The following is a 224,283-nucleotide window of genomic DNA, read 5'->3' on the forward strand; positions in this document are numbered from 1 at the left end:
GCCAAATTATCAGCTCTATTGTTATGGTGCTCTGGAACAATCTAAACTTATTTTAGCTAATTTTGTCTGAATACTTGTCCCATTAATTTAACCAAAACATTCTCCAACCTCAAGCTTTATTTAAAAAAGATTTCCAAGTTGGGGTGGGGTGGGGAAGGCAAGATGCTGAATGCCTATCATTTACGTGAAAAACACTGATAAAAATAAATAAAACATCTCTTTAGATACACAAAACATCTCTTCAGATACACCGAAAAACTTTACAGTGGTTGCCAAGGACAGCGTCTGGAAGAGGTGCATTCTTTTGCACATTTGACATTTTGTATCATGTGAATAATCATTGGTTCAAGACCCTAAGTGTAAATAAAAATGAAAAGTAACGGGTACAGCATCCATTCATTCTGTAGTCATACTTTTACACCTTACCTTTTTAACAGTAACTATCATTTTGGGGCATTTGTTCTGCGCAAAGAATTGTGCTAGGTGCTTCTACGAAAAATCATCACCATTTTGAAGATAACGATACGGAGGTCCAGGGACCTGTACTATTCTTGGTCACATCCGGAGACTCAAACTTCCGGCGACGCTGGATCTTGCATTCTGAACTAGCTGCTCCCTCCTTACGTTTTTGTAAAGAAGATCCAAAATTAGGGCATTAAGTCTTAAACGACTTCTCGGCCTTCTCCAGGAAACTGACGCCGACACTGAAGGGGAGCGGGCTTTAGTTTAGTACACTGTACAACAGGGATCTCACAAAGCGCTCGGGAGGAGACAACGACACCAGGCTTGTAAAGAAAAGGCACTGGGTCCCGGATAACTTTACTTATGAGCCCCAAGATGTGGTTGGTCGAGCAACTGTCGCAGCCCTGCGAAAGACAGAGAAGCCTCCAGCCCGGTCTTTTTCTGGATCAGGCGTCAGTTTGTCCATCTGCGAAGTGGGGACTGGAAGATCCCGACCGACTCGGCTTTGCTCTTCGGAGGCTCGGCAATCCGGCTGGGCGCTACATCGGATAAAGTTTTAACACCAAAGACCCGAGGTGTTCGCTCTGACACGAACCTCGCACACGCACCTCGAATCTCCTCGGCCTCTCGTGAAGATGCGGACAGTGTGGACAAAATTTCGCCAGAGTGCCTCGGTTGGAAACGATGAAAGAGCTACGGAGACCCAGCCGCTACGAGGACGCTAACGCGCCTGCCTCTAAAGGTCGCTTCCGCCAACAGACTTAGAGCGTAAGATGGCGTCCGCGCAGGCGCGTAAACTAGCAGCGGCAGGAGGCTCCGCCCCTCAACCTGCAACACCTGGTAGTGGCTTATCAAAAACCGCCATTGAAAAAAGAGCGCCGATATTGTCACATGACTCAGGTCTACCAATAAGACAAAGGAAAGGCACACAAGTCCTTGTCACGTGGCCAAGGAGAACTTGGAATTTGCCACTGTCACATGATCAAGCAGAGGCGTGGAAAGGGGCAGGGAAACCGTTCCGACGCCACGTAACAGCTACGTTTCTGACACGTGACTAGGGCCCTCGCTCTCTTTGTCCCTCCTTCCCTTTCCGGCTGGGCCTGCGTCGAGCGGCAACGCAGCGGCGAAGGGGCGGGGCTCCGGCCGGTCACGTGCTCTCGCACCTCCCCGGCGCGCGCCCGCCCGCTCGCCCCCGGCCCCGGCTCCTCCTCCTCCTCTTCTCGCCATTGCAGTTGGACTCAGCAGCCCGGTGCGCACCGCGTGGCTTTTGGGGGGAGACCCCGGTGGGCTCTGGCAGGAGGGCGGCGGCTGCGGTCAGAGAAGGGGACGCGGACGAGGTAAGCGTCAATGTGGCGGCGGCCAGGCCCGCTCCCGCCTCTCCTCCTCCCCCCTGTCAGTCCTCCCACTCAGCGCGGGCTTCGCTAAGGAGTAGCCGTGACAAGGCCTGAGGCGCCCCGCGCTCCCCGCCTCCGCCCGGTCCTTTCGCCCCGGCCCCTGGCCCATTCCTCCCTTGTCAGCCTCGCTCCCGCGTTCGGCCGTTAACTCTCCCCCATTGTGCCGAGGAAACAAAATGGCGGCGGCGGCGGCGGCGAGGGCCCGGTGCGCGCGCATCCGCCCCCCCTCGCGGCCCCTCGGCCGTCGGCGGCGCCTCTCTCGGGGGGTGCGCGCGCACCGGGCCCCCGGCCGCCGCCTCCCCCGGGCCGGGCTTTGTCTGTTGCGGCGCACGCGCGCATGTGCTTGGAGCACACACCCCCTCCGGCCCGGAGCATCCTGACCCGCGATGCAAGGACGACCCCCCTTCCACCTCTCCTCTTTGTCCCAGTCCCGCCCCGAGTTTCAGGAGGGTCCCAGGTTCCCGAGGCGGGAAACATTTCCTTCTTTGTCCTTACGTGGGGCAGAGAGGCAAACCCCTTCCCTGGAACCCCATACTTAGGTGGATTGCAGGGAAAGCTGCTTGGGGTCCCCAAATCTCTGGCTAGCCAGCCCTCCCCTAGATTAGGAACCAAATCTAGCGGAGGATTTAAGCTTTCTCTCTTCAGGCGATTCGTTGATGTTGGGTTTTTTTCCCCCCAGTCTGTTTAGGACTTGCATTCTCCCCCAAAACTGATCTGGTGCGATATTTGAGTGTCCTGTGATCTGCAAAATTGGGAACGAAGCAAGAGAGCTTGAAACCCGTTTATGTCTCATTTTCTCAAATAGTTGAGGGACAGACTCCTAGGGTTGCTTTTGAGGTTCTGTCCCGTAATACTGCGCCTGGGGGGTTTTATTCGGGGTGTACAGTCATCTGCATGCTCTCCCCCAGTCATTGTCTAAAAGAGTAAGGCATCTTTTCTTAACATTTCCAGAACTGGTTGAAAGTTGCTTGGGATTCTACCTAGGGGATTTGATTGATCAACAGGGAAGCATCAATTAACTTTTAATGGGCTCAGGTATTACAGGGATTCTGAATCTTTTGTTATTGTTTAGGATTGTGATCTCTTTAAAATGAGTGGCCTGGTGGCATATTTGGAATCCATGGGAGAACACAAGGTGCTCCCGAAGTTGGTTCTCAAAATTTGGGACTTACTCTTTCCCTCAAGTATCTGTGGTTGGGAATCTCCTGGGGTTGCTCCCAGCGGCTGGCACTATGCTTTCTGTGTGGTCTCGTGGGATGTGGCTACAGCAGCCGCTCAGTCTGAATGAACTGTGGGAACCTGAAGCTCATTCACAGCTGGAATAGCAGTGGAAAGGCCCCAGGGCACAGGCAAGTGCTACTGTTCGAGACAGTAGTCCTGAGTTGTTTCTTGGCCATGTGGACAGCTCTTGGTCCCTGGCTTTTGTGAACAGAATCTCTGCAGACCCTAGCGCTGTCTGAGTTGATTGGAGGCTGGCAATTACTGCCAGAGGTGGCCTTGCCAACACTGGGCACTGATTTATCAGAGGCTCCCTACCCTGCTGGAGCTTGGGCCAGCCTGGGAATCGCCCTCTCTCTGGAGTGGAGTGGTACCTAACTCTTTGCAGTGTTTGTTTCCTTTTCCTGATTGGACTTGTCTAGTGCTTATAGGGAAAAATTCCTTTATCTTCTTCCAGGATACTTGAGGAGATACCCATATTATTGGGAGTGAGAAATCTAAGACTGTCTTTTGTTTTTCTTAAACTTTTCTTATTTAAAAAAAATAACATTGGCAAGAGTGGCTGGTAATATTAATATTTTGATGTCACAAATATGATGTCATGCTCCCCTGGTTAAGTTAGCCAGGTAGGGACAAGTGTGGTGAGTCACTGATGAAGAAAGAGCTGTCTACAAGTCATATAAATCTCTTCTTTTTGGGTAAATATAGGCAGCATCTTGTCTGACTTTGGGCTTTAGCAGGATGTGAGAGTTGGAAATGTTCTTGCTTTTGAGAAAGGCTTTAGAAGTTTTCTTTGGGCAGAGGCAGCTCCCTCTTAACTTTTCTCATCTTTCTCCCCAGTTCCTCCAGGTTTCACCTTTTACATCTTAAAAGAATGATTCTTTTCCCCCAGAAACTTGGGTTTTTATGTCCTTGGACTTGCCCATGTGCTACATTTTGTCATCAAGTTGCTTTTAACTGTGTGCAGTTCTGAAAGATGTGTAAAATGTCACCACCTAGTATTAGCAGATGTGGCCCACAAAATGGTGATAATTTTATTTGAATATTGCTTTCATTGAATTTTCTGAAGAATTAGATTTTCTAAGCTTTGTATATTGGCATCTTTTTATTTTAGCAAAGACCTGGACAAGAAAAATTTGATTTCTGCTTCCAGTGGAAGGATTTAGAATTAGAGGCAGTCGGTAATTTGATGGGGTTTCCCTGATGTCTCAGCAGTAAAGAATCTTCCTGCAGTGCAGGAGATGTGGGTCGGATCCCTGGGTCGGAAAGATCCTCTGGAGGAGGAAATGGCAACCCACTCTGGTATTCTTGCCTGGAGAATCCCATGAACAGAGCAGCATGGCAGGTTATAGTCCATGGGGTCACAAAGAGTCAGGACTTAGCAACTAAACAAGTGACTTGACAGGAGTCTACACACTGTTGGTTAGTGAAATGGGCTCAGGGTCCTGAAGGGACAAGGCTGGCTGTAGTGTCTTGCCTAGCATTTGAGAGTTTTGGCTGGAACAGCCAGCTCCCCTCTTTGTCACTTAGGGCAGTCTGGTTCTGCCTCAGTAGTGCTAGCACCACAGAAATGACAGTGAATGCAGGGTGCGCACGTGTTTGCTGTGGAGCCTTTTGAGTGTGCTGACTTTTTTAAATGAATTGGTTTTTGCCACCTTATGTTCTGCTAAATCCCTGTGAGATTTTTCGTAGACATCACTTGATAGGTGATCCTGTTTTTTTTCTTACTGAATGTCTGTGTAGTGAAGAAATTGAAAATATAGCTACTAGTTTTAATGGGGAAATGAGTTTATTGACCAATGGCTATTTTCTTGTCCGTATATGATCACAAAGGATCATTTAGTTACAAAGTTGAATGTGTGTCCCTTTAGTACAGTCTGTAAATTTGCTCCAGATTTTTTTTTTTTTTTTTTTTTTTCAGTAATCTTAGATGATTCGTGAGAAATGGTGCTATTGGCAGTTTGAGGGTCAGGGTAATTTTCCTTGAAACAGCCATTCATATTATTTCCATTAGCGTTGTAGTTGATGCTCAAGGATAAGGTCTTATTGGAATAATATTCCAGGCCAGTTGGCTTTTTTGCTGCTTTCTTTTGAACTGATTTCTTCCTCTTATCAGAGTGTACATGAGGTATGTGTATGTCTAAAGGATGAATGTTGCAAGTTGGGCTTGCTTTTCCATGGTACATGTAGAGTTTCTGCCATGCAGCGTGGCAGTGCCTGGTGGCTCAGATGGTAAAGCATCTGCCTGCAGTGCAGGAGACCTGGGTTCGATCCCTGGGTTGGGAAGATCCCCTGGAGAAGGAAATGGCAACCCACTCCAGTATTCTTGCCTGGAGAATCCCATGGATGGAGGAGCCTAATAGGCTATAGTCCACGGGTTCACAAAGAGTTGGACATGGCTCAGCAACTTCACTCAACTCACTCACTCAATCCTTGCTGCTGCTGCTGCTAAGTCGCTTTAGTCGTGTCCGACTCTGTGCGACCCCATAGATGGCAGCCCACCAGGCTCCCCCGTCCCTGGGATTCTCCAGGCAAGAACACTGGAGTGGGCTGCCATTTCCTTCTCCAATGCATGAAAGTGAAAAGTGAAAGTAAAGTCACTCAGTTGTGCCCGATTCTTAGCAACCCCATGGACTGCAGTCTACCAGGCTCCTTTGTCCATGGGATTTTCCCGGCAAGAGTACTGGAGTGGGTTGCCATTGCCTTCTCCGCAATCCTTACCATGTATTCATAATTCCAAAAAAACTTTAAATTTCCCTAATACGGAAATGGCCAGCCTGGCTCCATGGCTTATAGTGTCACTTAATGTTCATAATAGCCAAGAATTGGAACCGACCCAGTTGTCCTTTTGTGGGTAAATGGTTCCTTATCATGGAATACTATGAGGCAATAAAAAAGAACAAGCTGTCAGTACACACACAACTTGGATGAATCTTGAGGCAGTCATTGCATGAAACAAGCTCATCCTAAAAGGTCATAAGCTCTACAATTCCATTTATATAACATTTTTGGAATGCCAAGATTACCAAAACGTTCAGTGGATTAGTGGTTGCTAGGGGTTAAGCATGGGTGTGGGGCGGTTGACCATACCCAGTGTGTTCACTATTACACAGTGAGTGTGACTGTACACGGTCAACAGGAGTGGTCCTGTGACAGCAGCAGCAGTCGGTGACTGTCAGTATCAGTATTGTGATTGTGATAGTGCTCCAGCTCTGGCAAGATGGTGCCTTTGGGGGAAACTGAGTGGAGAACATGGGAGACAGTTCTTTTCTTAGAGCTGCATAAGAAGCTACAAGATGAAAAGTTTCATTTAAAAAAGAAACCCTTGGGACGTCCTTGGTGGTCCACTGGTTGGGACTCTGCACTTCACTGCAAGGGGCACAGATTCAATCCCTGTTCAGGGAACTAGATCTCACATGCCACAGCTAAGACCCCGGGGCAACCAAATAAATATTTTTAAAAAGAAACCCTTACCCATTAAAGTAATTGACAGTCTGCATGTTATGTTAATATTTAACATCCTTTGAGATGCAGTCATGTTTTGATTTTTCCTTAATTAGAAACTGATTTTTAAAATCTGAGGCTTTCCCCATGGGGACATGTGGGAAAGTTGTCTCTATTTTCCCCCTCAGGTTTCTAACATAACTGACTTTGCTGCCTGAAGGGCATGTTGCAAAGAGAGTTTGATAATCCCCACTTAGAATCCTGTTAAACCTTTTTTCTGTGACATTATGTCTTCTCACAGGCAGATTTTCCGAAATATTTCTATTGGTTCATCCAAGAGTAGCTGAAATGACTCCTTCAGCATCTTGCATTTGTAGTTTTACAGCTGATAGGGCTTCCCAGGTGGCGCTAGTGGTAAGAATCCACCTGCCAATGCAGGAGAGAAGAGTTAGATCACTGGGTTGGAAAGATCCCCTGGAGGAGGAAATGGATGCCCGCTACAGCCCATGGGGTGGCAGAGTCAAAATCGACTAAGCACACAGCTGGAGGGCATTCTCTCACCTTGTCTCCTGAGACTGAGAGGTGTAGGTGGTGTTTCAATCTCATTTTTGACCCAGTTCTGAAAAGATAAGTGATTTGTTGAAGATTCCACAGTGGCCAGATTGGAAAACCCAAGTGGGCACAAACCTGGGCTTGTGTTTCTAAGACCTGTGGGTATTCCACAATGTCACTGAGCCTGGAGGCCTAGGTCTTATAGACCAGTTAAGAGTTCTAGAAATATTTTGGGAAACAACTAGCATCTGCCAGTTGATGCAGGTTTTCTAATCAGTTACCCGTTGGCTATCACCACCATTTCATAAGCAAAAGGGATGTTTTAACACTGAACATATAGAAAGAAAATAAGATTAAAGGACACTCCTTTAAATGGAAAATGTTTGTGAGATTTCTTTGCCAGTCCAGTGGTTAAGACTCCCAGTTTCCACTGCAAGGGGCATGGGTTCAGTCCCTGGTTGGGGAACTAAGATCCTGAATGCCATGTTACACTGCCAAAGAAAGAAAATATTTGAGAAAAATCTTTACTCCTAACTTCATACCCCCCTGCTTGCTGTGCTCAGTCATGGCCAATTCTTTGCGATGCCATGGACTGTAGCCTGCCTGGTAGACTTCTGTGTCCATGGAATCTTCCAGGCAAGAATCCTGGAGTGGGTTGTCATTTCCTGCTGCATTATACCTCCCTATGGACCAGCAAAAACACAGTTGCAGACAGAGCTGGGAACCATTGCACTGGATTTAAGGTTTGTCTTGAATTTAAAAATTCTCAGAGTGGCATCTATAATCAGATTTTAGATTGGCCTCTTCTGGCCGGGCTGCTTTGTTTATTTTCCTTATGTCCTTGGTGATGTGAATCTGTAATAGTTTTTAAGGAGTCGCTGAAGAGTTGCATGTGCGTATTATTTCACTTCCAGTGTAGGATTGTACCTCCAGAGGTCCGGGAACCAGCATCTGAGTTGGGTCCTGTGTTTTTCAAAACGTAATTAGGTCTCTTTAAGAGGAGTATCTAGAGAAGGAAATGGCAACCTACTCCAGTACTCTTTGCCTGGAGAATTCCATGGACAGAGGAGCGGGACAGGCTATAGTCCATGGAATCACAAAGAGTAGGACACGACTGTGCAACTAACTTAACTTTCAAAAGGAGTATCTAGTTCCAGACCACTCCCCACAGTGACCGGAACACTAGTTTTGTGAAATACTCTGGATGGCGGTGAGGGTGCAGTTTATTCTGCAAGATAGGTGGGGGCCATACCTGTTAGGGTATTGTCACCACGCCTGTTCATTCAGTTCCACGAACGTTTGTTGGTCCACACATGCTCACTTGGGCACATTTCTTTCCCAACTGCCAGCGTCGTGATTGGGATATTCCAACTAGTGAGAGGTCAGAAAGATGGTCATCTCACTGCATGTTGTGGTTTAAACCTCTGTAACTCTGCATGTTGTGGGTGGGCTGCTTTTGAGAACAAAAGAAAGAAACCTGATCGCTGTGTGTTAGAACATCCCAAACCACACAGGTAGTTTAAGATCCTGATTCTTCGCATGGAATTCCTTGGGTTTCTTTTCAGAGAAGCTGGGAGCTGGTAAAAATCAGGCTTCATCTTGGACCTGGTTTGAATTCTGTCTGAGGTGGCAAGAGCAGTTCAAAGCCTGTCTTAAAATTTAGATTGTCAGGGGGCAGTGGAGTGTTGCTTATGGGTGGGTATTGTGGGCTTCTTGACAGCACAATTTTGAAAAGGAGAGATGGATTCTCTGGTATTCAGGACCAGAGCAGCTGGCTTCTGATAGGCTGATTTGGATGACAGATCTGGGTTCACACAGAGACAAGTGAGGCCCGTTTTGTTGTTGAGCAAAAAAGCATTGACCCCAGTTTTTCATTTTTATTTATTTAAATATTTTTGCCCACGCCTTGCGGTTTATGGGATCTTAGTTCCCCAGCCAGGCCTTGAACCCAGGCCCTCGGTGGTAAAAACAGGGTCCTGATGTTCTACACAGTGACTGTCTTGTTCTCCACTGGTCCAAGGGTGGTTTTCTCTCCGGACTGTCTCGATTCATTAGATAGCATTTTTCGAAGAGATCCCCAGAATCAACTCTGGGTGAACCTTGGTCCCTTCGGATGAGGGAGTTGGGGTGTGGATGTCTCCAGTGGTGTCAAATAAGTATCATTGTGGACTCATGATAGTCCGCATATATTTTAGTCATATATTTGTAACATTTTCTTAGACGATTCAAACATACAGAAAAGGTGACACTGTTTTACAGTCAACGCTTGCCTGTTTATACACCTGAGTTCTGCCATTGACTTCAGTTGTATTTCACGCTTTTCTCCTTCTCTATTCTCATCTTTCAGCCACTTTATTTTCATTGAAATAGAGCTAATGTGTGTGCACACACGTGCTCAGTCCTGCCCAACTCTTTGTGACCCTGTGGACTATAGCCCGCCAGACTCCTCTGTCTGTTGGATTTCCAGGCAAAAATACTGGAGTGGGTTGCCATTTCCTCCTCCAGGGGATCTTCCCAACCGAGGGATCAGCCCTGTGTCTTCTGCATTGGCAGGTGGATGCTTTACTACTGCACCACTTGGGAAGCCCTAGAGTTAACAGTATCTATTTTTATGATACTTCTTATGGTAGCAGGAAGTTGTGGTCTTCCCTCTAATACCTTTTAATGATACTTCTTAAGGTAGCAGAAAGTTGTGGTCTTTCCAGTTAATATCTAAACTGGAGTCCAGTATTTATTTACAGTTTTTTGGGTTTTTTTTCTTTGGAGGTAAATGCACAGATCTTGCATATACCATTCAGTGGACTTTGGTCAGTGCATATCCCCCACAGTATTATCAGGATGCAGACTGACCACCGCCCCAGAAAGCTCCTGGCACCTTTCCCAGGTGTCCCTGCCTCCATTCCACTGAGGCAATTGCCGATTAGTGTGGTTTTCTTGCTGCGTTGGAGTACTTCATACAGGCTTTTTTTTTGTTTTTGATACTCAGTTGCCTCAAATATAGCTAGTGGGAGCCCTCACAAGTCAGCTTCTTTGTCCTTTGGACATGCCAGCAGTAATCACTGAGCACTTCCTTCCCTTTCTTTTCCTTTTTTCCCCAACTCTTTATTTTTTGACTATGCGACACAGCATGTGAGATGGTAGTTCTCCTACCAGGGATCAAACCTGCACCCCCTGCTTTGAAAGTGCAGTCTTAACCACTGGACTGCCAGGAAAGTCTCTTCCTGGCTTTCTGATACTGCATTTTGACCCAGGCTCACCTACCATAGTTCCGCATCAGGTGCTGAATCAACTACTTCTTCTGGGAGCTCCTTTTAGAAGATTTTAGACAGTATCAGTCCTACAAAGCCCTTAATAGAAAGGTCTTTGGTCCCTGGGATCTTGGTTTAAACCCTCTGTTACTTTTAAGCCTCTGTATCTGATATCTGTGGTGGAGGAAGACTAAGATGAAGAAGTGGTAAGTATAGAGGGGTGATGTGTTGGCTCCTGGCACCATGTTGGATTTGGAGGGAAGGCATTTGTCCTATAGGGTGGCCAGGTCCACAGGAACGGGGGCCTTGCCTGCTGTGTTCATCACCGTCCCAGCCTCTGACTCAGGGCCTGGTCCAGGGGAGGTGCACACAGAATACTTCTGACTAAGTCAGTGCGGTTTCAAACATCATCCTTCTTTATCAGAATGATGAAGTTTCAGTGTAGATTTGGCCAGGACTGGTGACTGTTTACATGGGCTCCTCACCAGTCAGCTGTGATTTTCCAAAGGCCTGTTTCTTGTCTGTTTAGAATTTATTTTCTAAGATTTGGCTTACATTTTAGATTACCTGCCATGGCTGCGCTTTTGTAAGAATTCTTCAGTTTGCTATGCACTTAAAAAACTATTATGGAAATTTTCAGACATGCACAGTGATCCCCATTCTACCCATCTCTATCTTCAAAAGGTATTAACGTTTTCCAGTGTTGGTTTGTCCTGTTCCCTTCTCCACTCCCCACCTCACCCCTAGAGTGTTTTTCTTTCGACTGCGCCGGGTCTTAGTTGCAGCATGCGAACTCTTGAGTTGTGGCATGTGGGATCTGGTCCCTGACCAGCGATTGAACCCAAGCACCCTACATTGGGAGTGCAGAGTTTTACCTTCTGGATCACCAGGGAAATCCCTCACTGAAGTATTTTAAAACAAGCAAAAACCAGGCGTGTAGTGTAAGCCATAAATTTATCTTTAATGTGTTTCTGAGGTGAAGATGTTCTTTTCAAACACAGCCATAGTCTCATTCATTCCTTATCCAGGATGTGCTTTTGCATGTGCTTATTATTAGCCCCCACAACAACCTGATGATGTATTTCTTGTAGTAGAAGTCAGTGCTGCTTTTTTTTTTTTTTTTTTTTAGGGTCTGTGGGATTTGTCCTCCATGCTTTCCACAGGCCAACTCATCTAATTTTCACACTCTCCTTGAAGAGGTAGATTCCATGTTGCAGGTTGAAGGAAGCTCCAAGGAACTTGAAGGCCACACAGGTAGTGGCAAAAGCTCCCACTTGGTGACTGCTGAGTGGCTTACCAAGGGCTCAGGCACAGCCAGGGCTGAGCCCGGGGACTTGTGGTCCTCTTCCTTCCCTCCCTCCCTGTCATGAAGCATTAGACCCCATCTGTCATCTTACCTGACTCTGCAGGAGTATCACTTCTCATTCCACCCTTAGATTTTTGGGTTTTAGTTGGCAACCCCTAAGTTTTCAATGAGACAGTTAGCTAGTCCTAAAGCATTATGGGAAATTCTCATTTGGGCTAGTCTTGTCAGAGTTTATCCTTGAAGCTAATGCCTTTCTGAGATGAACCTGCTGCGCTGGCCTGTAACAACCGGTGTGAATGGAAGGGGCTAGCTGTTACGTGGTTGGATGAAATGGGTGGAGTCGGTCTGTTGCCTACTCTGCTGAGGAGGCTTTTTGGGTTGTTTACTCATTTGGAAGATTTCGGTGTGGACCAGACTGTTTGCACAGTGGGAACTGAGTAGGTTGTAGTCAGCATGTTATTTAGAGTCCAGAATTGTAATTATAGCTGCGTTTGTCTTGGAGACTTGTGTTGTCCTCTTCAGTTGTCTCGGCCACTCCAAAGCGGAACCCCAGGGGTGGCCATGTGCTGTGGGGCCGCGTCCCCCTGCCGCTTCAGAAGGTCCTGCCTTGCCAGTCTACAGCAGCCATCGGGGGCCTCCCTTTCCTGCTCTCCTTCCATGTCTTCATGACCCTCAAGGGTCAGAGCTCTCTCCTTCCTTCCTTCTCTTTCCCTTCTCCAGACACCGAGATTTTGCTGAACATTTTAACCCATACCATTTGGGGGAGGCTTGGTAATAGGTTTATTTGTAAAACTTAGTGTACTTCATATTGAGAAATGTTGAAAGGAGATTTTTTTAAAAAGTAAAAATCATCTTGAATGTGGGCCTGAAGTCAAACGTGGCTTCTAGAAACGAGCTGTTTTCATTTTGGGGGAGTTTTATAATTAGTTGTTTGTACCTTGGGTTAGTGATTACTTGGAAATAGAGATGTGTCCTGCTGTGTTAACAGACTCCTTCCTGAGGCAGCATCGCTTTCCTCCTGCGGGATTATCTGACTGCTCAGACTCCTCCGCCGATGAAATACATGAAACTAAAAAAGATTTTCTGATCTTATAGATAGTTGAAGTATTGATAACAGCAAGGAAATCTGTCACAATTTGAAAAGATAAGCAAAAATTTGATTTCCAGACACTACAGATAAAGAGAAGTAAAAATGGTAAGAAATTTATTTTCTTAATCATAGATACTGTTTTTTCATTCACGTACAAAGATGTATGTGGTGTTGCCCCAAAGCATTTGATTCTTTTTTCTTTTTTCTTTTTTTTGAAGTATAGTTGATTTACGGTATGTTAGTTTCAGGTATACAACAGTCATTTCATATTTATATTCCATATAAAGTTATTATAAAATATTGGCTACATTCCCTATCCTGTACATTTTGTCCTTTTAATTTATTTTATACTTGGTAATTTGTACCTCTCAGTAGCCTTCATATGTCTTGCCTCCCCAAAGCCTTTGGTTTTATAATCACTTTTCATTAGACTCTTGGAAGTGCGTAGTGTAACAGTTGTAGTAATAGAGAAATGTACAATGTGCCCCTTCTTCCCACAGCCTAGAGAAGGCTCGACTGTTGTGTCTGGTTGTCCTGCTCAGACCAGATGTGCTCATGTAGTCTCACTTTCATGTGTGTAACTGTGAGCTGTACAGCTGAGCAGATGAAGCATCAAGCTGCTTGGTCTCCTTACGGCATTTTAACTAAGCTCTCACATCTCTAGCGTCCAGTGAGAATTTTTGTGAATGATGATCGCCATGTGATGGCAAAGCACTCCTCCGTTTACCCCACGCAAGAGGAACTGGAGGCGGTCCAGAACATGGTGTCCCACACGGAGCGGGCTCTCAAAGCTGTGTCGGACTGGATCGATGAGCAAGAGAAAGGCAGCAGCGACCACGCTGAGTCTGAGAATGTGGATGTGCCCGCGGAAGACGAGGGCAAAGAAGGGGCTGGGTAGGTTGGCTTTGTAAGGTGTTTTTCTTATATCTAGGGAGACTGGCCAGTGCAGGGTTGAGCCTCTCCTTTTTCTAAGAAACTCCAGCCTTTCCGGGGCCTCTGGGTTCTGGCCAGCCTGAATCTCACTGGGCCTATGTTGGGCTGTTCTCAGGGAGCAGAAGACAGAGCACATGACCAGAACCCTGAGGGGAGTGATGCGTGTTGGCCTCGTGGCCAAGGGCCTGCTGCTCAAGGGGGATTTGGACTTGGAGCTGGTGCTGCTGTGTAAGGAGAAGCCCACAACTGCCCTCCTGGACAAGGTGGCCGACAACCTGGCCATCCAGCTCACTGTGAGTGTGCCCACTTCCACTGCGGACGCAGGGTGGTCAGGGGAACACATAACCAACTGCACTGTGCCCCGAGAGGCATGCTCCCCACCCAGCCCGGCCCCTGCCGTTCTCACATTTCTGTAGCTGCCCGGCAGGATGCTGCAGAGCTGCCTGGCAGCCGGGCTGGGCCAGGCACCTACCGTGCACCAGGCGCCACTGGGCATGACCTTCACATCCAGACTCCAGCGATGGATGAATGGGCGGGTGGCTGCAAAGGATATTCAGTTTTCAAGTCTTCATCCTTAATGCAAACCTGGACTTTAAAAAAAGTTGTTTTTAACCAATTTATTTGCCTCATTACAGAAGTACTATATAAATAGTAACTTCTGGCATTTCTTGAGCATTGACTGAACCAGGCCCTAGACCAGACGAGCTCTGCACACACCATTTCATCATAATGACTGAGGTGGGGTTTGATCATCTTAAGTACTCTAGTAGATGTGACTGAGGTGCGGGGAGCTCAGTAACTGACCCCACGTCGCCGGCTGGTGAGGTGTCTGGGCTTCAGAATGTCTGTGTGTCGCTGCCCCTCGGTGCCTCATGGGGACACTACCCTGGATTCAGCCACAGGATAAGAAAAGAAGAAAGTAGAAATTCTCACCCCGTAGATACACTGTTCATTTTCCCCTGTAAATCTCCTGTCACGTGTGACTGACCCCTTGGGATTCAGGACAGAGGTCAGAGTTGAAATGAGCAACTAATGCTGTGTGGAAAGGCTTCGGGGAGCTGCTGAAAGGGAAGGCAGCCCTGATAATTGTTTAGTTAGTTTCTGTCTTTATCTATTAAAAAGTATATTAAGTGTAGAAAATTAAGTTGACATAAATATTTCTAAAGGAAAGATCATTTTCATAGAGTGTTTATAGAGAGAGACAAAGAAAGGTGTTTGGTTTTTTTTTAACCCCCGTTTTTCTCTTTTGGCCACACCACGCGGCGTGCGGGATCTTAGTTCCCCTACCAGGGATCGAACCTACGCCCCCTGCATTGAAAGTGTGGAATCTGTATTAACAGGGAAGTCCCAAGAAAGTATATTTTTATCATGTAGCTGAGTGTTTTTTGACTGGGGCACATTTTGCACCCTGGGGGACACGGAGTGAGTTTAGAGGTAGTTTAAGTTATCTCAGCAGAGTGGGTGCATCGCTACCGGCATCTGTAGGTGGAGGCTGGAGAGGCTTTCCGAGGTCCTCCAGGGCACAGGACGGCCCTGCACAGCCTTGCGCACACCCTTGTTGAGGTTCCTCAGTGCCCTTCAGTTCCAATACCGGTTCGCCACCAGAGCCCTCTAGTTTATCAATTTAGGGACACTGGACCTTTGACCAACAGGACTGACTGTCAAGGGCCACAGAGTGATCTGTGGCACGTCTAATAATGCTGAGGTGGAAAAAGTCAGCTTGGATTCTCTAAAGTTCTCCCCGAAACTTTTTTTTTCTCTTTGACAAAAATCATATATACTCAAGTTTTCTTGATCAGGGCATATGAACTGGTATAAAGAAGAAAGCAAAAGTTACAGGCATGAACGTCATTTTACAGACCCTCGTAGCATGTATTTGCAGCAAGTACGTGCTTTCATAGTTGCATATGAAACTCTTTTACCACTCAGTTTTCATTCCATGCCCTGTGATAGCTGCTTGTCCATGTGTGGAAACAGCAGTGGCTGGCTGCCCACACCGTGCTGGGTGCTGTGCTTTCAGTGCCATGTCCAGTTCAGTTCCTTTGCCGCCTTGGGTGTCGGTTGTGTCCCTAAGTCTGTTGTACAAATCAGAAACCACAGTCTTGATGCGATAGAGAGATCTGTCCCAAGTTACGTGACTCCCAAGTGACACAATGAGGAGTTCGCACCACCATCTCCTCCCAGACACTAAACTCTTAACGTTGTATTACAAGGCTTCCTCTGCTAAGTAGTCGTCTCCTCCCTGGAGTACCTGGAAAATGGCCAAAGACCTGTCCAGTAAGAGGCCGTTCTGACCCCTAGTGCAAGGTGCTGCTGCCAGTCACAGCCCACGAAGCTGGCCTGTAGTTGTAATTAGGAGCTCAAAAGAACTGTTGATGGTCTTGGGAAGCAAGTGTTTGACAGTTGCATTTTCTTTTATAGGCTGTCACAGATGACAAGTATGAAATACTCCAGTCTGTTGATGACGCTGCGATTGTGATAAAAAACACAAAAGAGCCTCCATTGTCCCTGACCATCCACCTGACCTCCCCTGTTGTCAGAGAAGAAATGGAGAAAGTATTAGCTGGAGGTAGGGAGGCTGAGAAAGGCCAGCAGGGCGTTGGCACTGTGGTATCCCCTCACTGTTAAAATGTGCTGTGAAGTTTTAGATTGCTCTGATAAAAGGCTAGCGGTGTAGCTTTGACCACCTTTACTCGAGCTCACATCTCCCATTGGGTTTCTGTTCTGGGAGGTTGAAAAAACAGTTGCACTAAAAGTGAATAGTACTTTTCTGAGAGGATTGCACCGTCTTTGTTTGTCTTAATCCTTGGATGTTCTTATCGGTGTTAAAGGTGTTTTTTTGGTTGAGCCAGTCTCTGGCCTTGGAAAAGTGTGTCCCCGGTGACTATAGGCTTTTTAAAGTACGGAAGACAACCAGATGGTTTATGCATGAGTATCACGTTGAACTTGTGCAAACAGCTTGTGTTGCAATAGAACCAGGGCCTCTTCGTTTGTCTTCTTCCGCTGGCTGCTGTTACCTGTGGCCGTGATCGAGATGCAGAGAGCTGGGGCAGAGTTTTGGATAAAGTTTTTTTTAAACAATGGAGCGATTTTCAGGCCAAATCCTGGAACCTCGGACAGTGCTAATGCTTTCACGATTCCGAGTCCACCCAGGGCCTCCTGTGCATCTCTGGGTGGATGGTTTTCAGTCATGACTGAAAGTCAGGGTGACTGGCCTTATCCGAACCCCTGACACACAGGTGGTGGGAGTGACAGACGCCCCCGTTCTGCTGCAGCACAGGCTCGCGCACACCCTTGTTGAGGTTCCTCAGTGCCCTTTGGTTCCGATACCGGTTCGCCACCAGAGCCCTCTAGTTTATCAATTCAGGGACGCTGGACCTTTGACCAACAGGACTGACTCTGTCAAGGGCTGGGGCTGGGGCAGTCCCGCCTGGTGGGCGGAGGTGGTCCCCTTTGCCGTAGTTGCCTCAGGGGATGACCTGTGGGAGGCAGACAGGGAGTGCATTTCTACTCCCCCCACCTTTTTTTTTCCAGTTTTTGTTTTTTCTTTTTGCTAATGAATTTTTCAGCATAGCTCATTTATTGGGAGATCCTGGGGAGAGGAAGCAAGGTAACCATCTATTAGAAGATAGGGTCCACCTATCTGTCCCCCTCCCCCATGGGATTGTTCCTTTTAGAGTACCTTCCCACTTTGCTTTTGTTTTTGTTGTTTTTTTCTTTTTTTTTTTTTTTCTTCTTTTTTTTTGGAGGGGGCCTCTGATTTTTACAATCTCCTCTCGGGGCTGAGTTCAATGTGCTCGAGCATCTCCTTCCCTGGTCAAGGGTGGAGAGGACTTGAGATTCTGGGAGCCTCAGCTGCCCTTTAGGAAGCTGCCACATCCCCTTTCCACCTGACAGAAACCCCTTGGTCAAACTGTACCTTGTCTTCTTATTCCATCCATGAATAGAAACGCTATCAGTCAACGACCCCCCGGACGTTCTGGACAGGCAGAAATGCCTTGCTGCCTTGGCGTCCCTCCGACACGCCAAGTGGTTCCAGGTTTGCATTTTGTTCTTCTATTTGTCTTTCGGTAGAAAATTCCTAAGTTTTAACTTGGCTAACTTTCACCATAAAGTTTTGGTAACGTTGAAGAGCGCTGTGCTGAACTTAGCACCTGCTGGCGTGCGGTTGCTAAAGGAGCACGCATAGACAAATTTGACACACACCCCCCCCCCAAGGAGGCTTGTGACCGAGTAGGTGGGGAGCTGCTGCTTTGTGCCAAGAGTAATAACGTTATTACTGTCCACTCGGTGGAATTGCTGCCGACCACACACTTGATGGTCGTGAACGTTCACCTTCATTTACCCTTGACAAAGTAGCACCCTGAGACTTGTGTTTTTCATGTTTGCTTCGTGTTCAGGGAGGTGCCCTGGTGTAAAGAGCCTGTGCTTTGTTCCTCTAGGCCAGAGCCAACGGGCTGAAGTCGTGTGTCATTGTCATCCGGGTCCTGAGGGACCTGTGCACCCGAGTGCCCACCTGGGGTCCCCTCAGAGGATGGGTAAGGCACCTTGGAGCTGTAGCCACCTTGGGTCATGTGTGCAGAGACTTCCCAGATCCCAGGACTGTGTTGCTGATCAGCGGGCTCGAGTGGCCCGTTGGGGTGTGGCTGATGCATCCCATCAGAGCTGCTTGTTGAGCTCCTGCTGAGTGCCACACCCCCGGTGGGGCTGAGAGCGAGGCCAGGAACCCAGAGGAGGGTGCACAGCTCAGCCAGCGGTGCACTTACTGGAACAGGCTCCACTCCGTGTAGACGCTTTTGTAGCTGCTCGGAGACAAGGGTCAGCAGACTGAGGCCCACAGGCCTGTTTTGGCCAGTTGCCTCTTTCTATAGTCTATGGTGAAGAATGGCTTTTTTTTTTTTTAATTATTTTTTAATTGGAGGATAATTGCTTTACAGTGTTGTATGAGTTTCTGCTGTACAGCAACATGAACCAGCTATAGGTATACATACATCGCCTCCTGGTTTTTATCTTCCTAAATGCTGCATTTTAAGTACCTAAGTACACAGCTTCAGTTCTTGGCCCCTACAGCCTAAGAGACTTAACATCAGCCCCTTTACGGAAAAGTTGGTGGAGCTCCATTCGAGGTGTGCTGTCTCTGGCTTGTGAGTCTGGTTTGTGGACTTGGAGGGCCCTGACTCTGATACACGCACACAGGGTGACACTGCCTCAGAGTCAGCCTGCTCCCTCCTGGGCTTGGTGACTAACTGTCCCTCTTCCCTTTCAGCCCCTCGAGCTTCTCTGTGAGAAGTCCATCGGCACAGCCAACAGACCCATGGGTGCTGGCGAGGCCCTGCGGAGGGTGCTGGAGTGCCTGGCTTCGGGCATCGTCATGCCAGGTTGGGGCCTTGTGCTTTGCAGGTGGCAGGGAAAGGAAAGGACAGGGACCGAGGCCCCGAGGCCACTTCCCGGCGGGTCCCCTGAGTGGGTTAGGGCAGCAGCAGCCCCGTGTCCCCCCAGGGGTGAAGCATGTGACTACCCTCTTGCACCATCATATCCAGCCCTGTGCCGGCTCCGCAGCTGTGACTCCGGGCGGATCCGGGGCAGTAGTGACCCACTCCCATGCGAGCTCCTTGCTCTGAGACACAAGTGGCTTATTTCTCTCACGGGCTGGTCGCCGAGTGGGTCACTGAGCCCGGCGTGTTTTCCAGAGCTGGGTGTGGATGGGGCGTGGGGGGTAATGCACTTGGTTCCCTCAGCCCAGCACCATGCTTCCGAGATGCTAAAAGATAATCCTCTGCATATCTTCCTTGTTTCCTGCCTTCAGATGGTTCTGGCATTTATGACCCTTGTGAAAAAGAAGCCACTGATGCTATTGGGCATCTAGACAGACAGCAACGGGAAGATATCACACAGAGTGCGCAGGTATAGTCGTCGCCATTGCCACGTGAGCCCTTACCCAGTCTGTAATCGCTGGCTTCCAGTTCCATTACTGGGTATTCTCAGGGTAGGCTCAGCTTGGGGCCCGAAGGTCAGGGGCTCGGGCCTGATACAGGGCGCCCCAACCTGGGCTGCTTCTTTCCCCTGGCGCCACGCGAGGTTGTCACCTGCCCCCCTTGGCCTGCTCGAGTGCCGTTTTCAGACACCCGAGTTAGCGGGGAGACGTATTTGCTGTGCGGACTGCTCCAGGGGTCCTTCCCTTGCAGGCCCACCCCGTGGCTCCGTGTGGCAACCAGTCCCCAGGTTGGGGTCTCCTGTATTCTTTTGAGGGGGGTGGTCACAGGCTGGCCTTCCCCCACAGCAAGGCTAGGCCCTGGCAATCAGGCCCTCTCCTGGCTGGCGGAGGACCCCTTGCTGTTATAGGGGAGACCGTTTAGCAACCCCCTCAGCCCCCACCCCTTCCAGGAGGCATTAGTGAGAGCACACATGAGGGCTGGGAGTGAAGGGCGGCTGAGTCAGATTCCTCTTCCCTTCTCCAGCACGCGCTGCGACTAGCTGCGTTTGGCCAGCTCCATAAAGTACTGGGTATGGACCCTCTGCCATCTAAGATGCCCAAGAAACCAAAGAATGAAAACCCAGTGGACTATACGGGTAAGGAGGCCGCAGGGCCTGGGCCCAGGCGGCGATGTCATCATGGACTCCTGGCAGAGGGCAGGCTAGAGTCTCAACTGCTGTCGTCCTCGTCTCGTTTCAGTTCAAATACCCCCCAGCACCACCTACGCTATTACACCCATGAAACGCCCGATGGAGGAAGATGGGGAGGAAAAGTCTCCTAGCAAAAAGAAGAAGAAGATTCAGAAGAAAGGTACAAGCATTCATGCATAGTCCTTGTTTTACCGGCTATCTGGCTTCATTGAAGATTTAGCCCAAAGTGGTGACATACCTGCTTTTGTTCTGTTTTTCTTGGATGTGATGTGGAAGTCCTTTTAAGAATGATTGGTTATGGGATTCTCACAGCAGAAATGCTGGAGTGGTTTGCCAGTCTCTCCTCCAGTGGACCACATTTTGACAGAACTCCACTATGACCCATCAATCTTGGGTGGCCCTGCATGGCATGGCTCATAGCTTCCTTGAGCTATGCAAGCCTCTTCGCCATGAGAAGGCTGTGATCCATAAAAGGGATTGATTAAACTTAGCATGGGCGTGGAACACAATTAAGATGGATACACCTCAGCTGGTGACCTCAGCTGGTGACCACAATCAGGGTATGTGTCTGGATAGCAGGGCAGGCAGCGCTTCAGCACATTTGGCCACCCGGTCTCCTGCCCAGTCCACCATGTGGTGTGTCGGGGGGCAGTCAGGAGAGGGTCCCTGTCAGGGTCAGAATTGACTGGCATTCTAGAGCGGCATTACTGTGTTCTCTAGAGGAGAAGGCAGAGCCTCCACAAGCGATGAACGCCCTGATGAGACTGAACCAGCTCAAACCAGGGCTGCAGTACAAACTGATCTCCCAGACTGGTCCAGTGCACGCCCCCATTTTCACCATGTCAGTCGAGGTGGACGGGAGCTCCTTCGAGGCCTCTGGGCCCTCCAAAAAGACAGCCAAGCTGCACGTGGCTGTGAAGGTGAGTGGCTGGCAGTGCGGTGGAACGGCGAAGTGCCTCCCTCAGCTTTGCGCCCATTGAGAGCCCCTGCCCCCTGTTGAAGCACGAGGCTGAGGGAGGGAATGGGACCACTGAAACAGAGGCCTGACCAGTGGCCAAGTCCCACACGGCTGGAGAGCCGTCACTGATGGGCGCAGGGCCCCCAAATGTGGGTGGGCATTTGGTGCTCTTGGGAGCTTCAGGAAAGTGCCTCCAGTTGGCTGGATGCCTCCCTAAGAACTGCTGATTCAGGACGCTGGCTGTGGGGGAGTTCCTGTCTGGGTGAGGCCTTCCTCACTGGGGACACGGGGTCTCCCCCTGCTGCAGGTGTTACAAGACATGGGCTTGCCCACGGGCGCTGAAGGCAGAGACTCCAGCAAGGGGGAGGACTCCGCTGAGGAGACAGAGGCGAAGCCCGCTGTGGTGGCCCCTCCACCCGTGGTGGAGGCCGTCTCGACCCCCAGTGCTGCCTTTCCCTCTGATCCCACCACCGAGGTGAGCACAGGGTGGGTGCTGTGAGGCCCCACAGGAGTGGCCCGGGGTCCCCTGAACAAGGACAGTCATTGGTCCTTGTTCTCTTCCTCCAGAAGCATAACAGCCTTCCAGTCCAGGGTGCTGGGGGTGGGGTTGCAGTGTGAGCTGTGGAGGCCTGTGCTGGCGTTGACCCAACATCGGGGGCTGTTTCCTCGAGAGAGAGAGAGAGAGAGAGAGAGAGAGACACGGTGTGGGTGGAGGTGGTCCCATTGCTGGCAAGCCCACGGATGGTTTCCAGAGGGGTGGGCAGCAGAGTGAGTGGAGCAGAGGGCCTCAGACCCTTAACACGGGGGGCTGCCACGTGTTGGAAAGACCTTAGCTGAGTTTGTTGGTGTTCTTTTCTGTTTTCCCTGAGAACGTAAAACAGCAGGGGCCGATCCTGACCAAGCATGGCAAGAACCCTGTTATGGAACTGAATGAGAAGAGGCGTGGCCTCAAGTACGAACTCATCTCAGAGACGGGGGGCAGCCACGACAAACGCTTCGTCATGGAGGTGAGTGGTCCCAGGGGTGGTTCCCATGGGGACCTGGGGTCTTTGGAGAGGTCCCTGCCCCAAGGGCGGTGTTGGGTCACCCCTGACACACACTGTTCTCCACAGGTCGAGGTGGATGGCCAGAAGTTTCAGGGTGCTGGCTCAAACAAAAAGGTGGCCAAAGCATATGCCGCCCTGGCTGCACTAGAAAAGCTGTTCCCTGACGCCCCTCTCTCCCTGGAGGCCAACAAGAAGAAGAGAGCCCCTGTGCCTGTGAGAGGCGGCCCCAAATTTGCTGCTAAGGTGGGTGTTCAGCCCTGAGCTCTCTGGGTGTGGTCTCCTTGGCGGGCGTTCTCTGGTTATTTGAGTGGGAGGTGAATGTAAGCTGTCTGTCTTCCCTCCCATCCAGCCACATAACCCTGGGTTCGGCATGGGGGGTCCCATGCACAATGAAGTGCCCCCACCCCCCAACCTCCGAGGACGGGGAAGAGGAGGGAACATCCGTGGTCGAGGGAGAGGGAGAGGATTCGGTGGTGCCAACCATGGAGGCTACATGAATGCTGGTGAGGACCCTGTCCTGCGCTGTCCCCAGGGGCCTGGCCTACTCCCTGCAGTGGGTGGGCCCCCCCGAACAAGGCAGGGGTGGGGCAGACCCATCTCCCACCCTGGTGACCCTGTCCATTCCCTTTCAGGCGCTGGGTATGGCAGCTACGGGTATGGAGGCAACTCAGCGACTGCCGGCTACAGTAAGTGTGTGTTTCTCTTTGTCTGAGCTTGGGAGGAAGCTGCAGTTTAGCTCCCATGGCCTGAGTTAGAGCAGGGTGGCCCAGCAGTATTAGCAGCAGCAGCCTCCCTGAGATTCCTGGGCGGCTGGCACCTGTGCTTGGTGTTAGAGCAAGTGGTCCTCCAGTGCCCCCATGCTGCAGAAGCGTAATTTACTAAGTGTTAAGGCTCACATTTGTATAACTAACTGGCAAATTCATTAAAAATCAAAATTTTAAATTTCTCTGCTTTAAGCCATGTGAAGCACCAAACCTGTGAATACGCTTTTCCTGACAGTGCACAGCTCTTGTCTTGAGAAGGAGCCTTCATTGGGGGGTTACAGGAGCAGAGAAATCTAAAACATGAATTTCAAATGTGGCGCTCTGTGCCCTTTTTCAAAAGAATTCTAATTTTTTTTCTCTGCTCTGTCTCCCCCTTTTGTAGGTGACTTTTTCACAGACTGCTACGGCTATCATGATTTTGGGTCTTCCTAGAGCATCTAAAAGTATTGCACACAAAATCAACTTTTTACTCCAATTTTCTCGAACTCCAAAACCCAAAGTGTCCGTGCTGTGCCCTGTGCTTCACTGGGTTTCTCAACCGTGGCTTGTCACCGCAGCTTGTCTGAAACTCTTAGCCTGCAGAATTTAAGACAATGGCAGTTTTTATCGTGATTTGCCTTTGAACTTGGTCCTATTGAAGTTCACAATAAGTGGAAAACAATTTTTCAGAGAATGCGTTTTTGTGCAGAACTGCACAGAATTCTAGAGCCAGCGTTGGTCAGCATCAAGGCAAAAGCCCACCTTTGCTTTTTATGGAAAGCATTACTTTATTTAAGAGACAGATAATAATGCATTTTAATCTACCTTTGTCTTAATTTACAGCAGGTTTTGTATGAATTTTTAACCTTTTAACAAATCCCCGAATCTCTTTGATGCCTTTGACAGTAACAGTTTCACCACATCTGAATCCAGAGCAATCTGCCTTTTTTTTCATAAGCATGTGAAACATTGGGAACGTTGGGGAGTTGTACATTGTGCTAAGTTAACCCCTTCCATCTTTTGTAACTGCTCTGGTGGGTTCTTGTTCCGGAGTGCGATATTCTGTGGCTGCTTTAGCTAGAGGTGAACTCTCAAAGGTATCAAACTGTGCTTCCACTCTTAGTGCAAGAAACAGACAGGCTTTAAGAAAATGAGAACGTAGAATTTTGCAAGTCCTAATCATCGCTGCAAATGCATGGGATTCTTAAGGATTTTTCTTTTTCTTTTTTTCTTTTAAATGGGGCTTTAAAAATATCCAAGTAGAAAGAGCCTAAATACATAGCGCCTAATTCTCCAGTGAGGAGCCAAGCCCCCCAGCAGGCCCTGTGCTGCCAGCCTGCTCCCATGACAGGTTCCAAAAGGCCTGGAAAGCGACTGCCCTCTCACCAGAAGTTGCAGGCTTGAGCTGGGGGCTTCTCCCTGCATGTAGAGGTGCACCGAGGCCTTCTGGCTCTTGAATGAGACCCTCGTTTCCTGGTGGGAGTCCTTCTTGGGAACGAGTGTAGTTTTGGCTCTGATCAACAGTTCTTGTTGCAGCAAAGCCTGCCTCCGCATTGACTTGCAAGATTTTGCGTTTATTCAGGAAAAAAACTGGTCAAAACGGTTACTCCATAGTTTGTTCCCAGGGGTTTGAAACATTCAGTGAAACTTTTGAAAACTTTGATTGCATGATGTATTTTTTTTTTAAGAACGTTATTGTTTGAGAATAATGTCTTTTTATACCAGGAAATAGTTATCCTGAAATGACGTTGAAAACTTTCCCTCCCCTTTATTATTTTTTTTTAATCAATACATGTTAAAGTAACAAGCCCTCAGTCCTTGGCGTCTTCATTCATCCCCACACTGGCGGAGGGGCAAGGAGGTGCTCAGTGCAGGCCGTGGGCAGCTGAGGTGGTGGGCTTCCGAGAGGAGAGGGGAGTCTCAAGGGGGTACCGCCCCTACTCCAGGAACCTTCGCATGTTTTCTCTCTCGCATTGGGTACACAGCCTTCTCCCTGGTGTTTCTGCCTTCAGGTGGGCTGAGTGGAGGGGTCTCAAGGAAATTAACTTATGTGGCAAATTAGCTCTATCCAAATTATTGTCCCAACCACTCAAGACACAGTGGTACGAGGCATATATTTGCAGTGGGTGGAAGGTCCTTGAGAACTCCAAGATTCACCTCATTCAAAAGACTGGAGACCATTGCTGCTAAATATGGGAAGGAAGGACTGGGTATATGGGAGCATTCTCTCCTCCTCCTCCCCCATCCCGGGCACACACAATGGCTGGCTGTGTCAGGAGGTGGTGTGCCCAGGTCTTCCTACCCCAGGGGCTCCACTACCCATGCGTGAATGTCAGGGATTGCCTGGCTGGGTCAGGGAGCCACCCACATGACCTGACCTCCGCCTTCCATCACCCTGCCTTATCAGGCCCATCCCCCGAGTCCCTCTGAGTGTTGGGGTCTGTTAACAAACCAAGGTCTATACCTAGTGACCAGCGTTGGGGAGGCGGGTATCTGTCGTGACATTCTCTGCTTCAGGGCCTGAGAATGTGGCGGCCTCGCTGCACTGTTAGTCCTGCCACTGGGTCCCGCCTGTGCCCGGCAGCTGTGCTGGGAATGAGGGGGGTGCCCTGTGGGAGGCCTCAACTGGGCGTTGGGAACCGAACTCTAGTGTTTGATTTCCCCACGAAGCTGTGTAAGTCACACCTGGGAGACATCCCGGGTCATTGGTCAGACCAGCTAGTCTTCCATGAATGGCTCTGGCTTTAGGGGCGTCATTACAGAATATCTCCTGAGGTCACAGGGCTTGGACTGCAGAGCCTCTTCCCAGCACAGCAGGGAGTTGGGGGGCGAGGGGAGGAGGACTAGGTGGGAGCTGGCTGCTTCTGTGGGGCTTTGCTTTTCCTGCCACTGTTGGGGACATCTGGGTAGCAGCAAGCTAGTCGTGAATGTCATCCCGCGCTTGGAGCCCATCTCACTATAATGTTGACATCTGCTGCAAAAGCTGCTGTCGGCCTGCTGTCGTGCCGCTGCTTGGCAGAGATCCATTGTTGTCGCCAGCTGATGGGTGAGTGGAGCTGAAGGCCGGGGCCAGCCCCAGCCAGGCTGCCTGATGGACCGGAGCCGCCACTCCTCGCTCTCCTGCCTCCGTCCCTCTGTCCCGGCCTGGGCCATGGGCTTGTGGGTCAGCCTTCAGGGCCCGCAGCTGCGACCGCCCCCCTCCTGCCCTTCCCCGTCTCTCCCTCCTTCGCCTGACCTGCTGCCTTCCTGTTTAGGTCAGTTCTACAGCAACGGAGGGCATTCGGGGAATGCTGGTGGTGGCGGCGGCGGGGGCGGTGGTGGCTCTTCTGGCTACGGTTCCTACTACCAAGGTGACAACTACAACTCCCCAGTGCCCCCAAAACACGCCGGGAAGAAGCAGCCGCACGGGGGCCAACAGAAGCCCTCATATGGCTCAGGCTACCAGCCCCACCAAGGCCAGCAGCAGTCCTACAGCCAGAGCCAGTATAGCAACTACGGACCCCCACAGGGCAAGCAGAAAGGCTACAATCATGGACAAGGCAACTACTCCTCGTACTCCAACTCTTACGGCTCCCCTGGAGGTGGAGGCGGATCCGACTACAGCTACGAGAGCAAATTCAGTGAGTTGGCTGGCAGAGGACATCCCCAGGCATGGTGGAGAGCCTAGCGACGCTGGCTACAGGGCAGCGTTAGGAAAACCCTGGCAACGAGTCTCCCAGTCCGAGTCTTTGCTGTGCGCTCCCTGTTGCGTTCTCCGTGGTTCCGGAGGCTGGGGCACCAGAATAGATAGAGCCTGTGAGGCCGGGCCAGCTGCTATGAGCTCATCTCCAGGGCTAGGCTCTGGAGACAGCCCCCAGCAGATGCTCAGTTACTGCCCCCTTCTTCCACCTCCTGTGGTGACAGCACGACAAGACTCGGCGCTTCCTTGGGCTGTCCTTAAGGAAGCTGTGCGGTCTGAGTGGGCCCGGCAGGGGTCGCTGGGTGCCAAGCGGGAGAAGGGAGGAGGCCTGCAGCAGGCAGGATGAAATTGGGCTTCAGAACGTGGTGACATTACAGGACTCCATTGACCCCTGGCACTTCATGGTTGGACTGGTTGCCGGGTTTAAACAGTTAAGACAGGGATTTCTGCGAAGGCCTATGGTCTCAGCCAAGGGTAAACCTAGCGTGCCCAGCCACGTCGTGGCCACAGCCCCTTAACCACACTGTCTTCTCTCGTCCAGACTACAGTGGTAGTGGAGGCCGAAGCGGCGGGAACAGCTACGGCTCAGGTGGATCGTCCTACAACCCAGGGTCGCACGGGGGCTATGGAGGTTCTGGGGGCGGCTCCTCATACCAAGGCAAACAAGGTGGGCCTGGGGGAGCAGGTGGCACAGTGGGGTGAGGGGAGGCTTAAACTCAGAGCCGACAGAGCCCACAGGGGTTCTTAAGACCCAGTTTTATTTTACTTCTTGAAACTTTCTGGCCACGTAGCATGTGGGATCTTAGCTCCCGTACCAGAGACCAAAGCTGAGCCCCCTGCCCCCTGCTAGGGAAGTCCAGAAATTGCCCTGCTTATAAATGTTGGCACCAGCAGGGGAAAATGCTGAGAACAGTGAGGGCCAAACAGCCTGCTCTGTGAACTCTGGTTGGGGGTGGTGAGTTCAGCCTTGCATTCAGGCAGTACCCGATTACAGCTCCCATGGCTGACGCGTCTGTGACTGGGCAGATCCCTACTTGTAAGCCCTGCTTGATGGCCCCACCTCTCAGGGCTCACGTGAGAACTAGACCCACTGACCCTGGAAAGGCACTTAACAGAGTGGCGCTTCCAGGGCTGCTCTGCTGCTCTGTCTCATGGACAGACACAGCTCTTGTCTAGTGTTGGCTGACACCCGAGCACTGACCACGGGGTGGGCCTTGTGTCCCTCACTTCTGACCCATTCCTCTCTCCATTAGGAGGCTACTCGTCACAGTCCAACTACAACTCTCCAGGGTCCGGCCAGAATTACAGCGGTCCTCCCAGCTCCTACCAGTCATCACAAGGGGGCTATGGCAGAAACGCAGACCACAGCATGAACTACCAATACAGATAAAGCCCCCAAGGGGGTGAAGATTTGTACCTTCTGCACTTACCCTCCCGTTGTAAGATTCAGTTTTATGCATCACAGTTAACATGTCAGCCGGCCTCTCCAGGCCCCTCCGCCCTCCCCTGTCCACGTTGCCGTGTCGTGAGGTGCAGCCGGTCACCCCCGTGACCCGTCCTGTGACCCATATTTAGCCGTGTTTGGGACTCCGTGTCTTCAATGGTTTGTTAGTTGCCATTACAACTTTGTCTGAGTAGAGTTTTTTGAGTTCTTGCAGTTAAGTATCCCTCTGTCTATTTACGATTGGTGTTAGTGTTAACTCAGTTTGTCTTTAAATAGTCACAGAAGGGATACGTTATCTGTTAATGCTTTTGTGAAGTGAGTTAAACGAGCTTTCTGTATTATAATGCTTTAGTGTTTCAGTTTTATAAGTGAAGATTTTATTTTAAAAACCAGTGGGAAAGAGTGGGGTTTCTTTTTTTTTTTTTTTTTTGGTATGTCTGCATCATTCAAGCAGTACATCTGAATTGAGCTGAATGTAGACAAATAAAGAAAAACAAAACTCTGCGCCCGTCGTAGCCCTGGGTGTCTGGCCCACCCACAGCAGGATAGGCAGGGTGCCTCCACCCTGTTACGAGTGCAGGAAGGCAGGGTGTGAGGGGCAGGGCAGCTCCTGGTCACCAGAGAAGTCCAGGGCCAGAAACCCAGCGTCCTGGGAGCTTGGAGACCCAGTGTTGCAGCGGCTCTGAAACCTCCATTCTCCTGATGGCCTGCAGGGCAGCTTCCAGAGGCCCACATTGCTGTTTGGGTTTTGCTCATACATAATTGGGCATGGTTTATTTTCTGCTCCGTGAATTCTAATAGAGTTCTTAAGTGCAATTTCAAATCACCGTGGAGTAAGGTGATCTTGTACTTTGGTACACGAGCTGACTTTGAAAAAGCCCAGCTGAATCTGGCTGAAGGTTCCCAAGGTCTGGGGAATGCAGCCCCAGAACCATCCCTGCAAGGAGGGCACTTCGTGTCTCCAGCAGCCCGCTCCTGGGGCCTGTTCCACTGAGTACACTTTTGGAATGCCTCTCCATCTTGGGCATTTGCAGTGTGGGGGACATTTGTCACCTAGGGGTTATCAGTGTGCAGGTGGAGGAGCGGTGGCCCCCTCCCCAAGCAGCCCTTCTCAACTCCGGCCCTGCCCCAGGGGGAGAGTGGTGTTACCTGCCTGTCTGGAAGGAGCCCCTCCGTGAGGCCTGGGACTGCCTCTCTGCAGAAATCCATCTAGTTTTGCCGCCTCTCCACTCTCAGACCATGTACTGTTCAAGTTGTGAGCTCCAGGTGGCACCTTGGCCTCCTGTGCTTGGTTAACCTTGGCCATTGGGAGAAGTGTGAACCATTCTTGATGCAGTCACTCGGCTGAGGCAGAAACCATCCATCATGCCTTCGGAGGACAAAGATTTGCCTCCTCGGGGAGGTGAAGGAAAGGTGATTGCACTAAATAGGAAAACATCATAAGAATTTTGTCAACTGCCAGAGCAGAGGAGGCCCTGGATATCAAATGGTCCAGCTTGGGGAATGGGGCCTGAAGTGCCCTGTATCCCTTCAGTATGTGTGCTAGTGGAGACCCACTCGAGATCCCTGGGATCCTGTGTTTGAGATGATAAAGGTGTGGGCAGAAGTCCATGGCGAGGAACACTCCTGCACCACCTGCCACATGACTTTAGCTCTGGACCTGCATTCTCCACACGTTTCACCGTGGGTTTCCCAACAGCATCTGCTGCCACCATTCACGTTTCTGGATGCTGACACCACAAGGGAAAGCATCTCAAGATCAAAGAAGGCAGCGGAGGAAGATGTCTCTGTGGTGACGCGTCCTCAGGGACTTGGGACTTGTTGCCATGGTCCTCTCTTGGGGGAAGGGCTGGGGCCTGGGTGGCTTATCTTTGATGGAAGCCTGACCGAGTCCCTCAGTCAGGACAAGTTAACTGGGAAGAAGCAGGATGGCCCTCTTGCCTCCTCCAGCTCCTGTGGCTCCAGGCATCCCTTGGCTTGTGACAGCATCATGCCAGTCTCCATCTGTTTTCACATGAACTTTTCCTGTGAGTCTGTGTAAGGACACCAGTCACTGGATTTTGGCGCACCCTGGTCTAGGATGCATTCTTCCCATGATCCTTTTTTAAAAACTAAAAAGATGTGTTTCCAGGTAAAGTTAGGTTCACAGGTATCGGTAGTTAGGAATTGGACAGTCTTTTTTGGGGGAACACTTTTTGACCCAGTAAAAGGCTGGGCAAAGGTTCTACCCTCCATTGCTGCTATCACTGCCCTGGAAGCTCGTCAACCACAATCAGGATTACTGTAGTCAGGTGTGGACAGCACAGAGCCAACAGCATCTTTTCAGCAAGGTGAGTCCCTGTCTGAGGAGCCCACTTGAAATTGCAGATCCCTCATCACCCTGACTCCACTCGAGGACCTTGGTGGCGGCAATGCAGCAGGCCATGGACGGTACCCCAGCCCTTGGGACCTGCCACCCCAGGAACCTGGATTCAGCAAGATGTGGCCATACCTCAGCATGGAGAAGGCCTTGCTCACACCTCATCTCTTCAGATGTGATCCAGGCTTTCCCAGGCCTATTGTCCTCTCAGCCTTGGAGGCCAGTGTGGAGGAGGTGGTCTCCAGCTCCTCCTCAGCTATGGCCATGGTAGGCAACAGCTGGCTTATGGAGAGACACGTTGGCCCATGTGTTGCTGGAGGATGGTGCCATGTGTCCTTGAGTCACCAGCAGACAACTCCAGGAGCCTCAGCACAAGGATCGATTGGTGGCCCACACCCTCAGCGAGGTGATCAGGACAGGGTACTTGATGGATAGGCCATGGGGGTCAATGACCTGGGACCAGACACCACCCTGAAGGGTGCTTTTGGAGGGAAGGTAGGAAGGGAGAAAGTATGACTTAACACCTCATGGTGGTAAGAGATGATGTCACAGGGCCTTGCCAGGAATTTGAACTGATCACAGGGTGTAAGTACTGGGGACTAGTGACCTCAGATGAAAGAGGGCCTTTAGTAGCAATGGTGGAGACAAAAATCGGAGACATACACCTCTAGATTTGCAGTCACCAGGGCTCTGGTTGTGTCTAGGTGCAGCCTGAGCTGCCCAACTACCCTCTACCTGACAGGGAAACATTCATTTGTTCTCTGACCATTAACCTGTTCTGGTGTAGTCAGCTGGGCTGTTGAGCCTCAGGATTCAGTGTCCAGGTGTGAGCCTCACGAGGCTCTTCTTTCCCTTCACAGGCCTATTCTAAAACTTCTGGACACAATTTTGGGCAGCAATGCAGCATGCATCTTTGGCTGAAATGCTCATTCTAACCCACTCTGGAATAAATGAAAACTTACTGTGCTCATTGGTTTCATTCACATAACATGTTTATTGGATATCGCTTATGTTTCAGCCATGTGCTGAGCGCTGGGACTATGGCAGTGAACCTGGGCCTAGCCCTCAAGGAGCTGCCAGGCACCAAGAGGGCCCTCCCCCAGCTCGGGTCAAGTGTTAGGGGAAGGCATTATGTGTCTCAAGTGAAACAATATGTTTGAGTGGGACCCAAAGGTGTGTTGAGGAGGATTAGCCAAGGGACTGGCATGCTCAGAAAATTATGGGAGGTGTCAATGGAATTCAAGGAGCTAATACTCAGGTGAGTGAGCATTGTGGTCATGAGAAGGGAAAAGTGTGGCTTGATGTAAGTCGGGAGCCATCCAGTGCAGAGGCTTGACTGGGAAGCAGAGGCGTCCTCAGCCTCATCCTGAGGACAACGGAGAACAGTGGGAAGATTCTGAGCTGGAAAGAACTTGGGCTGAGTGGAGCTCCAGAGCAGTTCTTTGGAATATTGGGTAAAGAACCTGTGTGTAGTAGAGGTGAAAATAAAGGCTGAGAAATCGACAAAATGGTTTGAGTTCTGAAACAACTGAGCTGAGGTTCAGAGTGATAAAGTGGCAAAAGTCCACTGGACTTTGCGAGGGACCACCTTCCAGACCCAAGAGGGGTTAAAACTGCATATCCTAAACGGCTGACTGGGACAAAGAGTGATGCATTATAATCTTGGCCCAAGATAAGGAGAGGGGTCCAGGCTCACCACTCTGTTCTTCTGTGGCGGAGACAAGCTGGAATGTTTAGACAGTGGCCATAGAGGTCATTCCACACAGGTCAGAAGTCCTGGTCCATGGCCTTTCTGGTGTTTCCCAAAAAGCTAGCAGGGCACCCCAGCTGCGGGGGCTGAGACTAGCACACAAGGACTACTCTAAAGCCCATCTGAATGAATCAGAGAAAACATCGTCCAGGCTCTTGGGACAATTACCCGACCCCAGGACTGCAATGACTTCTATTTCAACATCAGTTCAGTTCAGTTCAGTCGCTCAGTCGTGTCCGACTCTTTGCAACCCCATGAATCGCAGCATGCCAGGCCTCCCTGTCCATCAACAACTCCCGGAGTTCACTCAGACTCACGTCCATTGAGTCAGTGATGCCATCCAGCCATCTCATCCTCTGTCGTCCCCTTCTCCTCCTGCCCCCAATCCCTCCCAGCATCAGAGTCTTTTCCAATGAGTCAACTCTTCACATGAGGTGGCCAAAGTACTGGAGTTTCAGCTTTAGCATCATTCCTTCCAAAGAAATCCCAGGGCTGATCTCCTTCAGAATGGACTGGTTGGATCTCCTTGCAGTCCAAGGGACTCTCAAGAGTCTTCAACAACACAGTTCAACGTCAGAGTTACCCTTAACTCTACTCCAGAGGAAACCCAACTCCTGCCGTTCTGTATCTGAGAATTCCATATGCTACTCCATAAGGAGAACCCCTTCCAGTTTTGAGGGCTCCTCTGCATAGTTGCGTCGACCCCAAGGAGGGAAGGGTTGGGGGCTTCACAGAGACTTTCAACCTGGGAAAGTACACTGGCTTCCACTTGGGTGCAGAAACCACCCAAGGATCGGTTTTTCCAAATTACCCTTTCGAAAATGACCTCTAGCAAGCTGTTAGGACCGCCTCTTGGGCACCGTCGCTTCAACAGGGCCAATCAACAATCCCCGCTCGGCATAGAGGCTTTCCACAAGCTCTGCCTCTCAACGTCGTTCGGTGCGTCATCGCTCCAACGCTCCCAATTGGACAGTTCCTCAAGCTTCTATCTATTGGGTGAGCCCTTTGTGCGCGGCGCGCGGCTTTTAATAGGCCGCTTCTTCAGGCTCCGCCCCCAGGCCTGCAGCTTCCCTGGCCTCCGGGAAACGTGCGTGGCGCTGTCCAGAGTGCTGAAGTCGGGCACCCTGCACCGATTTCAGGGCGGCCTTGTGGCGCCCACCAGGCCTCCCTGCTGAACAGCGCTGAAATAAAGCAGATGCCACTGAGCCTCGGATGCAACTTACCTCCAACCCCCGATTTACCCCTGGGGATAGGAAAAACTCTAAACGCTTCGTTAAGAAACCTCCACTCTCCTATCTAGCTCAGAGGAACTCTGAAGTCCCCATTGCTAACCAGAGGCCTTGCACGATCTCATGCTGTGACCTCTCCACCTTCTGCTTCTTTCCTCACTCCCTGCAGCCACGTTGCTCTCCCTGCCGCACCGCAAGTGATCCAGGTACATTCCCACCTCAGCAGAGAATTTGCTCTCATGGTTCCCACTGCCTAAAATGATCTCTCAGATCTCATTTGAGTCCCTCTTTATTTCCTTCAGGCCTTGACTCAAATCTCACCTTATTGAGGCTGATCTAGACCACACTACTTAAAATAGTCACCTCCCAACTCCTCTCCTGCCCTCATTATTCCCCCAACACTCTTCACTACCTGAGACTGATATGTTCTACAAATTTTTCTTGTTCATACCTCCAGGGCATGGTTTTTTGTCTGCTTGTTCACTGCTATGTTACCAGCAGTGAGAACAGTGCCTGACAGAGTGGGTGCTCCCTAATATTCATTGCATGTATATTCATGTGTGTATTTTGACGTTTACTGTTTACCTTCATCATGATGCTCTGCCCCAATTTAAAGATGAAGAAACTGAGGTAGCGTGCCCATCATTTGACCAAAGTCACCTGGTTTCTGAGTGGCAGAGCCTGAATCCCCTCTTCTGGTTCTTCTGGCTGTAACCCTTTCATCTCTGCCCTGTGCTACAATCCCTAATACTGCCTTCTCCAGGAAAAGAAGATGGATAAGAGGTGGCTTCATGGGGCTCAGACAGAACTAGATTTCCTTCTTTTTTAAAAACTTTATTTACTGTGCTGGGTCTTCATCACTGCTTGCGCTTTTCTCTGGGGCTACGCTCCAGTTGTGGTGTTTGGGCTTCTCATTACAGGGGCTTCTATTGTTGTAGAACTTGGCCTCTAGGACACACAGCTTCAGTAGTTGCAGCTCCTGGGCTCTAGAGCACAGGCTAAATAGTTGTGGCACATGGGCTTAGTTGCTCTGCAGCATGTGGGATCTTCCCAGATCAAGGATCAAACCCATGTCTCCTGTATCGGCAGGCGGATTCCTTACCACCAGGGTAGTCTCCAAACTAGATTTCAATTCCTGTTCCTTGATTACTACTCATGTGACCAGGAGTGAGTTAGAAAACATCTATGCCTCAGTGACTTTATTCATAAAACGGAGATAACACAAAAAAAAAAAAAAAACGGAGATAACAGTACCCACCTTGTTATACTGTGAGAGTCAAATGAGGAAATGACAGCATATGGCTTAGCAGACACCTGATACACATTGGCACGTGCTCTGTTAGTGCTGGCAATGTTAGTTCTTAAATATCACCATCATATTATTACCTGGCAGACTTAAAAAGAAATACTAAAATACTAGGAGATTGAGGCTAGAAAGTCTATAGGAAGAATGTTTCAAGAAGGTGGGAGTGAAGAATAGATGCCAAACCTCACTGGGAATAAGACAAATGCACGTTAAAAATAGCACGGAGTTACCAGAGCTCTCCTTTTAATGCAGCAGGTGAGGAGAGAGGTTGAAGAGGGTGTGCTTCTGTCAGTGTAGTTGCCACAAACCCTATAGAGGGCATTTGCTAGGATCTCATTATAGTATTTGACCTAGTCATCCGGCTGCTAGAAAATTTTCCTAAACACATACTTGCTGCCATGTGGAATGGCTTAAGTACAAGATTATTCATTGCAGCCTTGTTTGTAGAAGCAAAAGATTTTACTCACAACCTAAGTGAAAAACAACCCAATAAGCAAGAGGTGGACTATTCATACTCTGGGATACTGGGCAACTTTTTAAAAAATGTAAAAATGGAAATTCCCAGTCAGTCCAATGGTTAGGACACCACCCTTTCACTCTGAGGGCCCGGGTTCAATCTCTGGCCAGGGAACTATGATCCCCTCCAAATTTTTTTTCAGTTCAGTTCAGTTGCTCAGTCGTGTCCAACTCTTTGTGACCCCATGGACTGCAGCATGCCAGGCCTCCCTGTCCATCACCAACTCCCAGAGTTTACTCAAACTCATGCCCATTGAGTCAGTGATGCCATCCAACCATCTCATCCTTTGTCGTCCCCTTCTCCTCCCGCCTTCAATCTTTCCCCAGCATCAAGGTCTTTTCCAATGAGTCAGCTCTTCGCATCAGGTGGCCAAAGTATTGGAGTTTTTTCCAATGAATAAATTTTAAAAAGAACAAGGAGACTATGTACTGACATGAAATAGCCTCCAAGGTATACACAAAAAGTGAAGTGTATTCCCTACAGTAACCAGCAAGCCTGCTTTTGTGAACAAAGGGATATATGTAAATAAGTATGTAACAATATTTGCTTCTCTCTGCATGGAAAAAAAAAAACACTAGAAGGACATAAGAATCTGATAAAACATGTTACTAGGAAAGGCTGAGCTGGAAAGTGGGTGGATGTGTTGGAAAGTCTGTGGAGGATGAGGCGGGACTGAGTTTGTTCACCTTTTGTGTTTTGAGTTTTTTTATATACTTGGACATGTGGGATATTAAAAATGCAGAAAAGTGTATAAAATACAAGTGCAGTTCAATGAATACTCTTGTATTTACAATCTCCAGATATCACTATTTTGTATTTTTGTTCCAAATGGAGAATTTATATATACAAGTGCTCAGCTCAGCTGTATTGAATCTGCTACCAAATCATTAACAAGTAATGAAAGATGTCAGGAAATGTCTCAAACATCTGAAAGGCATTCAACCTCAGTAGCAATCATGGAATGTAAATAAAAGCCAATGGAGAGACCATTTCACACCCACCTTATCAGCAAAATTGAACAGTCCTATAAACATAGTTGGCGATTTGATCTCTGGTTCCTCTGCCTTTTCTAAAATCGCTTAAACATCTGGAAGTTCATGGTTCACATACTGCTGAAGGCTGGCTTGGAGAATTTTGAGCATTACTTTACTAGCGTGTGAGATGAGTGCAATTGTGCAGTAGTTTGGGCATTCTTTGGCATTGCCTTTCTTTGGGATTGGAATGAAAACTGACCTTTCCCAGTCCTGTGGCCACTGCTGAGTTTTCCAAATTTGGTGGCATATTGTGTGCAGCACTTTCACAGCATCATCTTTTAGGATTTGAAATAGCTCAGTTGGAATTCCATCACCTCCACTAGCTTTGTTTGTAGTGATGTTTCCTAAGGCCCACCTGACTTCACATTCCAAGATGTCTGGCTCTAGGTGAGTGATCAAACCATCGTGATTCTCTGGGTCATGAAGCTCTTTTTGTACAGTTCTTCTGTGTATTCTTGCCACCTCTTCTCAATATCTTCTGCTTCTGTTAGGTCCATACAATTTCTGTCCTTTATTGAGCCCATCTTTGCATGAAGTGTTTCCTTTGTATCTCTAGTTTTCTTGAAGAGATCTCTAGTCTTTCCTCTATTGTTTTGCTCTATTTCTTTGCACTGATGACTGAGAAAGGCTTTCTTACCTCTCTTTGCTATTCTTTGGAACTCTGCATTCAAATGGGTATATCTTTCCCTTTCTCCTTTGCTTTTCGCTTCTCGTCTTTTCACAGCTATTTGTAAGGCCTCCTCAGACAGCCATTTTGCTTTTTTGCATTTCTTTTCCATGGGGATGGTCTTGATCCCTGTCTCCTGTACAATGTCATGAACCTCTGTCCATAGTTCATCAGGCAGTCTGTCTATCAGATTTAGTCCCTTAAATCTATTTCTCACTTCCACTGTATAATTGTAAGGGATTTGAACTTCCAGATGTTCAAGCTGGTTTGAGAAAAGGCAGAGGAACCAGAGATCAAATTGCCAACATCCGCTGGATCATGGAAAAAGCAAGAGAGTGCCAGAAAAACATCTATTTCTGCTTTACTGACTTTGCCAAAGCCTTTGACTGTGTGGATCACAATAAACTATGGAAAATTTTGAAAGAGATGGGAGTACCAGACCACCTGACCTGCCTCTTGAGAAATCTGTATGCAGGTCAGAAAGCAACAGTTAGAACAACATGGAACAACAGACTGGTTCTATATAGGGAAAGGAGTATGTGAAGGCTGTATATTGTCATCCTGCTTATTTAGCTTCTATGCAGAGTACATCATGAGAAACGCTGGGCTGGATGAAGCACAGGCTGGAATCAAGATTGCTGGGAGAAATATCAATAACCTCAGATACGCTGATGACATCACCCTTATGCAGAAAATGAAGAAGAACTAAAGAGCCTCTTGATGAAAGTGAAAGAGGAGAGAGAAAAAGTTGGCTTAAACCTCATCATTCAGAAAACTAAGATCATGGCATCTGGTGCCATCACTTCATGGCAAATAGATGGGGAAACAGTGGAAACAGTGGCAGACTATTTTTTTGGACTCCAAAATCACTGCCGATGGTGACTTAAGCCATGAAATTAAAAGACGCTTACTCCTTGGAAGGAAAGTTATGACCAACCTAGACAGCATATTAAAAAGCAGAGACATTACTTTGCCAACCAAAGTCTGACTAATCAAGGCTATGGATTTTCCAGAAGTCATGTCTGGATATGAGAGTCGGACTATAAAGAAAGCTGAGTGCTGAAGAATTGATACTTTTGAACTGTGGTGTTGGAGAAAACACTTGAGAGTCCCTTGGACTGCAAGGAGATCAAACCAGTCAATCTTAAAGGAGATCAGTCCTGAATATTCATTGGAAAGACTGATGTTGAAGCTGAAACTCCAATACTTTGGCCACCTGATGTGAAGAGCTGACTCATTTGAAAAGATCCTGATGCTGGGAAAGAATGGAGGCAGGAGGAGAAGGGGACAATGGGGTCGCAAAGAGTCGGACATGACTGAGCGACTGAACTGGACTGAATATGATTTTATTAATGGAACAGACAGCAATTTCTCCCAAACCTCCTTGGTGCTATTGAGTTCTTCAAAAACTATTATGAAACTTATATTTGAGTCAGTTGTTAGAGTGTTGAAATTTTAGACAATTCCATGGGTCAGTGAGCCATGACTAGTGGAAAAGGATAATTCAAAAACATCATCAGTCTAGTATGAAAGAGTCCAGAAGATTAAAAACAAATCATTAGTATACTGAGATGAAATCAACTCCAAACAAAATAACTGCAAAAATAAACTATATATTTTCTTTTATCATGCTGTAAAATATGTCTGTAAGTATACATAAGAATGAATACTAAACATCACTTAATATTAAGAGGTTAAAAAACATTAAGAGGTTAGCACTATTACATGGGACAGGCATGGGAAAGCTAATTCACAGTATACATTTTATCCATATTTTTTGAATGATGTATTATCTGTTATAAAAACTTAAATAAATCTACTTTAAATAAAATGGAATCATAAGTCAAGTTTATTAAATTCTCGACTCATTGGAAAAGACCCTGATGCTGGGAAAGATTGAGGACAGGAGGAGAAGGGGACGACAAAGGATGAGATGGTTGGATGGGGAAGTAAGTAGATTCCATGTAACACAGCTAAGAATTTGCATGCCATAACTAAGGCTTCGGCATGCTGCAACGAAGACTGAAGACCCTGCATGCCGCAACTAAGTCCTAGTGTAGCCAAATAAATAGATCAATGTTTGGGAACAAAAAAAAGAAAGTGGGCATTGTCAATGTACAAAAGTCTTTAAAAGCATAATATGACTTACAGGCTATGTGATATACACTCATCAGTGATGGAAGGTTCTTTTTAAAATTTTCTTGCTTATCTAATAGCTGTGGGGTCTTAGGAGCAGCATGTGGGATCTTTTTCATTGAGGGTTGTTGGTTCTAGTTCCCTGACCAGGGATGGAACCTGCGCCTCCTGCATTGGGAGCCTGGAAGTCTTAACCACTGGACCACCACAGAAGTCCCTGGAAGTTTCTTAAGATTGGGAAAGTCATCCCTGGGGGCTCAGTGGTAAAGAATCTGCCTGTTAATGCAGGAGATACAGGTTTGATCCCTGATCCAGGAGGATCCCACATGCCACAGAGCAAAAAACCCATGGGCCACAACTAGAGCCCTAAAGCTGCAACTACTAAAGTTTGTGCACCCTAGAGCCCGTGCTCCGCAACAAGAGGAGCCACCCCAATGAGAAGCCAGCACACCACAACTAGAGAGTAGACTGAGCAGCAGTCAAGACCAGTGCAGCCAAAAAAAGTACAGAAAAGAAATGGTTTTATAAAAAGATTGGGGGATTTCCCTGGTGGTACATTGGATAAGAACCTGCCAATGCAGGGGAAATGGGCTCAATTCGAAGTCCAGGAAGATTCCACAGGCCGTGGAACAACTATGCCCATGTGCCACAATTACTGAAGCCCAAGCACCTAGAGCCCCGTGCTCTGCAACAAGAAAAGCCACCAAGTGAGAAGCCCAAGCACCACAGTGAAGGGCCGCCCCTGCTTGTGGCAACTAGAGAAAGCCTGAGCACAGCAACGAAAAGCCGGTGCAACCAAAAATAAAAATTAGAAAATAAATTATTAAAAAAGATTGGGAAAGTCAAGAGGAATGGGGCAGTGAGAATATAACCCGGTCATGGGTATATCAGATGAATGTTGCTGACAATGGCGATAGCAAATGCAAAGGCCCTAAGGTGGGCTTTATTGGTGGATGTTTTCCAGACGTGGCCTCAGTGAAGACTCCACCACACTGAGAAACCGGCAGCTTTAGCCCAAGGCTTCTAGATCAGCGTTTTGCTGAGGTGAGTGCCCTTTAGGCCAGTGGTCCTGAAAGGAAGGCTTCTAGGGCAAATGCGCCCTCTTCTGGCAAGAGTAGATATCAGCTCCATTTCCAATCCTAACATTTATAAGGCAATGGCAACTCACTCCCGTACTCTTGCCTGTAAAATCTCATGGACGGAGAAGCCTGGTGGGCTGCAGTACATGGGGTCGCTAGGAGTTGGACACAACCGAGCGACTTCACTTTCAGTTTTTACTTTCATGCATTGGAGAAAGAAATGGCAACCCACTCCAGTATTCTTGCCTGGAGAGTCCCAGGGACGGGGGAGCCTGGTGGGCTGCCATCTATGGGGTCGCACGGAGTCGGACACGACTGAAGGGACTTAGCAGCAGCGGCAGCAGCAACATTAATAAAACATATGTAGAGTTGGATACGACTGAGCCACAAACACTTATTGGACTTCCCTGGCTCAGCCGGTAAACAATCTGCTTGCAATGCAGGAGACCCAGGTTTGATTCCTGGGTTGGGCGGATTCACTGGAGAAGGGAATGGCTACCCACTCCAGTATTCTTGCCTGGAGAATTCCATGGACACAGGAACCTGGTGGACCACAGTCCACGGGGGATCGCAGAGTTGGACAGCACTGAACGACTAACACTTTCACTTTCACATTGCTGTTATTATTAGTGAAACACAACCAGTGCTTAATAAATTCGTGACCCATCCTCTCTCACCCCTGTGCGGCATGGAGGCTGGCACTAGTGGGGATGTATCTATAGATATAAGTTGAATGAATGGTCGAACAGTCTCCCCTTCTGTAAATCTGTCGTTCTTTCATTGCATAAACTGATGCTTATTGAGTATGTACTATTTGCTATGTCCTGTTCTAAGCCCTTGGAGCAAGGCAATAATCAAGATAGACAAACAGAGAATCCCCTGGTTGTCCAGTGGTTACGACTCTGCCCAGGCTGGAGTCCTGGTTGGGGAACTAGGATCCCGCAAACTGTGAGGCGCGGCCAGAAAAGACAAAAGACTACATAAAGCACGGTGTAAAAATCTATATAGTTAGATCCTGTCATTCAACATTCAAGACATCCTTATATTTAGGTAATATAATTCGTGCCATTTGATGGAGGATACAATAAGACCTTAGAGAGGCTCTGACTGCGAGGAAGTGGCAGGAATGTGCCTCCAAACCAAGAAAATTTTAACACTTTGCGGCTGTGCGCTGCCTGTAGGAACAAACTGGGTATCCAGCCGAGAGAAGCGGGAAGGCGTCCGTTTCCATGGTTCATCTGACGCTGCACCCAAGCTCCCGCCCTCATCGGGCTCCACGTGACCTCAGCCAACATGGCGCCGCCCAGGATGTCCCACAGCTCACGTGGTTAAGGCAGGCAAGATGGCGGCAGCCGCCAGCCAGACTTCGCTGGAGTCGGCCCCGCGGATCATGCGATTGGTGGCCGAGTGTAGCCGCTCCAGGGCCCGAGCCGGGGAGCTGCGGCTGCCACACGGGCCGGTGGCTACTCCAGTGTTCATGCCAGTGGGCACGCAGGCCACTATGAAGGGCATCACGGCCGAGCAACTGGACGCGCTGGGCTGCCGCATCTGCCTGGGCAACACCTACCATCTGGGTCTGAGGCCGGTGGGTGGGCTGCGCCCCAGCGGGGCGGCGGCGGCAGAGCGTGGAGGAGCCCAGGAGATTCCCTAGACCTGAGCACGCCTCCCAAAGTCTATCGACAAACGCGTATCGAGGGTCCCGGGTGGCCCAGGCCTTGTGCTGGGCGTGAGGGACCAGCGAGGATGGAAGCTGGCCAACCCTGTCGCCCCCAACATTTGAACCCAGGGTTGCACTCACCCCTAACCTGACCCTTTCTTCCGCCAAACCAGGGCCCAGAGCTGATCCAGAAGGCCCAAGGTCTCCACGGCTTTATGAATTGGCCCCACAATCTGCTGACGGTAAGGTGGGGTCGAGGCCGGGGTTCGAGGGCATTCCGTGGGGGTAGATATTCTCCATCCAGTACCTGACAGCCCTGCGGTGGGATCTCCCTCAGGACAGCGGCGGCTTCCAGATGGTGTCCCTGGTGTCCCTGTCCGAAGTGACGGAGGAGGGTGTCCGCTTCCGCTCCCCTTATGACGGTGATGAGACCCTTCTGAGTCCAGAGAGGTCCGTGGAGATCCAGAACGCTCTAGGTGAGCGGATCCTGGGGAGTCGCTCTTTCCCTTGGTGGAGGTGAAATGGGCCTGCTCCTTTGGTGATGCTTGGCTCTGGGCGAGTCCCTCACCGTTTAATTATCCTAAATTGGGATAGTTTACAAAGCTAATAATGTAATTTCGGTAAATCTCTTATCACAGGGCCTGACCTATAGTAGCTTTTAGTGTTATCTTTACTGCGGTTGTTTCGCGACCTTATGGACTGCAGCATGCCAGGCTTCCCTCTCCTTCACTGTCTCCCAGAGTTTGCTAAAACTCAAGTCCATTGAGTTGATGCCATACAACAATCTCATCCTCTGTCACCCCTTCTCCTCCTGCCCTCAATCTTTCCCAGCATAAGGGTTTTTTCCAGTGAGTCAGCTCTTCCCATCAGGTGGCCAAAGTATTGGAGCTTCAGCTTCAGCATTGGTCCTTCCAGTGAATAATATTCAGGGTTGATTTCCTTTAAGATTGAATGGTTATATCTCCTTGCAGTCTGAGGGACTCAAGAGTCTTCTCCAGCACCACAGTTTGAAGGGATCAATTCTTTGGCGCTCAGCCTTCTTTTTGATTCGACTCTCACATCCATACATGACTATTGGAAAAACCATAGCTTTGACTATGCAGACCTTTGTAGGTTGTTTCTCTCAGATAGTAAATTAGCTGGGCAAAGATAAGTTGAAATAATGGGGGTGACAAGGAGGCTTTAGACCCCTTCCATCTCCATCAATAACCTACATTTTTTGATGTAGACAATTAGCATTTCTCAATGTAAAGTGCTATGAAAACAGGTTCAAAACATTCTATCTTCCAAGCAGATTGATGCTTTTAGATCCCTCTATCCAGATATTCTGTGGCTTCTGCTTATAGCTATGGGCCTGGGTTCTGGTACCATACTACCTATGGAGCCTGCAGTCCAAAAAGGAGACAAGCAATGATGGAAAGGTCTTAATTAGAAAGACAGAGGGCCTTTCGATCTTTGTTTGGGCGTATGCGATCTTTTTTTTTTTTTTTTTTTTCAGTTGTGACATCTGTACTATTTAATTATGACAGGTGAACTCTTAGTTGCAGCATGTGGAATCTAGTTCCCTGATCAGGGATGGAACTCTGGCCCCCTGTATTAGGAGCATGGTGTCTTAGCCACTGGGCCACCAAGGGAAGTCCCTCTTTCTTCATTTATTAGCCAGATTACTTCGGTAAAGAGAAAAGTTTCTCACCTACTCCTGGAAGACCAAGTATGAATAATTTCAGTCATGTAGGACGAGTAGGATTCATTCTTTTCCCTCTTACTAGTTTTCATGGGTTGATTACTTAGCACCCTCTATTGATGACAAACTAATGTTTAGTTTTTAAGGATTGCCCTGAGCTCATGGGTTTACATGTATTTGATAACATCTCACTGCATTGCAGTTTAAAACCCTTGTTGCTTCTCTCATCACCCCATCTTTGGCTAGCATGGTACACTGTGCTTTTTTCCTGTAATGACACATTGTGGCAATATTTCGTTGAGCTTCTCTGATCTATAACTCCACAGGCTCTAATCTGAAATTCTTAGGGCCAGATATGTATCAGAATCCCTACATTTTAGAAGGATAATAGAGGGTACATACCATTCATTACACAGTACCTCAGTGAGGCCTGGGGCAGTACCCTGTGGTTTTAGACTTCATTTTTTTTTCTAATTAAAAAATTGTAATAAAATGCACATACCATAAATTTACCATCTTAACCCTTAAGTGTCCAGTTCATTGGTGTTAAGTACATTCACCTTGTTGTGTAACCATCCCCACCATCCATCTTCAGAACTTTTTCATGTTCCCACAGTGAAACTCTTGTCCCCATGGAATACTCACTCCCCATTCCCCTTCCTCCAGCCCCTGGTACCTACCATTCCACTATATGAATTTGACTTCTCTAGGAACCTCGTGTAAGTGGAAATATACAGTATTTGTCTTTTTGTGATTGGCTTATTTCACTTTTCATGATGTCCTCAAGGTTCATCCATGTTACATCATGTGGCAGAATTTCCTTTTTAGGGCTCCATAATATTCCATGGGGTGTCTGTATCCCATTTTGTTCCTCTATTCAACTGTTGATGGACACTTGGGTTGCTTTCAGCTTTTAACTCTGGTGAATATTGCTATTGTGAATCTGACTGTGCAAATATTTCTGAGACCCTGCTTTCAGTCCTTTTGGGTATATATCCAGGAGTGGAATTGCTGGTATATATCCAGGAGTGGAAAAGCATGTGGTATATATGCTTTACATTTATTACATTAACACTTACGAATCTCCCTGGTAAAATGGGTTGTTTAAAAGATGACAGCTGTGTCAAGTTTTGCTACCACATGAGTATCCCATTAGCACAAGAAAAATCCTTTGATTTTTGAGAAGTTTCTGGATTTTGGAATTGTGGGAAAGAACCTTAACTCGACCCCTATTGAAGGATGCTTAGACTCCCAACACACCACGAGGAATCACTTCGAGGGATCACACACATCACCACGAGGGATCACACACATCATTGTATTTATTCTTTTTTTGATAGTTTTATTTATTTATTTTCTTTATTTTTGGCTGTGTTGGGTCTTCGTTGCTGCGAAGGCTTTTCTCTGGTTATTGGGAGCAGAGGGCACTATCTCATTGCACTTCACTAGCTTCTCATTTCCGGAGAAGGCAATAGCACCCTACTCCAGTGCCCTTGCCTGGAAAATCCCATGGGCGCGGGAGCCTGGTAGGCTGCAGTCCATGGGGTCGCGAAGAGTCAGACACGACTGAGCGACTTGACTTTCACTTTTCACTTTCATGCATTGGAGAAGGACATGGCAACCCACTCCAGTGTTCTTGCCTGGAGAATCCCAGGGACGGGGGAGCCTAGTGGGCTGCCGTCTCTGGGGTCGCACAGAGTCGGACACGACTGAAGCGACTTAGCAGCAGTAGCAGCAGCTTCTCATTTCAGTGGCTTCTTTTGTTGCAGACAGTGGCCTCCAGAGTGCAGGCTTCAGTAGCTGTGGCACATGGGCTCAGCAGTTGCGGCTTTCTGGCTCTGAAAGCCAGAAGCACAGGCTCAGTAGTTGTGGTGCATGGGCTTAGGTGCTCTCCAGCATGTAGAATCTTCCCGGACCAGGAATCGAACTTCTGTCTCCTGCATTGGCAGGCGGAGTCTTTACCGCTGAGCCACCCTGGAAGCTTCTTGTTTTGTTCTTAAAGGATACATTTGCAGAGGTGGGAATGTTTTTTTTTTTCTGCCACACTGTGGGGCTTGTGAGATCTAAATTCCCCGACCAGGAATCAAACCTGAGGCCACATGGCAGTGAAAGCACTGAGATCTAACCCCCAGACCACCAGGGAATTCCCCAGGTGGGATTTTATTCTATATCCAAGGCAGGGTTTTAGCTGGCAGGTGGCAAAATCACATGTGGATTTTGTTTTTAAAATTTTATTTATTTGGCTGCATCGAGTCTTAGTTTCAGCAGGCACAATCTTTGTTGCATCACGTGGGACCTTTCGATGTGGTTGACTAAGTCTCTAGGTGTGGAGCACGGGCTCAGTTGCCCCAAGGCATATGGGATCTTAGTTCCCTGACCAGGGATCAAATTCTCATTCCCTGCTTTGCAAGGCCGATTCTTAACCACTGGACCACCAGGGAAGTTCCCAGGTGTGCATTTGTGTTTTTAACATTTTTATTTATTTTATATTTGGCTGTACTGGGTCTTCATCGCTGTGCAGGTTTTTCATGGGTGAGCAGGCTTTTCACTGTGATGGCCCCTCTTGTTGTGGAGCACGGGCTCTAGGGCCCTTAGGCTCCAGTGCAAGGGCTCAGTAGTTGTGACGCACGGGCTTAGTTGCTCCGCGGCATGTGTGGTCTTCCCAGACCAGGGATTGAACCCATGTCTCCTGCATTGGCTTGGCAGGCAGATTCTTCACCACTGAGCCTTCAGGGAAGCACCCCCCCCACCCCCCGCCCCAGATGTGCATTTTGAAATACTTCCTTTGGTTGCTGTATAAACAGGTTGGGGTGGTTAAGTGGGAGTCAGCAAGACCTGGAGAGGGACTTGGGGGGTTCTGCTCATACTCAGCATGGGGGCTTTCCCAGTGACTGTGGTCCTGTCTCTCCAGGCTCGGACATCATTATGCAGCTGGATGATGTGGTCAGCAGTACTGTGACGGGGCCCCGTGTGGAAGAGGCCATGTACAGGTGTGTGTGTGTGTGTAGGGGGAGGGCCTTCTGGTCTTGCAGCCTAGTCTCCCTGCCCCTCACCAGGTCCCTAGGGCTCATGACCAGGGTGCTCTTGCAGATCAATCCGCTGGTTGGATCGGTGCATAGCAGCCCATCGACGGCCGGACAAGCAGAACCTCTTTGCCATCATCCAGGGGGGGCTGGACGCGGATCTCCGAGCCACTTGCCTTGAAGGTAAAGCTGTGTGCCAACAGGACCAGGGCTTTTCTATCACAGAGAGCCCCACATGGGCCTGGCATGCTTAGAGAGTGTTGTTTTTGTTTTTGTTTTAATTTTGATCGCACCCCATGGCTTGTGGGATCTTAGTTCCCTGACCAGGGATCGAACCCTGGCCCTTGGCAGTGAGAGCTTGGAGTCCTAACCACTGGACTGCCAGGGAATTCCCGAGAGTGGTTGTTACTAGGCGAAAGAGCATTCTAGGTGTAAGGAATGGCTGAAGCAAAGGCCCTGAGCATCATGGAATAGAGAGCGTTAGGAGATAATAATAGCTATCAATCTCCCAGGTGGTGCTAGTGGTAAAGAACTCGCCTGCCAATGCAGGAGACATAAGAGACACAGATTCAATTCCTGGGTTGGGAGGATCCCCTGGAGGAGTCCATGGCAACCCACTCCAGTATTCTTTCCTGGAGAATCCCATGGACAGAGAAGCCTGGTGGGCTACAGTCCATAGGGTCACGCGGGTTCAGACACGACTGAAGCGACTTAGCACACAAAACACATCAGTTTCCAGGTGTTCACTAGGCATCCTGCCAGATGCTCTTCATGGATTGTCCAATGGAGTTTTCATAAAGATCCTGTAATGTGGGAACTTGCAGATTCCCAAGATTACAGAAGGGGAAACTGAGGCACCGAGCTGTTAAGTTCCTGTACTCTCAGTCACACAGCTTGGACGTTTCAGAGCTGAGGTTTGTACCCAGGCTTGGGACTCTGCAACCTACAGCGTTAACTCCTACATTGTGCTGCTCTATCCCTGGGGAGTAGGTCAGGAGCAAAGGCTTGGGCCAGAGGCATTGTGCTGACAGTGGAGGGCCTGGGACACCACACTGAGGTGTTAGGGAGCCGTGGAGGGCTGTCGAGTGGGAGAAAAACCCCAGTGGGATGGGAAGTGTAAGGTCCAGAGAGGAAGCTGGAGTAGTTGCCAAGGAGGCAGGGTGGGTGACAGAGGGCCTGAACCATGGCTGTGGCCATGGAGACAAGGCGGGGCAGAGATGGGGGCTCAGAGGCAGTGAGGTGTCATAGGCAGGACCCTGCATTCTGGAGTCCATGGACCTGGATCCAACCCCTTGATCTGTTGCCTCATGGCTATGCACCCTTGGGCTAGTGGCTTGACCTTTCAGCTTGGGAACCTCAATGGCAAGGGGTCAAAGTGAGGAATAAAGGGGAAAATTTGTTCAGGGTGTCCCGCCTGCACCTGGCATCATTATGTACTCTTTTTAATTTAATGTTGTGGCCTCGCCATGTGGTATGTGGGATCTTAGTTCCACAACCAGGGATCAGACCTGTGCTCCCTGCATAGGAAGCACAGAGTCTTAACCACTGGACCTCCAGGGAAGTCCCAGTTTGCCCATCTGTCATATCTAAAACCTGCAGGGATTTGCAATTCATTTGGCAGCAAAACCAGACCTCTTGACCCCAGTTGTTAGGAGTCTGTACACATTTTGCTGTCAAAATGTTACAGCATTCGATGACAGGCAATTATTCCTCATGGAGGATGTGCACAGTTGTAAAATCTGGAAAATTCTGAAACATATCTGGCTTCATCTTGGGTTTTGGCTGAGGCAGCGTGGGCCCTGGGCCTCTCCTAAGGACTGAAGGAGAGATGTCACAGGCATTCTATAGACAGTAGCTGACATCACCAGCAGCCCCAGGATACACAAACACATACACACACACCCACTCTCTCCTGGGGGTGAAGAGGAGGAGGCTGAGGCCTATTTCTTTCTGCCTGATCACCTCTGCCCTTGCCCCTCCATGCCCAGAGATGACCAAGCGAGATGTGCCAGGCTTCGCCATCGGGGGCCTGAGCGGGGGCGAGAGCAAGGGCGAGTTCTGGAGAATGGTGGCGCTGAGCACGTCGCGGCTGCCTAAGGACAAGCCCCGCTACCTGATGGGGGTCGGGTACGTGGAGGAGAGGGGAGATGCCGCCCACCCCCCATCCCTGCCTGTGGGGAGTGGATTCCTCGGAACCCCTGCCCCCGGGGTGTCGGGGACTGCGGAAAGACACAGCCCTGCCTAGGAGGGGACTTAGCCCTCTGTTGGGGGTGAGGGTGCCCATGTTGGGAGGAGGGGGTCCCTGGGTGTGTGATCAGGGCTTGAGGTTCTCTGCTACCCTCCCCTACCATGTGTGTGCCCCCCGCCCCCCCAGCTATGCCACTGATCTGGTGGTCTGCGTGGCTCTCGGATGCGATATGTTTGACTGTGTCTTCCCTACACGGACAGCGGTGAGCTGGGGCAGAGGAGGAACTGGGGAGGGATTCCAGGGATGGGGCTGAGGTAGAGGGGAGGCTAGGCAGCGGAAAACCGGCTTGATGCCCCCTCCCTTTCTCCCTCCCCGGCTACCCCCAGCGCTTCGGCTCTGCCCTAGTGCCCACGGGGAACCTGCAACTGAAGAAGAAGCAGTACGAGAAGGACTTCCGCCCTATAGACCCAGAGTGTGACTGTCCCACCTGCCAGAAGTAGGAGGGGAGGGAGCCTGGGGCAGGAGTGGGGGCAGGGTGGGGGTGGGTAGGACCTGGCCGCACCAGGTCCCCCGCTCCCCACCTCCCGTCCCCAGGCACAGCCGGGCCTTCCTGCACACCCTGCTCCATAGTGACAACACCGCGGCCCTGCACCACCTCACCATTCACAACATCGCCTATCAGGTGGGCCTATGGCTGGGGGGAGCAAGGCCAGCGGGGTGGGGCCGTCTCCTGGTGGCTGGTGGCTGACGGCTGACCTGCCTCCCGCCTTGCTCCCACCCTGCAGCTGCGGCTGATGAGCGCCGTGCGAGCCAGCATTGTGGAGAAACGCTTTCCTGCCTTCGTGAGGGACTTCATGAGCACCATGTATGGGGACCCCACCCTCTGTCCCACCTGGGCCACTGAAGCCCTGGCGTCTGTGGGGATCACACTGGCTTGACCCTGCTTGGGGGGAGGGAGGGAAGAGGAGGGGGTGGAATATATTGAAGGACTTTTTTTTTTAATTGTAACATAGAGTGTGTCTGTGTCTTCTTGGGGAAGTGGCCTGTCTAGGTCCCCTTTCTGGTCCGAGTGTCACTGGGGCCTGTCAACTAAAAAAACTTGCACAAGGTGAGAGTTTCGCGTTAACTTTTCTTTGGGTCAAAATGAGGACTGCAGCCCAGGAGACAGAACCTCAGATAGCGCTGAGAGACTGCTCCGAAGAGGCAGTGTAGGGGGAGGTCAGTATATATGATTTTGGTGAAGGAGGAGTTCAAGGCATTCAGGCACTGATTTTACGAAAGGTTTTCTGCAAGCAATGAGGAGCTGGTGTCACCTTGAAGGGATTTGGTGCTTTTCCAGATCTGAAGAGATGCAAGGATTGGGATCATGAAATCGGTTCTTGAAAATATCTGACTAGCCAAAGACCTGTTCCATGTTTCCCTGGAACATAGAGAGCCTCGTTCTCCACCCTGAACTCCCTTCAGGGCAGGTGAAAGGTCAACAGCTGCACCGGCACAGGATCCAGTCTCCACAGAGGCAGATGGCAAATGTCCTTGGCAAGCGACAGTTACAGGGCCCCATCATGGAAATAGATTCAACCATACTTGGGGAGGCATTTCATGACCATTTTGTCCCATGCTACTAGGAATGCTCTCTGGAGAAGATTTTATTGATAAGCCACTCAGCGTGCTATTACTGGACTAGGTCCTAATAGTCAAAGGTCTCTATACACCTGTCTTCTAGTTATGGTCCAGGAAAACATTCCTTCTTGCTGCATCTTCCCATAAGTAGAGTTACGCTATTCTAATAGTTGAAGGTATTCAGAACTGTATGTCTCATCAACTGCTGCGAGTCATCTAGTCATTATTTTCGTGGGAGGCTCAGTTACATATTTGATAATTGTAAGAAAAAACAATTCTGTAAAACTGGCAGATACAAATAACAGAGCTAGCAGCACTGGGCTTCCCACATGGCTCAGTCAGTAAAGAATCCGCCTGCAATGTGGGGAGACCTGGGTTTGATCCCTGGGTTGGGAAGATTCCCTTGTGGAGGGCATGGCAACCCACTCCAGTATTCTTGCCTGGAGAATTCCATGGACAGAGGAGCCTGGCAGGCTGTAGTCCATGGGGTCCCAAAGAGTCATGACTGAGCTACTAAGCACAGCTAGCAGTATTATCAAAATCATAAAAGAATTAAGGGCCTGACTTCCTGCACACCCTGAACTTCCGTTAGGTGCAACCCAGTATATTCTTGGGCTTTCCCAGTGGCTCAGCAGGTAAAGAATACACCTGCAGTGCAAGAGGCACGGGAGACCCAGGTTCGATCCTTGGGTCGGAAAGATCCCCTGGAGAAGGAAATGTCAAGCCATTCCAGTATTTTTGCCTGAAAAATCCCACAGATGGAAGAGCCTGGTGGTTTATAGTCCATGGGATCGCAGAGTCAGACACAACTTAGCACCTAAGCACACAGTATATTCTTAGGTCATTTTATTTAATCTGTTCTGTACCCATCTTTATTATTTCTAGACAAATGATGTATTTGCACCATCCTTAAGATTCTCAGCCCAATCTCCTAGTGTTGCTAGGCTGATTAGCGTAAATTTAAGTATATAATTTAATTGTTCCTAGCCTTGGAAGAAAAGTTATGACCAACCTAGACAGCATATTCAAAAGCAGAGAGATTACTTTGCTGACTAAGGTCCGTCTAGTCAAGGCTATGGTTTTTCCAGTAGTCATGTATGGATGTGAGAGTTGGACTATAAAGAAGGCTGAGCGCTGAAGAATTGATGCTTTTGAACTGTGGTGTTGGAGAAGACTCTTGAGAGTTCCTTGGACTGCAAGGAGATCCAACCAGTCCATTCTGAAGGAGATCAGCCCTGGGATTTCTTTGGAAGGAATGATGCTAAAGCTGAAACTCCAGTACTCTGGCCACCTCATGCGGAGAGTTGACTCATTGGAAAAGACTCTGATGCTGGGAGGGATTGGGGGCAGGAGGAGAAGGGGACAATAGAGGATGAGATGACTGGATGGCATCACTGACTCGATGGACATGAATCTGAGTGAACTCCGAGCGTTGGTGATGGACAGGGAGGCCTGGCATGCTGCAATTCATGGGGTCGCAAAGAGTCGGACACGACTGAGCGACTGAACTGGACTGAACTGAACTGAAGATAAAGAGGGTGGGTCCTTAATACTTAAAGGACCCTAGCCTGCTGTTAATGATATAGATCCATCCCATTATGGGAGTTTTCCTATAGTAGATGAGATGTTACAGTTTTTGATTGAGACTCAGGTTTTCATTCTGATAGAGTTTGAGTGTGCCTAAAAGAAAATTTAGATATGTGGCCAGGGTCAGAGCAAGTATTAGTTGGCCAGGTGAGAGGATCCCATCTAGTAGTAATATCATGAGTAGAAAGAACAGGACTGAGCTCTCCTAAAATAAATTTCCTAAGGTCTGTCTACTCAGAGGCTTGGAGGGGAGAAATCCACCAAGGTAATCAAGAAATACTAGACACAGGTAATTGGCCACAAACCCAACAATTCGATTGATTTTTAAAACTAGCACAGGATCCTTTCCATGAAAGAAAACATTTGATTTATATACAAAAGTCCAATAAGTCAAGAAAACACCATAAATGATCATACAAATCAGGTCTAGCATCTTGGGCAAGCTGTCTGCTTCTGATGTTGTCTTCTCATCCTGGTGGAGTGGACCAAAGGACCTTTTTATCCTCTGGTAAAAGGTCCTCCCACCCAGGTTGGAGACAGTCCTGTAAATGATGTCTTTTTCCAGTCTTGGTTGCAGGTCATGAGGCATCTGATCTTCATCCAAAGATTACTGAAATCAGCTTCAGAAACAAACTTACAGTGTCCTTTAACAATTCAGTTATTTTACATTAATATAGCATAACTGTGAAGAACTATCCAGGAGATGAGTCTTAGTAGATACAGACCTCCAGTAACAAAACTAGGATTTAACATTCATTGAACCATCTTTTTCTCCCTAAAAATACCCTCATTTTTGCCAAATATAACCAAATTAAGACTAGTTTGTTTGTGAAACAACTCTGATTTCAATAAACTTTGCCTGATGATTTATATAAACATAATTAATGATAGACTTTTTTTTTTTCCTTGCTGAAACTTATCAGATGAGTCTTGGACTGAACTTTAAAAAAAACCTCTCAGGGCTAGGAAAGTCATGCCAAAGGCTTATCACAGATTTCACCTAACAGGTTTAAGTGATTTCCTCCCTTCTCAAAGTCTCCAAAATTCCTTGAGATTTCTATACCTGTTAGTGATGTAGCCAATCTAACTTACCTGATAAAGCTAACTGGAAACCTAAGAGTTTCGAATCTCTGGAGGGGTCAGATAGAAAGGTAAATGTTTCTTTTTTGCTTACAAAAGTGTAATTTTACCAAATTACTATAAGTCATAATTAGTTTGAGGGGGAGATTTTCCTTACACCTGGAAAACACAGATTCAGACCAGTAATTTTTCAGATAGAAACCATAAAAGTTACAAGCATATTCATGAGTTTATTCAGTCCTTTTGTTAATCTTTGTGAAGCCATCAGGTTTCCATTAGAATCCTTTCATTTCTTACCCAGTTCAGCATTATGGTTTGAAAGTCAGAAACTTGTATTTATCCAAAAGTCCTTTCTGTACATCTCAAAAGAGGATGCATTTTTGCAAAAAAAGTCAGAATAAAACCGTAACTGTCTATAATGGTGAAAGACTTAATCAGGCATGCTTAAAATCTAATTACAATGCAGTTGACAAAGAAGCTTGGTTACGGCTGTAACAACACTGCAAGATAGTAACTAGAATTATGACTGATAACATTTTACCAGGACATATCAGAATTTTACGTACTCCACATAATTCATAGGTTATCTTAGTATAGATATGTAGCATTTACCATACTATATAACCTGAGGAGATTGATTACTCAATTGATCACTTCCCATGCACTTCAATATACCAAGTGAGCCTAGTTAGTTTAATATCTTCCTTCGGAATGTTTCAGGGGCCCCTCTGAAACATGCCAAAGTTAGGTAGAAATCAAAATAATTGTAATTAAAATTTGATATTTGGGAAGCTAGTCAAAAAGCTTTAAAACACTTGGTTAAATGTCACCATGAGACAATACTTATTCCTTAACCAAAGTAACCAGAGATCTTGAAAGCAAATAAAAATCACTTGAAGGCAAAGAAATTCATAAAATCTGTGATCAAAAATGTCACTCCAAGAAAACTTTTCTCTGAACAGAAAGAAAAAGTTAAGTCCAAGTCTTTAGCATACTCCCAACAAGAGTCATTTACCCAACTAAATTCAATCCAGTCTTAGGAAATCCTGATCATGCATAACTCTTTTCACCATTTTTTTATTCCTCACACCTTCTTTTACTGAAAACAAATATCTTAGTTTCCTTAAAGTTTTTTTTCCACATTGAGTTACTTTTCTCGTGGACAAATTTGTAACAGGTAGAATAAGGTATTATTTGACCTCCAGTAAACCTAGGCAAGATGATAGGATACTGAAAGGGGAACTCCCCTGGTCCGTAGGTGCCCAATATGCTACTGGAGGTCAATGGAGAAATAACTCCAGAAAGAAGGGATGGAGCCAAAGCAAAAACAATACCCAGCTGTGGATGTGACTGGCGACGGAAGCAAGGTCCGATGCTGTAAGAGCAATATTGCATAGGAACCTGGAATGTCAGGTCCATGAATCAAGGCAGATTGGAAGTGGTCAAACAGGAGATGGCCAGAGTGAACGTCGACAATCTAAGAATCAGCAAACTAAAATGGACTGGAATGGGTGAGTTTAACTCAGATGACCATTATATCTACTATTGCGGGCAGGAATCCCTTAGAAGAAATGGAGTAGCCATCATGGTCAACAAAAGAGTCCAAAATGCAGTACTTGAATGCCATCTCAAAAACGACAGAATGATCTCTGTTTGTTTCCAAGGCAAACCATTCAATATCACGGTAATCCGAGTCTATGCCCCAACCAGTAACGCTGAAGAAGCTGAAGTTGAACAGTTCTATGAAGGCCTAGAAGGCCTTTTAGAACTAACACCCCAAAAAGATGTCCTTTTCATTATAGGGGACTGGAATGCAAAAGTAGGAAGTCAAGAAACACCTGGAGTAACAGGCAAGTTTGGCCTTGGAGTATGGAATGAAGCAGGGCAAAGGCTAATAGAGTTTTGCCAAAAGAACACACTGGTCATAAACACTCTCTTCCAACAACACAAGAGAAGACTCTACACATGGACATCACCAGATGGTCAACACTGAAATCAGATTGATTATATTCTTTGCAGCCAAAGATGGAGAAGCTCTATACAGTCAGGAAAAACAAGACCGGGAGCTGACTGTGGCTCAGATCATGAACTCCTTATTGCCAAATTCAGACTTAAATTGAAGAAAGTGGGAAAACCACTAGACCATTCAGGTATGACCTAAATCAAATCCCTTATGATTATACAGTGGAAGTGAGAAATAGATTTAAGGGTCTAGATCTGATGGACAGAGTGCCTGATGAACTATGGACAGAGGTTCGTGACATTGTACAGGAGACAGGGATCAAGACCATCCCCATGGAAAAGAAATGCAAAAAAGCAAAATGGCTGTCTGAGGAGGTCTTACAAATAGCTGTGAGAAGAAAAGAAGTGAAAAGTAAAGGAGGAAAGGAAAGATATAAGCATCTGAATGCAGAGTTCCAAAGAATAGCAAGAAGAGATAAGAAAGCCTTCCTCAGCGATCAATGCAAAGAAATAGAGGAAGACAACAGAATGGGAAAGACTAGAGATCTCTTCAAGAAAATTAGAGATACCAAGGGGACATTTCATGCAAAGATGGGCTCAATAAAGGACAGAAATGGTATGGCCCTAACAGAAGCAGAAGATATTAAGAAGAGGTGGCAAGAATACACAGAAGAACTGTACAAAAAAGATCTTCACGACCCAGATAATCACGATGGTTTGATCACTCACCTAGAGCCAGACGTCCTGGAATGTGAAGTCAAGTGGGCCTTAGAAAGCGTCACTACAAACAAAGCTAGTGGAGGTGATGGAATTCCAATTGAGCCATTTCAAATCCTGAAAGATGATGCTGTGAAAGTGTTGCACTTAATATGCCAGCAAATTTGGAAAACTCAGCAGTTGCCACAGGACTGGAAAAGGTCAGTTTTCATTCCAATCCCAAAGAAAGGCAATGCCAAAGAATGCTTAAACTACCGCACAATTGCACTCATCTCACATGCTAGTAAAGTAATGCTCAAAATTCTTCAAGCCAGGCTTCAGCAATATGTGAACCATGAACTTCCAGATGTTCAAGCTGGTTTTAGAAAAGGCAGAGGAACCAGAGATCAAATTGCCAACATCCGCTGGATCATGGAAAAAGCAAGAGAGTTCCAGAAAAATATCCATTTCTGCTTTATTGAATATGCAAAAGCCTTTGTGTGTGTGGATCACAATAAACCATGGAAAATTCTGAAAGAGATGGGAATACCAGACCACCTAACCTGCCTCTTGAGAAACCTATATGCAGGTCAGGAAGCAACAGTTAGAACTGGACAGGGAACAACAGACTTGTTCCAAATAGGAAAAGGAGTACATCAAGGCTGTGTATTGTCACCCTGCTTATTTAACTTATATGCAGAGTACATCGTGAGAAACGCTGGGCTGGAAGAAGCACAAGCTGGAATCCAGATTGCCGGAAGAAATATCAATAACCTCAGATATGCAGATGACACCACCCTTATGGTAGAAAGTGAAGAAGAACTAAAAAGCCTCTTTATGAAAGTGAAAGAAGAGAGTGAAAAAGTTGGCTTAAAGCTCAACATTCAGAAAACTAAGATCATGGCACCTGGTCCCCTCATTTCATGGGAAATGGACGGGGAAAAAGTGGAAACAGTGTCAGACTTTATTTTTGGGGGCTCCAAGATCACTGCAGATGGTGATTGCAGCCATGAAATTAAAAGACGCTTACTCCTTGGAAGAAACGTTATGACCAACCTAGATAGCATATTGAAAAGCAGAGATATTACTTTGCCAACAAAGGTCTGTCTAGTCAAGGCTATGGTTTTTCCTGTGGTCATGTATGGATGTGAGAGTTGGACTGTGAAGAAAGCTGAGCGCTGAAGAATTGATGCTTTTGAACTGTGGTGTTGGAGAAGACTCTTGAGAGTCCCTTGGACTGCAAGGAGATCCAACCAGTCCATCCTGAAGGAGATCAGTCCTGGGTGTTCATTGGAAGGAATGATGCTGAAACGGAAACTCCAATACTTTGGCCACCTCATGCAAAGAGTTGACTCATTGGAAAAGACTCTGATGCTGGGAGGGATTGGGGGCAGGAGGAGAAGGGGACGACCCAGGATGAGATGGCTGGATGGCATCACTGACTCGATGGATGTGAGTCTGAGTGAACTCCGAGTGTTGGTGATGGACAGGAAGGCCTGGCGTGCTGTGATTCATGGGGTCGCAAAGAGTTGGACATGACTGAGCGATTGAACTGAACGGAACTGAACTGAAACCTAGGTAGAACAGGTATATTATACTTAACACTGATAACTCTAGACATGTCTACATTAATCAAAGCAACAAACTTAAGCCATCTTCAGTAGGAAATATCAACTCAGTACTGGATTATTTCCCAGATCATGGATCCTAAAATTTATCTTGTTCAGTTTTCTATAGATTTAATTTGTAAGTACTTACTTTCAAGTCAGTTAAAATAGTTCATTTACAAGCGAGCTTTTACATAAAGACTGAACCAAAATTCTTAAGTCTTTTCTGCTTGAGTTCAAAAGACTTTTGCTCTGCTTCCCAGTTTTTTTTTTTTTTTCTTCCCTGAGAGCCTGGGCAAAGGGAAGAGAAATACCGTTGCTTTTATTTATTTACTTTTGGCTCTGCTGGGTCTCACTGCTGTATGAGGGCTTTCTCTAGTTGCAGCAAGTAGGGGCTACGCTTCGTTACAGTGCACTGGCTTCTTGTGTTGGCTTCTCTTATTGTGGAGCAGAGGGGTTTTCATTCTAATCCCAAAGAAAGGCAATGCCAAAGAATGTTCAAACTACGTACAATTGCACTCATTTCACGTGCTAGCAAGGTAATGTTCAAAATCCTTCAAGCTAGTCTTCAGAAGTATATGATCTGAGAACTTTCAGTTGTATAAGCTGGATTTTGAAAAGGCAGAGGAACCAGAGATCAAATTGCAAACACCCATTCAATCATAGAAAAAGCAAGGGAATTCCAGAAAATCTACTTTTGCTTCATTGACAATGCTAAAGCCTTTGACTGTGTGGATCACAAACTGGAAAACTCTTAGAGATGGGAATACCAGACCACCTTACCTGTCTCCTGAGAAACCTGTTTGCAGGTCAAGAAGCCAGTTAGAACCAGACATGAAACAATGGACTGGTTCAAAACTGGGAAAGGAGTACATCAAGGCTGTATATTGTCACCATGCTTATTTAACTTATATGCAGATTACATCATAAGAAATGCTGGCCTGGATGAAGCACAAGCTGGAATCCAGATTGCCAGGAGAAATAACAACAATTTCAGATATACAAATGATACCATTCTAATGGCAGAAAGTGAAGAGGAAGTAAAGAACTTGATGAGAGTAAAAGAGGAGAGTGAGAAAGCTGGCTTAAAACTCAGCTTGCAAAAATCTAAGATCATGGCATCCAGTCCCATCACTTCATGGTAAATCAGTCAGCTCAGTCTGTTAGTCATGTCCAACTCTTTGGGACCCCATGGACTGCAGCACACCAGGCTTCCCTGTCCATCACCAATTCCCAGAGCTTGTTTAAACTCATGTCCATTAAGTCGGTGATGCCATCCAACCATCTCATCATCTGTCATTCCCTTCTTTTCCTGCCTTCAATCTTTCCCAGCATCAGGGTCTTTTCCAATGAGTCAGATCTTTGTATCAGGTGGCCTGATAAGACTACTGGAAAAATAGATGGGGAAAAAGTGGAAATAGTGACAGATTTTATTTTCTTGGGCTCCAAGATCACTACACACAGTGACTGCAGCCATGAAATTGAAAGACAGTTACTCCCTGGAAGAAAAGCTATGGCAAACCTAGACAGTGTATTAAAAAGCAGAGACATCAGTTAGCCGCAAAGGTCTGTCTAGACAAAGTTATGTTTTTTCTAGTAATCATGTATGGATGTGAGAGTTGGACCATACAGAAAGCTGAGTGCTGAAGAATTGATGCTTTTGAATTGTGGTGCAGGAGAAGACTCTTGAGAGTCCCTTGGACTGCAAGGAGATCAAACCAGTCAATCCTAAAGGAAATCAGTCCTGAATATTCATTGGAAGGACTAATGCAGAACTGAAGCTTCAATAATTTGGCCATCTGATATGAAGAGCCAACTCAGTGGAAACGACCCTGATGCTTAGAAAGACTGAGGGCAGGAGGAGAATGGGGTGACAGAGGGTGAGATGTTAGGATGGCATCACCGACTCAATGGACGTGCGTTTGAGGAAACTCCGGGAGATGGTGAAGGACAGGGAAGCCTGGTGTGCTGCAGTCCATGAGGTCACAAAGGGTCATACATAACTTAGCCACTGAACAATAACAACCTAAAGACCTGTTCCACCAGTTTCCCTGGTGCATGAAGGGCCTCATTCTGCACGCTGGGCTCCTTTCAGGGAAGGTTGAAGGTCAACAGCTGCAGCAGCAAAGATTTAAGCTCTGCAGAGGCAGATGATCAATGCCCTTGGCAAAGACCAGTTTGTAGTTGACAGGTACATGGTCCCCACTCCCACCCCCAGTGACAATAATAAGTAACCAAAGCAGCACTGGTGTCTGGGAACCCAGTTGTAGGTAATGCCTAGAGTGAGAGTTGCATCCTTTTCCTGTGACTCAGACCCCAAGCCATCCTGGGGGGTAGGTGGAGTGAGGACTCTTGTCTTCCCCCTTTTGTAGATGAGGAAACAAGTCCAGAGAGGGGGAAATCGCTTGCCCAAGGTCACCATTAAGGAAGTAGCAGCTTGGCTCCAGAGGTCTGGCTCTTAGCCTTGACTCTTCAAACTTGTGGCTTAATTTCATTGTCAGTAAACACAGTGATGAAAATACATGTGATCCAGAAGGTGCTTACAGGGCTTCCCAGGTGGCTCAGTGGTAAATAATCAGCCTGCCAACGCAGGAGACGTGGATTTGGTCCCTGGGTCAGGAAGATCCTGAGATCTCCAGGAGAGGGAAATGAAAACCCACTCCAGTATTCTTGCCTGGAGAATGCCATGGACAGAGGAGCCTAGCAGGCTGCAGTCCATGGGATCGCAAGAGTCAGACACAACTTAGCGACTACACCACCACCACAGTATTCTTGCCTGGGAAATCCCATGGACAGAGGAGGCTGGCAGGTTACAATCCATGGGATCTCGAAAGAGTTGGACAGGACTTAGCTGGCTAAACAGCAAAGAAGGTGCTTACACCATGCCTGACACGGTTCTAAACAGTTGTCAAATGTATTTAACTTTTGCAACCTTATGGTTTCTCATTTTACAGATAAGGAAACTGAGAAATGAAGTCACTTGGTCATTATCACTCAACAAAGAAACAGGCCCAGGATCTAATCCAGATATGGCCAGTTACAGAGCTGGTGCTCTGAGCTGCGGTGTTTTCAAATTGAAACATAACGCATGTAGAAGGATGCACAAATATAAATTTCTCAATTTGTGTGTCCATAAATTTTCCATGTGTACATTCTTTTTTATGAATGTCAGCATCTTTTGCATGCTGTTCTGTACCTTGCTCTTCTTTTTTGCCAGTAAACAACTTAACCTTTTATTTTCCCAAGGCCAGCGCCATCAAGTATCTCCTCAATTTTGTGTGTCAGTTGCTCAGTCATGTCCGACTCTGCGACCCCATGGACTGTAGCCCACCAGGCTCCTCTGTCCAAGGGATTCTCCAGGCAAGAGTACTGGAGTGGGTTGCCATTTCCTTCTCCATGTACCTTGCTTCCCCCCAACCTTTCTCTTAGTATACTGTATCTCAAATTGTTTACACTTTAGTACATGAAAATTTACTCAATTTTGTTTATGGATTATAAACAGTATTTACTTAATGAGCTCCATGGATGAGCAGTTAGGGTATTTCAAGTTTCTGCCACCGTAGTCAAGGCTGCAGTGCCAAACACTGTCAGTCTTGTTGCTTGTCTCTGAGACCTGCAGTTCTGGGTCATGAAGAAGGCAATTCCACTCTGCCATTCTTTCACCCCTTGTTTCTCCATTCCCCTGTTACTGCCTGGCCCAGTCAGACTACTTCCCCACCTCCTTTGCTCCTAACTCCTTACTGAGCTACTTCTCTCTGGCTTAGTTTTCTGAATGTTGAGCTTTAAGCCAACTTTTTCACTCTCCACTTTCACTTTCATCAAGAGGCTTTTTCTTTCCTCTTCACTTTCTGCCATAAGGGTGGTGTCATCTGCATATCAAAGTATATTTGGACCTTCAAAATATGTTGGGACCCCGCGCAGGGAGCTGATTTGCAAGCTCGCGGCTAAGATGCATTTTGAGACTTGTAGTTTTCTTTAGAGCCCAGAAACACAAGTGACTATCAGCACTGAGTCCTACCACTAGGCGGCGCGCGTTGCCGCGTACTGTGAACCTATCCTCTGCTCCAGAAGACCCTACTTGACATACAACATTCACAAACTAGAACGGGGCGGGGGAGGTTTTTTGATGGACAGATACAGCTTTCAATCAGAGTCAAGATTTAGAAGTTAAATCCCACCCTCTTTGACTTGTTGGGTGATAGAAGGGAGTGATATTTATATAAACCAATGGGAAAATTTTAGGGAACTAAATAGAGTCAAGCGAAGAACCGATCCCTAGTATCATTGGCCAGCCTTGTTGATTGGTGGGTCTGCTTGCCAATAAGACTGGCGGATGTTCCTTCTATCCGGGAACACCCCCTAGTAGGCGGGGCCAACATGCCTTTTCCCGAAACACCGCCTCCCGGCCGAGACAACTCGCTTGCCGCTGCTATTGGCTCTTGCACAATAGCGACAGTTCTTGCGCCCAATGAATCAGAGAATAGGCCCCAGGGGGCGGGCTCATTCGGCAATCGGCCCGTGCCTCACTTTCATTGGTTTGTGTGCAGAAGTGACAGCCCAGCCGGCCAATCGGAGTTAGTGCGAGGATTTTTGGCGCAGCCCCAGGGCTCCGGCGGGAGGTCGGTCGGGTCGGGTGTCGCTTGAGAACCGGATGAGGCGGCGACCGTGAGGCCGAGCCGGGAGCGGGCGTCGCGCCGAGGCCCGGGCGGGCGGGGAGCAACGGCCGCGGACGCCGCGGGGCCGCGTCGTTGAGGGACAGGGGCGGGCGAGGAGCGCGGGTCGCTCGGGCCGGGGCCACCGGCGCCATGGGCAACCGCGGGATGGAAGAGCTGATCCCGCTGGTCAACAAGCTGCAGGATGCCTTCAGTTCCATCGGCCAGAGCTGCCACCTGGACCTGCCGCAGATCGCCGTGGTGGGCGGCCAGAGCGCCGGCAAGAGCTCTGTGCTCGAGAACTTCGTGGGCCGGTGAGCGAGCTCGGTGGCGACGGCGGGCGGGCGGCGGCCTACGGCGCGGAGGGCGGACTGGGAATGGCGCGCCCTGCGCCGCCGGCGTAACTGCGGCGCTTGCGTGCCCGCGACCGGGACGGGGACAGGGGGGCGGGCCCTGTGGGACGCCCTGAGTGGAGGGCTCCCTGTAGGGGCTGGGGAGCCGGCCCAGACCTAAGGGGTGTCCCACGCGCTGGGGGGCGTGGGCCAGGAAGTGCAGTGCAAGACCTCTGACTCTCTGGCCCCCAGCTCTAGTGGGTGAATTCTACCATCTGGTTGTCTGTCTGTCCTGAACCTGTCTCCTGGATATTTACTGGGCCGATCCCCGTGGTCTGGCCGGCTGCTCATTGATTTGGAGCAGTTCCTGTCGTCTGGCTTGCTGTCTCTCTGTCCTGGATAGGCTTCCCCGCCACCACCATTTGGCTGTCCATCTGTCCAGGACCGCAGGGCAGCTCCCTGCTGCCTGGCTAGCTAGCCAGAAGGCCCTGTCCTGTCTGGTTGCCCATCCGTGCCCCTCACAGACTTAGCTCTTCCTCTGTTGGGTTACCCAGCTGGCCTGTGCTGTCTGACTGGCTGGCTGGACCCTGGGAGACCCTGTTGTCTGGCTCTCCTGGGCTGCCTCTTCAACTTGGTGCCTGGCGAACGCTGGCTCCTCGCTTCCAAGTGGATCCTTTTGTCTCTGTGTCATGGTGTCAGTCCTTCTCGTCTCCCTGACCCCACTTCTGGGCAGGGGATGAGAGGAGCTTGCAGAAGAGAAGGGGGCTGAAGGGTGAGACTTGAACTCCTCTCCTTTGAATTGGAAGTAGGACCCTGGGGGGCAGACATTTTCCAGGAGTCTTTCCTGGCCCATGTCAGGTTGCCTGCAGGGCCCTGGAACATGGGGACCAGCCCCCAAGCCAAAGCCTGCATGGTGGGGATCCTCCTTGGATCCTGAGAGGAACTTCTGGCCCGATCAGGCTGCAGTGGCAAAAGCTTGGATATAGCCTTCCCTGGGAAGCCCCGAGAAGTTTCAGTTTGCCCATCTGTCCAGTGGACAAATTCCACTCTGGGCTGTTTCCAGGATTCACAAAGCCAATGGAGGAGAATGGGCCCTGTGGCCACTGAGGGTGGTTACCTCTCCCCTCTCCTCCCCCCACCTCTTTTCCTTCTGCCTCCCAGATGGGGGGCCACTTCTGCATTCTGGGAAGGACTCCATTTGCGACTGCGGCTGCCAGATGATAACGTCATGGCGGTTGGTAGTTTACTCGTGAAGTCCTGTGTCTGACTCTTTGTGACCCCATGGACTGTAGCCCACCAGGCCTTCTGGTCCATGGTATTTCCCAAGCAAGAATACTGGAATGGGTTAGCATTTCCTCCTCCAGGGGATCATCCCGACCCAGGGATTGAACATGTGTCTCCTGCATTGCTGGCAGATTCTTTACCGCTCAGCCAGCAGGGAAGCCCTGATAACGTCATAGTCATCATCATGTTCATATTGTTGTTGTTATCAGTGTTAAAGAGGTTCATCCAGCAGCCCCCAAGCTGACTTCTCTCTTGGTTCAGCTCAGAAAAGACTTGCTGTTTGCCCAAGGCCACCAGGCTGGCGCTCAGTGGAGCCCAGCTGGGTGCTCAGCCCCGCCCCGCCTTCACAGTGGCCTAGGGTTTTGCTCCCAGCGGCATGAATTTCCTCCTTTGCTGCTGTGTCCCTGGCGAAATGCCCTCTTTCTACTGTGGCGGAAAGGTGTGGACTTGGGATCAGCCCAGGCTGGGTCCCCTGCTTGGCCATCCTCCTGCCTACCCAGGCTTCCGGTGGGTGTCTGCAAAGCTCTGTCCATTTCATCTGCCTCGTGACCTTGCACAGGTTGTTTGACCTCTCTGAGCCTCAGTTTTCCCACCAGAAAAAGGGCTAATGGACCCTTAACAGGACTTGCAAGGATGTAGTGACACGGTGTGTTAAAAGTGCTTACTTAGCATAGTGCCTGGCACCTAGTGGGTCTCCTTGGAGGGTGCTGTTGCTCACTAGGCTGGTTCCGTTGTGGGTGTGTGTATGCTTAGTTGCTCAGTCGTGTCAGCTCTTTGTGAGTCTGGACTGTAGCCCTCAGGCTTCTCTGTCAGTGGGATTTCCCAGGCCAGGATACTGGAGTGGGTTGCTATTTCTTTCTCCAGGGGATCTTCCCTACCCAGGGATCAACCCTAGGTCTCCTGCTTTGCAGGTGGGTTCTTTACTGGCTGAGCCACCAGGGAAGCCCCGGTTCCTTTCATATCAATAACCAAAGCTAGTCAGAATTAAAGTGCTCTGAAGTTACACATTGGACTTTACTGAAGCCTCATGAGGCTGGCACCGCTATGATCCCATTTTCTAGAGCACAAAACTGAGGCCCAAAGAGCTGAGCATTCTTACAAGAGGTTGTTCAGTGAAGGATCAAGGTCTCTGGGTTGGGGAAACCCAGGGTCTCTCTCCCATCCCCACCTCTCATCGATCCCTCTGTCCCTCACTGTTCCCTCCCAGCCACCCTGGAACCTGGTGACTGCCAGCTGCTACCAAGCTGGCTCCTGTGGCAACCTCCTCCTGAGCCTGCAGCGTGGCATCCGTCATTATGGGCATTGACTCAGGGCTTGAGAACCAAAGCTGTGAAAAGGCCTCTCTTTGGATAGGGGGTTCTCAAACGAAGCCAGCTTCTTTTTACTGATGGAGCGTGGGTAAGGCTCCTCAGCTAAAAGCCCTGACATAGGCCGATGGCAAGCAGGCCTCGCTTCAATCCCCCTGGCTGCTGCTTTCTGTGACTGTGGCTGAACTGTGCTACAGACCGGGGCCCCTTTCCTCCTGTGGGCATTAGACCCGCGCAGAGCGTCTCCTGGCTGGCTTCAGGGGACAGACGGGAGAGCACGTCTTCAGGCTCTGTGTGCCTAGAGCATGGCTGCTCCTTTTCCTTGCCTCCTCCCAGTGGATTTTTTAAGATCGTGGTCTGAGTGAGAATAGACCTGTTAGCTCAGCTTGGGAGACAAGCAAGAGAGGGAGGCAGAGGTCAAGTCCTCCAGCTCAGAGTCTTGATCCTGTGAGTCTTTGCTTCTGAGCCTCAGTCTCCCCAGCTGGGGAATGGGGCTATTAACAGTGTCTACTCATGGGCCCCATGCAGGCCACCAGGCTGGGTATGCTTCACCTCTTAAGGCATTGAGGGCGGAGTGAGGATTTAAACTCTCTTAACAAAATTTTTTTTAATTAATTAAAAATTTTATTTATTTATTTTTGGTTGCCCTGGGTCTTCATTGCTGTGCGTGGACTTTCTCTAGTTGTGGCGAGCCGGGGCTGCTCTTCATTGTGGTGCACGGACTTCTTTCTGCGGTGGCTTCTCTTATTGTTGAGCACAGGCTCAGTAGTTGTGGTGTGGGCTCTGTTGTCCCCTGTAGGCAACTGTGTAGAATCCTTCCAGACCAGGGATCGAACCTGTGTCCCCTGCATTGGCAGACAGATTCTTAACCACTGGACCGCCAGGAAAGTCTGAATTTACAGTTTTAAATGGAGGGTCAGGGAAGGCGCACGTGGGAAGGTGACATTTGAGCAGAGACGTAAGGAGGTAAGGGAGGACTCACCAGTGTAATCTGCAGGAAGAGCATCCAGGCTGTGGGAATGACTGCTGCAAAGGCCCTGCGGCGGGAGAGTGCTGAGCACAGTGGGAGAGGAGAGGAGATGAGCTTAGTGGGATACTGGGGTGGGGTGGGGTGCACGCCACGTGGACCCCTGGGGGCCAGGGATTGCTCTGGGGAGAGGGAGTGCTGCCAGCCATACTGTTCGGATACCTGGTCCTGGGCAAGCTGTGGGCCCTCACCTTTGATTTCCAGTGTTGCCTTGATAATGTAGTGCCCATAAGCACCTGTGGGCCTGGTGCCATTTTTCTTTTAACAAGGAGTAGCTGCCTACAGGTGCAACCGTTTCCAGTTGCATTTCCATTCGATCTTGGGTGATGGATCCCTGCGGGGAGACATAACTGTACCAAGAGGCCACCCTTGGTACACACAGTGGGTGGCAGGTGAATGCATGTCAGATGAATGTTGGTTCACTCTTCAGCCAGACTGAGGGCTGTGTGCATGGTTTGCCCTTTGGACTGGTTTGTCCCTTAACAGATCTTGGGGGTTCAGAGATGCTTGAAAATGACAGCTGCTGTTTCCAAGGCCCTTCCTTTTGGGCAAAACCAAAGTGCTTTTGCCTGTGTGGTCTGTAGTAACCAGGCCGACTGGATCAGGGAGAGTCCCAAGGCACCCGTGGGAAGGTGGCCGTCCATCAGCTGAAAAACCTCACTTCTTGGCCTCAGTTTCCTTGTCTGGAAAATGGGGATCGTGTGGTCCCTCTCTCCTGGGAACAGGCTGAGATTTCAAACGAGCTAATCCTTGGGAAAATAATAGACTGGTGCCATTTTGTACAGTCCTGGGTCGGGACTCTCAAAGATCAGTTGTTAATTTCTCTTTTCTGAAAGAAAAGGAATTCATGGTTATGTTTTTAATACAAGTAATGCCTCTTTTTAGCACAGCCACTTAGTAAACCTCTATCAATGTAGTTTGAGCTGTGGGGATGAGTTAGAACCAGCTGGCAAACCAGGTCCTGAAATGCTAGTGGGAGCCTGTTCCTGCCATTTCTAAGTGGGAATGGTGACTGTGAGCGAGTACTTGGCCGTGAGAGTTTCTTAACGTTCGTTCCGTGTATGATGGTGGGAAGTCAGGAGCGGAAAGGCCCAGCAGTAGCCAGTTGACTCCTAGCCAATGTGTTCAGACACAACCCACTGCAAAACAGCTACTCAGAGCAATCTAGAAGAGGATTTAATGGCCCAGAAGGAAAGAGTGAGGGGAGAAGGGGGTGGCAGAGGATGAGATGGTTGGATGGCATCACCGACTCAATGGACGTGAATTTGAGGAAACTCCAGGAGATAGTGGAGGACAGGGAAGCCTGGCAGGCTACAGTCCGTGGGGTTGCAAAGAGTTGGTCATGACTTACACAACAACAGCAACAACAACAAGTGCTTGAGACCTATTAAGGCCCAGACCAAGTGGACGTGCGACCCCATCTTATTCCAGACAGTGGTATTTTCATAGTAAAAAGCTTGGGAAATTGTACAGCTCCGAACCCTACCTGTGGGTTGTCTCCCCCACGTGATTGTTGGTTCTTTTTTGCTCTTGGGGGGTTATATTTATCACCCGGAAGACAGATTTCTCCAGAACTCAGCTGTGGGCTGCTCAAATGCTTTTCAGAGTTATTTGTCTGGGATAATGGCCCTTGCTAGGTACATGGGTTGAAATCCCCTGGTGATAAGTCCGGTTGATTGTGAGTGAGGACAGAGGGTGGCCTCTCGGACGGTTCTAGATTCGGAGTTTTGAAAGGTAGGGCGAGTGGAAGGGGCTGGGCGCAGCACAGAACCCGGGGTCTCTCTGGTGTGTGCATTTGGCTCAGAGACCCATCTGCCAAGCTTTTGCCCGATTTGAATGAAAATGCCTGAAATTACAGGCCCCTCCACCGCAGGAAAAAAATGGGGACATCAGCTAACCCTTAATTTACTGGTGTTGCTAACCGCATGCTGTAATTAAGCCCTTATTGTGTGAAAGCTTCGGAAAAACGCAAGCCAATAATGAGATATTTATAGGCCATTAGCAACTATCTGAATAAAGAAAAAAAATCGCCCTGCCTCCAAAGCAAAATGACACTGGGGAGAAAAGACTCCTCCTTCCCCGTGTGTCTGTGGTTTCTGTTAGTATTGGCAGCGAGGTGCCTGTGAGATGCTGGCGATTTCTCCCTTTGCAGTCATCCTCACCTTGAACAGGGAGCGAGGGGGCCCTTCTGGTTTCACCTGCTGCTGGATGTTCATGACCCGGCAAGGGCTAGTGTTGGTGAAGAATCACCGTGTGCCGGGCCCAGGAACTTAGGTCTGCAGTCTGACTGCGTGGTCTCAGAGTCCTGGGGGGCAGATACTCTTCGCGTCTCTGCTTTACAGGTGGGGAAACTGAGGCCTGAGAAGGGAATCAGCTTGAAGTCACACAGGGAGGAGGCAGGAGTGGGGCCTCAGGCAGGCTTGCCTCCTTCAGAGCCCACTGCCCAGTGGGGTTGGCAAGGTGTGGTCATGGCTTTTGACAATCCAGTCATTAGTGGACACTACGATGCTTGGTCAGGGTCGGTCTAGGTTGTCGAATGGAATGACTTCTGGTTTTGGGGATCTTTGGAGGCTATCAGCCATGTGTCTGACAGCTTGTGGGGTGCTGGGGACCCAATGGGGACCGAGATGGACAGAGCCCAGCAGAATGGTTAAATTAGCAGCCACATTCTAAAGATAAAGAAGTACAAGGAAAATGATGGAGAGTGAGAGAGTGGCTGAGCAGGGGCTGCTTCAGATGAGGAGGCTGGGATGGGCCCTGCCGTGGAGCCAGCCCCTGAAGACCCCTGGGAAGGTGTCCCAGGCAGAGGGCTCCGCACGTGCCTCCCTCAGATGTGGAAAGGGGACTGAGTCGAAGGCAAGACCACTGGGCACATGCTGCTGCTGCTGCTAAGTCGCTTCAGTCATGTCCGACTCTGCGACCCCAGAGACGGCAGCCCACCAGGCTCCCCCGTCCTGGGATTCTCCAGGCAAGAACACTGGAGTGGGTTGCCGTTTCCTTCTCCAACTGGGCACATGAGGGTCAGGAAACTGCCTGTCAGATGTCTGCTTTTCCTGAATTTTAATTGTAAAAATAGAACACTGAAGACCACATTCTCAGAAAAGGGAAACCCTGACACAGGAGGAAGAATACACTGCCCACTCGTCCCTCCCTTCCAGCCCCACAGGGGAACGCCATTGTCAGCTTGGGGTGCATCCTGCTAGACCCCTCTCTTGTTTACATACCAGTGGATGTGCTGGTGCTTAGACAAAATCCGCAGCACTGTTCGGGGTCGCTTCTTTTTCAGGCCCGTCTCCTTTCCAGAACTGGGACTACCCTGTTTATATCTTTCGGTAGCTTGTTTCCCATCGCTCAGTGCATCGTAGCGGTCCTTCCCTGCTGGAATGTTGGTAACTCTGCTTAGAGCTTCCTGACCTCCCTAGAAGGGAGAGGATGAAGGCGGGGGGCCAGCAGGAGTCACTGCAGCCGTGCCAATGAGAGAGGACAGCGCTGTCACGAGTGCTGTTTGTCACAATCCAGGCGGGGACCTGGGCACAGTCACCTCACCCGCTTCGAGGCCAAGGCTTGATCTCTGTTTCCTGGTGGGGAAACTGAGTCACCGAGGTTTGCCCCAGTGGCCAGAGCCCAGAGGCTCGAGCTTCATGTGAGTCCCCTTCCCCCAAGGCCTGCTTGCCCATATCTAGAGTAGCGTCCTTACCCCTGGCTTTGTTGGACCCTCCAACCCTTCTTTTCCCCTCGGTTCGGTCTGTACAAGATCCAGTTTCCATTCCTTCTGCACAGCATTTGTACTTCACAGTGGCCTCAGAAGTGTCTAGTACAAGGCCAAGTTTCGAGGACTAATCCGAGCCCTCGTGGGGCCCCTGCAGTGCCTGCTGGGGTGTCCGGTGCCTGGGCTCAGCTGCCCGAGTTGCCTCCCTTAGGGGAGATGGGAGCACGGCTCTGTTCTTCCTCTTGCACTGAATGGACTTTCTCTGCCCTTGGCACACTCGGCGTGGGCCAGGCACTGTGTACTGTTGGTACGGCACCTCAGCTTGGCCCCATTTTACAGATGAGGCAGTTGAAGGCGTGGAAATGGGGCAGGCCGAGGAACGACAGAAGAACCCTGTCCTTCCCCACTTGTTCACTCTACCCATATCTGTTCTCAGTGGAGAGTGGTGCCCCCATGGTGAGTGGCAGAGTCTGGGTTTGAATGGGGATGTCACAGTGAGTGAGGCCCCAGGGGTCCTTCTTTAGGGAGGCACTTCTTGGTGAGGAGTGGAGGCAGAGGCCCCTTAGGGAGCCTTGGCATTGGAATGGTGGTCAGGGAGTACTTCTTAGAGGAGGCAGTAGGTCTCTCTGCCTAGACAGGTAAATAGAGACCTTTGTGCCCATCCTGCCTGGCTTGGGCCCTGGCTCAAAGCTCAGGGCCTGTTTTCTACAGGGCACTCTCCTATCATTTTCATGGCTACGTAATACTCCACAGTTGGTGATTGATGCTCAGGCTGCTTCTGTTCACCCACTCCCAGAATTTGCACATGGACAGGGGCACCTCTGTAGGACATGGGAGAGGAGCGTGTGGGGTGACTGATGGCCAGGCCTGGTTGTGGAGGCCAGGATGCCTCCCCCCAGCTGCTCCCCTGGGTTGGATGAGTGGACTCGGGATTGACCAGAGAGTCCTGCCTGAGCCCCCGCAGCAGTGTGCCCTCAGCCCTCTTCACCCCTCCCACCCCTTCCACAGCCCAGATCGCTGCCCTGGTCCCCTGGCACCTGACCCTCTGCCACAGCATCCAGACGGCACCTGTGAACGCCCGAGTCTGGGAATGTCCCTCTTCTGCCCTCTGTGGCTCCCATCTCACTTGGGGTAAAAGTCCAGGTCCTCCACTTGCCCCTGACACCTCTTCACCCCCGCTTCTCCCACTCTCCCCCGAGCTCATCCTAGCAGCCACATGGCCTCTTGTTTGCCCCTCAACTGCCCCCCCCACCCCCAGGGTTACGCCTACCCAGGGCCTTTCCCTTCTTTCCTCCACGTCTCCTCTTGGTCCAGAGTTCTCCACGTCCTGCTCCTCTTTTCTTGGGTGGATCCTTGCTCAAACCTCACCTCCCTGAGAGGCTGGCCCTGACCTACCCCAGTCGCTCGACTGCCTGCCTCAACACAGTTCCTTCAGAGCTCTTACTGGGGCCTGCAGTGGTTTCGTGGTTTTGTCTCCTCACATTGCAGACAGCAGGTCCCCTGGGGCAGGGATCTCTGACTGGCATAGAGTTGGAGCACAAATATTTGTTGCATGAATGTCCCTCCAAACCAGAATTGGATTAGCTTCTCTGCACAGATGTTCACTGAGAAAGAGCCCGAGGACAGCCCTGGGACTTACCTGTGGGGGCTCACAGCCTGCCCGTGACATGTGGGACCTAGAACAGAAGAGGGGTTTGGGGTGCTCAGGGGGACAGAAGCACGTGTATCCCCTTACAAGGAGGGCTCTGGTTTGCAGAGTAATAACAGGGCTAAGGTGGCAGGGCCAGCCAGGCATGGCTGTCTCTCTGGACTGACTTCCTAGCCATGAAATGGGGCCAAGCTGCCCCCCCATCTCTGACCCAGGGAGGTGGGAGCTAAGACTCAGCAGTTTCCAGTGAGCCACCCCCTCCGACTCTTGCTTCCTGCTTGGGTGCCTGGCGGCCCTGGCGGGAGCGGGTCCCGCTTAGTCCAGGTGCTGGCATCTTTTCACAGCAGGACCCCAAGGTTTGAAGGAGGTTTCCCTTGGCTCAGATGGTAGAGAATCTGCTAGCAGTGCAGGAGACCCAAGTTCAATTCCTGGGTCTGGAAAATCCCCTGGAGAAGGGAATGGCTACTCACTCCAGTATATTGGCCTGGAGAATCCCAAGGACAGAGTAGCCTGTGGGCTACAGTTCATGGGGTCCCAAAAGAGTTGTACACAACTGAGTGCCTAACACTTTCCCCACCCCCACCCGCCTTCCCATTCTTGATCCAAGTGCCTGCTTGGATCAAGAACCAAGGAAAAGAAGCCGCTGGAGTCTGGCAGCCCCATGAGTGTCTGTGCCAGATGCCCAGTGCCAGACCCCTCCCGACACCCCCTGAAAACTCCCAGGGGGATTCCAGTCACGTGCCGGAGCACAGGGGAGAACCGTTGCTGTTTGTCACTGGAGACCTTCTCTGGCTAAACTTGAACCTGCCTGGACCACAGACCCAGAGGTTGTGGCCAAGTGGGCATCAGACCTATCCAGGGGCCAGTGACACCCTCCCACCCATGGAAGAGGTGGAGGTGCCCTGAAGACTCTGCCCCATGACACATTTTCCCAGCGATAAGAGTCTGTAGGGACTCGCAGGCCGGCAGGCAAGTCTGCAGAGCAGGCAAGAACAGTCCCAGCTGGGGTCACACCCGCCTGCTGGATGATACGGCCTGGCACGGCTGGCCAGCCCTGGAGGAAGCCCCACGCTGGGTGTGGGACAAGCCTCTTCTGTCCTAGCCATGGGGCCTCTGTCTTCCGTGCTGATGGCCAGGACCCTTCTGGAGGGTCACAGTCCCCCCTTGGCTAGGAAGCCCCCAGCAGGCCCTGCAGCCAGTGGCTTGGAGGATGATACCCTCAGATGGTTTTTTTTTGGATGGTGGGGCAGTGGAGACCCAGCAGGGATCTATGAATCAAGATCGGGGGCTGTGAACCGCAGAGTGAGCTCAGGGGAGGCTGCCAGTGGTCTGGGCTGACACGTCTCCTGTCTTGCAACACTTACTTCCCCTCGTCTCAGCGGAAGCCCTTTATACGGAAATGGGCCCGGCAGCTTCTGCTCTGGTGGCACCGTCTGTCACAGGTCACCAGGGAGCTCAGCGGGCCACTTTCTGAGGTGGGGAGGCCCCACCTGGAATTCCCTTGGGGAAAAGGATGTCCTGGCCTGATTTTTAATTACCAGGGTTCTTGGACTGTTTTACTTGTGAAATATGGTTCTCTCCTATAGGAAGAATTAGGCAGGGGCTCCTATTGATTGCCCTTTGCTTGGAACCACCTTCATCAGTTTGTGGCTCTTGCCAGATACTTTTTCATTATTTTTATGTGTGAGTGTCCCTGATTGCACCCCACCCCACCCCAGCCCCTTAAATGCCACAATTAAGTCTATCTTGGTTTTCTTTCTTTCTTTTTTTTTTTTTTGGTGCCTGGTCCTGGGGCTTGCAGGATCTTAGCTTCTGACCAGGGATTGAACCCAGGCCCCCGCACAGAGAGCGCTAAGTTCTAACCACTGGACCACCAGGGGATTCCCAAGTCTGTCTTTGATAGTCCAAAATCTCACCAGAATGTATCCCCTCATCCCAAGCTCTTTGCTACTCAGTGTCCCAAGAGGTTTTTGCCTTGGTTTTGTTTTTAAAGGAATTTTTCATTTTGGAATAATTTTAGCTTTACAGAAAACAAGTAAGCTTTAAATGTACAGAAGTTGTGAGGCTAGCACAGAGAGCTTCCATATGCTCTTCACCCATCTTTCCCTAATGTTAAACCCCTTACCTTGATGTGATAACATTTCTCACAACTAAGAAGTTAACCTTGGAACTTCCCTTGTGGTCCAGTGGTTAAGAATCTGCCTTCTGATGCAGGGGACACAAGTTCAGTCCCTGGTCAGGGAGCTTAGTCCCACATGCCTCATGGTCAGAAAACCAGAACATGAAACAAACACTCTTGTAACATTCAATAAAAGACTTTAAGAATTGTTTAAAAAAAAAAAAAATAGTGCACCTTCCAGCTGATTCAAAGTTGTGCAGTGATCAGTATTATCTAACTTCAGAACATTTTCTTACCTCCCCTCGCCAAAAAAAAACCAGCAGAAAAACTGTGTGCTCATTGAACGGTCATTCTCCACTCCCAGTTCTTGGCAACTGCTCCTCTACTTTCTGTGAATTTGCCTGCTTTGGACATTTCTGTCAGTGAGTCATGCACTCTGTAGCCGTTTGTGGCTGGCTTCTTTCACTTTGCATTAATATGTTTAGGGTTCTTCCTTATTGTAGCGTCTGTCAGAACTCCATTCCTTTTTAATGGCTGCCTAATATTCCACTCTATGCTTACACCACTTTGTGTTTTCCAGTCCTGAGTTGATGGACATTTGGGTCGTTTCCACCTTTTGGCTAATAGGAATTGTGTTCTACTAAACATTTTCGTACAGATTTTGGGGGGCACATATGCATTCCTTTCCTCTTGGTTTGTACCTAGGAGTGGAAGTGCTGAGTCATACGGTAATCTTGAGAAACCCCTAAACAGTTTTCCACAGTGCCTGCATCATTCTGCATTCTTACCAGCACTGTAGGAGGGTTCAGATTTCTCCACAACCTCGTCAGCACTTGGTATTATCGGCTTCCTAGTGGGTGTGAAGTGGTTTTTTGCTCATAGGTGTTTTTTTTCTCATTTCCCTGGTGAGTTTCTCATGTCCTTATTGGCCATTTGTAAATCTTTGCAGATACATCTATTCACATTCTTTGTCATACTTTTAAGTTATTTGTCTCTTTATTATTGATGTGTAAAAATTCTTCACACCTGGTGTCAAAATGAGACCTTCTGCCATAAATGATTTGCAGATATTTTCTCCCATTATGCGGGTTGCTTTTTCACTGTCTTGTGCCCTTTGAAGCAGAAAAGTTTTAAATTTTGATGAAATCCTGTCCTTTTTCCTTTTATGGATTTATTTGACTGGGTTGGATCTTAATCGCATCCCGTGGGCTCAGTAGTTGCGGCTGTTGGGCTCTAGAGTAGGATCTTAATTCCCCGACCAGGGATGGAACCTCCGTCCCCTGCATTGGATGGTGGCCTGTTAACCACTGAACCACCAAGGAAGTCCCCTGTCTTTTTTTTTTCTTTTGTCACTTATGCTTTTGGTATCATACCCAAGAAGCCATTGACTAATCCATGAAGATTTAGTCCATATTTTCTTTTAAATATTTCGTAGTTGTAGTGCTTCCATCTAGATTTCTGATCCATTTTGAGTTAACTTTTATATATGGTGTAGGGTAGAAGTCGGATATTCTTTTGCTTGTAGCTATTAATAGTTGTCCCAGCACCAGTTGTTGAAAAGAACATTCTTTACTCATTGAATATTTCTGGCGCCTTGGGTTCAAAATCTTTTGGCCATTAGGAGTTCCCTGGTGGTCTAGTGGGTAGGCCCTGGGGCTTTCTCCGCTGTGGCCCTGGGTTCAATCCCTGGTCGGGGAACTTAGATCCCCTATGCTGCACAGCGCACAGCCAAAAAAAAGAGAAAGCTCAGTTGACCGTAAATGCAGAGTCCAGAGTATATTTCTGGACTCTCAAATCTATTCTGTTGCTATCTCTATCTCCCCTACTGCCAGGACTACACAGTCTTCATTTCTGGACTTTTGTAATAAGTTGTGAAATTGGCAAGTGTGAGTCTTACAGCTTTGTTCTTTTTTCAAGCTTGTTTTGGCTAGTCTGTGTCCCTTGCATTTCCATGTGAATTTTAAGATCAACTTACTCATTATTGCAAAAAATGCTGTTGACGTTTTGAGGATTTTATTGAATCTCCAGGTCAGTCCGGGGAGTATTGCCATCTTAACAATATTAAGTCTTCCACTGGGGAGGGATAAATTAGGAAACTAGGATTAGCATATACACACTACTATATTTAAAGTGAAAGGAGAAAGGGTTAGTCGCTCAATAGTGTCCCACTCTTTGCGACCCCATGGACTGCAGTCCACCAGGCTTCTCTGTCCATGGAATTCTGGCAAGAATACTGGAGTGGGTAGCCATTTCCTTCTCCAGGGGATCTTCCCGACCCAGGGATTGAACCAGGGTCTCCTGTATTGCAGGCAGATAAGACAGATAGCTGATAAGGACCTACTGTTTAGCACAGGGACGCCTACTCAGTATTCTGTAGTAACCTATATGCGAAAAGGATCTAAAAAAGAATGAATATATGTATAACTGATGCATTTTGCTACACATTTGAAACTAACACAACATTGTAAATCAACTATACTCCAATCTAAAACCAAAAAAAAAGTCTTCCAGTCTGTGAACACAGGCTGTGTTTCCATTTATTTAGGACTTTAATTTCTGTCAACAATATATTTTAGTTTTCAGTGTAGAAGTTTCATGCTTCTTTTGTTAAATTTATCCCTAAGTACTTAATTAAATTTTTTCAGGCTGTTAAATGGAATTTCCCCCTTCATTTCATTTTCAGATTGTTCACTACTGGTGTGTAATAATATGACTGATTTTTGTATATTGATGTTGTATCCTGCAACCTTGCTGAACTCATTTATCTTTTTTTTTTTTAAGTTTTAAGATTCCTCTACATATTCTGTAGACATGATCGTGTCATCTGTGAATGGTTTTCCTTCTTCCTTTGAATGCCCTCTTTTTCAGCCTGACTGCTCTGGCTGGACAGCCCCCATACGATGTTGAGCAGAAGTGAGAGTGGGCATCTTTGTCTTGTTCCTGATCTTTGTGGGAAAGCTTTCAGTCTTCACTGTTAAGTATGACATTAGCTGTGGGTTTTGTGTAGATATATCTGTCCTTTATTAAGATGAGAAGAAGAGGAAAGTCGCTCAGTCACGTCCGACTCTTTGCGACCCCATGGACTATACAGTCCATGGAATTCTCCAGGCCGGAATGCTGGAGTGGGTAGCCTTTCCCTTCTCCAGGGAATCTTCCCAACCCAGGGATCGAACCCAGGTCTCCCGCATTACAGGCAGATTCTTTACCAGCTGAGCCACCAGGGAAACCCATTAAGATGAGGACATTCCCTTCTATTCCTAGTTCATTGAGTGTCTTTTTCATGAAAGGGTGTTGAATTTTGCCAAATGCTTTTTCTGCATCTATTGAGATAATCGTACAGTTTTGTCGTTTATTCTGTTAATATGGTGAAATTTTAAAAAATGATAATGTTCCTCTGCTTACTTTTGGCTGAACTGGGTTTTCGCTACTGTGCAGGCTTTTCTGTGGTTGCAGCGAGTGGGCCATGGGGAGAGCTACCCTCTGGATGTGGTGCTTGGGCTTCTCACTGCGGTGCCTTCTCTTTTGAAACCCGGGCTCCTGGGCTCAGGTTTCAGTAGTTCTAGCTCCCTGGCTCTAGAGCACAGGCCCAGTAGTTGTGGCACGTGCGTTTAGTTGCTCCGAGGCATGTGGAATCTTCCTGGACTAGGCATTGAACCCATGTTTCCTACATTGGCAGGTGGATTCTTTACCACTGAGCCATCAGGGAAGCCCAATATGGTGTATTACATTGATTCATTTTTCCGTTTGGACTAACACTGCATTCCTGGAATAAATCTCACTTGACTATGGCATATTTTTTTTTAATGTTTAATTTATTTGTTTGGCTGCATCAGGTCTTAGTTATGGCATATGGGATCTAGTTCCCTGACCAGGGATCAAACCCAGGCCCCCTGCTTTGGAAGGTCGGTATCTTAGCCACTGGACCACTAGGGAAGTCCCTATGGCGTATTTTTTTATGTTACCGGATTTAGTTTGCTAATATTTTGTTGTGGATTTTCTTGAGTGTCTTTATTCATAAGAGATACTGATTTGTGCTTTTCTTGTGATATTTTTGTCTAGCTTTGGTATCAGGGTAATGCTGCCCTCATAGAATGAGCTAGGAGGTGTTTCTATTTGGGGGAAGAGTTTGTGAAAGATTGGTATAAATTTTTTACATGTTTGTGAGAGTTGACCAGTGAAGCTGTTTGAGTCAGGCCTTTCTTTGTGGGTAGGTTTTTGCTTGTTATGGGTCTATTCAGATTTCTTTCTTCATTTTTTTGGGGGGGTTGCAATGTGGGGCATGTGGATCTTAGTTCCGCAAACCAGGATTGAAACCATGCTCCTTGCTGTGGAAGCATGGAGTCAACCACTGGCCCTCCAGGGATCTTTCTTCTTTCTAAAAACAAATTTTAAAATGGTTTTAATTAGGAAAAAGTTGCTAAAGCTTTATTGAGGTATAATTGACATGTACAAAATTGCAGTCTTTTCCTTTAACGTCAGTTCAGTTGCTCAGTCGTGTCCGCCTCTGCGACCCCATGAATTGCAGCACGCCAGGCCTCCCTGTCCATCACCAACTCCCGGAGTTCAGTCAGACTCATGTCCATCGAGTCGGTGGTGCCATCCAGCCCTCTCATCGTCTGTCGTCCCCTTCTACCTCTATCTATACATTCCGCTCTGTGTGCTGCTTCAGCTGTGCTCTGCAAGATTTCTGATGTTGTGCTTTCATTCTCATTCATCTCAAAGTATTTTCTAATTCCCTTTGTGATTTCTTCTTTGACTCACTGGCTATTTAGGAATATAGGGTTTAGTTTCCATGTATTTGTGAATTTCCCAAACTTTCCTGCAGTTACTTTTTCCAAACTTGCTGCCAGTGTGGTCACAAAACATACTTTGTATGATTTCATTCAGGCCTTTCGCAGTTACTCAGTATCGTTTTATGACCTCAAATGTGGCCTATCCTGGAAAACCTATTCCAGGTGCCCTTGATAAGAAGGTGGATTGCGCTCTTTTGGGTGGAGTGCTCTATACATGCCTTGAGGTCTTGTTGGTTTATGGTGGTGGTTGTTGGTTTATGGTGGTGGAGTTTACATTTTCTTACTTCCTCAGCCATCCTTTGTCCAGTGATTTTTTTCTGTTTTTGTTTTTTTGTTTTGGCCTCGCCTCATAGCATCTTAGTTTCCCAACTGGGGATCGAACCCGTGCCCTGCGCAGTGAAAGCCCAGAGTCCTAACCACTGGACCACCAGCAAAAGTGAAAGTGGTGGTCATTTAGTCATGTCCTCATTGCGACCCCATGGGCTGTAACCTCTGTTCATGGAATTCTCCACATAAGAATACTGGAGTGGGTAGCCATTCCCTTCTCCAGGGGGATCTTCCCGACCCAGGGATTGAACCCGGGTCTGCCACTTTGCAGGCAGATTCTTTACCATCTGAGCCACCAGGGAATCCCTGGACTACCAGGGAAGTCCATTACTGAAGGTGGGGAGTTGACGTCTCCAGCTGTTGTCATTGACTTGGCTGTTTTTCCCTTACTCTGTGCTGTCTTTACAGCTGTGTGGTATTCCTCGGTCTCACTAAATCCAGTCACTCTCTTGCATGAGGTTTTTTTCCTGCCTGAATTGCAATATAGTTGATTTACAATGTGTTAATTTCAGGTGTACAGCATAGTGATTCAGTTATATACACAGAATATACAAAAAGAATGTATTGTTCTTTTTTAGATTCTTTTCCTTGAAAGGTTATTATAAGATGTTGAAAATAGTTCTGTGTTCTATACAGTAGGTCTGTTATTTATTTTATATATAGTAGTATGGATATGTTAATCCCAACCTCCTATTTTATCTTCCCCCTCCCACCCCTCTATCCTCTTTGGTAATCATGAGTGTGTTTTCTGCACACACTTTTAGGTCGTTTCTTGTTTTCTCCGCCTTGGAGGTCGACAGATTTGTGCGTCTGCTAGGCTAAGGGCTGATCCCTGGAAGGGGGCTGCTGTCCTGAAAAGAGGGCAGGCTTAGAATCTTCTTGCCAGAGACCTTTTGGGAGTGCCAGGGGGTGACATCCCCCTCCTTCCCCATCCCTTTGTGAGCGATCCTGTGGAACAGGGCCCCACGTGTGCCAGGCACTGGGCTTCACGTGACTCGTCTTTCTAGTCCTGCCTGCCAACGACCTGATGGGCCAGGCACTGTTTTTTATGCTTATTTTATTGTTCAGTTGCTAAATCGTGTCCAACTCTTTTGCGACCCCATAGACTGTAGTCTGCCAGGCTCCTCTGTCCATGGGATTCTCCAGGCAAGAATACTGGTGCAGGCAGGGCCTTGTGGGCTGTGAGGAGGACACTGATTCTTTTCCAGGTGTGCAGGAACCTACAGGTGATTTTTCTGTTTGGTTTAATCTGGCTGTGCTGATTAATCTAAGTTGCAGTAGGAGGGATCTTTAATTGTGGCATGTAGGATCTGGTTCCCTGACCGTGGTTCGGACCCGGGCTCCCCTGTGTTGGGTGGGTGGAGTCTTAGCTGCTGAACCACTGGGGAAGTCCCTCCAGGTGAGTTTTAAGCGTGTGCAGCATGATCTGGCCTGTGGTTTGAAAAACCCTCTTTGCCTGCTGCCTGAGAACATCAGGGATGGCCCGGGAGACAGGGGCGCGGGGATGTGACTGTGACCTTGGGGACTTAGTCTAAGGATGTTGGGACTGAGCAGAGAGAAGGGGCGCATCTGTATATGTTGAAGTCAGGATTCGCTGAGAGGCGGGCTCTAGGGAGTGGGAAAGAGACCACCTGGGGAAGGGCGGGAAGGCCTCCCTGTTTTGTGTGATACTGTGCTCCTGCTCTGCCTTGGCCGGTTCCTCAGTGTGACACCCCATCACGCTGGGAGGTGAGGGAGTAGCATGCTCATCCCCAGAGGCCAGTCGTCTACCCTCTTGCTCTTTTATTTTGTTGTTGAATAATTTTATTTATTTGGCTGTGCTGGGTCTTCGTCACTGCACGGGCTCTTCTCTAGTCGTAGTCAACGGGGGGTTGCTTTCTAGTTGTGTGCAGGCTTCTCATTGCGATGAGAAGCTTCTCACGGCTCCTGCTGTTGCAGAGCCCAGGCCCTAGGGCTCAGCAGTTGTGGCACATGGGCTTAGTTCCTCCGCAGCATGTGCGATCTTCTCGGACCCGGGATCGAACCCCCGTCCCCTGCACTGGGAGGCGGATTCTCCACCACTGAGCCACCAGGGAAGCCCCACCTTCTTGCTTGAAGGAAGCCTTCAAGGAGGATGGTTCTGGAATGCCGGGAATGGGGTGGGGCGCTGCCCTGCCTTCCTTTCCATGTATTTACCAGCACCCTGCCCCTGGGGTCGGTTGGGCCCCTGGGTGGTAGACCTCTGCAGAGCTAGAAATCCCACGTGGCTGACCCCCGCCTAGGGCCTACAGTTTCGCAGGAGCACCCAGTACCTCCATCGTACCTGCGCTGTCTCCTGCCACATCCCATTTTGCAGATGACACAAGGCCTAGGAAGTGAGTGACCTTGCTGGCAAGGTCATACAGGTCAGGCCCCCCTGCTGCAGTATAGAGCGGCCAGGAGGTGTCAGAGGGCCCCCTAGGAGGTGGAGTTGAGAGCTTGGTTTTCCAGTTACCCGTGGTTTCCTCATCACCTTTAAAAATGGGGCTTGGCTGACCATTGGCTTTGGAGCCTCACTACAACTGAAAAATTACAAATTAGAATGGCCATCCAGGTTAGGACTTGGCGCGTTTACTGCTGTGACCCAGGTTCAGTGCACGGTTGGGGAACTAAGATTCCGCAAGCCTCGTGGTGTGGCCAAAAAAAACTTACAAATTCATATTTGCTTGTTATAATGTTGTTCGTTGTTCAGTCACTAAGTTGTAACTCTTTGCAACCCCATGGACTGCAGCACGCCAGGCTCCCCTGTCATTTACCATCTTCCAACTCCCCCTCCCGTTGGAGATGCCATCCAACCGTTTCATCTTCTGTTGGCCCCTTCTCCTCCTGCCTTCAATATTTTCCAGCATCAGGATCTTTTCCAGTGAGTCGGCTCTTCGCATCAGATGGCCAAAGTATTGGAGCTTCAGCATCAGTGCTTCCAGTGAATATTCAGGACTAATTTCCTTTAGGGTGGACTGGTTGGATCTCCTTGCAGTTCAAGGGACTCTCAAGAGTCTTCTCCAGCATTAGCACAGTTCAAAAAATTATAAAATGGGGTTTCCTGGTGATTCAGTGGTTAAGACTCCATGCTCCCAATGCAGGTGGCACAGGTTCGAGCCTCGGTTAGGGAACTATAAGATCCTGTATGCCTCATAGCACAGCCAAAAAGGAAAAGTTACAAAACACCAAAATCCAAATGGCATCGGAGATTATAAAATCGATGGTCTTCCATTCTCACCCTATCGGCGACCTCCATTAAGACCTCAGGGTGTCACCTTCATGCTTACTGTCCGTACACAGGCAGAAAGAAAAAATTGGAGCGCACAAACTGTCTGCCCGTCGCACTTTGCTTTTAGTGATGTGGCCTGGATTGCTCCCTGGGACGGTTCCAAGGCTGATTTAGCCAATTCCCTGCTGATGGGCCTCGAGGTGGTTGATGGGCTCACTCCAGAAAGCACTGCCGCAGGGAGTAGCCGTTCTTGCACACCCGCTCAGGAAAACCCGAGGGCCAGGTCAGGGGCTGTCAGAAGAGGACAGTCAGGCCTCTCAGGGAGGTGACATCTGAGTTGAGTCCTGAGTGACCAGAGGAAGCCAGGATTGTGGACAAACTGGGGAGGGGGAGTTGGAAGTCATTCCAGGTGGAGAATGAGCATGTGCAGAGGTCCTGAGGCAGGAACTGCTTTGGCTTGCTTGCTCTGCTTTACCACCAGAGCAAGAAGGAGTGAGCCAGAAGGAGTGAGCGAGGTGAAGGTGGGGGTGAGGGCAGAGAAGGATGGGATGATTGCTCAGGGCTTGAAGGCTACTGCGGGGCCAGGGGGTGTGCTTTGAGCAAAGGTGGGATGTGATCTGACTCATACTGTGTTGAGTCTTTCTTTGTTGTTGATGTTGTTCAGTCGCTAAGTTGTGCCCGACTCTTTGAGATCCTGTGGACTGCAGCATGCCAGGCCTCCCTGTCCTTCCCTATCTCCCGGAGTTTGCTCAAACTCATGTCCATTGAGTTGGTGATGCCATCCAGCTATCTTGTCTTCTGGCGCCCCCTTCTCCTGCCTTCAGTCTTTCCCAGCATCAGGGTCTTTTCCAATGAGTAGGCTCTTCAAATCAGGTGGCCAAGGTATTGGATCTTCGGCTTCAGCATCAGTCCTTCCAATGAATATTCAGGATTGATTTCCTAGTGAGAACTCTTGCAGACCTTTCAATCTACCTTACCTCACTTGACAGATGAAGAAACTGAGGTACACAGGTATGACCTGACCTGCACAGGTTGTCTGGAGTGGAAGTGGCCCCATCTGGATGCTAACCAGGGGCTGAGAGGCCCAGCGCCTGGGCCGCTCGGCCCCGTGGGCTGCTTCCTGCCTTTGCCTCTGGCCTGGCCATGTGGACACAGAGCAGGTGACCAGATGGCTGAGTGCCAGGGGCGGGGCCGCCCCTAGAACCTGCAGGATTCCTGAACAGGGAGGAGCCTGCTGGGAATATTGTGAAGGGTGGCACCTGGGAGTGAGATTGTGAAAGCCAGTGAGGGTGTCCACAACCTGTCCCATTGTCCCATTGCCATCTGAACTCAGCCTCCTTACCTGTACGATGGCAGGTTTGGACCTTCATGCTGTAAACACTGGTCCTCTGCCTCATGCTGGGCTCTGTGCCTGGGAGCTGGGAGGAGACTAGGGAATGTGCCAGATGGAGGACCTTTGCCCCACGAAGCTGCAGGGCAGCTTCTGAAGGGCAGTGGGTGGGAAGGGACAGACCACAACCATGTGGGCAAATCAGCAAGCTGGAAGGAGGCAGTTATGAGTAGAAATAAGAATTGAGCAGGATGGTGGGTGATGCAGGGGGAGCTGCTTCATATCGGTGGTGGAGCAGGGAGGAGAGAGGCCAGGAGTTGCCAGCTGACCGTGTGAAGGCTGCAGGGAGAGAATTCCAGGTCCATGGAGCGGCCAGAGCAAAGGCCCTGAGGTGCACTGTGCCTGGTGGGCTTGGTGAACATGGAGGAGGCCAAGTGGCAGGAACCAAGTGAGCGCGGGGATGATAGGAGGAGGTGAGGGCAGCAAGGTGACTGGGAAGATGACGCCAGGAGAGTCCCGTGGGCTGTAAGAAGGACTTGGACTTTTTTCCCCCTTGGCCATGGTCTGTGGCATGCAGGGTCTTCATTCCCCAACCAGGGATCAAACCCATGTTCCTTGCAGTGGAAGCACGGAGTCTTAACCACTGGACCATTAGGGAAGTCCCCAGGACCTGGACTTATAACCTGAGTGAGGTAGGAGTCCTGGGAGGGCTCCGAACAGAGGGGAGGTCATGCCTAACTTGGTGTCCACAGGTGGCCCATGGCTGCTCTGGGAAGAACAGAGTGTAGGGTTGAGGGTGGGCAGGGGAGGGGCAGCCACTGGTGGGCCAGGCAGAAGGCCTCGGATATGGAGGGAAAGGGGCCCATTCAGGCTCCATTTGGAGGTGGAGCCAACAGGTCTTGCCTCTGGGCAGGGTGGGAGACGAGAGGCAGGAGGGGTCCTGTGGTCTGAGTCAGGGGTGTAACCACACTGCCTGCCCCTTGGGTTGACCAGAACACACAGTGGCACCTTCCTTGGGACACTGAGGGCAGGCGGGTGACCGATGGTTACTGTTGGCTGGCATCGGGAGGGGACATGGGCAAGTCAGGGAGCAGGGCTGGGACCGGTGGGGTGTGCACAGACTGGGTGCTATAGCCTTGGAGACTGTATAGCCTTGGAGTCGTGATGACCTGTTTCTGTTCTAGTAATACCGCAAAGAGGCCCCGTGGGTAGGTGAGGGGGGCGACTAGGGGCTCTGCCTCGTTGGTGTCCCACCCAGGTTCCCCTCCTAATTCTGCTGCTTCCTTTCTGAGTGACCTGGGCAGGTCCTGAAACAGAGCCTTAGTCTACCTACCTGTGAAATGGGAGTATCGGCCCTGACATCGTTCAGGTTTGTTGTTGTTTAGTCGCTCGGTTGTGTCTGACTCTGCAACCTATGGAATGTATCCCTCCAGGCTCTTCTGTCCATGGAATTTCCCAGGTAAGAACAAGGAAGTGGGTTGCCATTTCCTCCTCCAGGGAATCTTCCTGACCCAGGAATCAAACCCATTGCAGGCAAATTCTTTTCTGTGTGAGGCACCAGGGAATCCCAGAGGGTTTACTGAGATGTTGCTCGGAATGGATTAGAGCTGGGCTGGGTGGCAGCCCAGGGTTCCCTGTATGAGAGCCTGAGAGAGGGAGTTGGCATTGCTCTGGCACGTGGGGCTCCAAGCCAGGAGCTCTTCCTGTGTCTGGCATTGGGCTGAGGTCTCCCAGCCACACTGAGGCTTAGGGTGACCCCATGAGGATTTTTTAAAAAATTTTTTTGGCTATACCTTGCAGCATGCAGAACTTCTCAGACCAGGGATCAGACCCATGTCCCCTGCAGTGGAAGCGTGGAGTCTTAACACCTGAACCAGCAGGGAAATCCAGCCTGGGGAGGATTTGATTATGAGGGAGGGATGGATCCCAGTCTGGGCCCTTGCCTGGGCCCTCACAGGCTCTGGATTCGGGCTGGTTCATCCACTGCTAGCTTCTGTGTTTGCCCTCTCTAGGGGTCCTCTTGGTTTCCATTGTTCGTGTCTCCACTCTTCTGGGGGTGGGGAGAGGGGTGGAAGTCAAAGGGCTGCAGGAGAGGCCTTGCTTTCCCTTCAGAAGTGAACACACAGCTGGCCTTCTGAGTGGCCCACAGCTCCTCCTGCTGCTGTGCCTTTCCCTCTCAGCCCCTACTGCCTTTCCAAGAGCCCACGGCACCTTCTAGGGAGAGGCGGCCCGTCTCAGAGCCCAGAGACCGAGGCTCCAAGAGGGTGTTGAGACTTGCCCCAGGTCATGTATCCTGGCGATGGGTGGTGTCCTTCCGTCCCATGGACAGCAGGACCAGTGCCCAGGGAGGACAGAGTCTTGCCCAGGGTGGGAGCAGATCTGGGCGTTGAACCCAGGTTGTCTGGCTCCAGAGTCCATTCAGCGTCGCATGAGCACCTGCTTTATGACAGGGCTTCCCAAGTGGCTCCGTGGTAGAGAATCCACCTGTCAAACAGGAGATGCTGGTTTGATTGCTGGATCGGGAAGATCCCCAGGAGAAGGAAATGGCAACCCACTCCAGTATTCTTGCCTGGAGAATCCCAGGGACTCAGGAGCCCGGCGGGGCTACAGTCCGTGGCATCTGGAAGAGTCAGACTCCCCTGAGTGACTAAACGACAACAGCTATGTGACAGGCACTGTTCTAGGTGCTGTGGACCCAGTGGTGACCAGTCTAGGTGAAGTCTTGTCCCAACACAGTCCTGGCCCTTCGCTGGAGGCCCTGTTGGTGGGAGTGGGAAGCGGAGGGTGTGCATTTGGGAGAGAGGTGCAATCTGCTGCACCTGCAGAGCCTGAGCGGAAGGGTTTCCTGGCAGAGGGAACAGCCTTTGCAAAGGCTTGGAGGCCAGAAGCACAGGGGAGAATCCAATGGCTGAGGGGAGAGGGGCTCAGCTGAAAGCAGGCGGTCCTGGGGGGATGGGCAGGTGAGGGACCCTGTCAAACCTGTGATCAGTCATGTGACCTCTGCAGGAGGAAGGCTTGGAGGCCCAGGCCTCTGTTTGAGGAGGATAACCACGGTCAGACGCCTGGGGCCAGGGCTGGGCCCAGTGGATTAGAGGACAGGGCTGCTGAAACTATCAGAGTTAACATTTGTTGGAGGGCTTCCCTGGTGGCTCAGTGGTAAAGAATCTTCCTGCACTGTAGGAGATGCAGGTTTGATCCCTAAAGCAGGAGGATTCCCCTGGAGAAGGAAATGGCAACCCACTCCAGTATTCTTACCTGGAGGATCCCATGGACAGAGGAGCCTGGAGGGCTCCTCTGTCCATGGTGTCGCCAAAGAGTAGGACATGGCTGAGTGACTAAACAACACTTATTGAGCACCTTCTGTGTACCAGAATAAACTCCAGATCCTGTTCTGGGGAGCTGACATGGGGAGGCAGACAGGAAGCAGATAAGTGGCATGTGGAGTGTTTGTGCTTTGGAAGACGGTTGAGGGGTTGGGGGGGGGGGGTTGGACCTATGAACGAGAATGGGAGAAATCTCCCCAGGGAGGTATCGTTTGCGCCAGAGCTACAGGGAGCGAGTCATGGGCGGAGGAGGAGCCTGCTTGTCTGGTACCCAGCTGCCCTCTAGGATGAGTGGGATTTTCCCATTGCGCATGCGTGCCGAGCCGCCGAGTCGTGTCCAGCTCTTTTGCGACCCCATGGACTGTAGCCCACGAGGCTCCTCTGTCCATGGGGTTTTCCAGGGAAGAATACTGGAGCAGGTTGTCATTTCCTTCTCCAGGGAATCTTCCTGACCCAGTGAAGGAAGCTGCATCTCTTATGTCTCCTGGATTGGCAGGAGGTTCTTTCCCCATTACTAACTAGGAAACCCAAATCAGAGAGGCTGGGAAGCCCGCCCAAGGTCACACAGTACGAAGGGCAGCCTGGGGCACTGTGGCCCTTGCAGCAACAGGGAAGAGAAAGGAGGCGCATGAACTCATACTCTGAATCAGGGGAGGGACTTGGTGTGCCCAGTGGAATGTGGGTGGGGTCTGGGAGGAGGAAGCCGAAGATTGAGACTTGAAAGTCCCTCTTGAGAAGTGGACAGTCAGTGTTGAGGCAGAGGGGCCCAGAGGGTGGGGGTGGGTGTGGCTTCCTTCCACTCCCCCGACCAGGAGGGCCCCAGGAATGCCGCTGCTGCTGGGTGCCAGGAAACCCTGTGGGCGGGCCTTAGGGCACAGCGGGACCTTAGGCCTCTCATTGAGCCCCTCGGAGATTTTGGGGGGGTGCTTTTCTTTGTGTGGCTGTGCCAGGTCTTAGTTGCAGCTCTTCAGTTGCATGGCATGTGGGATCTAGTTCCCTGACAAGGGATCAGACCCAGGCCCCCTGCAGTGTGAGCGCAGAATCTTAGCCATTGGACCACGAGGAAGTCCCTTTTTTGAAGTTTTTATTTTGAATTGGGGTAGACCTGACCAATGAACATGTTGTGATGGTTTCAAGTGAACAGCGAGGGGACTCAGCCATACATACACATGCATCCATCCTCTCTGGGGACTGCTTTTCAGGGACTGTTGAGACTGAGGGTGCCTGGTGCAGTCCGAGGCTTCTAGATAACACAATCAGATGGATCCCAGGGCTCCTGGAACTCCCAGCCTGGTGTGTGAGGCCCCCGTGCCCACCCAGCCTCGTCCCTCAGCCTTCTCCCTCTCAGGCTCTGCCTCCTCTGGCCTCTACTTGTCCCTCCCACTTGCCACCAAGTCCCAGCCCCAGAAAGCCACCTTTCCCCGGCGAGGGCCTGGAGCACCCATCACACTGGCCCTCATGTTCCTCTGAGGCTCTCATTGTCCATCGTCTGTGGTGTCATCATTGTGCTCACGGTGCCCGGGCCCCCGGACGCACCCAGAACGGTCACAGGGCAGCATGTGCCAACAGCAGGATCGAAAGCCTAGTCATGGCCGGGGAGATGGCTGCAGCTTCCACAGCAGACGTGCAGGCCCAGAGGGTGGGGGTCTGGCGGTCAGAGGCTCAGACCCCACGGGCTTCCGTCCACACTCCTGGGTGCCGAGTGACCTTAGTGCCCAGCCTCTGGGCCTAGTGACTTCCATAAAATGAGCTCACAGACCACCTCGTCGGGTATTGTCGTGGTTAAATAGCCTGAAAAGCCCTCTCAGCTTCTTGCCTGGCATACAGGGAGCCCTCGACAAATGTGAGCTACTCTTAAAGTATTTTTTGGAGTCAGTAGTCCATGTGGATGAGGTAGAATTCAAAGATGTTTCAGAACCTGCCGTGACTCTCCCTCCCAATAGGCGCTTGGCCAACCTGGGCTCTGGTTTGAGGCTTTTTATTTACTTAGAAAACACAGACTCTCTTCCGCACCTTTTGTTTTCCTTACTTGATACACCCAGAAGGAAGTTCCGTGTCAGGAGATAAAAAGCTCTTTTTTGCTGTTGTTCTTGGAGTATGTATTTGTGGATGTGTGTGACTGCAGAGTGGCATGAATGGGCCATCATTTAATTAGCCTCCTCCATGGGCTTTAAAGTGCTTTCTGGCTATTGTTTACTCACTAAGTTGAGTCTGACTATGAGGCCCCATGGACCATGGGATTTCCTCTGTCCATGTGATTTCCCAGGCAAGAATACTGGAGTGGGTTGCCATTTCCTCCTCCAGGGGATCTTCCCGACTCAGGGATTGAACCCATGTGTCCTGCATTGCAGGCAGATTCTTTACCACTGAGCCACCAGGAAGCCCTTTAAAATTCTTTAGGTCTGAGCTAGTCCCCTCTGGGAAACGAAAAAGATAATAATGTGTCCGTGGGCAGATTTTAATGGAGTGTTTTCTGTGTGCTTGAGTGTCTGAATCTTCGTGAGCGCATCTCCTGGACCTGCTTGTACTCATGGCCTTCCTGGGACTGAACTCAGATGTGGCGTTGTCCTAATTGTAGATGTACACCTTCATTGTTTTCATTTTTGAAATGAACGCATGCATTGGTCAGATCAAGATAGAGGGTGTTATCATCATCTCCGAAAGTCTCCTCCTGCCCCTTCTAGTCAGTTCCCCACCCCACCCCCCCTACCAGGGGAGAGGGGGAACCAACTGCTCCGATTTCTATCAGCGGAGACTTGTTTTGCCTGTTCAAGGTCACGTCTGCCCTGTGACTCAGCAAGAGAAATGGGGCATTCATCAACAAAAGGCACAGGTGAGAACATTCAGAGTGGCTTTATTTGTAATGGCCCCGAGCTGGAAGAAGACCCCCAAAAGCCACATCAGCTCGTGAGTGGATGATCAGACTGTGGTCTGCTCCTGCAGGGGCTTCCTGGGTGGCTCAGTGGTAAAGAATCCGCCTGCCAAGCAGGAGACCTGGGTCCAATCCCTGGATGGGGAAGATGCCCCAGAAAAGGAAATGGCATTCCAGTCCAGTATTCTTGTATGGAGAATCGCATGGACAGAGGAGCCTGACACGCTGCAGTCCACAGGGTCGCAAAGAGTTGGACACAACTGAGTGACTATAACAACAACAACAACAAATCTGCGTCAGTCAGTTGGTGGGTGAGCAGACCAGTCCATCCGTGCAGTGGCACACCAGTCAGCTAGGAGCAGGAGCCGGCTCAGCCGCACACAGCAGCGTGAGGGAGCCCGCCCGCGGGACCCTGGGGACTCCATTCCCACGCGGCTCCTGTCTCGTTCGCTCGCTGCCTCTTACCCCCATGGCGTGTCTTCTTTGTCCCCAGCACCTCCACTGCTCCACTGGTGTGAGTAATACTTGAGTGAACAAGCCGGTGACCTTGGCCAGGTTGCAAAATCCTCACTGATGCTCATTCTCCTTATCTGCCAAATGGGAGGCTGGCAGTCGCATTCAGACGGTTACACTGCGTGAAGCGGGCATGACGTGCCTCGAGCAGGGCCGGGGTGGCCCACAGATTCTTTGTGCTCTGGAGCGTGGCTCCATGGCTAGTGTGCAAGGTGTGGAGGGCTTTGAATGTGCTCCCAGGAGCTGCGGGCTTCATCCTCTAGGGACTCGTGTGTGTCCTTGGGATGTTCTCCTCTTCTTCCACGGTTCTTCTCCATCCATCCTGTGCCCCTGGTCATGGCTAGCTGGTGCCTCAGCTCCTCTGGATTCTGTCCAGTGTCTGTTGATGCCTTCTGGGTCCCTGCTGTCTCCCAAACCAGTCCTTATCATTACTCACCTTGACCAAGGCAGTCACCTCCTGCCTGCCTCTCCACTCCCACCCTCCCCCTTGAAGCAGTCAGTTGTTCAGTCACCAAGTCACATCTGATTCTTTGTGACCTCATGGACTGCAGCACACCAGGCTCCTCTGTCTTCCGCTATCTCCTGGGGTTTGCTCAGATTCACGTCCATTGAGTCGGTGATGCCATCCAACCATTTCACCTTCTGCTGCCCCCTTCTACTTTTGCCTTTAATCTTTCCCAGCATCAGGAGAAGGCAATGGCACCCCACTCCGGCACTCTTGCCTAGAAAATCCCATTGACAGAGGAGCCTGGTGTGCTGCAGTCCATGGGGTCGCTAAGAGTCGGGCTCAACTGAGCAATCTCACTTTCACTTTTCACTTTCATGCATTGGAGAAGAAAATGGCAACCCACTCCAATGTTCTTGCCTGGAGAATCCCAGGGACGGGGGAGCCTGGTGGGCAGCTGTCTATGGGGTCGCACAGAGTCGAACATGACTGAAGTGACTTAGCAGCAGCAGCAGCATCAGGGCCTTTTCCAGTGAGTCAGCTTTTCGCATCAGGTGGCCAAAGTACTGGAGCTTCAGTTTCAGCATCAGTCCTTCTAATGAATATTCAGGGTTGACTGGTTTGCCCCCCTTGCAGTCCAAGGGACCCTCAAGAGTCTTCTCAAGCACCATGGTTCAAAAGCATCAATTCTTTATAGAAGTGGCCAGAGGGGTCTTTTAAAGTCACATACCTTTAAAAGCAAATGAGGTAGGGAGTTCCCTGGCAGTCCAGTGGTTAAGAATCTGAGCTCCCACTGCAGGTGCTGCAGGGTTCAGTTCCTGGTTGGGGAACTAAGATCCTGCACTCTGTGTGCTGTGGCCAAACGAAACCAAACCAAACAAAACCCTGGCTGTCCCCAAACTCTATCAGGTAGCTTTGCTCTAAGAATGATGACCTCTATTGTGACCTCCATCGTCACCTCAGGCACCCCTCTCTGGGCCTGTCCTACTCCAGCACCCTACTCTGCTGCTTGCCAGTAGTACCCCCATAGGACCTCCAGAGCCAACCTGCCTATACAGGGTCCCTCATCTCAAAGGCCTCCACACCATGTGGTCGGTCACTGCCAGATCCCTGTGTCCAGCCAGAGGAGGCCCTGCCTGAGTGTGGTGACCCTACCCACCGTCCGATGGGGCTCAAACCTCACAGTGCATGGTGTGTGACAAGGGTACGCTTCCTCCCTTCCTCCACCCACTGGGTGAACAGGTTCTGAGCCTGTGCTGAGAACCAACGCCCTCCTCTGGGGCTCTGTCCGGACAGAGGTGCTGGGGTGCTTCTGAGACACCGTCTGTCGTAGTACTGGGAAGCCGGGTGGCACCAAGGATGTTTACCTAGAGTTCTGCACAAATTTCAGATAATCCAAATGTATCAGTTCAGTTCAGTCACTCAGTCGTGTCCGACTCTTCGCGACCCCATGAGTTGCAGCACGCCAGGCCTCCCTGTGCATCACCAACTCCCGGAGTTCACACAAACTCATGTCCATCGAGTCGGTGATGCCATCCAGCCATCTCATCCTCTGTCATCCCCTTCTCCTCCTGTCCCCAATCCCTCCCAGCATCAGGGTCTTTTCCAATGAGTCAACTCTTCGCATCAGGTGGCCAAAGTATTGGAGTCAGCTTCAACATCAGGCCTTCCAAAGAACACCCAGGACTGATCTCCTTTAGAATCCAAATGTTTACCTGGGTGCAAACTTGTTTAAAATTCCCTGAGCCTAGAGCCTTTCTCCATTTTACACGAAACAGAATCCTTTGCATGCCCTTAGTGACCTCTGAGAATGGTGCTTCTACTCCTTTGCCCACTTGGATCTCCTGCTCTTTCCATTGCCTTTATTTAAAAAATACATATATATATTTACTTGGCCATGCCGGGTCTTAGTTGTAACACACAGGCTCTTTAGTTGTGGTGTGCACTCTCTCGCTTGCAACATGTGGGATCTAGTTCCCTGACCAGGGATCAAACCCAGGCCCCTTGCACTGGGAGCACTGAGTCTTAGCCACTGGGCCACCAGGGAAGTCTCAGTTGGCTTTCTCAATGGTTCAGGATGGTCTCCAATCTTCCCACCCTGTGTGAAACCAGGTGTAAGTCAGTGCAGGTATTGCCTGAATTTTCCCATAGTAAAGTCCATAGCGTATTTTTTTAAAAATAAATTACTTTATTGAGGGATCATTTACATGATAGGAGATTCACCCATGTTAAATGCAGTGATTTTTTAAAGACACTTATAGTAAGTATTAGTAAATAGTACCACAGTCCAGTTTTAGAACATTTCCATCCCCCAGAAAGCTTACCACTCTGTTTCTCATCCCCATGACAACCAGTGATCCACTTCCCATCTCTTTCAATTTGTCTTTTGGGGACATGAAACACATCGTAATTTTTTTTAAGTCTTTTTTTTAAATTTGTTGAAAACATTCTGGTGTTTAAACCTTTTTTGTTGGAGTATAGTTGATTTACGATGTTGTGTTTCAGGTGTACAGCAAAGGCAATATTCTGTTTTATGTTTCGGTTTTTTGGCTGTGAGGCAGGTGGGGATCTTAGCTGGCCGAACAGGATCACACTCGCACCTCCTGTGTTGGAAGGCAAGATCTTAACCCCTGGAGCACCTTGGAAGTCCCGAAACACGTTGTATTTTGTCATTAAATAACTTTCCTTTTATTTTAGTCTTTATATCATATGTATGACATTATATTACTTTAAAGCATGTAGGTCAGAAATGTTGATATATGGCAGAAACCAACACAATATTGTAATTATCCTTCAATTATAAATAAAGGGAAAAAAACTGCAAAAAAAAAAATGTACCAATGTCTTTTGAGTCTGGGGGAAATGGTCCAAACATTTGTCAGGACAAGGGGCCTCTGAACGTGCTGGGGCTGGCACATAGCCAGGCGAAGGGAAAGGGTTCCCTTTGTCACCAGCCTTCAGTCCTTTCCCTCCCTGTCCCTCCATGGCCTCAGGACCCTCCAAGGCCGGAGCAGTCCCTGGTGCCCTGCTAGGGTTGATGTCTTTGCTGAAGTCACGCAGATTGCAAGAGGGCATTGCTCCACCATCTGTGGTCACACTTCCTGCCCCCTGCCAGCCGGCCTCGTGAGTAATTTCTGTCCATTTCCCCTCCCACAGGGACTTCCTTCCCCGAGGATCAGGAATCGTCACTCGGCGGCCTCTCATCCTGCAGCTCATCTTCTCAAAAACAGGTACGGTGGGGCAGCTGGCAGCCCAAACAGGAAACAAGCGTGGTGGCTGTGCCTTGTGGGAGCCAGGTGGCTTCCGAGGTGTCCTGGGAGGCCGTTTGGGTCTGCATTCCCTTTTTCCCAGTGTGCAGAGAAGCTGAAGCACGGTTCATGGAACACCTCCACCCACCCCAAGCATCAACTGTGACTAGGCTGCCAGGGACCACATTTTTTGCTCTAGATGATACGTTCTTGCTGGACACTTTCAAAATCAGAAGCAGACAGTGTGACACGTCAGCCTGAAAGGCTTTGGTGTGCTCCCTTTGCAATAAGGACACCCTCTTGCACTCACAGAACCACACCCAAGAAAAGCCGTCACTTCTACATGCTCCCTTACCCCAGTCCATACTCAGGCTGTCAGCTGTGCTCCGGAGACCTTCCCTGGCTGCTTCTGCAGCGCCTGGGGTCAGTGCCACGCTGCCTTTCATTGTCCTGTCTACTCTTCATGAGAGCCGCATGCTCACCACTTCTTTTTAATCTTGTTTTCCCATTACTTCTTCTTGAATTACAGCACTGACTTTAGGGAGAGACCTGGCCTAACTGTTGCATATAGAATGGCCCACATGTAGACTTTTTTTCTATCCCCCACCTCTGTTCTTCCTACACAAGTCTGATATGACATGGGCATGTCTCCTAGCATGAAACTCACCTAACTTCCTTGTAAAAGCATCTCAGGTCAGAGGCTGGAAGGGGTGAAAAGGGCCATTGGAGGTGGGACCTCTCTTCTCTCTAGAGCCCCCCGGAGTCTTCCCTACTGACCTGGAATGTCAGCCACAGCTGGTTCAGTACTTGGGGTGCCAACGTCACCACAGGCTGTGTTAAACACCCCCACTCTGGGGAGGCAGCTAATATATCCCCATTTTCCAGATGGGGAAACTGAGGTTTAACCACCTGCCTTTCTGGTGGGCGCCAGACCTGGGATGGGCACCCAGGCAGGTTCAGACCTCAGGCTCCACAACTCAGCTGACCCTAGTCCCGCCCTCTCATCTTCATTCATCCAATCCACCTGCAGGAGGGTGTGACACTAGTGAGAGACGGCAACAGATTGGTCCAGTGGCAAGCCAATCGGCTGCCTCCTCTGGGTTCAAGCGTCCAGTCAGCTGTGCCAGGAAAGCCAGTGGCTGGATTGTGAGATGTCAGTGGGCTTGGCACATTGGGTTTCTGTTGCACATTCACTGGGTTGGTGGATGAGGGTGGTGAGAATCTGCGTTTTCAATGAGTTTCCAGGTCATGCTGATGCTTTTGGCCTCTGCCTACTCTGGGAAAACCTCTGCCCTGGTTTTTGGGGGCTGAGAGCTAATACTGCCCAGGTTCAAACCCTGGTGCTGTAGCTTACTGGCTGGCTGGCCCCTGGGGAGGGAGTGTCGCTCACAGCTGTGCTTCCTGTCTGGACAGTGAAGATAATAATAGTACTGCCTTTGTCAGTTGCTGTGAAGACCGTGCTATTCAATACACGTATAGTCCGTAGAACAGTGCCAGGCACACTGCAGGCCCTTGCCATGTGGTGCCAGCCCAATGGCTTCAGCATAGCTTGCTGGGAGAACAAGTTGGCTGCCTTCTGCACTGGAAGGTCACAGGCTTTGTCATGGCAGGAGGGCTCTCCCACCACCTCCCCAGTGACTGTCACCCAGCAGCGGTCCAGGGAGCACTGGGTTGCCTGCCGCAAGCTGGTCCCAGGCTGGGGCACAGTGGTGAGTAGGACCAGGGCTGCTGCCACCACCTGTCGCCTTTCCTCTGTTTTTTAATGTAATTAAATTATTAAGTTTTGGCTGTGCTGAGTCTTCACTGCTGTGAGGGCGTTTCTCTAGTTGCAGCAAGCAGGGGTTGCTCTCTAGTTGTGGTGCCCCGGCTTCTCGTTGTGGCCTCTGTTGTGTAGCACGAGCTCTAGGGTGTGCGGGCTTCAGTAGTTGCCTCACTCAGGCTTCAGCAGTTGTGACTTGCAGTTTCTGGAGCACAGGCTCGATAGTTGTGGTACACGGGCTTAGCTGCCCCGCAGCACGTGAGATCTTCCTGCACCAGGGATCGAACCCGTGTCCCCTGCATTGGCAGGCGAGTTCTTTACCACTGAGCCACCAGGAAAGTCCTGTCACCTTCCCTCTTGATGCTCCTGTTAGTGCTGGTGGTCAGTGTGGGGGGACCCTTGGGTGGGGACCGAGAGGGAGACACATAGGCACGGCCCTCCCTGGATGGAAGTGTGTGTGGTGGTGGCGAAGGGAGTCTAGCTGGACTTCTCTGACAGGAGGTGGTGTGTGAGCTCAGGCTGACAGGGGCTTGGGGGTGTGTTGGGGAATGGGAACTCGGCTTCACAGCAGAGAGGGGTTGCTGGTGCAGACCTTGAGGCAGCGATGCCCACTGTGGCCGGCTGGAGGAACTGAAAATCCCTTCTAGAGGCGGGGAGGAAAGAGGTGCATGTGACAAACGACAGTCCCGGGAGAGCACACATCTGCCCAGAGCCTGACCCGGGGTCATGCTGAAATCACCATTCCTGTTGCCTCACTTCACAGAGGAGGGGACTGAGGCCCCTTGCCTGAGGACACACAGGGAGGCTGTCTTGAAAGCCCAGTCGCGAGCTCATTCTTAGGGCTGGTTTGACCAGATCCCGAGGCCACAGGTAGAGAAGAGACCACGGGGACCACCAGCTCTGGAGCAGGGGTCCCAGGAAGGGATGGGTGGGAGCCATGGAGATGAAGACGCTGAGCCACCTGTGGATCCTGTTGGGCTCGGGGAGAGAGATCCGGGGTGTCCCACCTGGGCATGCTCCTTTCTGTGTCCCAGCTTGCATACTCCACCCCCAGCCCCATCTGACCGTGGCATTGAAAGTCTCTCCATGCAGATGTGAGCTAGGCCTCGGCCAGATGCCAGGAAGGCAGTGTGAGCGCTCAGAGGGGCCCGGCTGACCCTGAGCTCAGCCTGTTGGGTACGACAGACATGGGGTTGCTGTGGCCAGGCGGAGAGGGGAGAGCGCAGGGGACTGTGGGAGGGTATATCAGGCATCGGGCTTCCTTGGTGGCTCAGTGGTAAAGAATCCATTTGTCAACACAGGAGACAACGAGTTCCATCCCTGAGTTGGGAAGATCCCCTAGAGAAGGAGATGGCAACCCATTCCAGTATTCTTGCCTGAGAAATCCTGTGGACAGAGGAGCCTGGTGGGCTGTAGTCCATGGGGCCACAAAGAGTCGGACACAACTGAGTGTCTGAGCAACAGCAACAATATCAGGCGCTGGATCTGCTTTGAGCCAGGGCTTGGGGAGAACCTTCCAGGCAGGGCAGCAGCTGTGTTGTGAAGCTGTGAGGGGCCGGGAGGCAGGTGTGATGAGAGATCCAGACACTGGGAACCTGAGTGGTGTTCAGGGTGTGGAGAGACTGGCTCAGCCCACTGCCTGACTTGTGGAGGAGGGCCAGGCAGAGGCAGGAGGGCAGGTGGAGAGGCCAAGGGGGGCGGCAAGCCTGCTGCCAGGGAGAGGTGTTGGGGCCCGGGCCAGGGTGTTGCTGTGGGGGCAAGGGCAGAGTCTAGAGTGACCTCGAGGTGGGGAGCCTAGGTCGCTGGACTGGGGGAGACACCCTACCACTAGGGAGGAGGCTGAGTGCAGTGAGGGACATGGTTGTGGCTTTTAGAGATTCCTGGGGGCCACACAGGGCTGCGTGGCTCCCCGAGATGAAAGTTTTGTTCAGCTGGTTCTCAGAGACAGGACTCTAGAGCCAGGCTGCCACCCCTTCTTGTCTGGGCCCTTCAGGCAAGTGGCTTCCCTCTCTGTGCCTCAGCCTTCCTGTTTGTAAAACGGGGGTGATAGTGGTGACTGCCTCGGGGCCCTGGCACCCCATGAGACTGGTGTGGCCATTGCCTCTTCTGGGGTCTGAAGTTCCTGGTACTATAAGGTTCTAATCCGTTGACTCCTGGGACCCCCCTGGTGGTCCAGTGGTTAAGACTCCACGTTTCCATTGCTTCTAGGCCTTTTGGCTAAGATCAAGTGAAGACTCCTTGCTTCCACTGCAGGGGGCACGAGTTTGGTCCCTAGTCCGGAAACTGAGATTCCACATGCCACATGGCCTGGCCAAGGATAAGAAAACAAAAAACTAATTCTCTTGCAGCGCACAGAGGTGCCCTACTTCTCCTGGTCCACACCGGTCTCAGTGAGCCATTATTTTAATGGGCTTAGTTTAAAAATTACCTTAGACCATAGCCACCAGGAAGTTCAGTGGGTCGTGGGTGAACCCTGCTCCTCCTTGTGAACTGCCCCTGGACCTCATAAACCCTGAGCACTGGGGACTGTTCTTGTGTGGAATGTGCCCAATCAGGGCCTCCAGAGCCTTCCGTCCCAGCTCTGACCTTGGCCGCCGCTCACCGGAGCCAGAGAGATGTCAGGGCTTGGCTCTTGGCCTCCTTCTTGAGGCTTCGTGGCCCCCTTGGGACCAGGCTGGCCTCTGAAACCTCACTTCCTCCTGGTGCCACAATCTTGCTCCTCTTCCTCCAGACCAGCTCAATTGTTTCCGCCTCTGGACCTTCCCCCTCATTGCAAGCCCTGCCTGGAACACCCTGCCTCCTCCCCCTCCTCCTCGGGGTGAGCCTCACCCCAGCCACTGCTGCCTTAGTTATTGTGCAGCGTATGTTGTGAGGCAGCATCCTGTTCGCCCGGTTTCTTCTGTTGTTGTTTTTAAAAGACTTGTATATTTATTTGTTTTATTGTTAATTTTTGACTGTGCTGTGTGCAGGCTTTCTCTTGTTGCTGTGCACGGGCTCTAGAGTCCGCGGGCTTCAGTAGCTGCGCCACCCAGGCTTAGTTGTCCCGTGGCATGTGAAATCCTCCTGGACCAGGGATCGAACCTGTGTTCCCTGCATTGGCAAGCAGACTCTTAACCCCTGGACCACCAGGGAAGTCCTCGTATTTTCTTGACAGTCTGTCTTTCCTCCTCAGCATCAGTTCTGCCAGGGCAGGGATGCCAACCTGCCTTGTCCATCACCCTTCCCCCGACCCAGCGTGGGGTCTGGCACCCAGCAGGTGCTCCATCAGCCCGGGGCTGGTGCCTAACCGTGCCCTAAGGGCTGTTGCTGTGCTCTTTCTCTGGTGGGAGAGCATCCATAACTGTGTGTGCGCCCCTTTCCTCACCTACTCTGGCCGCAGCAGGGACCTTTCTATAAAGCCTGTAGACCCTGCAGCAGTCAGGGCGTGACCTTGTGTCTTCAGGTGGAAAACAAGCTGGGAGCTGACAAGGGTCAGGATGGTAGCCTGGGGCTGTCACCTTCTGCTGCTGCTAAGTTGCTTCAGTGTCCGACTCTTTGTGACCCCATAGACTGAAGCATGCCAGGCTCCTCTGTCCATGGAATTCTCCAGGCACAAATACTGGAGTGGGTTGCCATGTCCTTCTCCAGAGGATCTTCCTGACCCTGGGATCGAACTCGCGTCTCCTATGTCTCCTGCATTGGCAGGTGGGTTCTTTACCACTAGCTCCACCTAGGAAGCTCCAAGGGCTTCTCCAGGTGTATTTGTTTTTTCCCCCCACCCCACATCAACAAGCAGTTCTCCAGTTCTTAGTAGACTCTTACCAGGTGTCCTCCAGTTTAGCTCAGTTCTTTTTTTCTTTTCTAAGTCTTCATTGAGTTTGTTACAACATTGCTTCGTTTTATGTTTTATTTTGTTTTTTTGATGGGGAGGCATGTAGGATCTTAGCTCCCTGACGAGGGATTGAACCCGCCCCTCACTGCACCCCACCCCCGGCCCCCCTGCATTGAAAGGTGAAATCTTACCCACTGGACCTTCAGGGAAATCCACGATTTAACTCAGCTCTGACACTCCCTCCCTGGAAGCAGCATCACATCCCACAGGTTAGGGGCTCAGTTCCCCCCAGACTGTCTCCTCGCCCCCGCTTCCAGTGCCAGCCCCAAGTCCAGGCTGTCACCTGTATTTCTAACCCACTGACTATAGACCAGAGGTTCCAGCGTGCCCCTCCTTGGGTTTGATCAGTTTCCTGTAGAACTCAAAACATTTTACTCCCAGAAGGGACAGAGGGAATTGCTGCATGAGGCAAGGTGTGGGGAAGGGGCAGAGATTCCTCACCCTGTCTGAGCTCATACTCTCTCTCCCTGCACCTGCTCCCCAACTTGGAAGCTCTCTGAATGCCATCCTTTTGGGGTTTTATGGAAGACATCGGAATGGTTGATGAAATCGACCCCATTAGTGCTTCAACCTCCAGCCCCCATCCTCTTCCTAGAGGTCAAAGGATGGAACTAGATTACAACCTCATTTTTCAAATTTTTATTTATTGACTGTACCACGTGGCTTGTAGGATCTTAGTTCCCTGACCAGGGATTGAACCCTTGCCCCCTGCATTGGAAACCCAGATTCCTAACTCCTGGACTACCAGGGAAGTCCTTGTCCTGTGACACTGTGGGGAAAGTGAGATGCTCTCCACCTGGCTCTCATCTTCCTGTCACCTCCCCAAGTAATGTGATGATGCCTGGTTTGCCCTGTCCAGGCCTGAGGGGCTTTGGCTGTTTTGTTTATTTTTTAAATATTTTATGAAGTTTTAGCATACCGCATTCTTAAAGATATACAGTAAATTCTTTTTTCTTATCATACATCTCTCCTAAATTTTTCTCCTTTTGTTTTCCTTTTGTATCTTTGATCTTTTTTTTTTTTTGGCCATAGCGCTCGGTTTGTGAGCTCTTAGTTCCCAGACCAGGGATCAAACCCATGTCCCCTGCAGGGGAAGCTCAGAGTCTTAACCACTGGACCACCAGGGAAGTCCCTGTCCTGTTTCACTGTGGGGAAATTGTGGTGTTAAATTTATTTTTGAAATATTTTATCAATTTTTAGCATCCCATAGTCTTAAAGACATATACTGAGTGCTTTTTTCTTTATCACACATCTCCTGTCTTTTTCATCTTCACTCTATACCCTTGACCTTCCCATACCACTTGGCTTGTGGGATCTTAGTTCCCAGACCAGGGATCAAACCCAAGCCCCCGGCAGTGGAAGCTCAGGGTCTTAACTACTGGACCACCAGGGAAGTCCCCACTTCATGATTCTTAAGCAATGCCAGTCCCTCGAGGACACCATCTCAAGGGGTATGCCTGGGGGATGCCCGAGGCGGGGGATTGGCTGTTGAACACAGTGGGGACCCACGTGGGAGTCACGGAGAAGGGAATGCTGTCTTAGGCTCTGGCACTTAATGCTTTGCAGCAGGCCGCTCAGTAGTTAAGTTTTAAGCTGTTACTATGCACTGGGTGCCAGGGAGAGCAGAGACCGGAACTGAGTCTCTCGCAGTCCCCTCTTGCAGCTCAGTCCCCTCTTGCAGCTCAGTCCCCTCCCGCAGCTCTGGCTTTAGGAGGGGACACAGAGCAGGTGGTGATGAGGATCACCTTGAAGGGCTGGGTGCTGGCGCTGCTGGAGCCCAGGTGGTCCAGGTGGGCCTCCCCGAGCAGCTTGTCCTGAAGGAGACAGCGAACAAGTCCTGGGCAGAGGGCTGGACCTCCTCCTCGGAGAACAATTGCAAGTGCATTCCCAGACCCCACAGGATGCAGGAGGCTGGCCCCTCAGAGTTCGCAGCTCGACGGCTGGACGAGGGCTTTTCCCGCTGTATTCCAGGCCCGGCACTTGATCCCACAGGCCTGGCCCTCCTGCCAGGGCAGCGCTGCAGGGCTGCAGTGGATGGGTGGCCGTTGGGGCTGTCAGAATGTTATGGCAGAGGCCAGGGACCCAAGGGACTGGCGGTCTTAACTGAGCATGAGGAAGGGAAGGTTTGAAAAGGCTGCAGCCGCTGTGGGGATAGAAGGATCACCTCTATAGGAAGGACCGGGGATCAAGGCAGGCACAAATTTTCTCCAGCATTCAAGCATTTACAGAGCTGTGGAGCCGCAGGCTGAGCACTCTGCCAGTTTGTTCTTTTTTAAAAAATTGTTTGGCTGCGTCACTCTGCATGTAGGACTTTAGTTCCCTGGACAGGGACTGAACCCATGTCCCCTGCATTGGAAGTGCAGTGTCTTAACTACTGGGCTGCCAGGGACGTCCCTACCTGCATCATATCTTAACTATCCTCATGGGAAAACTGAGGCGCAGGGGTAGCCTGGCCAGTGTGGACACCCCCATGCTTTCTCGCCATTCCCCCTAGACCCCACTGGGTCTGGAGCCTCCTCAGGGCATGGGGGAAGGTCTTCATTTCAGAGATGAGGTGGACACCATCTCTGCCCACCCCCTCTAGGAGGCCCCTCCTGGTATGTTCGGACTCTTGGCTGAGCTCCCCAAGCACCTCCTGTGACTTGCTTGTGCCAAGCCTGTCTCCCCCATCAGACCAGGCTCCTGGCTCTGGGTTGGGCCTGTGTTGATAAGAAGTGCATTGGGAAGACGGCAGGTGACCCCACCAGAACCTGTTCCTGTCCAGCCTCCTGGGTGTCCCACTTGGTGGCCGTGGGGGCGCTGGGCCACCTCCCGGAAGCTGAGGCCGGGGCTGTGTTGCCCTTCCAGCGGCCATTTTGGTTGTGCATGTAGTTGCAGAGCGCCTCCTGCATGCTCAGAGCCCTGTGCCCCGGGACACAGAGCAACACAGATTCCGATCCCTGCCCTGTAGGTTGACCTTCTCCTGGGGATCAGAGGAAATGCACAGGCTGGCGAGGTCCACCATATTAGAAGGTGGTGGGTACTTGGAGGATCCTAAGGAAGGGAAAGGGGAAAGAAACTGAGGAGGTTTGTCATCTTACCTGGGAGTGAGAGAAGATCAACACTTGAGAGGAAGGGACCCATACGGGTGTCCGCAGGCAGAGCGAAGAGCCAGTGCAAAGGCCTGGAGGCATGAATTCAAGGGCTTGGAGTGAGACACCAAACAAGCCCATGTGGCTGGAGAGGCATGAGTTGAGATTAGAAGTTGGGGGAGGAACCTTAGTAGGGCTCTGTGGTGTTGGTGAAGACTGGGTCTTATTGGGGTGAGATGGGAGCTCAGGAAGATTGCAAGGAGAGGTGGCCAGCATCTGGCTTTAAGAGGGTCAGTGCTCAGGCTGGGTGGGGAAGCCTGATTGTAGGAACTTTCTTACCTTGGTCTGATGCTGGAGTCTGGCACATGGTCCTCAAGTGACGAGAAACCCAGGGAGAGAAGGCAGGTGGTGAGGGATGGGCCTGGCTGACTCCTGGACCTTCCGCTTGGGCACAGAGGGTATGATTTCTGCTGTCCACTGACTTTGTGGGGAAGATGTCATGGTTTCCCAGTACATCTCCTGCTCATCTTTGACTTGCACAAAGGGGCTGGCAGAAGGGAAGGCTGCCAGCACCTACTGGGTCCCCTAAACAGAACCCAGGGCGACCTGGCTCTGATATGAGAGGAGGTCCAAAATTCAGGATGGCGTGCCCGGTGGCTTGGAGTCAGGAAAGGCTCCCTGGAAGAGGCAGCAGGCAGGCAGGCCCTAGAGGAGGAGGAAGTGAGCTGCAGCAGGCTTGGCAGGGCAGAGGTTTTTCAAGGGACAGCGCCTATGTCCTAGTCTCCAACCCTGTTCCCATCCTCCATCCCCCTGCACTCCTGAAAGAGGGAGGAGTATCTTGTGAATGCTGAGCCCTCGGCCTTGAGCCGGAAGAGAACTGAGGTTTGCTGTGGGGGTTGGAGGACTGTTCCATTTTTGGAGGTGGCTGCAGGAAGAGCAGCCGAGAGTAGCCGAGTGTTTCCTCCTGTTCCCGTGGAGGGCTGTCCTTGGGAACTGGGTCAGCTGATGGGGGTGGGATGGTTGCTGCTGCACCCTCCAACTACTGTCCTCAGTGCCTGCTCCCCGGTGACCAGTGTCCATATTGATCTGAGCCCACAGAGTCTCCTGACCCCTGCAACAGAGATTAGACAGGTGAAGAGTCTGCCTGTGGCCTCATGATGCCCACGTGATTTGAGAGCCACTGCCTGAAGACAGATTATCCATGCTCCAAATCCCAGCTCCACTGGTGAACTTAGCCAGCTTGCTTCACCTCCCTCTGGCCTCAGTTTTCCCATCTGTGATATGGGCATCATGGAGATACCTACCTGCTAAGCTGCTGATTTGTGAAGAGCAAATGGGACCACAGACGGGGCCTGGCCAGAGCAAGCAAGCGTTCATTAGGTGACAGATGGAATGACAGGCCTCCTTGTGCTCCTGACTTTCTGCCGTGTTAGGCCTCTGGGCAGAGATTCTCGGCCTGCCTGGCCTGTCTCTGTTGCGGGGCTGTTTCTCCATCCTTTGTTCTGATGCAGCTGTAGCTATGTCTGTGCTGAGATTTGTGTAGCCAGGTCTCCTCCTGGTGGACATGGAGGCTATTTCCAGTTTTTTACGCTGAGAAGCAGTGCACATCCTTGCATCTCTGTCATGAACTAGCTCTTTAGGCTGTTTACCCGCCAAACTTACTTCCTTCTTTGTAGCATCACTCGCAGGAGCCATGATCTCTGGGCCTAGAAAGTTCCCCCGCTCCAACATTTACTATGAAATTCAGACACATGGAAAAGTCAGGAATTGTACAGTGAACACCCATCAACGCAGCACATGTGTCCTGTGATAAAAGGTTTTCTTTCTTCCTGCTTTACTTAACTCTCTGCTTTGGATTTCTCTTCCTTGATGGCAGTACCAGCACTGTCATTAGTCAGTTTAAAAAAAAATCTATATATATATATAGATTTTATTTATTTATTTGGCTGCATCAGGTCTTAGCTATGGCACGTGGCATCGTCATTTGGGGCATGTGGGCTCAGTTGTCCCGAGGCGTGTGGGATCTTGGTTCCCCAACCAGGGATTGTACCCAAGTTCTCTGCTCTGGAAGGTGGGTTCTTAACCACTGGACCACCAAGGAAACTCCTCTAGTTACTTCTTCATTTCTCTTCATCTCAGTGTCAATAATGGCTTTCAGTCACCTCGGGCTTAGAAGGCCTGAAGAGTCCAGAAAGCGTTTCTTCTGAGAGGGTCGTGTGTAAGGACCCCATGAACAGCCAGGAAAGAAGGCAGGACAGAGAGAAGGGCTTTGGTGAGGCCAGCTGTGGTGGGGGTGCCTTGGGGAAGGAGAATGGTGAGTCCCAGGGATACACGCCGGGGATCTCGCTACCCTGGAGGGCGCTGACGGCTTAGCATCCCAGCAGGGCAGCGGCTTTAAACTGTGACCTACATGAGGGAGGTTCTGTGTCATCACCCAGGACTATCTCATGTATAACACCGGAGCAAAAGCTTCATCAGTCATCCATCCCTGCGTTCCAAGGGATGCAGGTTGATAAACAATAATGGCTGGTCACAACCAGCTGTTGGATGCTGGTTTTTGTGGGGCTTTTTATTTTTGTTTTACTTGTAATATGTCATGACTTAAACCATGTAGTTCTGCAAAATGCTTCATGAGAATGTGCATTCCACAGTCAGCGTTTTTGCCACTTTTGTACCTTGTGGAGTACCCGAGGTCTGGAAGGGAGCGCGATCTGTAGGAGGGCCCCCCTCTAATACCTGTCAAGAGAATGAATCCGTTGCTCCCCAGTTTCCTGGAGGGCCTGTGACTGAGTCTTCACTTTCTCTACTTGACAAAGCTCTTTTCCCAGGAGGCCGTCTGATTCCCTCCAACCACCCACAGCACAACTGCTTCTCTTTCTCACTTGGAGTATCTTTCTTCCCTTTCCAGAATATGCCGAGTTTTTGCACTGCAAGTCCAGAAAGTTTACAGACTTTGAGGAAGTCCGACAGGAGATCGAAGTGGAGACTGACAGGGTCACGGGGACCAACAAAGGCATCTCCCCAGTGCCCATTAACCTGCGGATCTACTCGCCACACGGTAGGAAGCAAAGACCCCTCACTTGGGCCAGGAGAAAGCTGACAGTGGGCCAGTCACGGGTCGGGGCGGCCTCACTCTCGTGAAGAATATGCTCCTTCCTGGTTTTCCTCACAGATACACCCTCTTGATCCACATCTGATAGGAATGTGGTACGGAGAAGTCTACCTCGGCTCCAAGAAAAACAGCACGCCAGGGAGACTGTCGGGAGTGGTGGGGCCTGGGGCGAATTAATTGCAGCACGTATATTCCTTTTAAGGGAGTAACCACAGCTTGGCTCCCTGGTAAATCTAGTCCACCCAGTGATGCCAGCCCAAGGCAGCCAGGTTTTCTGGTTCCTCAAGAGGAGGCAGAAAGCCAGATTTTTCTGCATAAGGTCCAGATTTTAAAACTGCATCACGTAAATAGAACAGGCAACCTGTAGCCACACACAGCCTTTGACTCAGCAGCATGGACTGCTGACTTAAATGGCATTTGATGAATATTCCAGCCGACTCTTAACACCTCAGTAAGGGTTCTTTGTGATTTATTTATTTATTTTTGTACATGAACTTTTATTTATCTTATTTTAAAATTTTTGGCCACACCCCGCAGCATGTGGGACCTTAGTTCCCCAGCCAGGGATCGAACCCGTGCCCCCTGCATTGGAGGGGTGGAGTCTTACCCACTGGACTCCCAGGGAAGTCCCTGTGATGTTTTTTAATATATTTATTTTTAAATAAATGATCCCTGTACAGGATGCATATTCAAAAGTTAAAAAAAAGGTATACCCAGCAAAAATCTACCCTACTTTCAAAATTACAGATGGATTTCATGTTCTTCAAATGATATACAGTGTATATGTAGGTAGTTATGAATATGTGGGTATATCACATATGTGTGCTTTGCTACTTTTACTCAAATCATAGCTGATAGGAAAGTCACTGATGTCTCTCTTCTTGTATGAGTGCATCTCAGCATGCGTTTTTATTTTTTTGGCCTTACCACATAGTATGTGGGCATGCGGCATCTTGATCACCTACCAGGGATCGAACCCATACCCCCTGCATCGGGAGCACAGAGTCTCAGCCACCAGGATAGTCCCTCCGAGTGTGTTTCTTACCAGAGAATCTTCTTTTTTGCTTTTAATAATTCCTTGATATTGACTGAATCGATGTGCTCATGATGCATGTGCAAAGTTATTTAACCTTTGAGAGCAGTTCCAACCTACACATGCAAGTATCCAGATTTAAAATTGTTATCACTGAGAATAATTATAAATGGAGCATAACCGTATTGTGAATCACTGTATTATACGCCTGAAACTCATACAGTATTGTACTTTAGCAATACGTCAATAAGAAAAAAATATAGTGACTTCACTTTCACTTTTCACTTTCATGCATCGGAGAAGGAAATGGCAACCCACTCCAGTGTTCTTGCCTGGAGAATCCCAGGGACGGGGGAGCCTGGTGGGCTACCGTCTATGGGGTCACACAGAGTCGGACACGACTAAAGTGACGCAGCAGCAGCAGCAGCAGCATAGTGACTTCATTAAAATAAAAACAAACTGGGACTTCCCTAATGGTTCAGTGGCTAAGACTCCGAGCTCCCAGTGTAGCGGTCCCAGGTTCGATCCCTGGTCAGGGAACCAGATCCCACATGCTGCAACTGAGACCCAACGCAGTCAAATAAATATTTAAAAACAAAACAAAACTGTCTCACTGAAATAGAGTACAGAGAGCGTGTCCATAGGATGGGACCCTAGGCGGGAGTTATCAGGTCAAAAGTTTGGATCCAGTTGAAACACAGGAAGAATCCTGAGGCCTGACGCCCAGCCCCGGGGGAAGCAGGCCAGGTCTCTCCAGGGCTGTGTGTGCCTCCCCCGCTCCTGGCTCTTGACCGCCTCTCTCTGATTTCCCCTGTAGTGTTGAACCTGACCCTCATCGACCTCCCAGGCATCACCAAGGTGCCCGTGGGGGACCAGCCCCAGGATATCGAGTACCAGATCAAGGACATGATCTTGCAGTTCATCAGCCGGGAAAGCAGCCTCATCCTTGCCGTCACCCCTGCCAACATGGACCTGGCCAACTCAGATGCCCTCAAGCTGGCCAAGGAGGTCGATCCTCAAGGTACCTGCCAAGCCCCATGGCAGCAGCTCCCCCTTTCCCACACTTCTCAGCCTCTCGACTTGCCCCACATTCTCAACTCTGCATCACTGGTGATCTCGTTGACTCACAATTTCCCCTAGAAAAGGCCTGGCACACCGCATTTCCCATGAGGGCCAGCTATTCTAGAAGGGTGTCCACTGGGAGGCCAGTGTGTGGCGGGGAGCATTCCCCCTTGGCAAGTTGGTCCTTGCTTTGCCTGCGCAGAGAGCTAGTGTGGGGAGTTGGGTGTGGGAAGAATGCAGGCCTCTTTGGGCACAGATGGGACTCCCGATCCCACTTCAAGAAGTTATTCTTCCCCCTTGAGGCTTGGTCCCTCCTGTTGAAAGAAGCACTGCAGTCCTGAGTTAGAGAGCTGCCGAGAGGACCGAGGGTCTCCGCATCAGTGCTCAGGGGCTGGCGGGACAGGTGAAAGGAGGACGAGTTAGTGAAGCCAGTGGGGCAGTAGGGAGTGGTGGAGACTTGGGCATCTCTGGGTCATCTCTGGCTCCGGGCATTCGTTCAGTAAACGTCAGTTAAGCCCTGGCTGTGTGCTGGGATCTGTTCCGGCCTTGGGGACCCTGCAGGGGACAGTTGACAGGGAGCCCTGCCACCAGTGGGAGCGACAGACTCCAACAAGGAAATACGCGTGTGGGATGACTTCAGGCAGTGGCAAGCACGGGGAGCAAACGGAGCCCATTCAGAGAGGCCGGGGTGGCCGGAGTGGCCGGAGCAGAGTGAGCCAAGGACAAGGTGGGGAGGCTGCTGGGAGCGGCTGGGCCAGTCTTTGGGCTTTGGTTCTTTGGGCTGCGGTGGGGAGTTGGGTCTATTCTGACAGTGGTGGGGGGTTAGCAGAGTCTGACACACACACAAGTACATTTTCCAAATTGTCTGCCGACTGCTTGAATCCCGCAGCATTCTGGATGCGGTTAGGGACCTCCACCAGTGAGGAGCTGGGCGAGATAGGCTCTGTGGCCTCACGGTCCCCAGTGCAGTCAGTTGAAGGTGGCCCCGAGCTCCTCGAAGCTCAGGGCTCTGCCAGCTCTGCCCCCAAGGTCATCAAGGCTCACTTTCCTGGGAGGCCACCCCCTGCCCATAGCCCCCCAGGCCTTCCTGTGCCCCGAGTCCAATACCAGGTCATGAATGTGACTATGTCCTGATCAGGACAGAGGCTGATCAGGCAGCAAGGAAGTAGGGGTGAAAATGGTTAAGCATCATTTGTGAACTTGTTGCTGACCTTCTTCCGGAAAAAAAAGTAGCTGTCTCACTTTGAAAGTATTCGTGATGGTTACCCCTAAATGTCACCATTGTGAAACATCAGACCCTGAACTGTGACAGCTCCTCTCCACCTGCAGATGCTGGTGGCTCCACTTGGCAAACATCCTTTCAGAGTTTGTTCTTCCACGTCAAAGTGTTAGTCACTCAGTCGTGTCCAACTCTTTGCCATCCCATGGACTGTAGCCCACCAGGGTCCTCTGTCCATGGGATTCTCCAGGCAAGAATACTGGAGTGGGTTGCCATTCCCTTCTCCAGGGGATCTTCCCTACCCAGGAATCGAAGCTGGGTCTCCTGCATTGCAGGCGGGTTTGTCTGAGTCACTGGGGAAGCCCTATAAACTCACGTGTTAAAAAATGGGATGAAAAAAAAAGGGATGACCTTCCTTTGTTTTCCCGTTGTGTGACTGTGTTTGCCTATTACCACAGGGACACAGGTCGGTAGCCATCTATCGGGCAGCCTGCTGCTTCCTTTCTTTTGTTCTTGAACATTTGGGTTTCTGATCTTTGACCTCCCCTCCCCCAATCACATCCCTCTACCTCGGGCTGCGTCTCCCCTTCCAACCCCGCACCAGCTTTGTGGGTGTTTGCAGTGGTGGTTCCTTTGACCTCCGAAAAGGTGATGCCAGCTCATGATCTCATAGCAGAATGTGGGCAGGTGAGCACCCCAGGGCACCTGCTTAATGCCTACTTTAGCACCCCCCGCCAGAGGTCTCCCTGGGTTTCCCTCTGTCCCCTGCACGTCTCTCTCTCTCACACACACACACACATGGCCAACACAGAGGGAGCCCTCAGGCACCAGTGGGGGACAGTTGATTGGCAGGGTTCCCTCGATTCAGGGCAGTTTGGGACAGTTTGGGATGAGGAGGAATTCCTTAGGATGGTGTCCACAGTGTCATTCTGGCCATTCAGATAAGAGGTAACCCTGGAAACAGTTGTCTCAGGTTGGCGTGTTACGTTGGAACTCTGCATGCCACTCAGAAAGTATAGCATGGAGATACTGACCCGGGGTTCATGTTTGGTAAGGTTGCCTCAGATTCTGCAGCAGCAAGACTGGTTGTACCCATGACTGACGATGGCCAGCGTTGATTGATTGAACACGCACCCTGTGCCAGGTTTATTGTCTCGACACGCCCCTGAGATTGCTGTGTTACTGCCTGCCTTTGACATGAGGGGAACTAGGGTCTAGGCAGGTCACACGGTATGGAGGTGGGGACCCGGCTGGACTCCGGGTGGCCCAGGTCGCCTGAGCTCCTTCCTCATGGTGCCCTCTGACCTCTGTGCTCTTTCAGGCCTGCGGACCATCGGCGTCATCACCAAACTCGACCTGATGGACGAAGGCACGGATGCCAGGGACGTCCTGGAGAATAAGCTACTCCCCTTGAGGAGAGGTGCGGGGGCAGGGGGTTGACCAGGATACGTCGGCTTGAGCCACAGGAGAGCTGGGGCGCCTCTGCTTTGGGAAAATGACTCGTTTTGGTTGTTATCTTTCCTGAAGCCTCAGCAGATGCTCACAAATGCATTCACCATCCCACTTTCCCACTGCCCAGAAGAAACTGCTTCTCAGTCCCATTGTATACCCTTCTTTTTCTCTGCCCAAGTGAACATGCATATATTTTTCTTTTTTTTTTTTTTAAGATATTATTTTGGGGCCATGCTGGGTCTTCACTGCTGCATGTGGGCTTTCTCTAATTGTAGCGACAAGTGGGGGTACTCTTCATTGCAGTGCACAGGCGCTGGGGTGCACAGGCTTCAGTAGTTGTATGACGTGGGCTTAGCTGCTCCATGGCCTTTGGGGTCTTCCTGGACCAGGGGGTCGAGCCCGAGTCACCTGCATTGGCAGGCGGATTCTTGACCGCTGCACCGCCACGGAAGCCCTAGCTTTTTCTTCTGATGTGTGTGCATTCTTTTTTCATTTGTATGGTGAACAACTGCTCATTTGGGGAACAAAAAGAAGTGTCCAGGAGAAGAAAACTGAAATCACCCATCACTCAGCTTCTCCCCATAGTTACTACTCTGGCTCTCCTTCCTAAGAGTTCCCAAGGATTTGTAATTTTTCTTTTTTTAGACTTTTTTTTCTGGACAGGGACCATTTTTTAAGGCTTTACTGAATTTGTTACAATATTTCTTCTTCCTCTTCTTTTTTTTTCTGTTCTGGAATTTTGGTCGGGAGGCATGTGGAATTTTAGCTCCCTGACCAGGGATCAAACCTACACCCCCTGTGTTGGAAGGCAGAATCTTAACCACTGGACGGTGGGGAAGTCCCTGTACCTTTTAATGTTCAGTACTTGTTGTCAAGCATTTTCTCACGTGGAGAGAAAAATGTGAGGCGTTCCCCTAGACCAGCCTTGTTGCTCATCACACACAGCTAATCGTCACTATCCCAAATATCCTCTCCTGTTGTTCTTCCCTTCCTGGGGGATTATGAAGCAAATCCAGGCACCCTGTCATTTGACACATAAACACCTACATTTCTGTTCCAACGACTCCCCCTCCAGCCACTTGATCTGTGCACCTCATCGGGATCTGGCCAATTATAGTTCTTGCAAACCAGTAATTAGATCTAGACAGAGGCTGATCAGTCTCGTGTTTAGTGGAGTTTCAGATTTTTTTTTAAAATTTTATTTATTTATTCTGTTTTACTTATTTTGGGCTATTCTGGGTCTTCCTTGCTGCACAGGCTTTTCTCTAGTTGAGGCAAGCGGGCCTACTCTCCAGCTGGGGTGCTCGGCCTTGTCATTGCTTCTCAGTAGCTTCTCTTGTTACAGAGCACAGGCTGTAGGCGCGCAGGCTTCGGTAGTCATGGCCTAGTGGCCCCGAGGCATGTAGAATCCTCCCCGACCGGGGATCGAACCTGTGTCCCCTGCTTTGCAAGGTGGATTTTTAACCACTAGACCACCAGGGAAGTCCCTGGATCCTTCTTTTTTAGGTTAACAAAAGGAACCACAGAACAAGCCAGACACCATCTCTGCCCCTTGCTCTTTGCCCTTCACAGTAATCTGGGTTTGCACCTTGCCGCTACTGGTCCTCCATGTGACCATGTGGGCAAGGGACCCCTCCTTGGCCTGCCTCGCTTCCCTCATCTGTAAGGTGGACTTGATGATAGCTCCAAAGAGGACGAGAAACCGTCAGGTCTGCACAAGACTTGGCAGGATAGTTGGCTGAGGATAGCTTGGAGGATAGCTGTGCCCCTCCTCTCCAAAGAAACATCAGTCCTCACTAAGAGAAGGGGGTACAGATATGTGTGTATCACTTCTGACCTTTCACCACCTAGGCCCAGTTCACCTTTCCAATTTTCATTATATGGACAACAATACACACATCTGCTGACTGAGCGCCTCCCAGGTGTTGGCCACCAGGCTCAGTTTCCTGCTTCCCACAACACCCATTCGTGCACCTGTGCAGTGGGGTAGCTTGGGTCCACACTTGGGGTTCCTGGCTGCTTGAATCCCCCTTCCGTCGTCCTCTTCCAACTCCTTTATGTCCAGATATTGTAGATCCTTTTTTCAAAGTAGTTTTCTTATGCTAATGGTTTTTTGTGTTAAAAAAAATTGCCGAATGGTACCTTAAACTGTCGTTTCGGAAGCTGGCTCCCAACCCCTCCTGTATAAGCCCCGCTTCTCTTACAATTAACTGTTGCTTATGTTCTCTTCAGACAGTTTTAAGACAAATACAGTAATTTTGAAAAAACACCCATTCAAGTACTTGCAGTGTTATGTGGAAATCTGTGAATCCCCAGCGAGTTCATTTTGGTGGCCACCAGACGTCGTTTCTTTGCCAACCATTGTTGTTCAGTCACTAAGTTGTGTCCGGCTCTCTGTGACCCCATGGACTGTAGCATACCAGGCTCCCCTGTTCTCCACTGTTTCCCAGAGCTTGCTCAGATCACGTCCATCGAGTCGGTGATGCCATCCAGCCATCTCATCCTCTGTCACCCCGTTCTCCTGCCCTCAGTCTTTCCCAGCATCAGGGTCTTTTCCAGTGAGTCGGCTCCTCACATCAGGTGGCCAGAGTATTGGAGCTTGAGCTTCAGCTTCAGCATTAGTCCTTCAAATGGATATTCAGAGTTGATTTCCTTTAGGATGGACTGTTTGATCTCCTTGTGGATCTTAGTTCCCTGACCAGGAGTCGAACCTGTGCCCTCTACATCGGAAGCTCAGGGTCTTAACTGCTGGACTGTCAGGAAGGTCCCCAGATGTAATAGCTTTAGAACAGGTATTAATATCTGGCACGATTAGTTTTTCCCATTGGCCTTCTTTTTCACATACTGTTTTCTGTCTTTAAAGCTCAGATTGTGGATTTCATCTCCTCCCGAGCTGTTCTTTCTCCAGTCCCTCTCACCAGGCTGAATGTAATCTCTCCTTCCTCCGAACACTTACGTTGCCCTGTGTTTGGATTCTCAGTGTTGCCTCTGAGTAACTCATGAGGCTTGTCACCTCCTCTGGGAGTGCCTTGGAGGGCAGGATCCATGTCTACACCTGCATGTTGCCCAGCCCCATGGCTGGCCTGTAGTGGGCGTCTGGGTTCCTAGGCTTGCCTGGCACTGCCGTGACCTGACCCTCTCTCTCCACAGGCTACATTGGAGTGGTCAACCGCAGCCAGAAGGATATTGAGGGCAAGAAGGACATCCGCACAGCACTGGCGGCTGAGAGGAAGTTTTTCCTTTCCCACCCAGCCTACCGGCACATAGCTGACCGCATGGGCACCCCGCACCTGCAGAAGACTCTGAATCAGGTACGGTGAGGACTTGGTGCAGTTGCTCAGGCTGTGCACTGCAAAACAGCTGCATTCCACAGCGGTGCTGCCGCTAGGCTAGAGCAGCACTCATTCTAGCAAAGTTGAGCTCAGTGAACGTTTGCATCAGTGCCTGGAGAAGAGTCAGTGCTGGTATTATTACTTCCATCACTACTATTGTTACCATTATTTTTTAAGTTTTTTATTGAAGTATAGTTGATTTACAATGTGTTGATTTCTTCTGTACAGCAAAGCAACTCAGTTACACATACATATATTCGTTTTTTTTCTTAGTAGCTTATTGACTGATTTGCGGCCGCACTGGGTCCCTGTCGCTGTGTGGACTTTGTCTTGCGGTGCTGAGCAGAGGTCTGCTGTCTGGTTGCAGTGCACGGGCTTCTCATTGCAGTGGGCGCTCTTGTTGCGGACCACGGGCTCTAGGGCACTGAGCCCGTAGTTGTGGCTCACAGGCTCGGTGGTTCTGCGACATGTGGTATCTTCCCAGACTGGGCATTGAACCTCTGTCTCCTGCATTGGCAGGTGGATTCAAAAGGATACAGTGAAGCGCCATGTGCCTCCTGCCTCTCACCCACCGCTGTAAACACTGCCTGAGTTTCTCTGTCCATGAATGCAGAAAGGACTTCTGAGAAGCACATTTCCCCCTTTATCCATAGTCATGGATGCCCCCCATTTTTCTTTTTTTAAACTCAACAGTATCTCCTGGAGCTCTGTCCCTATAGAAGCCTTCTTCACTCTTTTTCATGGCCCTGTAGAAGCCCCTGGACACACGGGCCCTCATCGGTTTCAGTTCAGTTCAGTCGCTCAGTCGTGTCCGACTCTTTGTGACCCCATGAATCACAGTATGCCAGGCCTCCCTGTCCATCACCAACTCCCGGAGTTCACTCAGACTCACGTCCATCGAGTCCGTGATGCCATCCAGCCATCTCATCCTCTGTCGTCCCCTTCTCCTCCTGCCCCCAATCCCTCCCAGCATCAGAGTCTTTTCCAGTGAGTCAACTCTCCGCATGAGGTGGCCAAAATACTGGAGTTTCAGCTTTAGCATCATTCCTTCCAAAGAACACCTAGGACTGATCTCCTTTAGAATGGACTGGTTGGATCTCCTTGAGTCCAAGGGACTCTCAAGAGTCTTCTCCAACACCACAGTTCAAAAGCATCAATTCTTTGGCGCTCAGCTTTTTTCACAGTCCAACTCTCCAGGCTCTTTTTGGAGAGCCATGTGGCTGGTTTCTGAGGCTTCCAGTCAATAAAGGGCTAATGTTCACACTTGATCTTAGCCAAAAGGTGAGAAGGTGTTGGGCTGCTGTTTAATAGCATTGTTTTGCATGTGTGCCAGGTTCTCCAAGAGTGAAATCTGTGAGGTGGGGTTTTGTAGCTCCGGTGTAACAGGCACTGTGGTCCTCTGGGGCCTTGGGCTTATGAGTTATCCCTCCTCGGTGCTATATGGTGGCACCTTGGGCCGCAGGGTAACAGTTTAAAAGTTCTTCCTGCCTGCAGTGGGACACAGTGCCAGTTGGGGAGATGGGCCCTATCCTGGGGAAAAGGCATATTTCTTTTTTTAATTTTTTGGCCATGCCACATGGCATGTGGGATCTTAGTTACCTGACCAAGGATTGAACCTGTGCCCTTGCAGTGGAAGCACAGAATCTTAACCTCTGGACCACCAGGAAAGTGCCAGGGGAAGGCATATTTTTGACTGGGGGCACTGACTCAGGACAAATCGCCAGGTAAAGGCTAGGAACACTTCAAGTGTTAGGAAGCGATGTGGGCTGGCAGAGGGTGGAAAGGCAGAGCATACCTCTCAGGAGGACAAACAGGGAAGTGAGTGTCTGGTGGGAGGGGCCCTGCAGGAAAGGAAGCGGGGGTCTGCCTGGGCAGAGGGGCGGGGGGAGGGGAAGGGAAGTAAAACTGCCTGCAGGTGCCTGGGGCTTCCTCTGAGAGCCCAGCTGGCCTCCTGGGAGCCTGGGCCCACATCCTGGTGCTTCCCAGAACGGGGTCCCCCCACCCCTCTATCACCCCATGAGCTAAACAGGGTCATGCCCCAGAAAGGCGACAGGGACCAGAGTGGACTGCCGCCCTCGGGGACCTGCAGCTCCCCAGGAAGGGGCCCCCGGTCACAGAGGGTTTCGGGGTGACCGTCAGATTCATGCCACGGTGCGCGAGTCTCCTTCACACCTTTTTCCTACCTCGGTATTTTGTCATTTCTTTGTCTTGTAGGACAGAATGCACCACACAGCGGTGCGTTTCCATTTGGGTGGTTTGAGTTGATTTTATGGCTTTTATTTATTTTTTTCATTCCTTCTCTCTTTCTCTTTTGAAAGAGTATTTTTAAAACGACAGTCCGGATACAGTGAATGTTCCATTTCCTCCCATGCCGCGACAGGCCGCCGGACTACCACCCCCAGGCGGCCCGTGTCGCCACTTCCTGGGCTTCTTTCTCAAGGCTATAAACCCTGGAGGGGCCGATGCGCCTGGACTGCCGGCCTCCCTCCTGCCTGCTCATCCCGCGTGCCCCGCCTCCTCTCTTTTCCTGTTCTATGCTTTCCATCTTCCTTGTTGCCACCCGAACAGTTAACATATTTACCCGCTGCTCTGTACCTGACTTGTTTCAGTTTTGGCCATGCCTTGTGGCATGCCGGATTTTGGTTCCCTGATCAGGGATGGACCCCATGCCCATTGCAGTGGAAGCGAGGAGTTCTAGCCACTGGACCGTCAGAGAAGTCTCTATCTAGGTTTTTCGTGAACAGCTCATCTCAAGGCTCACTACCTAATCTTTTCTGCGCCGCTGCCTCCTTTTAAAGTTTGTGAATAACGAACGAGTCCCCATGGTTAAAAACCAAACAGTGGGGGGTGGTCTGCGGGCAGGGTCCTCCTGAGCCTCCTGAACCATCCTGCACCCTGTGCTGATGAAGGTGAGTTCTCAGTTCTCCCCATCTTCTCAGAAGGGACCACATCCTACATGTGTCCTGTGCCTTTTCCGGTGAACTGTTTCTGTCATGGTTTGTAGGGCCTGTTCCTGTGGTCTGTCCATACACCATGGCCTGTCTGTCAGTCCTCCCGTGCCTGGGTCCTGCAGTGGCTTTGTAGCCTTTACAGCTTTATTCACTTATTTATTTGGCTGCATCAGGTCTTAATTGTGGCACCCAGGCTTTGTTGCCCCACGACCTGTGGAATCTTAGTTCCCTGACCAGGGATCAAACCCCTGACCCCTGCAGTGGAAGGTAGATTTTTAACCACTGGACCACCACCAGGGAAGTCCCTCCTAGACTTTGTTCTGTTCTCCAGTGAGCAACACTGGCTGTTCACGGCCAGCACTTGGGTCCTGCTCTCTTGATCCATGGTGTGCGTGGCCCAGTTGATCCACCCTCTCCCAGGTCCCCGTGGGCTGTCTGCAGCCTTGCGCTGCTGTGGACCAGGCTGTGTCACCTTTCCCTGCTGCTCGGGGTTTCCATTGGTCCCTTGAGGCTGGGGATGGAGCAGGTCTGCCCCTTCTCAGCATCCTGCCTGTGCTGACCTCTGACTTCTCTCCCACAGCAACTGACCAACCACATCCGGGAATCACTGCCGGCCCTGCGCAGCAAGCTGCAGAGCCAGCTGCTATCCCTGGAGAAGGAGGTGGAGGAGTACAAGAACTTCCGGCCCGATGACCCCACACGCAAGACCAAAGCTCTGCTGCAGTACGTGCCCCTCCCTCAGCCTGGCACTCCCCCAGGAGGCTCGAGGGCCTCCTCCCAGCCATAGGCTCCCCGCCCATCCATCTGTTCAGCAAACCCTTCACCGGAGCCTCCTGTGTGCTGGGCCCTGTCCTGTGCACTAGGGTTGCTCCAGTGTGTGGGGCAGACACCCCATGTGCTCAGAAAGGGGAGAGGAGAGGGATGAGACAAGATAAGTAAATAAGAACATGTGAATAATCTGTGAAATGGCAAAATGTCAAAGTGGGGAAGGGCTGGAGAGCGCCAGGGTAGGCTTGGGGTGCTGTTTAAAGTCAAGTGATCAGTGAAGAGTCAGGCAGAGACTGAAGAGGTGAGGAAGCGGCTGTGCAGTCCTGGGGGTGGGGGCCTGGCCAGTGCAAAGGCCCTGCCTGAGGCAGGATTGCATCTAGTGTGTTGGAGAAGGCCCACGTGGGTGGAGCGGAGTGAGTGAGGGGAGAGTAGGAAGAAATGAGGCCCAGGAGGGGACAGGGTAGGGCCTGCAGGGCCTCGTAGACCACGGGTCTTCGTTTTTGCTCTGAGTAAGGTGGGAGCCATGGAGTGTTCTGAGCCCTGGTAGGACCTGGCCTGACTCAGGTGTTCACGGGCGCCCCCTGGAGGCTTTAGGGAGAACAGACATGGGGGAGGGCGCCTGTGCCTTGTGCCAGCTACTCCTGCTTTAGTTCAGTTCAGTTCAGTTGTTCAGTTGTGTCCGACTGTTTGCGACCCCATGGACTGCAGCACGCCAGGCCTCTCTGTCCATCACCAACTCCCGTAGTTTACTCAAACTCATGTCCATTGAGTTGGTGATGCCATCCAACCATCTCATCCTCTGTCATCCCCTTCTTCTCCCGCCTTCAATCTTTCCCAGCGTCAGGGTCTTTTCAGATGAGTCAGCTCTTCGCATCAGGTGGCCAAAGTATTGGAGTTTCAGCTTCAACATCAGGCCTTCCAATGAACACTCAGGACTGATCTCCTTTAGGATGGACTGGTTGGCTCTCCTTGCAGTCCAAGGGACTCTCAAGAGACTTCTCCATCATCACAGTTCCAAGAGCATCAATTCTTCGGCACTCAGCTTTCTTTATAGTCCAACTCTCACATCCATACATGACCACTGGAAAAACCATAGCCTTGACTAGATGGACTTTTGTTGGCAAAGTAATGTCTCTGCTTTTTAATATGCTATCTAGGCTGGTCATAACTTTTCTTCCAAAGAGTACATGTCTTTTAATTTCATGGCTGCAGTCACCATCTGCAGTGATTTTGGAGCCTCCCAAAATAAAGTCACCCACTGTTTTCACTGTTTCCCCATCTATTTGCCATGAAGTGATGGGATGGGATGACATGATCTTCGTTTTCTGAATGTTGAGCTTTAAGCCAACTTTTTCACTGTCCACCTTCACTTTCATCAAGATGCTCTTTAGTTCTTCACATTCTGCCATATGGGTGGTGTCATCTGCATATCTGAGGTTATTGATATTTCTCCTGGCAATCTTGATTCCAGCTTGTATTTCATCCAGCCCAGCATTTCCCATGATGTATTCTGCACATAAGTTAAATAAGCAAAGTGACAATATACAGCCTTAACGTATTCCTAGGACAGTGCAGAGGACTGGGTGAAAACAGTTAGAAATGCTAAAGACAACCATAACACTAATAAATATCTTAGTTCTTTACCACTCACTTCGTCACAGCCCTAATCAACAATACTCTAGAGACACTTTTTAAGGGCTGGGCTGCCTTCTAAGGGGCCAGGCGTGGTTTTACCACATTTCATGAATTACGTGTGCACTAAAAAGTCTTCACTTCTCTGAAAGCAAATTTCAGGTGGATTACTATTCATTGGCAGCATGTTTCTTTTTTTGTGGGGTGTCCAGGCTAATAGTGCATTTTGAGATTGATGCCTTTTCTGAGTTGATAAAATCTTGAAACTCCTTAAATATCCTTACAGTGACCCTACATGGAGATACTGTTAGAATCAGCCCACTTTGGAGACGGAGGTACTGAGGCTTAGAGGGCGAACCCACCTGTCCAAGGCCTCATAGTCCATCAGTGGTGGAGTCTGCAACTCCAGACTGGGAGGTGGTAGGAACTAGAGGAAGCCACCCAAACGGTGTGGAGGTGCTCCGTTTATATATCACAGTTCTACTGGATTAGGCCAAACCTCAGGGCAGAGGTTGCTGAGCTCCCCCACACCTCACTCTTTTGCAAAAGGGAGTGATAACTGCCCCTCGTGTCCCCAGTTCAATGAATGAATGATCATAATAGGCCTATGGAGGGGGCCTGGCATGTAGCCAGTGCTTGCCCTCGACAGAGCCTGGATTTTGTCTGTTTTTTTTGACCCACACATACATTTTGTTCCCAAAAAAATAAAAGGAGGAAAGTAAGCCATGGCTTGACTTGGGACATAGTCCCAGAGCCGTGTCAGTGCCTCTGCTTTGACGTTCAGCTTTTCTCTTTCCGCACAGGATGGTCCAGCAGTTTGGGGTGGACTTTGAGAAGAGGATTGAGGGCTCTGGAGACCAGGTGGACACACTGGAGCTCTCTGGGGGCGCCCGGATCAATCGCATCTTCCACGAGCGATTTCCCTTCGAGCTGGTGAAGGTAGCGCTGCGCAGGCCGGGCCCTCTTCTCAATCTTGACCCACTTGCTCAGTTGACCTTGAACCTGGCTTCTTCCCAGGCCACAAGGTCTTGAGCTCCCACCTGTAGACCCCACGGGCCTCCTTCTGTGAGCTTAGTGATTTCCAGCTGAGTCGTATGAAAAGCTCCAACATTTTCCTCTGAATACATGCTCTTTGCAAAATACATAGAACATACAGGTAAATTCACCTGGTAAATGTCCCCATTGAAAGGGAAAAAGACTATGGAGCCAACCTGGGCACCAGAACTTAACAGTTGTTATAAATAACGTCCTTCATATGAAATCATACACACCCACTGAGATGGGTGTCTTTGCAGAGACAGATCTGCAAGGATATTCACAAAATGTCAGCTCTGGGTGCTGGAATTAAGAGATTTTTCTTTTTGTTTTAATTGCTGGAAGTTGTACAGGTTTTACAGTGAAAACATCTTCTTTCAGAAGAACAAAAGCTGAAAGGAGAAAAGAACAAATTATGCTTCTTTATATGCTTTTTTCACATAATTGCCATCATTCCAAATTAGTGTATGCATTTCATGCACCGTCAATGGCAAAACACTATCTTCTTTTTTAACTAGTCTCCCACTGGGGGGCATTGCACGTTTTCTTAGCACTTACAGATTGTTTTGGGAACGTAGCTAATTCTTGATTCATTGTTCAAGATAAATTCCCAGAGCACTTAAAACTACTTGGTGGTAGTAGAAGTATGTTTTTAAACGTTTTTAATTTGTCCAGCCACATAGCCCAGAAGAGTGTGTGTATACGTCAAGTTTTCTTCCAACAGAGCGTTAGTTTCAGAGCATCGTTGCTGAAACTGCGTTTTAACGTTTTTAAACATTTTTGACCAATCAAATATCTACCATGTGACTACAGATGGTACACAGGAGGTGACATTCCCCAGATACAGACCTGAACTGGGGGGTCCCCCAGGAACCTCCTTGCATGTGTTTGGTTTGTCTTTTCTCAGATGGAGTTCGATGAGAAAGACTTACGACGGGAGATCAGCTACGCCATTAAAAATATCCACGGAGTCAGGCAAGTTCCATGGGGAGAGGTGCCATGTTCCCTCCATCTCCATGGTGCCACCCTAGAGCCAGTCAGTCCCCCTGAACCTCTGGGTACCCCAAATGTGAGGACTGAAGCGGGGCGGGTACAGTAGCTGTAAGTCTCTCCCTCTGGGTCTCCAAGGGTACTCGAGGTGGATGTGCTTAGTTCTGTTTATCTTTTGAAGGCCCCGGGGCTGTCTGCTGCCCAGTGTTCAGCATTGGTTCAAGGGCCCAGTCACCAGCCAAGGCAGAAAGCTCAGTGCACATTTGCCCGGGGGCGGGGGCCGGTGTGGACGGAGTCAGAGCTGTGGCACTGGGTCACAGGAGCCCGGCCTTTCTTTGTCCCTGTCACGGGGCCCTGTGACCCTCCTGGGTCCCCACCATTTTGCAGCAAAAGTCACAGCTCCCTCGGTCCAGTCCTGCATGGCCATGGGGTCCTCAGATCGCCCTGGGTGGGAAGTTCCAGGTAGCGGACGCAGGCATCCGACCCCCTGACCTGCCGTGACCTTGGCTGTCCCGGGAGCCTGGCCCGTGCCTGTGACATTGCTGACCGTGCTTTATTTCTCTCCGACTTATCTCCCCTGCCCCCGGGTTCGGATGCTTTTAGGACCGGGCTCTTCACCCCGGACTTGGCATTCGAGGCCATTGTGAAAAAGCAGGTCGTCAAGCTGAAAGAGCCCTGTCTGAAATGTGTCGACCTGGTTATCCAGGAGCTAATCAGTACAGTTAGGCAGTGTACCAGTAAGGTATTGGACCCTTGGCAGGGTGACTCCTGGCCTTGTGGAAACGGGGCTATGGGTGCTTGGTATCAGGCTCCCAGTGCTGCTCAGCCTTTGCCCCGCTGGTCTTCCCCACCCCCCACCCCCTTACCAGATTGCCTCAGTTTCCAAGAATGTGGCCTCTTCCCAGAGGCTGGGGCGGGAGTGTTTTGGCCTGGGTGCAGCCCGGGGGGGCCAGGCCTCCAGTCTCCACAGACTGGTGGGCAGGGCTCCCTGGGACCCTGATACCAAGCTTAGCATGTGTCTGATGGGGGTTCTGTTGGGCTGTCGCTTTGCTGTCTTCTGGGGAGCAGAGAGGGACCTTGAATCACCTGCTGGAGGCCAGGCTCCAGAACCTCCCTGCCCCTCACTCCTTGACAAGTGCCTGGCGCCCTCAGGCTTTCCTGGAGCCAGCCGAGAAAGGCCCGAACACCACCCACATAACGAGTGCCCAGGCTTGGTCCCTGATGGCTTCTACCAGCTTGCCCACCTCTCCCCAGGAGCGGGGCTGTTCCCCTCGGCCTCCAGTCCTCAGATCCCCTAAGTCTCCTGCACTTGTGTGCTGGTCTTCGCGGGCCGCTGCCCCCACTTGAACAGGACACGTTGGCGCCCCCACCGGCCTGGTTCCCCGGGCCGCATGCTTTGGCCAAACAGGTGAAGCGCTTCCTGGTGGGTGGTTTGTGCTTGCACGTCCACCACGGCCGAGGAGCTCTGGGTCGGCCTTCCATGGCAGGAGTTTCTGCTTGATCCTTCCGTTCTCAGTCTGGAAAAGCCCACATTTGCTTCCTAAGCTTCTTCGATTGAAACAGGGAGGGGAAAGAAACCCCAGTGGTTTGGAGATGTTCACACATACAAAAATTCAAGGCCTTCGCACCCTCTTAGCTGTTCGGATGTTGGCTCTGACCCGTAGCACTTTTATATAATCAAACCCTGCCCACCCCAAGGAGCCAGGACGCCTCCTGATCCGAAGCAGCTTCTGGGGCAAATGCGGGCACAGGCTCCTCCGTGCATGTCACTAACCAGCTGACTCTTGTTTCTTCTCTCTCTGTCTCCCGTCCTGCGTGTATGGCCTGCACTGCCCCGGGTGTCTTTCTACCTCGTCCCGCCCTCCGCATGACCCAGGACGGGGCTCTTCACCCCCGACATGGCCTTTGAAGCCATTGTGAAAAAACAGATTGTAAAACTCAAAGAGCCGAGTTTGAAGTGTGTTGACCTCGTGGTCTCAGAACTGGCCACGGTCATTAAAAAGTGTGCCGAGAAGGTAACAGAAGGTTTCGTTTTTCTCACCTACGCATCTGTTCCCATCTTCTCCTTCCCATCATTGAGCATTCACCCAAGCAGCTAGGAAACTCTGCCTTGGCAGGAACCCTCTTCCAAGGCCCAGCGGCCGCTTGGCGACATCTCGGCTTTGCCTCGGCTGACCCACGGAGGTGGTCCACGCACACGCAGGGTCCACCTTTGCAATTTGGGCCTCTGCGAGGCTGGAAGGCCTTCGATGTTGCCAGATGCGCTTACTCACCCGCAGCAGAGATCAGTATCCGTGCCCAACACTGGACTGCTTTGAGAAAGGGGGTTCTCAAACCAACACTGAGGCAATAAAATACTTTGCCGGTGTGCTGATCTGCATATTCTTATATCACCAGCGTTTAAGAAATTTTCAGAATTCCTTGGTGGCTCAGTGGTTAGGACTGTGATTCTGCTGCAGGGGACTCGTGTTTGATTCCTCATTGGGAAACTAAAATCCCACAAGCTATGTGGTGTGACCAAAAAAATAATTTTTTTTCCCCCAACTCATGGACTTTGCACAAACTGTGAAAGGTGGGCTTCTGTGCATTGGTTTGGTTGCCACTGCAAAGGCCAGGGCAGTGGGGGTATCGGAGGACTGGCTTCCTAAGGCAAGATGCTTGGGCATGGTTTTCTGCCAAGGGAGTGCCTCTGAGGTAGATGGCTCAGATGCTGCCCCTTGCCCTGGTGACCCAGGGGCTTTGATTCCACTGTGTCCTCGCTCTCACCCAGCACTCTGAAGCAGGTGGATGGCTGTCACTCGCTTTCTCTGCCACTTGCCACCTCAGAATCGCATTCTCTGAAAAGCGTCTCTGCATGTGCGTGGGCACCCACTCAGGCTCTCTGGCCCACCGTTGCCCGACCGCCCCTTCTTGTCTCATAGCTGTGGCAGCTCTGAGATAGGAGCAGGGTGGGGTCTCGGTGGGTCTGCCCCATGTCAGCCCCCCAGCCATGCTCTCCATTTGGCTCACATTATGTGCCCCCTCCCCGCTGTCCTGCGAGGACCCCGCCAACATCACCACTCTGCTTTTCCCCAGCTCAGCTCCTACCCGCGATTGCGAGAGGAAACAGAGCGCATCGTCACCACTTACATCCGGGAACGGGAGGGGAGGACCAAGGACCAGGTACTGGCTCTTGTTTGATATATTTGTAACTTGTGTGCAGCAGATCTTGGTTGTGCAGTTACCTGAGTTTTGACAAATGCGTACAGCACGGTGGTCTGCCCTGGTGACTCAGTGGTCTCTCAGTGGGTCTGCCCAGGAGACATGGATTTGATCCCTGGGTCGGGAAGATCCCCTGGAGAAGGAAATGGCAACCCCCTACAGTATTCTTGTCTGAGAAATCCCATGGGCAGAGGAGCCTGCTGGACTACAGTCCATGGGATCGCACAGAGTCAGACAGACACAGCTGATCAGCTAAACAGCAGCATACAGCAAGGTCACCCCCACTTCCCTCCACGTGCAGAATGGTTCTGCCACCGCCCCTGAATTCCCGTCATTGAGCCCTGGGGTCGGTGCCTCCCCACGCCACAGGCCCTGGCGACCACCCGGCTGCTGCTCCTCTGCGTGCCTTTTCCAGGATGCCATGTGAACAGGCTCCTGCTGTTGTAGCCTCTTGATTCTGTCTCCCCTCACTTGGCACCATGCTCTCGAGATTCAGCCCTGATGTTTGCAGTGTTGCCAGAGTGTCTCCTTGGACAGCTGAGTGGTGTTTCATGGCAGGGGTGGACCACAGCCTGCTTGTCAGTGTTCACCCAGCGCAACACCTTTGGGTGCTTTATCTGTTTTCACATTGTCTTGAGAAGGCCATGCGGGCACGTGTGCAGGTAGAGTAGGCCACCCCACACAGCCACAGTCCACGCCTCACCTGCCACCTGCTCGGCCTGGGGCTGCCAGTCTGCCTCCATGTGGCCCAACGTCTGATCTGGGTCGTTTCCCCCACCCGCCACCTCTTCCCAGTCTGCTGTTATCTCTTTCTCTCTCTCCCTCTCTCTCTCTCTTTCTCTCTCTCTCTCTCTCTCTTTTTTAGGATTTGCCACATTTTTAAAAATTGTCATTGACTTACAACATTGTGTCAATCTGCTGTACAGCAAAGTGACTCAGTTATACATATATATACATCATTTGGCTCAGATGGTTAAGAACTGTCTGCAGTGCAGGAAACTTGGGTTCCATCCCTGGGTTGCGAAGATCCCCTGAAGTAGGAAGTGGCAACCCACTCCAGTATTTTTGTCTGGAGAATCGCATGAACAGAGAAGCCTGGCAGGAGCTTCAGTCCATGGGGTCGCAAAGAGTCAGACACAACTGAGCGTCTAACACTTTCACTTTCATGCGTTCTTTTATGTATGTATGTTTATTCACACACACATATATGTTCTTTTCCATGATGGTTTATCCCAGGAGTTTGGCAGCTGTTTGTTTTTCAAACTGGAACCGAAATAAACCCACCTGTTGTATCTGGCTGTGGGAGTACCTTATTGAGAATGGTCCCTCTCCCCTTGACATTGGTGGAGAAGAGACTGGCTCATTTGTCCCCCAAATCCGCGCGACTGGCCCACTCTATCCCTGAGGGTTCAGAAGCGCAGTGGAGTGACAGAAAGGGCCGGGACTGTTTGAGGGCTGGTGCCTTGTCTGAGGTGACATCCTAGCTGGCTGGTGTGTGTGTGTTTCATGTTAATGTCCTTACCTGACCAAATTACCACTGCTGTTTGTTTTTAATTTTAAAGAAGTGTAGTTGATTTACAATGTTATGGTGATTTCTACCAAGCAGCAAAATGATTCAGTTATACACATAGGTCATTTTCCATATTCTTTCCCATGACAGTTTTATCACAGGATTTTGACTATAGTTCCCTCCTTTGCTGTTTTAATGAGGCACTTAAGCCAAAAAAGTGAAAGAATTAGTTGCTCAGCCGTGTCTGACCCTTTGCGACCCCATGGGCTGCAGCCCACCAAGCTCCTCTGTCCGTGGGATTCTCCAGGCAAGAATCCTGGAGTGGGTCACCATTCTCTTCTCTGGGAGATCTTCCCAATGGGCGCACAGTATGTGACGGCATATTGTGACTTGTTTAAGCCTTTACCGTGGGGCCTTATTGCCTCGCTCCACGCCTCAGAGGCCGCCCTTATGACCACCACATTGCTCTGTTGGCCCATTCTTTCTCGAGTGTGAGGCTTTGGGGTCTGGAAGCATCCCCGCCCCCTTTTCCATGCCAATGGTCCCCAGGCTATGGGAAGGGGGTGGGTGCCCTGCCTGGAAATGGTGTGGTTCCAGCTCCCCCTGCTGGTGGGTGTGGGAATTGCTCTGGCAGCAGCTCCTCTGGCTTGGCTCTGTATTCACAGCAACCACCCGCAACTTTCCCCCCAGATTCTTCTTCTGATTGACATTGAGCAGTCCTACATCAACACCAACCACGAGGACTTCATTGGATTTGCCAAGTATGTATTTTTCAAGACAGCAGCTGGTGGGGTAGCACCAGTGTCCCCCATCAGAGTCAGGCCCTGAGAGAGGCAGTTGAACGGGATTCCCCCAGTGGACCGAAGCCCGAGGGTCTCTCTGTCCGGGGTCCCTGGGTGAAGCGAGGGGCCATTGGAGAACATCTGGAAGCTTTCCTAGGCTAACAGCAACCTCCAGTCTTGTCCCCAGTGCACCTCTGGTGGAACACCCCCATGGTTAGTTTCAGGAGGAAAGGACAGCCCTATGACCAGACCCTTCAGAAGAGGGCAAGACTAACCAGTGTTCAGTGCTTCCCTTCCTGCAGGACTTCTCAGAGCCTTTTATCAACTCGCATGCAGCTTTCCCAGGCTCCCCCATACTCACTGGGTCCTTTTCCTTAGCATCTTAGGGGCTCAGGGCGCCAGAGGCTGCCCTTTAGGAAATGCCGCCAGGATTTGCATGGCTTCTGTTCACACGCTGCAGATTGAAAACCAGAACCTTCCAGGGCACCCAGACAAGGGCCCAGAGCAGGGAGCTCTGATGTCTGCAGAATGGAAGACTAAATGCCGGAGGCCTCTGGGCCCTTGCCTCAGCAAGCTTGCGTGTCACACAGGTTGTTCCGATGGCTCACAAAAGTCTTCTTTCCAGAGCCTAGTAAAATAACAGGTGGCTGATAGCCAGCCTCCCTGCATTTGTTTAGCAAATATTGCTGGTGTACTTTCTCTATGCTAGGCCCTGTGCTACAGCGGGGAGCAAGCATAGACCCAGGTCGCTACCCTTAATGGAAGGTCCTGTGGCAGAGATAGACGTGCACCCAGGCAGTGAAGATATGGTGTGGTCAGGCCAGGGTGGGGGCTGGGCATGGCCCATGGGAGTCCAGAGGGTAGCTTTGTGGCCTGGCCTTAGAGATACAGGGAGGCTTCTTAGGGAGTCAGGCCCTGCAGAGCCCAGACTTAGGCTAGCAGGCTGGCTAAGAGGGTCTTCCTGTCCAGGTGTCTGCTGGGTAGGCATTGATCAGTGCACTCAGCTCTTCTCTTGTGGGCATATGGTCGGTGAGCGGAAGGAATGAACGAGTGAGTGGATGAGTGAACTGGGGGCATTATCAGAAGGTGGTCCCCCAGCCCAGAGGAGCTGAGGGTCTCCCGCTGCGCTGTCCCTGCCGGGGGAGAACTGGGGGCCCTGGCCGGGGGCTGCCCCTCAGGCTGGGCTGAAAATGCCGGACCCCCTCCTTGGGTTGCTGCTGTTCCCCTCACCTTGATGTCTCTGCCTCTCACACTTCATCCACAGTTCCTTCTCACAATCTCTCGTGTTTTTCCTTTGACCACTTCGCTCTTTCCTCTGGATTCCTGGGCCTTCCCACTTCCCCCAGCTGTTACTATACTGAGCAGCTGGTGACCGGGTGGGTATTGCCTGCTGTGTGCCTTTTCCCTGGTGTGTGAACGGGGGCCGACCTGGCTGGGGGCGGGGCCCAGGGTGCCGGGCTTCTCCCGGCCCAGGCCCCAGCCCTGGGTGGGATGTCTCAGGGGCTCCCGGAATAGCCGTGGAGCATTGTGCGGGGCCTTTGGACTAGGATTTGGGCCTTGCCCTTTCAGAGTCCACAGGCTGGGAGCACGCTGTTGAGCCAGTTCTCATAGGAAGATGAGATGTGGAAAGGAGGGCAAGTGGAGGGGCTGTGGGAGAGGAGACCTTCCCAAAGAAGTCATGACAGCCGGGTGACGGGGATGGAGGGGCCCAGAGAGCAGTAAGGGCAGGGAAGCCTGCCCGAGAAGTGTAAGCACCGGGAGGCCAAGGCCTCATTGCCAGAGGGGCCTGCAGGCCAAGGGGGAGACTTTGGACCTTCCCTGTGACACTCCTGTGCACACACGCGTGCATGCACACCCGCTGAGGCAGTGGCAACTCTCTGATCGGGTGAAGGCAATTGAAAAAGGCAGCCAAGGGGGCTGCCAGGCATGGGTGAGACCCAGGAAGCCCTCAGGAAGTAGCATATCTGGGACCTCAGCATCACGCAGACACTGAATGGCTTAGTTTTGTGTCTTCAGACACCATTGATTAACCTTCCTGTGCTTAGAAGTTTGGGGTGCTTTCTCAATGTCCTCTAAACACTTAAAATAGGGCCCAGAGAAAAAGTCATTATATTCGTAGTAAATATATTGAACCACAGTCTGATCTCCTAGGCTGGGCGGCCCTGTGCTGGAACTGTTCAGGACCTGGTGCTGGGTCAGGGATAGGAGGAGAAAGCAGGAAGCAGCCTCAAGTTTGACCCCCAAACACTGAGTATTTTGAAGCCAGCATGGCTGCCTCCCAGCCACCTGGGAATCCAGCCTCCCATAGCCCCTCTTGGAGGCTCCAGGACCCAGTGACTTTTAGCAATAGCTGGCACTCTGAAGAGTGGCCAAGATCAGGGCTGAGAAGTCATGGTTTAACTTGCTACATGTTCTTGTTCATTCCACAAGCCTGTACTCTTTCCTTGGGCAGCCCTTTGTACACAGGGGGTTTCTTTCTGCCTCTGCCCAGAGCTTGTCCCTTGGCTTAGTTTAGGGAGAGAACGAAGCCCCTTAACGGGGCCACAGGGCCTTTTGCCCCTTGTCCCTCTCGCTCCTCATCGCTCTGGGCCTCCCGCCGCATAAACCCTCTCTGTTTTTTCGGTTTCAGTGCCCAGCAGAGGAGCACACAGCTGAATAAGAAGAGAGCTGTCCCCAACCAGGTATTTACCCCACTGTGGCCTGCAGCTCCTCCCTTGAGGGCGGGAGGGCACTCAAGGACCACCAAGCCCAGCGATGGCACCTGGCTCAGAGCCTGTCCCGCCAGAACCCCCCACCCCACCCCACTCCCAGCCTCTCACGTCCACTTAGGTTTTGATAATTTGGGAAATGGATCTTTGAGTGCAGCTCTGGCAGTGTCTGGGGGCAAACTGCTCACATGCAAAAGGCCCTATCTGCCATCCAAGGCCATGGCTAGAACTGGACACTAAGGAGAGAGGCCACCCAGTCCGCCTGGTGTCTGCAGGAAAATTGGGTTCCTGCCCCAGCCCCAGAAACTTGGAGGTTGTGGGAGAGGGCCAGGAGTGGGCAGGGAGGCTGGTTGTGATCAGCAGTTCTGGAGCACCTGGAGGTGCTTTCAGCCTTGTATCTGGGGGAACCCAGAACCATTTGAGGGATTCTCTGCCTCGATGTCATACTCTAACCAGAGGCCTTGTGAAATAAGGATAGGTTTATATATGCCAGTATTAAGTGGCCTCCCCTTTTTTTTCCCTGCTTAAGAAAACACATCATCTTTGCAAAAATTTCTGCCAGTGTCCCCTGCCTTTTCCACACCGGGTGGGGGTGGGGATGGGGGTGCGGCTGTTCATCATGCACGATGACAGAGCCCCCTGGAAAGAAGGGGTGTAACCACTGCATGATTTTTTTTGCGCTTGCCGTAAGTAATTCATATGTTGTTGCTTTTTCGTTTTGGGAGATGATAATGAATTAAATATTAACACCATGAATATAATTAATAGCATGTAATTTTTTTTCTTTTGCTGTTTTCTCTCCCCTTGCTCTTCTCTCTCCTCGTTTTTGTGCTTTTCCTGCTTTTTCTCCATCCCCTCACGTCCCTTATGTCTCTTTTCTTCCGCCTGCTCTTCTTTGATTTACCCACAACCCTAACTTTGCATTTTCAAAGGGGGAGATCTTGGTAAGTACTCACTTAGTGTGGTAGCAAATGTTAGAGAACTTGGTGGTGGTGGCGATGCTGCCACCCCATAATATTCCACACCCCTCCCCAATAAAACCACCACTAAAAATCCAGCTAACCTAAAAAAATAAATAAATAAATTCCCTGCCATGGCCACTGCATGCCAGACTTTGTGTGGCCCTGGGCGTGAGCTGACTCACACAGACACTAACCTGCCCACTGCCTGCCTCCAGCACCCACCCCTCCAGCCCATTCTGGACACATTTTCCTCATTTCCTGTAGGTCAGGGATGGCAAATACTCAGCTAACACCCCAGGCCTTCCTCCCATCACACCTCTGGCCAGGGAAGATGTTGTTCAAGCCCTGCTAGAGAGCTTGTTCTTGCCGCTGCCACTGCTCTGTTTGCAGACAGCACCCTGCAGAAATGTCCCCCGCCTGCACTCAAGGCAGACATTACTAATCGGTCCGGCACTCTTTCCCTCCTGCCTCTCCCCTCTAATGTGCCCCTGGCAGACATCACTAATCAATCCTGGCTTTTTTGTTTGTTTGTTTGTTTTTTGGTAAAGCATGTGACAGATACAATGAACTAGTTAAGGAATTCTTTCTTTCCCTGTGTGATAGCTTTGCACATGACACCCCTCCCATCCCCATGACAGATATGGCTAATCGGTTGGGGGACTGTCTCCTGGATGCTGCCAATCTCTTCCTGCCTCCATAGCAGATATGATGACTGATTAGGCTGTTCCTCTTGCCCCCTTCTGTTTGCTGATGGTAGACATCACTAATTGATCCTAGTATTCTTTTCCCCTGTGCCCAGAGTGCCACCCATGGATTGGTGAATAGTATTTGCCATCCCTGTTTTAGGTATCACCTCCTGTCTGTGTGTGGCCCAGCCCAGACCAGCAGTGAGCAGGCACTGCTCACATCTGAGAGCTGAGCTCTTTCCAAGGTGCCTGCCCCTTGGGCAGCTCTCCACCCTGGAGATCATGGCCTGGGTCAGTGGCCCTCACTGAGCCTTCCTTTTCCCGGCTACTCTCCCACCACACTGACCAGGCCCTATGGCTGCTCCGCTGGTGATCCCAGGGCTTTCAGGTAGCTGAGCTGACCCTTTACCAGGGTCTGGAAGGTCCAGAAAGACCCCAAAGCTTGGCATGGTTGGCATGGCCACAGGAGGAATGGATCGTCCTTGGACCCTTGGTTCCTGCTTTCCCTGTGTGTCACAATCCCCCTGCCCCCAGTCCCCTTTGAACTTGAATGATTTCCTTCCTCCAGACAGACCAGGGCCATGTTTCTCTCCACACCCACACCCTGAGAGGTTTAGTCATTCTTTTCCTGCCAGATTCCACACCCCCAGCCATGAAGCCCAGCTCTGCCCTGTGCATGGCTGTGGCACCTGGATCTCCCAGCTACGATTCTCATCCCTGCCCAGACCTCTCACCCGGGAGGAGGTGGCCTCCGCTGCCCTGCTTGCCTGCTGCCCATGCCACCCCTGGCAGCCTTTCTTTCTGCCCCCAGCATGCCTGTGCCCTGGAGCATGGGAAGCCTGCCTGCCTCTCTGTCTCCCCAGCTGACCCTAGTCCTGCTCCCCTCCTTTTTCTGAGCCCAGTCCCTTCAGCACAAATCGCTTGGATGGAAGTCCCAATCGCCCCTTCTTGCTCTAGACTCAGCACCTATGTCTGCCACCAGCAGCCTGCTCCTCCCCAGGGGGTGGGATTTTTTCTCTGAGTCCTCTTGGGCTCCTGCACAAGCAGTTCTCAGGGTGGCTCGAGGGCAGAGGGATTTGGGGGTGCGGTGCTTCTCCAGACCCTGAGGCTCAGATATGCCATTCCCAACACGGCCACAGCCCTTGCCACGTGCCCCGGCACTGGCTCTGACCTCAGCTGACCAAGGGTGGAGGCAGGCAAGCCAGGCCACAGGGCGGGAGGGGGAGAGGCCCATCTGCCCCCTTGGGGACAAGGCTGGGCCTGGGAGTGCAAGAGCTCGCCAGGTGAGAGTATCTCCTCTGGGGAACACCCAGCAAGCATGGCCTCTGCCCCCTTCTTCCCCCCACCTATCAGTCAATGGGTGAAGTTTAGAAGCACCCACTCTGTGTCTGGGCTAAGACAAGACAGACCTTACACTCCCCCTGGGGAGAGAGGGTTGTCGTGGACAGACCCCCACGCAGCTCCGGGGCTGAGCGTTGTTGTTAGATGCAGGGGTTCCTTCCTGGGTCCTATGTGGGATGGCCTTGGGCCTGGGTCTGGAGACTTGCTCTCCCACTTTGCCTGAGACTGAGGGTGTCCCCGGGACTGTTAGTGCTCAGCCTAGGGGTCTCCTGGGCAAACCAGGGTGAGTCGGTCACTGTGTTGCCAGGAAGGAAACCGAGACCTTGTTGGGGCTGACAGTCTCTGCCTGCTCCCTGGCGGCCACAAGACTCCCAGGTGCTGTCTCATCATCCTAGGGAGAGAATAGTCTATACGCTAGGCCTTAGCAAGTGCTGCCAGGTGGCTTCTCACGGGTCACAGCCTAGAGGGACATCTCTGCGGTGCAGGGATCCCTGGGTGCTCTGCGGCTGCCTCTGCCTTCATGGTCCCTGAGGCTCAGAGCTCGCTTCCAGGTGGCCCTGTGACAATGTGGTGGGCCTAGAGACAGGGCAGAGTAGACAGTGTGAAGGCCCTCTTGAGATCCATCCGCAGGGGAAGCATGGGAGCCTCACCCCACCCTTGAGGGCACAGTGCTCTCTCTTCCTAGCCAGCCCCAGCCACTCGCAGCCCACCTCCTGCAGCTTAGCCGTCTGTCATTGCCTCGGCCTCAGGCATCCCCACCCACCCCTGCTCATGCTTCCCACTGCCGCAGGGTCCCCAGTCCAGAGTGGTGGGGGGCTCCAGCCCACAAGTGCCTGCATGGCCCAAAGAACATGAGAGTGTGCCCCCCACACACACACCAGGCTAGCCGCCTGCCTTTAGCTGCCAGGTGAGTCCCTCACACAGGCCTGGGTTCTGCTCCCTGTTCAGATGACAGCTGCAGCCAGAGGGGAGCCCTGTCAGGGGTTCTTCCAGCCCAGGACCTGCATGTCCCAGTCAGAGAAAAGTGGAACCACATGACTTGAAGCAGAGTGTGGGGCATGATGCCTGGCAGGTCTCCTGGGCTCAGGCCCTCTGGGTGGAGGCATTCCTTCATCCTGGTGTTCTGGAAAGAGCACCTGGGGGAGGGGAGCTCTGGGGCAGGGCCTAGCTTGACCTCCTGGTCAGAACAGGACCCTGTGCCTGCTGAGTGCCTGGGTGAGCAGGGCAGTGGCGACCAGCCTCTGCCAGTTGGCCCCTGAAAGGAGAGAAAGAACCGTTCCATTGCCCAGCAGTCCCTACAGCTCTCCATCAACGGCTGCCTTCCAGGGGACGTGAGGGGCAGGGCCCAGGGGGTCCCTAGTACCCGTGTCTCACCAAGGCAAGGCTGATTCCCTCAGTGTCACGTCTCATCCTGCACGTGACACGGCCCACCCATAAGCCTGGGATCCCCCTCCCCTAGGCCCCTTCTAGCTGGGCGTACCTCTTGCCACCTGTGCCAGTTTAATGTAACCCCATGGGCAGAGGGGCTCCCCAGGGACCCAGCTCCCCAGCAGCCCAGGGCCTGTGAGTTAGTCCATCGAGGGCCCCGCCTTGGTTTCCAGTGGGTAGCACTTGGGGCAAAGCTGAGTGGAGTTGGGTTGCCTGGCTCTGGGCTGGAGGTTTCTCTGCCATGGTGGCCTGGATTTTCTGCCTTGCTGGGGGCGGGGGCAGGCTGGGCTGGGTGGTGTCCTGGTCCCCTGCTGAGCGTGGCTGGCCCTCCATCCTCCCCAGGTGATCCGCAGGGGCTGGCTAACTATCAACAACATCAGCCTGATGAAGGGCGGCTCCAAGGAGTACTGGTTCGTGCTGACAGCCGAGTCACTGTCCTGGTACAAGGATGAGGAGGTGAGTGGCTGGCTGGGTGGGGCTGTCAATGGGTGCTCTTCACACCTCCTGCCTCCGGGTGGCGCTCTCTCAACTTACTGTGGATTCGGAAAAGGCGGCTTGAGTACCCCTGTAATTAGGATGGTATCAGCCTGGTCTGGAGGGTGTGCAAAAGGCTCTGTGCCTCCTATCCCAGCCCCTCACAACCCACTGTGGGGTCAGGCCTGATGGGGACTGGGCTCCCTGAGGAAAAAAGGGACATGGGGGAGGGGGAGCCAGCCACAGTCTCCAAACTGATCCCACCCTCCAACAGCACGGCAAGGGGGGCTCTCAGAGGGGGCACAGACTCAGGCCAGGGACTCAGATTCACGACCAGGCCCTTAGCTCCTCTGGGCCTCAGTTTTCCCATCTGTGAAGTGGGGCAGAATGGTCCTTGCATCTGTAAGGTGCTCGGTCCCATGTCTGTCTTGAGGTTATTCCACGTGGGCTCATCCTTCTCAGAAGGATGAGGGAGGCCTCTGGGAGCAGCAGCAGGATTAATAAGCACCAGGGTCACACACTGCCTGTGGGCCTATGGCCAGGGCTGTGAGTGAGTGCAGCCCCTGCCGACGCAGGCTCCGTGGCCTGGGCCCCCGTGCTTCTCTCCTGTCCCTGGAGAGGTGCAGAGGCTCTCCTTGCTGTCAAGGTGATGTTAGGTGGCCGTCGTTTGGGATCTGTGACAGAGGTCCCAGATGAAGACACTTACAGAGATGGTGTGTTTCTTCCCCACATCCCTGTGAGCTCTGCACCCCTGTACTGTGAGGCTGTCCGGGGCCCAGGCTCCACCTGCCCTGTTGCCACCTTAACACATAGCTCCTCCCTGTGGTCCCAGACGGCTGCCCCACACCCATCACCATACGGCCCTGATATCGCTCTGCTCACATGCCCGTGAATCTTGTCATATAGCTGCTGTATGTTTAGTTCACGTGGGATGGCACAGCCTCCAAGGTGCCCTTGGAGGAGAGGCTGGGCACCTCTGATCAGCCCTGGAGATGTCCCACCTGGCTCTCCTCCCTTGGGGGTTCTGGGATGACACCCCATGCCTGGGCAGCCGGTTGACCCCACCCCAGCTGTGTGTATTTCCACCCAGGCTCAGAGAGGAGGCAGGTAGAACTTGCGCTCTCTCGGGGCCCGTGGGGGAGCCCTCTCTTGTTTATGAAGCCCTTGCCCCATGCCAGGTTCACTGGCTAGGGGAGCCTGCCATGGTCCCCTGGAGAAGGCATTCTCTTCTCCCCTTCCTCCTCAGCAGTACTCACATTCCTTTCATCAGGTAAGGAAACTGAAGCTCTGAGCAGTGACTTGCCCCTGTGTCGCAGCGTGGGGAAGGGTCCCTGAGTGGTGGGTGCAGGGTGCAGGCTCCCTGACCCTCAGCCCCTCAGCCCCATGCCTGGATGGTTCCCCACTGCCCAGACCGGAAGCAGTTCTGACAAGAGGCAGGTGTTTGAGGAAAGAACGTCATCACCCCACTCCCCTTGAGGCCCGAGACTCACTCCTGGAATGTTGCGAAGCCTTGGGAGGCCCGAGTCCCTGAGGGGACCCTGTCTGGGTGGCTGCTTCTCCACCTCTGGGGTGGGGGAGATGTGATGTCCGGGGAGCCTTCCAGGGTTGCGCTGTGGAGGGAGGGCGGGACCGGGCGGCCCTCAAGGAACCTGCGTGGCCGCAGCTGCTCCTCAAGATGGCCGGGGTGAAGTGGGGGCGGCGGGCGGCGCGTGCACGTTCCTTCCCCCTTTCCGCCCCCGGAGTCTGAAACCCTGTCATCAGCTGTCAGCTGGTTTGCGCCTTTGGGCTTCGAGGGAGCCCCAGGGCAGGAGTGACCGACCTTGGGCGGTTGGAGAGGGGCATCGGGCTGAGACCCAGCCTGGCAGTTTGCCACAGGGCACCATCACGAGCCCAGTTTTTAACTTCAGGAGGGGCCCTTCATTCCTCCTGCATCTCAGGGTTGAAAGTGGGAGCCGCAGACCCTCCCAGGGTGGCCCCAGAGCAGAGGCTAGGCTGTGTTGGGAGGAGGGTCATGCGCCCGCCAGCGGTAATGAGAACCAGCAGTCCCGTGAATGCGGCCCTGTGTGCGCCCCAGACACAAAGCGGGCGGAGGTGGGGAGGGGCGCGCGCGAAGTCCTTTCTCTGTCCGTCCCCTGCCTCTCCGCCTCCTGCAGTTGGGATCCCCAGGAAGGACCCTGAGAGTCCCACCCAACCCGGAGTCAGGCCACCTTCGTAGAGAAGCCTCAGAGAGAGGCAAGACACCAGGGTTACTTTATTTAAAGAATAAACACGAGATGGTAGTTCCAGGAGGGTAGGCGCAGGGGACTGACTTCGCCAGAGCCCCTAGCCCCCCAGCCAGTGTCGGAGTGCCCTTGGCCTTTTCCTGGCACCTCTCCCCCAACCCCCGCCCCAGCCCTTCTTCTTTATTCCAGAATCTTCTGTCCAGATCTCCACCCCTGTGGGGAACAGGGCAATGGGCGATGACACTCACCTCCGGGTGTGCCTCACTGTGGGGGTGGCAGCGAGTTTGGAGGGGGCCCATCCCGACGTGCTGCTCGCCCGAGCCCAGCCTAACCAATGTGCAGACTACTGTACACATTCCGAGCCCCCTGAACAGGTAGTCTGAACACTGGGCTGGCAGGGCCGGCTGTCCATCCATCCCGCGGGCCCCCTGGGCAGCGGCAGGGCCACTGCGCCTCTGGCACCTCCGAGGAAGCCACCCGCCCGTGACTGTCTGCTCGTCTCTTCTGACGTGGCATGGCTGGGGCCAGCACGCATCTGGAGAAAGTTGTGGGTTTTCAGGAAATCCTAGGGAGGCGGTGGGGGTGGGGGAGGCGGGGGTGGGGACTGGGAGGGAGGGTCTGGGACCAGGGCCTCTGCCAGCAGGAGAAGGTCTCTGGGGTGGGGGCGGGGTGCACACGCGCCTCTGTGTCTGTGTGCTGTGCTGTGTGTGTGTGTGTGTGTGTGTGTGTGTGCGCGCGCGCGCGCGCGTGCCCGCAGCATCAGGAAGGCGGCCGCCCTGCTCTGGGCGGAATCACACTATAAACAATTCCAGATGTGGTGTCTTGCTCAGGGCTCGAAAGGGCTGCGTGTGACTCAGTGACTTGGCCTGGCCGGCTGACTGGAAGCTTCCTGCCTCATGATGACATGATAGGGTGGGGACAAGCAGAGCTTCTTCCACAAATTTCTGGGCCAGGAACTCAGACCCCCAACCCCTTGTGAAGCCCCCAGAACTCTTCCCTGAGAGTTCAGGGGGCCTGCCCACACCCACTTTGGCGTGAATGGGGGGTGCTCACCCCTTGGCTGCTGGGCTTCTCTTCCTGCCTCTCACTGTGGCTTGGCCTGGAGGAGCAATGCCCTGCTTCCTTCTTGCATGGAACCCTGTGGTCTGACTGACCCTGGAGCACAGAGTGACAGACAGAGAGACAGATGAAAACCCCAGGTGCCTTGTAAGCGCTGACTGCAAGGTGGGCATGTGCTCAGAGTTTTCAGTGTCCGTCCTCACCCTGGACCAGGAGGCCAAGGCTCCTGTCCACCTTTTTGATTTTTGTTATTTGTTACTAATTTTTTTTTACCGTGCCACAGGGCATGTGGGATTTTAGTTACCTGACCAGGGATCGAACCCATGCTCCCTGCATAGGAAGCATGGAGTCTTAACCCCTGGACTGCCAGAGAAGCCCTTCCTACCCACCTTTGACAGCTGAAGAAACTGAGGCAGAGGAGGGACAATAAGTGGGGCGGGGCCTGGCCCTTCTGATCTCCTAACACCCCAGTCAGGACTGAGCCCCTGCACCAAGCCTGCCCCTTCAGTAGTCCTGAAACTCCAGGCAGCCCTCCACCCACTGGGGAGCCCCCAGCTCCCTTTCCCATCACCACTGAGGCCGCTTTTGAATTCGGAAGCAGCCGTCTTTGTGGGGCTTTGTTCTGATACCTTCCAGAGGTCAGGGGTAGGATGGCTGTGGTGTGAGGGAACTGGTTTCTATTCTCCAAAGGTATCCAAGAGGTCAAAGGCCAGGAGGGCAGTGGGGAGACCCTGGCTTCTGAAGTCCCATGTGGCCCACTCCACTGCTCTGTGCCCTTGGGTGACCAGCAGCCCTCTCTGATCATGCTGCTTCCCAGGCAGGGATGTGTGAGGGTTCCAAGGGCTGCTGGACACAGCATGTCTCCTCAGCCCCTGAGAGCTGTTGGGAGTTGTGGAGACCCCGACAATGTGCTTTGGTTTTCTGATGTAGAAAACCCAGTTAATATGCTGCCACCTCCACCCCCGAATGAAGACTAATGATGCATTTGCAGGGGCATACAGTAGGTGCTTAGCTGACATCACTGGGGCTCTAGAGTGTGACTCCCAACTCAGACTCACCAGGCCCAGAACCTTGGCCAGGAGATGCGCCCTTTCTGAGCTGTTTGCTCAGTAGCCAGCAGGACCACCGTGCCTGGCACTCAGTGGGCATTTTCTGAACAAGGCCAGCCAGGCTTTGGAACTCAGGCCTCAGCTCGAGGGCGCCTCCCTTTCCAGCTTTGCCCAACCCCTACCCCCACTGCCTGCCCTTCTATGCCTCAGTCTGTCTCTCTTGAAAATGGGATCATAGTGGTAACTCACTCGCAGGCTTGTTGTGAAATTGTAGAGGACTTAACAGTTACGTTCACTTAGTGGTTGGGATCCAGGTATAGTCACAGCTGGCCGGTTTTGAGTATCCCCTGTGTGTCAGCAGTGAACCAGACAGGAGTCCCCACCCTGGATTCAGTGGTCCCAGTGACCCAGGTCGATAAGCAAGATGTGTGGTATGCTGTGTCATGTGAGGACAAGCACCAGGGCGAAAAGTAGAGGGCGAGTTTGGGGTGGGGTTGGAGCAGGCCTTGCCCTCTGCACAAAGGTGTCAAGAGGGAACTGTGTGGACGTTGAGGGTGGAGGGCAGCATTCCACGTGCAAAGGCCCTGGGGTAGAGGCCCACTTGAGATGTTGAGAGTCAGAGGCCAGCGTGGCTGGGTCAGGTGAGCGAGGGGGAGATGGGGCAGGTAAGTTCATCTGGGGAGAGCGAGCCACATGGGAGGCATTGGATGTTGGCCATGGTCCTTGTGGTAGAGTCCACCAAAGCTGACCCCTCCCCTTCCTCCACCAGGAGAAAGAGAAGAAGTATATGCTGCCTCTGGACAACCTCAAAATCCGTGACGTGGAGAAGGGCTTCATGTCCAACAAGCACGTCTTCGCCATCTTCAACACAGAGCAGAGGTGAGCCCACCCAGGACCCAGGTCCCGGGGAGACCAGTGGCCGCATTCGGTCATTCTGCAGCATCCGCAGAACGCTTACTGTGAACAGTCCCTACCTAGGGTCTCAATGGCCCAGAAAGGGAGTCAGTCAAGAAACAGAAACGTGCTTCTGTGGGGCGGTCAGGGAAGGCCCTTCTGGGGAGAGGTGAGAAAGAAATGAGCAGAGCCAGGGCGGATTCTAAGCAGACAAGGGACTGGACCTGGGGCTGGTACTCACGGGCGCCCCCTAGTGGCCATGAGCGGAACAGGCTGAGGAGGCGGGGGTGAGGGTGGCAGGCCAGGGAGGAGACACCCGCCCTGGCCCAGGTGGGCAGTGGTGGGGCTGGACCTGAGGGGCTGAGGACGCAGGGGAGAAAGGGATGGATTCCAGCAGAGGGACCAGACTCCTGGCGGCTGTGGATATGAGAACAAAAGGACTGCCCGGGGACGGAGCTACCATTGGCTGACATGGCGCAGGCAGAGGCAGAAAAGGCTTGGGGCCAGTCAGAGGCTGGGTTTGTGCGATGCTGAGGGAGAGGGGCCTGTGAGATTCCAGGCGGAGTGTGAGGGAGGCAGCTGGGAAGGTACAAGAGACTCATGTTCAGGACTGCCCTCTGGGTAGGAATATGAACTAGGGATTCATTGCTCTGTGGTGGTGTTTCAGGTCTGGAGGGGGCAAGATCCCAGGGCCAGTGTAGCAGAGACGAGAACAGCCCAGGAGACTCTCAGTAAAGCCATCCCCAGGGATGTTGGTGGGAGTCTTTAGCCAAAGCCAAGGCACTTCTCTCAGCTTGGGAAAAGACCCAGTTGGCAGGGGGTCTGAGAGCAGGAGGAACGGCTGAGTGTGGACCCAGGAGGGCCCCTGCTCAGGTTCCCAGGGACCCCATCACGCAGGGACCCCCTCACGCCGGGGTTCAGCCAGAGCCTGGTTGTCCTTCATGACTGGCCAGCAGGCACTGGCTTTGTCTCTGCTGGCCCTGGACTATACCTTGCCCACTGCCCATTCACACCCACTAGTTCCAGCTGAGCCACTGGCTTGTGCAAAAACAGCTCTATCCTGCCCCTTTCTGGACTGGCCTAAAGCTCTGAGATCTTCTTTGACCATCAGCTGCCTCCAAAGTCTTTTATAGCCCTTTTAGGGCTATACGCATATTCCTCCCACTCCCCACCTCCCATGCCTAAGAAGCCCTAGGGTATCTGGGAGAAACTGGGCTCTGCAGCGGGACAGGTCTGCTGGGAAGCTGTTCCTGGCTGCAAGATGCCGGGCAGGCAACACACTTCCCTGATCCTGTGATCTTCCATGCAGTAGGGTGAAGACATTGCCTAATGTATTATTGAGGGGTGAGTTCAGGAAACAAAGAATGATAGTAGCAGAAACAAGATAGAAGTTTGGTATTTTTTTAATATAAATCAAGTTCAGACTTTACCATCAAGGGCAGGTTGGACAAGCCCACAGGCATCCAGACCCAGGCCCTCCTTCTTATTTCTCAGCTTTCCTCCTCTCTGTCCAAGATGGCTGCCCAGTCTCCAGCCATCATGATGATGTTCCAGGCAGCAGGAAGGAGGAGGAGGAGCAACAAAGAAATGCCCTGGAAGTCTCAGGGCAGCCACCCACTGACTGCTGGTTGGCCTGAGGACTGTCGTGAGGCCGTGTGGCCTAATCTCAAACCCAAACCTCACTGGAAGACTTTGGGACAGTTTGGCCGTCTCAGCCACACCTGCCTTGCGGGACAGGGTGACATGCATGTAGCATGGATCCTGGCCCCTGTATAGAGAGAACACTGTCCTTAAATGCTGGCTAGTGCCCGTCTGTTTTCCCTCATCTCCCAGCCTTGTGGCTCTGCACTTTCTGCTCACAGACCCACATGTGCCCAGCAAGTCACAAGCCTTCACTGGGAGTCCTGCCCCGGCCAGCTGTACCTCCCTTCTAAGAATCTGGGCACGTGCTGGGCCTTCTGTGTGCAGTGCAGTAGCCACTGCCTACATGTGACTATTTAAATATAAATCAGTGGAAAAAAGTCTTAAGATCACCTTCTTGGTCACCCTGGCCCATTTCTTGTGCTCAGAAAGAAACTACCTGTGACTCACGGCTACTGTGTCGGGCAGCACAGGCAGAAAATGTTCCCACTATCACAGAACATTCTTTTGGACAATGCTATAGTCTTTCTACCAGGGTTTCCCTGGTGGCTCAGAAGGTAAATCCGCCTGCAATGCAGGAGACCCAGGTTCAGTCCCTGTGTTGGGAAGATCCCCTGGAGAAGGGAATGGCAACCCACTTCAGTATTCTTGCCCAGAGAATTCCATGGACACAACTGAGCAGCTGACACACGCATGGAGTCACCTCTCTAGAAACACTTTGATGGGAGCTCCCCAGCTGGCGGAGAGTGTCATGGGCCACTGCCCACTTCTAGTCACTGCCCCTCCAGGAGAGCATCAGGAGCGGAGTAGCTGAGCTCACAAACAGAACACCAGGGATGCTGCTAGATGCAGGCTCTCATGGAGCACACACCCTGCTCTCATCACAGTTTTGGGTGTCGCAGGCATGAACTCATGAAGCCTCCATCAGGCCAACGTGGTGTAGAGGCCACTGCCATCCTGGGGCCTCTGGTCATGAGCGCCCGGGGCAGGGGTGAATCCCTGTCAGTCAGGCCAACCTCAGAGCCTACACGCCAGCTCCTTGTACCCGCTGGGCCCCGGGCAGGGTTAGCCACGGGCCTTTCCCTCCCTCCCTCGCCCCACAGGAATGTCTACAAGGACCTGCGGCAGATTGAGCTGGCCTGTGACTCCCAGGAGGACGTGGACAGCTGGAAGGCCTCATTCCTCCGAGCCGGGGTCTACCCGGAGAAGGACCAGGTAAGAGCACCCTGAGCTGACCCCTCCCTCCCAAGAGAAGAAGGGGAGCCAGCATCTCATGGGCTGGGTCGTTTTAGGCTGTTTGCCAGAACTCTCTGAAGGCATGTAGCCCATACCCCCTTGCTCTCTGTTTTTTAAATTTTTATTTATTTATTTGGCTGTGCCGAGTCTTAGCTGCAGCACATGGAATCTAGTTCCCTGACCAGGGAGTGAATCCAAACCCCCTGTATTAGGAGCATAGACTCTTAGCCCCTGGACCACCAGGGAAGACATCCCATGCTCTCTTGAACAAACAAAGCAGACAGGGGATTGGGGGGTGTGGTCCTGTCATCGGCACCTAGAAGACTGTCCAACTGAAGTCAAGGACAAGGATACACATGGGCCGGGATCCTGTCTGCTTTATTCTCTCTCCTCTTCCTGTCCTGAGGCAGAGTGAACATGGCCCCAAATTAATGTGTTGTCCCATTCCCCAGCTGAGTGTCTCTAGCCCACCTTGGGACGCAGTCACCCCAGGTCCAAGCAGCTCAGGCCGGGGCCGGCAGGGCCGCACGGTGCCAATGCAGCCATCAGGGGCCAGCCCCAAGGAGTTAGTTGCGGTGGGAGAGGGCAAGCAATTCCCAGAGGAGCGGGCGCTCCCCAGGCTCGCCTCAGACCATGATTACTACCTTACCACTTTTCCTCCTTGCTTGCAGGCAGAAAACGAGGATGGAGCCCAGGAGAACACCTTCTCCATGGACCCGCAGTTGGAGCGGCAGGTAGAGACCATTCGCAACCTGGTGGACTCGTACGTGGCCATAATCAACAAGTCCATCCGTGACCTCATGCCAAAGACCATCATGCACCTCATGATCAACAATGTGAGTGCCCGCCCCTCCGGGGCCCACCCCACCCTGCAGCCAGATGTGGCCTGAGCACACTCTACCAAATTAAAAACTCAGGGACTTCCCTGGCAGTCCAGTGATCAGGACTCTGTGCTTCCGCTGCAGTGGCACAGGTTCAGTTCCCACTTGGGGGACCAGGATCTCACATGCTTCATGACCAAAATAAAGGAAAAGATAAAAATTAAGTCTCACCACCTGATTCAAACATCACAGTCAGGACCCCCTAGCCTATCTTGGGAAATGGGAAGGTACAGGCCACCTGTACCCCGTTCAGTGGGGTCATTGAAGCTACCACCACACGTGTGCACTTTCTCTGAAGTTTTTTAGCTTTATAGTAACCCTAGGAGAAGGGACTGCTGTCATCCCCATTTTAGAGACAGGAAAACAGAGGCCCAGAGAGGTTAAAAAACCTGTTCCAAGTCACTCAGAAGAGTGAGAGGTAGGATTCATTTAAGCCCCGGCTAAGTCTGTCCCCGCCGTGGCCTCTAATGGCCTGTGCCCCGCCTGCCTTCACCCTGCTACCCGAGGGCTCCTGAGCCTCTCAGGGCATCTGGCATCTCTTGAGTGAAATATGGCTACACCAGTGTCTCCTGCTGCAGGCTGCTGGGACGGCTCAGGCCCTGGGCTCAGTACTGGGGACTTAGCTGTGTGTGTAGCCCAGGTTCAGTTTGTCCTGTGACTATGAGAGCTCGTAGTAGGACAGCACCTAAAGCAAAAATCTCGTGTCCCTTCTCTTTCACTCTGTTCTTCCCAGTCTCCTCCTCATGGGTGTCCTGGTACATTCTCGCGTGTGGATGGGATTGGCAATATATAGGCTGCTGCAGCTGTGCAATTTTAAATGCATGTATGCTTTGATCCAGCAGTTCCACTTGTAGGAATGTCTCCCCACAGAGACATTTGCCAGCATGCAGATTGAGCACACGCGTGGTTATTCTCTTCAGCATGTTTTATAGTGGCCAAGAAATAGAAATCTCTATCCATTTCTTAGAATTTGTTAAGTAAATGTCCATTTTATTGCAAAAAATACCCCAAAATAAAAGGATGAAAACTTTCTCCAGGTCTGTACTAACTTTATTAAAGTGGAAAAGGTATAGAGCATAACAGAATGATCAAGAAGGCTCTATTTGTGTAAAAACAGACAAGAAATCTTCTCTCTATATAATAGGCCTAGGAATCTGGAAGTTTGTACAGGAACCTAGTGACCCTGGAAGGGGAACTCAGGGGGCCTGAAGAGACCAAAGTGGACAAAGGAGACTTTTCACTGTATTTTTAAGTGATACTTTTTTTCCTTTACTAGTTTTTCAAAATTTAAATGCTTGAATAGCTAATGCATTTACATGGTTTGCAAATGCAAAACTATCCAGCACTGTCAACTTTGCATGAGCTTGGAAAGTTCATTTGAGAAAATCCATCTATATATATATATTTTTTCAGGTTCTTTCCCATTACAGTTTATTATAGGATATTGAATATAGTTTCCTATGGTATATACAGTAGAGCATTGTTGTTTATCTATTTTATATGTAGTGGTTTGTATTGGCTAATCCCAAACTCCTAATTTACCCACCACCTCAACCACCAATGTCTGTTTGGTAACCATAAGCCTGTTTCTGTTTTGTAAATGAGTCCATTTATATCATATTTTAGATTCCACATATAAGTGTCTTCAGTTCAGTTCAGTCACTCAGTCGTGTCCGACTCTTTGCGACCCCATGAATCGCAGCATGCCAGGCCTCCCTGTCCATCACCAGCTCCTGGAGTTCACTCAGACTCCTGTGCATCGAGTCAGTGATGCCATCCAGCCATCTCATCCTCTGTCGTCCTCTTCTCCCTCTGCCCCCAATCCCTCCCAGCATCAGAGTCTTTTCCAGTGAGTCAACTCTTCGCATGAGGTGGCCAAAGTACTGGAGTTTCAGCTTTAGCATCATTCCTTCCAAAGAAATCCCAGGGCTGATCTCCTTCAGAATGAACTGGTTGGATCTCCTTGCAGTTCAAGGGACTCTCAAGAGTCTTCTCCAACACCACAGTTCAAAAGCATCAATTCTTCGGCGCTCAGCCTTCTTCACAGTCCAACTCTCACATCCATACATGACCACAGGAAAAACCATAGCCTTGACTAACGGATCTTAGTTGGCAAAGTAATGTCTCTGCTTTTGAATATGCTGTCTAGGTTGGTCATAACTTTTCTTCCAAGCTTAATATGATGATATCTGGGTCCATCCATGTTGCTGCAGATGGCATTGTATCATTCTTTTTTTATCACTGAGTAATATTCTACTGTGTGTGTGTGTACCACATCATTATTCATTCATCTGTTGATGGACATTTAGGTTGCTTCCATGTCTTAGCTATTGTACATAGTGCTTCAGTGGACATTGAGGGTGCATGTATCTTTTTGAATTATAGTTTTCTCTGGATATATGCCCAGGAGTGGGATTGCTGGATCATATGGTAGTTCTGTGTTTAGTTTTTAAAAGAACCTCCATAGTGTTTTCCATAGTGGCTGCACCAATTTATATTTCTACCAACAATATAGGAGGATTTGTTTTTTACAAACCCTCTCCAGCATTTATTATTTGTACATCTCTTGATGGTGGCCATTCTGAGTGGTGTGAGGTGTACTTCATTGAAATTTTGATTTGCAGTTCTCTAATAATTAGTGATGGACATCTATTCTTAACCAGACAATTGTAGAAGGGGACTTTGGTTACAAGATCTCATATAGCCATTGAATAGATTTTTCTGCCTCAAAGCCACTCTTGCCCTTAATGGGGAAGCTCTGAAAGCATCCCCTCCAAAATCAACAAGTTGGCCATTTCCGCTTTTATTTAACTTTCTTGTAGAGTTACTAGCCCATGCATTTAGACAAGAAAAATAATTTAAAGGTATGAATGTTGAAAACAAATGGGAAAAATTGTCCTGATGTAAACATGAACTTGTGTACCTAGAAACTCCAAGAAAAGTAACTGGAAAACTACTACATCTTGTAGGAGGATTCAGGAAGGAACAAAGTATTAAGTTAATGAACAGAAACTAGCAGTGTTTAAACAAAAGTCAGTTTCAAGATATAATGGGAGAAAAGATAGCTACTAAAGATTCTAGGAATACGTTTCACAGGAGTCTCATGATTGAAAGAACACTGGCAAGCACCCTGAGAGACCCAGGAGACCACTATAGAAAGCTCACCTCCTTGTAAATATTGCCCACGTTTCCTAGTAAAGTTAAAGACTTTAAAGAAGAGCATGGTGAACCAAGCCCATCACAGCAGCTGGCTGAGTCCTTGGCTGGTGTGGTGGGAACCTCTGACCTCTCCAACCCTTGCCCCAGACAAAGGCCTTCATCCACCATGAGCTGCTGGCCTACCTGTACTCGTCGGCGGACCAGAGCAGCCTCATGGAAGAGTCAGCTGACCAGGCCCAGCGGCGGGACGACATGCTGCGCATGTACCACGCGCTCAAAGAGGCGCTCAACATCATTGGGGACATCAGCACCAGCACTGTGTCCACTCCTGTGCCCCCACCTGTTGATGACACCTGGATCCAGAACACCAGCAGCCACAGGTCCGTGAGGCTGGAGTGCCCACAGGCTGAAGAGGGTACTGCCTGTGGGTTTCCAGCTCTACCCACCCCCACCCCCATGTGTCCATTAGGGCACAACCATGGGTAGCCAGGGTGCAGGGGCCCTGACCACAGATGGTATAGCACCCAGGGCTGGCCGTAGTATAGGACTGCCACCCCTGCCTAGCTAGGCCTGAAGGGACAGGGAGAGAGAAGGGTTAATGACCTGCCTGTCTCCTGATGCCTTCTGTTGGTTAAGGCCAAACAGAACCAGAGAGGGCATGGGGCCTGGGCAACCCTGGCCATACAGGTAAGCCTCCTAAAGCACAGAGGAAGCTGAGAACAGCTGGTGGGAGAGGACCTAGAGGGACACGTGGAGGGCGTAACCGGCATCCCCCGCCCTGACCACCTAGAGCTGAGGTGCAGTGAGGCCCTGACATGGGCATGTCAGAGCATTGGGCAGGGACACCTGACCAGTAACAGGGCAGGTGGTGGGAGGAGAAAGGGTGGCCCAGAGAAGTCTCAGAAGGTGCCGGTTTTTCCAAGCCCTCAGGGAGCCTTGAGGTTCCTTGGAGAGCTGACCCAGCCTCCAGCCTGAGATGCAGCACCCAGAGGGGAGCCTGTGGGGCGCGTGGGACAGGGCCCCATGGACCTTACAACCTCTGGAGGCATGCTGGGCTCTGGAAGGATTTTTGGCTTCAAAGGGTGGATTTGGGTCAGTGGGGAGGCTGGAGTGGGGCCAGTGAGAGGGAGATGCAGGAAGGAGTGAGACCAGAGGGAAGCAGGAACCCTAGTTGACTGAGGACAGGTGCTGGGCCCTGGCTCAGGTCCTGGGGGTGTACGGAGGGGCCCAGGGCATCTGTGCTGACCTGCCCAGGACCAGCGACTCACTGCATCTGGCTGGGTGGTAGCTGGTGCCAGCCTGTGTTACAGAGGAGGCCACCCTCTGGCCAGTGCCCTGGCCCCCCCTTGGGCTTCTGTGCCCACACCCATGTGGCCGGTGCGCCTGCCCACCAGCTTCACCTCACACCTCTCTCTCCACAGCCCCACTCCGCAGCGCCGGCCTGTATCCAGTGTGCACCCCCCAGGCCGGCCCCCAGCAGTGAGGGGTCCCACCCCTGGGCCACCCCTGATTCCTGTGCCGGTGGGGCCAGCTACCTTCTCAGCACCCCCAATCCCATCCCGGCCCGGCCCCCACCCTGGTGTGTTTGCCAACAACGACCCCTTCTCAGCCCCACCTCAGATCCCATCTCGGCCAGCTCGGATTCCACCCGGCATTCCCCCTGGAGTGCCCAGGTAAGGCTAGACCCCCTTGCCACCCGCCACCTAGAGACACCCGCCTGTGCTCAGCAGGGAGCAAAGGAGTCACCAGCATCCTTATGGGGCTCATGGGGAAACTGAGGCCCCAAGAGGCCTAATTCACAGAGCAATGGAGTCCATGCTACTCCCAAGCTCCCACGCCCATCCCCTACATGAGCAAGTGGGCCCCCTTGTAGCTCGGGGCCCCTCCCATGGGACCCCTTCTTCTGGTTTTGACCAGTTCCTTTCTGAGGACACGCACATGAGGCGCTGCCCATCCCCTGCCCTCCCTTGCTCCTCCCTGGGTGCCAGGCCTCTTTCTTCCCCTTTTCTCCCATGAGCAACCTGTGGTCCAAAGTGGGCGCAGGTGCTGATGCCCCGGTTGGTTCATTCCTTCCCAGCACCAAAGCAGCCATCGTGTAGCACCCAGGTGGGTGCTGGCCTATGTGTACTCGAGGTCAGGGCTTCCCACCACCCCAGCTAAGAACTCAGCCAGCTGTTGTGATGGGCTTGGAAGAGCATTCACCATGCTTTTCTTTAAAGTCTATAACTTTACCTCGGAACATGGGCAATATTTACAAGGGGTGGGGGAGGTGGGGCCTGGGTCCTCGGCCTTGCCCGGCTTCCAGCCTCACTGCCCTCTCCCCTTCCTGTGTTTATTCTCTTTGCAGCAGAAGACCCCCTGCTGCACCCAGCCGGCCCACCATTATCCGCCCAGCCGAGCCATCTCTGCTCGACTAGGCTGCAGGGGTTGTGGGTCATGTTCTTGGGAGTCCTCGAGCAGGGCCCTCGGTGCAGGAGCTTCGGTGGTCTAAGCCCACCTGCCGCCCCTGGCCCTCCCGTCCCCAGGCGGGACCAGGCTCCCTGCGGGCAGCCCCTGGCTCTTCCCTCACCCTGGCCCCCATCCCTGGCTGGACACAGCACTGAAAGGAGGGCCCCTGGAGCCCCAGAATGAGGGGTGCTGGGGTGTTGCACTTTGGGAAATGGGGTCTCAGGTACCAGAGGAGACAGCTGCATCCTGAGTGCCATCTTAAACAAGGGAGCCAGGCTGGTGTGGGGGGCAGGGTTCACCCGGGGGTTCTCTGGCCAGGAAAGCCTAAGTGGACCAGGCCTAAGGAACGGCACCAAGGTGTCCATACCCGCTAGGCCTCACTCTGCTTCTCAGCAGCTGGGGCTCCCAGTGGCAAGTCAGGCCCTGCGGGTCCAGCACTGCCTGCCCGCCTGCCCGAGTTGTACATATTCCTTCCTTGGCTGCATTAACCGCACGGCTCAGCCTCAGCTGCCGGAGGTGCCTTCGCCAGGTCCGGAACACTCGGCCCTGGCCAACCTCTCTCCTCCCTGGGCAAGCCCCTTCTCTTCCTAGGTCCCCAGGGCAGCCGGGGTTCAGGGCTGAATGGGATGGGGAAGCTTGGGGGGGCCTCTGGGTCCCCACCTGGGCCTCCCCCACGGGTCAGGCTCCGGGCGGCCTCTCCGTGAGCAAAGCTTCTCGCTCGCTCAGTTTGACCACTGTAAGTGCCTGCACTCTGTACCCTATTAATAAACTACAATAAAGGGAAGACGCTTCTGGTGGCTCGTGTGTGGGCCTTTTGTGTTGCCATTCAGGCTGGCGGGGGGGGGTGGCCTTGCCCCTGCCCCTCCCACCATGGGCCCCCCATACCTCACTCACAGGGTCTCTCCTCTCGGGTGGGAGGGTTCACTTCTACTAGAGGGGAGAGCTCTTACTTTCCTAAACACCTCAGGAGCAGAAGCAAATATTCCCCCTCCCCCCATCCCCTCATGCTTCCCCGGTGGCACTGGTGGTAAAGAACCTGCCTGCTAACGCCAGAGACGTAAGAGAGACTGGTTCAATCCCTGGGTCAGGAAGCTCCTCTGGAGGAGGGTATGGCAACCCACTCCAGTATTGCCTGGCGAATCCCATGGACAGAGGAGCCTGGCAGGCTACAGTCCATAGGGTTGCAAAGAGTCAGGCATGACTGGTGACTTAGCCTGCACACACACCCCCATCCCCACACACAGACGCTTGGCTGGAGCCCATGACACAGCACTGATAACAGGCCAGGATGGGGACCTGGGACAGGTGTGCGAGTTACTGAAGGGAGAGGGTATCCTGGCCGCCCACCTTACACTGTGCAGCAGTCAGGCTCCTCCTCACCCCCACAGTCCTGAGGGCTTCCCCCTTTACCCTCTTGGGGGCACAGGCCTTCCAGCTCAGCCCGGGTCACAGTTAAACTTTGCTTTCTGATTTTTTCTCTTGTGCCCAGGCGACCACCTCCATCGGCTCCTGCCCGGCCTTTCTTCTGAGCTTCGTGGGAGACCCCTCCCGCCCGTCTGGCTGCCCTCTTAGGGGCAGGACTGTCCTGGCTGGTGTCCCTGAGCCCCAATCACCAGGCACTGTGATTTTTTTTCTGACCATAATTTATTGATTCTGGTGCCCAGACCACCCTTCATTCCAGGAGGCTCCTGTGCAGGCTTGAGCTGGGCCATCCCTTGGCCCCGTCTGGGGCCCCTGCACGAAGAGCAGGAGGGCCGGGTGGTCTTGCAGACTCCGCTCCCCGAGTTCTGTAACCAGACCTCACACCCAGCCCACTCCCCGCTGGGCCGAGGGGCCAGGCCCCTTCCTGTCAATAAAAGTGACTGTTCTGGCAAGAACACTGCAGCCACGTCTTGTTCCCCCTGGCCCCTGGCACAGCAGGCCACCCCCAGTAGCAGCACAGGCCTTGGGTGGAGCCACAAGGAGAAGGCAGGCAGGCAGAGGATCCTGCAGCAGTCAGCCCCCTCCTATTGGGACCTAACTTGGAGGGCCAGCGGGAAGACAACGGGGAGTTTGCTTCCTGGGCCCGGTCCAGCACTGCACAGGGCTGGTGCCGACTGGAAGACTGGCTAAGGCACGTCACAGTAGGGGACAGAGGCAGGCCCAGAAAACCCCAGGGTTGCCTTCGAACCTTGCAGTGCCCCCCATGCACCATTTCTAGGAAAACAGGTGCAGCCACTGAGCCATTCCTCCTGGAGGGACCCACACCTGCAAGCCAGCCAGTGCTCCCCACCTAGGCCCGAAAGGGTGGAGACAGTGGGTGCCCCACCTCAGGGCTGGAACTACACAGCCTCCCCTTGTGTAGGAAACTGAGCTGGGGAAGGGATGCCCCTGTCTCACATGCATGCGCCCTGCTGCCCCTCCTCTCCCGTTCTTCCACAGCAACAGGCTACGTAGGCACAGGCCGCTTGTCCTGAAAGAAGCGCTTGAGCGTGCAGACTTGCAGCACAGCCACAAGCAGCAGCACGGCCACGTTCACGGCCGACCAGAAGTTGACCCGCTCCAGGTTGCCTTCTTGCAGGTTGCGGTCACGTGCCTCAAAGGCTCGCAGCAGAGTCAGCACTTGGATGCTGCGCTCCAGCCGGGTCCTCATGGTCTCGATGGACTCCTGTGGCAGAGAGGGAAAAGGCAAGGCTTTGTCCTTGGATGGGATTGAGAGTTCGTTTGTTGGAAAGAGGGGGAGAGCTGAGAGCACAGATTCAGTGGCCAGGCTGCCTGAGTCTCAAGCCCTCTGCCATTCACTGGCTGTGTGACCATGAGCAAGTAAACAACCTCTCTGGACCTCAGTTTCCTCCTCCGAATTAAACCTCAGGGTTGTAAGGAATGAATGCCCAATTAGGCATAAACAGCATACTAACTAGTAATCAATAAAAAGCAGTAGGTGAAGCCAGATTGCTTGGGCTTAAATATTGGCTCTGTTGCTGGCTGTGTGGCCTTAGGAGAATTACTTAGCCATCCTGTTCATCAGTTTCCCCAACTGTAAAATGGGGGATAATTAGGGCACACTCCCTGTATATAGGGGGCTTCCCTGGTGGCTCAGACTGTAAAGAATCTGCCTGCAATGTGGGAGAACTGGGTTTGATCCCTGGTGTGGAAGATCCCCTGGAGAAGGGAATGGCTATCTAATCCAGTATTTTTCCCTACATATACAGTGGTTATGGGGACTTCATGAGTTATTTAAGCCCTTAGAACAAGGTTTATACCTAGAAATGTTCTACAGTTATTAGGTTGGGGGTACCAGTATGTAGGGGGCTTCCCAGGTGGGGCTAGTGGTAAAGAACCTGCCTGCCAGTGCAGAAGACGTAAGAGAAGTGGGTTTGATCCCTGGGTCGGGAAGATCCCCTGGAGGAGGGCACAGCAACCCACTCCAGTATTCAGTATTCTTTCCTGGAGAATCCCATGGACAGAGGAGCCTGGTGGGCTACGGTCCACGGGGTCACAGAGTTGGATATGATAGGACTGAAGCAATTTAGCATGCAGGCACCAATACGTAGGGAAGGTGAGGTCAGGCCCAGACAGACCCCAGCCAGGGTGAGAGGGCGGGGAGCAGTGCCAGAGGTCTGGAAGGAGTGGCACTAGCTCTCCTGGGCGCACCTTGATGTCCTCCATCTTGACATCCAGAATCTCCTCAGGCTCCACAGCCTCTGCCCAGCCCTCGACCTCCTCCTCATCCTGCAGGCTGTCAAAGATGAGTTCAAAGAACACAAGCTTCTCCGAGATGGTGCTGAAGGAGTTGTCAAAGCATAGCTTGTAGTCCCCGGCCTCCGTAGGCTCCACCCTGGGCGTACAGACACACATGACCCTGAGTGGCCGACCAGCTGGACTTTTCGAGGCAGGCAGGGTGGTAACCCGAGGCCGCCGGCGAGGGGCAGGGCTGTAACTGAACCCGGACAGCCAGCGGGACTTAACTCACGTGTGCACACCGTCTGCCTTGCGGGACTCGCTGACCAGCAGCACTCCCTGAGGGCTCTCCAGACTGAAATCCACGTCCAGCCCAGCACCTCCGATCACCTGGGGGGGCAGGTAAGAGCAGGATAGAGGGCTAGGGCTAAGCCAAAGGCACCTGCCAGAGAACGTCAGGGCTGGACCGACCCGCATAGACCCGTACGGACCACCACCCGGAGGTCTACCTGAGTTCTGACACCTACACCTTCAAGCCCGTCTTGCCCCACTCCTGTCCCTCTGTCCCGCCCCTTGCCTTGGCTCCGCCCCCACGGAGATGATGCTTTTCGCATGGCCACGCCCCCCATGGAGATCACGTCCCGACTCGGCCAAACCCCAAATGAGACGACGGAGCCCTGCCTTCTTTCCTTAGCCCAACCTCCGAGAAATTATCAGGTTGACCACACCTCTTTTTATACAGCATCCTGGTCTTCCCTCCCAACTTCCTCAATCGACCCAATCCTTTTGACCACGCCCACTCGCGACGGTCCGGCCTTCTGACGGGCTCCCTCTTTCTCCCGATGACCCCGCCTCCCCGCTGCCCAACTCTAGCCCCGCCTTCTATTCCCACCCCTTCCGCTCCCACGCGCTGTCCCCGCCCCTCCGCCTCGCTCTCCCTGGCTCCGCCCTCGTGCTCCTGAGCTAGGGCTCCTCCTCCTCTATTCAGTGCATGCAGAGCGTGCTCTGGTTTGGCCACGCCCCGTCTCCGTGCCTCCGCTCGCTCCCCAACACGGGACCCTGTACCTGGTACTCAGTCTCAAGGCTTGCGTTGGCCGGCGCGGACTGATAGAAACACTGCTTCCGCCCCGCAGGCAGCAGGAACGTGAACTCGCCGTCCTGGATCGGCGGGGGCCCTGCCCCTCCCACGCCCACTGGCGGCAGTAGTAGCCAAAGGGCCAAGCCTAAGGCCGCGCCGGCCGCCATCATCCGGGTCACTCTCTGGTCTGCTAACCGGTTGCGGTTCCTTTAAGGAATAGCTCTGTCCCCTATGCTATTCGGCTGAGTTCATTGGCAGCCGCTTCTGTCCGTTATCCGAAGCCCGCGGAACCAGGAGTGAAGGACCCCCCGAGAGCCTAGCTGTCCGAATGAATGCCTGATGCGCCTGAAAATACTCTATCTTCTACAGATTTGTCTTTGTAAAGCCTCCTTTCTAGCCTCAAACACTGTTGGGAAAATTACAAAAATAAGACCACGATGGTACATTCGCCTCAGGCAAAAGTTAAGACAACTATGGTGGCGGCAGCTAGGTCCTGCGGTTTTCCCAAAGTACCCCGCGCGCAACGACTGTTGTTCGAATCTGTCTGGGTGTAGTGTGTCGAAAGTAGAAGCAGGGCGTGTGCCTGCACGCGACCTGTTGGGCTAGTGTGTAAAAAAGCTCAGATAGGGTGGGTGGAGACTTTTCTATTAACGTGGATTCTTGCCGGTCCCAGATCCTTGAGCTTGGCCCCAGGTCCGATGCCTAATCCTTTCCTTGGCGCTTTAGAACCGTCGTTTTATCAGTCTCCTTGTTTCTTAATCGGAGGTGATGAGAATTGAGATGAGGCCTGGCCCATAGCGAGCCCTCTGCATTTTTTCCATATTGTTTGCTCGGGAGACTGGCCTCATCCTGCTCGCGAAGGGTCGTAAACTCGACAGCCCAGGTGCTTAGCGTCAGCAGAGAAAAGCAGAGAGTGTGGGAAAGGCAGATTGCCTAGTTCAAACCATGCCCCATGCTTTACTTGAGGCATCACACTGCTGGGCCTCACAGGATGATGCTAGGCCTTGACTGGGCTGTTGTGAAGATTAAATAAGATGATGTTTATTTAGTGCTTGGTGCATCCATAGGCCCTCAGTAGATATTAATTTATATTCCAGGTTTATCGCCTTGCTTTGGGCATGCCGCCAATCTCATTCTGGTTTAGAGAATTTGGAGGGAACCTAAGCAAACAGATAAGAAAGATGTCATTGGAGAAACGGACTGTGGAGATTCCATCTAAACATAAAAAATGTTCAGATTGGCAGTGTTGAGTTGTTCAAGATAGCATGAAAGAGGTTGGCAGGTGGTGACAATTATGCTTTGAACACAGCTGGTGGCTGTCAACTACACATTTGGAGAGCTTGGGGAAGTAACACTTTGTAATGTCAAAGTTTATGTATGGTCATGCTTGGTATTCCTTTTGCGGGAGGAGGGCAGGGGGACACCGCAAGGTATGTGGGTGTTCCTTACTGTTCCAAGTTTTTCTGTCATTCAGAGTTACTACTTGAACGTTTTGAAGTAGTTGTGGAGAATCGGTGATAAATTTTTGTTAAGGATTCTTTTTTAACAAGGGGAAACACATTAAAAAGAACCATTTTAAGTAAACAACTCAGTGGCATTTTGTATATTCATAATATTGTGCAACCGTTACTTCTACTCACTTCCAAAACATTTTCATCAGGAAGGAATCCCTGTACCCATCCAGCAATTATTCCTTATTCTTTCCTCACCCCAGTCTGGTGATCAGTCTGCCTCCATGGGTTTGCTAATTCTGGATATTTCATGTAAATGGGATGTTTGACCATTAGTGTCTGGCTTCTTTTCCTTAGCATAATGTTTTTAAGGTTTATCATCACATCACTATTTAATTCTTTTTTACAGCTGAGTAGTATTCCATCTATTGGATGCTTGGGTTGTTTCCAATTTTGGCTATTGTGAATAGTGCCTCTAGGAACCTGTTTGTGTATGTATTTGTTTGAGTATCTGCCTCCAGTTCTCTGGGGGTATATACCTGGGAGTGAAGCTGCTGGGTCATATGGTAATTTTATGCTTAACTGTTTGAAAAACTGCCAAACTTTCCCACAGTAAAGTTGCACAATTTTACACTCCCACCAACCATGTACAAGGGTCCCATCCCAATTTTCCTACATCCTCATCAACATTTGGTATATTCCATTTTACTGTTGGTATATTCCTTCTCATGTATGTGAAGTAGTATCTCATAGTAGCTTGTTTGTCTGTTTTCTTTCTGAGGATGAGTCCATTTTATTGAGAGGCATCAAGGGAGGGTCTTAGGATTGGGAGGACAATGAGATCTAATTTCCTTCTAGCTGGGAGCTCCTCAATTTTACAGTCTCTGGAAGCTCAGTGGGTAGGTTTGTTTGTTTCGTTTTGTTTTGTCATGCCACATGGCTTGCAGGATCTCAGTTCCCTGACCAGGAACTGAACCCTGGCCACAACAGGGAAAGCCCAGAATCCTAACCACTAGGTCACTGGGGAACTTCTAAAAGCTCATAGTGGTTTTGATTTGCATTTTCTTAATGATACTGAGCATCCTTTCATGTGCTTATTGGTCACTTGTGTATCTTCTTTGGAAAAATATCTGTTCATGTCTTTTATCTATTTAAAACTTGTATGTTGTTATTGTCAAGTTACAATATTCGTATATTATGGAATGAAAAAGGAAGAAAGAAAAACAGTGAAAAACCTCTCCTGCTCTTTGGCAAACTCTGCTGGAGCACATCGATAATCCATTTATAACTCTGCCTTAGCCTTCTCTTCCTATTTGCATCAAGCCTAGAAATTGACCAGAGATGAAAGAGTAAGGTCTTCTTAAGTCTTTCCTGATCATCTGTCCTGCCCTGGGTATGCACATTGCTCGCTAAATTCCACAGTATATATGGTGCTTTTGAGTGCCTTAATTACCCAAAGAAATTCACCCCAGCTTTTCCTCCCAGCATTTGGCCATGTATGTTGTCTTCCTCCGTTGTAATCTTGTACACCAGAGAGCTGTGAGTTGTTCCTTCCTTACAGTGTTTTCTAGGAATACATTCTGAGTTAAAGCACACTGCATCAGTCCCTCAGGTTACCCCCAGACATGTTACAACACACACACACACAATACTGTGAGAATGAGGGCTGTTCTGCTCCCGCAGAAATTGGGAACCAGGGCTCCACGCTGGGGGCACAGGCGGCTATCTTCAGATCCTCCACTGTGCTGGACAAGGAGATGAGGAAAGGTATGGAAAACACCACAAAGCTTTCCTGCCACGTTCAACTTGCCTCTTCTTGATTTGCATTTCCTTGGTTAACATAAATGTTTAGCTGTTTTCCTGCCTTCAGATAAAATTGACTCTTACCATTTTTGCTCAGTTTGTCGATGTTTTGCATGAGATACAGACCTATAGAGCTACCAACCCCACCTTTTTCCCCGTTGGCTGGGATGAATGGGTGATTCTTGTTTTCCCTCGATTGAGCAACATCCTCCCTCTCCCCCAGTATTCAACAAAATGTACTGGGTAGACACTATCAATGTCCTGGGAGCTGTCATCTCAGTGCTGCTCCACTAAATGATTTCAGGTCCTCAGAAGTGCTCAGAAGTCAATGCTAGGTGGGTAGGTAAGGTGACCTATTTCACCTAGGTGGAGTCGGGGAGAGCTTCCCCGAGGAGGTGGCATTGAATTTCAGATTTGAAGTAGTAGGGAGAAGAAGAAAGCAGGAAAAAACAGTTCTCTGACATCAAAGGCACTCAGAGAGTTCAAGGGGCAGAAAGGGGATGAAGGTGGGGTGGGTGGGAGGAGTAGCCAGAGAAGAGATGGGAATCTTGGGCAGACAGCCCCTCATAAAGGCCCCTCTTACCTTTGTCACGTTGCCCCAGAATCTTAGCCGGGGGTTCTTATGACCGTGGGGAGTTGGCCGACTGGCTTCTGCAGGTCAGGGATTCCCCTGACATTATAATCAAAAGATTACAAGAGCGTGTGCTGGGCAGTGTGTTTTTCCCACCAGAACTGTTCTCCACCATACTCTGTACTGCTTCACAGTGGGGGTGGAGGGGCGAGGGGGCTGATATCTCCATACCAGATCAATGTGGCTGCCTTTTCCTCTGCTTTCCAGTTGAGTCTGGCCCTCGTAGGATATCTAAAGGCTGCAGGAAAGGAAGGTCTAGGTATCTATTCACTGGCTCCTACCTTTTTGGTCTGCATCTTTCGACAAAAGCCTGTAACTCTAGCTCTCTTCAAGTTCCAGGACCCCCACCCACTCCAGCAACTTCAGGCTTGGCTGCTGACAGTGACCGTAGGAAGTCGCTGTCCCTCATTGCTCCCCTTTCACCCTGCTCATGACTCCTCAGTTCTGTCTCTTAAGGGCATGATCTGTGTGACAGCTGACCAATACAAGTATGTGTATCTATGTTCAGTTCAGTTCAGTCGCTCAGTCGTGTCTGACTCTTTGCAACCCCATGAACTGCAGCACGCCAGGCCTCCCTGTCCATCACCAACTCCCGGAGTTCACTCAGACTCACGTCCATCGAGTTGGTGATGCCATCCAGCCATCTCATCCTCTGTCATCCCCTTCTCCTCCTGCCCCCAATCCCTCCCAGCATCAGAGTCTTTTCCAGTGAGTCAACTCTTCGCATGAGGTGGCCAAAGTACTGGAGTTTCAGCTTTAGCATCATTCCTTCCAAAGAACACCCAGGACTGATCTCCTTTAGAATGGACTGGTTGGATCTCCTTGCAGTCCAAGGGACTCTCAAGAGTCTTCTCCAACACCACAGTTCAAAAGCATCAATTCCTCGGTGCTCAGCTTTCTTCACAGTCCAACTCTCACATCCATACATGACCACAGGAAAAACCATAGCCTTGACTAGACGGACCTTAGTTGGCAAAGTAATGTCTCTGCTTTTGAATATGCTATCTGGGTTGGTCATAACTTTCCTTCCAAGGAGTAAGTGTCTTTTAATTTCATGGCTGCAATCACCATCTGAATTCAAAATTCCAGGTTATAGATCCCTGAATCACATTAGATACTCTCAGGATGAAGTCTTTACTTATATCCAAGACCCTATCCCCTCTACCTACAATGCCCTCCTTCCATCTCCTTCTCAGGCTTTCAGAGTCAGATGTCACCTCCTCCCAGAAGCCTTCCTTGAACTTCCTGAAGCTAAGTGAAGAACCTTCTTCAATGACAAACTTCAGCATAGCACTTCACCAACTGGACTGTCACTGTCTGCTTGTCTGACTCACTGAACTCTGAGCTCCCAAGTGCAGGAGCTGTTTCCTTCATCATGGTATCCCTGGTACCCAGCATGGTTCTGAGCCCTAGTGATGCTCAGTAATCAGCTGGTGGCATAAATAAACCAAATATCTCTCCCAACTCTTGTCTCATACACACCCAGAAAAGAGCCACAAAAATAGACTGAGGGGATGTGTTTTGGCTTTCAAGTCAGACAAGCCCAAAATATTTATTGTTCACTGGGTGCCAAGCACTGATGTAGGCATTGGGAAACTGCAAGAGATGGCTCTGTCTCTGTACTCTGGAGGAAGATGTCTGGATGAGTTCAGTAAATTCAAGCATGTTCTATGAACCATGCTGACCTAATCTAATTGATATTTACAGAATATTACACCAAGCAACTGCAAAGTGCATTTTCATTTTGAGTGCACATTGTATGCAGATATATACTGGGCCAGTGAAAAAAGTATCGGACTTCCCTGGTAGTACAGTGGATGAGAACCTGCCTGTCAAGGCAGGGGACACCAGTTCAATCCCCGATCTGGGAAGATTCCACATGCCTCGGAACAGCTAAGCCCATGTGCTGCAGTTGCTGAGCCAGTGCTCTAGAGTCTGCGAGCCACAACTACTGAAGCACACGCACCTAGATCCCATGCTCTGGAACAAGAGAAGCCGCCACAGTGAGAAGCCCTTGCACTGCAGCCAAGAGTATCCCCCGGATCACCACAACTAGAGGAAGCTGGCAAGCAGCAACAAAAACTCAGCGCAACCAAAACTAAATAAATGAAGGAAGTTAGGAAAAGAAGCTCCAGTTAAACATATGGTAACTGAAAGAAAGAACAAAATAAAGATAAGACCATGAAGCAATGAAATAGAAAACTGAAAATAGAGAAAAACAACAATGTCAAAGATTGGTACTTGGAAAAAGACTAAAAAACTGAATAACCAACCCCCAGCAAGACTAATCAAGAAAAAAAAAAAGAAAGAGAGAGAAAGAAAGCACAAACTACTACTCTTAGGGATCAAAGAGGAGACATCACTACAAACCCTACAGATATTAAAAAGCAAATAAGGAAATACAGGCATGTTTTTAGCGATGAGTTCGATATTGTAGATGAAATGGACAAACATGAAAATACATGCATGCTAGTTGCAATCAAAGAAAATTGCAAGGTACTATCCTGGAATTCAGAAAGGGGATTTTTCTAAGTTCAGAGGGATCTGGAAAGATTTCCTAAAAAATTAGCATTTAAACTTGAGACATGGACTTCCCTGGTGGTCCAGTGGTTAAGAAACTGCCTGCCAATACAAGCAGCACGGGTTCAATCCCTGGTCTGGGAAGATCCCAAATGCCGCAGAGCAATTAGGCCTGTGCACCACAACTACTGAAGCCTGAACGCCCTAGAACCCGTGCTCCACAGCAAGAGAAACCCCCATAGGAAGAAGCTTGCACACCATAACTAGAGAGTAGCTCTCACTCACTGCAACTAGAGAAAGCCTGTGCAGCAACAAAGACCCAGCACAGCCAAAAAAAAAAAAACCCCTAAGACCTGAAGGAGAAGTGGGATTGGACCAGGTTCACAGAATTGTGTTCCATGCAGGGATGATGGCATACATGCAAAGGTCCTGAGGTTGAAATCAGCTTTGTGTATCCAAAGAAAGAAGTCCACTCTAATGATCCTTTTTAATGTTGGCAACTACACACTTGCATCCTTCCTGGGTGTAAACCTCCAGGTGGGACTGGTAGGCTTGACCAGAACTGTTCAGAGACCAAGGTTGGCAAGACAGACCTTTGGAAATTTCCTGACTGTCAATAGGAGGCAGTTCACGCTGCAAACAATGTCATTTCTTCCATTCTGGAGCTGATGTTTCCTTTCACCTGACTGGCGAAGCTCCTGAGACACAGGAGCTTGTGTGGCCTCACCCTGTGTATACTCACACCCCACGAACTGATACACTTTGTCTCATAAATTCTTTGAAGCTAGTGTCCACTACTCTTAGCCCCATTCTTGCAGGCGGCAAGCGGAGGACTTGCCAGGAAGGCCAGGAAGGACTGTCCCTTGCCTGAGGTCACAGAGGCCAAGCCCTAATCATCATGCCCTACCAACTTCCACCCCACACGTTTCAGCTTTTGGGCACATGTTGGGCCACTTTTTGTGACTTGGGCCTGGGTTTCCTATACGACCCATGTTCCCTGTGCTTCCTCATGCCCAGTTAGGGAAAAATAAGCGCGCGCGCGCACACACACACACACACACACACACACACACACACACACTGGACCATCTCATCCACCTTTTCCTCCCATCTGCCAAGCCTGGGCCCCCAAGGAGCAGTGAGGTGCCAGGCTCTGATGTGTGTCTGTGGAAGGGGTGGGGAGGGGAGAGAGTCCCTTTCGGTGCCCAGTGTGTGTGTGTGAGCAATTTCCTGCCAGTGAGGAAACACTCGGCTCAAATCAGCCCTGGTTCTCCTTTCCCTGCTCTGGCCTCACAGGAGGAGCTGGCAGCAAGCCGTGGGCCACCCTAGCCTCCGCCAGATTTCCTGACCAAACGCGGGAGGAGAGATGCTCTGGATTGTCCTGCTGTTTGCAGCCGGTGAGCTGATGTCCCTGCACCACCCCTCACCCTGTTCCGCTCCCTCCATGCACCACCTTATCTCTGCTGGGGGGTGGTGGGGGGGTGCGTGTACACAGAGCAGGAGCTGGAGAGGCTGAGCCCTGACAGATTTGCCCTAGAGCCTTGGAAAAGCCCCCGGAGCATGGACGTCTCTTGTGGGGTGTCAGTACCCCCACATCACAGGTATTAGGAATGCCACCCCACTGGAGACAGCAGTGCCCACGCCCCATGACTCAGCCCTGCTTGGCCTCTGCAGGTTTCTACCTCCAGGACTGGGGCAGCAGGAGGATCTAGGGTGGGTCAGAGAGGGTGGGAGGGAAGCTGGATAAGGAAAGCCTTGTGTCGACCTCACCTGAGCCAGATACTCCACGCGGGAACCTGGGGCCACCGGGGAGACACTGGTCCCTCCTGCAGGAAGCCGTGCCCTGAAATCGTATCCCTCATCACAGCCTGGGAAGCAAGACAGAATCACTCTGCCCTCCCCTTCTCTGCTCGATCACCCCCACCTCCTGCCACCTGGACTCCTTGAGCGCCCCACACCCCTTCCAGCCTCCAGGCTTTGCCTGAGATGGTGCCCCTGCCTAGAATGGTCGCTCCCAGATCTTCCATGCTGTGTCTTCAGGGAAGCCCTCTCTGGCTACCCCATCACTCTCGTCTCCTTGAGAATGTCAGCTCCCCAGGGCAGGCATGTCTTGTCTGTTCCTCTGTCTGTCTGTCTCATCCACTGCTCTGTCCCCAGAACCTAAACGGGGCCTGGCGCACGGTCAGTGCTGTTGGTAGAAGTAATACGAGTGTAATTGTGATTCTGGGTAACATCTACGGCTGTTATAATAAAATGACTCCAACAACATGACCTCTCACCATGTGCCGGGTGCTTGATCCTCTCAACATAGCGGTAGGGTAGGGACAACTAGGGACTTCCCAGGTGGCGCTAGTGGTAAAGAACCTGCTTGCCAACGCAGGAGACGCAAGTTCGATCCCTGGGTCAGGAAGATCCCCTTGAGCAGGGCATGGCAACCCACCCCAGTATTCTTGCCTGGAGAATCCCATGGAGAGAGAAGTCTGGCAGGCTACGGTCCATAGGGTCACAAAGAGTCAGACATGACTGAAGTGACAGGGTGCACACACAAGGACAACTAGCCTCCAGTTGTCCATAAAAACCAAGGCCCAGAGAGGGTGAGCCATTGCCCAAGCCTACACAGCCAGGCTGGCCTCTGCTCTAACCACCCACCCACCTAACCTCCCCTATCTTGCTTCACAGGCTCCATGGCGATCCCGGCGCCATCCATCATGCTAGTGCCCCCACACCCCAGCAGTCAAGAAGACCCCATCCACATCTCGTGCATGGCCCCCAGGGGCTTCACAGGGGCAAATTTTACGCTGTACCAAGATGGGGAGGTGGTGGAGCTCCTGAAAGCCCCCAAGGACCAGCTCAGGGTCATCTTCAACCTGAGCGGTGGCAGCAGGGAGGTTCAAGGGGGACCGTTCTGCTGCCAGTATAGTGTGCTTGGTGAGAATAGGCAACCCCAGCTGTCAAACCTCAGCGAGCCTGTGCACGTCTCCTTCCCAGGTAAGTCGCTCCCATCGGCCCTCACTGCCCAGGCTCCATCTTCTCACAGCCGAACCTTTGTAGGCACTGTTCTCTTTGCCTGGGAGTCATCACTCTTCCAACTTGGTGGGAGTTTCTTTTCCTCCGTGGATGGAGGAGCCTGGTAGGCCACAGTCCACAGGGTCGCAAAGAGTAGGACATGACTGAGCGACTTCACTTTCACTTTCACCATATGCAGTGGGTACAGTCATTCTTCCCATTTTCCAGATAAGGAAACTGAGGCACAAGAGCTGAAGAGGCTGGCCCAGGTCACTCAGCCAGCAGGCAGCAGAGCTGGAGTTCCACCAGCCTCTGAAGTCCAGACGTTAAACCTCCACGCTTAGGAGCGCCTTTCCTTACTGGCCACAGTATTTATGAGTACCTGCTGTGCACCAGGCACTGTCCTTGGCATTGCAGGCTCAGCAGTGAATGAAACAAAAGTCCCTGCCCTCTCGCACATTACGAGGGGGTGGCAATGTACATCAGATGATAAATAAGGAGTTTTGTAAATATTCAGTCAGCTAGTAGGGGACAAGGGAAGTGACAGGAATGAAATACAGCCTGGTGAAGGGCATCTTTTTTTTTTTTTTGGTTGTGCCACGTGACTTGCAGGATCTTAATTTCCCAACCAGATAGGGAACCCAGACCCTAGCAGTGAAAGTGCTAGAGTTCTAACCACTGGACCACCAGGGAATTCCCAAGGGTGTCATTTTAAATAGGGAGGAGAGTGATCAGGGAAGGTCTTTCTGAGGAGTTGATGTTTGAGCCTGAAGGATGAGAAGCCAGCCACATGGCTGTCTGGCGCAGGAGGGTTCCAGGCAGAGGAAGCTGGCTGTGCAAAGGCCCTGAGGCTGAAGCGTGCCTGGTGTGTTTGAGGGACATGGAGGTGCCCCATATGACTGAAGCATAGCAAGCAAGGGGATAGTGGCGGGGAGATGAGGGCAGGGGGAGGCAAGGAGGATCATGCAGGGCCTTGTGGCTGCAGCAAGGACTTGGGCTTTTTGTCTGAGTGCGACTGAAGCCCTGGGAGCGAAGATGTCTTCCTTTGGTCTTTCCAGGAGTGGGGGCTGGGCCTGGTCTTTGGATCAAGGAGCAGGAGGGAGGGAGGGAGGGAGGGAGGGAGGGAGGAAGGAGCCTCGGGGTAGACTCTGTCACCAATAGCCAGAACTTTCCTGCTGCAGAGAGAAGGTTGTAGCCAGCAGAGGCCCACAGGTTGTGATGACAGAACACTCTCTGTGTCCTTCCCCAGCCTCAAGTTCCACTATCAAAGGCCCCCTTCTCTCACCTTGGTCCTGTGGTCTCAGAGTAGGGCAGTAACGGCTCTCCTGCCCCAGATGAGAGAATGAACAAGGGCTACTGAGAATACCCAAGTGAGCGCCTCTCCTCCCCTCCTGGCTAGTTCCTGACCTCCGCTGGGGTCCGGGCATCTCCTCCTGGCTCCCCTGAGAGATTCCTTGCCTCTCTCCAGGGAGGGGCAGCCAGATCTCTTGCAAAGACATAAACTCTGGAGCCGGGGCTTCATGCTTCTGTGGCTACCTCTGTGTGGGCCTCACAGTCCACCATGTGGCTGGGGATGGATGTCGTCTGACCCCGTTACCCAGCCAGCAAGACTCTTCAGACCACAAGTAACTGAAAACTGGACTCAAATTGGCTTCAGCAACAAAAGGGGATTTGTTGGTTTACTGAACTGAAATTTGTTCATGGCACTGATTTCTGGCATGGCTGGATCCAGGTGCTCAACCGTGTCAGGAATCATGTGCCACTTCTCAGCTTTACTTTCTTCTGTGTCTCATTCTTAGGCAGGCTCTCCCTCTCATGTTGTCAGAACTGTATACCTTGGAGCCTCAGATGTATATCCTACCAGCTTTGCAATGCTGGCCTGAAGAGTAAGCCTCTCTTCCCAGTAATCTAGCCAAAGTCCAGAAATTAGTTTCATTGGCTCAGCTTGGGCAACATGCCACTCCCTGAACCAATTAGGTTAGCCAGGGGTAGGGAATATGCCAACTGGCCAGACAGATTTGCTAGTTCCCCAAGGTCTAGCTATACCTAAACCAAATGTTTCTGTGGTATAGGGGGAGGGCTAGCTCTCTAAAGGTAGCCCGGATGTATGCCAGGAGTCCCACTTTCTCCCTGCACCCCTACAATTCTATGGCCTACCCAATCTCTTTTTTCCCCATCTTTCTCTAGTGCCCACCTGGATCCTGGCACTCTCCTTGAGCCTGGCTGGAGTTGCTCTCCTCCTCTTTGGACTAGTGACCATTGCCCTGATCATCAGGAAAGGTAACAGCAGGCAGAGAAAGCGTGGCTCGCCAGAACTTGCAAATGCACTGAAATGCACTCCAACTCACACGCATTTTTAGGAGCACAGAGGCACACAGTTGGGAGTTCTTACTCCAAAAACTTAGCAGTGAAGAACCTGTCAGAATTTCAATGACGGTGGTGGGCAGGGGAAATTCATATATATATATATATATATATATATATATATATATATATATATATATATGGTAAAATATGCATGATGTGAAATTTGCCATTTAACCCTTTTTTATTTTTTATTTTTAAATATTTTTGGCCATGCTGTGGGGCTCATGGGATCTTAGTTCCGCAAGTGAAGTTGCTCAGTTGTGTCCAACTCTTTGCAACTCGTGGACTGTAGCCCACCAAGCTCCTCCATCCATGGGATTCTCCAGGCAAGAATACTGGAGTGGGTTGCCATTTCCTTCTCCCCAACCAGGAGTCAAACCTGAGCACCTGGCAATGAAAGTGAACCACTAGGGAATTCCTTTTTTTAAAAAAAAATGTTTTAGTTTTTAAATTTTAACCTCTACTGCTCTACAACCATCACCACCATCCATCTCTTCATCTTCCTAAACTGTAACTCTGTCCCCATTAAATACTGACCCCCGTCCCCTCTCCCCCAGCCTCTGGCACCCACTGAAATCAGCATTTAAAAAGAATTTTATTTATTTATTTTTTACATTTTTGTACCTTGCTTGAAGTTTTTACCAACATACATTACTCATGTAATTGGGAGGGAAAAGTGTCTTCAGTAGCTCCCCTGTTGAGAGGGAAATTTGCCAGGGGAGAAGGCAAGGCTGGGTAGCAAATGTACAAGACGCTTTATTGGTTTCTTAGCTTTTTGAACCAGGACCAAAATCTAACTAATGCTTTTTGTTTGTTTGTTTGTTCCCAGTTAAAGTAAAAAACTTGAACAAGAAACGGTGAGAACATCCCTGGAGACCCTTAGAGGATAGTTTTTTTGGGGAAAAATTTCAGCCCCAAGGCAGGAGTTTCTGATGGGCATTGAAGAGCTGGCCAGGTTCTAGGGGCGGAAGGATACTTCCAGGGCTCCATCTCGAACAGCGCCCTCTGGTGGATGGGCGGGTTAATAAAAATAGGTTCTCTTTAGGAAGCGCTTAAGGTATGCTCCGGGCTGTGCTCCACCACTCTGGACCTTGAGTTCACATTATCCTCGCATCAGCCCTGGAAGTAGGCTCTATGGATGACCCCTTTTAACAGATGAGGAGACTGAGCCTTCCTCACATTCCTTTATCTCCAGTTGCCAAAATTTGTTGAGTAATCATTCTAGAAATCCATAGTGAGGGGGAGGAGGGTGGGTGTCCCCTGGCATTGTGCAGCCCCCAATGCCTAGCCTGTAGACAGTGGCCCTGGTTCTTGGGCAACAGAATATATCCACTGGCCCCAGCCTTGGTTTCTCCTCTCGGAGAGAGGGGCGAACACCTTGTTGCCTGGTGGCAGAGTAGCCCCAGTGATCAAACCCTGACTTCACCTGGCTGTGGGGCTCCTGCAAGAGATTTCTATCTGAGGAGTTCGATGGGGGGGAGGAGGTGGCTGGGGAGGAAGGATCAAGTTTGGGGCCAGGGCTACCCGGAAGGAGCCTCCTGCCTAAGACAAGTCATCACTTTCTCCCGAATCCCTCTGCAGAGAGCGAGAATCCTGCTGGGTTAACATCGCCACCACAGGTCTGTGCCTCCCTGTTCCTGTCCCTTGCCTGGGCAGAGTCACTGCCTCAAAATGCCATCGGGTCTCACTACTTGCTGCTGAACCCCATCTACAGCTGTTCACTTCTCTTAGAATCCAGAACACATGCTCCTCCTCTTTCCCTTCCTCCTCCCCCCTCATTTTCCTCCCAGTTTTCACCTCTCTCTTTCTTTTTGGTGCGAACAGCTTTCACCTCTTACCTTACCCTGCCCTATCCTCAAGCCGTTCATTCATCCCGCCCTCTGCCTAGAATATTTTTCCTCCCTGTGTGGTCTCCATCTAAAGGTCACCTCCTCTAGGAAGCCTTCCCTGACTCCCTAGGCAGGATCTATTCTTTCTACTTACATTCCCCTAGCATCCTGTCATTCTTCTTAGTCCTCAGTAGACACACAACTAAGTAATCACTGCATGCTTGGGTGTATGATACTCATCTCCAGTACTGGACCATCAGCTCCAAGAGGGTGGGGAGTTGAAACTGTCTTGTCCACCACGGGGGCACCCAACTTTCCCAGTGCCTAGCACAGTCCTTAATGGAGCCCCACATGTGGTCCAGAATGTGCTGTTCTGCCGGCTTCCACCAGGGGGCCAGAGAGAGAGCCCGCCTGTGCGGTGTGATGCCCAGGAAGGGGCCCTACGCAGAGAAAACTCCACTCTCCGTACCTCTTCCATTGTTTCCCGTATTCATTGAGCGTCTACTATGTGCTAAAGCCTGAGGGCTCCCGAGATAACCAAGACAGAGGTGATTTCTGTCCACACGCCCATACTCCAGTGGGGAAACAGTCCATGACAGGCTGGACACTGTCTGGGCTGGGAGGGTGGTCTCCAGAGGAAGTGGTGTTTAAATCAGAGAACTACAGGGGCAAACAGGGAGTAGCTGGGTGAAGGGTGGGCAGTTAGTGGGGGAGCCCAGGATAGGGGGAGATGAGAAGTATTCTGGAGAGCAGGAGTTGAGACGAGGCACTCATTTTCCGGAGGGCAGCCAGAGGCCACCTAGGGAGAGTTCTGAGCAGCAGAGAACAAGTTCAGTTTGCAGCTGCTCACCCTGCAGAACGGGCTGGCGGGCGGACAAAGAGACTGCTGGGTGATGGACTCCATGTCCTTCCTCAGGGTGGATTCAGGGCCTGTGGGCTTGTGGGGAGGGCCTGGGAAGTGGGGCGTGGGAGCAAGAAATCCGAGCTAGCCCCCAGCCTGGTCGTCTTCTCCTTCTGTTCTAGACATGTCCTTCGACAACTCCTTGTTTACCATCATGGTAAGTCATCCCGTTTCTCGGATCCAGTTTTCTGCTTCCTGTTCTGACCACCGGAAGGTGGGGGCTACCAGGGGGGCTGGGCTGACCTGTTGTCTCTGGACTTCTAGGGCCTGGGAAAAGCCCAGAATCACTGAGCGGGGCTTGTTTCTGAGCTGAGAGTTGGTTCTGGAAAATTCCAGGGGATTGGAGGTAGCCACTCTGCCCAGGGCTTTGTGGGGCAGTGGGCAGGTTGTCAGCACTGCCTCTGCACTCACAGTGGTAACAGAAGATGACCTGGGGGCTTCTTGGGAGTCACGGAGCCTTATGACAGTCTGGTATAAAGAAAAGACTACTTCCATGTTCAGTTTCAGGAATTTCAGCTTAGTTGTACAGACATGTATTCCCTTTTGGGGGAGGAGGGTCTTAACCTTCACACCCACCCCTGCTCTGCACCTCCTATTTAGCAAGGCATTGCTCTCCTAGATCACATAGCATCCTGGCTAGGATTTGAAACCCGGTCTGTGGATCTTCTCTGCACAGCTGCATTTTGTGGTGGCCTTGGGGTAATTATTCTTCAGTAAGTTAGAGATATCTGACCTGTGGACGCTATGGATGCAGACAGTGTCCAGCTAGGGGAATACCCTGGCGGTCCAGTGGTCAGGACTCTGCACTCCCACTGCAGGGGCCACGGGTTCTATCCTTGGTTAGGAAACAAGATCCTGCAAGCTGTGGTGTGGCCAAACACAGAAACAAAACAATGCCCAGCTAGCTTCTCTCCATGCAGAGATGGTACAGGTCTGGGGTGCAGGTGGTCCCACTTGAGGAGGCCTCAGGAGTCCTATCTGTATAAATGGATGCTTTGGGACTGTAGTGAGGGAGCTGGAGGTGGAGTCAGTTGGCTTGGGGCGCCACTGTAGGAAGTAGGGGTGGGGGGGAGGATTGGATGGGTTTGACATAGCCTTCCTGGGTATCTGGACAAGAACAAGGTGAGACCCTTCATCCCCTGAGCTTCTTAATTCCACAGGGGGAGACAGATGATAGCACATCGGATAGGGGGTGCCCAGGAAGCTAACACATTCAGATGGGAGATCTGGGAGGTCTAGGAGATAAGTGACAAGCAGGAGATAGCTGTGGAGGATTGATCCAGGCTCAGGGCACGTTCCCCACACGGCCCAGTAGAACTGGGGTGCAGACGAGTGAGGAATGGAGGGGGTTCCTGCGCAGAACTTTGACTTTATCCCAAGTGAAGTCAGAGCCCTGGAAGGTTTGGAGCAGAGAGATGTGACCCACTCTACATGACCACGGGCGCCCTCTGGTGGCTGCAGCGAGCACAATCTGTGGGGGCCGTGGGATGACAAGAACCCGGGGACAGGCGCAGACAGCTCAGATGGTTCAGGCGCCAGACGTAGTGGGTAGTTTGGTCCAGCGTGCTGGCAGCGGAGGTGGAAGGCGCGAACAGATGCAGGTCAGATTCAGAGGATGGGAAACACGGCACCGATTTCGGAGTAGATGAGTGGGCGGAGGGAGAAGGAGCCGCGGCGGAGTCCTTGAGAGACAGGAGAGGGGCCACCTCACCCAGTGACGCTCCAGAGCAGATGGAGACCGGCCTCAGTCACTGGTATACAGATGGAGGGAGCAAGGCGCTTGGCACCGACCTGTCCAGCCCTCTGAGGTCTCAGCTCAGGGAACAAGCTGTTAAGAAAAACCTGGAGAGTAGGTTCTAAAACCCTCCCTGAGAAGCCACACTGCTCAAGGCACTAGCCTGGTGGTTTCTGCTTCCCTCCCCCCACTTTTAAAAGGCATTTAAAACGAAACGATGGGAAGACAGGAAAAAAAAAAAAAGGAAAAAATAACTTACTTCTCAGTATCCTAGTCCTGGAGACTTTAAATATAAACGTGTATAGACTATGAAATACATCCAAATGTAAAAATTATCTATAATCTATATTCATAAAGTTCTCTTCTATTTCTTCATCCCTCTGCACCCACCGGTCTCCACTCTGCACACATGCAGGTAAATGACCATTAGGAACTTCTTGCACATACAAGGAAGCAAAGGCAAAAATAGCAAGTCTGTATCCTCACTCTCTCTAACACAAATGACAGCATGCTAACCATACTGTTATGCACTGATGGTTCTTTTCTTTAACAGTAAGTTCTAGTAATCTTTTCTAGTTTTTTTTGTCATTGTAAAATATAAATGAAATTTACCATTTTAATTATTTTTAAGTGTACAGTTCTGTGGCATTAAGTATATTCCTATTGTTGTACGACTGTTAGCATCATCATCCTCAGAACTGTATCTTGAAAAACAAACCCTGCCAAGGAATTCCTTGATGGTCTAGTGGTTAAGACTCATCATTCTACTGCAGGGGGCCCAGGTTTAATCCCTGGATGGGGAACGAAGATCCCACAAGCTGCGAGGTATAGCCCAAATAAAACAAAACCCAACAAAATTCTTTGCCTATTAAACAACTCCCCCACCTCAGACCCTGGCACTCACCATTCTGCTTTCTGTCACTTTGGTGGATTTGCCTATTCTGGATTTTTATAGAGAAATGATGCCACGCAGTGTTCATCTTTATGAGTCATAGCCACCCCAGGATGAAGGGTACTGCCACTCTCCCCCATTGTACAAAAGGGAGAACTGAGACATAAAGAGGTTGATCACACCACTAGGAAGAGGTGTAGCTGGGATTTGAACCCAGACTGTCTGGTTCCCTTTTCAGTAGACAGCAAGACAGGACAGATGGCAGGATCAGGGGCCTGCAACTGTGTTTGTGTGCAGGTGTGTGTGTGGGGGGGGGGGGGGGCAGTGAGGTGAGACCTGATGGATTGTGGGAGTCTCAGCCTCAGAAAAATGGGCAACCCAAAATCCAGAAACCCCAAATCACTTCATTCTCTATTTTTCCCTCTACGGACAAAGAAAATGACTTCAGAAGAAGATGCAGCCAACCTGGATATTCCTTCAGGCTCCACTGAGACACCTGGACCCCGGAAGAGGCCCACCTCCACGTCATCCTCACCTGAGCCCCCTGAATTCAGCACATTCCGGGCCTGTTAGAGGAGCCCCTCTCTCTGTCTGCATGCCCTCTGTTCAGCCCTCCGCCTGGAGCTGGCCAGGCTGTGCAGGGCCTCAGGTCGCTCCAGCTACTTTGAGGACTTCTGGCTGCTGCTTTCTCAGGGAACTGAACAGAAGGGACAAAGGGGGTCCCTGGCCTTGGGGTCTTCCTCACCGAGAAGCAGGAGTGGGAGAGAGGGGTGAAAGCATTGACCCGGAGGCTGGACGGAAAGCAGGAAGCATCTCAGGATTTCCAGTTTCTCAACCTACCAGGGGAGAAGGAGCCCTTCTGGCTGTTAGCTGGGCTGTTACGAATCTGAGCCTCGCACACTCCTCCAGTTTCCTCCTTCCCATCACACCTGATTTGGCCAACCTGACTGGATTTTTGGAGCATAGGGTACCCTGGGTGGGGTATATTCTGTGTGCCCTGCTGGCATGCCTAAGTTATTAATTATAATGTTTTGAGCTGTTCCCAAGGTCTCTATGGAGTGTAGTCCATAGAGGATGTCTGATGTCTAATCACTGATTCCTAGGGGATGGGGAGAAGTACCCCTCAAGTGCATGCTGTCAAGGTGGTGTCTGGGGAGGGCCATGGGGGTGTCGGGAGAAGAGATCTATGTGAGGCAAGGGGCCTCAAGCTCCTTTGGAAACCCTGAAAGAGAATGGGGCCCTGGAGTAGTGGATTCACTGGCCAGTCATCACTGGGGGGAGAAAGAGTGAATGAGGGGGTCAGGGGATAAGGGGGGTCCAAAAGTTTTTTTATGGGTAGAAGACAGTGAAGGGCTAAGAATGGAGGAGGAGGGCTCTGGGGGAAGGGGAAAAGAGAAGGAGCCGTTGAGTGCCTGAGAGGGGTTAAAGATGGGGTTCAGGGGCCAAGTCCTGGCTCAAACTGCTCTTCAAGCGGGCGTGCTGGGGGTTGGGGCCACAGGCTGGGGCGTGGTCCTACGTTCTGTCCCCGCCACTCCAGCCCTTCTCAAGAAAGCAGAGCCTCACAAAGCAAAGCCCGGCGTGGGAGGAGCTGGACCGGTATAGGGGCGGGGCCTCTCCGAAGCTGGACCCCGCCCCTCTGCGCGCCGCCTCACAAAGCCGGGTGGGACCGGGGGCGGAGCCAAGCCTCAAGCGCCAGACCCGCCCCCGCCGTTTCCCGGGCAAGAAAGCCATCTCCCAGCGCGGCCGCCGGCGTGGGGCGGGGCCCGAGGGCGTGTCCGCAGGGCCGAGCACCGCCCCCTGGCGCGAGCTCCGGGCCCCCCCTTTCCTGGGACTCCGCCGCTGCACGGTCTTACAAAGCGCGGCCGTTCGGGCCACGCCGAGCTGGGGGCGGGGCCGTATATCTAGGGGCGTGTCCACGCGGCCGAGCATCACCCTTGACGTACGCTCCCACTCTGCAGTTCCTGGGCCGCGGAGTCACCTCACAAAGCAGCGCCCATTCGCGCGGGGCGGGACGGGGTGAGGGTGTTCGGCCCCGCCCCCTAGCGTGCTCCCGCCCAGCGCCCAGCGCCGCCTGCAGGGGGCGCTGCGCCACGGTGGCCGGGCCGCAGCGACGGTGGCGGCGAGGCGGCGCGTGGCCGGCAGGCGGCGCTGCCCGGCTCGGCCTCGGCCTCGGCCTGCTCGGCGGCGGCGGCAGCGGCGGCGGCCTGGGCCCGGGCGCGGCGGCGGCGGCGGTGGCGGGGCCTGGAGCCGGATCTAAGATGGCAGCAACGGCGGCGGCGGCGGGGCCGGGCGTGGGCGGCGCGGGGGCGGCCGGCACGGGTGTCACGGGGCCCTGCGGGGCCGTGTCCGTGTTTCCCGGCGCCCGCCTCCTCACCATCGGCGACGCGAACGGCGAGATCCAGCGGCACGCGGAGCAGCAGGCGCTGCGCCTCGAGGTGCGCGCCGGCCCGGACGCGGCGGGCATCGCCCTCTACAGCCGTGAGTGCGGGGCCCCGGGGCCGGGCTGCGCGCGGGGGCTGCGCACGAGGCCGGCCGCGGAGGGGGAAACCCTGGCCGGGAGGGACGCGGTGATGCCTGGGGTTCCCAGCGTGAGGGGCCCTGGTCCGTGGGGGCCTGATGTGGGGTCTGTGGGGCCGAACCGAGGGAGCTGGGTGTGGGGGGCCCCCGAGTGAGGGGCGTGGAGGAACGGTGTCAAGGGGCAGAACGAGAAAAGAGGGCGTGCGTGGTGGCCAGAGGTGAGGTGCCCAGAGTGCAGAGGGAAGCGGGAAGTGGGGGGGTAGTGAGGGCCCTGAGATTGGGAGAGGGTGGGCAGGAAGTGGGGACCCGAGAGTGGAAGGTAAGAATTCTGAAGAAGCCGGGGGTGTGGGGGCTGGGTGGGAGGGGAGGGGACCTGGGCGTGGGAAAGATGGGAGTCTGGGGGCGGGTGTGGCCGCCGTGGCGGGGAGGAGGGAGGGGTGTGGACAGCCTCGGGCCATCCAGGGGACCCTCTGGACTGCTAAGGACGGTTGGAAAGTGGTGCCCAGTTTGGGGCGGCCTAGAGGACCCTGTTTGACTCATCTGGAGGGCCTGGCATTCCCGACCCCCGAGTGGGAAACTTCTAGATCTGGGGAGGGGGTCCCTGCGAGGATGGTGCGAGCCGCTGGGTGTGCGCCTCGTGGAAACGTGGACTGCTGGGGCCCTTTCTTGATGCCAGGCTCCGAAGTAAGATGTAACACTGCCTCCTCCCTCGCCACGGTCCCCCGATCTTCCTTTTTGGGGATGTGAGAAACTGGTTACATTTTCAGAAGCTAGTTTCAAAACTGACATTTTGGTGTGGTGGGGAGAAAGATCTCAAATGTGTTTGCCAAGACCCTGCGTCTTTGTAGTTCATCCTTTTTCTTTCTCTTGTTACTCCTATCTGTTCTCTCTTGTTCTTATCTGTTCTCTTCTCATTCACATTTTGTTATTCTGTTACACTCAGCTTTGTCTCTCCCGGTTTCTGGCTCTGATGTTCTCCTGGTGTCACTGAGAAGGCTTTTCCTGGTGGTGGTTTGTGTGAGTGTTTTGCCACTCTGGGCATGGGGTTTTCCGAAGGGAAGTGTGTGGAGCAGTTGGTTCCCACACAGAATTCCTCACACCCAGCATTACACCTCTTTTTGCTCCGGCAGAGCTGGGTCTTCTTGGACCAGATGAGGGGAGAGAAGAGTATGCCAGGTGGGTATCGGTGCTCAGGACAGACACTTAAGCTCTGAAGGGCCCCCCAGATCATAAGCATTGCCATTCATTCTACATACGTGAGTGAGCACAGCACCAAGTAAGGCATCGTTTCTCAAACTAGGGTCCCAGGGCTGATGCTCAAAGGAGTTCCAGGGGAGTTGGTTTTTCTTTGGTAAATAAACTTCTTTTGATTTTAGGACGGGCTTAGATTTATAGAATTTATAGAATTACTAGGAAGATTGTACAGAACATTCTCATATACTCTCTTCACATCTTTCTCCAGGAGAGGTTTTATTATCTAAATTTTTAAATGTGGTTTTAAATTTATTTTTGGCTGTGCTAGGTCTTCGTTGCTGCGTGGGCTTTTTCTCTAGTAGTGCTGAGCGGGGGCTATTCTCTAGTTGCGGTGCTTGCCTTGTTGCAGAGCATGGGCTCTAGAGCACCTGAGCTTCAGTAGTTGCAGCACGTGGGCTCAATAGTTGTGGCTCTCAGGCTGTTAGAGCACAGCCTCAGTAGTTGTGATGCAGGGGCTTAGCTTCGAGGTATGTGGGATCTTCCCCAACCAGGGATCAAACCCACCTCCCCTGCATTGGCAGGCAGATTCTTAACCACTGAGCCACCAGGAAAGCCCCTCCAGGAGGGTTTTACTTTCGTGTTTTTGTTTTGTGGATACGCTTGGAACTGTTACTAGTTATAATAAAGGAACACTTCTGTTTGGGGTGGTCATTCATAACTGAAGTGATCGTCAAGAGGAGAAAGTCCTCGTTTCTCACACCAAGAGTTTCAGTCTGGAATGACAAAGTCTCCGGGATCTGAGATAATTCCTGTCCCCTTTATGCCCAAGTCATTCTGGCATGGAGTTGAGAGCATAGTCTCTGGTCTTGGCTGAGCCTGATTGTATTGGTTTCCCAGGGCTGCTTAACAAACGGAGTGGCTTAAACCAATAGGAATGTATTCGCTCATAGCTCATGGGCAGAAGTCCAAAGGCAAGGTGCTGGCTGGGTCACACGCACTCCGGAGGCTCTAGAGGAGAATCCTTTCTTTGCTCTTCCAGTGTCCAGTGGCTCCAGGCATTGCTTGGCTGGAGGCCACAGAAGTCCAGTCTTTGCCTCCATCTCCACATGGCTGCTCCCCTGTGTCTCTGTGTCTTTTCCTCTAAGGTTGCCTGTCGCTGGATTTAGGGGCTTCCCAGGTGTCTCCATGATAACTCGTCTGCCAACGCAGGAGACACAGGAGATGCCTGTTCAGTCTGTGCATCGGGAAGATCCCCTGGAGAAGGAAATGGCAACCCACTCCAGTATTCTTGCCTGAAAAATCCCATAAACTGAGGAGCCTGGTGGGCTATAGTCCATGGGGTGGCAAAGAGTCAGACAGGACTGAGCGACTGAACACGCACACATGACTCTGGAATCTAAATCCAGGATGGTCTTCATTCAGTCAGTGGTGGGCGCTAAGTCATGTCTGACTCTTGCGACCCCATGGACTGTAGCCTGCTAGGCTCCTCTGTCTGTGGGCTTCTCCAGGCAGGAATACTGGGGTGGGTTGCCATTTCCTCCTCCATGGGATCTTCCAACCCAGGGATCGGACCCGCGTCTCCTGCACTGGCAGGTGGGGACTTTACCACTGAGCTACCTGGGAAGGCCAGGATGATCTTAGATCCTTAATTATGTCTGTAAGGATCCCTTTTCCATGTGAAGTCATACGCACAGATTCTGGGGGTTAGGGCTTGGGCATATGTTTGAGGTCATCCACTGTGTGGGCTGGGCTGGTGCCCGGCAGGTAGTTGGGGGCTTCTGTGCCTCGGTCTCCTGGGTGGCAGGACGGAGGTGATGACAGGACTTGGTAGCACAGCGTGTTTGCTCAGGGAACGAACTCTTCTTCCGTGGAGGCAGCCTCTGCTCCCGTAATGGGCTGACGGGCTGACGAGGGCCTCAGAGTTGGCAGCCTCAGGGCGAGGCAGTGCTGCTTCCCAGTTGCTCTGAAGTCTGCCAGGGGAGTGCAGTCTCGGATGGGTGAGCAGGCTGGGCCTGCTGGGCGTGGACGGCTGGCCACGGTCCCCTGGGAAAGGGCAAAGGTGGTCTGGCCTCTGGGGGACTTGGGGGCAAGCTGCATTGTTGGGAGCCTCAGGCCTCCTCTTGGAATGAACTTCCGTCCCTGGACTCAGCTTTTCCCAACCTGGACCCTTCTGGGACCTGTGTGCTTTGGCCAGGTGAGAAGGCTTCAGGAACCCTGTTCTGCTCAAGAGATGGGGTCCTGTGAGCCACTGGTGATCCCCAGATACCTGACATTCGACTGTGTGTGGGGGGTCAGGGTGGGGCATGAGGGTGAGGGGTGGGCGAAGACGTCCACATGAATCTCCCCATGCTCACATCTGGGAGGTGAGAGTCTTGAGCACGGAATCTGACTGGAGTGAATCAGTGGCTACTCAGCCTTGAACTCGCCATTTTACCTGTCGCGATACCTGTTTCCTTACTGATAGCGACAGGTACCTGCGCACGACCTCAGTTTCCTCCACTGCAGAGAGAATAGTGCCACCGGGGCCCTGGGAATATGGGGGAAGTGGAGCAGGGAGTCCGGCCATAAAGGGTAGGTTAGTCTACAGATGTTATCGCCGGTGATGCTATTGGTGTGGAATGGTGAAGAGCTGGCTTTTCTAGTAGAAAGTCCTGTACGCTGTGGGGCTGCCCAGCTGCCTCCCGCCCCCAGAAGATGGGAGAAGGACCCCCCAGGGCTGCCACCTCTGCGTCAGGTGGCAAGGCTGGGAGATGGGCTCCCCTGGTGCCTCAGTGGCAAAGAATTCACCTGCCAATGCAGGAGATGCACAGGTTCAATCCCTGGGTCAGGAAGATCCCCTGGAGGAGGAAATGGCAACCGACTCCAGTGTTCTTGCCTAGGAAATCCCATGGACAGAGGAGCCTGGAGGGCTACAGTCCATGGGGTTGCAAAGAGTTAGACACGACTTAGCGACTGAACTGCAACAGCAACCAGGACATACAGGAGGACATGTAGCCATATTCCTTGATGTTCACATCCTCCGTGTGGGAAAGAGGACAGTTGTGGAAGGCTGTGGCTCAGTCACCCTGCGATGAATGGTGACCCTTCTCCATCCCACCCTCGTTTTTTGGCTTTGTGACATCTTAGTTCCACAACCAGGAATCGAACCCCTGCCCCCCAGCAGTGAAAGCGCAGAGTCCTTTAACCGCTGGACCTCCAGGGAATTCCCTCCCCACCCCTTCTTGCCACTTGATGTCACCCTGGCTCACGTCCATGGCATTGGCTAAGTGGCAGCTCCCATAACCGGACCTCTTTCCCTGGGCAGAGGTGCATCTTCCTGGGCCTTGAGGAAGCTTTGGCACAGGCCCTGGAGTTCCTGGATGCAGGCTGCCCCCCTGCACTCTGCCCACGCCCAACTTGCCGAGAGGCAGCTCCTTGAGAAGCCCGTCATGGGGTGGCTGGGACGGTGAGCAGAGCAGACTCAGTTCCTCAGCCCTGTGGCCGCCTTCCTGGAGATGACAGGGCTGCTTTTCTCTCGGTTCTCTGGCTCTCCCAGCCCCACTGGCTAGGAAGGGACATACATCAGGGCTGGCTCTGATGGGCTTGGTTTCAGTTTGTGGGGGGACCTGTCAGGGGCTGGAAACCCCAGAGAAAACCCCTCTGTGAAAACAAGCTGCAGGTTCCAGAATCAGGAACCCTGTGACTTCTTTCAGGCACACTCCTGGTAGCCCCCGCCCCCGACAGCTGGAGGCAGTTAGGGTGCTGAGATTGTGGAAAAGTTGGTCCTGTGCGCAGCCTTTAGGACATGCAGTGTCCAGCCTGGGGGACAAAGGTAATCACATCAGAAGGCATTTGCATTTTAAGCGGTGCCTGCCAGTTACTACTGACTGCCGTCACTTATTGAGCACTTTCTGTGTGCCAGGGATGGATAGACCCCTGTGCTTTGACTTTGAAGGCACTGGGGAAAGGATGGTAGTATAAGGCAGAGCCTGTGGGCCAGTGGCCAACTTTTAAGCAGTCAGAGCTAAGGGAGGTTTGTACATTTTTGAAGTGTTGATTAAAAGGAGAAAACCCAAGGAAAAATATTTAACGAAGACCATAGAGTCCTTCAAAAACCTAAGATATTTACCTACCAGTCCTTCACAGGAAAAGCTTGCAGACCCCAGGGATAAGTGAATGAAGCCGGCAGGAGGAGGGGTAACTTGGGAACTGAGCCCCAGCCAGGGTTGGTGGATCTTGAGCAGCTTAAGAGAAGCCAAAAAGCCCTTCTCTGTGGAGGTCTGTTTGTTTTGATTGTGAAGTGTCCTGACTGATCAAGCCATATGGAGTACGCGTTCTGGACCATGTAGGTCCGTGTGGGCCGGTTAGTCTGACAGGTATGACCCTTCTGTGTGTTACCACTGGGCCTTAGAATAGCTCTGGGAGGTCAGGTACACGCCTCCCATTCTGTTGTTGGGAAAGCAGGGGTGAAAGGGTTATCATGGCTGGCAGACAGCAGAGCTGGCTGTTGGATGCTTTGCTCCCTGCAGAGTGGTTCAGTGGAGCTGGGTGGTCAGGATTCCGTTTATCCATGCGTTAACAGAGACCCAGAGTAGAGGTGGCTTAACCAAGCCGGCAATTCATTTCTCGTGCTCTGGTCCTGAAGCCTTGGAAGCTGGAGACCAGGGCTGGTGTGGAAGCTCTGCTCGAGGAAGTCCTCAGACCCAGGTCCTTCTAGCTAACCCTGTTCCCACATTCCCAGGGTCGAGTCTTGTCATCATGGATCAGTATGACAGCCCGAGTCCAGCTATTACACCTGGTTTCCAGACAGCAGGATCAGGGAAGGGGCAAAGGGTTCCAAGAGCATTGCCAGGCGTCTGTTAGGGAAGGTTCCCAGAAGCTGGCCCTGGTTGCTTCTGCTTGCATCCCATTGGCTAGAATGCAGTCACATGGCTACTGCTAGTTGCAAGGGGGCCTGGGAAATGTAGTCTTTAGTTAGAGGGACCCTGTCCTCAGCTCATTTCAGGGTTTCTCTTTCAGTGGGAGAAAGGGAGAACAGATATTGGGAGATAGTCACCTTGGCCACAGAAGGTAGGATGTGGATGTAGCCACCATCATTGGGCAGAATAGTCCTGCTTTAAGGAAAGATGCTCAGTGAGGTGGGAACAGCAGCCTGGTGTGAGCAGAATGGAGGGACTAAAGATGGGTAACAAGGTTGGGCGCAGGTCACGTCTCCCAAATGACAGGGCCTTTTCCTACATGTGGTCAGGAGTGCGCTGCCGTTTTTCATGGGGGCCTAGCATGAGAAGGGTGGTATTTCTGCCGTTTTTCATGGGGGCCTAGCATGAGAAGGGTGGTATTTCTGCCGTTTTTCATGGGGGCCTAGCGTGAGAACGGTGGTATTTCTGCCGTTTTTCATGGGGGCCTAGCGTGAGAAGGGTGGTATTTCTGCCGTTCTTCATGGGGGCCTAGCATGAGAAGGGTGGTATTTCTGCCGTTCTTCATGGGGGCCTAGCATGAGAAGGGTGGTATTTCTGCCGTTCTTCATGGGGGCCTAGCATGAGAAGGGTGGTATTTCTGCCGTTCTTCATGGGGGCCTAGCATGAGAAGGGTGGTATTTCTGCCGTTCTTCATGGGGGCCTAGCATGAGAAGGGTGGTATTTTTGAACTCCTCTGGCAGCAGGTAGCAAGGAGAGAAGCCGCGGAAGCTTGCAGGGAATGCAACAGAAATGTAATCAAATAGTTTCAGCTTAGTCTGACCCTGAAGCACATTAGAGGCCCAGAGTCCTGTTATGGTACAAAAGCTGGATTCCGCCCCTAGGGCAAAGGGCACATAGTCAAGGCCATGACCCTCGGCCAGGGGTCATGAGTTACCTAGCCAAAGGGTTTGCTCCACTCTGGTTAAAATAAAAGGAGGTTCCTGATATTTTTAAAAACGGGGTGATTTCCCATCAAAATCTGGCTTGTACTTCTGAAAAATCAGTAGGGCTGCAACCCTGGGCCCTCATATCCCGAGGCTGAGTTGGATGGCAGTGCCGCCTTCAGAAGGGGCCTGTGCCCCACATGGCCAGAACCCCTTCCCTGCTGGTGGCCACCCCATCACAGGCCCCGCACCGGTGGCCATTTGCCTTCCCACTTGTAGTGTGTTGTTTTTCTGGGGTGTCCATCAGATGTGGGAAAATGTCCCTTAGCTCTCGCCCTTCTTCAGCCCCACTCCTCCCTCTAGACAGCTGTTACCCCAGTTCAAGCTGACCTGGCCTCTAGTCCCAGGCCCTGCCCACTGACCACCTCCCAAGCCCCTCCCCTCCCTCACCTGTACCTGCACCTGCACCTGTGCAGGCCCACAGGCCCTCATTGGCAATTTGAAAATATAAAAGGTCTGAAAACCTGACTTCCTGCTCATTTGGCAGCAAGAGCTAACCTGACCCAAACTCGGGCAAAACCCCAGCCCTGAGTTGACACATGGGGCTTTTTTTACTCTCTGGTATCCAGTTGAGAATGACTGTTCCCACTTAGGGCTTCCCGGGGCACAGTAGTAAAGAATCCGCCTGCCAAGCAGGAGACACAGGTTCAGTCACCAGGGAGGGAAGATCCCCTGGAGAAGGAGATGGCAACCCACTCCAGTATTCTTGCCTGGAGAATCCCATGGACAGAGGAGCCTGGCGGGCTGCAGTCCACGGGGTCGCAGAGTCAAGCACCACTGAGCACTGCGCATTCCCACGTTCGGCTGCAAAACAGTGCTTGGTTACAGATGTTGCCTGTACTCTGCCAGGGATAACTCATGCTGTCTGTGCCTTGTTCCCTTTTTTCAGATGTGAGCAGTTTGTAATCTGATAGTCACTGGGCCCCACGTGTTTCAGGCAGGGTCTAAGAGCCTGGCTCGGCACATCCGTTGGGGTGATTGGGCCCATATGTGAGCTCACGGGTGGAAAGTGGTCCACACCATGAGCAGCACCTGGCGAGCAAGCTCAGGCGTTAGGTGTGGGGGTCTGGATGAGGTGGGTGGGCAGGGCCTTTTGACACAAGGAGTGTGTTGTGAACTTCGGATTCTGCGGTGCATTCTGAACTGGTTAAATCTAGCAGAAGGAGGGAGGCAAGATAACTGGGCAGCAGACAGGCTTCTTTGCCGGGAAGCCTGGCGAGGCAGGCACCACCTGAGGAGGTGGTGAGTTTGCTAGGATGTTGGGAGAAATACCCATCCCAGATCGGGGAGCGGGAGGGCTAGACTTGGGCTGGACTTGGCTGCTTCTGTGAAGAGTGGAGGCTGGCAGGGGCTTCAGGCAGCTCAGAGTGGAGGCTCTTAACCTGAAATCCTAGGATGGTCCTGGTGGGTCAGTGGGTGTCCCATGATCTTACAACCCCATGAAGTTGCATGCGGTTTGCATAAGGGTAGACGGACAAGAGTCGGTGGCTAGGACCTCGGAGGAGCCTCTTTGATTTTAGGAAAGGGGTGACAGCACCTCTCTGGAGGGAATACTCTTAAAGCGCTTATTAGCTCCGTGTGCTTCCGGTGACCTGGGGCCATGGTGCGGCTCTTGGTTCTCTGTGCTTCTTCTGAGGGAGAGGCTCCCTTGCTTTTGATCCCCCTCAGAGGGATCTGTGACCCGAGAAAGGCTGGTGGCCACTGAGGCCAGCAGCAGATTGCGGAGTGAAGCAGTCAGTGGAGGCCACGTGTGTCTGTGTCCTCTCCAGGAGAATGACTGTGAATGGCAGGAGTGCCGAGGGGAGACTACTGGATTTCTGAGCAGGAAGGGCTGCCCACTTTGGGTGCTGGAGTTGGGGAGGGGCCCAGGCAGATGGACTCTCTCCAAGTCTGGGGAGGGCCTGGTAGTGGAGGCTGGTGGGGAGAGTGGGGCAGAGACCTTACCCAGGATGGCAGGGCCCACCAACAGTTCTGTGAAAATAGGGAGACTTGAATTTTAATACTTTGAATCAGAAGGATGCATTCAGAGTGACCTTGCTGTCTCTTTATTGTAGTCATTACCATTTGTCTAACTTTATTTACTAATTTTAAATGTTATTTCTCCCACCAAACTTCTGATAACAATTGCAGTGTGTTAGCTGTCTATCGTGTAACAAAAACTAGTTAATGAATGAGTTACTGGCTGCACCGGGTCTTCGTTGCCATGCACACACCTCTGGCTGCAGGAAGGTGGGGGACTGCTCCCTGGTCGCAGCGCTCAGGCTTCTCGTTGTGGCTTCCCTCGTTGCGGAGCATGCTTGGACTCTCGGGCACTCAGGCTCAGTAGCAGTGGTGCAGGATCAGTTGCCCTGTGGCATTTGGGATCGTAGTTCCCAGACCAGGGGTAGAACTCGTGTGCCCTGCATTGGCAAGCAGATTCTCAACCATTGGACCACTAGGGAAGCTCTTAACTTTAAACAGCAAAAGCTTACTGAGCATCCCTTGCGTGCCGGGTACTGTTTGAGGAGCTGGGATTAAACATGTGGCCCACACGTGGGGGTCTTGGGGGCGGGAGTGTGTGTGACAGGCACTGTCTCAGCGATCTCCTGCAGTGGCCAGTGCCTTGAAGGCAAGCCCGGCTGAGGCTTGAGAATGCTGGGGAAGTAGGGGTGAGTGGGAGGTGCGGGTGGTCAGGGATGGTCACCACTCAGAATGGGGCATTAATGCTGCCAAGGCAAGTGCATCGGCATGACCCAGACTCTGTGCCTCAGTTTCCTCAGCTGTGAAATGGGGATCTTGGTAGCATCTGCCTTGGAGAGTTGTGAGCTAATAGAAGTAAGGTGCTTGAAGTAGTGTCTGCTACTCAGGCAGGCAGACCTGGGGAGTGAGCCTGTGGGCCTGCATGGCCAAGAGCAGCCCATGGCCAGTGTGGCTGGAGCAGGGTGAGTATGGGGAGGGGTGGGTCCCAGCAAGGGGCTTGTCCTTTATCCCCAGAGTGTTGGGAAGGGAAGTGACACTCGAGGTGGTGTCTGCGTTCAAGCCCTCCCTCATCCCTTAGTTCCTTCCCCCATCCTTTCCTAGCAGAGCGATCCTGGGTGAGTGACTCAGCCTCCCGGATCTCAGCTTCCTTGTCGGTGAGGGGGGTTTCACTGAGGGGTTTGGCTGGTGGTGGGTGGTCACCTGTGCCCGGACTGCAGCCCCTGTACACATCAGACGCCACCCCTGCCCCCAACTCAATTGTGGTCTTAGGGAGCAGAGAGAAGGCGGATGAAGAACCGTTCCTCCCTGCTTGGGGAGGACCCGGAGCGTGGCCCGGAACCAACCTGAAGAGAAGGGGGCAGGAGGCCGCCAGCCTGACAGAGTGAGGTGGGAGGGAGGGGATCTGGGCGCAGGAGCCACGGACTCGACTGCAGTGGGGCCGGCTCTGGGGCAGCTGGGGTCTGTATCTCTGGGCCAGTCCTGCTCTCCTGGTCGGCCCGGCCAAGGGACAGGCCTGCTTTGCATTCCTGGGCTGGAATGCTCACCCTTCCCCCTCCTGGTCTGCAGCAGCCCTCACTGGTCAGAGGCATCTGGAGGTCATGATTTTAGCACAGGCTGCAGAGTCTCATCTGACTTGACCTCATAACCCCTGGCAAGTGGCCCTCCTTCTCAGTTGTTCCCTCCTAGAGTGCAGAGTGGTTTTGGGGGCTAGTGGGCTACAGTCCATGGGGTCGCCAAGAGTCAGACGCGGCTGAGCACCTGCACACACAGGTTCGCCCCACGTGTGCCGCAGGTGAAGAGCATGGTGTAAGAGGTCACTGTCTCCTGGGCCTGCCGTGTGGTCTGGAAGAGACGTGTCCCGGGTGGAGATGACCACGAAACCCCCGGATGGGTACGGGGCAGCTGGGAAGGCCTCGGAGATGCTGCCCCAGCCCTCCTGGTCCCACATGGCTCGCTGCGTGTGTTCACCCTCCTGTCTGCTCACTTCCGGGACTTGCTGGGAAAGCGTCAGGATTCAGGGTCCCAGGAACACAGCAGGGCGGGGCTGCTGGCACCCTTTATGTCTGCTCTGAGAAGCCCTGGCACCTTTTGGTTTAAGATCCCCGAGTCCCTGACTTCCCCCACACCCACCTCTTTTGTTCTCTGAAAGCCAATTAATGAAGGAAATTGAGGCCAGGCTTCACCCAGGCCTGCAGGAGTTTGATATGGAGGCCCTGTGGCCCTCAGGCGTCTCCTGTAGGGGTTGTGCTTTAGATCACGGGTTTTGATTGTTTAATCAACACGCACAGATGCCCGGGCCTAAGGTGCACTTGATGTGGTGTGCACCCCAGTAAACTGCCACCCAAAGTCAGACCTAGAACTTGGCCTGCAGCCTCTGGGTGGGTTTGGTTTGGTTGGCAGGGTATCCTTGAAAACTGGTCCTGACGGGTGTGTGTGTCTGGGGGTGCTCTGTCTCCTCCCCGCCCCCTCTCGTCACAGAATAAGGGGAGAAACTTCTTTCACTCCCTCTTTTTGTCTGTCTCTTTCGGTTGATTCATCACCCACAGCTTTGGTGAGAGCGGGTCTGAGCTGTTTTCTTTAAGGCTGTTGGGCGGATTTGCTCCCCCGCTAATTGTGTTCCCGTGGCTGGCGTCCGTCTTGGCTGCATGTGATACTCACGTAACGGTTTTGTGTATAGAAACCTGCCTGACAACACAGGAGCTGGTGAGACTGGAGCTGGTGAGAGTCCAGCCGCAGGGACCCCGGCAGATCTGAGCTCTAATGAAAAAGGAATGCTCCAATCATCCCCCCCACAAGGGGCACGTGAATAAATGATCAAAGGCAGATTGGGGGGCCTCTTGCAGATCCCAAAGGGGCATTCCGGAGAGCTAGCCACATTCTTCCCTGAGCTGGAGGGGAGGGCCAAGGCAGGCTGGGGCTTCCAGCCTTCTGTCTTGTGTCCCAGAGGCCCCCTCCGCTCAGCCTGTCTGGTCCACACCAAATGTGTGACTGGAGGTTGGCATCCGTAGTGTTGCGTGAGTCTTGGGTTGGAGATGCTGGCTGGTTGCCTGGCCTCGATGCCCCTCCACCCCCACCCCAGTGCCCTGCTAGTCGCCACTTTGAGGCCCTACCATGGCTGTTGTGGGCTGAGCAGCTGGTGGGCGCTGTGCCAGGCTTTTTACGCTCCTTGACTCACCTGGCCGTCAGAACAGCCCCGTGGGGAGCCGCCCGCTTCCTAAGAGGGGAAACTGAGGCACTTGGTGGTGGCTGGGTGTTGGGTGCCAACCCGGCTTTGGCCCTGACGTCTCCCCGGGGGCGCTGGTGAAAGTCCGTGCCCTAGAGGAGAGGCAGACCTGGCCCTTGGGGTGTGTGTCAGGGAAGTGGTGGTGGATTCTTCTGGAGCCCAAAGCCAGTCTTTCCTCATTCCTGTCTCGTTGCCGACTCCATCGCAGGTCGGGCAGGCTCTGTCCCCACCGGCCTGGGCACATCTGGAGTCACATCTGGCGAGGCAGCTGCTGGCGGCCTGGCAGGAAGGGGCCCTCCCTCCAGACTCACACATCCGGTTCTCCGAGCCCAGAGGCAGGGCCAGAGGGGCTCCTGGAGTGCCGGGGGCCTGGCAGAGGCCCTTCTGGCAGCCACGTGGCCCCAGGACATCCTGTGTCACCTCTGGGCCAGTGGTCGAAGTGTTTTCTTTGTCGATGAGCCCTCCACCAGGACTGCGAGTGGGCTTCAGCCCCCGAGCTGCTTTCCTGCATCACTCCTCCACCAAGGCTCGCTGCCCTGTCCTCCAGCCTCTTCCGGTTTGGCCTCCCTGGAGTCACCCTGGGCTGAGGGCTGAGGTCCCTCAGCTGGCTGGAGGAGGAACATGTTAGCATTCCCCAGACACGGACTGGCTTGGCTTCCTGTGCTGAGCACACGGTCGCCGGCAGCTGTGGGAACCAGCGTGTGGGGTGTCCCAGCCGCTCTGAGGGTGGGTCCCCTTGCTGCCCTTGACAGGCTTCCCCTATGTGCCTCAGTCCTCATGAGGCACTGCCTGCCCAGTTCCTGCTGTCACAGGTGGTGGACACCTTCATGACCCCTCTCAGCCCTTGGAGTCTGGCTCTGTTGCAAGCCTGTAGTGGGGACTCTGGAGGATGGTGCCTGCCAGCCGTGGTCAACCAGCCGGGCCTGGCTCTGCGAGGCCCAGGGCCCACGTGCTTCCCTGGACCCTGAGCATGGTCCCCACAGCCTCCTAGGCCCGGCTCGCCCCCCAGAGACTGGGATGGGGTTCAGCTGTCTTTCATGAGCAGCCAGGTCCCCAGGCTGGGCCGCTTCAAGCATGTCAGTTCTCTGGGCCTCAGTTTCCCCTCAAAGTTGAGCTCAGTGAGGAAGGTGGTGGTTGGGAGCATTAGCTGAGGCCCTGACTTACATTAGGTGTCTGCCTGGCACCATGTACAGCAACTGCTTCAAAGTCCCGGCCAAAGAAGAAAGGCTCGGCGCTAGAGGCGACGGCACAGCCCCTGGAGTGAGGGGCGGGGGCTAGTGGGTCTGTTGCCTCCCCCACCCCTGATTCTTCTCTAAGCCCCCCTGCTTTCAGGGGCCGAGGAACTGTGCGCAGCTGCTGTTCCTTTTGTAGCTCACAAAGCCCCGGGCTGCCGGCTGATTAGCATGGATGGGGAGATATTTGCATGTAATGGCTCCCGCCCAGTCAGAGCCCAGAGTAGTCTTTTCAGAAAAGCCAAGCCCTTTCTTTGTCTGGTGCTTCTCTTGGAGTTGCCCTTCCACACACCCTGCAGTTAGAGTCGTTTTTGGGGTCCCTCCAGACCAGACCTACGGGACCACAAGCCTCCAGTCCTTAAAGGCAAATACCATCCGCCACCCCACCCCCAGCTCCCATGAACCACCCTTTGAACGGGGTCCCTGCTGAAGCCCAGAAGCCAGCGCTGACTTAGGAGGTTTGGGGGACTCTAGTGTGGTGCCTCTTCTTCAGCATGTTGTCAGCCCCATGGTGGCGAGGGGAAGGCGGGTGGCAAGGGGTGGGCCAGCAGTGGTGGCTGGCTATTGTTATTGTGAAATATTGTCACAGGGATGAAGGCTAATATAGTAGACACCAGGAACTGCCCACCCCCACCTGGAGAGAGAAACAAGTGTTGCCTGTAGAGCCCGGGGCCCCTATCTTGTCTCCTCCCAGCGAGATAACCTCGTGGTCAGCCAACTGGTGGTCAGCCTTTGGGGCCCCTTTGATGTGGCTGAAGGTCCCACACCTAAAGTCAAGACCTTCCCAAGCACAGCGTGAAGCCGGCACCTCTCAGCCTCAGCTGATGGCTGCTTCAGGTCGGAGTGGCCTGCACAGAGCCTGGTCTGGATACCCAGTAGGGTTGATTTAGTGGTCTCTGGGCCCAGAGTGGCCCTGTGTCCAAGATTCTCTCTGAGAGTCCTTCTCTCCCATCTTCGCCTCTGGTCAGAGGGCCTTGGGGATGTGGGGCCCCCAGATGGATGTTGTGTGCTCAGAACACCTGCTGTGTGCGCTGGTCCTGGGCTGGGCGCAGGCTGTTAGTCCTTGTGACAGGGCTGATCGATGCTTTATTTTTCAAGACCTGAAAGCTCGGAGGGCTGGAGGGTGGGGTCCAGGTGGTTCGAATGTGGGTCTGGAGTTCTGGGATTTGCACCGCTATGTGGCCTTCTCAGCAGCTGGAGAGGGACTTGCCCTGGGCTTCCAGGTCTCAGGAGGCCTCCGGCACCCTGGCCTGGCCCAGCCCTCTGCCCCTCCTCCATCACACCCACTCAGGGGAGGGGAGAGCCGCGTGCCGGCCCAGGCTAGGAGAGGCAGTCACCAGCTGAGAAGCCTCTACCCTTTAGCCCTAGTGGGACGCTGGGGTCACAGGACCTGAGGCTGCGGCGGGGCTGTGTGTGTGTCTGTGTGTCTCAAGGCCTGTTTCCCCTCTCCTCGCCACCACCCCCCCCCATCACTATTCCCTTTGTGTGCTTATCTTTCCGGAACATGGTGGAAATTCAAACTGCTCAGGAGAGTGTAACATGAAAAGCCCGTGTCTTCCTCCCTCCCCATCCTGGCCACTGCTCATCTCCTGCCCTGACCTACCCCCGCGGGCTTTCAGGCACACACGGGCTTTCAGGCACACATCTCCCCAGGAACACACCGGCTCAAGGTTGTCCACGTTTAAACCATGAGAGGGGGATGCCTGTTGAAAAGCACACCTCTCTTCCAGAGGCAGCCCCTGAAGTCATTTCATGGTGTTTCTTTCTAGACAGGCCTTCCCCGTGCCAGCTCGCCCTGCTCGTTTTTACACCCATGGCGCGTGTATTTTACACCGCGTATCCCTGACAGAGTGGCTTGGTCATCGTAACATGGCACCATCTGCGGATTGAAATCTGTGTCTTTTCTGGGCCCTCCTTTGCTTCACTCGTTCTGTAGGTGCGTCGGTTTTCTGCTGTTTTGAACAGTCCTGTATTGAAGTGCTTCTTCACAGACATTTAGAAGTGGAGCTGTAGGGTAAGGTCCTGCAAGGGAGCTTGTAGGTTATAAGTCTTTGGTCCTCTGTGCTGGGAAGAGATGCTCAGACAGGGGCTGCCCTGGGGCGCTGGGGGCTCTGGGTCCCTGCGGGGAGCGGCTGGGATTCACCCAGGCCAAGGTCAGGCCCAGGAGCCCATGGTGACCTCACTCTCCTCAAATACCCTGGGGCTGGGCAGTGTGGCAGCAGCTGCTCCGAGCGTCTCCGAGGACAGCACTGGAGCAGCCAGCTTAGGTTACAGCCAGAGAGGGAGGCCAGGCCGGGCTCGGGTTCCCAGAACCATGGTGGCTCCTGATCGCGAGCTGCTTAGTGCACTCACACTGCCCTGCCCTGTTATCTCGGGGAATCCTCACAGCAGAGAAGGTTTTTTTTAAATTAATTTTTTTAAATTAATTTGTTTGTTTTTGGTTGCTCTAGGTCCTCGTTGCTGTGTGTGGGTTTTCTCTAGTTGTGGCAAGTGAGGCTTCTCCGCGTGGTGGTTTCTCTTGTGGCGCACGGGCTCTGGGCACACGGGCTCTGGGCACACGGGCTCTAGTATTTGCAGCTCATGGGCTCCTGAGCGTGGGCTTGGTAGTTGTGGTGCGTGAGCTTAGCTGCTCTGCCGCAGGTTGGATCTTCCCAGACCAGGGATCGAACCTGTGTCTCCTGCATTGGCAGGCCAGTTCCTATCCACTGTACCATCAGGGAAGTCCTAGGAAGGGTTTTATCTTGACTTTATCCCCATTGCACCCCCGTTGCACACATGGGGCTCCTGAGGTTGAGGGTGAAGGCAGGTGGTGGGGCTGTCTGCCAGGCCTTCCCCATGGGCTGTGCCATGATCCCCGATGGACAGATGAGGAAATGAGGCCCGAGGTCATGTCTAGAGGGCGGCCCGTTAGGCCCTGAACTTAGATCTTCTTGAATGTCCATTTGTTTATTTGGCTCCCTGGGGTCTTAGTTGCGGCATGTGGACTCTTCTGTCTTCACTGTGGGATGTGCACTCTTGGTTTCAGGGATCTAGTGCCCTGACCAGGGATTGAACCCTGGTCCCCTGCACCGGGAGCTGCTGTCGTAGCCATTGGACCACCAGGGAAGTCCCTCGATGCCCCCATTTAAACCACTGTCCTCTTGGCCTTGGCCCCACTGGGGAGGTGGGGCAGAGGGGCCTGGTGCCTGTGGGAGATGGGAGGCTCTTGCAGGACGAGCCCTGCACCCCCATGTGGTCTGGCTTGGCTTGGATGTTGCCACTGCCCCGAGGCAGCCCATGATCTGTACTGCATGGGGCATTGTGGGTATCAGCCCTCCGAGTTCCCTCCAGCCCCTCTTACCCTGCCTTCTCCCTGGTGCCGCCTGCCGCCCTGTGGTGCCCACGAGCACAGGAAGGCAGGGCCTGGCCGGGTTGTTCACTGCTGTGCCCTCGTGCCCACACTTGGCACTGAGCAGGCTACAGGCTAAGCTGCCCAGTGAGCCAGCCGATGGCCCAGAGCAGAGTGGGAGGCCGCTGGGTGGGCCTCGGAGAGCACTGATTGCTTGCCTTGTCCTCCTCTTCACCCGACTCACCTCTCTCCTGTGCAGTGTTTTTCCTCTGGAAGGTGAAAGCCTGTGTTTTATTTGGCAGTAGGAGGCGATTTCATAAAAGACCTCACATTCGGACAGGCATCTCCCCCCTCTCCCAAGTCTGCCAAGATAAATAGCTTTAATTATTCCTCGCTTGTGGCTGTAATAGTTTTCCCGCTAGAGAGGCAGGGACTTGAAATGTGGCCCTTTTGTGTGTGGGTTGCTCCCTTCCACCAGCTGGCAGCTGCTTTTCCGTCTCGCTTTTCTGTTCCCCAGGAGGCAGAGAGCGCCCCTCATTCTCACACCAGGACAGACGGTTCTGTGGGAGGAGAGAGCTTGGCTCCCAGCATTTATTCCCATTCTGCTGGGCCCCTCTGACACAAGTCTGTCCAGCATGAAGGGCTTAAGGCCCCCCTGCTTGTTCAAGAGCAGAGGGGAAGAAGGACAAGGACAGGGGTTACCAGAGGGCTGCCCAGTGCCCAGCGCCCTGGGCAGCCGGACCCCCCATTCTGGCTGCCTCCTGCACGTGGGAAAGTGGCCGGGCCTCCTTGACCCCAGGCCCGGGGGCGGCCATGCAGGTCAGCATCCTCAGATGCTGGGCGGGGTGCTTGGCCAGCCACATGCAGAGCCCTGGGTTCAGCTTGTCCAGGAAGTGCTGGAGAACCTTCCTGGTCCCCTAGAAGAGGTGACAGGGACTCAGGGAAAGAGAGGCAGGGTGCCTGGGAAGAGTCAAGGGGCCACGAAGGCTGGGGAGAAGGCCTTCTGCCCGTGGTCTGGGAGGTGGTAAGATCAGCATGGCCCTGTGGGGAGATGGAGGGGTGTGCCAAGCTGTCCATGTTAGCAGGGCCTGGCAAGCCCCATAAGGAGTTTGACTTTGTTCCAGAAGGTTCTGGGGAACTACGGAGGAGTGTGGGCAAGAGAGAGACCACAGCAAGCCGGCTGCATTGGACACTGTGACTGGGACATGCCTGGAGGCTCAGCACGTCCCCGGGTCATCTGGTCAGTGTCCTTGAGGCCACCAGCTTCTTTGAGGCCTGAGTGCCAGGCCCCAGATTAGGCCCAGGAGTGAGGGTGGGGGAGTAGGGTGTTTCCTTCAGGCCTGGGGCAAGGGAGCCCCTGTGCCTCAGTGTCCGCGCCCTGTTTGGCTGCTCCAGGTTCCGTGGTGCTGTCCAAGGAGCCAACGAGAAGGGGCCTCAGGGTGGTGCTATGCTGGGCGGGGAGCAGGCAGCTTGGCCCCGAGAGCTGCTTGCTTCCCAGTCTCGTCTTCTGCCTGGCCGGCAGCCAGCCCTGGCCTCCCCTGGCACGGGGTCCCTTTGGGTGGTGCCCAGGGCTGTGGGTTCACCAGGGTTCACCGGGGCCTCTCGCAGCTCCTCCACAGCCTCCCTGTAAATCCCTCGTCTTGCCTGGGAACCCCTGCAAGCTCCCTGGGCTGTAGCCAGGATTCCCAGTCGCCTCCCACTCTCCCTGCTGGGCCCCTGCGAGGGAGAACGCCATGCTCATGTGTGTCCCTGCACTCAGTGCTCACTCAGCACTTGCGATCACCGCCAAGCAGTTCTCCGACACCAGCTGGGCCTCCTGCAGTTCAGCTCCATTCTGACCCTGTCTCCCTGGAAGTGGTCAGATCACACAGGTTGAGGGCTCAGTGCCACCGGACTGTGCACACCCCACTGGAGACGCCAGGCGCAACCTCAGCAATCAACTTGCTCTGTAAATCGGAGGTTTCTAGGATCTTGTCCTCAAGTTCGATTAACTTGCTGCAGCAAGTCAGGAAGAGACTGCGCTTACTAGACGACTGGTTGACATGAAAGGATACAGCTCAGGCCCGCCAGATGGAAGAGCCAAGCAGGGTGAGGCGGGGGGCAGGGGCAGGGGGCAGGCCTGCCGCGCCCTCTGGGGGTGGGCACCAGCCTCCTGGCATGCCACATGCTTGCCAGCCCAGAAGCTCTCCTGTACCTTGTCCTTTGGGGGTTTTATGGAGGCTTCATTGTATAGGCATGACTGATTTAACCATTGGCCTTTGGAGGCTGAGGAGGGCGGACTGAAAGTTCCAACTGTCTAATTGCTAAGCTGGTCCCGATATGGCTTTCTAAAGTCATATACCCCAGGGTGCTTGAAGGGGGCGTCACATGAATCACAGAAGACACCTTTACTGCTCTTTTATTTGTTTAAACTTTTTGTAAAAAATAATTTTTGTCTATTTGTCTGTGGCTGCGCTGGGTCTTTGTTGCTGTGTTGCAGCAAGTGGGGGCTCCTCTCCCGTTAGCTGTGGTGCACGGGCTGCTCCCTCGCAGTGGCGTCTCTTGTTGCAGAACGCAGGCCCTAGGGCGCATGGGCTTCTGTAGCTGTGGCTCCCAGGCTCTGGGGCACATGCTCGGGAGTTGTGGCGCACGGGTTTAGCTGCTCTGCGGCAAGTGGAGTTTTCCTGGCCCAGGGATTGAACCTGTGTCTCCTGCATTGGCAGGCAGGTTCGTCACCACTGAGCCACCAGGAACGCGCACGTTTATTGCCCTTAATCACTTGAGAAATTGCAAATTTTAGGAGCTCAGTGGCAGGAAAGACGACTAAATACATGTTTATTGTTAATCAGCATATCATAGCTCCCTTTCCTCTGTTTTCCCACGTCCCGTTTCCTCTCACTGAAGAATTTGTTCCAGTCTCTCTCCCTGGCTGAGCCAGGTGCCGCCTCTAGCCTCCCACAATGGGAGGTCCCTGGCCTCAGTCCCCCTCACCTGGGGATCCTCGTCGCTGGCCGCCCGCTCTCCTCACCCTCTGAGGGATGGGGGCGTGTCTCCTTGCGCTCCACTGTCAGCTTTGTAATACAGTCGTATTGGCACGTAGCCACGCCCCTTTGCTCCTTTACACGGTGTCTGGGGTGGAGTTGAGTCACTGTACGTGCGTGTGTGTGTGCTCAGTTGCTCAGTCAGGTCCAACTGTGACACTTTGGACTGCAACTTGCCAGGCTCCTCTGTGGGTTTTTTCAGGCAAGAACGCAAGTGGGTTGCCATTTCCCCTCCAGGGGATCTTCCTGACCCAGGAATTCAACCTGTGTCTCGTGCATTACAGGCAGATTCTTTACCTACTGAGCCATCAGGGAAGCCTCTGAGTTACAGTAGCAGAGATTAAATGGCCGGAAAAATGTTGGGTCCTTTACAGATAAAGTTGTGGCCACAACTCCCTAGTGCTGGCTCAAGGAAGCTCAGAGAGGTGCTGCGCACACCACGGAGGAGCACAGACCCTGGAGCCAGTAGGCTCGGCCACTCGCTGTGTGACCTTGAGCAAGAAACCTAACCTGTCTGAACGAGCCCCTTTTCTCCTCTGAGCCTTTGGGGCGGTAACAGGAGATGTGGGGGTTTTGTGGAGTCCATGAAAAGTGCAGGAGCAGAGCCTGGCACCTGGGAAGTTGTCTGATATGTTAGCCTCATCTCACCTCAGCAGGGTGCGTGGGTGCTGGCCCTAGCAGCTTGCGGAAACTCGGCCTCTGTGACTTGGATACTCGGGGGCCTTGCCGCCCGGAGAGCAAGACTGGTAGGGTGTTTTTCCAGGTCCCCCACCACACCCCCAGAGCACTGCATTCCCTGTAGAGTTGTCCCTGGTGATTCTGGCCCCTCGACCCCTGGCCCCAGAGCCTCAACGGAACAGACTTCACAGTGTGGTGGGTGGGAGGCCAGCCCAGGGTGTCAGGCCAGGCCTAGGAGCAGGGCAGGCATGCTTGCGGTGGCTGTGGCCTGACTAATACTCCTTGATCTGAGTTCGTTTCCCTGTTGAGAGCCCGTCTTGGTGGGCTTCCTTGGAGCCTTCATTTCTTAGCCCGGCGGTCCCATCACTGCAGGGAGGAGGGACACAGGCCCTGCTCAACTTGGCTGAGAGGGTACCCTGCACACCCTCCCCGCCCGAAGCCCCCTTTGTAAGTCCTCCCCGCCCGAAGCCCCCTTTGTAGTCCTTCCCGCAGGTAGATTGACAGGGCAGCCTGCCAGCCCTCCTCTCTGCTCCATGCCCTCCAAGGTGATTGATGAAGGTGGTGTGTTCTAGGTTGGTTTCTGGAAGCAGAGCCCAGAGACCAGTTCTGCCTCTTCCACGGCTCACCCGCAGCTGGGTCCAGGGCCTGTGGGCTCCAGGCCCCTTTCCTGGGGGAAGAAGCCCTCTCCTGGGAACCCCTGCCCCTGGGGAGCCAGGAGGCAGGCTGTGCCTGAGCCCCAGCCTCAGGGAGGTGTGTGGAGAGGGGAGCCATCGGCCCAGTGTGGCCAGCTCTGTCCATTGTCCTGAGGGCCCCTCCCAGGGAGGTGGGGAGAGAAGTAAGTGCAAAGGTCGGAGCCCTGCCCACTGTGGAAACTGGGGCGCTAGTGTGGCCTTGGGAAGGGGCTGGGAGGGGAGATCCTTGACGCCAGTCCAAGAGCTCTGACTTCTCCTGAGGCTTTTAAAAAAGAGAGGAACTTGATTCAGCATTTTTTTTTCTTTTGGTTTTTCAGATATTTTCCGACCATCCCCTGCGTACCAGGGACTGACCTCTGGTTATATAGCTATGATGTATACAAAATGCTGGTCCCGTGGGCTTTGGGGGGCCCACCCATGATGAGACCACTCAAGCTGTCCTTTGCCCTGGCTTCCCTGTCCTGGGCCTCTGGATGAAGCCAAGCTTCCCTTGGCCATAGGTCCTTGTGGTCGCCTGCCTGGCGCCAGGCCGCCGGGCAGCTGCTTGGGTTGCCAGGCTGTTCTGGCAAAAAGGGAGACAGGCCTTCCCTCGTCTGTTTGCGCCATGTGGGAGTAGCTGACAGGTTGGCTTTATTTCTGACCCAGGAGCAGGCATGGGTAGTGCGTCAAGATTTTAGGTCCATTCCTGAGACCCATTCACAGTTGGACTCTGGAGCACCTTGTCTTGGGCCCCCTGTGGGTGCGGCCTGGCCATGACCCTGGGGCTGCCCCCCCTAGTCCCCTCTTCCCTCCTGCCTGCTGTCAGGAGGCTACCCATGCCCTGCTCCCCTTTCTCACCCCCAGGAAGTGGCACCTGGCTCCTGAGGTGTGAGGTGGTCTGGTGGAAACACAGATTATGGCCTCAGGAGCCTCCTCCAGGCTGTGGACCAGGCTTAGGGCTCAGAGCAAACCAGGGGTGAGCAGGGGGCCTAACAAACACCCGTTGGGCCTTCATATCCAGACTCATGCATTGGGAACATTTTGTTTTTTCTATTGAGATAAAATTCACATAACAACAAACAATTCAGTGGCTTTTAGTGTACTCACGGTATCCGGTAACCATCACCTCTATTTCCAAAATATTTTCATCAGTCCAAAAAGAAAACCTTGTTTCCATTAGGCAGTTTTCCCCATTCTCCCACCCTCAGCCCCTGGTGGCCACCAGTTTGCCTTCGGTCTCTGCATTTGCTAATTCTGGGTGTTCCAGATAAATGGGATTGTACACCTGTGACCTTTTGTGTCTGGCCTCTCGGCATCATGTTTCTGAAGCTCATCCTCGGGGTAGGAGGTGTCAGGACTTCATTTCTGTCTATGGCTGAGTAATATTCTGTTCTGCGGATGGACCGCATTTTCTTTATCCAGTCATCAGTGGATGGACATCTGAGCTGTTTTGAATAGTGACACTTTGAATATTTGCATACAAGTATTCGTTTGAATATCAGCAGCTTTCAGTTCTTTGGGGTATATACCTAGGAGTGGGATTGCTGAGTCAAATGGTAATTCTGTGCGGCTGTCCCATTCTGAGTTCCCACCAGCAGGGTCTGAGAGTTTCAATTTCTCACCAGCATGTGCTATTTCCCATGTTTTGTTTAAAGTTGTAGCCATCCTGCGGGGTGAGCAGCAGCCTCTGACTATGGTTTGAGTTGCAGGTGCCTAATGGGTAATGCTGTGCATCCTTTCACATGCTGGTCATTTGTGTATCTTGGGGGAAGCATTTCTTCAAGTCTTCCGTCTGTTTTTTGAATTGGGTTATCTTTTAGTTGTTGAGTTCTTTATATATTCTGGACAATAGATTCTTAAAAGATATATGGTTTGTAAATATCTTCTCCCATTCTGTAGGCTGTTTTTTCACTTTTTTGATACTGTCCTTTGATGCGAAAAGTTTATATGTGTGTGTGTTATTAATCTTTTCTGGGCCACAGCACATGGCTTGTGGGATCTTAGTTCCCTGACCTGGACTCATGGCAGTGAAAGCATAGGGTCTTAACCTCTGCACTGCCAGGGAATTCTTCCAGAAGTTCATAATTTTGATGAAGTCCCATGTATGTAGTTTTCCTTTTGAAACTCTTTGCTTTTGGCGTCATCTTGAGGAATCCATTGCAAAATCCCAGGTCTCAGAGCTTGACCCCTGTCTTCTCCTGGGGAGTTTCACAGTTTCTACTCTTGCGTCCGTTTAGGTCATCGATTCTTTTGAGTTGGGTGGTGTTTTTAAATATATGGCGTGAGGTAGGGGTCCAGCTTCATTCTCTTGTACAGGGAGACCCAGTTGTCCCAGCACCATTTGTTGAAGAGACTATATTCTACCCCCTGAATGTCCTCAGGATCTTTGATAAAAATCAAAGGACTATGAGCAGAGGGCTTATCTGGAGTCGCGTTGTGCTGACATAGCAGTCCCTGCCTCTCCGCTTGCCAGCGCTGTTCTGTTTTGATTAGTGTACCTTTGTAACGCGTTTTGGAGTCTGAGCCTGTGGGTCTCGCCACTTGGTCTCCAGCTTGTTTTGGATGTCATGGGGGTGACTGGGAGCCCTTTGCCATAGTTGTATTCATGCTTCTCTCTATAAATATATTTTGTTGTTGTCGCTGTGGATTTGACGAGCCGCTTGAAAGCAAGCTGCAGACATCACAAGAAACTTCACTGTATTCCTATGTGTATCTTTCGATAAAAGGGGCTTTCCTTTACAGAATAATGCCCGTGTCGCATCTAGATCTTTTTAAAGTTCCAGCACCTGGGGACGCCCCTGCTGGGCCAGTGATTGGGATTCTGGGCATCCAGTGCAGGGGTACGGCTTTGATCCCCAGTTGGGGAGCTAGGATCCCACATGCTGAGTGGTGCAGCCTCCCCTACACCGCCCCCACCAATAAAAAGGCACCCGTAGTCCACACGTTTCCCCAGGAGAGCTCAGTCACTGTTGAAGGGCGCTCATGGGGCTGCATTTCAGGGCCACACCTGCGTCTGCTGGCCACACCTCTTTAGTCTCCTTTACTCCAGGATAGACGTGTGCTCAGTTGTGTCCAACCCCACACGCTGTAAGCCCACCAAGCTCCTCTGTCCATGGGCTGTCCCAGCAGGAGTACCGGAGTGGGGAGTCATCCCCTTCTCCAAGGGGATCTTCCCGACCCAGGGATCAAACCCGCGTCTCCTGTGGCTCCTGCACTGGCAGGTGGATTCTTCACCAGTGAGCCACCAGGGAGGCCCTCACTCCAGCTCCCAGCAGTTTTTGTCTTTCTTTTCATCTTTGGCTATTTTGAGGCGACCCAGGAGGTTGTCTTGCAGACTGCCCTGTGGGCTGGCACTGCCTGTTGTCCCCTGGTGAGGGGCCCAGGGTTCTGTCCTGCTGCCCCATATCCGGGCCACAGCATCGGGTCACTTTGTCTCCTGGTGACGCAGTGCCTCACTGTTTGGCTGAGATGGGGCGCCCCACGCTTTTTGAGTGAATGGCCAGTAACAGTGATAGTGGCGAGTGCAGGGGTGCAGGGCTTCCTGTCTGTGTGTTGGGTCTGACCCCTGCCCACCATTAGTTCTGCTTGACAGATGAGAAAACCGAGGACTCAGACCTGCCTGGGTGACACCTCGGTGGTGTAGGTGGGGCGTGAATGCAGGCTGTCCGGCCCCCGTGGCCTCACGCCCCATATGTGCAAGAAAGGGGCTTCCCTGATGGGGGTCCAGTGGCTAGGACTTGGCACTTTCACTGCTGCGTCCCTAGGTTCAATCCCTGGTTGGAGAACTAAGATCCCACAGTGCTAAAAAAAAAAAAAATTCAAGGAGGAGAAGGGCTTAGCTGGAGGAAGCAGAGGCTCCATGGAGATTCTTGACTCCCATCCCTGCTCGGCTCTAAAGACACCCCCACAGACGCAGAGGGGCTGGCAAAAGAAGGCCCAGCCCCCTCATCTGGACTCGGGGCAACTGCTGTGTTCCCAGGACCCTCTGACCCTGCCAGATTGCCCTTTGCTCCCCTGTGTCTTCCCACCTCGGGGTGATATGGGGTCTGGCGCCAGGAGGTGCCCCGGGAGGGAACATCCCGGCAGAGGTGTGTGCCCCGCTGGGACCCCTTGGTTCCGACGCACCTCCTCCCCTCACCTCAACCCTGGTCGCCCTGTGAACCACTATCCTCTCCCGCTGGACAGAGTGCGTCCTAGGCCCCCGCCAGGGACGCTCATAGGCCACTGCCGCTGCCTGATCCTCAGTGTGGGCCGGGCAGGCAGGGCGCACGGGGGAGAGGTTGGGGGACCGTGAGGACGTGGGAAGGGTGGCCCTGGGACCTGCCAGCTCACGCCCGCCTCCCTCCCCTCGCAGATGAAGACGTGTGTGTGTTCAAGTGCTCGGTGTCCCGGGAGACGGAGTGCAGCCGGGTGGGCAAGCAGTCATTCATCATCACCCTGGGCTGCAACAGTGTCCTCCTCCAGTTCGCCACACCCAGCGGTACGTGTCCCTTCTGCCCCGCGGCTCACGGGGTGCCCAGAGCTGGGGGGCACCTGGAGCTGGGCTGAATCAGAACCGGTTCACTGACCCAGCGAATGGCCCATCCACATCAGAAGTATTCCCCAACAGAAATATGTCCACAGTAAGAGTATGTTCTTGCTGCCTGGACACTGCCCCAGACCTCGCCGGGTCCTTTGGGTCCTTCTGGGCTCGGCTCCTATGTCCGCTCCTCTGGGAGGCCCATCCTGACCTCCCGGCCACCCCCCGGCCTCTTGGAGGGGCCCCTCAGGTGGGGGTTGGGGGCCCAGCCGCAGCAGTGGATAGGGTGGGGTGAGGTCCAGAGGTCCAAGTGCAGAGGAGCTGCTGGAGGGGTCCAGGCAGACCCACTGGGGGACACGCAAGGTTGCTGCTGGACTTGAGGAGCCCCAGGCGAATGGTGCTGAGAGGTGGCCCCAGGCTGGAGGCCCCTGGAAGGCCCAGTGGCTGGGCTTGGCCCTTGCAGAGCTGTAGTCAGTGAGCCTGATGGTCAGCACAGGGGCTGGGGTGGGAGAGCCCAGGGTGGGGAAGCCTTCTGCCCACAGCTACCCACTGTGATCCCAGAACCCCCCTACCTGTCTTAGTGCCTCTGATGGAGTGGGGAGACGTCCCCAGCCCAGACCCTCAGGATCGCCTAGCTTCGTGTAGCCCGGCTTCAGAGCTGGGAGCTGGCCAGGTCGGGGGAAGGCAGCCAGGTGACTGCCCACCTCCCACCGGAAGCATTCTTAGGCTCCACCCCTGTTCCTTCTTTATACGAAACCAATCCCAGTTCACTGTTTAAAAAATAAGTTACAGAAACACCACCAGGGTTATCAGTAGATGTTCTTGGTGTAAATCCCCCTTGTCTTTTTCCTCTTCTGTGGATAGTTGCATTCTAATTTTTTGTCCTTATATCCCATCAGTTTCCTAAATCATGGTCAAGGATACATAACCATTTTACCATGTTAACCCTTTCTGAGCATACGTTTCAGCAGCAGAGTGCCTTCTGTCACCACTGTCCAGCTCCAGAACTTTCTGTATCTCCCCACACTGTGTATTTTAAAGATATCATCTTCTAGTTCACTTTGTTAAAATACACAAAAAATTTACCAGCAACCATCCATATTCAAGTGTCTGGACTCCAGAGCTGTTACAGCACGTTCACACCGTGGTGCGCCCTTCCCCCCATCCATTGCCAGGACTCTTTCTTCGTCCTAAACCAAAATTCCATCTCCAGTAAACACTCACTCCCGCTTCCTTCACCCCCAGCCCCCACAGTACCACCTGTCTTCATGATTTGATTTTGTTTCTTTTTCTTGATAAAATTTTGTGGTCGGTATTTTATGTTGATAAACACAGTTTATTCGCATAATATCTGGTTCTGCCGACTGCTGGTGACTGATCCTCTGACACACTGCTCAGTGTCCCCTGGGGTCCCTCCAGTCCCCTCTGCCTGGACACTGGGGTGGTGTCCCTGTGTCCATTTGCCACCCACAGACACTGCCAGGTGCTGTGGGTGGACCTGTGCTTCTTTACGGGGGTAAATCCTAGAGATCTGATGCCCGGCTTACTCTTCAAAAGCTTTGGCCAAGCTGCCCTTTGGCAAATCTGCGCCTGGGCCCACTCTCACCAGCCTCAAGCAGCACAGTCCCCCTTGACACCTGCCTTCTCCCATGGCAGCCACCACGTGGCCCATGTGGCTGTCCTTTTTCATTTCCTTAAATTTCAACATTTCGGGGGGTGGGGATTTTCAGATCACTCATGCTCAAGGGAGAAAAGTCAGGTGCTCACCCCTGCCCCTGAGTGGGCGGCATGACCTGGCGTCCCCCTTCCAGATTTCTGCTCCTTCTATAACATCCTGAAGACCTGCCGAGGCCACACCCTGGAGCGGTCGGTGTTCAGCGAGCGCACGGAGGAGTCTTCTGCTGTGCAGTATTTCCAGGTGGGTACATGGCGCTTGGGCCAGCCTGCCGCCCCTGGTGGTCCCCGGAGGCTGCGTGGCATCTGGGTTCCTGTCCTGGCCCTGCCACTTGCTCAAGGAGTAACCCTAGATGAGTGTCCTGTGCTTGCTTGGGCCTCGGTTTCCTCATCTGTGAAACAGAGATGCCAGTGCCTGCCTAGAAGGGTTGTTGGAAGGATTTGAGTGCAGATGAAGCTCAGGTTCACAGGCCTTCTGAGTAACGATAGCACAGTTACCATGTCCTGAGCACGGAGGGCATGCCAGGCACTGGCTCCAGCGCTTTGATGCGTACGGAAGCACTTGAAACCCTCCCTGTAGCTCTAGGAGGTAAGTACTATTGTTGTCCCCATTTTACAGATGAGAAAACTGAGGCTCAGAGAGGTTAAGTGACTTGCTCCAAGTCACACAGCTATTATGCAACAGAGCCAAGATGGGAAGCCAGGTCTGCCTGCTGCCCCGGCCCAGGTGCCACGCTGCCTCCCGACCGCCTGGTTGTCTTACAGAGAGACCCCGCAGCACCTCACCTGCCTGGCGCTCTGAGTCCTAGGGTCCTGTTTGATCTGCTCCTCCGCTTCTTTGGGTCCCCTGAGATGGGGCAGGTGGCCCTCGATCGCAAAACCCCGCCTGTGGCGTGTCTGAGTTCTGGGTGGCTTCCGGGGCCCAGGCGCCATCCAGCTGCATCCTTTGGCCGCAGTGACGGTGGTGGTGCCCCCCTGCAACGGGAGCCGCCTCCAGCTTCCCGCTCCCCTGGAGCAGCTGGCTGCAGAGAGGGATGCGGCCTCCCCAGGTTGATCTCGGCCCGAAGCCGACCTTCCTCTGTCGCAGGGTCAGCCGGGGCCTCGGCCGTCTGCCGGCTGCGTGCCCTGTGCCATTGGCCTGTCTCTGTTCCAGTTTTATGGCTACCTGTCCCAGCAGCAGAACATGATGCAGGACTACGTGCGGACGGGGACCTACCAGCGCGCCATCCTGCAGAACCACACAGACTTTAAGGACAAGGTGAGCCGGCAGGCCATGCCTGCCCCCAACCCCCCGCCCCGCCCTCAGGCTGCGCACGTGCCTCGCTGCCTCAGTGGCCTCTCTTTTCTCTTTGCTCATTGATTTTGTCTTTTCTTTCCTCGGACTGTAGAAGCAAAATCTACTTTTCGTAGAAGCCTGGTGTGTATCAGGTGGGCACGAAAGGCCTCTGTCATTTCCCTCTGAAGCAGCCACTGCCAACAGCAAAGCCCTCTTCCAGATGTTGTCCCCTTGCGTATGTCTGTGTCAGCATGCGTGTGTGCATTTTAGGGTTGTGATCTTGTTCTTTATTTGACTGGGCCAGGTCTTACTTGAGACACACAGGCTTTTTGTTTTAGTGTGTGGAAACTATTTTTTTTTAGGTTGTCACATATGGGATCTAGTTCCCTGACCAGGGATCGAACCCGGGCACCCTGCACTGGGGGCACGGAGTCGGAGCCACTGGACCACCAGGGAGGTCCCTCAGGTTATAATCTTTTTTTTTTTTTTTTTGAGTTTTTTCTTTTTTTTTTTTCTTTTTAGTTTATGTTTTCTATTGAAGGATAATTGCTTTCCAAAATTTTCTTGTTTTCTGTCAAACCTCAACATGAATCAGCCATAGGTATACATATAACCCCTGCCTTTTGAACCTCCCTCCCATCTCCTGTCCTGGGTTATGATCTTTTAAAAAAAAAAAAATATATATATATATATATATATATATATAAAATACGGAGAAGGAAATGGTAACCCACTCCAGCATTCTTGGCCTGGAGAATCCTGGAGAATGGATAGAGGAGCCTGGCCGGCTACAGTCCATGGGGTCGAAAGAGTCAGACGCGACTTAGCAACTAAACCGCACACAAAATATGATTGTATGCCACATTCACTTCCTACAAAATACTTTTCCCCCACCTAATGTGTCTTGGCATGTGCTGTTAAGTTACATGGACGAAATGGAATCTAGTCACTTCCCTAGTTCCTTTTAAAATCTGTTTACTGTTACTCACTGGTTCCGCTGACCCTGGAACAGCACGGGCTTGACCTGCACTGGTCCACTTACCCACAGACTGTTTTTGATGGATATGAACAACCATGCTACACGATGCACAGTTGGCTGAATCCAGAGATGTGGAGCCGTAGACATGGAGGGCCCACTATATGGTTATACTCAGATTTTCTACTGGGAAGATTCCCACGTTGTTCAAGAGTCAACTATACGCGCATGATTAGAAAGAGACCAGATTATATATGTTCAGAGGGGAAAGTTGATTCCTTTCTCTGCCTGTGGCTTAGAGTTTGTTTCCTCTTTTTTATTTAATTTATTTTTGGCTGTGCCATGTCTTAGTTGCAGTATGTGGGATCCAGTTCCCTGAGTAGGGATTGAACCAGGCCCCCTGCATTAAGAGCATGGACTCTCAGCCACTGGGCCACCAGGAAAGTCCTCTGGAGTTTATTTTCCCTTGCCACATGGAAGTTTGTGGTTTTCTCCACACATCTAGGGGGTTCTCTCCACATGATTCACCTGGATCCACCTTGTCCAGCGCCTAGGTCATGCCCCGCCCCCCACCATTGCTGAGAATCCCCTCCTGTCACTGAGCATCCCCACCTCCTGCCCACCCCTGGCCCAGGGCCCGAGCCCCCGCATCCTGGGGAGGAGGCGTCCTCGACATGGCAGCCATCTGTGTGCCCTGGCGGCTGGCATGGGCCACACTGGGGCAGCACTTGTGGCCCGGGAAGCGCAAGTTCCTCCAGTGAGGCCCCTTCCAGCTCCTCCAGCACGCAGGTCCATTGCCTTGTTCATCTAGAGCTCTGAGAGGCGCTCACGGTCCACCACCCCCCACCTCCTGACAGCACCGATGTCTCCATCAGGCACTCAGCCTATGCCCACCCCACGCCCAGAGCAGGTCTCCTTTAGCTCATGCGCTTCACCAGCAGACCCCGTTTATCCCAGCTTTCTGCTAACATGGTGGCAGTCAGACGAATCCAGAATGTGGGATGGCCCACCATGCTGGGGCCTGGACTCCGAGAGCCTGTGCTGTGGGGCCCAGCAGCCCTGGAGAGGGCATCCACATGGGAACCATTCCCAGGTTTCCTCTCAGGTTGTGGGGATACCCTGTAGGGCCTGGGGTCGGGAGCTGCCACTTTCTGCCCGCTGCGTGCGCCAGGCCAGTCGGCCCTGTGTCCAAGTGGTCCTGCTGCCTGCAGGGCTCAGAGGTGTCCTGACCTAGTGAGCCCTCACTCCCACGCGCCCCATAGATGGCCCAGGCCATGTCTTCTTGAATTGGATCTCAGAGAGGGTACTGGTTCTGACATCCCCGCTGTGCTCAGAAGCAGAAGCTCCCCTCCTGCCACCTCTGGATCTAGACCGCAGGCTCCCCCTGGGAGCAGGCTCGGGGCAGCTGGCCATGTGGAGGCACAGCAGGCTGCGGGGCGGGGGGCGGGCTCAGCGGGTGGGTGGGTGGGCCTGCAGGGAGTGAGCGCCCCTGACACCCCCATCCTTACTGTCATATCCCTTCACTGCTAGCTTGTCCTCACCTCCCCCTCCTCCCTCAGATCGTTCTTGACGTTGGCTGCGGCTCTGGGATCCTGTCGTTTTTTGCCGCCCAGGCTGGAGCGAGAAAGATCTACGCAGTGGAGGCCAGCACCATGGCCCAGCACGCTGAGGTCAGTGCCCGCTGGGACCCAGCCTGTCCTCGCCCCCCCATTCTGGGCCTGTTCAGCCTGGGGAAGCCAGCCGGGTCGGGAACCCGGGAGGCCTGACCCCTGCATCCAGGGAAGCCTGGGGATGTCGGTCTCTACTTGGGTCTCTTGTCCCCCAAACTGAGTGGTTTCAGGGGCAGGGCTCTCTGGGCCTCAGAGACTCTCTTCCGTGATGAGTGGTTGCCCACCAGGTTCGGGGTAGTTCAGGTCTTCGGGGCAGGACTGTGCAGTCACACAGACCAGGGTGGGATCCTGGCCCCTGGCAAGCCGCCCATCTCCCTCGGCCCCTCTGAAAGATGGGCAGCAGGGGTTCATTTTGCTGGTTTATGTTGCCTGGCACCAGAGCCTTCATTCAGAGTTTAGCACCTAAAAACTACAAAGACAAATAGTGGGGATGGCTCCCTCCCCCACCTCCAGCTCCCAACCATCTAGACCTCCCGGCAGAGGGAGAGATGGGAACAGAGAAGCCTGCGAGCCCCCGTGGGCTCTCCACCCGCCCCTCCCACACGAACATCCACGCCACCATCGGGCTTCTGGCTTTGCTCTCCTTCGGGTGCATCTGGGTTGTATCTGTCGTGTGAAGAGCTTCATCACTCTCTCTAGTGGTTGCCAAGCATCCCTTTGCCTGGACTGCTGTGTGTAGGCTGTAGTTGACACTGAGACTGATTCTCAGTCTACAGTACAAACCAGTGCCCCCCCGAGGCTTTGTACCCGCGTCCCCTCTTGTGGTGAGGTTACGTCTGTAGTGCACACCTCCCAGCACTGAGATCGCTGGGTCGGAAGGTGTGTCCAAGCTGACATTTGGTGGCCCTAGCCAGGCCTGCTTGTCCTCGTACCCGAGGTGACAGTAGGGACTGGGAAGCTGCAGGATGGCCGGCCCGAGAGGGGTGGGGCCACAGTGACCTCCTGATGGGCCAAGGCTGCTCACAGCTGCAGTCAGCATGCTTACCATAGAGGTGGTGGGGAATCTGGTGGCCGAGTGTGGACTGAGGCCCTCCCCAAGAGGACCCCCGTGACCCCTGTGGCCTGCCCACCCTCAGGTCTTGGTGAAAAGTAACAACCTCACCGACCGCATCGTGGTCATCCCTGGGAAGGTGGAGGAGGTCTCGCTGCCCGAGCAAGTGGACATCATCATTTCGGAGCCCATGGGCTACATGCTCTTCAATGAGCGCATGCTTGAGAGCTACCTCCACGCCAAGAAGTACCTGCGGCCTGGCGGTGAGTGCTGGCGTGGGCCGTTGCTCGGGTCGGGGGCCCCAGGGCCCCTACGGGGGGCGCAGGGCTGTCACTCGGTCAGCGCAGGTGTGCTGCAGCGCCCCGCGGGCCTGCGCTGACAGCCTGGGTGCCAAGGGCATCGGGGCCTTCACGCCCACTCCCTACCCTGACCCCGCCCAGCTGACTGGGCCCCAAATGAGGCCACTTGTTGGGCTGCCTCGGCGTCTCGTGCCCTCGGGGGACAGTGTCCAGCTGGGCTGTGGTTGGAGCCAGAGTGGGTTTCTGCTGGCACCTTCCCTGAGGAGCCACCCTGGCATCTTTGTCCCTGGCCTTATAGACTTGCTCTCGGCCTCACAGAGCCCTTTGCTCCTCAGGGCCAGGAGGCAGTGGGGGGTGTCGGGGGTGGTGTGTCTGTGTGAGTGGGTTGGGGGTTCTTGGCACTGGGGCGCAGCTGTGTGACCTCTGTGTCACTGTACCAGCCCGTCTGTGCTCTGGGGTCTCTGGGTTCCTGTTGACCCCTGTGTCACTGGGGTCGGGTCTGCACTTGGCCACGCAGATCTGCTGCTGTGTCCATTCTCTGCTCGCTTCTGGCACGTGTCTCCATCTGCGTGTTTTTGTACGGGAGAGGGATTGTGTGTGTGTGCTTGTGGTGCAGGATGACCGTGGCCAGGGCAGAGCATGGAGGCCGGTGCACCTGCGGGCCCTGTAGGGGCAGGAGCCGGGCTGTGGGGAGTGGGGAGGTGGCCGCTGTTCCCCACAGCTCTGTCCTGCTCTGCAGGTGTATGGGCAGCCAGGCTGCCCCGAGGCTTGTCCTCTACCTGCTCTTCTCATGCTTGGCCCTGGTGGCGGGCCACGCTGGCCGGGGTAGGAGGGTTTGGGGGGAGTGGAGTTGGGTTGATGGGCAGTGGTGGCCCCAGCAGAGCATGGTCTCCTCCTCCTGGGGTTCTGTGAGCAGCTACACCCCCACCCCACTGGTCAGGCAGCCTGCCCAGCCCCCTCCCCTCAGCCTGCATTAGTGCGGCTTGGTTCCATCTCAGGGAGCTCTTTGAGGGCATTAAAGGGAACTACCCCCCAACCCCCATAATTGCGCTTCAGCTACCTTCAGGCAAGGGGGGCACTTGCCCATGATGCTCCAGGGGTAGGCGGCCTGGCTTGTGGCCTCTGGGCCAGAGAGCACCTCGCCTTCCCCACCCCACGGCTGCAACCGAAGGCAGGCAGATTCCTGGTGCCTCCTCCGACAAAAGGAGGGAGGGAGCCCCACATCTGGAGGCCAGGTGACGGAGGCCCCAGACTCGGAAGTAGGCAAGAGCGCCTGAGCCCTGACTCTCCTCCCACTGGCTCTGACTCTCCCGTCTGTGCCTCGAGTCAACAGATGGAGGCCCCACCCTGCCCCCCAGTTTCAGGCCATGCACGTGGCCCACCCTGCCTGGCAGAGGCCTGTGCAAGGGGATTCTGCTGAGGCCGTGATGGCGTGGCCTGGGGCTCACCCTCGCCCTGTCCAGAGCACTTGGCTTTGTTTTCCCCACTGCATACCGGTCCCAGAGACACCGTCCAGGTGATGGAGCAGAACCCCGGAGGCCCTGGCAGGGGCCGTCCTGTCTCCCAGCCCTCGGAAGGCTCGGCCTTCCTCCCCTGGCCAGCTGTCCAGGTTCAGTGAGGAGGTGGAGGTCAAGTACTCTGTGGCCGCTGGCAGAGCAGGCTGAATGAGTGAGTGAGTGAGTGAGGAGCGGGGAAGGCCCAGAGTTGGGGTTCTGGGGCCCTCTGAGGCTCTGCCAGGCCCTGCTGGATGTCCCACCCTGATGCCAGCACCCCTCCCTGCCCCTACTCCCAGGAAACATGTTCCCCACCATTGGTGATGTCCACCTGGCACCCTTCACGGACGAGCAGCTCTACATGGAGCAGTTCACCAAGGCCAACTTCTGGTGAGTGTGCCCCTCAGGGTCCTGCCTCCTCGGAGACAGCCCCGCCTCGCTCTCATTCCTTATCCTTCATGGGACCTAAAAGATGGGCTGGATGAGGGCCAGCTGGGAGAGAAGGCAGTCTGGCCCGCCTGTCTCCTGCTGCTGGTGACCTTGCCATGGGGGGCGGGCACTTTCTGCAGGTACCAGCCATCCTTCCACGGAGTGGACCTGTCAGCCCTCCGAGGTGCTGCAGTGGACGAGTATTTCCGGCAGCCTGTGGTGGTGAGTGCGGGCACCCAGGGCACTCCTGGAGTTAGCGCTGGGCGTGGCCCTCATCTGGGGTGGCAGGAGGGAAGCTTTCTTGTCAGGCCTGTGCAAGCTGTGCAGCTCGAGGGAAACCACTGAAGCTGAGTTTCTGCCCCTGCAGAGAGCTCTCACACGGGGATGTTGGGAATAAAGTAGCAAGGTGTGTAGAGTACTTAGCTCCCAGCATGCAGTACTTGTTATCAGATGCATTGATCCTTGATGAACTGATTCTGTTCGATTGACTTTAATTATTAAGATTTTTGAACCATGGGTCATGTATAGACCCATGGTTCAAAAATCAAAAAAGTATAAAAGTGGAAAGCCTCCCACTTCTGTACCCTAACACACAGTTCGCTTTCTTATAGGCAAACAGTCTTGCTGTCTGTCTTTTAGAACTCTGATACCTAAACGTGCATATGCAAATATATACATTTTTTCAATCTTTTTTCCTCTCAAAGTGTAGCATAATCAACGTGTTGTTCTGTCTTAGTTTTTCTGTGTTCAGAGAACATACACTGTATGATTTCACTCCTTTGGAATTTGTTCAGAGTTGCTTTATGCCCAGTATGTGTTCTCTCTTGGTCTATGTTCTCTGTGTACTTCCCGAGAAAATCACTCGTTGAGTACATTGTTACATTAATATCAATTCAGTCACATTTGTTAATCATATTGGTCAAGTCTTCTTTGTCTCTGCTGATTTTTTGATTTGCCTTTCCAGTCACTGATTGTAGATTTATTTTTCCGTGTAGTTCTGATCGTTTTTGCCTTTCTTTTTTTATATTACTGTTATTAGGTGCATACAGATTTAGGATTATGTTTATATGTTCCTGTTGGATTGATCCTTTTGTAACTATAAAAAGTATCTTTATTTTAAAAATGTCTAGTAGTACTGTTGCCTTAAAGTCTGTTTTTTTTCTGATAATAGTTTAGCTACTCAGGCTTTCTTTGGTTAATCTTTATACAATACGTATTTTTCCATCCTTATACTTTCAACCCTTTTATAACCTTATTAAGGTTTATCTCATGTAAACAGCATGTATTTGAGTTTTGTTCTTTAACCAGATTGATGGTTTTTGTCTTTTAATTAGAATGTTTAGATTATTTATATTTAATGTAATTACTGGTCTTCATGGCTATAAATCTGTCATCGTCCTATTTTTTTTTCTCCTGACCCTTCTTTCTTTTCAGCTCTTTTCTTACTTTCTTTCGTCTTAATAAGGTATATATTATCCCCCACCCACCCCCAATTGTCTCTCACTGGTTTTGCAAGACTCTGGGACAGCATCACTTTAAACATGACCGCTGCCCCATGTTTCCTCTCCTGGTTCTCTGATTATGTGTATATGAGATCTTTTTACCACATCTCAAAAGATTCTTATACTCTTTACTCTTTTCTGTATTTTTCCATCTTTTTCTTCCAATTAATTCTATAATTTTTACATTGTCTCCTTATCCATCTCCCAGTTTCAATCTTCTCAACACTATGTCTAATCTGAATCAGTTCTTGGTTTTTCTTTGGGAAAAAAAAAACACAACATTTTCTTGTGATAAGAGCTCTCAGGATTTAATCTCATAACAACTTTCATATGTATTGCAGAGTTAATTGTATTTATCACGTTGTACATTACATTACTGGTACTTATTTTATCTTACAACTAGAAGTTGGTAGTTCCTTTTGATTGCCCATCTAACACACCCTCCCCGATTTTGTAAAATTTCAGTTCTCTGAAATTTGTTCCCTCTTTTTCCTTGAACATGTTAAATATAAGTCTCTGATTTGTAGTATCTGGAGGATAAGTGGTAAATGTATTTCTGCTCCTTCTTCTGTTGGTTTCGTTCTTTGTTCTGTCTCTTGGTGTACCTGGTCCTAAGTGTCAGAACGAAAAATTATAGAGGTTCTGGAGGATAGTTTTCTTTCCAAGGATTTGTTTTTCTTCAGGCAAGTGGCCATAAGGAGGTAAGCACCTTGGTCCTGTGAAGCATTTAAGATATTTGGAGGCTGCTCTTCAATTCTACTTTGTTGCCATATTGCCTGGCTTCACTGTAAGGCAGCAGTTCTCAAACATTTTCAACTTAGGACCCTTTTACATTCATAAAAATGTAGGATCCCAAAGAACTTTTGTAAATGTGTGTTACATACATATATATATATGTATTTAAACAATTAAAAACAATCTGTTTTTATTACTTTTGGCTGTGCTGGGTCTTCGTTGCTGTGGACTCTAGCTGTGGAGAGCAGGGGCTCCCCCGGGGTTGCCGTGCGGGGCCTCCTCATTGCAGCGGCTTCTCCTGTTGCGGAGCGCTGGCTCTAGGGCCCTCGGGCTTCAGTAGTGCGCGCAGGCTTTAGTTGCCCTGCAGCATGTGGCGTCTTCCCAGACCAGGGACCAAACCGTGTCCCTGCAGTGGCAGGTGGATTCTTAGCCGCTTGACCACTAGGAAGGTCCTAAATTTGTGTTTATTGACTGATATACTGCCAATATCTATTGGTGTTAAAAACTAAACTCAAGAAATTTAAGAATGTACATTAAAGGATGACAGTAAAACCCATTATATGTTAATATAAACAGCATTTTTTGAAAACTATTTTCTAAAACTTTCCAGCAAGAATTAGTGTCATTTGGAATTTGCCAGTCTCTTTAGTGTCTGGCTTAGCAGAAGACGGTCAGATTCTGCTTCTTTTGTTGCTGTTATTGGCTTCTGCTTCTGCATTCAATCTGTTATGGTATCATAGGTGAGTGAATGACTGACAAGGACAGAAAACACCTTAGTGTTATCATGAACATAGTTTTGACCTTGAGGGAGCTCTGGAAAGGGACCGTGTTTTGAGAACTGCTGCTTCAGGGTAGTCTTCATGGTCTTAGTGAGTCTGGTGGTTCACAGGGCCCCTGTCCTAGCCTCCCAGTTCCAATATGGTGCTGAACCATATTTCAATTAAAAATTAAAAATCATATTAAAAAAAAGATAGCTTCATTAAAAAAAATCTTATTTCTATTTTAATGGGGCAGTAAATGCATTTGTTCAGTCAGCCATCTTTAGTATTTTTTTTAAAGAAGTCTGCTTATTTAATGTAATTATTTGGCTGAGTTGCATGGCCTGAGGGATCTTGGTTCCCTGACCAGGGATTGAACCTGTGAGCCCTGCAGTGGAAATGTGGAGTCTAAACCACTGGACCGGCGGAGAAGTCCCTTTGCTTTAGCTTTTTAATCTCATAGAAGCATCTTTCTGCTTGGTTCCCTACCTCCATCCCACATGTAGCTCAAAAACTGGCAAATGCCAAGAACTAAAATCACATGTGCAGTGTCCACCTCGAATCTCCACATTTCCTTTTTATTTAGCAGCTTGGCCCCTTGAGTCCTAGCTGCCTCAGTAATCCCGAGTTCCCACCTGGCTTTCCCCACACAGGGAGGCCTCTGAAGGGCCCCACCCCAAGGGGAAAGGCACGTGTCGAAAAGCACCTCTCCTCTAAGGTCTTGGCCCCAAAGCCATGGCTGCTGTGGTTGCTCTCCAGTGATTTCAGACTACTGTTGTTGTTGGTTTTCTTTTTTATTCAGTTCATATAGTTCTTGGCAGTCTGACATGAGATCTCTGTCATAGCTGTGAGTGGTGTCAGCATAGTTCTCTCACTTGATTTTTGTGAAGTTGCATAACAGTTTATCTTGGAGATCTTTCCCCATCTATTCCAAAGAGCCTTTTTGTCCTTTTTCACACGCATGATCTTTCACTGTTGGGCCATCACTAGTGTAACTTCCAGGGTGTTTCTGCTCTTGGCAGTCTGTAATTATGGGTAGAAGTTTTGTACACGTGCACATAGGTTTGTAGGTTACAATCCCTGAAGTGGAACTGCCGAGTCTTTCATGCAGATGAATAGTTGTCATTTTGAGAGCTGTCACCTAATCGCCCTCCATTGTGTTAGACCAGTTCCTCCTCCCCCAAGCATGGCTGAGAAGGGCAAACTGCAAACTGGTTTGAGCCAAATGGCCTAGAGGCTGCAGCCAGACTCTGGAAGAGGGGCGGGCTTCCCCTTCTCCTCACAGCCCCTGTGCCTGAAGCCAGGTCACTCTCTGCTCTCTCCCAGGACACATTTGACATCCGGATCCTGATGGCCAAGTCCGTCAAGTACACGGTGAACTTCTTAGAAGCCAAAGAAGGAGATTTGCACAGGTACCAGCAGCCCTCCACCCCTGGCACCCCGACCTCCTGGGCTTAACTTCTGGAGATCAGGGCCACTGCCAGCTCCCTTGGACAGAACCTTGCCTCCCAGGCTGGGCGGGCCGGGGCCCCACACCCAACACCCCCACATCCCCCTCCTCTCCCAGAAGCCCTGGTTCAGCTTCCCCAGCAATCACTGCCTTTGCCTTACAGGATAGAAATCCCATTCAAGTTCCACATGCTGCATTCCGGGCTGGTTCACGGTCTGGCTTTCTGGTTTGATGTCGCTTTCATCGGCTCTATGTGAGTGCAACCAAGCAGAGCAGGTGGCCCCCCCACTCCAGCCCCAGGTGGTAACTCCAGGTCTGGCTGGCTCAGATGATGCACTGGGGGCTGGGAGGGCCTGACTCAACTCCGCTGGGTGCTACTGCTCCTTGCAGAAGGCAGTGGGAGCTGGCCTTCGAGCAATAGACTATTGGGGGTAGGGTCGTCTACCCTGTTCAAAGTGACTATTCCTCGCGGGACCTGATTGTGTCTCTTGGCGTGTATATCCGGGCGAGTGGGCGTAGGTAGAACTTCCTGGACAGCCAGCCTGTCTCCGCTCCAGGGGACCCCTGGGTGGTGGGGGCCGGGGGTGGGGGGTAGGTGCCTGAGGAGAGCTCAAAAGGCACAAGGTGGGGGTCTAGCCCAGTCAAGGGCATGCCTGTCCCTGCTTGGCAGAATGACCGTGTGGCTGTCCACGGCCCCGACGGAGCCCCTGACCCACTGGTACCAAGTCCGGTGCCTGTTCCAGTCGCCACTGTTCGCCAAGGCTGGGGACACGCTCTCAGGGACATGTCTGCTTATTGCCAACAAAAGGTGCGAGCAGCCCCAGGGGCGGGGGCAGCAGGGGCTCGCTCCCTCCAGGCAGCCAGCTCACGGCCACCCTCCTGCCCCACAGACAGAGCTACGACATCAGTATTGTGGCCCAGGTGGACCAGACAGGCTCCAAGTCCAGCAACCTCCTGGACCTGAAAAACCCATTCTTCAGGTAGGACGGGCCCTGGGCCTGCGGGGGGCGCCCTCCTCACCCGCTGCCCCTCGCCCTGCCCACGGGCCGTCTCTGCCGCAGATACACAGGCACGACACCCTCCCCGCCGCCTGGCTCCCACTACACTTCCCCCTCGGAGAACATGTGGAATGCCGGCAGCACCTACAACCTCAGCAGTGGGATGGCTGTGGCCGGTGAGCAGCCCACTTGTGCGTGGGGTGGGGGTGGGGGCAGGGTCCTTCCCTGGTGCCCCCGCCAGTGCTGGCCCGTCGAGCCCTCCTGCCCTGACCTCTCCTTCCCCGGTGCAGGAATGCCGACCGCCTACGACCTGAGCAGTGTTATTGCCGGAGGCTCCAGTGTGGGCCACAACAACCTGATTCCTCTAGGTGAGCCCACGGGGGTGGGTGCGCCCAGGACCACCGTGAGCTTGGGCCTCCTGCCTTACCACCTTTGCTTCTTCCCCGGGAGCTGAGCTCCGCCCCCACAACTGCCTCTCTACCTTGCTCTGCGGGCGCTGCACCCACCCTCCCCCGAGTGTGAGCGCCCACCAGGCCGGGCACGTGGGCCGGGCAGGCTGGGGGCGGTGACACCATCTCCCTTCCTTCCTTCTTCCTCCTGCTGTGCAGCCAACACGGGGATTGTCAATCACACCCACTCCCGGATGGGCTCCATAATGAGCACGGGGATTGTCCAAGGTAATGGTGGGCGGGGGTCGCAGGGCCCCGCGGGTGTGCGTGTGCCCGGGCGCCCGCCTGCCCTCTCACCTGTGCTTCCTCTCTGACTCTGCCATGGGTCTGGGCGGGCAAGGGGACAGAGGCGGCCCCTGAGTGCCCACCCCCTGCCCCACAGGGTCCTCCGGCGCCCAGGGCAGCAGCAGCGGCAGCTCCAGCGCCCACTATGCGGTCAACAGCCAGTTCACCATGGGCGGCCCCGCCATCTCCATGGCCTCACCCATGTCCATCCCAACCAACACCATGCACTATGGGAGCTAGGCCCCTGCGGCGCGGAACGGACTGACAGCACCAGGAAACCAAATGAAGACCCTGCCCCCCCCCCGACCCCGGGCGGCTGTGACCCCTGACCTGGAGAGGCCCACACGCCCGGCCACAGCCTCTTTGCTACGGGAACTTGAACACTTTTTTTACACGACGTTGCCGCCGCCGCTGCCCCCACCCCACTGCCCACCCACATCTTGGCCCCAAGCGCGTGTCGCTGCCATATTTTACACACGATCATGTCGTGGGAGCTCTGTGCCCACCGTCCCCCGACCCGGCCCTCTCCACCCTGACCTGGGTTTGACATCTTTAACAGGCGTGTCCGGGTCTGACAGCTGCAGGCCTGGTGGGGAGGGAGGGGTCAGTGGCTGCCCTGCCCGGTCCCTCGGGGCCGGTCCCCTGCCTGTCTCTGGCAGGGAAGGTAGTCCTGGCCCCTTCCTGGAGGGGCCTCCCCTTCAACTACCAGGCCTTGGTCACCACAGGCGTGACATGCTGCTTTTTTTAATTTTATTTTTTTATGAAAAGAACCAGTGTCAATCCACAGACCCTCTGAGAAATCAGGCCGGCCGGGCCGAGCCAGCAGCCCCTCTCCCCAGCTCAGAGGCTCAGTGGTGAGGGGTGGCCCTACCGAGTCTTCAGGATGGGGTGGGGCCGGGCCTCTGGAGCCCAGGGAGCCCCTCGGCCCCCTCCCACCAAAGGGTTCACCTCACACTTGAATGTACAACCCACCCGGCTATCGGGAAGGCCCTCCGTCCTCAGCCCCTGCCTCTTGCTGCTGTCCTGTCCCTGAGCCCCTGCAGGCCCCACCCCCACCTGCACCCAGAGCTAGAAAGGGTGGCCTGGGGGCCCTGGGCCTGGAGGGAAGGGTCAGCGTCAGCCGCTTGGGGCAGACGCAGAAACCTCAAGGGTCTGTCGTGGAAGGCGTCCTTTTTCCTTGTAGCTAATATTAGGCCTGTGTACCCCCTTCAGTATTTGTAGATGCTCCTCCTGTCCCTCCTACTCTGATGGCATTCTGGTCCCACCCCAGCCTGGGAAGGGGCCTTGCAGGGACCTCTCCAAAAAAAAAAGAAAAGGAAAAAAATAAAAATAAAAAAAACCCACAGAAATATATGTTTCAACACAGGCAGTTTTCTTCTAATTCTGCTCCCCCATTTCTAACAACCCCAGACTCGGATGTGGTGGAGCTCAGGCTCAGCTCAAGGCCCGCTCTCTGGGCACCCCAGGAAGAGCAGGTGCAGCCCAGGCTGGGGTGGCCCCGGGGGGCAATGGCCGCCCTGGAAGCTCCCTGCTCTGCCCCTCTCCCGCCTTTATATAAATTCTCTGAATCACCTTTGCATAGAAAATAAAAGTGTTTGCTTTGTAAGAAAAGTCTGGAAAGTAGCCAAATGATCTTGAGGTTTCAGGGGAGCCTCCAGTCACCATCTCTTGGGTCTGAAAGAGAGAAAGTCAGAAGTGGCCCCGAGGCTTCTAACCTCGGGCGGGGGCAGAGGCGGGGCAGTTGGAGCTGGAGACCTGCCCCAGCCACAGCTGGGGACAGTTTCTCACCTGCAGGCTCAGCCTTCCTAGGCTGCCACGGACCTTGGCAGGGTGGGTGGCAACCCTGTGGCTGCAGGCTGAGAGGTGGCTTGGTGGGGAGATGCCATGGGCTCTGGAGGCAGCGGCTGGAAGAAATAAAACTGATCCGAGAGCCCTGGGTCAGCATGGGAGCCGGCAAGCCGAGTCCCCACCCCAAGCCCAGCCTGTGACCACCCCAGCCCAGTACCTTGCAGCCCATGGCCAGGAGGGCGTGGAGTAGCACCACCACAGACAGCAGCACCCCAGCTGCCAACCGGGTGTCCTCACGGACAACGGGCCAGAGGGTAAACACCAAGCCGGCGGCCGACAGGGCTAGGGCCAGGGCCCCTAAGAGCCACTGCAGCCACGGGACAGGGATGAGCCACAGGACCTGGGGGGGATACAGGCAGCTGGCTAGCAGGTCATCCCTGTGGCGCCCAGGACCCACCTATCCCCGGGGCCCCACTCACCACAGTGGGGATGAAGACAAAGAGGGAGTAGCCGTAGACGCACACGGTCTCCAGGAAGGTGTAAAGCCCCATGCGCTCCCGGACACCCTTGCGCCACCGCAGGAAGCCCCACAGCGCCAGCGGCACCAGCCACGTGTAGCAGTAGATGGTGACGCTGGCCACGGTCACTGCGGGTCAATCGGGTTATCACTCCAGGGCCCCATGGCACCCAGAGCCCTGCCAGCTCCCAGGCCTTGCCCGCTTCACTTGCCTTTGTGGAACTGGGGGCTGTAGTGGATGGATGGGTCCCTCCTCTGGGCCAGCACCAGGGTCAGGTTGCCAGTGATGGCCAAGACGAAGGCGAGTGTGGCACAGATCCAGAAGGGGCCTGTGGGTGGAGCACGGTCAGGGCCCCAGGGTGGGAGCTCCCAGGACTAGTGACCTGCCCCATCCGGTCCCAGCCTCTTTCCAAGCTCTGGGCTGCCTCCACCCTCACCGCTCCCTTGATACGGTGTCATACGGGTGACAGACTAGCAGCTGAATCCAGCCTTCATCCCTCATCTCTCTTGGCCTTTCAGTGGCCTTTGACCTAGCTGATCCCCCTCCATCTGGAAACACTCTCCATGTGGTTCCCAGGATTTTACCCTCTTGCTTTTGTCTCATCTCACTGGCAACTCCTCAGCCTCTTTGACTCCCTGAGCTCTTTAACAATAAGGGGCCCACCCGGGCCAGTTCTCAAACCTCCTCTGTGTTCATTCACCCCTTGTGTGAGCTCGTAAAACCTCAGGGCCTTCTGCCACCTCTGTGCCCACAACCCCCAGTGTCCCAAGTCTGGGCCTCTGCCCTGAACCTGGGGCTCCTATTCAATGTTCCATTCCACCTGGCACTCCCACTCTTTCCCTCAGAATCTTCTTGCCTTTTCCCATTGATAAGTGGAATTCCCTCTTTCTGGGGAAATTGTTAGTCACCCAGTCGTGTCCAACTCTGTGACCCCACGGACTGTAGCTGCCATGCTTCTCTGTCCATGGAATTCTCCAGTGAGAATACTGGAGTGGCTTGCCATTCCCTTCTCCAGGGGATCTTCCCAATCCAGGGATCGAACCCTGGTTTCCTGCATTGCAGGCAGATTCTTTACCATCTGAGCCACCAAGGAAGGTCCCGCTTTCTCATAGTCCAGGCAAAAGCTGGGCAGCGTCCTTGCCACCTCTCCTCCCACCCCATGTCGTGTGTCAGCATACCCTGTTGGCTCCATCTTGCACGTTTGCCAGGATCTAACCCCCACTCTCCACACCCCCAGGCCAGGCCCACGATCCCACACGCAACTCCTCCCTGGTCCTCCAGCTTCTGCCCTTGCCCTGCACAGGGCCTGCAGCACCCAAGGGCGCTTGGCTAAGATCTCTTCTCACCAAAGCATAGGAGGCCCATGTGACCTCACCGGTCACCTCAGGGGCCTGCTGGCAGCTTGTTCCAGGCTGCAGTGCGAGCCTGTATCCGCCACACGCCTCTTTCGTGATATTCTTCCCTGGGTCTCTCCACCCTTAACCCCGACACCAACAAGGCTCATTCCCTCACCCTCCTCTGAAGGGCCTTCCCTGAGCAACGCACACAACATAGCAGCTCCCACCCTCTAAACACTCTGCTTCTCTTCCCAGCCCCGCAGCCCTCTGCAGCCTCGCTTGGCCCTGTCTACATGAACAGAGTACGTTTCAGTTCTACCTGAGTGACTCTGCTTTGTGCTCAGGTGTACACCAGGGCCTGGCCCTCTGTCAACATGTGTTGCATCAAGAATTGAATGAACTGAAGGCACAACCTCACTCACCGTACAGGTCTGGCCGATTCCGCAGGTGGTGCCGTACAAAGTTGTGGCCAGGTCGGGGCAGTAACGACCCTTTGATCCGGTCCAGGACCTGGGGGGCAAGGCCAGGACCTAGGACAGAAGCCCATCTGGGGCTCCTCACTACCCACAAAGGAAAGAGGGTTACCCTCCTTAGGGGTTCCTTCCCTGCTGACCTCCCACCTCCTCTCTCCATGCTCTCATTTCTCTCCTGTGGCCTGGAGCCCCTTGCCCTGGGCAGCCCCTACTCAATATCCCACTGTCCCCCCACTCTGAAGGACGCTTCAGGGACTGCCATCTTTTTGTTAGCTTCCCCCTCCTCTCTGCTTGGCTGCCCTGGACTCCCCTGCTCCCCACCACCTCCTGCCCCCAATAAGAACTGTCAACAAATCCTGGGTAATGTCCTTCCCCCATCTCTGCCAACGTCTTCCCTACTCCACAACCCTGGCTATTACCATCTCCCACCCTGGCCTCCAATTCCATGTCACTCAGTCCTTTCCTGCTCTGAACCCTTCTGTGACTCCCTACCACCTTTAGGATAAAACCCAAACTCCTTAGTACAGTTCATGAGACCCTTGGTGACCTGGCCTCTCTGCCTGGCCCCACCTCACTCTCCAGACTGAGTGAGAGGCAGCCTCGCAGTAGCGGTTGGCTTCTCTCACCTCTGGTCCCCTGCCTATGCTGTTTCCCATGCCTGGAACATACTTATGCTTCCTTCCACTCTAAGTCTACCTGCTTGTCTAAGTCCCAACAAATCTGTCGCCTTCTCCAGGGGGCCTTTCCCTGTGCACCATGTCACATGTTCTCCCCGTGTTCCCAAGAGTCCCACTCACTCCACATCCATGTAGTGCACACAGTCATGTCTACCAGCCTGGGTGGGAGCTGTTCTCCCATGTGCCTATTGCCAGCAGTGGCCCAAGGCCTGGTGCATGGTAATTCTCAGTGAATAGTGGCTGGACCCCATCCCACCAGCTTCCCCGGTCTGACCTGTGAGGTGTCCACGTCGAAGAAGCTCTGATAGTAGCCAAAGGTCCAGAAACCAGGCTGCTGCTTCTCCTCCTGTAGGAGCTGCACAGTGCAGACTTTCAGTGCTGGGGGTGTGGGGGCGGGGGTGGAGGGGTGCGCCATAGAGAGGGTAGGAGGGACAAGACAGAGGCCGGACACAGGGACTGCTGGGACTCACCACCGTCTTGTCGCTCTCTTCTACCTCATCCTCAGCTCCGTAACTGGCGCCTGAGTCCACTGTCACAGCCACGTGCCCCTTAGGGCTCAGCTGATCACTTCTGGTGGTGGTCTCATTCGGGGTCTGGGCCAGCAGATTAGTAGCTTCCTCGAACTCTGTCGAGAAGGAATATGAGGCACAGGTGTATTTGGGAGGCGAGGTAATTTTGTTTCACCCACAGCTCGTCTGGGGAGACTGGCATGCTGCCGTCCATGGGGTTGCAAAGAGTCGGGCATGACTTGGTGACTGAAGGACATCTGGGAGCCAAGAGTAACCATCCCCACCTCGGTGTTACCCCCAGCCCAGAGTTTCCTCAACTATGGTGAGTGGGAAGGAGGCATGTCCCCTCCTTCCTAACACAGGACCACAATGACGGCTGGCTCAGAGCCTCAGATTTGTGGTCTGAGTTTAAGGTGGGAGCGGTGCCAATGCAGGAAGGAGATGCAGGAGACCCAGGTTTGATACTTGGATTGGGAAGGTCCCCTGGAGGAGGAAGTGTCAACCCACTCCAGTATTCTTGCCGGGAGAATCCCATGGACAGAGGAGCCTGGCCGGCTACAGTCCACGGGGTCGCAAAGAGTCGGACACTACTGAGAGCACGCAAGGGGTTCGAGTTAGGAATGGGTTTCACGTCTAGGCGGTTGTTCACAGCTGACTGGGGTTCGGGTTAGATCTGAGTTGGAAACTCGATGGGAGGTTTCGGCCAGCGGAAGGAACAGGGTTCGGGCCGGGTCCGCGGCTGCACTCACCGTGGAAGGCGAGCTCGTCGGGCGCTGCCATGGTCTCTCAGGGTCGTCACCGCATCCCTCTGAGGATAGAGGCCAATCAGACTCTCTCTCGACACCAGTCGGCGCCCCTCCTGGACGCCAGCCTCAGCCTCAAGCCCGGCCTGGCGGCTACCGCACCCACCGGAACGTGAACTCGCCTCTCCTGCCCCACAGGTGTACCCACGCCCCCCTTACCTGAGGCGGTCTCAACCGGCGGGGCTTGGGCTCTCTGCGCCTGCGCGACCCGCCTACCGGCCGCAGATGACCCCACTCAGATCTGACAGCAACATCCGGCGTCGGTCCGTCTGCTATCCTTTTCCGATGGGGAACGATTTCCGGTGATGTTGACGCTTGCGCAGAAGAGATTCTCCGGGCCTTCTGTTTTGTATGCTTGGTGTTTCTCTTCGGAGCGCGGACGCCCAGCCGGAAGACAATGGCGGCTGCCGCTCTGAAGAGATTTTGGTCCCGAAGCCGTAGAGAGGCGGGTGACGCTGCAGCCCCAAAGCCCGGCGTGTGGGCGCGGTTGGGTGAGTAGCGGCGGGAGGCGGCGGGGTGGGTGGCGCCAGCGGCCGGGCGGCTCTCAATCCTCTTTTCTCCCCTCAGGCGCTTGGGCCCGCTCGCTGCTCCAAGATTACGCCGAGGCCTGCAAGGACGCGGCGGCGGCGGCGCGGGCTCGGCCCGGCAGGGCGGCCGTGTACTTGGGGCTGCTGGGTGGCGCGGCGGCCTGTTGCTCCCTGGCACCGAGCGAGGCAGCCTTCGAGGAGGCGCTGCTCGACGCATCGGGGACCCTCCTGCTGCTGGCGCCCGCCACTCGCAACCGCGACTCGGAGGCGTTCGTGCAGCGGCTGCTCTGGCTGCGGGGTCGCGGCTGTCTGCGCCACGTGAGCCTGGGCCTCTGCTCGCTGGTGTACGAGGCGCCCTTCGACGCCCAGGCCAGCCTCTACCAGGCTCGCTGTCGCTACCTGCAGCCCCGCTGGACCGACTTCCCCGACCGGATTCTGGATGTGGGCTTCGTGGGCCGCTGGTGGGTGCTGGGGGCCCGGATGCGCGACTGCGACATCAACGACGACGAGTTCCTGCACCTGCCGGCTCACCTGCGCATCGTCGGGCCCCACCAGCTGCACTCGGAGGCCAATGAGCGGCTCTTCGACGAGAAATTCAAGCCCGTGGTGCTCACCGACGACCAGGTGGACCAGGCGCTGTGGGAGGATCAGGTTTTGCAGAAGGAGAAGAAGGACCAGCTCGCCCTGAGCCAGGCTGACTCTCTGCTGTCTTCGGAGGTCGCGAGATGAACCTCAGACCCCCCGGGTCCCGACCGGTCTCCCGGCCCCCGCAGAATGCTGGCCCGGGAATGTGCAGTTGGTGCGTGTGAGCCTCAAACGCAGAGTGGTGGAAGTAAATTATTTGCAGCGTTCTCTCCCTGGGTTTTCACAAAATCGGGGGCCTCCCTCTCACCTGTTCGCTGTGAGCAGACGGCTCATTGAGAGCCTCCCTGGTCTAGGAGTTGGGGAGAGCAGAGAGACGTGCCATGTCGTCTTTATATTACTGCCACAGTTGGTAAGAAACTTTAGACGGAAATAAGGCTTTTTCACTGGGCTTCACGGTTCTCCTGACTAGGGTAACTTGCAGATTTTCGTTTTAAAATTTGACCTAAAAGGTTTATTCTTTATTTCCATGAGGGACATGTAATTTTTAATTCAGTTTTAAGTAATTGTAGTCTCAGAGGAAATTGGAACAATAATCGAGACATTCTGTGTAAAGGTTCACCCAGCTTCCCGCAACTGATAACATTTCATACTGTCCTTATTGTTCCATTGCTAACTGGAGTGAGACTCTTTTGCAACTCCGAGGATTGGAGCCCACAAGCCGCCTCTGTCTGTGGGATTTCTCAGGCAAGAATACTGGAGTGGGTTGCCATTTTCTTTCAGTAACCTTGAAAATACAGAATCATTTGGAAAGGAGTATGTTAATGTCTACAGCTGGGTTAAAATCATACTTTTGAAACTAATGTTACAAGCGTGAGACTGCCTCTGTCACTGATGGGGTCTATGACTAGTTAATAAATTGGGAGATGAAACAGCCATTTTTGTTGTTTCATAGTGTTAATCTGTTTTGCTCTAAGTTTTGGTACTTGGACCTTTCTTTCATACTATAGGGTGCATTGGACACATGGTAATGTTTATGTCCTTATTTGGGGGCAGAGGAGCATCTTTAAGCCAGCATGTCCATTTTACAAAGGAAAAATTTTGTTTTTCCAGAGCTGTGTCAGACTTCATGATTGAAACTAACTCCTAACCCTGTGACTTAATCCTCAAACTCATGGTATTATCTTTGACCCTAATAACGTGCTACCAGAAACTACTGAATACTGCCATAAATAAATAAAACCTAAATACAGAAATAAGTGAATATAAACAAAAAGCAATGAAAACAAAAGAGGAATGATACTATAATTTGTAATCCTATACCATTACCTGCTGAAGGCTCTGGACCTGAATCCTGTTGTCTTTGTTCAGAGAAATTAACCAGCAGCAGGGAAAGGTTTGAGATGCACTGGTATCAAAATGAGACTTGCTCTTTACCACAATAATGAAGTATTTAGAAAAAAGAGATAGACTTTCCTGGTGGTCCAGTGGTCAAGACTCCAAGTTTCCACTGCAGGGGCACAGGTTCCATCCTTGGTCAGGGAACTAAGATCCCATGTACCTCAAGGCATGGCCAAAATTATAAAAGTTTTTTAAAAGTATTAAGAGGATTGCACATGATCATTGAGTTGGTTATTAAATGACACTCAAAGCCAGGGAGCCCTACCATGTTTGCTCCCTGCTCCAGTAGCTCTGGTGTCCTGAGTTTGTTATGAGGTGTGTGGACTGGAGTGGTTAGGTTTGACAGGGGCCTGAATGTTCATGGTCAGCACCTTAGAGTATACACAAACCTCCAGAGGACGGTCCAGTTTAAGCTTCATTAACTGTTCACTGTTAAGCTTCCAGTATCCCTTAGTGCTCAGCCCAGTGTGGACCCCAGCAAATGTTTATACTAGACATGCCCATTATAGGTCGGAGTTGGTGTGATCCTACCAGGGAAGGGGAAGCAGACCAGGGACTTGGCTCCCCATCCTTTGCTCAGTCCAGAGTAAGAGACCTTCAGATCTCAACCCTGCCCAGGGCCTAAATAGCAAGGTAGACATAGTGTCTCTATTTGCATAAGGGCTGTAGAATCTGAGGAGGAAGTGGGTTTTGAGGCAATTCCTGTTGATCCAATGGTTAGGACTTAGAGCTTCCACTGCAGAAGGCATAGGTTCGGTCTCTGCTCAGGGAACTAAAATCTTAAAAGCCACACAGTGCAGCCAAAAAAAAAAGTTTTTAATCTCAGCTTTTACACCTAACCAGCTGTGTGATTGACGGGCCAAAGCAATTAGGCAAGAAGTAAAAGTTAACTAAGTTGGAAAGAAAAGTATTTACAGGTGACAGGATGATGTATATAGAAAAGCTGCCAAATAAACTGAATAAATTCATTAAAGTTGCAGGATATAGAAAGATGTGTCTTGGAGAAATTAAAACAATTTACGATTGCAACAAAAAGAATAACAGGAATGCGTTCAACCAAGGAGGTGAAAGATCTATAAAAGACATTGAAGAAGGAAATTTTTTTTTTGGCTGCACTGGGTCTTCACTGTGGCCCTTGGGCTTCTATAGTTGTGGGCTCTAGAGTGCAGGGGCTCAAAAATTGCAGGTTGAGGGCTTAGTTGCCCCAGGCATGTGGAATCTTAGTTCCCTGATGAGGGATCCAATCTGTATTCCCTGCAACTAAAGAGCCTCTAGGTGAAGGTGAAAGAGGAGAGTGAAAAAGTTGGCTTAAAACTCAACATTCAGAAAACTAAGATCATGGCATCCAGTCCCATCACTGCATGGCAAATAGATGGGGAAACAGTGGAAACAGACTGTTTTGGGGGGCTCCAAAATCACTGCAGATGGTGACTGCAGCCATGAAATTAAAAGACACTTGCTCCTTGGAAGAAAAGCTATGACAAACCTAGACAGCATATTAAAAAGCAGAGATAGGGTACTTCCCTGGTGGTGCAGTGGTTAAGAATCTACCTTCCAAAGCTGGGGACACAGGTCCAATCCCTGGTGGGGTAAACTAAGATCCCACATGCTATGGGGCATGCTACTGAGCCCACGTGCGCTAGAGTCTGTGCTCAGCAATGAGAAGCCTGAATGCCATAACTGCAGAAAGTTTGCACACAGCAATGAAGACTCAGGACAGTCAACATAATAGAAATAAATAAAAAGCAGACATTACTTTGCTGATAAAGGTCAGTCTAGTCCAAGTTATGGTTTTTCCAGTGGTCATGTATAGATGTGAGAGTTGGACTATAAAGAAAGCTGAACGGCTTGATGCTTTTGAACTGTGGTGTTGGAGAAGACTTTAAGAGTCCCTTGGATTGCCAGGAGATCAAACCAGTCCATCCTAAAGGAAATCAGTCCTGAACATTTATTGGAAGGACTGATGCTGAAGCTGAAACTCCCAATACTTTGGCTACCTGATGTGAAGAATAGATTCATTGGCAGGGAATTCCCTGGTGGTCCAGTGGCTAAGACTCTGAGCTCCCAGTGCAGGGGGCCCAGGTTCGATCCCTGGTCAGGGAGCTAGATCCCACATGCTACAACTAAGACCCAGAGCAGC

General features: G+C 52.2%; 8 protein-coding genes across 36 annotated transcripts; 6 read left to right on the forward strand and 2 right to left on the reverse strand.

Annotated features, from left to right (window-relative positions):
- The first annotated feature begins 1,687 nt into the window (after positions 1–1,687).
- On the forward strand, positions 1,688–31,470 carry ILF3 (interleukin enhancer binding factor 3). 8 transcript variants are annotated; one of them, XM_042249946.2, is made up of 20 exons: positions 1,688–1,799; positions 12,613–12,819; positions 13,379–13,608; positions 13,763–13,940; positions 16,069–16,216; positions 17,595–17,686; positions 18,090–18,185; positions 18,914–19,025; positions 19,454–19,551; positions 20,106–20,217; positions 20,321–20,431; positions 20,992–21,191; positions 21,537–21,704; positions 22,099–22,236; positions 22,342–22,518; positions 22,625–22,778; positions 22,908–22,961; positions 26,273–26,638; positions 27,239–27,364; positions 27,951–31,470. In XM_042249946.2, the coding sequence occupies exons 2-20, from the start codon at positions 12,817–12,819 to the stop codon at positions 28,085–28,087; spliced, it is 2,700 nt and encodes an 899-aa protein (XP_042105880.1). In that variant the 5' UTR covers positions 1,688–1,799; positions 12,613–12,816; the 3' UTR covers positions 28,088–31,470. The 8 variants fall into 8 exon arrangements, with proteins under 8 accessions (XP_042105880.1, XP_060271452.1, XP_027825445.1 ...); XM_060415469.1 differs by having other exon boundaries at positions 22,111–22,236; XM_027969644.3 differs by having other exon boundaries at positions 12,720–12,819.
- A 10,070-nt stretch (positions 31,471–41,540) lies between these two features.
- Positions 41,541–52,858, forward strand: QTRT1 (queuine tRNA-ribosyltransferase catalytic subunit 1). Of its 3 annotated transcripts, none has more exons than XR_009600816.1 (11): positions 41,541–41,803; positions 42,049–42,117; positions 42,213–42,351; positions 46,471–46,549; positions 46,650–46,765; positions 48,571–48,709; positions 48,957–49,032; positions 49,157–49,266; positions 49,365–49,452; positions 49,556–49,878; positions 50,110–52,858. XR_009600816.1 is itself a non-coding variant. In XM_027969648.2 (10 exons), exons 1-10 carry the CDS (start codon positions 41,561–41,563, stop codon positions 49,706–49,708), a joined length of 1,212 nt encoding a protein of 403 aa, XP_027825449.1. In that variant the 5' UTR covers positions 41,541–41,560; the 3' UTR covers positions 49,709–49,879. The 3 variants fall into 3 exon arrangements, 1 of the variants encoding a protein (XP_027825449.1); XR_009600817.1 differs by having other exon boundaries at positions 51,276–52,858; XM_027969648.2 differs by lacking the exon at positions 50,110–52,858 and having other exon boundaries at positions 49,556–49,879.
- A 9,106-nt stretch (positions 52,859–61,964) lies between these two features.
- Positions 61,965–150,325, forward strand: DNM2 (dynamin 2). 14 transcript variants are annotated; one of them, XM_060415478.1, is made up of 22 exons: positions 61,965–62,288; positions 93,389–93,462; positions 105,090–105,239; positions 107,144–107,347; positions 109,929–110,027; positions 113,210–113,370; positions 116,923–117,065; positions 119,546–119,681; positions 120,685–120,752; positions 121,371–121,509; positions 123,843–123,929; positions 126,169–126,239; positions 127,607–127,636; positions 128,890–128,941; positions 129,901–129,912; positions 133,728–133,841; positions 138,959–139,068; positions 141,828–141,939; positions 142,632–142,796; positions 146,148–146,380; positions 147,422–147,673; positions 149,938–150,325. In XM_060415478.1, exons 1-22 carry the CDS (start codon positions 62,128–62,130, stop codon positions 149,975–149,977), a joined length of 2,613 nt encoding a protein of 870 aa, XP_060271461.1. In that variant the 5' UTR covers positions 61,965–62,127; the 3' UTR covers positions 149,978–150,325. The 14 variants fall into 14 exon arrangements, with proteins under 14 accessions (XP_060271461.1, XP_060271457.1, XP_060271459.1 ...); XM_060415474.1 differs by lacking the exon at positions 149,938–150,325 and adding an exon at positions 148,348–149,245; XM_060415476.1 differs by lacking the exon at positions 149,938–150,325 and adding an exon at positions 148,351–149,245.
- On the reverse strand, positions 150,074–153,378 carry TMED1 (transmembrane p24 trafficking protein 1). Of its 2 annotated transcripts, XM_027969649.2 has the most exons (4): positions 153,174–153,378; positions 152,401–152,498; positions 152,082–152,265; positions 150,074–151,095 (listed from the first exon to the last, which is right to left on the reverse strand). In XM_027969649.2, exons 1-4 carry the CDS (start codon positions 153,354–153,356, stop codon positions 150,877–150,879), a joined length of 684 nt encoding a protein of 227 aa, XP_027825450.1. In that variant the 5' UTR covers positions 153,357–153,378; the 3' UTR covers positions 150,074–150,876. The 2 variants fall into 2 exon arrangements, with proteins under 2 accessions (XP_027825450.1, XP_060271466.1); XM_060415483.1 differs by having other exon boundaries at positions 150,074–152,265.
- Positions 153,379–153,702: 324 nt separating this feature from the next.
- On the forward strand, positions 153,703–171,362 carry C5H19orf38 (chromosome 5 C19orf38 homolog). The gene is made up of 9 exons (XM_012177910.5): positions 153,703–153,814; positions 156,321–156,404; positions 160,888–160,988; positions 162,271–162,579; positions 164,785–164,877; positions 165,794–165,821; positions 166,546–166,583; positions 167,817–167,851; positions 170,757–171,362. The coding sequence occupies exons 3-9, from the start codon at positions 160,958–160,960 to the stop codon at positions 170,892–170,894; spliced, it is 672 nt and encodes a 223-aa protein (XP_012033300.3). The 5' UTR covers positions 153,703–153,814; positions 156,321–156,404; positions 160,888–160,957; the 3' UTR covers positions 170,895–171,362.
- A 1,106-nt stretch (positions 171,363–172,468) lies between these two features.
- On the forward strand, positions 172,469–215,139 carry CARM1 (coactivator associated arginine methyltransferase 1). Of its 5 annotated transcripts, none has more exons than XM_015095835.4 (16): positions 172,469–172,799; positions 198,379–198,504; positions 200,355–200,461; positions 201,371–201,475; positions 204,029–204,139; positions 205,216–205,393; positions 207,222–207,312; positions 207,492–207,573; positions 211,673–211,758; positions 211,960–212,049; positions 212,467–212,604; positions 212,687–212,776; positions 212,858–212,970; positions 213,085–213,162; positions 213,403–213,471; positions 213,626–215,139. In XM_015095835.4, exons 1-16 carry the CDS (start codon positions 172,580–172,582, stop codon positions 213,766–213,768), a joined length of 1,827 nt encoding a protein of 608 aa, XP_014951321.2. In that variant the 5' UTR covers positions 172,469–172,579; the 3' UTR covers positions 213,769–215,139. The 5 variants fall into 5 exon arrangements, with proteins under 5 accessions (XP_014951321.2, XP_027825459.1, XP_042105891.1 ...); XM_042249957.2 differs by lacking the exon at positions 172,469–172,799 and adding an exon at positions 173,022–174,014; XM_027969659.3 differs by lacking the exon at positions 172,469–172,799 and adding an exon at positions 181,014–191,743.
- YIPF2 (Yip1 domain family member 2) lies at positions 214,262–219,879 on the reverse strand. 2 transcript variants are annotated; one of them, XM_027969661.3, is made up of 10 exons: positions 219,793–219,879; positions 219,580–219,638; positions 218,792–218,946; positions 218,596–218,676; positions 217,594–217,681; positions 216,046–216,162; positions 215,796–215,962; positions 215,534–215,716; positions 215,317–215,432; positions 214,262–215,202 (listed from the first exon to the last, which is right to left on the reverse strand). In XM_027969661.3, exons 2-9 carry the CDS (start codon positions 219,608–219,610, stop codon positions 215,334–215,336), a joined length of 921 nt encoding a protein of 306 aa, XP_027825462.1. In that variant the 5' UTR covers positions 219,611–219,638; positions 219,793–219,879; the 3' UTR covers positions 214,262–215,202; positions 215,317–215,333. The 2 variants fall into 2 exon arrangements, with proteins under 2 accessions (XP_027825462.1, XP_027825461.1); XM_027969660.3 differs by having other exon boundaries at positions 215,317–215,447.
- A 124-nt stretch (positions 219,880–220,003) lies between these two features.
- On the forward strand, positions 220,004–221,680 carry TIMM29 (translocase of inner mitochondrial membrane 29). Its single transcript, XM_027969662.2, has 2 exons — positions 220,004–220,124; positions 220,201–221,680. The coding sequence occupies exons 1-2, from the start codon at positions 220,031–220,033 to the stop codon at positions 220,887–220,889; spliced, it is 783 nt and encodes a 260-aa protein (XP_027825463.1). The 5' UTR covers positions 220,004–220,030; the 3' UTR covers positions 220,890–221,680.
- The last annotated feature ends 2,603 nt before the right edge of the window (positions 221,681–224,283 follow it).

This window comes from Ovis aries, chromosome 5, assembly GCF_016772045.2.
Source record: "Ovis aries strain OAR_USU_Benz2616 breed Rambouillet chromosome 5, ARS-UI_Ramb_v3.0, whole genome shotgun sequence".
Taxonomy (NCBI): Eukaryota; Metazoa; Chordata; class Mammalia; order Artiodactyla; family Bovidae; genus Ovis; species Ovis aries.

Excerpts from the sequence above, each read along its gene's own strand:
- TIMM29 (XM_027969662.2), top strand. The coding sequence starts at position 220,031 with ATGGCGGCTGCCGCTCTGAAGAGATTTTGGTCCCGAAGCCGTAGAGAG. Across the intron at positions 220,125-220,200 it reads CGGCGTGTGGGCGCGGTTGG|GCGCTTGGGCCCGCTCGCTG; the intron begins GTGAGTAGCGGC and ends TTCTCCCCTCAG.
- CARM1 (XM_015095835.4), top strand. The coding sequence starts at position 172,580 with ATGGCAGCAACGGCGGCGGCGGCGGGGCCGGGCGTGGGCGGCGCGGGG. Across the intron at positions 212,605-212,686 it reads CTGCTTATTGCCAACAAAAG|ACAGAGCTACGACATCAGTA; the intron begins GTGCGAGCAGCC and ends CCTGCCCCACAG. Across the intron at positions 213,472-213,625 it reads GAGCACGGGGATTGTCCAAG|GGTCCTCCGGCGCCCAGGGC; the intron begins GTAATGGTGGGC and ends CCTGCCCCACAG.
- QTRT1 (XM_027969648.2), top strand. The coding sequence starts at position 41,561 with ATGGCGGCAGCCGCCAGCCAGACTTCGCTGGAGTCGGCCCCGCGGATC. Across the intron at positions 41,804-42,048 it reads ACCATCTGGGTCTGAGGCCG|GGCCCAGAGCTGATCCAGAA; the intron begins GTGGGTGGGCTG and ends CCGCCAAACCAG. Across the intron at positions 42,118-42,212 it reads GGCCCCACAATCTGCTGACG|GACAGCGGCGGCTTCCAGAT; the intron begins GTAAGGTGGGGT and ends GATCTCCCTCAG.
- DNM2 (XM_060415474.1), top strand. The coding sequence starts at position 62,128 with ATGGGCAACCGCGGGATGGAAGAGCTGATCCCGCTGGTCAACAAGCTG. Across the intron at positions 105,240-107,143 it reads GCGGATCTACTCGCCACACG|TGTTGAACCTGACCCTCATC; the intron begins GTAGGAAGCAAA and ends TTTCCCCTGTAG. Across the intron at positions 142,797-146,147 it reads TGCACCTCATGATCAACAAT|ACAAAGGCCTTCATCCACCA; the intron begins GTGAGTGCCCGC and ends CCCTTGCCCCAG.
- TMED1 (XM_060415483.1), bottom strand. The coding sequence starts at position 153,356 with ATGATGGCGGCCGGCGCGGCCTTAGGCTTGGCCCTTTGGCTACTACTG. Across the intron at positions 152,499-153,173 it reads GCCTTGAGACTGAGTACCAG|GTGATCGGAGGTGCTGGGCT; the intron begins GTACAGGGTCCC and ends CTGCCCCCCCAG. Across the intron at positions 152,266-152,400 it reads AAGGCAGACGGTGTGCACAC|GGTGGAGCCTACGGAGGCCG; the intron begins GTGAGTTAAGTC and ends CTGTACGCCCAG.
- C5H19orf38 (XM_012177910.5), top strand. The coding sequence starts at position 160,958 with ATGCTCTGGATTGTCCTGCTGTTTGCAGCCG. Across the intron at positions 165,822-166,545 it reads AAAAACTTGAACAAGAAACG|AGAGCGAGAATCCTGCTGGG; the intron begins GTGAGAACATCC and ends ATCCCTCTGCAG. Across the intron at positions 166,584-167,816 it reads GGTTAACATCGCCACCACAG|ACATGTCCTTCGACAACTCC; the intron begins GTCTGTGCCTCC and ends CTTCTGTTCTAG.
- ILF3 (XM_042249946.2), top strand. Across the intron at positions 20,218-20,320 it reads AAACCCAGTGGACTATACGG|TTCAAATACCCCCCAGCACC; the intron begins GTAAGGAGGCCG and ends GTCTCGTTTCAG. Across the intron at positions 26,639-27,238 it reads CAGCTACGAGAGCAAATTCA|ACTACAGTGGTAGTGGAGGC; the intron begins GTGAGTTGGCTG and ends TCTCTCGTCCAG.
- YIPF2 (XM_027969660.3), bottom strand. The coding sequence starts at position 219,610 with ATGGCAGCGCCCGACGAGCTCGCCTTCCACG. Across the intron at positions 218,677-218,791 it reads AAGAGAGCGACAAGACGGTG|CTCCTACAGGAGGAGAAGCA; the intron begins GTGAGTCCCAGC and ends TGCACTGTGCAG. Across the intron at positions 215,717-215,795 it reads TTGTCTTCATCCCCACTGTG|GTCCTGTGGCTCATCCCTGT; the intron begins GTGAGTGGGGCC and ends TATCCCCCCCAG.